This window comes from Oncorhynchus gorbuscha, linkage group LG25, assembly GCF_021184085.1.
Source record: "Oncorhynchus gorbuscha isolate QuinsamMale2020 ecotype Even-year linkage group LG25, OgorEven_v1.0, whole genome shotgun sequence".
Taxonomy (NCBI): domain Eukaryota; kingdom Metazoa; phylum Chordata; class Actinopteri; order Salmoniformes; family Salmonidae; genus Oncorhynchus; species Oncorhynchus gorbuscha.
Window position 1 is genome coordinate 3,119,926 of NC_060197.1, and position 248,529 is coordinate 3,368,454.

At 42.3% G+C, this 248,529-nt stretch overlaps 14 protein-coding genes, 1 long non-coding RNA gene and 1 gene segment (V, D, J or C); 13 read left to right on the plus strand and 3 right to left on the minus strand.

Moving 5' to 3' along the window:
- Positions 1 to 12,962: 12,962 nt before the first annotated feature.
- LOC124013602 lies at positions 12,963 to 13,824 on the plus strand. The segment is given in 2 exon segments: positions 12,963 to 13,073; positions 13,225 to 13,824. Coding segments are annotated over 2 exon segments (369 nt in total).
- Positions 13,825 to 18,359: 4,535 nt separating this feature from the next.
- LOC124014584 (zinc finger protein 239-like) lies at positions 18,360 to 31,308 on the plus strand. Of its 2 annotated transcripts, none has more exons than XM_046329745.1 (8): positions 18,360 to 18,472; positions 23,071 to 23,273; positions 24,767 to 24,868; positions 24,983 to 25,078; positions 25,368 to 25,478; positions 25,629 to 25,749; positions 25,941 to 26,198; positions 28,910 to 31,308. In XM_046329745.1, exons 1-8 carry the CDS (start codon positions 18,454 to 18,456, stop codon positions 29,797 to 29,799), a joined length of 1,800 nt encoding a protein of 599 aa, XP_046185701.1. In that variant the 5' UTR covers positions 18,360 to 18,453; the 3' UTR covers positions 29,800 to 31,308. The 2 variants fall into 2 exon arrangements, with proteins under 2 accessions (XP_046185701.1, XP_046185703.1); XM_046329747.1 differs by lacking the exon at positions 18,360 to 18,472 and adding an exon at positions 21,934 to 22,076.
- A 4,175-nt stretch (positions 31,309 to 35,483) lies between these two features.
- LOC124014002 lies at positions 35,484 to 36,890 on the plus strand. Its single transcript, XR_006834946.1, has 3 exons — positions 35,484 to 35,614; positions 35,739 to 35,991; positions 36,715 to 36,890. It is a non-coding gene; the product is annotated as an uncharacterized LOC124014002 (long non-coding RNA).
- Positions 36,891 to 43,302: 6,412 nt separating this feature from the next.
- Positions 43,303 to 52,694, plus strand: LOC124014534 (globoside alpha-1,3-N-acetylgalactosaminyltransferase 1-like). Its single transcript, XM_046329640.1, has 7 exons — positions 43,303 to 43,488; positions 47,962 to 47,997; positions 48,337 to 48,378; positions 48,518 to 48,595; positions 48,730 to 48,762; positions 48,926 to 49,060; positions 51,720 to 52,694. Exons 1-7 carry the CDS (start codon positions 43,424 to 43,426, stop codon positions 52,420 to 52,422), a joined length of 1,092 nt encoding a protein of 363 aa, XP_046185596.1. The 5' UTR covers positions 43,303 to 43,423; the 3' UTR covers positions 52,423 to 52,694.
- Positions 52,695 to 63,399: 10,705 nt separating this feature from the next.
- Positions 63,400 to 72,642, plus strand: LOC124013905 (zinc finger protein ZFMSA12A-like). Of its 3 annotated transcripts, none has more exons than XM_046328458.1 (9): positions 63,400 to 63,443; positions 64,314 to 64,516; positions 64,924 to 64,983; positions 65,177 to 65,272; positions 69,279 to 69,389; positions 69,500 to 69,623; positions 69,926 to 70,175; positions 70,318 to 70,367; positions 70,492 to 72,642. In XM_046328458.1, the coding sequence occupies exons 2-9, from the start codon at positions 64,367 to 64,369 to the stop codon at positions 71,871 to 71,873; spliced, it is 2,223 nt and encodes a 740-aa protein (XP_046184414.1). In that variant the 5' UTR covers positions 63,400 to 63,443; positions 64,314 to 64,366; the 3' UTR covers positions 71,874 to 72,642. The 3 variants fall into 3 exon arrangements, with proteins under 3 accessions (XP_046184414.1, XP_046184412.1, XP_046184413.1); XM_046328456.1 differs by lacking the exon at positions 63,400 to 63,443 and adding an exon at positions 63,530 to 63,682; XM_046328457.1 differs by lacking the exon at positions 63,400 to 63,443 and adding an exon at positions 63,761 to 64,103.
- Positions 72,643 to 76,282: 3,640 nt separating this feature from the next.
- On the plus strand, positions 76,283 to 84,129 carry LOC124013907 (zinc finger protein ZFMSA12A-like). 4 transcript variants are annotated; one of them, XM_046328459.1, is made up of 9 exons: positions 76,283 to 76,410; positions 77,246 to 77,448; positions 77,554 to 77,643; positions 77,862 to 77,957; positions 78,367 to 78,477; positions 78,589 to 78,712; positions 80,134 to 80,344; positions 81,993 to 82,042; positions 82,155 to 84,129. In XM_046328459.1, exons 1-9 carry the CDS (start codon positions 76,353 to 76,355, stop codon positions 83,267 to 83,269), a joined length of 2,058 nt encoding a protein of 685 aa, XP_046184415.1. In that variant the 5' UTR covers positions 76,283 to 76,352; the 3' UTR covers positions 83,270 to 84,129. The 4 variants fall into 4 exon arrangements, with proteins under 4 accessions (XP_046184415.1, XP_046184418.1, XP_046184416.1 ...); XM_046328462.1 differs by having other exon boundaries at positions 76,288 to 76,410; positions 77,320 to 77,448; XM_046328460.1 differs by lacking the exon at positions 76,283 to 76,410 and adding an exon at positions 76,438 to 76,934.
- A 3,978-nt stretch (positions 84,130 to 88,107) lies between these two features.
- Positions 88,108 to 97,906, minus strand: LOC124014122 (oocyte zinc finger protein XlCOF6-like). Of its 7 annotated transcripts, none has more exons than XM_046328849.1 (9): positions 97,739 to 97,906; positions 96,592 to 96,720; positions 94,340 to 94,432; positions 94,137 to 94,232; positions 93,784 to 93,894; positions 93,465 to 93,585; positions 92,780 to 93,353; positions 90,530 to 90,594; positions 88,108 to 90,434 (listed from the first exon to the last, which is right to left on the minus strand). In XM_046328849.1, exons 1-9 carry the CDS (start codon positions 97,745 to 97,747, stop codon positions 89,095 to 89,097), a joined length of 2,538 nt encoding a protein of 845 aa, XP_046184805.1. In that variant the 5' UTR covers positions 97,748 to 97,906; the 3' UTR covers positions 88,108 to 89,094. The 7 variants fall into 7 exon arrangements, with proteins under 7 accessions (XP_046184805.1, XP_046184803.1, XP_046184804.1 ...); XM_046328847.1 differs by having other exon boundaries at positions 96,592 to 96,794; XM_046328848.1 differs by having other exon boundaries at positions 96,592 to 96,794; positions 97,519 to 97,906.
- Positions 97,907 to 99,863: 1,957 nt separating this feature from the next.
- LOC124014548 (high-affinity choline transporter 1-like) lies at positions 99,864 to 107,775 on the minus strand. Of its 2 annotated transcripts, none has more exons than XM_046329675.1 (9): positions 107,628 to 107,775; positions 103,149 to 103,332; positions 102,905 to 103,018; positions 102,587 to 102,742; positions 102,001 to 102,149; positions 101,481 to 101,624; positions 101,053 to 101,206; positions 100,707 to 100,924; positions 99,864 to 100,583 (listed from the first exon to the last, which is right to left on the minus strand). In XM_046329675.1, the coding sequence occupies exons 2-9, from the start codon at positions 103,330 to 103,332 to the stop codon at positions 100,017 to 100,019; spliced, it is 1,686 nt and encodes a 561-aa protein (XP_046185631.1). In that variant the 5' UTR covers positions 107,628 to 107,775; the 3' UTR covers positions 99,864 to 100,016. The 2 variants fall into 2 exon arrangements, with proteins under 2 accessions (XP_046185631.1, XP_046185632.1); XM_046329676.1 differs by having other exon boundaries at positions 103,149 to 103,354; positions 107,628 to 107,644.
- Positions 107,776 to 115,311: 7,536 nt separating this feature from the next.
- On the minus strand, positions 115,312 to 129,073 carry LOC124014027 (integrator complex subunit 13-like). 3 transcript variants are annotated; one of them, XM_046328677.1, is made up of 17 exons: positions 128,849 to 129,073; positions 128,073 to 128,321; positions 127,829 to 127,903; positions 127,343 to 127,545; positions 123,226 to 123,306; positions 122,899 to 122,989; positions 122,496 to 122,624; positions 120,995 to 121,079; positions 120,761 to 120,853; positions 120,440 to 120,529; positions 120,134 to 120,312; positions 118,231 to 118,398; positions 117,919 to 118,073; positions 117,438 to 117,668; positions 116,440 to 116,573; positions 116,043 to 116,178; positions 115,312 to 115,600 (listed from the first exon to the last, which is right to left on the minus strand). In XM_046328677.1, exons 1-17 carry the CDS (start codon positions 128,849 to 128,851, stop codon positions 115,564 to 115,566), a joined length of 2,139 nt encoding a protein of 712 aa, XP_046184633.1. In that variant the 5' UTR covers positions 128,852 to 129,073; the 3' UTR covers positions 115,312 to 115,563. The 3 variants fall into 3 exon arrangements, with proteins under 3 accessions (XP_046184633.1, XP_046184635.1, XP_046184636.1); XM_046328679.1 differs by having other exon boundaries at positions 128,721 to 129,073; XM_046328680.1 differs by lacking the exon at positions 128,849 to 129,073 and adding an exon at positions 128,591 to 128,724.
- A 2,211-nt stretch (positions 129,074 to 131,284) lies between these two features.
- On the plus strand, positions 131,285 to 154,554 carry LOC124013969 (anoctamin-6-like). Of its 2 annotated transcripts, none has more exons than XM_046328574.1 (20): positions 131,285 to 131,555; positions 140,265 to 140,335; positions 140,919 to 141,047; positions 142,560 to 142,625; positions 143,694 to 143,981; positions 144,317 to 144,430; positions 144,563 to 144,678; positions 144,836 to 144,970; positions 145,288 to 145,393; positions 145,679 to 145,739; positions 145,953 to 146,098; positions 146,271 to 146,348; positions 146,494 to 146,719; positions 147,057 to 147,226; positions 147,551 to 147,648; positions 148,389 to 148,519; positions 152,586 to 152,791; positions 153,032 to 153,237; positions 153,323 to 153,428; positions 153,575 to 154,554. In XM_046328574.1, the coding sequence occupies exons 1-20, from the start codon at positions 131,462 to 131,464 to the stop codon at positions 153,788 to 153,790; spliced, it is 2,763 nt and encodes a 920-aa protein (XP_046184530.1). In that variant the 5' UTR covers positions 131,285 to 131,461; the 3' UTR covers positions 153,791 to 154,554. The 2 variants fall into 2 exon arrangements, with proteins under 2 accessions (XP_046184530.1, XP_046184532.1); XM_046328576.1 differs by lacking the exon at positions 131,285 to 131,555 and adding an exon at positions 138,045 to 138,355.
- An 11,159-nt stretch (positions 154,555 to 165,713) lies between these two features.
- LOC124014079 (periodic tryptophan protein 1 homolog) lies at positions 165,714 to 173,380 on the plus strand. The gene is made up of 15 exons (XM_046328780.1): positions 165,714 to 165,932; positions 166,263 to 166,321; positions 168,777 to 168,952; positions 169,085 to 169,170; positions 169,594 to 169,690; positions 170,334 to 170,441; positions 170,613 to 170,743; positions 170,851 to 170,918; positions 171,071 to 171,167; positions 171,319 to 171,380; positions 171,512 to 171,623; positions 171,735 to 171,825; positions 171,971 to 172,092; positions 172,226 to 172,331; positions 172,834 to 173,380. The coding sequence occupies exons 1-15, from the start codon at positions 165,867 to 165,869 to the stop codon at positions 172,932 to 172,934; spliced, it is 1,482 nt and encodes a 493-aa protein (XP_046184736.1). The 5' UTR covers positions 165,714 to 165,866; the 3' UTR covers positions 172,935 to 173,380.
- Positions 173,381 to 176,305: 2,925 nt separating this feature from the next.
- LOC124014115 (39S ribosomal protein L42, mitochondrial-like) lies at positions 176,306 to 180,154 on the plus strand. 2 transcript variants are annotated; one of them, XM_046328835.1, is made up of 5 exons: positions 176,306 to 176,457; positions 176,696 to 176,753; positions 176,866 to 176,950; positions 177,239 to 177,402; positions 179,660 to 180,154. In XM_046328835.1, exons 1-5 carry the CDS (start codon positions 176,370 to 176,372, stop codon positions 179,703 to 179,705), a joined length of 441 nt encoding a protein of 146 aa, XP_046184791.1. In that variant the 5' UTR covers positions 176,306 to 176,369; the 3' UTR covers positions 179,706 to 180,154. The 2 variants fall into 2 exon arrangements, with proteins under 2 accessions (XP_046184791.1, XP_046184790.1); XM_046328834.1 differs by having other exon boundaries at positions 179,939 to 180,154.
- Positions 180,155 to 180,239: 85 nt separating this feature from the next.
- LOC124014117 (ubiquitin-conjugating enzyme E2 N-like) lies at positions 180,240 to 183,835 on the plus strand. Its single transcript, XM_046328836.1, has 4 exons — positions 180,240 to 180,389; positions 181,742 to 181,988; positions 182,081 to 182,221; positions 182,533 to 183,835. The coding sequence occupies exons 1-4, from the start codon at positions 180,360 to 180,362 to the stop codon at positions 182,577 to 182,579; spliced, it is 465 nt and encodes a 154-aa protein (XP_046184792.1). The 5' UTR covers positions 180,240 to 180,359; the 3' UTR covers positions 182,580 to 183,835.
- Positions 183,836 to 198,322: 14,487 nt separating this feature from the next.
- On the plus strand, positions 198,323 to 209,356 carry LOC124014403 (diphosphoinositol polyphosphate phosphohydrolase 3-beta-like). 2 transcript variants are annotated; one of them, XM_046329324.1, is made up of 5 exons: positions 198,323 to 198,772; positions 203,695 to 203,805; positions 205,067 to 205,111; positions 205,383 to 205,467; positions 206,714 to 209,356. In XM_046329324.1, exons 1-5 carry the CDS (start codon positions 198,677 to 198,679, stop codon positions 207,172 to 207,174), a joined length of 798 nt encoding a protein of 265 aa, XP_046185280.1. In that variant the 5' UTR covers positions 198,323 to 198,676; the 3' UTR covers positions 207,175 to 209,356. The 2 variants fall into 2 exon arrangements, with proteins under 2 accessions (XP_046185280.1, XP_046185279.1); XM_046329323.1 differs by having other exon boundaries at positions 198,330 to 198,772; positions 205,380 to 205,467.
- An 8,025-nt stretch (positions 209,357 to 217,381) lies between these two features.
- pkp2 (plakophilin 2) lies at positions 217,382 to 229,193 on the plus strand. The gene is made up of 13 exons (XM_046328755.1): positions 217,382 to 218,057; positions 218,454 to 218,524; positions 220,026 to 220,672; positions 221,332 to 221,470; positions 221,724 to 221,931; positions 222,196 to 222,373; positions 226,567 to 226,684; positions 227,007 to 227,168; positions 227,484 to 227,660; positions 227,867 to 228,020; positions 228,187 to 228,379; positions 228,682 to 228,769; positions 228,874 to 229,193. Exons 1-13 carry the CDS (start codon positions 217,868 to 217,870, stop codon positions 228,928 to 228,930), a joined length of 2,382 nt encoding a protein of 793 aa, XP_046184711.1. The 5' UTR covers positions 217,382 to 217,867; the 3' UTR covers positions 228,931 to 229,193.
- A 766-nt stretch (positions 229,194 to 229,959) lies between these two features.
- Positions 229,960 to 235,471, plus strand: LOC124014068 (E3 ubiquitin/ISG15 ligase TRIM25-like). Its single transcript, XM_046328757.1, has 7 exons — positions 229,960 to 231,120; positions 231,705 to 231,800; positions 232,280 to 232,513; positions 232,846 to 233,005; positions 233,112 to 233,156; positions 233,291 to 233,353; positions 233,553 to 235,471. Exons 1-7 carry the CDS (start codon positions 230,806 to 230,808, stop codon positions 234,068 to 234,070), a joined length of 1,431 nt encoding a protein of 476 aa, XP_046184713.1. The 5' UTR covers positions 229,960 to 230,805; the 3' UTR covers positions 234,071 to 235,471.
- Positions 235,472 to 248,529: the final 13,058 nt, after the last annotated feature.

Sequence of the window (248,529 nt, forward strand, 5' to 3'; positions counted from 1 at the left end):
CATTACAGGTGTAGCCTGAGAGAGGGACGTCCGTAGGGAGCTGGCCTGTCGGGATACTACACTTGGCCTGGATGGACTGATAGACCTGTCGATCCGGTTGGACCATCTGCTAGCTGCTCGTGGACGTTCTGAAAGGGTCTTGTCAGTTCTACCTCCTGATCCTCCTGCCCCTATTCCGATGGAGTTAGGAGGTACCGCATCAAGGGAGATCGGAGGAGGAAGCTCCTCCTGTACCAGTTGTGGCCGGAGAGGGCACACGTCTGGTCGGTGCTGGAGGAATTCATCTGGGAATCATGAGGGCAGGCAGAATACTCATCGGTCACCCCAGGTGAGTAAGCACCACACTCTCCCAGAGTTTCCTGTTGGTCACATGTTTCTATTAATTTGTTTCCTAAATTATTCTCCTTCTCTCCAGCATAAGGCACTGGTAGATTCAGGCGCAGCTGGAAACTTTATAGATCGCGGACTCGCTCAGAGGTTGAGGATTCCGTTAGTTAAAGTAAACCCCCCCTTTTCCCGTGCACTCTTTAGATAGTCGACCATTAGGGTCAGGGCTGGTGAAGAAAGCCACAATTTCGTTGGAGATGATTACGCAGGGGAATCACAAGGAGCGAATTAGTTTGTTCCTTATCGATTCACCTGCGTTTCCAGTTGTTCTGGGGATTCCCTGGTTGGCTATTCATAATCCTACAATTTCGTGGAAACAGGGAACTCTACAGGGGTGGTCTGATGAGTGTTCAGGCAGGTGTGTAGGGGTTTCCATCGGTGCTACAACGGTGGAGAGCCAAGACCAGGTTTCCACCGTGCGCATTCCAGCTGAGTATGATGATTTGGCTATTGTTTTCAGTAAAAAAGAAAGCGACCCAATTACCACCCCATAGGCAGGGGGATTGCGTGATAAATCTCCAGGTTAACGCTGCACTTCCCAGGAGTCATGTGTATCCTTTGTCTCAGGAGGAGAAGGTGGCTATGGAAAATTATATCACCGAGGCTCTGGGACAGGGGTACATTCGGCCCTCCATGTCACCTGTCTCTTCGAGTTTCTTTTTTGTGAAGAAAAAAGATGGTGGTTTGCGTCCGTGTATTGATTATAGAGGTCTAAATTCCATCACAGTGGGTTTTAGTTACCCACTACCTCTCATTGCTACGGTAGTGGAATCATTTCACGGAGCGCAGTTCTTCACTAAACTGGATCTCAGGAGTGCTTATAATTTGGTGCGTATTCGGAAGGGAGATGAGTGGAAAACTGCATTTAGTACTACGTCGGGCCATTATGAGTATCGCGTCATGCCATACGGTTTAAAGAATGCTCCAGCTATATTTCAATCCTTCGTGGATGAAATACTCAGAGACCTGCACGGACAGGGTGTAGTGGTTTATATTGACAATATTTTGATCTACTCCGCTACACGCACTGCGCATGTATCTCTTGTGCGTAAAGTTCTTAGACGACTGCTGGAGCATGACCTGTATGTGAAGGCGGAGAAATGTGAGTTTTTCAAACAATCAGTTTCCTTCCTGGGTTATCGTATTTCTAGCTCTGGTTTGGTAATGGAGGGTGATCACGTTAAGGCCGTGCGTAATTGGCCGACTCCGACCACGGTAAAGGAGGTGCAGCGGTTCTTGGGATTTGCCAATTACTACCGGAGGTTTATCCGGGGTTTTGGTCAGATAGCTGCCCTATTACCTCACTGCTGAAGGGGGACCGGTGCGTTTACAGTGGTCAGCAGAGGCGAACGGAGCTTTTCATAAGTTGAAGGCGATGTTTACTAAGGCGCCGGTGATGGCACATCCGGACCCTTCTTTGGCGTTTATAGTAGAGGTGGACGCATCCGAGGCTGGGGTTGGAGCTGTGCTCTCACAGCGTTCGGGTGTGCCACAAGCTCCGCCCCTGTGCCTTTTTTCTAAGAAACTCGGGCCAGTGGAGCGGAATTATGATGTGGGGGATAGGGAGTTGTTGGCTATGGTTAAGGCCCTGAAGGTGTGGAGACACTGGCTTGAGGGGGCTAAGCACCCTTTCCTTATCTGGACTGACCATCGTAACCTGGAGTATATCCGATCAGCTAGGAGAATGAATCCTCGTCAGGCAAGGTGGGCCATGTTTTTCACCAGATTTAATTTCACTGTCTCATATAGACCAGGTTCCCTCAACACTAAGGCTGACGCGCTGTCAAGACTCTATGACACTGAGGACAGGTCCATCGATCCTACTCCCATCATTCCGGCAGCTAAGCTGGTGGCACCGGTAGTATGGGATGTGGACGCGGACATCGAGCGGGCACTAAGGGGGGAACCTACGCCTCCACAGTGTCCGGAGGGTCGTAGGTACGTGCCGCTGGCTGTTCGTGATCAATTGATTCGATGGGCTCATTGTCTACCCTCGTCGGGTCACCCAGGTGTTTATAGGACCGTGAGAGGTCTTGAGAGGAAGTACTGGTGGCCCACTTTGAGGAGGGATGTGCGATTCTATGTTTCCTCCTGTTCGGTGTGCGCCCAGAGTAAGGCTCCTAGACACCTGCCAAGAGGTAAATTACAACCTCTTCCCATTCCACAACGGCCGTGGACCCATCTTTCGGTGGATTTTCTTACTGACCTTCCCCCCTCTCAGGGTAACACTACTATCCTGGTCGTTGTGGATCGGTTCTCTAAGTCCTGCCGTCTTATCCCATTGCCCGGTCTCCCTACGGCCCTACAGACTGCGGAAGCTCTTTTCACCCATGTCTTCCGGCACTACGGGGTGCCCGAGGATATAGTTTCTGATCGGGGCCCCCAATTTATCTCCCGTGTTTGGAGAGCATTTATGGAACGTCTGGGGGTCTCGGTCAGCCTTACCTCAGGGTATCACCCGGAGAGTAATGGTCAGGTGGAGAGAGTTAACCAGGAGGTGGGTAGGTTTCTGCGGTCGTATTGCCAGGACCGGCCAGGTGAGTGGGCAAGATATATTCCCTGGGCAGAAATAGCCCAGAATTCACTAAGCCACTCTTCTACCAACATGTCACCATTTGAGTGCGTGTTGGGGTACCAGCCGGTCTTGGCACCGTGGCATCAGAGCCAGACTGAGGCTCCTGCGGTGGAGGAGTGGGTACAGCGCTCTAAGGAGACCTGGAGGGCAGTCCAGCTAGTATAAGGCAGAAGAAGAGCGCTGACCGTCACCGCAGTGAGGCCCCCGTGTTTGCACCTGGGGACAGGGTCTGGCTCTCGACCCGTAACCTGCCTCTCCACTTGCCCTGCCGGAAGCTGGGTCCGCAGTGTATAGGGCCATTTAAAGTCCTGAGGAGAATAAATGAGGTTTGTTATCGATTATCACTTCCTTCGTATTATCGTATTAACCCCTCATTTCATGTGTCTCTTCTCAGGCCGGTGGTAGCTGGTCCCATGCAGGAGAATGAGGTACCGGAGGTTCCTCCACCCCCTCTGGACATCGAGGGGTCCCCGGCGTACAAGATACGAGCTATTCTGGACTCGAGACGCCGGGTGAGAGGCTTGCAGTACCTCGTCGACTTGGAGGGGTACGGTCCGGAGGAGAGGTGCTGGGTTCCGGCGAGGGATATTCTAGACCCATCCATGTTGAGTGAATTTCATCGCCTCCGCCCGGATCGCCCAGCGCCTCGGCCTCCGGGTCGTCCCCGAGGCCGACGTCGGCGCGCTGCGGGAGCTGCGCGTCAGGAGGGGGGTACTGTCACGAATATTACCGAAGGTGACTCCCCTTCTTGTTCGGGTGGCGCTCGGCGGTCGTCGTCGCCGGTCTACTAGCTATCGCCGATCCGTTGTTCTGTGTTCGTTTAGTTTTGTCTAATTGGTAGCACCTGTTTCTAGTTTGGTTGTTAGGATAGGGTATATATAGTCTGTTTAGCCCGCTTCTGTTTCGTGCGGGCTTGTTCGTCTGTTTGTTGGTTGAGTGTATTTTGTTGTATTTTGGGTTACACGCTGTCCGGTTATATTTCTGTTCATTTGTGTTTTCACTTTGCACATGTTGTGTTTCGGGACATTAAAGCGTGTTGTTTTTCCCACATCTTTGCTCTCTGCGCCTGACTCCACACCTCTTCACTCATAATTGTGACAATGACCTGAAAGTATAAAAGTTATTTGTATATTTAAAAATACCAGTAGTCCATAAGAAGTACAAAAAGGGCAATATTACGTAAACATTTCTTAATTTTAGCCCTGTATAACATGTTCCCATATAAACCTCACAACTAAATATGGATTTGATCATCTAGCATTATATTAACTATTTTCATGAGCAGGTTACTGACGGTTACATCTGTGAACGAGATACAGTACATTAGACAGTTCTTTCAATCCCAACACCACAGACATAGGCAGGAGACACACAGTGTTATTGGCTCTATAATATATTTTCTCAGTATTAAAAAGGGGTTTACAGAATAAAAGCAGCACAGAACAAAACACAAGGACAGGACTGGCCACCACATAGGCCTACATAGAGTCCATAGTGTCACGATCGTCGTATGGAGTCGACCAAAGCGCAGCGTGGTGTGAATGCATACTTTAATGATTGACGAAAAAACACAAAGTACACTAAACAAAACAACTAACAAGACGACCATGACTGCTATAGAAACACTGTGCTATCCTATAACATAGACAATAACCCGCGAACCACAATACAAAACAGGCTACCTAAATATGGTTCCCAATCAGAGACAACGACAAACACCTGCCACTGATTGAGAACCATATCAAGCCAAAATACATAGAAACAGACTAACTAGACATGCAACATAGAATGCCCGCTCATATCACACCCTGACCAAACAAAACATAACAAACAACTAAAATAATGGTCAGAGCGTGACATATAGTTGTTTGTCATGGATCGGTCGTAAACTCTGCGTAGGCATCATGGGTTTCCGATGTGGTAGTTATAGCCTCAGCTGTCTTATTGTAGCAGGCCACGTCTGGAGAGCAGATAAAGCTGAATCAATAATGTCATCATACTGGAAACCAGTGGTACGCACTCACACGTCGTTCGGCTCTTCATCCCAACAAGTAGGGTCATTCCATTTGGCTCTTCCTGAGCAGTGACACACTCATCCAGTCTCTTCTCCCCAGACACAGCAGTGGTAGTTGTGTGACTGAGCACAGCCTTGGGCACCTGTCCTCTCCCGCTGCTGGCTTGAATCTCCTGAACATTGTCTGACAGCTGCCTTTGTGCAGGGCAGCTCATTAACCCCAATACTCCTCAGGTGTGGGGGTTGTGGTTCAGGTCCCTAACTAACACACTCATTCCCTCCTTTCTGTGTAGGAAGTTGTCTTTGTTTGTGGCACATAGCCCTAAGGCTTCACGATTGTTTTGGATTGTTTTTGATCGTCAAGGACATCAACCACCCGAACCACTGCCTGTTCACCCCGCTATCATCCAGAAGGCGAGGTCAGTACAGGTGCATCAAAGCTGGGACCGAGAGACTGAAAAACAGCTTCTATCTCAAGGCCATCAGACTGTTAAACAGCCACCACTAACATTGAGTGGCTGCTGCCAACACACTGTCATTGACACTGATCCAACTCCAGCCACTTTAATAATGGGAATTGATGGGAAATTATGTAAATATATCACTAGCCACTTTAAACAATGCTACCTTATATAATGTTACTTACCCTACATTATTCATCTCATATGCATACGTATATACTGTACTCTACATCACCGACTGCATCCTTATGTAATACATGTATCACTAGCCACTTTAACTATGCCACTTTGTTTACTTTGTCTACATACTCATCTCATATGTATATACTGTACTCGATACCATCTACTGTATGCTGCTCTGTACCATCACTCATTCATATATCCTTATGTACATATTCTTTATCCCCTTACACTGTGTATAAGACAGTAGTTTTGGAATTGTTAGTTAGATTACTTGTTGGTTATCACTGCATTGTCGGAACTAGAAGCACAAGCATTTCGCTACACTCGCATTAACATCTGCTAACCATGTGTATGTGACAAATAAAATTTGATTTGATTTGATTTGAATAAATAAAGGACTTCTAAATAAATACATTTTGTATAAATACATTCTAAATAAATACATTTAAGTCAATACATTCTAAATAAGTAAATCATTTGATTGTTTGAGAAGACTTGGTGAAATGAAATGTAGACTACACATTGTTGAAAACCATTACTGAAACGTAAGAAAATCATATTCAGATTTAAACATTGTAAATATCTGTTATGGAAAGTAACTGTTTAGCAGTGTAAGTTCTGAGAGCAGATCTTAGAGGTTCATTATCAAATACCACTAATTACATTTACATTTAAGTCATTTAGCAGACGCTCTTATCCAGAGCGACTTACAAATTGGTGCATTCACCTTATGACATCCAGTGGGACAGTCACTTAACAATAGTGCATCTAAAACTTAGGGGTGGGGTGAGAGGGATTACTTAACCTATCCTAGGTATTCCTTAAAGAGTGGGGTTTCAGGTGTCTCCGGAAGGTGGTGATTGACTCCGCTGTCCTGGCGTTGAGGGAGTTTGTTCCACCATTGGGGGCCAGGGCAGCGAACAGTTTTGACTGGGCTGAGCGGGAGCTGTACTTCCTCAGTGGTAGGGAGGCGAGGGCCAGAGGTGGATGAACGCAGTGCCCTTGTTTGGGTGTAGGGCCTGATCAGAGCCTGGAGGTACTGAGGTGCCGTTCCCCTCACAGCTCCGTAGGCAAGCACCATGGTCTTGTAGCGGATGCGAGCTTCAACTGGAAGCCAGTGGAGAGAACGGAGGAGCGGGGTGACGTGAGAGAACTTGGGAAGGTTGAACACCAGACGGGCTGCGGCGTTCTGGATGAGTTGAAGGGGTTTAATGGCACAGGCAGGGAGCCCAGCCAACAGCGAGTTGCAGTAATCCAGACGGGAGATGACAAGTGCCTGGATTAGGACCTGCGCCGCTTCCTGTGTGAGGCAGGGTCGTACTCTGCGGATGTTGTAGAGCATGAACCTACAGGAACGGGCCACCGCCTTGATGTTAGTTGAGAACGACAGGGTGTTGTCCAGGATCACGCCAAGGTTCTTGGCGCTCTGGGAGGAGGACACAATGGAGTTGTCGACCGTGATGGCGAGATCATGGAACGGGCAGTCCTTCCCCGGGAGGAAGAGCAGCTCCGTCTTGCCGAGGTTCAGCTTGAGGTGGTGATCCGTCATCCACACTGATATGTCTGCCAGACATGCAGAGATGCGATTCGCCACCTGGTCATCAGAAGGGGGAAAGGAGAAGATTAATTGTGTGTCGTCTGCATAGCAATGATAAGAGAGACCATGTGAGGTTATGACAGAGCCAAGTGACTTGGTGTATAGCGAGAATAGGAGAGGGCCAAGAACAGAGCCCTGGGGGAGAGATAGAACTAATTATCACTGGTATTGCTGTTACAGTATAACTGTCACGCCTTGGTCTTAATATTTTGTGTTTTCTTTATTATTTGGTCAGGCCAGGGTGTGACATGGGTTTATGTTGTTGTATTTCGTATTGGGGTTTTTGTATTATTGGGATTGTGGTTGATTAGGGGTGTTGTATAGGTTTGGCTGCCTGAGGCGGTTCTCAATCAGAGTCAGGTGATTCTCGTTGTCTCTGATTGGGAACATTATTTAGGTAGCCTGGGTTTTGCCTTGTATTTCGTGGGTGATTGTTCCTGTCTCTGTGTTTTCACCAGATAGGCTGTAATTAGGTTTCACGTTCAGTTTGTTGTTTTTGTATTTGTTTAGTTATTTCATGTCATTTCATTCATTAAAGAACATGAGTAACTACGCTGCATTTCGGTCCGACTCTTTCCACAAACGAAGAACGCCGTTACAATAACAGGATCATTCAGTTGTAGAAATGACTGCAGAGTATTTGTTTGGTCAGATGCCCTTTTAATTCTGTTTGAAAACACGATTAGCTATAAACTACAATGCTAAATAATGAAAGAAGCTGATTGATATCAATTAGTATGAAACGTGCTGCCGATTCATGAGACAGTGATCACTGGAATCATGATTAAATAAACTCTTGTGGTTATTTAAAAACAAATCCAAACAGGATTTAATTGAACTCAAGAGGCATGAACATATGTACTATTTAATCTCAACGCTACTTATTTTACCACACAGCACAACATGTGTTGTATTATTGATTATACTATAACATTCAACTGCAAAACACTAATGTTTCCAGAACTAGCACCATGTGGGGACTCTAGACACTACAGTGACTTCTCCGGAAGGCAGCTGAATCACTTGTGTCATCGTGGGCGATACTGTAGGTGTACACCTCTCCCTCTTCCCAGCGTGCCTTGCTCAGGGTCAGGGTGCTGCTGCGTCTGTAGCGGTCACTCTTCTCTTCTGTGGTGGTCAGGACCCCCTCCTTCACCTCCGCCCAGTTCACCATCGTCCCCTGGAGGGAGTAGCCACTCAGCAGGAAGGCCAGTGTGGCCGAGCCCCAAGGGAGCTGCTCGGAGGGGGAAGCAGAGACACTGTGCCTGACAGAAGGAGAGGAACTACTACTCTATAACATTAGGAGAGGGTCACTTAGTACTACCACTACTCTATAACATTAGGAGAGGGTCACTTACTACTACCACTACGCTATAACATTAGGAGAGGGTCACTTAGTACTACCACTACTCTATAACATTAGGAGAGGGTCACTTAGTACTACCACTACTCTATAACATTAGGAGAGGGTCACTTAGTACTTCTATTACTCTATAATACTGGTGTGTCAGGCCCCGGTTACGAAACCAGGTCTGCGGCGTGAGAAACAGTCACTTAGCAAACTGAGCCACTAATAGTCGGCAGAAACCAGAAGATGAGGCAGACACAGCAGTACTTGAGAGGGTGTTTTAATAAAGTAAAAAGGAAATATCAGGCAAAAATATAAATACAATAGGGACTGATATACTAGTACTTCAGTACAATGCAATAGGGACCGATAGTACCGAAGTACTCGTATATATTTTTTCCTTTACCTCCCTTATCGCACCTCATTTGCTCACATTGTATATAGACTTATTTTTCTACTGTATTGACTGTATGTTTGTTTTTACTCCATGTTTAACTCTGTTGTGTCAAACTGCTTTGCTTTATCTTGGCCAGGTCGCAATTGTAAATGAGAACTTGGTCTCAACTTGCATACCTGGTTAAAGGTCAAATAAAAAAATACAATAGGGACCGATAGTGCTGAAGTACTAGTATAATACAATAGAGTCTGATAGAAATGAAGTAACTAGTATAATACATTAGCGATAGTTCTGTTTTGAATGTAAGAATATTTTGAAGTTAAGTACACAGAGCAGAGACAGAGGGATGGTCAGGACCCGGTTACAAACCCGGGTCTCCGGAGTGAGAAACAGTCACTAAACCAACTGAGCCACGAATAGTCAGCAGAACCCAGAAGATGAGGCAGACACAGCAGTACTTGAGACGGTGTATTTAATGAAGTAAAAAATGAAGTTCTTCAGGAAAACATGTAACTCCACAACCTCAAAAGGAATTCCACAAGAACAAAGGCAATCCTCCAAGACAAAAAGGCAAATCCACAAGGTGGAACGCACAGCACAAAAAGCCTCAAAAAGATACTCAAAAACAAACAAACAAGAACAAAAAACAGAATTCCACAAGAGAGTCCACCGGGATCAACAAGAGTTCTCAGAGTACTAGGGCTGGGTGCTAACATACAAACACAGAGCAAAGAACTGAGGAAAACAAAGGGTTTAAATACAATCAGGGGAAACGAGGCATAGGTGCAAATAATAATGGGGATCAAGGGAAAACAAAAGGTCAAAAGGCACAATGGGGGCATCTAGTGACCAAAAACCAGAACAACCCTGGCCAAATCCTGACAGATGATAGAGTCAATAGAGTACTGATGATCAATTGAAATAGTGTTTTCTGTCATAGGGAGTTAATGAGCAATTGGTCAGAGACATGGGAGGAATATATCTTCTGAAATAGGATACTTGTTATTTGGCCATTGGCCCAGTTATATTGTAAGGAATTCTAATTGGTCAACTACAGGCTCGGGCTGGGTAATAAACTACATCCTGGCCCTTTGTTCTATGGAGAGAATCACTGAGGACAGGGAAGAAATTACATCTATGATTTATCCTCTTTGAATAAACCCATTTTCCTCCCAGATTTGCTTTGGGTTCGGTGTTATTGAAGAATAACATCAACTGCTAACGTGAGTAAATTCATTGAACACAGATTATATATTTCTGTTATGAGATTTTTGAAAGATGACAATAATTTGATACCATAACCCATATCTGTATCATAGTTAACAGTTATGAATATGGGTCCGTACTAGGAAGGCTATTTACATAAAAACACTTTGCATTGGCAGAACATTCTTCAGTGCTCTGGGAGTGTGTCAGGCCCCGGTTACGAAACTGGGTCTGCGGCGTGAGAAACACTCACTTAGCCACTAATAGGTCGGCAGAACCCAGAAGATGAGGCAGACACAGCAGTACTTCAGACGGTGTTTGATAAAGTAAAAAGGAAATTTCAGGCAAAAATATAAATCCACAACATCAAAAGTAATTCCAAGAGAACAAAAGTAATCCTCCAAGTCAAAAGGGTAAATCCACAAAGTGGTAGGTACAGCAGAAAAAGGGCCTCAAAAGATAATCAAAAATAAATAAACAAGACCATAAACAGCATACCACAAGCGAGTCCAACTGGCGCAACAACTGTTCACAGCATCACTGGGGCAGGGTGCTAACATTCAAACACAGAGCAAAGAACTGAGGGAAAACTAAGGGTTTAAATACAATCAAGGGAAACGAGGCACAGGTGCAAATAATAACTGGGAACAAGGGAAAACAAAAGGGTCAAAATGCACAATGGGGGCATCTAGTGGCCAAAACCGGAACAACCCTGATCAAATCCTGACAGAGTGTTTATAGCCTTTTGAGTTAACACTTCATGACAGAGCTGTACTTTATAACAACAGAACTTCAACAATGACTTTCATCATGAGCTTTGTGTGGATATTGATGTTCTTTATTCAAGGGAAGGTTTTACAATTTATAGGTGTAAAAATCACTTTCTTATTGAAATGTTTCATTTTAATGTTGCCTCAAATTGAGAACATTTGACATTAGAGATTTACACGGCCAAATGATATCACATAAATAATGAGTTCTTAAATGTCTCTTTTTCAGAATCCAGATGTCAGTACACTGTGACTCAGACTCCTACAGAGGAAACTGTTCTCCCAGGACAGACAGTCTCTCTGAACTGTAAAACCAGCAGTAATGTGTACACCGGTTGCTATTTGAGGTCAACTGTGACATGTGACAATATGGTTAGAAAGCGATCATTGAGATCACATGACCATGATCATCATCATTATGGTTGTCTTAAAGTATGTATTATGGCCTGAAAGTGTATGTACAAGTTATTCAATGATTTGAAACACAATACCTGTCCTTATATAAATCAAGATCTACAGAAGTAAAACAAAAGGTGTTATGACCTCAACATTACTTCAATCACTTCAGCCCCCCAAAACAAGGCCTCATATGGACCTCAACCAAATGTCTGATTTAAATGGATGTGATATTCTAACATTATAACTATTTTGATACATGATGCTGGACTCAGTCATGACACAACATTAGATACTACATACACTATCAAGCAGGGTTGGGGTCAATTCCAGTTAATTTCAGGAAGTACAGCAAAACTCAAATTCCGGGTCTCTTCAAAGCTTTTCAATGAGGAACATTTTGAATTGGAGTTTGGGTTTGAGTTGACTGGAATTTAAATGAATTGACCCCAACCCTGCTATCTATAATACACTATATACATACACTATCTACACCAGGTATTCCCAAACTGGGGTACACGCGCATTTCCGTCGGGGGTACACCAAATAAAAAAGTGATTCACATTTTTTAAAACAATAATAACTGTTAATTTAAAAAAGTACATTTCTTTTCCTTCACCTTTTCAAACTGTTTTTTTCCCCTCGCCTGAGTAGCCTCGTTTCACTGCCAAAAATAAAATGAAACCATCTAGTGTTCAGCGAAATAACAACACAATGTCAAATACAGGTAGCCTAGTCAAATAATTAACATCCAATCACATTAGCCGTTACTCTCTCGCGGGAATTCTACTAATGGTCTGTATGTAGTCAAATGTAGCTGCTGCTCATGTTGGTATCTGTACTGATGGCTAAAAATCCATGACAGCGGAGTGGTAACACCAGTGCAAGCAGTAGCTCCCGATGCTTCTTGGGTAAACTGCAACATCCAGCAAGAGGCTCTTGCTGCCAAGAGAATGCCTGACAGCTTGAAAGATGTTTTGGACACTACAGTGAAAATGGTTAACTTTGTTAAAAGCAAGGCCTCTGAACTCTAATGTATTTAATCAATATATCTGTCACGACTTCCGCCGAAGTTGGCTCCACTGCCTGTTCGGGCGGTGCTCGGCGGTCGTCGTCAGCATCCTACTAGCCACTACCGATCCCTTTTTCGTTTGTCTGTTAGTTGTCTTATTAGTTTCACCTGTGTGTATTTTGGTTTAATTAGCTTCCCTATATGTAGTAGTTTGACCCGCCCTTGTTTTGTGCGGGATTGTCTTTGTTACGTGTGTACATATTCGGTCGTGGTGTATTTTATTTTCTATACTGGACACCCTGTGGTTTTGGGTTGTCTGGTATAGTGTTCTGCACCCTGTATGGTATTGGGCTTATCAGTTTGGCGTGCAATAGTAAAGCACTTTACTCCGTTACTCTCTCTCTGCGTCTGATTCCTGCACACACCTAGTCCCGCGTGACAATATCAGTCCCCACTCAGCACTTATATATGAACCAATGTCTGTGATTACATAGCTATCAGGTTTCTACATCACATCGCACAACATGTATTAATAAAGTCTGACTGTCCAGGAAGATGATTTACATACAAGACGCTTTGCATTGACAGCACATGCTTCAGTGCTCTGGAAGTGTTTATAACCCTGTGAGTTTATCACTTCATGACAGAGCAGTCCTTCATGACAACAGAACTTCAACAATTACTTTTACCATGAGCTTTTTGTGGATATTGATGTTCTTCATTCAGGGTAAGATTTTACAACTTAAAGCTCTTAAAAAATGACTTTCTTATCGAAGTATGTAGTCTTAATATTGTCTCTACCTTGATAGAATTAGATAAATGTAAATGTACACAAAAACATGTTTGAAATTAAATTGTCCTAAATGTCTCTGTTTCAGAATCCAGAGGACAGTACACTGTGACTCAGACTCCAACAGTGAAAGCTGTTCTCCCAGAAAATACAGTTATTATAAACTGTAAAACCAGTGTGACTGTATCTAATGATTGTTTTGGTGATTACACCTGTATGGCCTGGTACAAACAGAAACCTGGAGGAGCTCCTAAACTCCTGATGCACTCTTCAAACCAACATCTGTCTGGGATTCCATCTAAGTTCAGTGGCAGTGGATCTCGTAGTGACTTCACTCTGACCATCAGTGGAATCCAGGCTGAAGATGCAGGAGATTACTACTGTCAGAGTTACCACAATGGTCCAGTGTTCACACAGTGATGCAGAGCTGTACTAAAACCTCCCTCAGTCAGACTGCACAGTGACTGTACTGATACAGCTGGGACCTACTGCAGGTGCTGAGGGGGAAGAGACCGTGACATGGAACACTGATCAGTAGTGAAGTCAACTTTGAATAAGTTTAGAAAGCATCATTCAGAACATGTTCTCCATCGTCATTGTTACAAACCCCCTTTTCTGGTTATCCCCTTTTCCCACCAACACTAATACATCACAGTAGTACATACTCACATGATAACAGACAATATTTATCCACACAGTCTAGGGGGGAGGACATGACCCGTAACATACGGTGGGGCAAAAAAAGTATTTAGTCAGCCACCAATTGTGCAAGTTCTCCCATTTAAAAAGATGAGAGAGGCCTGTAATTTTCATCATAGGTCTACTTCAACTATGACAGACAAAATGAGAAAAAAAATCCAGAAAATCACATTGTAGGATTTTTTATTTATTTATTTGTAAATTATGTTGGAAAATAAGTATTTGGTCAATAACAAAAGTTTATCTCAATACTTTGTTATATACCCTTTGTTGGCAATGACAAGAGGTCAAACGTTTTCTGTAAGTTTTCACAAGGTTTTCACACACTGTTGCAGGTATTTTGGCCCATTCCTCCATGCAGATCTCCTCTAGAGATCCAGTGATGTTTTGGGGCTGTTGCTGGGCAACACTGACTATCAACTCCTCCCTCCAAAGATTTTCTATGGGTTTGAGATCTGGAGACTGGCTAGGCCACTCCAGGACCTTGAAATACTTCTTACGAAGCCACTCCTTCGTTGCCCGGGCGGTGTGTTTGGGATCATTGTCATGCTGAAAGACCCAGCCACGTTTCATCTTCAATGCCCTTACTGATGGAAGGAGGTTTTCACTCAAAATCTCACGATACATGGCCCCATTCATTCTTTACTTTACACGGATCAGTCGTCCTGGTCCCTTTTCAGAAAAATAGACCCAAAGCATGATGTTTCCACCCCCATGCTTCACAGTAGGTATTGTGTTCTTTGGATGCAACTCAGCCTTCTTTGTCCTCCATACACGACGAGTTTACTTTTTACCAAAAAGTTATATTTTGGTTTCATCTGACCATATGACCATCTTCTTCTGGATCATCCAAATTCTCTCCAGCAAACTTCAGACGGGCCTGCACATGTACTGGCTTAAGCAGGGGGACACGTCTGGCACTGCAGGATTTGAGTCCCTGGCGGCGTAGTGTGTTACTGATGGTAGGCTTTGTTACTTTGGTCCCAGCTCTCTGCAGGTCATTCACTAGGTCCCCCTGTGTGGTTCTGGGATTTTTGCTCACCATTCTTGTGATCATTTTGACCCCACGGGGTGAGATCTTGCGTGGAACACCAGATCGAGGGAGATTATCAGTGGTCTTGTATGTCTTCCATTTCCTAATAATTGCTCCCACAGTTGATATCTTCAAACCAAGCTGCTTACCTATTGCAGATTCAGTCTTCCCAGCCTGGTGCAGGTCTACAATTTTGTTTCTGGTGTCCTTTGACAGCTCTTTGGTCTTGGCCATAGTGGAGTTTGGAGTGTGACTGTTTGAGGTTGTGGACAGGTGTCTTTTATACTGATAACAAGTACAAACAGGTGCCATTAATACAGGTAACGAGTGGAGGACAGAGGAGCCTCATAAAGAAGAAATTACAGGTCTGTGAGAGCCAGATATCTTACTTGTTTGTAGGTGACCAAATACTTATTTTCCACCATAATTTGCAAATAATTTAATTAAAAATCCTACAATGTGATTTTCAGGATTTTTTTTCTTCTAATTTTTGTCTGTCATAGTCAAAGTTTACCTATGTTGAAAATTACAGGCCTCTATCATCTTTTTAAGTAGGAGAATTTGCACAATTGGTGGCTGACTAAATAATTTTTTGCCCCACTGTATATTTTTTTTATTTATTTTACCTTTATTTAACCAGGCAAGTCAGTTAAGAACAAATTCTTATTTTCAATGATGGCCTAAGAACAGTGGGTTAACTGCCTGTTCAGTTAACCCACTGTTAAATATATATACAGTGCCTTGCGAAAGTATTCGGCCCCCTTGAACTTTGCGACCTTTTGCCACATTTCAGGCTTCAAACATAAAGATATAAAACTGTATTTTTTTGTGAAGAATCAACAACAAGTGGGACACAATCATGAAGAGGAACGACATTTATTGGAGAGCCAGATATCTTACTTGTTTGTAGGTGACCAAATACTTATTTTCCACCATAATTTGCAAATGATGACCAAAAAATGTCAAACCCTTAACTCCTATCAAATACTGTAGATATAACTTTTCCCCAAAAGTATTTTATTATTTGCATATACTCAGTTAGGGGGAAAAGTACCTAATTGTCATACTTGAGTAAAAGTAAAGATACCAATAGAAGCATGTGTTTAGTGAGTCCGCCAGATCAGAGGCAGTAGGGATGACCAGGGATGTTTTCTTGATAAGTATGTCAATTAGACCATTGTCCTGTCCTGCTAATCATTCAAAATTCAAATGTATGGTGTAAAAAGTACATAATTTTCTTTAGGAATGTAGTGAAGTAAAAGTAAAAGTAGTCAAAAATATGAATAGTGCAGTACAGATACCCCAAAAAAACTGCATAAGTAGTACTTGAAAGTATTTGAACTTAAGTTCTTTAAGTTCTCACCACTGCATATATTTCTTTTGCTCAAACACTCCACACAATAGCCAAACCAATCTCGTTCCTCAAAACTGACCAAGCGTCGTTACTGTATCTGACCACTAGAGGGGAGCAGAAAATAGCTGGTGCATCTCATGTTATAACTCAGTGATATTAGCTTTGGTATGTGACAGACAGCAGCTTTTTAGATGAGTGATTCGAGTGGTCTTCAAGCTAAGACAAACATGGAGAGAAGATAGACTATTGGAAAAATACACCCTGCACCCTGACAAGTACTAGAACTAGAGTTTTTTAGAGACAATTCCATATTGTACCTCATATATAGTCTTATATATCTCTCTCTAACTTTAAGCATCAGCTGTCAGAGCAGTTTACAGATCACTGTACCTGTACAGCCAATCTTAAATAGCACACCCAACTACCTCATCCCGATCTGCACATCTATCACTTCAGTATTAATGCTAAATTGTAATTATTTTGCCTCCATGGCTTATTTATTGCCTTACCTCCCTACTCTTCTGCATTTGCACACACTGTACATAGATTTTTCTATTGTGTTATTGACTGTACAATTGTTTATGTGTAACTCTGTGTTGTTGTTTTTGTCGCACTGCTTTGCTTTATCTTGGCCAGGTCGCAGTTGTAAATGAGAACTTGTTCTCAACTGGCCTACCTGGTTAAATAAAGGTGAAATAAATCAAATAAAAAATATAGACAAGTGCAGTTTTAATTTACATTACAGCAGTATATGGAACCGTATTGCATTGTGTGGTCATGTTAAACAATTTAGCCAAAGTGCATGTAACTGTTTATTTTTACCTTTATTTGACAGGGAGTCATGCTTGGGTTGGCAGGGTAGCCTAGTGGTTAGAGTGTTGGACTAGTAACCAGATGGTTACAAGTTCAAATTGCCAAGCTGACAAGGTACAAATCTGTCGTTCTGCCCCTGAACAGGCAGTTAACCCACTGTTCCTAGGCCATCATTGAAAATAAGAGTTTGTTCTTAACTGACTTGCCTAGTTAAATAAAGGTTCAAAAAAAGACCAAGGTCTATTTTACAGATTAGCCCTGTATACACATCAATACACATCCATTTCTATATTTATTTATTTTTGCTCTTCTGCTTCCCCTTTGGTGCCTGTCTTTACCCTTGTGGCAGGATTAGACTTTCCTTCCTACCACCATAATGGGTATCCCATCCAAGGTAATGCATAACCTCCCACATGATCGGTGTCCTTTATCATAACATACCATCCTGCCTGCCTACATGGCCAGCCAGTGAACAGCTTCAAACTCGTACAATACATAGTCAGACCTAAGATACTGTATCTCTGGTCAGACTTAGATCTAACCACAAGCTCCGTCAGGGGGCGCTAACGTTTTGTTTTTGTCAAGGGACACAACGGAACGGAACGTATTGAGTATACTGAGTATTCCGCTACATATTGACCAAAAGTTGTATCTTTCGTTGAAACTACGAATTTGGTCCTCAAACCTTTTTCACGTTCAATTTAAAACATTTCAATTGAAGGGAAAGTGAAAGTGGCCTTGGTTTTCTTGAGCAGTCATGTTTGCTTCGGGAAGTTGGTATGATCCATCCATAGCTGTACTTGATCAAGCCACAATGAGACAGATATTTCGCCAGATGTATATAAGTGAAGCATCCGCTTGGCGTTTCCACTCACTACCAAATATGGTAGAACAAGCCCAGTGGCCGGTAGTGGGAGAACATGGAACGAGATCGATTTTGGCCGAAATTCTGCACATTTTCTCATCGGTGAAACATTTGATCTCAATACACTTTTCTGTTCCCAAAACTATAATCTTTTACGAATAGAGTGGACTACGTTTTGTAGACGTTACACTTTGCCAAAATAAAAAAACACGTTGTTTAGAAGAAGTGACAAGGCGAATTGAGTTTTACACACACGCACCTCGCCTAACGGAAATATGCAAATTACCAGAACGCGACAATTGGATCTGGCTAGCTCGTGCTTGGCTCTGCCCTCCTCCTTGCTTGTTCTGCCCACTAATGTCATTTTCCCCATTGGAAACGACAGGATGTGGTCTGTTCTAGTTATAAACAACACGGGAGACTTTTATTTTGAAGACTCATGAATAGTCGTCACACAATAAAATGTTGAACTAACGTCACCAGCCTCCAAGTTAGCTAGCTACCCACCCAACGTTAACATACGGTTGTAGCAGCAGCTTGGTTTGCTGGTGAAATGGATTCAAAAACTCAAGGTTTGTCATCTTTTCCTGAAAGGCTTCACCCAAAATGTATTTCTGTTCAAGCTTAGATCAGTAATATGCGGGCCAGTATGTGAAATAATATTTGGTTAAATTCACATAGCTAACGTTAGGCATGCACTAGCTAACGTTGGGCATGCACTAGCTAACGTTAGGCATGCACTAGCTAACGTTAGGCATGCACTAGCTAACGTTAGGCATGCACTAGCTAACGTTAGGCATGCACTAGCTAACGTTAGGCATGCACTAGCTAACGTTAGGCATGCACTAGCTAACGTTAGGCATGCACTAGCTAACGTTAGGCATGCACTAGCTAACGTTAGGCATGCACTAGCTAACGTTAGGCATGCACTAACTGGGTAAAAGCCATAGTGGAGTCAACACCTGAAAGTGTTGCGACATAAAAGGTCTGCGATTGCTACAGGGCATTTCCATCGAAATGGACCCATGCGCACCAACATGTTACGTTAATAGGAGCATATCAATTTCAGTGTCAAATGAAAGCTAAGAGTATATTTGGGGGAAATGAAGGCATGATAGATACATTTTTCAACCATTTTCTATCTTAAATATGGGTCCTAAGTAAATACTTTGATTTCTGTATATACTGAAGGGGTCTTAGAAAACATCTAGCCTACCAGGAAACTATTAGAAATACATCAAAACACAATAATGTTGACGTAAAGACCCCTACCAACTAATGGCAAAATTTTAGTTTTTAATTAATTATTTACCTTCTGTAAGTTTAAGAAATATTGCCTTGTAATTCCGTTACCAAAATTAATAAAAGTTCACTGAAGTAACAAGAAAATGGTAGACTTGCCAATTTAGTTATAGTGATTTTACAGATTTGTGTTAGTTAATTATTAAGTTATTTAAAACTTGTAATTCTATTACCAAATTGGTATGAAATTACACCAAAATCAGTAACAGAATTACTGCGGATTGATGGCAGCATCCGCGTGAAACTGAAAGCGCGAACCACTGCTTTTAATCAGGGCAAGGTGACTGGTAACATGACCGAATACAAACAGTGCAGCTATTCCCTCCGCAAGGCTATCAAACAAGCTAAGCGTCAGTACAGAGACAAAGTAGAATCTCAATTCAACGGCTCAGACACGAGGTATGTGGCAGGGTCTACAGTCAATCACGGACTACAAGAAGAAAACCAGCCCAGTCACGGACCAGGATGTCTTGCTCCCAGGCAGACTAAATAACCTTTTTTGCCCGCTTTGAGGACAATACAGTGCCACTGACACGGCCTGCAACGAAAACATGCGGACTCTCCTTCACTGCAGCTGAGATGAGTAAGACATTTAAACGTGTTAACCCTCGCAAGGCTGCAGGCCCAGACGGCATCCCCAGCCGCGCCCTTAGAGCATGCGCAGACCAGCTGGCCGGTGTGTTTACGGAATATTCAATCAATCCCTATACCAGTCTGCTGTTCCCACATGCTTCAAGAGGGCCACCATTGTTCCTGTTCCCAAGAAAGCTAAGGTAACTGAGCTTAACGACTACCGCCCCGTAGCACTCACTTCCGTCATCATGAAGTGCATTGAGAGACTAGTCAAGGACCATATCACCTCCACCCTACCTGACACCCTAAACCCACTCCAATTTGCTTACCGCCCAAATAGGTCCACAGACGATGCAATCTCAACCACACTGCACACTGCCCTAACCCATCTGGACAAGAGGAATACCTATGTGAGAATGCTGTTCATCGACTACAGCTCGGCATTCAACACCATAGTACCCTCCAAGCTCATCATTAAGAGTGAGACCCTGGGTCTCGACCCCGCCCTGTGCAACTGGGTACTGGACTTCCTGACGGGCCATCCCCAGGTGGTGAGGGTAGGCAACAACATCTCCACCCCGCTGATCCTCAACACTGGGGCCCCACAAGGGTGCGTTCTGAGCCCTCTCCTGTACTCCCTGTTCACCCACGACTGCGTGGCCACGCACGCCTCCAACTCAATCATCAAGTTTGCGGACGACACAACAGTGGTAGGCTTGATTACCAACAACGACGAGACGGCCTACAGGGAGGAGGTGAGGGCTCTCGGAGTGTGGTGTCAGGAAAATAACCTCACTCAACGTCAACAAAACTAAGGAGATGATTGTGGACTTCAGGAAACAGCAGAGGGAACACCCCCCTATCCACATCGATGGAACAGTAGTGGAGAGGGTAGTAAGTTTTAAGATCCTCGGGATACACATCACAGACAAACTGAATTGGTCCACCCACACAGACAGCATCGTGAAGAAGGCACAGCAGCGCCTCTTCAACCTCAGGAGGCTGAAGAAATTTGGCTTGTCACCAAAAGCACTCACAAACTTCTACAGATGCACAATCGAGAGCATCCTGGCGGGCTGTATCACCGCCTGGTACGGCAACTGCTCCGCCCACAACCGTAAGGCTCTCCAGAGGGTAGTGAGGTCTGCACAACGCATCACCGGGGGCAAACTACCTGCCCTCCAGGACACCTACACCACCCGATGTTACAGGAAGGCCATAAAGATCATCAAGGACAACAACCACCCGAGACACTGCCTGTTCACCCCGCTATCATCCAGAAGGCGAGGTCAGTACAGGTGCATCAAAGCTGGGACCGAGAGACTGAAAAACAGCTTCTATCTCAAGGCCATCAGACTGTTAAACAGCCAACACTAACATTGAGTGGCTGCTGCCAACACACTGACACTGACTCAACTCCAGCCACTTTAATAATGGGAATTGATGGGAAATTATGTCAAATATATCACTAGCCACTTTAAACAATGCTACCTAATATATAATGTTTACATACCCTACATTATTCATCTCATATGCATACGTATATACTGTACTCTATATCATCTACTGCATCCTTATGTAATACATGTATCACTAGCCACTTTAACTATGCCACTTTGTTTACATACTCATCTCATATGTATATACTGTATTCGATACCATCTACTGTAGAGCCTGTGCTGCTCTGTACCATCACTCATTCATATATCTTTATGTACATATTCTTTATCCCCACAAGCATTTCGCTACACTGTTAACATCTGTATAAGACAAATAAAATTTGTTTTAAATAAAGGAATTACATTTTGTATAAATACGAAATTACTTGTTGGTTATTAAAACTTACTGCATTATTCAGATTTAAACGTAAATATCTGTTAACTAGAAGTTCACAATCTTAGCATTTCAAATACCACTAATTATCACTGGTATTGCTGTTACATTAACATCTGCTAACCATGTGTATGTGACAAATACAATTTGATTTGATTTTGCAACTGAATTGGCTACAATGGGAAATTGTAATAGTCACAAAGCACAGTTGGTCACCTGCTACTGACCTCCAAAGGCGTAATGTTATGTTCAGATAACAGTTTTTTATTTTATTTTTTGTCTTAGAACAGTCATGACTCTGGACAACACCTCTCCTTTCCTGACTCTCCAGTTAATGTGACCTCTCCCAGCTCTTACTGACACCTACCCTTGAGCCCCATCTTTCCAGTTACTGTAACAAGCATCCTATCCCACTGAGCACCGACCAACACTGGACGTCCATGGACGTTGAAAAGTAGTTGATATTTGGTCAGTCCACCCTGACCTTGATGTTAATGTACACTGACGGACTGGATTGGAACAAATGGATAGTACAGTGCACAGTACAATGCTGAGTACTGTACAGTGAGTAGAGCACAGTACAATAGTGTATTGTACAGTGAGATGACTTCAGTACAATATAGTAAAGAAAAGTAGAGTACATTGTACTGTACTGAAATATACTATACTAGGGCCTCCCGGGTGGCGCAGTGGTTAAGGGCGCTGTACTGCAGCGCCAGCTGTGCCATCAGAGTCCCTGGGTTTGCGCCCAGGCTCTGTCGTACAATTGGCCTAGCGTCGCCCGGGTTAGGGAGGGCTTGGTCGGTAGGGGTGTCCTTGTCTCATCGGGCACCAGCGACTCCTGTGGCGGGCTGGGCGCAGTGTGCGCTAGCCAAGGTGGCCGGGTGCACGGTGTTTCCTCCGGCGCATTGGTGCGGCTGGCTTCCGGGTTGGATGCGCACAGTGCGGCTTGGTTGGGTTGTGTATCGGAGGACGCATGACTTTCAACCTTCGGCTCTCCCGAGCCCGTACGGGAGTTGTAGCGATGAGACAAGATAGTAGCTACTACAACAATTGGATACCACGAAAAAGGGGTAAAAATAAATATACTATACTTCACTGTACTATTCTACTGTGCTGTATTGTACTGCGCTCTGATGTCCAAACTTGTAAAGGTTTACAGCGGAATCGCCTCTTCATCCATTTTCAGTCATTTTAAATGAGTTTAGCTACCGATTGTTACACCAGATAATGTCATTTAACCAAAGATGTTTTGGTATCCATTACTGGGAGTTACAGGATAGGTACTGTTGTGGGGTAGCACAGAGAATTTTCGACCAACCTTAGCTTGGCTATATGGTTTTCATCCTGGATTTGTGGAAACCAGGAGTCTCATAAAATGTCTCGTCTAGTTGCAAGGGTCTTTATTAATTTGATGGCTTAAGTTATGTTAACAAATTCCTCCCTTTTGTTTTCATGACAGGTCTCAATCTCCCTCTATCCTCCTTGTGTCTCCTGGTTCCACCAATACGCTTGATGTCAGCATCTATGTGGCAAGTAGCTGAGCAGCGTAATGTGATGCAGTATGGGAAGCTGGAGGAATTTGTGACTTTGGTGACAGAGATGGTCCCAGAGCTGCTGAGCTCCAGGCAGAGGACCCAACTCATCCTGGGACTGAGAGCAAGGGTGAGGGAGGTGGAAATGTTGAGGGTTGGGAGGGGAGGATGTAAAAGTGACACGTGGGATGAGATTCAGACCTTAATTCCTCATGAGCGCCTGGATCTTGAAGGCCAGGAATGTGGACAAAAGATTGTTCTTGTCACATTTTCATGATCAACTTCTGTTGTCATTGTCTTAAGACTTCTTAGTTTGTGTCCCCTCCGTCTTTAAATTGTCAGCTATCTGCTCCCCTCACTACTCCCCCTATGAACATTTCTCCCCACCCCCTTAATGGTCACTTAACTTACCTGCTGTTCCCCCTATGGATATTACACCCCCCCCAAATTACCTTTACTCTGCCCCCACCCCAATTATACTGAACAAAAATATATGCGCAACATGCAACGATTTCATATATTTCAGTCAATTGAAATGAATTCATGACTCTATAATCTATGGATTTCACATGAATGGGCAGGGCCACAAGCATGGGTGAGCCTGGGAGGGCAAAGGCCCACCCACTTGGGAGCCAGGCCTAGCCAATCAGAATTAGTTTTTCCCCACAAAAAGTATTTATTGCAGACAGAAATACTCCTCAGTTTCATCAGCTGTCCGGGTAGCTGGTTTCAGACGATCCCGCAGGTGAAGAAGCCAGATGTGGAGGTCCTGTACTGGCGTGGTTACACATGATCTATGGTTGTGAGGCCAAATTCTCTAAATCAATGTTGGATGTGGCTTATGGTATAGAAATTAACATTACATTCTCTGGAAACAGCTTTGTTGGCCATTTCTGCAGTCAGCATGCCAATTGCGTGTTCCCTCAAGTTGAGACATCTGTGGCATTTTGTTGTGTAACAAAACTGCCCATTTTAGAGTGGCCTTTTATTGTCCCCATCACAAGATTAAACGGCATGTAATGATCATGCTGTTTAATCAGCTTCTTGATATGCCACACCAGTCAGGTGGATGAATTATCATGGTAAAGGAGAAATGCTCAATAATGGGATGTAAAACAAATTTGTGCACAAAATATGAGAGAAATACGTGTTTTTTTTTTGTACGTATGGAACATTTCTGGGTTCTTTTACCTCCGCTCATGAAACATGGGACCAACAATACATTTTGTGTTTATGTTTTTGTTCAGTATACATTCATCACTGTTAGTTGTTAATATATATAATTTTACTTTTTTATTATAATTGTTATAGTTTTTATTTTGCTTGGTCCCCATACCCCCTCAATGGTAATTTAGTCTACTCTGCCTCCACCCCAATGGACATTTTATTTATTCATCACTGCTACAGTTGTTATTATGTATATAGTTCTATTTCTATTGTTTTTTTGTTTTTTTTATGATCATTTTCATTCATTTATTTCACTTAGTCCTGCATGTTGGAGCTCGGAGCCTAAGATTTTCTCTGAACCCTGCAATCACACCTGCAATCCTGTACATTAAACACTCTGACTCTGAATGTGTAATGTTTCCATTCCTGCATATTAAAGTGTGCCTGCTATTTCAGCTGGTTCTTGAGTTGTGCTGTGGTAAAGAGGACATGGTGGACCATCAAGCCATCCAACGCCACTTGGATAGAATCCAGTCATGCACAGTAAAGCACAAAGCGGTAAGTTGTGTGCAATACACCAGAGTATGTGGATTATGTTAAATCTCTATCACATTTTATTTTTTGTAATTATAGTTCTTAACTTACTTTTTTGGGGTGTAATTACATGTTCAGAGAGAAAACAAGAAAGTGGAGGCATCAAAGTCTAACTTTGGGGAGCTGGTTCAAACCCTGCTGGAAGACCCAGCGAAGAGGGAACACTTTTTTCAGGTGAGATAATATCGAACATCTAACTTTTCACAATTGGGTAGTTCTGTGTCATAATCAAGCAAAAGTGTTGGAAATGCCTGAAGAGCAAGCAGGCAGGCATGCATCTGAAATGAAATGTAATGCTCCCAAGCGTGTGTTGTGTGTCAAGTTGGGTACTACGACAAATATCAAGAATATTAGCGCAAATGGACAAAACAAATATTTTATTTAACTAATGCATTTTGACGGTAACATGTTGTAGGCAAGACCATTCACCTAACTGTAATAGCTCTCTACATTTTCATTAAAGGAGGTGTTCCCAGTGCAGTACGGTACTAAGTATGACACAGCACTGCAGATTCTGGTGTGGGAGTTCTTCTCCAGATTGGAGGAGCTGCTGCCGGTGCCCAGCTTTACACAGGTACTGACATGACTGCATCTTCATCCTATCAATTCAAATGTTTAAAAAAATGTTGCGTTTACAGTTGTGAATGAATGAATGAAACCCCCTTAATAAATGGACTGAACATCAAGTTTCCAGTGGGTAGAAGTTTTCCTCTCTCACCCTCAGACAGCATCTTGTCTCAGCGTTGCATTCTCTGACCTGGAGGAGTGTGTTCAGTCTGTCTCTGACCCTGAGCACTTGAAGACACTGCTACAGCATCAAAGACACCTGGGACACCTAAACAGAGGTAGGTAGCCTTCAGGTTATCTATTTCCACTGGGGTAAATTATTTGACCTTCATTAGATTTGATTGCATTTTCCACCAATGAAATGTGCTTTGTTTTGTTAAAGATGTCTTCACCTTCAATGTTGCACAAACTGTATTCACCTCCAAGGTATTAGTAAATAAAATTGGTTTGGATTCTCCCTCTTTTCCAGATAATCTGTTCTACGACTCTGACACCATCCTGTCCGCTCTGTCCCTCACTTCCTTGGTAAACTCGAAACAAACTTCAGTGGAGGCTCGAGGTCATGACACTAGGAAGAAAGAACAGGAGGGTAGAGAAGAGTGGCGACCTGAAATCAGTTACAATGGAACTGATCAGGACGTTGAACGACTTGAAGAGGCTGGTGAATCCAGTTCTGGACAGCAGAAACCAGGATCATCACTACACGCTCGTCCAGTGGCCATAGACGGTAAGGACATTTGGAGCAGAGCACATTACATACCTCTGTGCACTGTTCATGGCGATTGCCAAACTGTGTTATTGATAACTGGTTGTTGTTACTAGTTGGAACAATATTAAGTTAAGCGACAGTGCTTTTTCCATTAGACTAGTCAGGCTACTTTTATCTGCTGTTTCCGTTGTGGCTATAGCTACTCCACCAACAGAGCTTTATTTGAGTCGGATCCTGCCGGAACAGGAACATGTTGTCCCAGATCCGGTACCTCTCGTGGCATGAAACATCATTTTCACTGTTTGCTCTTATTAAAATTTCTACATTCCAATCAGAGTTAGGTCTGTCTGTTTGGGGGGGATATATTGGTACCCTAAACCCAAGGGTTTAATGGTTGAATTAAGTAAGACATTAATTCATATGACATGGATTCATTTTTAGCTCTAATTCTAGGTAACCAATGGGCAATTTAAGATTGTAGATTTTAACAAGTTACACAATTCAGTATTTCATAATATATTCCCTTCAGACCTGTGTTCAAATACTACTTGAAATCTTTGAAATATGTTTAGCGTTTGCTTTAGCCTACCTGGAGTGCCAGATGGGCGGGGTTTGCCGTTTTGTGACTACTCTATTGGTTCCATTGTGAAATTATTTAAAATAGTAGGCTATTTGAAGTTGAAACCAGGTCTGCTTCTGTAACTGGTGGGGTAGTTGTTACTGTTGCTACCACAATTCATAGAAGCCGACATGTTTAAACATTTTACTACCACATTGTTGGGAAGTTGATGTGATGTAACAATGAGTTGACCTCTTAGAAAAACCCATCTGCTTGAGCTGCTCTTTGTTGTTCTTTGGGGGTGTATTTATTATGGATGAGTTGACTGTGGTCTGGCCACTGCATGCTGAAAATACCTATTATAATTGTCAGTCACTAACTCAAATGGAGAACCATCTGGGAAGATGCTGTGTAATCAGTCACCACAATAGGTTTTGAGTACATTTACAATAATCGTTTGCTAGCGAAGCCAGGGTTATGGCAGTTTGACAATCTACTGTAACAGTAGTCCAGAGCCGGTTTGCCCTATATGCAGACCACGCACTACGCGTAGGGCCCCTGACTTTAAAAAATGTTTTTAAAAAGAAGGAAAACACTCAAATGGATGACCAATATTCAGTACATCTTATATTGCTTGTTCAGCTGAAGCACTATACTGTACATACGGTACATGTAGCAGACATGAGTCGGGCTCATGGTCTCGTGATGAGGTAGCCCTGCCTCACCCTCGGCCTTCGAGTATCCTCTTGGTCTCACTGTCAAGGTGTTTTTCTCCTGTGGGAGACCCGGGTTCAGATCCCGCCCGTGACAGTAGCCGTACTCCTTTTACCTCGCTGTGAAATCAACATGCCCTTCCTGGTGTTCTCCTGCCCCCACCAACGAGTTCAAACAGGAGAAGAGCATTATGTTTGCTCACCTTGTGGCAGGGGTTTAGAACATCACAGATCTTAAAATCACATTTACACATTCATATTGTGTGCTTTGCACAATCCTACTCGGAGTGTGTCTTCAAGGAAAGGCGTAGTAAACATGCACATTAACAAAAAGAAAGCTAAACAGCACAGGACTTCTGAAAACAATAGTGATTTCTTTGGGATTTTGATTGCCAGAAATATACTAAAGCATTCTGAATACATTGGTGAATGGTTCAATGTGTGAATTAGGGTTTGTTCTTCTAGGAGTTATCATGGTAGTGGTTAGAGGAGGGGTGTCTGTCAAACTGATTTTTCCTTTGGAATGTCTTCAATAAAGTCTCAAAATTCATTAAACAAAGGTTACTCTTTTTTTTTTTCAATTACATTTTTGATTCAATTTTTTTTTACAAGGATTACCTTTTTTTGGAGTTCATTGCCTTGTCAACTACTATATACATAACAACAATCTGGGGAAAAAATGCTTAAAATAGCAGCACTGATTTTATATACTGAATGAAAATATAAAGGCAACATGCAATCATTTCATTGATTGTACTGAGTTACAGGAAATCAGTCAATTGAAATAAATTCATTGAGTTCTAAATCTATGGATTTCACATGCCTGAATACAGATATGCATCTGTTGGTCACAGATATAAAAATTGCCATTGATAAAATTCAATTGTGTTCATTGTCCATAGCATATGCCTGCCCACACCATAGCCCCACCGCGGGACCTCTGTTCACAACGTTGACATCAACAAACCGCTCGCCCACACGATGTCATACATGTGGTCTGCGGTTGTGAGGCTGGTTGGACGTATTGCCAAATTCTCTAAAATGACATTGGAGGCGGCTAATGGTAGCGAAGTGAACATTAAATTCTCTGGCCACAGCTCTGGTAGCCAATCCTGCAGTCAGCATGCGAATTGCACGCTCCCTCAACTTGAGACATCTGAGGCATTGTGTTGTGTGACACAACTGCACATTTTAGAGTGACCTTTTATTGTCAACAGCACAAGGTGCACCTGTGTAATGATCTTGCTATTTAATCAGCTTCTTGATATGCCACCCCTGTCATGTGGATGGATTATCTTGGAGGGGATGTAAACAAATTTGTGCACAACATTTGAGAGAAATAAACATTTTGTGTGTATGGAGAATCTTGGTACCATCTCATGAAAGATGGTACCAACACTTTACATATTGCGTTTATATTTTTGTTCAGTGTACTTCCATGTGCTTTTTACTTGCAGAACCGGATAGTGACATGCCCTCCCAGGTCTTCTCCTGCCCCCAGTGTCCATTCTCCCACAGGAGAGAGGTGAACCTTCAGCAGCACATCAGGAAGGAACATCTAACAGAGGACAGCAGGAACCTGGACTCTGGAGGAGCTGAAAACTCACTGCCGTCCAGTCAAACAATACAGAGACCCTCAATCAAGACAACCAAGAAGTACATCTGCTTTAAATGTGGAAAGGGTTTCAGAAGCCCATCGGACCTGAAACGACATAAGGGTGTTCACACAGACATGCAGCCGTTCCATTGCAACCAGTGTGATAAAAGATTCAAAGCGAAGGGTAGTCTAAAACAGCACCAACGAGTTCACTCAGGAGAAAGGCCTTATGATTGCTCACATTGTGGCAGGGGGTTTAGGACATCGGATATCTTAAAATCTCATATACGCATTCATACTGGGGAGCGACCTTATGGGTGTACAATATGTGGGAAGAGATTTATTCAACGGCAAGTACTAACAAGACACATCAGGATGCACAGTGGAGAGAAACCATACTTGTGTAGCATTTGTGGAAAGACCTTTGCTTGCTCAGGGGAACTGATGGTACACTCAAGGATCCACACAGGAGAACGACCGTATCATTGTGAACAATGTGGGAATACTTTTAGTCTAGCAAGTAAACTGAAAGTGCATCAGCGAAGTCATACAGGCGAACGCCCATACACCTGTACACAGTGCCCCAAAGGCTTCTCCACCTCCACCAGACTAGTGAAACACATGCGAATTCATACTGGGGAGAGACCTTACCCATGTGTAAAGTGTGGCAAAAGATTCTCTGAAAGGGGAAACATGAGAATACATCAACGAATGCATGAAAAAGAGCGAAAAGGTCGACAAATGTATTGATAAACCAAAGCTGTTGAAATGTTCTTTGGAGATTCTGCTCTATATAGTTCTCTGCTACATTTTCAGGTGATTGTGACATGTTTGTAGATCTTCTAATTTGTCACACCGCCTGGTATTGTAACTTCAGAGATGATTGGCAAAATTTCTGTTCTAAATATTGTAACCGTTCTGTAAAATGTTAGTTACGTCTGGTTATATGCGAACAGATTAGATTTTACCCTGAAATAATTTCCTGAGTTCAATGCTACCCAGTTGGAAAACTAACAATGGGCAAAAACACTATTATAAACCACATTTCTAATATAGCAGGGCATCTTAAACAATACCCTCAAATAAAAAGTGACATTGTACTTTTGCCTCCATATTTATAGTTTACACACCTGGCACCACCTCTGTGTTGTTTCCTATAGACCCTAAATATATTTAGATTAATTGAACAATTGCTTAATTGTATTTAGCATTTTTCCACTTGTTAACTTCACTATATACAGTGCCTTGGAAAGTATTCAGACCCCTTGACCTTTCCCACATTTTGTTAGGTTACAGCCTTATTCTAAAATGGATTAAACAGTTTTTCCTTATCTGTTTACGCTTTGTCATTATGGGGTATTATGTGTAGATTGCTGAGTAAAAAAAAAAAAAAAGTATCCATTTTAGAATAAGACTGTAATGTAACAATGTGGGAAAAGTAGAGTGGTCTGAATGCACTGTAGGTGATTTGGTGGTAAACACCAGATTCTATAAAAACACCATTATTGTACTAACAAAGCTGGCTAGTGGTGTGTAGGGTCCAGTGATTTGTGGACATCTATCAGCTTTGCCTTTCTCCCAGTGGCATTTAATGCCTCCATGGAATTTATGGTGAGTTTCAAAAGTATTGGGACAATTACACATGTTGTGTTGTTTTAGCTCTGTACTCCAGCACTTTCAATTTGAAGTGATACAATGACTATGAGGTTAAAGTGCAGACTGTCAGCTTTAATTTGAGGGTATTTACATCCATATCAGGTGAACTTTTTAGACATTGCAGCACGTTTTGTACATAGTACCCCCATTTAGGGGACCAAAAGTATTGGGACAAATTCACTTACACTGAGTGTATAAAACATGAAGGACCCGTTCCTAATATTGAGTTGCTCTGAACTCTGGAGGAGCTGAAAACTCACTGCCATCCAATGAAACAGTAAAGAACTCCTCAGCCAAGACAACGAAGAAGTACATCTGTGTTCCACCAAAGGGAACATGAAAGACCATAAACGTGTTCACACAGAGGAAAAGCTGTTTCATTGCGACCAGTGTGAGAAGAAATGTAAAAATCAAATGGTACTCTAATAGTGCACCAAAGTGTCCACACAGGAGAAAGACCATATATTCTTTGCTCATGTTTTGGCAGGGGGTTTATGACATCTGGGACCTTTAACTTCCCTTATACTTACTCATACTGGGGAGAGACCATTCACCTGTTCTATATGTAGGAGGAGATTTATCCAACAGCAATTACTAACACACCACCTCAGGATGCATACAGGAAATAAATCATACTTACTGTATGTAGTGTTTGTGGAAATACATTTTATTCCTCAGGGGCCTTGTTGGTACACTCATGAACACACATGGGTAAATGCCCCCACAGATGTCAACTTTGTGGGAAGATGTTTAGAATGTATTGGATACTCATGTTGCAGCGAAGGACTCACAGACGAGCTCCCATTCCCCTGCTCTCATTGTGAAAAACGCTTTATCTCAAAAGTGCCCTTAGATGATATGCTTATTCATACTGGAGAGAAACCTCGTCCATAAATAAAACTCATAGGCCATAGTTCAGGTAGTTGTCTTGTTCGAACACAACATTTCTTCATAGATGTTCATTTTCAAACTGTTTGACTCTCTCAAAGCCTTTAAGTTCTTGGTTGTCTTTCATTTAAATATAGACTCAACCACAATCTTGTATTTTTTTTGTAAATTGATGTGTCCATTGTTGAAAACCCTGGCCTGGAGAAATGGTCCATACAATCCAGGATCCTTGAGACATGCCAAATCTGACGTTACCCCATTGCAGTTTACATTTAAAATGGTTATGATAAGGGTTATGTAGGGGTTACGGTTTAGGGTAGGGATATCCAAGTATCCCAGATAGCACTTACCCTGGAAAAATGTGTATGTGAAGGCAGATATGTGTGGAGTCTTTATTTTAACCTTCATTGTTAGACATTTGAACATTCTAGATAGCTTAGTGCCACTGGATAGTTGTAACAATATGTTTGTGTACACTTCCAGGGATACTCACATGCTCTTCCTAAAGGTGTGCATACACATGTGAAATAGGGGCATCCCTCTCTTTCTATTCTGGTTTAGAGACAGTTTGCGCTGTTCTGTGAAGGGAGTAGTACACAGCTTTGTATGAGATCTTCAGTTTCTTGGCAATTTCTCGCATGGAATAGCCTTCATTTCTCAGAACAAGAATAGACTGATGAGTTTCAGAAGAAAGTTCTTTGTTTCTGGCCATTTTCAGCCTGTAATTGAATCCACAAATGCTGATACGCCAGATACTCAACTAGTCTAAAGGAGACCAGTTTTATTGCTTCTTTAATCACAACAACAGTTTTCAGCTGTGCTAACATAATTGCAAAAGGGTTTTCTAATGATCAATTCGCTTTTTAAAATTATAAACTTGGATAAGTCAACACAACGTGCCATTGGAACACAGGAGTGATAGTTGCTGATAATGGTCCTATGTAGATATTTCGTTTAAAAAATCTGCCATTTCCAGCTACAGTAGTCATTTACAACATTAACAATGTCAACACTGTATTTCTGATCAATTTGGTGTTATTTTAATGGACAAGAAATGTGCTTTTCTTTCAGAAACTAAGATATTTCTAAGTGGCCCCAACCTTTTGAATGTTAGTATGTATATATATATATAGTACCAGTTAAAAGTTTGGGCACACCTGCTCATTCCAGGGTTTTTCTTTTTTTTCCTAAATGTTCTACATTGTAGAATAATAGTGAAGACATCAAAACAATGAAGTAACAGATATGGAATCATGTAGTAACCAAAAAAGTGTTAAACAACTGAAAATATGTTATATTTTAGATTCTTTGCACACTCTTGGCATTCTGTCAACCAGCTTCATGAGGTAGTCACTTGGAATGCATTTCAATTAACAGGTGTGCCTTGTTAAAAGTTAATTTGAGCAATTTATTTCTTAATGCATTTGAGCCAATCAGTTGTTGTGACAAGGTAAGTGCTGGTATACAGAATATAGACCTTTTTGGTGAAAGACCAAGTCCATATTATGGCAAGAACAGCTCAAATAAGCAAAGAGAAATGACAGTCCATCATTACTTTAAGACATGAAGGTCAGTCAATCTGTAAAATTTCAAGAACTTTGAAAATTTCTTCAAGTGCAGTCGCAAAAACCATCAAGCGCTATGATGAAACTGGCTCTCATGAGGTCCACCACAGGAAAGGAAGACCCAGAGTTACCCCTGCTGCAGAGGATAGGTTCATTAGAGTTCACTGCACCTCAGATTGCAGCCCAAGTAATTGCTTCATAGAGTTTGAGCAACAGACGCATCAACTCATTAAGTCAACTGTTTATCGCAATCGGCTTTATTCAGAACATATGACACTGACAATGATTAATTTAGTCATACAATGAGAACGTTTTGTTTGCAACAGGCTAGCCTTACTGTTAATCTTTTAAAGATGTGCAATTACTGCCTCTTGTTTTGTTGGTTTCCATAGATCTCAGCAGACAGAGTTGAGAGTCCTGATGACAACCTGGATCAGACTCGCTTGTTTTCAGACCACAGACAGGTAAACCAATATTAGTGGTTTGTAGTTGGCTACAGGTATTGTGTAGTTGGCTACAGGTATTGTGTAGTTGGCTACAGGTATTGTGTAGTTGGCTACAGGTATTGTGTAGTTGGCTACAGGTTTTGTGTAGTTGGCTACAGGTTTTGTGTAGTTGGCTACAGGTATCGTGTAGTTGGCTACAGGTATCGTGTAGTTGGCTACAGGTATCGTGTAGTTGGCTACAGACACGATCCTTATGTTTCCATACTGGCTCCTTTTTTATTTTACTGTAGGTCCACTGTTCCCTTTATCTTCTTTCCGTCTCCTGGTTCCACCTCTATGCCTGATGTCAGCTTTCATGTGGCAAGTGGCTCAAGAGCGTAATGTGATGCAGTATGGGAAGCTGGAGGAGTTTGTGACTTTGGTGACAGAGATGATTCCAGAGCTGCTGCGCTCCAGGCAGAGGACCCAACTCATCCTGGGACTGAGAGCAAGGGTGAGAAGTGGGAAGGTGGAGAAGGAGTGGAGGGATGGGTGTTCAGAAATTATCTTAGTCCAATGACTATTATTCTCATAAAATCTACTTTCAGATGGTGTTAGAGTTGTTTCGTAATGAAAACCCACCGGACCCCCAGACCATCCAACTTCATTTGGACAGAATCAAAATGTCTTCAGTACATGCTGTGCATGAGGATGTATGTAACTTTCAGTGTCTAAAGTAGTCTGGATGCTGTATCGTTCATTTTACATGCCCAGTCACAGAGTAGAAATGAGTTGGAGTCTTCAGAGTCTAACTTCGTGGAGCTGGTCAAAACCCTGCTCGAAGACCCTTCTGAGAAGAAGCACTTCTTCCAGGTTGGAAATATCCTAATGAATCATAGTTGTCGCTTTCAGAGTCAATAGGACAGCATGTTCCAGCAATGTAAAACTCAGTAGTGAAATGTTGCTTGTTTTACTGTAACTGATGAAAGGCCATACAAAATGAATAATCCAGCAAGGTGTTGGTTTCAACTAAGCGTGTTTTTATTTTTCAGTCTCAGGTGGGGTTCCCAATACGTTACGCCCTCGGTATGACACAGCACTGCAGATACTGGTGTTGGGAGTTTCTCTCCCGACTGGAGGAGCTACTGCCTGTACCAGATCTCACAGAGGTACAGGCTCAATATCTTAATAGCATGAAATCTTTAGATGGTCAGGCTTGTCATGTTATTTCTTCAGTATCACATGCTTAGGGGTGTCATTGTTTTAGTAATGGCACTGTATAAGATCCAGTCTTTGGGAACAGAGTTTCTTGTTCATGCCTGTCCTTTTTATCAACTAAAGTTCAATCCTATATGATTAATGTAGAGACAGGAGAGGAGTGCTTCTTTGATTGAAGACCATGGTGCTTGCCTACGAAGTGGCAAAGGGAGCTGCACCTCCTTACCTTCAGGCTGTGCTCAAACCCTACACCCCAACCCAAGCACTCTGTTCTGCCACCTCTGGTCTCTTAGCCCCTCGCACCCCTACGGGTGGGCAGCTCCCCCGCTCAGCCCAGTCAAAGCTCTTCTCTGTCCTGGCATCCCAACTAAACCTTCTCCACTAACTGTATGTCACTCTGGATAAGAGCGTCTGCTAAATGACTCAAATATACAATCCATGAGGTGCTCTATGATTATGGGGTGAAATATTATAGAACAAAATTAAGTTGATGCTGGATAGTAATGCTGTAAAAGCCTTTGTGAAAACAAACTTCCAGAAGTAAGCAAGGCACACATGTAGTGGAAACATGTATAAGCCTTTGTTTTACAGCTTACGCATGGCAAGAATGAAAAAAACACCCACTTAATATGATGACTGTTCTGTGAGAGAGTGCTGCAGAAACCTTTTTAGTGTTCCTTTTATCCTGTCAGACAGCATCTCGTCTCAGCCTTGCCCCCTCTGACCTGGAGGAGTTCTGGCATTCTGTCTCTGACCCCGAGCACCCGAAGACACTGCTGCAGCATCATAGACATCTGGGTCACTTGAGCAAAAGTGAGTCTTAATAACAGGATATCAACCGTGTGCTCTTCTGTAAATAAGTGGAGTTGCATTTTTCCGTTTCCTTTCCTGAGATGAATATTCTCTCTCCCTTCCTCCCGATGAATTCTCCAACCAGGTCGCAGACAACATCTTGTCCACATTGTCAATTCCTCAAATTCATGGCCTGAAGTCCAGCCTTGATGGACATGAAGGCATGAAAGGGAGCACAGAGGGGTGGAAGATCAACAGTGAGGAAGGAGGAGAGTTGCATTTTGAAAAGAACTTGTAGGATGATGGAAGTAAAAGAAATGAAGACCCTGAGAGAGGATTGAAGGATGAGGATGATGCAAACTGGACTTCCCATCTGAGTGAACCAGAGGTCTCGGATGGTAAGGAAATTCAGAGATTCAGAATGATAGTCCATTTCCACCATGTATTTTTAAGTGGTTTTATGAAAGCCTGACTTGTTACCTAAAGATATTATTTGCGGTTTTAACGCTCCTTGACATTCAGGTGAAAAATCAGGAATTGCTTCACACCGCTCTCCGATTTTACACTTGTGATAATGAATTAGAGTATCAGTTCCTACTTATAAAACCATCAAATATAGAGTGGCTGTGTCTATTGTTTTGGAGAAGGACATTTTTGTGCTTTTGAGAGCACCACACTGAAGGCTGTGTCCAACAATGGCTGCCACCGATAGGGGATACCATTCATTTCAATGGGATGTTGGTTGGCGAGCGACATTAACTGTAAGATGCTGAAACTTGCTAAATAATAAGCTAATGTATTTTTTTTAAATGTCTGGCTGAATGAACAATATACCTGTCCCTAAATCGGGCACATTCAGCATGACGGCAGCGTGCTAGCTCATTTACAACTGGCAGAAATGTCCAAGTGATTCGCATTTGCTGCATCACAATACATGCTGTTCTGGTCCAAGATCTTGGACCCGCCACTCGGGCAGGTCCAAGATTCATTTGGGTCAGGCTTTGTTTGCCCTTCGCATATGTTTTGTAACGCGGATCATGGTACCAAGAACTCCAGGAACTGGGTCATAGAAGGATATGTATAAGCGTCTGAATTATTGTATGTCTACTTTCTGCCTACAGAACTGGCTAGTGGCATGCCCTCCGAGGTCTTCTCCTGCCCCCAGTGCCCATTCTCCCACAGGGAAATGGTGAACCTTCAGCAGCACATCCGGAAGGAACATCTAACAGAGGACAGCAGGAGCCTGGACTCTGGAGGAGCTGAGAACTCACTGCCATCCAGTCAAACAGCCAAGAGCTCCTCTGCCAAGAGCTCCTCTGCCAAGAGCTCCTCTGCCTAGAGCTCCTCTGCCTAGAGCTCCTCTGCCTAGAGCTCCTCTGCCTAGAGCTCCTCTGCCTAGAGCTCCTCTGCCTAGAACTCCTCAGCCAAGAGCTCCTCAGCCAAGAGAATTAATAAGAACACCTGCAAACAGTGTGAGAATGGTTTCAGATGCACATCTGACCTGAAACGACACCAATGTGTTCACACCAGTGTGCACCCGTTCTGTTGCAACCAGTGTGAGAAGAGATTCAAATCGGAGAGATATCTACAACTGCACAACAAAAGTCACGACGTAGAACCGATGCACAGAAGAGTTAGTGCAGCTGTCCTCAAAATACACATACGTACCCGCACCGGAGAGCGGCCTTACTCCTGCTCAGTCTGTGGGAAGAAGTTCAATCAAAAGCACACATTAGTTAGACACCTCCGGATGCACAAAGGAAAGAGACCATACCTGTGTAGTGTATGCGGGAAGGCTTTCTTTGTTTCCGGGGAACTCTTAGTGCACATGCGTTTTCACACAGGGGAACGACCTTACCGCTGTAAACCGTGTGGAAAGGCTTTCAGCCTGCGTCATGCGCTCTCACGTCGCGTAAGCGATGGCACTCAAACGAGCGCCCGTTCACCTGCTCCCTGTGTTCAAAGGGCTTTGCAGAAACTGGTGGCCTTAAAAGACACATGTTTATTCATACCGAGGAGAAGCACCATTGCTGCCACGTGTGGGAAAGGATTTAGTCAGTTGAGCAACATGAGAATAGATTTGAAAACTCATAAAAAAATGTAGTTGGATCTTTGTAAGACTAATGGAATTTGTATGCTATTGTAGTGTTTCTCCTTGAGCTCAAAGCCAAAGTAAGAAAAATATGAGATTGCATTATAGGTAGTGTACATCGCCCTGAGAAGGTTTTCACATTGACTAAGTAGCCATTCTGTTATTTTCCCCTTGGAAAGGTGATCGGTTGTTAAGGAACTTTGGGCACAAGACTTCACAATGACACTGAGGTTTTACTTAGTGCACTGCCAACTGTACTGTACTCTGTGAGCACAGTAGGGTTAACATGATGTAAGCATGTTGTGTAGGCTGGTCTGTAAATGAAGAAGAAAAACAATATTTTGACTGCAACTATCAAGTTGTGCTTTTAATAATCGTTCATGTGTTTTGGGGCAAGCTCCTGATGTATGTTGGAACAGAGTCCTCCCTTTTCTCCTGCATAGTCACCTGTTCAAGTGTCCTTGTCTGAGGAATGTTTATTTTCATTTTCAGTCCCTCAGTCAGGCACCTGATTCCCTTCTGGTTCTTGCTGGGCTTGAAGTGCAATTGGGTACACTTTGTTTCCATTGTAGTCAGACCTGGGTTCAAATACTATTTCAAATACCTCAACTTTCCCCTACATTGTCCAAGTAAGTATTCAGATATATTTTATTTCAGAAGACAAGTAGTTGAATATTTTAATGTATTTGAAAATACTAAAATACACTGAATCAAATACACTCCCATGCATTTTACCCAGGTATTTGAAAATAGTATTTAAAATAAGTGTTTAAAAATACTCTTACTGTTTGTTTTTTTACAAATAGCCATTCAAATAGAAGTTTTGTTTTTGAAAATGCTCAAATACACTGAAAAATGTAATTGAAATACCAGATATTGAAATGCATATTTGAGCCCAGGTCTGATTGTAATAAAAATCACTCATTAATTGTCTGTGGTGACTCTAATTAGTAAATGAACTAATACTACAGCATGTGTATGTATATTATGTACATGATGCTACATTTATTATCCGTCATACACTTAATAAAAACTTTAAGTGTGGGAAAGGATTTACTCGGATGAGCAACATGAGAATATGTTTGAAAACTCGTAAGACAAACCCATTTGTCAGACTGAAGCGATTTTCTTTTACACTCGTGTTAGGTGTTTGTATTTCCCCTTGAGCTCATTGTATTACAGGTCATGTGCAATTAACAAAAATATAAATGCAACAAGTGTTGGTTTCATGAGCAGAAATAAAAGATCCCAGAAATCTTCCATATCCACAAAAGCTTATTTCTCTGAAATTTCTCACAAATGTGGTTACATCTCTGTTAGTGAGCATTTCTCCTTCTCCTTAAAAAGATCATCCATCCACATTTAATTATTTTTTTCCCATTTATTTATACAGGTTTTTCTCAGTGAGATAACATCTCTTTTCTAAGAGAGACCTGGTCCAATAGCAGCAGGGGGAACAACGTTTCAGACAAAACAACTTACTTAAACTAACACATCATTAAACAAAACTATAAACACACATACAATACAACAAAAACATTTTACATTAAAAACTATTCTTGACTAAACAGCTGGCCTAAAAACAATGGCACTCTTCTATGATATAATCATCGATCAAGTGTTTAAACTCCACCAATGAAACTAGATCATCAAATTTTTAAATGTTCAGGAGAGAATTTCAGGACCACGGTGCTAAGTAACTCAAACTATTTCTACCATGACCTGTTCTAATTTTTGGTACTGTTAGAAGCAAATGAGAATGGGACTGTAATTTATATTTATTTACCGTCCAGACTAGAAAATAACAGATTAAATGGCATTTTACCCAATATGGCCTTATAAGTCAGTGTATACCAATGTTTAAGCCTACGCAGGGTCAATGATGACCAGCCAACAGCGCTGTAGAGATCACAATGATGTGTTAGATGTTTTTGATTTATAATGAACCTGAGGGCTGCATGATACACTAAATCAAGTGATAGGTGTGACATATCAAAAAGCTGATTAAACAGCGTGATCATTATACAGGTGCACCTTGTGCTGGGGACACAAAATGGCCACTCTAAAATGTTTTGTCACACAACACAAGGATCTGTACACAAATGTCCCTGTTTTTCCATGGCCTGCATGCTCACCAGAAATGTCATCCATTGAGCATGTTTGGAATACTCTGGATTAAATACGATACCGTGTTCCAATATACAGAAACATCACACCGCCATTGAAGAGGAGTGGGACAACATTCCACAGGTCACAATCAACTCCTTGCACAACTTTGTGCAAAGGAGATGTGTCACAGTGCATGAGGCAAATGGTGGTCACACCAGATACTGACTGGTTTTCTGATCTACGCCCCTATGCTTTTTAAGGTATCTGTGACCAACAGATGCATATCTGTATTCCCAGTCATGAAATCCCTAGATTAGGGCCTAATTTATTCACTTCAATTAACTGATTTCCTTAACTCAGCAAAAATCTTTGAAATTGTTGCATGTTGCGTTCATATTTTTGTTCAGAATACTTAACAATGAAAAGCTGAGATGTCTTGAGTCAATAAGTATTCAACCCCTTTTGTTATGGCCTAAATAAATTCAGGAGTAAAAATTTGCTTAACAAGTTGCATGGACTGACTCTGTGTGCAATAAAAGTATATAATGTTATTTTTAAAAGATTAGCTCATTTCTATACCCCACACATAAAATGATCTGTAAGGTCCCTCCGTCGAGCAGTGAATTTCAACAACAGATTCAACCACAAAGACCAGCGAGGTTTACTGGTGCCTCCGAAAGAAGGGCACCTATATTATTAGATGGTTAAAAATGAAATAAAATGTAGACAGTGAATAGCTCTTTGAGCATGGTGAAGTTATTAATTACACTTTGGATGGTGTATCAATCACTAAAAAGATACAGGCGTCCCACTCAGTTGCCGGAGAGGAAGAAAACCTAAGGATTTCGCCCAACGAGTCCAGTGGTGACTTCAAAACAGAGTTTAATGGCTGTGATAAGAGAAAACAACATTGTAGTTACTCCACAAAACTCATCTACTGGACAGAGTCAAAAGAAGGAAGCCTATGCAGAATACAAATATTCCAAAACATGTATACTGTTTGCAACAAGGCACTGAAGTAATACTGCAAAAATATAAAGTGTGATGTTTAGGACAAGTCCAATACAACACATTACTCAGTACCCATCTCCTTATTTTCAAGCATACTAGTGGCTATATCATGTTATGTGTATGCTTGTAATTGTTAAGGACTGGGGAGTTTCAGGATAAAAAATAAACAGAATGTAGCAAAGCACAGTCAAAATCCTAGGGGGAAGCCTGTTTCAGTCTGCTTTCCACCACACTGGGAAATTAATTCACCTTTCAACAGGACAATAGCCTAAAACACAAGGCCAAATCTACACCGAGGTGATTCTACAAAGTATTGAGCCAGGGGTGTGAATACTTACAGTGCCTTGCGAAAGTATTCGGCCCCCTTGAACTTTGCGACCTTTTGCCACATTTCAGGCTTCAAACATAAAGATATAAAACTGTATTTTCTTGTGAAGAATCAACAACAAGTGGGACACAATCATGAAGTGGAACGACATTTATTGGATATTTCAAACTTTTTTAACAAATCAAAAACTGAAAAATTGGGCGTGCAAAATTATTCAGCCCCCTTAAGTTAATACTTTGTAGCGCCACCTTTTGCTGCGATTACAGCTTTAAGTTGCTTGGGGTATGTCTCTATCACTTTTGCACATCGAGAGAATTTGAAATTTGAATTTTTCATTCGATTCCTCCTTGCAAAACAGCTCGAGCTCAGTGAGGTTGGATGGAGAACATTTGTGAACAGCAGTATATTCAGTTCTTTCCACAGATTCTCGATTGGATTCAGGCCTGGACTTTGACTTGGCCATTTTAACACCTGGATATGTTTATTTTTGAACCATTCCATTGTAGATTTTGCTTTATGTTTTGGATCATTGTCTTGTTGGAAGACAAATCTCCGTCCCAGTCTCAGGTCTTTTGCAGACTCCATCAGGATTTCTTCCAGAATGGTCCTGTATTTGGCTCCATCCATCCATCTTCCCATCAATTTTAACCATCTTCCCTGTCCCTGCTGAAGAAAAGCAGGCCCAAACCATGATGCTGCCACCACCATGTTTGACAGTGGGGATGGTGTGTTCAGGGTGATGTGCTGTGTTGCTTTTACGCCAAACATAACGTTTTGCATTGTTGCCAAAAAGTTCAATTTTGGTTTCATCTGACCAGAGCACCTTCTTCCACATGTTTGGTGTGTCTCCCAGGTGGCTTGTGGCAAACTTTAAACGACACTTTTTATGGATATCTTTAAGAAATGGCTTTCTTCTTGCCACTCTTCCATAAAGGCCAGATTCGTGCAATATACGACTGATTGTTGTCCTATGGACAGAGTCTCCCACCTCAGCTGTAGATCTCTGCAGTTCATCCAGAGTGATCATGGGCCTCTTGGCTGCATCTCTGATCAGTCTTCTCCTTGTATGAGCTGAAAGTTTAGAGGGACGGCCAGGTCTTGGTAGATTTGCAGTGGTCTGATACTCCTTCCATTTCAATATTATCGCTTGCACAGTGCTCCTTGGGATGTTTAAAGCTTGGGAAATATTTTTGCATCCAAATCCGGCTTTAAACTTCTTCACAACAGTATCTCGGACCTGCCTGGTGTGTTCCTTGTTCTTCATGATGCTCTCTGCGCTTTTAACGGATCTCTGAGACTATCACAGTGCAGGTGCATTTATACGGAGACTTGATTACACACAGGTGGATTGTATTTATCATCATTAGTCATTAGGTCAACATTGGATCATTCAGAGATCCTCACTGAACTTCTGGAGAGAGTTTGCTGCACTGAAAGTAAAGGGGCTGAATCATTTTGCACGCCCAATTTTTCAGTTTTTGATTTGTTAAAAAAGTTTGAAATATCCAATAAATGTCGTTCCACTTCATGATTGTGTCCCACTTGTTGTTGATTCTTCACAAAAAAATACAGTTTTATATCTTTATGTTTGAAGCCTGAAATGTGGCAAAAGGTCGCAAAGTTCAAGGGGGCCGAATACTTTCGCAAGGCACTGTATGTAAATGAGATATTTCTGTATTTCATTGTCAATACATTTGCAAAAATGTCTAAAACTAATTTGAATTCAGGCTGTAACACAACAAAATGTGGAATCAGTCAAGGGGTATTAATAGTTTCTGAAGGAACTGTTTGTTGAAATATGGGTAGTATTACCCTCCAGTTCATTCCTTTTAGTCAAAGTTGTTTAACGACTTCACCCAGCTACGTCATCGGCCTCGACCCTTGCTTGAGGAACAATATAGAAGCAATATAGAACAAAATACGTTTTGTTAAGTAAAACAGGTGACAGATCAGCTGAAAAGGAGACTGGAGTAGCACTTTAACAAACAGAAAAGTGCAAGATCTTGTGTTATCCCTGCCATTCAACGCCCTCCAACATAAAAAAAAGGTGCTTAACCTGTTCCATGGCGTGTTTGTTGTTCTATAGATATATGCTGCTTTTCTTACCTTACACATGAGCATCGGTTACACCCATATATATATTTACATGGTCCACTGGCACTGGGTAGGTCTACATCCTTGCTGGTGAAACAGTAAAAGGCATATATTCTACTGGCTTTGGGATACAGTCCTGCATTACTTCAAACACTCAAAGTTTGATTTAATAGAATTGCAAACTTTGGGAGGAACAATGCGTTTTTTCACAAAAATCCGTCCTTCCATCACTCTGCCACTTTTTGGAATCGTACTTTTGGGGTATGTTGCGTTTTCTGTGTTTTATTAAGTCAAATTAGTGATATAGAATAACTTCATCATAGAATACCATCAGAATACAAGTGTTCTCGTTCTGAATACATCAGAACAACATCAGAATACACTTGTAATGAAACAGGCTGTATGAGTGTTGTCATGTTGATGGTTTCCACGATGATGATATTACAATACATTATGTCAATCTATGAATTTTGCGAGTACCTCGTAATGCTTACACTGCCAGAAAGATTTACATCTCATCTTTCTAGTAAAAATGTTTTTATAATTTGCTGAGGTGAAGTCAATTTTGAGGACACGAGCTCAAGTACACAGTATGAAAAAGATATGAAGATATGAAAAATCATATGATTTATTTTCTATTCAACAAAAGTGTGGGCATTGGGCTTGAAATGATTGAAATGCTTTCTAAATATAGTAACAATCAGATATAAATGACTTACTGTAATATTAAACCTTTCTTATACCTGTAAAATATATATAATCATACTTAGTGTTTTATTTTCGTCTGGCATTAAGGCGGCGCTAGTGTCAAATGGCGTTTAAACTAGCGCTCTGCTATTTTCCATCGCTGGCGCCTAGGTTAGTAGTTTACCAGTTTTAGATCAACTGGTTTGCTTGGAAATATTTGAGGTGTGGGCTTAACAAGGTTCGCCAACGTGCGAGTTTCAAGCAGCGATATTGGTGATATTTAAGACTCATAGAGATGGTTTTAGTGGTAACGTAATTGGTTATGGCATTGATTTAGCAAGCGGAGGGGCAAAGTAGGTTAATGAGTAGCCTATAACCAATGTTTTAGTAAAATAACACGAGCAGTCAACAGACTTTCACATTTTTTTAAATTAGTTTTGTCCATGTGACCACTGTGAAGATGTTGGACTCATTAGGTCTATGTGCAATGCACATTTAATATAAGGTGTCAGTAACTGTATGAAGTCAGTTTAGGGACGTCAAGTTATTACTATAGACTGGCCATATCAACGGCGATGGTGGGCACATTTTATTATAACGTTTGGGTCGAACATGCAGTGCATTTTCGAAATGCAAATTGCTCCTATCTATATCAGTGCGAATTCCATAGCCAATGGAGCATGCATTTTCGTATTGTAGCAATGCAGTTTGAAAAATGTGGACTGCAAACATGTTCAACATATTTAGCAAATATGGAGCAGGCTATTTAACAATCTAGGTTATAACGGACTAACATTCGAGTCACTTCCTAATGTTTAACATCCTTAATGTTGGAAACGAACATCATTATTGTGTCATCCAGAGTCACATGTATTTATTTTCCAAGCCATAGCACACACTATTTTAGATAGCCGACAGCAGGTTTTTAAAGGACCAAAGCGTTCGATCTGTTCCGTGTTTACCATATGGAAAACTGATCAAAATGCAAGGTATCATCACAGCCCCAGCTAACTTCCTGCTTTCCAACACATTTTACCATGGGGCAGAGAGAAAAATGTCCAGTTTTATAATGCTATTCTACACATCTTGTCATGAGCCTTGGAGATAATTTTGTCACAACCTGTTTATTCATCAAAACCCAGACACACCCCCGAACCTTTAGTGTTACCGCCACTGCAAAGATTTCCCATTGGGTTATGTTTGTTCAAATAGAGCCCTTAGTAACAATACAAAACTGGCACAATTTCATATAACAAAAATACAACATCATTTCATAGAATTTAAACAAGATAACCTTCACTAGGTCACGGAGGGGGTAGCCTGCATCATTATTCGGGGGTGGAACCTAAACAAGTTTTATTGCTCTAGAACAGGAATTACAGTGCTCTCAGAAAGTATTCACACCCCTTGACCGTTTCCACACTTTGTTGTGTTACAGCCTGAGTTGAAAATGGATAACATTTAGATTTTCTATCACTGGCCGACATACAATACCCCTAATGTCAAAATGGAATTATGTGTTTTTTGTGTGTGTTAATTACACTCAACTAAAATATAAACTCAACATGTAAACTGTTGGGCCCATGTTTCATGAGCTGAAATAAAAGTTCCCAGAAATGTTCCATATGCACAAAATGTTTTATTTCTCTCAAATTTTGTGCACAAATTTGCTTACATCCCTGTTAGTGAGTACACACGAAAGTGTGTTCCAGTTCCCGACGATATCCAGCAACTTCACACGGCCATTGAAAGGGAGTGGGACATCATTCCACAGGTCACAATCAACAGCCTGATCAACTCTATGCGAAGGAGATTTCACGCTGCATCAGGCAAATGATGGTCACACCAGATACTGACTGGATTTCGAATCCAAGCCCCTACATTATTTTAAGGTATCTGTGACCAACAGGTGCATATCTGTATTCCCAGTCATGTGAAATCCCTAGATTAGTGCCTAAGTTATTTATTTAAATTGATTTAAATTAAATTGATTTCCTTACAAGAACTGTAACTCAGTAAAATCTTAGAAATGGTTTCTTCCTGCATTTTACTTTTTGTTCAGTATAATTAACAATGAAAAGCTGAAATGTCTTGAGTCAATAAGTATTCAACACTGTTTTTTTTTTTTAAACATTCAACTAGGCAAGTCAGTTAAGAACAAATTATTATTTACAATGACGGCCTAGTAACAGTGCCTTGTTCAGGGGCAGAACGACAGATTGTCAGCTTGGGGATTTGACCTAGCAACCTTTCAGTTACTGGCCCAACACTCTAACCACTAGGCTACCTGCTGCCCCAAAATTATTATGGAAGCCTAAATAAGTTCAGTAGTAAAAATGTGGGGCAAGTCCAATATAACACATTACTCAGTACCCCTCTCCTTATTTTCAAGCATACTGGTGGCTGCATCATGTTATGTGTATGCTTGTAATCGTTAAGGACTGACGAGTTTTTCAGGATAAAGAAACAGAATGGAGCTAAGCACAGTCAAAATCCTAGAGAAAAACCTGTTTGTCTGCTTTCCACCAGACACTAGGAGATGAATATACCTTTCAGCAGGACAATAGCCTAAAACACAAGGCCAAAGAAACACTGGAGTTTCTTACCAAGAAACCATGAATGTTCCTTAGTGGCTGAGTTACAGTTTTGACTGAAATCTATTTGAAAATCTATGACAAGATCCGAAAATGGTTGTCCAGCAATGATCAGAAACGAACTTGACAGAGCTTGAAGAATTTTGAAAAAAATATATCTTAAGAGACTTACCCAGAAAGACTCAAAGCTGTAATCGCTGCCAAAGGTGCTTCTACAAAGTTTTGACTCAGGGGTCTGAATACTTGTGTAAATTGATATTTATGTATTTCATTTTCAATAAATGTACAAAAAAAAATAAAAAACATATTTTCACTTCGTCATTATGGTGTTGTGTGTAGATGTGAGATTTTTTATTTATTTAAAACAATTTGAATTCAGGCTGTAACACAACAAAATGTGGAATCAGTCAAGGGGTATTAATAGTTTCTGAAGGAACTGTTTGTTGAAATATGGATAGTATTACCCTCCAGTTCATTCCTTTTAGTCAAAGTTGTTTAACGACTTCCCCCCAGCTACGTCATCGGCCTCGACCCTTGCTTGAGGAACAATATAGAAGAAATATAGAACAAAACACGTTTTGTTAAGTAAATCAGGTGACAGATCAGGTGAAAAGTTGACTGGAGTAGCACCTTAACAAAAAATGTGGAACAGCTTATGGTATCCCTGCCATTCAACGCCCTCCAACATAAAAAAGGTGCTTAACCTGTTCCATGGCGTGTTTGTTGTTCTATAGATATATGCTGCTTTTCTTACCTTACACATGAGCATCGGTCACACCCATATATATTTACATGGTCCACTGGCACTGGGTAGGCCTACATCCTTGCTGGTGAAACAGTAAAAGGAACAGATTCTACTGGCTTTGGGATACAGTCCTGAATTACTTCAAACACTCAAATTACAAACTTTGGGAGAAACAATGCGTTTTTGCACAAATATCCGTCCTTCCATGGCTCTGCCAGTTCTTTGAATCATACTTTTTTATTAAGTCAAATTAGTGATATCTGATCTTTGGGGAAACTTCATCATAGTCTTACAAATCATCAGAATACAAGTGTTCTCATTCTGAATACATCAGAACAACATCAGAATACACTGTATGAGTGTTGTCATACTGATGGTTTCCACGATTAAGATATCATTCATTTTGTAAATCCATGAATTTTGTGATGTCCACTTTTGATAATCATGATATTTAATTATAATATACTTCTGTTATTAGCTCTGCTCACATTGTTGAATTACGTCCACTTGTTGTGTATGTACTCTGATTACGCACCATTGTTCTTCTCTATGTGTGTCAACACTTGTGTTTGCACAGAGCTGATAATGGCATTTAACCAAAATGCTTCTCTGCTTTTCACGTCTTTTTACATATATGTTTTTGGGCATTGTCGATATCATAGCTGATGTACATGGAGTTAATCAATCCTCTTTCTATCTCCCTTTCAGAGTCCTGGTTTTAACATATTGTTACTCATCATTTGGGTAAGATCGGAACTTGTTTAGTGTTCATTTGTTTGTATCTTTGTCAATGATATAATCCAATCTGGATAGAAATCCCATCCCGTATATAATCCCATCAGAAAGACACTATGCCGTCATCTATCTTATAGGTGATTGCTGAAATGTGGCCTTCTAAAAAAAAAAAGCCCAGGGGGCTCATGACAATGAGAGTCGGGACCATAGATTAAGATCTAATTTGAGATCACATTTTCTGATTACATTACCATTGTAAATATGGAAATAATTACATTTTGTACTTCTTTTCTGTTTGATTTGACATACTAGTTAAGTGACCTAAAATGTTCATGTTTTCTTCAACAGTGAGGTGAAAAATAAGGATGTCAGAATTCTAGAAGTTTTGGGGTAAGACCATTTGTGTTACTGACATAATAAACAAACATATTTTTGTATACTTCTTTTTGTGAACCCCTAACCCTCCACAACCTCTCCTGATGCTATCATTCAGTATTAACACACTATTAACATTGAACCCCCTCTGAAGGTTGTGTCAGCAGGACCCTGTCAATTTCAGGCCGGAAAACTGTAGTTGTAGGACCCGGGACATGCTCTCCCCACAGGGGTGAGACTCTTCTTTGGTCTACTCTAATATAATAATCTCACCCGATACCACCTCTTTGCAAAACTCACCAACTGCAGCCATTTTGAAAGCAGTACGCTATTTTACAATGTCATTTTTTTGCATGGCCCTTTCAGACTCCTGTATAAGCAGCCGAGTGTGTTAAAGGGGTAAGTTATTATGAATCTATTATTGTTAGTAGTAGACATAGTATCAGTAGGAGAAGGTGCATTTGGAAGTACAGGAAATATAGTCACTATGAAAGAGTTGCTTATGATGCATTGAATATCTCTGGGCGTTCACAAGCTTTTAACATATCTTTTGTTTTTTCAGGCGCACCAATGTGGTAACTGTTACCCCTTGGTTGGCACCAATTGTCTGGGAAGGCACCTTTAATCCCTTGATTGTTGACAGCATTTACAAGCCTATGCACCTCAGCATTGCCACAACTGTCTTTGCGGTTGGCAAGTAAGTAGTCTCACACACGTTAGCCGTCCCTACCAGGATGTCTGGTAGCACTGAGCCTCAAATGTAGAATAACTTTCGTAGTCAGTCATCAAACATTTCTGTAAAAACAAACAATGATAAAGCCTTGCATTCCTATTTTTTTTCTCGTTGTGTTCCCATTTTGAACCATTTCATGTGTCTGAAGGTAGAACTCCGCATATCCAGCAGGCCCAGAGAGAAAATCAAGTGCACGTATAGGTCTACCGCTGGCCAATCAGATACCTCATATCACCGTGTCTTTATAGTTTCCTCGAGCCTTAGGGTGTATAAAGAAGCCTCAGGCACACAGCAAAGTTGATACTGTGAAATTTCGAAACCTGTAAAGTCATGACTAGAGAGACTCAAGGGCACATCGACATATTTTCCACACAGTCTGCTCAGGGATTTGAACATGCAACCTTTCAACTACTTAACCACTAGGCTACCATGAGTAACAACATGAATTGGTGCATGAGGTAGAAATAATGCAGTGCAACTTGAGTTTCGCCATCAGCTGGAAGAATGTCCCCTTTTTGTCAGCAGAGCGAGGGAGAGCGGAGGGATGATGAGTCGGATGAGAGACAGCTTCACTGCTGCTCTCTCCCCTCCTCCCCTCAGAATGGCCCCATCAGATGCAGACTATCAATCCAGTAAAATAAACTAAAAAACAAATGATTATGCTCACTCAGCTGTGCCTCAAGTAATATAACAAATTATATATTACCAGTATGATCATGTTCCTACAGTTTTGAAATATAATTTCAAAATGGTCTGAGAAGAACAGCATTGGAATGGCAATTCAAGCATAGCCCATATGCAGTGATGATAATCTATTGGGCCTATAGCCTATTGCACAAACCACATTGCTACAGAACTGTTTTTCTATGTTAATGTTGTTTAGGCATAGTCACGGGCAGAAGGGGTGCTGAGGGTGCTGCAACACCCCCTGATAAATTGAAAAACATCTTCCTGCGGCCATATTATTTAAGTCATCTTAGTGGTAGAGCTTGGCCTGATGCTGTCAAAACGGGTACTACGTAATCATATTGGATGATAAATAACCTAGCTATGGCAGCTATTAGTCTACTATAGCGCCTGTTGGCTTGGTTGGTTGCTGTCTCTCGTCTCTCCCTCCCTCCTCCCTGTTCCCTGTGTCACTCACTCACACTCACAGTAGCCTACACATAGAGCATGGCCCCTGCTAGACCATTGCTTCTCTTTACCTTTCTCTACCTCCTGGGTACATAAAAATACATGTCACCTGGACCGGTAAAAATAGTTTAAACTTAGTTTGCACTTGCTCTGGTTACCTGAGAAGAAATGTTTAAAAAATGTACAACCCACACATTTTGTTCTTAAATGTTCCTCGCTGTTAAGTTCCACACTTTGACTGCCAACCTTTGAGTGCCTTAGTCTCCACTACACCCTTTTCCCAAACTAGTGAGTCTCAGTCTCAGCAGGCCTACCTCAAAGTTGGAAAATATCTTGATTTAGATTATACAGTCGTGGCCAAAAGAATGACACAAATTCTTATTTCCACAAAGTTTGCTGCTTCAGGTTCTTTAGATATTTTTGGCAGATGTTACTATGGAATACTGAAGTATAATTACAAGCATTTCATAAGTGTTAAAGGCTTTTATTGACAATTACATGAAGTTGATGCAAAGAGTCAATATTTGCAGTGTTGACCCTTCTTTTTCAAGACCTCTGCAATCCGCCCTGGCATGCTGTCAATTCACTTCTGGGCCACATCCTGACTGATGGCAGCCCATTCTTGCATAATTAAGGCTTTTAAGTTTGTCAGAATTTGTGTGGTTTTGTTTGTCCATCCACCTCTTGAGGATTGACCACAAATTCTCAATAGGATTAAGGTCTGGGGAGTTTCCTGGCCATGGACCCAAAATATTGATGTTTTGTTCCCCAAGCCACTTAGTTATCACTTTTGCTTTATGGCAAGGTGCTCCATCATGCTGGAAAAGGCATTGTCCGTCACCAAACTGTTCCTGGATGGTTGGGAGAAGTTCTCGGAGGATGTGCTGGTACCATTCTTTATTCATGGCTGTGTTCTTAGGCAAAACTGTGAGTGAGCCCACTCCCTTGGCTGAGAAGCAACCCCACACATGAATGGTCTCAGGATTCTTTACTGTTGGCATGACACAGGACTGATGGGAGCGCTCACCTTGTCTTCTCCAGACAAGCTTTTTTTTCCGGATGGCCCAAACAATCGGAAAGGGGATTCATCAGGGAAAATTACTTTACCCCAGTCCCCAGTCAAACTCAATCAGCATGACAGAGTGATCTCCAGCCTTGTCCTCGTCAACACTCACACCTGTTTTAACGGGAGAATCATTGACATGATGTCAGCTCGTCCTTTTGTGGCAGGGCAGAAATGCAGTGGAAATGTTTTTGGGGGATTCAGTTCATTTGCATGGCAAAGAGGGACTCTTCATAACATTCTGGAGTATATGCACATTGCCATCATACAAACTGAGGCAGCAGACTATGTGAAAATGAATATTTGTGTCATTCTCATAACTTTTGGCCACGACTGTACATTATGTCATAATTACAGAAAATTGAGTTATCCTCTTGCCATATGAGACGGGCAACTGAAACCTACTTGGTTCTCCTTGTATTTTAGGTATGTGCGCTTCCTGAGTGACTTCCTAGAGACTGCCGAGAAGCATTTCATGGTGGATTTCAAAGTGCACTACTACATCTTCACTGACCGGAGGGAAGATGTGCCAGCGGTGGTCCTCGCGCCCAGTAGAAATGTAACCATCATCCCAGTCCCTGGCTCCAACCGCTGGCAGGAGATCTCCTCCAGGAGGATGGAGATGATCCAGACCGCCATCGAGAACCAGATAGGCAAGGAGGTGGACTACATCTTTTGCTTGGATGTGGACACGAAGTTCCACGGACGGTGGGGGGCAGAAACATTGAGCAGGCTGGTGGCCACTATTCACCCAGGTTACTATGAGCACACCCACGAGCACTACCCTTACGAACGCCGTCCTGCCTCGCGGGCCTACATCCCCGCGGGGGAAGGAGACTACTACTATGGAGGCGCCACCATCGCTGGCTATGTGAAGGACGTGCACAAGCTGACAAAGTACTGCCGCGAGCAGCTGGAGGCCGATGCCGCCAACTCCATCGAGGCGGCATGGCAGGAGGAAAGCCACCTGAACCGATATCTTCTTTACAACAAGCCCACTAAGATTCTGTCTCCGGAATACCTGTGGCAGGACTTCAAGGCCAAGAACAACGAGGTGCAAATAATCCGCTTCTCTCAGGTCAACAAGAACTATGCAGAGGTTCGGCCCAACGTGAAGAAAAGAAAGTAATGCTGTGGCCACTGTCGCATTACGATTCAGGATCTAGGCCAGGGAGGAGGATGCTGCTATTTGTATACATTCAAGGTGGCTGGACCAGTAAACAAGCTTATGTTGTTCCGTTTTCTCTCAATTAGTTTATATCCTTTACCGCTAAAGATGTATTATAGACATGAAGGGCTGTTTCCATGTAGAAATGTTTGTCATAGGAGCAGAAGTGTGGATAGAGGGTGAGTTTGTGCAATGAATGTGCAATTAATACTGATAATACATGATATTTGTGATATTTGTGTTATTTGTGTCATTCTTCGTTTTATATGGCCTAGCCAGTCTCCATACCTGAACCCAATAGAAAATCTTTGGAGGGAGCTGAAAGTCCGTATTGCCCAGCAACAGCCCCGAAACCTGAAGGATCTGGAGAAGGTCTGTGTGGAGGAGTGGGCCATAATTCCTGCTGCAGTGTTTGCAAACCTGGTCAAGAACTACAGGAAACGTATGATCTCTGTAAATGCAAACAAAGGTTTCTGTACCAAATATAAAATGCTAATGAATTACTTAAAAATCCTACAATGTGATTTTCTGGATTTTTGTTTTAGATTCAGTCTCTCACAGTTGACGTGTACCTATGATAAAAATGACAGACCTCTACATGCTTTGTAAGTAGAAAACCTGCAAAATCGGCAGTGTATCAAATACTTGTTCTTGAAAAGGGGGAATATGTGATTGGTGCATACATTTTTTGACTTTTTAATTTATGATATATAGCCATTGCTTCTTGCAGAATAAAACTTACAGTATAAATGCCTCATGACCTTAATTCAGGGGTCTCCAACCCTGTTCCTGGAGAGCTATCGTCCTGTAGGTTTTCACTCCAACCCTAATCTAGCACACCTGATTCTAATAATTAGCTGGTTGATAAGCTGAATCAGGTTAGTTACAACTGGGGTTGGAGCGAAAACCTACAGGAGGGTAGCTCTCCGGAAATAGGGTTGGAGAGCCCTGCCTTAATTCAACGTCTGTACCGCATCAGAATCCAAAATATAAGCTTGTTGTTCTCCATCTTTTGTAAACAATGGAATCGTAAAAACAACAGCACTGTATTGTCTCAAAACATAGTTTTAACTATCATTTTGATGTCATCTATGGTCAATGTATGAGTTTGAGAGCATGTATTGATTTATATTATCCTTTCCCCTCTGTATTACTTGTGACCCGCACAAACACTTGCTGTGGCATCTCCCTTGGGTCCATTCACCATTTGTTTCTTCTCACAGCCGTAACAATGGAGATTGGCAGGAGCTTATGGTCGTTGACACATTTATCTGGACCAGTATAACTGATCTTTTCACAGTGTCTCCACCACTGTGAAAAGTAACTAATGGTGACTCAATGTTCATTTCAACCAGCTTATGGTGAGTTGCCATAAGCTTCTGCCAGTCTTCATTGTCTCACATTGAGACAGAACAGGTTGTCCGTCTGGGAGTGGTCATATATATGTATGTTCTCTTTTTCTGGGTTATTGGCTGCTCTTAAGACAGGGGTTTATGAAAACCTTCACCCTCTTCCAGTTGCATAGAATTGTTGTTAAAAATCTGAATTTACTTACAGTGAATGAAAAGGATAATTCATTCATTTAAATTAGTGTGACTGCAGTGCTCTATATTGGCACAAAGTGATTGGAAATGAAGGACATGGAGACATTTACGTCAGACTTGTTTTAATATGAATATCAAAGGCATCATTATGACCAACACAGGTGCACGCAGGTGCATACAGTTGTGGATAACTTACATACGCACAAATATCATACCCCCCCCCCAAAAGACACTTGTCCCTTGTTATTGTAATGTTGAGAGGTTAGTATATCTTGGGGTATGATATTTGTGCATCTGTAACTTTCTCACTTATCATTATTCACGATTCACTCAGGATCATCCGTAAACATGGTGCCAACCCATTAATGTAGAAGTGTTTAGAAACATATTCTATTCTTATTCTTATTTACAATAAAGTGATTCCGAAATGACACAATACATTATTTACCATTCATTTCTATTGGGCACAAAACTATCTCAAACACAACCAAAACAAAGAGCAAATGTGTCCAACAGAGTCACAAGCTTGATGTAGTCATTGTGTGCTATGAATATGGGAACAAATACTTAACAGTTTCATAATTTAACATACATTTAAGTGAATTTGTCCCAATACTTTTGTCCCAATACTCCCCTAAAATGGGGGGGACTATGTAGAAAAAGTGCTGTAATTTGTAAACGATTCACCCGATATGAATGGAAATACCAAATTAAAGCTGACAGTCTGCACAGTATTTTTTAAAATTCTAATCCAACCTTTTGGAGTATAGAGCCAAAAGAAGAAAAAATATTCACTGTCCCAATAATTACGGAAGGGCACTGTGCATAAGGTATACATAACATATTTCATGGCCCCATGTCCATCAGGTCAGTGTTTATAGACCTGGTGTGGTATGGTGACATCTAGTGGTGTAGCGTGGCCACCGTTGAATACAGCAACTAATCATTCTCAAATTCAATAGAGGTTCATTCATTGTGTATATATAATAAATCTGGAGTCAATCTGATTTATGGTTCATGAGAAGAAGATTTTTTAAAGTATTTTTAGCATTAGCATATGTGCTAACATGCATCTATAAGTACAGTGTGGCTATATTTGTAATGAGCAATAACACATTTTTTATTGATACCATAAAAATCGGATGTAATGAGTCTAAATACAAAATCTGGACTGAATCTGTAAGGCCGTACAATCTTATCTGTCCAATTTGTACTATCTGGCTGCTCGGCCAAACTTATCTGATCTGGCCTCCTGGCTAAACTTATCCTATCTGGGCAGGCGGCCAAACTTATACTATCTGGCGAGGTGGCCGAACTTGTCCTATCTTTCCGGCCAGACGGACTAATCCTATCTGTCCTTCCGGCGAACTTGGCCTATCTGGCCGACATGTCCTCTCTGGCCACCCAGGCTGAATTTGTCCTATCTGACTGGCCATCCAAACTTATCCTATCTGGCCAAACTTGTCTTAACTGACCAATTTGTCCTGTCTGTCCGGCCGTCCGAACTTGTCCTATCTGACTGACTTGTCCTATCGAACTTATGCTATCTGGCCGACTTGACCCATCTGGCCCGGCCGAACTTATTCTATCTGGGCAGCCGAACAAATGTATCCCATCGTTCCGTCCGTGTCGGACTTGTCCTATCTGGCTGATGGGCCAACTAATTCAAACATTTTGCTTAAAGTACACTACTGGTCAAAAGTTTTAGAACACCTACTCATTCAAGAGATTTTCATTATTTTGACTATTTTCGACATTATAGAGTAATAGTGAAGACATCAAAACTATGAAATAACACATATGGAATCATGTAGCTAGCAAAAAGTGTTAAACAAATATTTGAGATTCTTCAAATAGTCACCCTTTGCCTTGATGACAGCTTTGTACACTTGGCATTCTCTCAACCACCGGTTGTGTATATATATTTTTATTTATTCAAATGTTGAAGTCCCCACTACAACAACAAAATACAAAATGTAATTTTGTCCTTGAAACATTTAATTTAAATATTGTAGAATTCCATTCATTCCTATGGAGGAATGCAGAAGCTTCAAAGCCTCATTGGTCAATACATAGCGGAAGCAATCCAGGGTTAATATTCACTGAGTGTACAAAACATTATGAACCCCTGCTCTTTCAATGACATAGACTGACCTTGTGAATCCAGGTGAAAGCTATGATCCGTTATTGATGTTAAAGATGCACTATGCAGAAATCGCTTCACCATTTCCAAGTTGCAAAAATGATAAAAGTTTGCCTAATTTCAGTTTATGTGTCACGTTCTGACCTTAGTTCTTTCGTTATGTCTTTGTTTTAGTATGGTCAGGGCGTGAGTTGGGTGAGTTGTCTATGTTAGTTTTTCTATGATTTACTATTTCGGTGTTTGGCCTGGTATGGTTCTCAATCAGAGGCAGCTGTCAATCGTTGTCCCTGATTGAGAACCATATTTAGGTAGCCTGTTTTCTATTGTGTTTCGTGGGTGATTGTTTTCTGCTGCGTGTCTGCACCAGCCAAAACTGGTTTTCAGTCATTTTTCTTTGGTATTTTTTGTTATTGCCGTGTTCATTTTAATAAATATGGACACATACCACGCTGCACCTTGGTCCTCGCCTTCTCCGTCATACGGCAACCGTTACATTATGTGACAAAACAAGCAAGTATAGTGTAGAGAATAATTGTACCATGTAAATCCCTGTGAAATGTATTTTCCATAATCAAAATACAATATTTTTGATTATAAAAAATATATATATATATATATATATTTTTTTTTTTAAATGATTGGCGTAAACTAATGGACAACAACATTTAGGCTTCTACTTCTAGCTTTTACATACTGCATAGATTTTATGGACACAATGTATTTTACAATAGTTTGTTTTTAATCCCATGCTTCAGCTACCATCAACCCCTCCCATCTATCTCTGAAGCTCTTTTTAAAAATATTTTGCCATATATTTTTAACTGTGCTGTTTCACAAAACTTCTGAACCTATATACATTTTACGGACACAGAATATTTTACACTAGTTAGTTGTTGTTTTTAATCCCACCCTTCAGCTCCACTCAACCCCTCCCATTTATCTCTTAACACCATATTTTTTATATCTATTTGCCATCTATTTTTAAACTGTGCTGTGATGTTTCACAAAAAATCTGAAACTTTCTATTCTCATAGTTTTTACAGATTGTAAATTAAAAAGACAACATTTTTCAAAAAATATTATTGATCGATTGACCATTACTTTTCAAATCACTCAGTAGTGCTATCTGCAGAGTTAGCTCCAGGTAAATGTTGCATTTATTCAACCATTCCTAGACCTGCGACCAAAAACTTCTACATCCTGTGCCGACAGAGATGGCCGCTTCGCTTTCTCAGGAAACTGCAGTATTTTTTAAATGTATTATTTCTTACATTGTTACCCCAGTAAATCTTAAGTTTTATCACATACCGCTGGGAGGAACTATTGGATATAAGGGCAACGTCAACTTACCAACATTACGACCAGGAATACAACTTTCCCGAAGCGGATCCTCTGTTTGGACCACCACCCAGGACAATGGATCGGATCCCAGCCAGCGACCCAAAACAACGGCGTCGCAGAAGGGACAGAAGAAGCAGTCTTCTGGTCAGGCTCCATAGACGTGCACATCGCGCACCGCTCCCAAGTTTACTACTCACCAATGTCCAGTCTCTTGACAACAAGGTAGACGAAATCCGAGCAAGGGTTTGCCTCCAGAGAGACATCAGAGATTGTAACGTTCTTTGTTTCATGGAAACGTGGCTCACTCGAGACACGCTATTGGAGTCAGTACAGCAACCTGGTTTCTTCACACATCGCGCTGACAGAAACAAACATCTCCCTGGTAAGAAGGGCGGGGGTGTATGCCTTATGATTAACGAGACGTGGTGTGATCATAACAACATACAGGAACTCAAGTCCTTTTGCTCACCTGACCTAGAATTCCTTACAATCAAATATCGACCTCATTATCTACCAAGAGAATTCTCTTAGATTATAATATACAGCCGTATATATCCCCCCCAAGCAGACACATCGATGGCCCTGAATGAACTTCATTGGACTATGTAAACTGGAAACCACATATCCTGAGGCTGCATTCATTGTAGCTGGGGATTTTAACAAGGCTAATCTGAAAACAAGTCTCCCTAAACTTTATCAGCATATCGGATGCGCTACCAGGGCAGAAAAAATCCTGGACCATTGTTACTCTAACTTCCGCGACGCATACAAAGCCCTGCCCTGCCCTCCTTTCGGAAAATCTGACCATGACTCCATTTTGTTGCTCCCAGCCTATGGACAGAAACTAAAACAGGAAACGCCCATGTGCAGGTCTGTTCAACGCTGGCCCGACCAATCTGATTCCACGCTTCAAGATCAAATCAAATGTATTTATATAGCCCTTCGTACATCAGCTGACATCTCAAAGTGCTGTACAGAAACCCAGCCTAAAACTCCAAACAGCAAGCAATGCAGGTGTAGAAGCACAGTGGCTAGGAAAAACCCCCTAGAAAGGCCAAAACCTAGAGAGGAACCAGGCTATGAGGGGTGGCCAGTCCTCTTCTGGCTGTGCCGGGTGGAGATTATAACAGAACATGGCCAAGATGTTCAAATGTTCATAAATGACCAGCATGGTCAAATAATAATAATCACAGTAGTTGTCGAGTGTGCAGCAAGTCAGCACCTCAGGAGTAAATGCCAGTTGGCTTTTCATAGCCGATCATTAAGAGTATCTCTACCACTCCTGCTGTCTCTAGAGAGTTGAAAACAGCAGGTCTGGGACAGGTAGCACGTCCGGTGAACAGATCAGGATTCCATAGCAGCAGGCAGAACAGTTGAAACTGGAGCAGCAGCACGGCCAGGTGGACTGGGGACAGCAAGTCCACCTGGCCAGGTAGTCCTGAGGCATGGTCCTAAGATTGCTTCGATCACGTGGACTGGGATATGTTCAGCATAGCGTTGAACAACAACATTGATGAATACACTGATTCGGTGAGCGAGTTTATTAGCAAGTGCATCGGTGATGTTGTACCCACAGCAACTTAAATCCTTCCCCAACCTGAAACTGTGGATTGATGGCAGCATTCGTGTAAAACTGAACCACTGCTTTTAATCAGGGAAAGACGACCGGTAAACATGACCGAATACAAACAGTGTAGCAATCAAACAAGCTAAGCGTCAATACAGAGACAAAGTAGAGTCGCAATTCAATCGTTCAGACATGAGCGGTATGTGGCAGCGTCTACAGTCATTCACAGACTACAAAAAGAAAACCAGCCCCGTTGCGGACCACGATGTTCTGCTCCCAGACAAACTAAACAACGTCTTTGCTCGCTTTGAGGTCAATACAGTGCCAATGACAAGGCCCGCTACCAAAACCTGTGGGCTCCCCTTCACCGCAGCCAACGTGAGTAAAGCATTTAAGCGTGTTAACCCTCGCAGGGCTGCCGGCCCAGACGGCATCCCTAGCCGCGTCCTCAGAGCATGCGCAGACAAGCTGGCTGGTGTGTTTACGGACATATTCAATCAATCCTTATCCCAGTTTGCTATTCCCACATGCTTCAAGAGGGCCACCATTGTTCCAGTTCCCAAGAAAGCTAAGGTAACTGAGCTAAATGACTATCGCCCTGTAGCACTCACCTCCGTCATCATGAAGTGCTTTGAGAAACTAGTCAAGGATCATATCACCACCACCCTACCTGACACCCTAGACCCACTCCAATTTGCTTACCACCCCCAATACAGTGGGGCAGAAAAAGTATTTAGTCAGCCACCAATTGTGCAAGTTCTCCCACTTAGGATGAGAGGCCTGTATTTTTCATCATAGGTACACTTCAACTATGATAGACAAAATGAGAAAAAAAATCCAGAAAATCACATTGTAGGACTTTTAATGAATTCATTTGCAAATTATGGTGGAAAATAAGTAAATACTTTTTTGCCCCACTGTAGGTCCACAGACGATTCAATCGTAATCACACTGCACACTGCCCTAACTCACCTGGACAAGAGGAATACCTATGTAAGAATGCTGTTCATCGACTACAGCTCAGAATTTAACACCATAGTACCCTCCAAACTCGTCATTAAGCTCGAGACCCTGGGTCTCGACCCCCGCCCTGTGCGGCTGGGTCCTGGACATCCTGATTTTGGATTTACAAACTACAGGCCACTAAATACCCTGGTTTAAATGAAGATATGGATTTCTCACCCTTCCTGTAGGTTCATGATAGGTCCATTTGTTGACATCTAGTGGACATTTTGCTCAGCCATGTTTAGACTGTTGTTGTTCATGTTTTGATGTGTACTATGGAATATATTGCTTTTTTATTCTTGACACTTCTCCCAGTCATATTTAAGGTTAGAACTACCTTTCTAAGTGTTCTGATACTTCTAGTTTGGAGTTTAATGTTTATGATAACATAGCTACAGTATTTCACTTTTTAATGTGTATAGTATTGCTTACTAGGTGTGTCCAATCAATTTTGTAACCACTCCCTCTTCTAATTAGGGCTAATTGGAAAAGCTGTTCAAAAGAGGACATTGTATTATTTCTTTGTACTACCTGACGAAGGCCATGCAGCTGAAACGCGTCGGATCTTTAAAACTTTGTTTCTATTGAACATGCCATACCAAAAAAGGCATTTTAATTAATTATATGAAGAGTGCCTTGGTCCTTATTTCTTTTTGATGACTTAATATAGTACACTTATCATAATTTGGTTGTAATCCAGAGAGGTTAGAAAAAGTATCTAGATCCTCTATGAGGCTGTCAAGGGATCCAAATTGTGGATTTAAAAGAAAGCACCTTGTTTTGTAACACCTTGATACTTTGTAACACCTTGATATTATTGTTGGATCTGATTTTAACAGTTAACATTTCGATGGCAATAATAAATAGATATGCCGATAGTGGACAACCTTGTTTTACTCCTCTTGACAGTTAAAATCTTTCTGAGAAGTAGCCATCAACTATTTTACACCTAGGATTACTATGCTTAACTTCAACCCATTTTACAAGAGATTCTACAAAAAGTGAAATATTCCAGGAATGTATATATAAACTCCAGTCGTACATTATCAAAAGCCTTTTCAAAGTCCGCTATGAATACCAGGCCTGGTTTCCCAGATTTTTCATAGTGTTCTATTGTTTCCAGTCTTATATTATCTCCAATGTGTCGTCCATGTAAAAAACGTGTCTTCTTAGGATGAATAATATTCGACAATAGCTTCGGAATTCTATGTGCTATGCATTTTGCTAGAATTTTTGCATCACAAGACTGAAGTGGAAGAGGCCTCCAATAATTTAAATGGTCTGGATCTTTATACAGTATTTACCACTTGGATCCTTTATCAGTAATAATGAAATCAGACCTTCTTGTTGAGTATCTGATAATCTACCATTTATATAGGAGTGGTTAAAACATGCTAATAATGGCCCTCTGAGTATATCAAAAAATGTTTGGTATACCTCCACTGGTATGCCATCCAGCTTTGGAGTTTTCCCTGAATTAAAGTCATAAATTGCATAAAGAAGTTCCTCCTCTGTAATTTGACCTTCCAATGAGTCTCTCAGTACAGCTGTTAATTTTACATTATTAATAGATAAAACAACCATACAATTAGTTTAGTGCAGATGGAGGAGACTGAAACAAAAACATATGCTTAAAGTACTTTGCTTCCTCTCTCAAAATATTGTTTGGTGAATCATGGGTGACTCCATCATTTGTAACAAGTTTCAGTAAATTCTTTCTGGTAGCATTTCTATGTTGAAGATGAAACAATAATTTGGTGCATTTTTCCCTCCAGTTCGCTTTATTTTTATAATATATTACACTTGGTCTTTCTTGAATAAGTTCCTCCATTTCCTTTTGTTTTTCCTCTAACTTACTGAGCCTCCGGTACAGTTTTTATTGCTATCTATCTGTACTGTTAGTCATTCCTTTTCCTTTGTTAATATGGACTCTTTTGACCTAAATTGCTTTTGTTTTAGAGATGAGTACTGAAATGCATGGCCTCTAAAGGCACATTTAAAAGTGTCCTATACAATAAGGGGATCTGCTGAACCTATATCATGAAGGAAAAAGTCAGTTAAAAATGATTCTGTCCTTGTTAAAAACAAGTTATCATCCAATAGGCTTTGATTAAATTTCCAATATTCTTGCCCACATGGAAATGATGTAAGTGTAATATACAGTGCATTCGGGAAATATTCATACCCCTTCCCTTTTCCACATTTTGTTATATTACAGCCTTATTCTAAAATGTATTCAATTACTTTTTTCCCTCATGAATCTACACACAATACCCCTTAATGACAAAGAGAAAACAACCAAAAAGTTCTACAGCTGCACCATCGAGACCATCCTGACCGGTTGCATCACCGCCTGGTATGGCAACTGCTCGGCATCTGACCGTAAGGCGCTACAGAGGGTAGTGCGTACGGCCCAGTACATCACTGGGGCCAAGCTTCCTGACATCCAGGACCTACTGTATATACTAGGCGGTGTCAGAGGAAGGCCCATAGAATTGTCAAAGAATCCAGTCACCCAAGTCAAAGACTGTTCTCTCTGCTACCGCACGGCAAGCGGTACCGGAGCGCCAAGTCCAGGACCAAAAGGCTCCTTAACAGCTTCTACTCTCAAGCCATAAGATTTCTGAACAATTAATCAAATTGCCACCCGGGCTATTTACATTGCCCAGCCCCTACTATGTTTTTACACCGCTGCTCCTCACTGTTCACTATCTATGCACATGTGACAAATAACAATTGATTAGATTTATTTTGTGCCACCAGGGCCACAATAATATCTCTCCTCTCTGATTATCAGAGTGCGACCCCCTCCCCATAGGTTACTGCAGCTAGTGTTTGCTAGTGTCACTCACTTGACTCCACACTTTTCCAAATACAAAAACACACACCCCACCTTCCATCACAATACATCCGTACATACCCACATACGGCTTCTTAGACTTTCAATGAGAATGACAAATCTATAACTCACATTTCTATGTAAATTTGGTTGCATAAAAATATGACATATTGCTGCATTAAATCCACTTCAATCAGTTTAGATGAATGGAAGGATCCAGGTTAAATAAGGATTTTTAGGTGTTGAGATAATTGAGACATGGATTGTGTATGTGTGCCGTTCAGTGGGTGAATGGGCAAGACACAATATTTGCGTGCCTTTGAACGGGGTATAGTAGTAGGTGGCAGGCGCACCGGTTTGTGTTATGAACTGCAACTCTGCTGGGGTTTTCACGCTCAACAGTTTCCCGTGTGTATAAAGAATGGTATACCACCCAAAGGACATCCAGCCGACTTGACACAACTGTGGGAAGAATTGCAGAGTCCATGCCCAGACTAATTGAGGCTGTTCTGAGGACAGGGGGTGCAACTCAATATTAGGAAGGTACTCTTAACGTTTTGTAGACTGTGTACAGTATATCATTGCTGTGAACCCGTAATTAGGACTTTTATTTTGAAGACAATTTTGGACGCTGGAGTAATAGGCCTCCTGGTGGCAAAGGTTTCACATCCTCTTTGTTCGTTGGCAATAACGTTGGCTAGCTAGGTTTACTTTCTACAGTCTCATGCGGCGCTCACTAGCAAAGGTAGCTAAGATACTGATTGGCACATGGGCCATAATGGGTATGTATTCGTAGTAACTTATTATATAAAACAATATTGTGTTTTTTTTCTTGTTAATCTGGCTAGGTTGTGTTTTCTAGCTAGGTGGCCAACTAGCCATGATCAGGCAGGGTTGTCCTCATTCGTGTACACTTTACTAACGTTTTGCAATGCAAAACGACAACGAGCTTTTCTTATTGGATAAGTTCAGGCTGTCCCTGTCCGTTTTTTTCTCCTTCGGTGTCTAATGAACACGACCCTGATCTCGAGGAAGTAGCTGGGAAGCTAGCTAGGCCTACTTTGCCGTTTTTAGCGAACCCCTTGATCTATCTAGCAGTGCCGCTACGGCGATCTGTTATATTATAGACTAACGTTCAGTTTTGGATGATGTTATTGTGCCCATTTGCGCACGTTCTGCGCAAGCTAGCCTTATAGCTAATACGTAAGTGCAAGCTAAACTATTAACGTTAAGTTAGCTATCTGCTGGCAATGTTATATCAACCGTAACATTTATCACTCAATGAATAACTACCTGTAGTTAAGATATGCAAAACTAGCTAATTTAGTTAGTTCTGCTATGCTCATGTTTTTACAAAATGGAATTGATTTAGCTAGCCATCTAACACACTTCACTGTACTTTTCACATTATAGATTCCCCCATCCCGCTCTCCTCCCTGCGCCTTTTGGTTCCACCTCTACGGCTGATGTCTGCATTTATGTGGCAGGTAGCACAACAGAGGGCCATCAAGCACTATGGAAAATTAGAGGAGTTTGTGACCGTGGTAACACAAACTGTCCCAGAACTTATGACTGACAGACAGAGGACCCTCCTTATTTTGGGTCTGAGAGCAAGGGTAAGAAATGCCACATATTATGTCATACAGAATCCCTTCAATATGCTGGGACAGTCCCACCTGAAATCCTGTCACATACTGTTTCTGAATGGGCTTTAAAAAATAATGAAAACATGGGCATTTAAGATATTACATTCTAGTTATATTCGTGGATTAATTTACTTCTAACTGATGCCTTTTATGGAGGTTTTCAATTGTTTTTGTAATAAAAAAAACCATATGGCATCAGGTAGAATATCACATAGCTCAAATTACTGTGTTTTAATGAATTTGTTAATATAATCTTGAAGCCCATTAAAAAACAGTATGCAACTTTATCCAGGAAGCAGGGGGACTTTCTTATTGTATAGGTAAAATGTAGAAAATAGTTTTATGCAAAGTATCAAACTTGATCACTTTTCTTGCAGGTAAACCCTGTCAGCCTCCAGACCCTCCTTTATAGAATAAAGTCTTCCCAACATGCACAGGTTGGTGAATCAAAGTATGAATACAATGCCAAGATTGGAGATTTTGTTCTGCTGGACACTTTGAGATAATTAACACCCTCATAATTCACAAACATTTAAAAACAAGAGATTTAAGATTGTTGGTATGGATGGTTGTGCACCATTTGTCTGAAATTCTAAAAAATGATTTATTTTTGAAAACTTTGTTTTACAGTCCAATGATGCAGGCATGGAATCACCTGAAGCTAACTTCGCCAAGCTCACCCAAAGCTTGCTTATAGACCCGGTTGAGCGTGAACACTTCGTCCAAGTAAGTAGCTGTTAATGCCAAGCTTGTCTTGAACCTACAAGGCCTTCCCACACTACATCAGATTCAGTCTTTTACGATTATAACATGTCACACTGCAACGTGACCAAATTACAATCTTGACCTCAACCTGGCTGGGTTGTAAGGTTTACCTCAGTTCTGGCGTCATATGCTGCGATTGGCTTGCGAGGCTACGTCAGTCGACTTAGGCTACGTCAACTGGGCGTATCAAGCATTGGCGTCAAAAGAAAAACAACAAGCTGTTGCTATGTTGATTGACAGACACTGCTCCTCCTACCTCTGTGACTGAGCAGTCCTTGTAATAAAAAGCTAAACTCTCGGTTTGAAGGGGGGGTGGGGGGGGGGTGACAAGGATTACTAATACCTAGGATAGGATAAGTAATCCTTCTCACCCCCCTTTAAGATTTAGATGCACTATTGTAAAGTGACTGTTCTACTGGATGTCATAAGGTGAATGCACCAATTTGTAAGTCGCTCTGGATAAGAGCGTCTGCTAAATGACTTAAATGTAATGTTTGAAGAGGCTCATCACAACATGGAAACGCTAATGCCGAATATAAGCCCTGTAGCATAATCATTGGCATTACTCAATAAAAGCATTGCAATTTTGACATTCAAGCTGTGATGGTTATTTATAACTACAGAGCCAATTACTTGCACCAAGCTTTCATTCTACAAAGTGTGATTAAAAAAATTTAAAATAAATGTTATGAATGGCATCATTGCTGGTTGTTTTCTTATTGATACTGCCATAACTTTTTCGGAACTTAGGAAAAGTAGTGGTATTTAAAGGAAAATTCCACACAAACTATCTTTTGGTATTTGTTTTATTAGTCCATTGTAGGGCTGGGCGACTATATCAAAATAATTTGAAATTATGTTTTGTACGATATTTCAAGTAACTATCGCAAGAATCAAGTGTTTTTAATTTTTATGAGTGTTTATGTCCACTTGTTCTCATGTCTTTTTGGTCTTGGCTCCTTCTGTGATGTGTGCGCCTTCCCATTTTACACCAGAGATCTGTATGTAATGATGATATGCATGTCTTTGCACTAACAATTGGGGTTGTTGTCCCGAAGGCAAGCTTAGGTCCAAAATAAGCCCATTTGAAACGCATTGGGCTTATTTTGGATAGATTTTAGCGTGCATGAAACTGCTCGCTTCACCTCTTCCTCCGGTTTACACACACCAAGCCACTCTCCCTGTCACTCACAACAAAGATGAGATCACGTCTTCCTCCTTGACAAGCGGTTTCAACTTGCTATTTGCAGTTGAGAGAGGAAACTAATAAATTAAAGTAGTAGAAAAAGTAAAAGTTACAGGTCCATTGTGATATTCTGAGAGCATCATGTGCATCTAAGTGCTTCATTCAACACTGTTGACTATGATGTCCTTCTGGAGAGGTGGGTTGGCCTCGCCGGTGGTTTAGTACCGGTTTATCCAGTCTGAGTTTTGTCACCCTTGGTGAACGCATCACCTGTCGTTTGACAAAGTTTGATTTTGGGTCCGGTTCAGTTTATAAATGTTACAGCATTGTCAGAAAGCACAGCATTGATTTTCACGGCTACGCAGACGATACAACTTTTTACATTAGTGTCACCAGAGGATTTTAGCTCCACTGATAAATTATTAGACTGTATTAGTGATTTAAATACTTGGATGGCTCACAACTTCCTCCAACTAAATCAAGTCAAGACTGAGGAACATCTTGTTGGAGCCAAAGCACAGAGAGAATCTGTCCACACCTATTAATTCACAGACAATAGAGATAAAACACCAGGTAAAAAAACTAGGTGGTGTTTTAGATTCTGAACTCCATTTTGAAATACACATTAGGAATGTGACATCTTTTTACCACCTGAGAAACATTGCCAAGGTGTGGCCATTTCTCTTTTAGGCTGATACAGAGAGACTCATACATGCTTTTATTACAAGCAGGCTTGACGGCTGTAATGCTCTTCTGTCTGGTCTACCCAAGAAAGCCATTGGTCAACTGCAAAACATACAGAATACTGTAGCACGGGTACTGACCAAGACCAGACGGACAGCACACATTACACCAATTTTAATGTCTCAGTACTGGCTGTCTGTGTTTTTTATTTATTTATTTATTTTATTAATTTTAAATCGATCCAAGATTGTGCACCCCAATACATTTCAGGCATGCTTTTAAGTTATGTGTCCAGTACAGTAGATCCCACAGGTCTTCTGGCGCACTGGCCAATTAACTATCCCAAAGCCTAGGACCAGGAGTCATGGAGAGGCAGCCTTTAGTTACAATGCCCCCAGCCTCTGGAATAGCATGCCAGAGAACCAGAGGACCAAAACTGTGATTGAATAAAATATATATCTTAAAACACACCTTTTTAGCTTTGCTTTTCCTTAGGGTACTTTTTAGTTGTTCAGATTGTTATTCATCCTCTTGTTGTGTAGTAAATATAGCATTTAAACACAATTTTTTTCCTGTGAAGAACATTGTTGCATTCCATGGCTGAAATGTGCTGTGTAAATAAAGCTTGATTTAACCTGTTCATTTTCTGTATCCAAATGCCTGCTACGTTAAGTTAGTCATTATTAGTGAATGTGCATTATGCAAGGTTCTGCTAATGTGTCCCTTTCCAACAATGCAGAGAAAATAGAAATAATATAAATTAGAAATAAATACAATGAGTAACAATAACTTGGCTATATACACAGGGTATTGTCGGGAAGAGTGGGTTGTGCCCGACTACGCAAGCTGCAATCTGGTTACAGACTTGGTGCGTCAGTACCGCTTGCCGTGCGGAAGCAGAGACAACAGTCTATGACTTGGGTGGTTGGTGTCTTTGACCATTTTTATGGCCTTCCTCTGACACTGCCTGGTATAGAGGTCCTGCATGGCAGGGAGCTCTGCCGTATGCACACTCTGTAGCGCCCTGTAGGCTGTCTCATCATCGTCAGTGATCAGGCCTACCACTGCTATGTTATCGGCAAACTTAATGATGCTGTTGGAGTTGTGAGTGGCCACACAGTCGTGGGTGAACAGGGAGTACAGGTGGGGACTAAGCACGCACCCCTGAGGGGCCCCCGTGTCGAGGGTCAGCATGGCGGATGTGTTGTTGCCTACCCTCACCACCTGGGGGGTGGCCCGTCAGGAGGTCCAGGATCCAGTTGCAGAGGGAGGTGTTTAATCCCAGGGTCCTTAGCTTAGTGGTGAGCTTGGAGGGCACATGTCAGCAATCGAGTTTTCAAGATATAGAACTTTCTAAATAAACAAATACCAAAACGCAGCATCGTATGATTGTGCAAAAAGCAGCTGTATTTTAAAAGTTTTACATCTTAACTCGATTGCTGACATATAAAACATTTTGGGGCTACATCAACAATGGACTAATGAAACAAATACCAAAAGAGTGGAGTTTTCCTTTAATAGGCAGACCCTGTCACATTGAACAAGCCAAGATGTCCGACAATCGTTTACGACCTAAGAATTTACACACAACGTGGACATTTTGTCTGGATGACAAAATCGTGTCATGAGGAGGCTAAAATCATGCAGTCTCTGCGGGCCTTTACTTGAACATTTTCTCTGGCCTGACTCAAGTTAGTTATGATGTTTGAGGAAAATATAGTTGAGTTGAGATTCAGATTGTTAGTCAACAAGATAGTATTTGAATAGTGAATAGGCCTACGCTACTATAAATCATAAATAATAACTAATTTGTCTGTGCTGTGTTTACACAGACAGCTCAATTCAGATTTTTTTTTCAGTAATTGGTATTTTGACCAATCAGATCTGGTATGATTGGTAAAAAGTGCCACAACATGTAGCCTTATATACAACACTGATTCCTATTCTTTGGGTACTGGATTATGCTAGCCTGGGTGCCAAGACTGCAGAAACAGGCTTGGCACCCAGGCTAGGATCGTGCAGGTTCTCTCAAACAATACTTCATTGATCTAATTATTTTCATTTTTGCATTATCTCACTGACTCTCCATCTTTTCAGGTGGTGTTTCCTGAAGAATTCAGACCTGATTTTGACCAAGTGCTTCAGGAACTGGTCTGTGACTTTCTCACTCGGCTGGAAGAGCTGCTTACACTACCAGACTTTAAGCAGGTGCAGAATCACTTTCGTAAGAGAGTCTTGAGACAACAGCATTCAAATGAACAACTATAGTTGGCCTGGAATCTATTTTGTCATTGTATTTGTGTCCTTCTTTTCCCTAGACTGCATTGTTGCTGAGTGCTGGCTCCTCTGGCCTGGATGAATGCCTGCAGTCTTTCTCTCACTCAGAAGATCTCCAGTTTCTGCTCCAGAATTACAAACAATGCAGAACATTGTACACAAACAGTAAGTTGATAGAAAATTAGCAATTTTTTATGCATCATTTTAGCACATGGTCAGATAAGGTTTATTGATGTAACAACTGCATCTGAGGAGAATAATATGATTTATGTGCAGGAAGTTCCTCTCACCATGTTCCTTACCTTCCTTGTTCATTTGAAAGGGATTTAAAGTAGGAAGGATTAGTCAAATAAAGTGACATATTAAAATGTAATTTATGGATTTGAGAAGTTTTGCCTCTAGGTGTTTGGAACAGTCACCTAGATAAAAAAAGTGTGTTTTTAATGTATTTGTTTTTGTCTGTGCAGTTTCCTCCTCTGACATTCCTCAGGAATCAGATATTGAATCCGATGCCTTCCCTGACCAGTTAAACCGTACCAATCTGGACACTGTTGTGGGGATGAGGACTGGGATACAAAGCAGAGACTGCCAAAGGATGGAGTTGGCATCACATTTAGTGGAAATGGGGAGCACAAGAGATATTATAGGCTGCGATGAAACCTGTGATGAAGGGAATGAAGATGACATTGATGTAGAGGACGACCCAAAACAGAAAAGGTATGAGAAATAAATGTATTTTTGTTATTTCAATTGGTACAGTTGGGTAATATCAATTTGCATTTGGACAGTCTATCAAACAAACTTACCACTTAACCCAGTAATAGTCAACAATTTGCATTTCTGTTTGTGCTTTTCACAGGGCTGGTTCTGGTCTTTCTCCTACCAGTGTCATGCAAGGTGGTGATACAGGTGAGACCTCACAAACTTTTAGTTGAGTACATTTACCCTTTGGAAAGCCTCAGTTGACCATTGTGGGGCAATGGTAGGGGAAAATTCCTCCATGAGTTCAATATTTGTATTCATTTTTTCGCAGACACTGTTGCAGGGGTATCGTTTCAGGTGTTGACTCCTCTTTCTTCAGCTTCAAATGAGTGTGCCCCATCTACTTCCAGTTCATCACACATGAACATTTTCCACCAGTGTCCCCAGTGTGGGAAGTGCTTTAATTATCAGTCTCAACTTGTCCAACACCAGCAAATTCACTGTGGGGATAATCCATACAAGTGCTCCAACTGCGGGAATAGATTCAAATTCTTTACAAGTCTGTCAAACCACAAGAGGATGCAATGTGTGGGCACTGCCTTTAGCTGTTCCAAGTGCTGGAGAGAGTTTGGTTCTCTGCGTGAGAAATTGAGACACCAGTGTCCACACAACGAAGTCATGTACATCTGTCCACAGAGCGGGAAGAGTTTTAAGACGCCACAGCAACAACCATTCCAGTGCCGTCATTGCGCAATGGCCTTTTCCGAAATGGATCAACTGCATGCTCACGAAAAAATTCACGGAATCCCACAAACTCTTGACTGTCACACATGTGGAATTACCTTCAGCAACTTACCCAGTCTAGTGCACCACGTGGAAGCCCACAAGAGGTCGGATCTGAGGCCATCGTCGCACCTTCCAAAGAAGAAGAAAGGATTGCAGCTTCCGAAAACTCACCACTGTCACCAATGTGGAAAGTCCTTTGTAACAAACCGTCGCCTCAAGGATCACGTTCGCACTCATTTGAATTATCGTCCCTTCCCCTGCTCCTACTGTGGGAAATGTTTCACTCAGAAAGGTAATCTCAATGTGCACATAAGGATCCACACAGGGGAGAGACCCTACATGTGCTCTGTGTGTGGGAAGACCTTTCAGTCAGCAGGGAATCTGCAGGTACACCAGCGCTTTCACACTGGGGAGAAACCCTACCAATGCAAAGAGTGTGACAAACGTTTTACTAAGTCGAGCCATTTAGTGGTCCACATGCGAGGGCATACTGGAGAGCGTCCCTTCACTTGTAATGAATGTGGAAGGAGTTTTATCCGGAAAACTTGCTTAAAGAAACATTTGCTAGTTCATTCAGGGCAGAAGCCTTATTCACGTCCTCGTTGCCCGAATAATTCCAAGCGCAGTTCACAACCAAGCTATCATATGAAGGACAATCCTACTAATGCGACTGCCATGACTGGACATGCACCTGCCATGACTGGACATGCGACTGCCATGACTGGACATGCGACTGCCATGACTGGACATGTGGCCGCCATGACTGGACATGCGGCCGCCATGGCTGGTCATGTGGCCGCCGTGGCTGGACATGTGGCCGTACCAGCAATCTATCATGACAGCCTTAACATAAAAATGTTGGCACATGTTGGCATGTCCCGAGGCTATGCCATGGAGAGACTAGGAGGCGGTCCTTCAAATTGTTGAACGCTGCCCTGCGCACAGAAAAATGTCCCAATACTTCCCCTCCGGCCCTACCTCTCACTTTTGAGTAACCCTCTTAGTGGGTAGTTGGGAGTGCAATTCGCTAGCGAAGCAACAGGTTATGGGATAAAATCAATACTAGTCCAGAGAGATTAATGGGTGTTCTAATTATTGTTAACATGGAAACAACTGCATTTTCCATTGTAGGTTTCAAACAAACCCTCTGCAATGGCTTCATGCACGGAATTTAATTGGAACAACTAAGAATTTATCATTAACACAGAAACAAAGGAATTGTCCGGTGTAGGTTTTCCAAAAACGTGCAGCGTCATTCACGGGTGGGGGAGGGGCCTTGGAAGGTGAAGGGGATGTGGACTCTAGTCTCTCTATACGTCATGTCTCAGAACCTCATCAAGTAGCTGATTTGGTTGCCAATCTACTGGACCAGTTAAGAAGCTACTTTATAGTTTCATATGATGTTCTGTTTTTCTCATTACAAATATTATTCCTTTACAGATGTATTATAGACATGTAGAGCTGTTTGCATGTGGACATGTTTATGTAATAGGAGCAGTAGTCATGGATAGGTTGAGCTGGTGAAATGCATGTGCAATTGTAATATAAGTATTTACTCTAACAGTAATAATGATAATGTGTTATTTGATAAGCGTATTTCTAGACTTTCAAGGAATCTAGAAAAGTGTATTTCCTTGTGTTATATTTGGAGGGTTGTGATATTCTTTGTTATACCTATTATTAAAGGTTTTAATACATAAGCTTCTATTTATTAATTTTTTAGGGGCACTCAGCACTGTGCTCTTTCTGTGTTACATGTGACCAACCTGCACAATCACATGCTATCACAACACCATCAGGTTGTATATTCTGTTTTCTGGGTTATTGGCTGCTCACAACTAGGGTTGCAAAGGGTCAGAAATGTTCCTGAAATTTTTAATGGGAAGTTAAGCCTGGAATTTGGGGAATTTTGCTTAAATTTGTCAATGTTGGCTCATAAAAGTTAACTTTTTTTGTGGGATACACATAAGGCAATTCTAGGTCTTGTGGCATATTTTGGTTCCCCAATTCAATAGAATTGCAACCCTCTGCATGCACAGTCCAATCTTCAATCACATGTACAGCTGATTCTCAAGGTCTTGCACACTAATGAGATGCTATTGAACCCACACTACAACACTGTCTGAGCCAAGGACTACATGCTTTCTGGTAAGTTTTCATTACAATACTGAGTGGGGTGAATATATTTTACATGACATACAATCTTTTTTGTTAACAGTAGCCTACAGCAAAGTGTTTATATAATTTCTAACTTGTTAACAATTTAAGCTAGTTAGTTTTTGCTACCATGTGGGTGTTTGCTTATTTGAGCCTGCTAACTGAGGAGTGTTAATTAACCTGTTTCCATACATGTTTCATTTTAAAACATGTATCTTACAAAGGAGTTGTTTAATCTAACTGCTTATCTATATCTGTACATGGAATTGTATTTGAAGCTTTTTTTACTCTTTTTTCTGATGTGTGGAGACATTTCACTGCAGCTAATGTAGAAGGAAAAGCTGTGTACATTTGCAAATACTATGCCGAATAATCTGTCCCAAGTGCATAAAGTTCCCTCAACACTACAAGCAACCTCTGACAAAAGTCCCTCTACTTCTATTTGAGGTGAAAATGATGAATCAGACACCTTATCAATAGCAACAGCTCATGGGCCTCCTGGAATCAAGTTTGTTTTTGACTCAATGGAGGAGCATAGTCCGAGAAATGCTGATGAATGTCTTGGTCGAGCTGTGTATGCAACTGGTTCACCTCTGATGCTCACAGGCAATGTGTATTGGAAGAGATTTCTGAATATTCTTTGTCCAGTAAACACCCGTCCAACCAGACATACTTTGTCTACTCATTTGCTGGATGCAGAGTTCAAATTAAGGTCAAGCAAATCATAGAGAAAGCAGACTGTATTGCAATCATCTCAGATTGGTGATCGAATGTTTGTGAGCAAGGAATAATTAACTACATAATCTCCACCCCTCAACCAGTATTCTACAAGAGCACAGACACTAGGGACAACACACACCGGTCTCTACATTGCAGATGAGCTGAAGGCAGTCATCACTGACCTTGAACCACAACGTATTTGCACTGGTGACAGACAATGCTGCGAACATGAAGGCTGTTTGGTCTAAAGTGGAGGAATCCTACCCACGCATCACACCCATTGGCTGTGCTGCTCATGCATTGAATTTGCTCCTCAAGGACATCAACACACTGAAAACAATGGATACACTCTACAAGAGAGCCAAGGAAATGGTTAGGTATGTGAAGGGTCATCAAGTTATAACAGCAATCTACCTCACCAAGCAAAATGAGAAGAATAAGAGCAGCACATTGAAGCTTCCCAGCAACACCCGTTGGGGTGGTGTTGTCATTATGTTTGACAGTCTCCTGGAGGGGAAGGAGTCTCCAAGAAATAGCCATATCACATTCTGCCGATATGGACAGCCCCATCAAGAGGATCCTCCTGGATGATGTAGTTTGGGAGAGTGTGGTAAGCAGCCTGAAATGCCTGAAACCTATAGCAGTAGCCATGGCACGGATTAAGGGAGACAATGCCATCCTGTCTGATGTTCAGACTCTGCTTGCAGATGCAAGAGAAGACATCCGTACTGCCCAGCCTACTTCACTGTTGCTCCAAGCAGAGGAAACTGCAGGTCTGAAATGCATCTAAAAGACTTCTGCCTGAAGCCCATACACGCCACAGCTTACATGTTGAACCCGAAGTATGCTGGCAAGAGCATCCTGTCTGGTGCAGAGATCAACAAGGCCTATGGTGTCATCACTACCATGTCTCGCCACCTTGGCCTGGATGAGGGCAAGTTTCTTGGCAGTCTGGCAAATTACACTTCCAAGCAAGGGCTTTGGGATGGAGATGCAATATGGCAGTCGTGCCAACATATCTCATCAGCCACCTGGTGGAAAGGACTTTGTGTTTCTGAGGCTCTTTCCCCTGTTGCCTCCATCATCCTCCAAATCCCACCAACATCAGCCGGCCTCAGCACAAGTGGTCCTTGTTTGGGAACACACACCAAATCACGCAACAGGCTGACCAATACAAGGGTTGAAAAATTTATGGCCATCTGTGCAAATTTGTTTTGGCTTTTTGAGCCTAATAAACGAGCCATCTAGGTTGGAAAGTGACAGTGAAGATGAGGCGTGAGTCTGATTGAGGAGGAAGCCTGAGAGGAAGACAACCAAATATTTAGTTTCTAGACTATAATTTTACAGATGTATGTTGAAAACATTTTTGGGAGATGCGATGGATCATTGGGGATCATTCAATATTCCCTTTCTTTTGATGTTCGGTGAAATCATCCCATGTGAAGAGTCAACTAATTTAATTAAAGTTCAATTGGTAACTAAATTGTTTTGTTTTTTTCTATTGGAAGGATTTAATCATTTGCAATTGTCTACTTATGATAAGGTAAAAGGTTTATGTTTCTGTCTCCATATATGGTAAATATATCCATTGCAAAAAACATCTACATTTTAGTGGTATTAATATTACTTTGCATATATTTCCGTTAACTCCCACATATTCCGTTAATTCCCACGGAAAGTTTCCACCTCTGAATATTCCCCAAAATGTGCAACCCTACTCACAACACACTGTTTCTGAAAACACTCACCCTCTTCCATACAGTTTCATAGAATTGTGGGTGCAATCAGCATTTACTCCCTGAATAGTGTACAGTGAATTATATGAACAGGGTTTAGTGTGTGTGACTGCCTGCCGTACTCTATTTTGGCACAAAGTGACTCAATGGAGAGGCATCATGAACAACACAGGTAAACACATTTGTGGATACCTTATCAACTATCAGAAATGACCAAATTCCCTATGGTCCCTCGGTCTGACACGTCACAGAGAATTATGACTCCACTCCCATGAAGCTCCAGTAGGTCAAGTGGCTCGCATAATAAAAATGTAAGTATATAACAGATGTAAGCCCTACCCTTACATAGTTTTCCTTGATGGGGACACATCTTAGGCTGCCATTGATTATGACTATTCAATTCACAATCACAGCATGAGGAAGTGATTAGTAGGCATACTATTTTAGACAGATATGGTCTATAGTGGTATGATGATGTAGATGTCTCATGTTAGTCTACAATGCCCTTGTTACAGATGTCTTAGACCTGTTATTATACTAATGATGAAGTTAATGGTTACATGTAAATATAGTTAGTAATAACTAAAATGCAGATTGTATTGGCAATAATCAAGTTCATAAATACATATATTGAATAACTTGATAGTTAAATATTACACATTTAGCATAATTGATGACTTTTATTTTGAAGAAATGTTGGACACTGACGTTAAAATAGTACTTGGTGGCAAAGGTTTCACATCCTCTTCTATGGTGGTAACATTAGCTAGCTAGATTTACTTTCTACTGGCTCATGCGGCGCTCACTAGCTAAGGTAGCTAAGATATTGATTGGCACATGGGCCATAATGGGTATGTATACGGTATTGGTGGTAACTTGCAAGATTAGAAAACAATATTGTGTGTTTGCTAGCTAGCTTTCTAACCTAGGTGGGCGTAAAAACCAGGTCGCTAGCTAGCTATGACCAGGGTCGTAGAAGAACAAACCGTAGCTAAACGTTTTGCAACGGAACATCTAAACGAGCGTTTCTAATTGGACAAATTCGGGTCGTCGCTCCACGTTTCGGTCAGTTTTCTAGCACTTGGTGTCTAGCGAAAACGACTCGGACATCAAGGAAGTAGCTGGATATCTAGCTAGCTATTGTGCCGTTTCTAGCAAAACCTCTATATCTAACGTTGGCTAGCTGTGCCTTTCGATATTTTTTATTAAGCAGTAAGACCGAAAGGTTGTGGTATATGGCCAATATACCACGGCTAAGGGCTGTTTCACACGACGCAACGCGGAGTGCCTGGATACAGCCCTTAGCCATTGTATATTGGCAATATACCACAAAACCCCCGAGGTGCCTTATTGCAATTATAAATTGGTTTCCAAGGTAATTAGAGCAGTAAAAATACATAGTTTATAATAATGTGGTATACGGTCTGATATACCACGGCTGTCAGCCAATCAGCATTCAGGGTTCCATCCACCAAGTTTATAATATGTTATTGACTAGCTAGCCAGCTATTATTATGTTATTGAGTGTCCACATGCGCATTTGGCGCAAGCTATTGTCTGCTGGGATTGTTATGAAATTTGTTATGACAATGTTATTATGACATAACGGTAGCTAAGATGTGCATAGCTAAACGTAATTGATTTAACTAGCGATCTAACAGTAACACACTGCTTTTCACATTATAGATTCCCCCATCCCTCTCTCCTCCCTGCGCCTTTTGGTCCCACCTCTACGACTGATGTCTGCATTTATGTGGCAGGTATCACAACAGAGGGCCATTAAGCACTATGGAAAATTAGAGGAGTTTGTGACCGTGGTAACACAAACTGTCCCAGAACTTATGACTGACAGACAGAGGACCCTCCTTATTTTGGGGCTGAGAGCAAGGGTAAGACAATTCTTTCTAATCTTTCATACAGGATCACTTCATTTGGTGAAGTGCAGATAATAGTTTTATGCAAAGTATCAGACTCCAACACCACTTTTCTTGCAGGTAACTTTGGGGCGATTTTCTGCTGAACACCCTGTCAGCCTCCAAACCCTCCTTTATTCTATAAAGTCTTCTCAACTTGCACAGGTTCAGGTTGGTAAATCAAATGTCATAGTGCAATGTCAGGATTTGAACTTTTTTTCCCCTGCTGGACACTTAAATGAGAATTAACACCCTGATAATTCAGCCACATTTAAATCAAGAGCTTACGTGTGTTGGTATGGACAGTTGTGTTCCATTTGTCACCCCCTTTAACAACAAGCCTAAAAATGACCGTCCGGTTTCAGTGTGTTTTTCACATTGTTTTACAGTCCTATGATGCAGGCATGGAATCACCTGAAGCTAACTTCGCCAAGCTCACCCAAAGCTTGATTACAGACCCAGTTGAGCGTGAACACTTCGTTCAAGTAAGTAGCTGTTCATGTCAAGCTAATAATAATTTATTTTGCTTATATAGCACTTCTCATTACAAAATGTAATCTCAAAACGCTTCAAAAGCAAAACAAACCGGCACAGCAAATAATCAAAATGGAAAGTGAATGGTGTCTAGTCAGCTTCAGATAGTTGAGGCAGTTTGGAAAGGCAGTCTTTGCCATATGGCTTGACTGGATCGATGGTACAGTCGGGGAGAAGCTAGTAATAATGTCCTTGAAAATTTGCATTTTGTTGTATGATAAGTCATAACTAGTAGACTCTGGCAAGAGAGAAGAAAAAGACTTGGCACCCAAAGTAGGATCATGCAGGGTCTCCCAACCAATCATTAAGTAGGCTACCGTTTCCCTTTTGCATTATCTCACTGACTCTCCATCTTTTCAGGTGGTGTTCCTTGAGGAATTCAGACCTGATTTTGACAAAGCACTTCAGGAACTGGTCTGTGACTTTCTCACTAGGTTGGAAGAGCTGCTTACACTACCAGACTTTAAGCAGGTGCAGAATCACTTTCGTAAAATTTGTCTTGAGACAACAGCATTCAAATGAATAACTGTAGTAGGCCTGGAATCTATTTTGTCATTTTATTTGTGTCCTTCTTTTCCCTAGACTGCATTGTTGCTGAGTGCTGGCTCCTCTGGCCTGGATGAATGCCTGCAGTCTTTCTCTCACTCAGAAGATCTCCAGTTTCTGCTCCAGAATTACAAACAATGCAGAACATTGTACACAAACAGTAAGTTCATCTGAGGATCAATCCATCAAATGTATTTATAAAGCCCTTCTTACATCAGCTGATGTCACAAAGTGCTGTACACAAACCCAGCCTAAAACTCCAAACAGCAAGCAATGCAGGTGTAGAAGCACGATGGCTACAAAAAACTCCCTAGAAAGGCCAGAACCTAGGAGGAAACCTAGAGAGGAACCAGGCTATGAGGGGTGGCCAGTCCTCTTCTGGCTATGCTGGTTGGAGATTATAGCAGAACATGGCCAAGTTGTTCAAATGTTCATAGATGACCAGCAGGGTCAAATAATAATAATCACAGTGGTTGTAGAGGGTGCAACAGGTCAGCACCTCAGGAGTAAATGTCAGTTGGCTTTTCATAGCCGATCATTCAAAGTATCTCTGCCGCTCCTGCTGTGTCTAGAGAGTTGAAAGCAGCAGGTCTGGGACAGGTAGCACGTCCTGTGAACAGGTCAGGGTTCCATAGCCGCAGGCAGAACAGTTGAAACTGGAGCAGCAGCACGACCAGATGGACTGGGGACAGCAAGGAGTAATCAGGCCAGGTTGTCCTAGGACTCAGGTCCTCAGAGAGAGAGAGAGAAAGAAAGAAGGAAAGAGAGAGAATTAGAGAGCATACTTAAATTCACACAGGACACCGGATAGGACCGTAGAAATACTCCAGATATAACAGACTGACCCTAGCCCCCTGACACAAACTATTGCAGCATAAATACTGGAGGCCGAGACCGGAGGGGTCGGGAGACACTGACAATACCCCCAGACAGAGCCAAACAGGCAGGATATAACCCCACCCACTTTGCCACTTTGCCCCCACACCACTAAAGGCATACCTTCAACCACCAACTTACCATCCTGAGACAAGGCCGGGTATTGCCCACAAAGATCTCCCCCACAGCACAAACCCAAGGGGGGGGGGGTGCCAACCCGTACAGGAAGATCATGTCAGTGACTCAACCCACTCAAGTGATGCACCCCTCCTAGGGACGGCATGGAAGAGCACCAGTAAGCCAGTGACACAGCCCCTGTAATAGGGTTAGAGGCAGAGAATCCCAGTGGAGAGAGGGGAACCGGCCAGGCAGAGACAGCAAGGGCGGCTTGTTGCTCCAGTGCCTTTCCGCTCACCTTCACACTCCTGGGCCAGACTACACTCAATCATAGGACCTACTGAAGAGATGAGTCTTCAATAAAGACTTAAAGGTCGAGACTGAGTCGGCATCTCTCACATGGATTCCATAAAAAAATTCTGATTCATATGCAGGAACTTCCTCTCACCATGTTCCTTACCTTTCTTGTTCATTTTGAATGGATTAGCCAAATAATAAACAATTTGACAGATTAAAATGTAAATTAGGGATATTCAGAACAGCCTGGCAGATATAATTTATTTTTAACGTATTTGTTTTTCTGTGCAGTTTCCTCCTCTGACATTCCTCAGGAATCAGATATTGAATCCGATGCCTTCCCTGACCAGTTAAACCGTACCAATCTGGACACTGGTGTGGCTATGAGGACAGCACATTTAGTGGCAATGGGGAGCACAAGAGATATTATAGGCTGCGATGAAACCTGTGATGAAGCGAATGAAGATGACATTGATGTAGAGGACGAGTCAGCACAGAAAAGGTACAGTGCCTTCAGAAAGTATTCACACCCCTTGACTTTTTCCAAATGTTGTTGTGTTACAGCCTGAATTTAAAATAGATTAAATTCAGATGTTTTGTCACTGGCCTACACATAATACCCCACAATATCAATGTTAAATTATGTTTTTAGACAATTTTACAAATGAAAAGCTGAAATGTCTTGAGTCAATAAGTATTTAACCCCTTTTGTTATGGCAAGCCTAAATAAGTTCAGGAGTAAAAATTTGCTTAACAAGTCACATAAGAAGTTGCATGGACTCACACTGTGTGTAATAAGTGTTGAACAGTATTTTTCAATGACTACCTCATCTCTGTACCCCACACTTACAATTATTTGTTAGGTCCCTCAGTTAATTTCAAACACAGATTCAACCACCAAGACCAGGAAGGTTTTCTAATGCTTCGCAAAGAAAGGCAACTATTGGTAGATGGGTACAAATAAAATAAAAAGCAGACATTGAATATCACTTTGAGCATGGTGAAGGTACTAATTATACTCTGGGTCGTGTATCAATACAACCAGTCAGTACAAAGATACTGGCGTCTCCTCAGTTGCTGGAGAGAAAGAAAACCGCCAATGGTGAATATATGGTGAATATAAAACAGTTGCGGAGTTTAATGGCTGTGATATGAGAACTGGGGATGGACAACAACATTCTAGTTACTCTACAATACTAACCTTGACAGAGTGAAAAGAAGGAAGCCTGTACAGAATAACAAATATTCCAAAACATTTATTATGCTTGGCCTCCCGAATGGCGCAGCTGCCTAAGGCAATGCATCGCAGTGCTAGAGGCGTCACAATCGGCCGTGATCGGGGGTACCCATAGGGCGGCGCACAATTGGCCCAGCGTCATCCGGGTTAGGGAAGAGTTTGGCCAGGCGTGCTTTACAAGTAGGCCGTCATTGTAAATGAGTATTTGTTTTTTACTGACTTGCCTAGTTAAATAAAGGTTAAATAAACAATTAAAATACAAGGCACTAAAATAATACTTACTCAGTACCACTCTCCATATTTTCAAGCATACTGTTAGCTGCATCATGTTATAGGTATGCTTGTAATCATTGGGGACTGGGGAGTTTTCAAGATAAAAAGTAAACGGAATGGAGCTAAGCACAGGCAACATTATAGAGGAAAACCAGGTTCAGTCTGCTTTCCACCAGACACTTGGAGATGCAGGACAATAACCTAAAGCACAAGACAAAATCCACACTGAAGTTGCTTACCAAGAAGACTGTGAATGTTCTGGAGTGGCCGAGTTACAGTTTTGACTTACAGCTGTAATTGCTGCTAAAGGTGCTTCTACAAGGTATTGACTCAGGGGTGTGAATACGTATGTAAATTAATTATTTCTGTATATAATTTAATACATTTGCAAACATTTCGAAAAACATGTTTTCACTTTGTCATTATGGGGTATTGTGTGTAGATGGGTGAGAATATTTTTTATTTAATCCATTTTAAATTCAGGCTGTTACAACAAAATGTGGAATAAGTCAAGTGGTGTGAATATTTTTAGACCCTGTATGTGAGAATTAATTTATACATTTTTGTTGTTTTAAACAGTGCATCAAACTTGACTTAGTAATGGTCATCAATTTGCATTTCTGTTTTGTGCCTTTCACAGGGCTGGTTCTGGTCTTTCTCCAACCAGTGTCATGCAAGGTGGTGATACAGGTGAGACCTCACAAACTTTTAGCCAAGTACATTTACCCTTTGGAAAGCTGCAGCTGACCATTGTGGTGCAATGGAAGGGGAAACGTCAATGTTTTTATTCATTTTTCCACAGACCCAGTTGCAGGGGTGTCGTTTCAGGTGTTGACTCCCCTTTCTTCAGCTTCAAATGAGTGTGCCCCATCTACTTCCAGTTCATCACACATGAACATTTTCCACCAGTGTCCCCAGTGTGGGAAGTGCTTTAATTATCAGTCTCAACTTGTCCAACACCAGCAAATTCACTGTGGGGATAATCCATACAAGTGTTCCAACTGCGGGAATAGATTCAAATTCTTTACAAGTCTGTCAAACCACAAGAGGATGCAATGTGTGGGCACTGCCTTTAGCTGTTCCAAGTGCTGGAGAGAGTTTGGTTCTCTGCGTGAGAAATTGAGACACCAGTGTCCACACAACGAATCCATGTCCATCTGTCCACAGAGCGGGAAGAGTTTTAAGACATCACCACAATATCCATTCCAGTGTCGTCACTGTGCAAGGAGCTTTCCCGAATCGAATCAACTGGACACCCACGAAAAAAGTCACAGTGTCGTCCAAACGCTTGACTGTCACAAATGTGGAATTACCTTCAGCAACTTGCCCAGTCTAGTGCACCACGTGGAAGCCCACAAGAGGTCGGATCTGAGGCCATCGTCACACCTTCCAAAGAAGAAAGGATTGCAGCTTCCGAGAACACACCATTGCCACCAATGTGGAAAGTCCTTTGTAACAAACCGTCGCCTCAAGGATCACATGCGCACTCATATGAATTATCGTCCCTTTTCCTGCTCCTACTGTGGGAAATGTTTCACTCAGAAAGGTAATCTCACTGTGCACATAAGGCTCCACACAGGGGAGAGACCCTACATGTGCTCTGTGTGTGGGAAGGCGTTTCCATCAGGAGGTGATCTGCAGGTACACCAGCGCTTTCACACTGGGGAGAGACCTTACCATTGCAAAGAGTGTGACAAACGTTTTTTTAAGTCGAGCCATTTAGTGGTCCACATGCGTGGGCATAGGGGAGAGCGTCCCTACACTTGTAATGAATGTGGGAGGGGTTTTATCCGGAGAACTTGCTTAAAAAAACATTTGCTAGTTCATTCAGGGGAGAGGCCATATTCATGTCTTCGTTGCCCGAATACTTACAAACGCAGTTCACACCTGAACTATCACATGAAGAAAAATCATTGAATGATGTAGTGTATTTACAATCTGTTTTTTCTTGGTAGAGCTTTTGTAATAGTGGCATTAGTGGAGATGCAGGAAATACACCCAGTACCAAACTAATTTATCATATCCTCAACACTTTAAAGCCTTGTTTCCCAGTTCAAGGGGAAGTTCAGTAATTTACAGCTTGACGATTCCTCATCCTTTAAATAGTCTATGGGCCAGGAGACACTGTAATCTGTGCTTCAGTTTTCTTTAAACAGACACTACAAACTAACAAGCTAACGTGAGCCTCCACTAGCTGATAATCAATGGAAGTGATATGGGGCATACATGAAATGTTGTTTTTTTAAATAGTTTTTTAAATTGCTAAATTACCTTTTGCTAATGTAAAACCAAATATTGGATTTATCTCAGTTGATTTGGCTTTTACATTTAGAACAATTGCATAATTGACCCCATCACTCCCTTTGATTTATAGTTATAGGTGTTTAAAATTAGCTTAAGTTTGTAGTGGCTGCTTAAAAAAACTGAACAATAGATTACAGGTTTTCCTGGCCCATTGACTACTTTCAAGGTGATGAACCATCTAACAATAAGTTGTTAAATAGTGAACTTGCCCTTTTTTTAAATCACTGCATAATAGTTGAGGATGCAAATATGTACATAAGCCACTGGTTGAGGCTGTTCCATCTGTTTGTTTACGTAATGTTATATGGAGTTTTGGTGAAACTGTTTAAATGTTCAGCACCTGGATTTATTTCCATGGTGATATAGTGATTTATTGTTCTGTTGAATGCAGTATAATCGGCAGAATCTACTCTTTTGTAATTGAGTTATGCATTATTAATATATCAATAAACATATCCATCTAAAAATGCCAACCGTTTAGCCTTTGTGTAAATGTTGTGCCATTCCAAAACAGTAAAGTAGATGAATGATTGAGTCAAGCATTTTCATAATCATTACATGCTGGTGTGCTCACACCTGGCACTGGCTTACAGGGTTATCGTACAGGTGACTGTTCAGAACTGGGACACGACTGCCCTAAATGTCCTGGGTGGACCAGAGGGCCCCCGACGAGGCCTCGTGCAATCAAACAAGCCAAAGCTCAGAAGGACGGGTAACTGCAAACATACAGGAAACACTTGAGTAAATTAGGGATACAAAGTCAATTGAAAGCTGCTGCTTCCACACAGGTGTGGTTCCCGAATTAATTAAGCAATTCACATCCCATCATGCTTAGCGGGAAGTAAAAATTCCCAGTTGCCCATTATTTTGGCTACAATGGCTAGAAGAGATCTGTGACTTTGAAACAAGGATTTCAAAGAAGCATAGGGGGTTTAAAGGGTGTGTCTCACCAGATCTCAACACAATTGAACACTGAGACAGGGTTTATCACACCAGCAACAAAAACCCAAATTGTGGAATTTCTTGAGCAAGAATGGTGTCACATTCTTCCAATAGAGTTCCAGACACTTGTAGAATCTATGGCAAGGGTCATTGAAGCTGTGCTGGCAGGCCCAAAGCCCTATTAAGACTCTATGTTCGTTTTAGGAAGTTCCCTCTATCTTCCTTTGCTTCTATCAGTAACATGTTCTCACTTTGCAGTGGGTAAAACATGAGCTGAAACAGATATCTTTATCACCCCATCCAGAAACATGATTCCATCAGCACAGTTCACATAGTCTGTGTAGACAAGACACAGGCAGCCCAATTCTGATATTTTTTCCCACTAATTGGTCTTTTGACCAATCACCAATCTTTTTTCAGAGCTGATCTGATTGGTCAAAAGACTCATTAGTGAAAAAAATATTAATTTGTCTGCCTGTGTAAATGCAGACATACAGGTTTCACAGGGTTCTTCCAAGTTGTTTACTACAGCGGAAGTGTTTTTTTTTTACAGTTTGCCCACCTTTGAGGAAAAAGTCATTGAAATTATAGGGTGTGTTACTTTTTTCACCATGACCGGCGATCAAGGTTTACCCATCTATTTGTTTTACCACTACATTACATGCAGATGAGCTTCAAGTTGGGACTGAGTCCTCCAGCTGGGGGGGTAGTGTCTCATCCAGTACCTGACACTATGGACCTCAGGACCAGTTTCCTAGAAGGGTGATATCTTCTGTGTGGATAAAATAAATACAATTCTTCTTCACGATGTTAAAGTAATGCTGGTGATTGTATTGAATACCCAGAAAGGTATGAGATACATCGCTACTCTGCTACAGAATGTTTGTCATTTGTTATTCCTGACGTTCTTCGCTGTGTGTCAATCTTGCAAATGGTTTGATTGAAGTGATTTCAGTATGTGAAACAATATTTTTTTACCAGACAAGTCAGTTAAGAACAAATTTTTATTTTCAATGACGGCCTAGGAACAGTGGGTTAACTGCCTGTTCGGGGGCAGAACAACAGATTTGTACCGTGTCAGCTCGGGGATTTAAACTTGCAACCTTTCGGTTACTAGTACAACGCTCTAACCACTAGGCTACCCTGCCACCCCACAAAGTGGTGGGGGCATTTTCTAACCTTCAGAAAGCTTATCTGGTCATGTGATAAAAATAAAAACTTGCAGACTTGAATACCTTTGCAGTTGCACTGTAAGAGTTGGTTGTGTATTAAATCAAATCTACTGTTTTCACTAACAATTATAGTTCTGAATCAACAGAACACAGTTTTTCAAATGTTATCTATTCTATCGGATATGTTACATTTACATTACATTTAAGTCATTTAGCAGACGCTCTTATCCAGAGCGACTTACAAATTGGTACATTCACCTTATGACATCCAGTGGAACAGCCACTTTACAATAGTGCATCTAAATATTTTAAGGGGGGGGGGGTGAGAAGGATTACTTTTTGATGTTGAAATGCAATGAATAGAACAGACTAATCATTGACTTGAATGGGGACTCCCGTTCTATTCATTATATTTCTATGAAATCCATATAGATTTTTTTTAAACTGGGCCCAGGGCTGACATACTGGTAATGACCCACAAACAAAATAACTAAAATCCAATCAGATATCATCAGAGCCTACAAAAACAATATTTTCTAGATATCTCAATCAAACATAATAAAGTGGGCTTGGGAGGACATTCCCAAGCAATCAGACATTTTCAATCCACAGTCAATGGGGAATGTGGCCGTTTGGCAGGCATTTTAATAATAAGGCATAGAAATTTTACGTGTCCCCAACCGATTGTGTTTTTTGTTAGTTTTTTAACTTATTGTGTACATAATGTTGCCACTACCGTCTCTTATGACTGAAAATAACTTCTGGACATCAGGACTGCAATTACTCACCACGGACTGGCAGGGCCATGTGCACAACACGTGCCTAAATGACTACCAACCCGTAGCACTCACGTCTGTAGCCATGAAGTGCTTTCAAAGGCTGGTAATTGCTCACATCAACACCATTATCCCAGAAACTCTAGACCCAATTTATACTGCCCCAACAGATTCACAGGTGCCACTAGGTAGTGGAGTAGGAAGCCACTAGGTAGTGGAGTAGGAAGCTATGGAGCCACTAGTTAATGGTGTAGGGAGCTATGGAGCCACAAAGTAGTGCAACTGCCCAGTGACACAAGCCTACCAGACGAGCTAAAGCTACTTCTATGCATACTGCCCCAAGAGGCTTCTTAACAGATTCTACCCCCAAGCCATAGGACTCCTGAACACCTAATTAAATGGCTACCCAGACTATTTGCATTGCCCCCCCCCCTTCCCTATCTTTTACACCGCAGATACTCTTATCATCTATGCATAGTCACTTTAACTCTACCCACAGGGGCGGCAGGGTAGCCTAGTGGTTAGAGCGTTGGCCTAGTAACCGAAAGTTCAAGTTCAAATCCCTGAGCTGACAAGGTACAAATCTGTCGTTCTGCCCCTGAACAGGCATTTAACCCACTGTTCCTTGGCCGTCATTGAAAATAAGAATTTGTTCTTAACTGACTTGCCTAGTTAAATAAAATGTTTTTTTAAATGTATATATTACCTCAATTAACTGGTGCCCCCACACATTGACTCTGTACCGGTACCCCCCTGTATATATCCTGTATATATTCTCACTATTGTTATTTTACTACTGCTCTTTAATTACTGGTTCATTTTATTTTTTATTCTTATCCCAAAAAATGTTGTACTGCATTGTTGTTTAGGGGCTCATAAGTAAGTGTTTCACTGTAAGGTCTACACGTTGTATTGGATTTGAAATTAATATTTGGCTGCATTTACACAAGTAGCCAATTCTGATATTTTTTCCACTAACTGGTCTTTTGATCAATCACATCAGATCTTTTTCAGAGCTGATCTGATTGGTCAAAATACCAGTTAGAGGAAAACGTATAAGAATTGGGCTGTCTGTGTCATTGCAGCCTTTGCAGAAGGAACTCCATATATGGGCATAGGCCAGTTACCATGACACAGTTACCTCACACACTAGGGGCACGTTCAGTAGGTCACAAGTTCGTTTTGAAACGTTCAGATATAAATATGTAATGTAAAACAAACATGCTGCTCTGACAAGGAATCATGTCGGCTCTATTTCTATACGTAAAGTTTTCAAATTCAAAAGGCACTCGCACATCTGAGCTAAAATTTTTGCATGTGCATGGTAACAGTTGAATACAATGAGAAAAAAGAAGAAACCCGAAACCCGCACGCTGCAAAGTTTGGCAACTGAAAGTGGCCCTGCAGGCACATGACCATAAGCCATAATTACACCTCACACACCTGCATACAAGTTTACGTTTAACAATAGAAAACACGTAATTGCTCAAATACCTACTACCTCCATGTGGAAATGTAGATGACATTTGTAGCAGTTTAAGTGTTGAAATTATAATCTATAAACGGTAATAAATACAAGTTTAATAAAAAACAATATTTACATTTAGTACACACCTGTTTCTGTGTATTATTTTTAATTAAGCCAAATGCTTATTACATATAGAATAGGTAAGGTAGAATATAATAAATTAAGCCTACTGTAACAGCTTTCATTTGCATAGAAGAAAAACAATACAGTTGTATTCCAAAGTTCAAATATTGTCTTCCCAGTTTTTGTATTGGTTTTTATGCTGACATTTGTTACATTCAAAATAAACTGACTCAAACCACAAACTTCCAGGGAGAAGCAGGCCCAAACGTCCAGGGAGAAGCAGGCCCAAACGTCCAGGGAGAAGCAGGCCCAAACGTCCAGGGAGAAGCAGGCCCAAACTTCCAGGGAGAAGCAGGCCCAAACTTCCAGGGAGAAGCAGGCCCAAACGTCCAGGGAGAAGCAGGCCCAAACTTCCAGGGAGAAGCAGGCCCAAACGTCCAGGGAGAAGCAGGCCCAAACGTCCAGGGAGAAGCAGGCCCAAACTTCCAGGGAGAAGCAGGCCCAAACGTCCAGGGAGAAGCAGGCCCAAACGTCCAGAGAGAAGCAGGCCCAAACGTCCAGAGAGAAGCAGGCCCAAACGTCCAGGGAGAAGCAGGCCCAAACGTCCAGGGAGAAGCAGGCCCAAACGTCCAGGGAGAAGCAGGCCCAAACGTCCAGAGAGAAGCAGGCCCAAACGTCCAGAGAGAAGCAGGCCCAAGCTAGAAAGTATCAAAAAATGGCTCATTTATATGACACATACTATAACCTGAAAGAGGTTATTTTATATTTTGAAATCTTTATTTTCCATCCATGTTGGCAGTAATGTACACAAACTACAGTTTCACAAAAAGGCATGGTGAGCATGGTTTTCAGTTATACATTGATGTTATTCAGCATAACACACTGACAGACAGTGGAACAGCAATCTATGGTAACGCTTTTCAGAAAGAAACCAAAACAGGAAAACACACCGGACACTCAAGTGTGTGTTTGTAGGTGTCTCTTCAAGTGTGTGAGACGGGTGTAACTTTTTACACAGTGATGGCATGGGTATGGCCTCTCTCCTGTATGGGTGAATTGATGTTTAGTTAAGACAGAGCTCTGCGCAAAACTCTTTCCACACTCAGGGCAGGTGTAGGGGCGCTCTCCTGTGTGACTTCGTATGTGAACCGTCAAATGACTTGACACTGTGAAGGCCTTTCCACAAACTGTACACCTGTAAGGTTTCTCTTTGGTGTGAGAGCGCTCATGCTTCTGCAGGTCACCGACTGAGCAAAACCCTTTCTTGCACCGAGAGCAGATGTGAGGTCTCTCCCCCGTGTGAATCCTTGTGTGCACAGTAAGATTAGCCAACTGAGAGAAACACTTCCCACAGTAAGAGCAGCTGTATGGACGCTCGCCCGTGTGAGTCCGCATGTGTGAAGTCAGCTGACTTTTGGAGATATACTGCTTATTACAACGAGGACATGTGTGGGGTTTCTCCCCCGTGTGTGTCCGTTGGTGGAGTACAAGTGTGGCTAAGGCACCAAAGCACTTTCCACACGCATCACACTGATGGGGTTTGTCCACTGCATGAGTTTTTTGGTGGATCTTCAGCTCAACTGACCCAAAGAATTTGTCTTCACAGTGTCGACAGTTGAAGAGAGGTTCACGAGAGTGAGTTTGCTGGTGACTCTTTAGTTCGGAGCGGGAACTGCAACTCCGTCCGCAATCCGTACAGTTGAGCTGCGCCCTATGTGTCCTCTTATGTTGGAGCCGTTCACTCAAAGATCCAAATGTTTTCCCACACTTGGAACAAGCATACCCCCCCTCCACTGAATGGGTCCTGTTGTGCCTGGTTAGGCTTGACAGGAACTTGAAACTTTTTTCACAGAGAGAGCAGTTGAACGACGGCGTCACACTATGTGTTTGCTGGTGCTTTCGCAAATCAGAAGTCGTCTGGCAACTCTTTCCACACAACAGACATTTGAGGGACTTGTGAGTAGATAAGTGTTTGAACCGCTCGCGGAGAGATCTGAAACTCTCTCCGCACTTGGGGCAATCGAAGGTCGCGTCTAGACAGTGTTTTTGGTGGTGTTTTGAAAGCCCAGTTGAATTACTGAAAGTCTTTCCGCACTGGGTGCATTTGTAGGGTCGATCTCCAGTGTGAATTCGCTGATGCTGAACCAGTTGAGATGGATAGATAAAACACCTTCCACACTGGGAGCACTTGTTGGCAATACGCCGTGCAGTGGACAATGCTTTTGATAGGGTCTCAGAGGATGGCGATACGTCACTAGGTGGTGGTTGAGCGCAGCTAGACAGCCGAGAAGCAGGTTCTGTGGAGAATAAAGCAATAAAATAAATGCCATTGTCTTTGCACAACTATGGAATCCTTGGGGCCCCGTTTACAAGTAAGTTTCAAAAGTCTTACCGTTGTTTTCCTCTTCTGTGTCATCATGGTCTGTAGAAAATGGTCTTGATTCTTCAGCACCAGTCCTGTTAGGGGAGGATCCACAGCGCATGTTCAGTTAAATACTAATGCACCACAGTATTAGATAACAGTAGTTTAATATAATGGATTCAAATGTAAAGATGCATGGTGTATGTCAAACAAACCTAACCTAACATTTTCCATAAAGATAGAACTGCCAAAGGGGGTGGAGTTGCAATCTACTGCAGAGATAGCCTGCAGAGTTCTGGCATACTATCCAGGTCTGTGTCCAAACAATTTGAGCTTCTTCTTTTAAAAATCCACCTTTTCAGAAACACGTCTCTCACCGTTGCCGCTTGTTATAGACCCCCTTCAGCCCCCAGCTGTGCCCCCAACACCATATGTGAATTGATTGCCCCCCATCTATCTTCAGAATTCGTACTGTTAGGTGACCTAAACTAGGACTTGCTTAACACCCCAGCCGTCCTACAATCTAAGATAGATGCCCTCAATCTCACACAAATTATCAAGGAACCTAACAGGTACAACCCAAAATCCGTAACCATAGGGCAACCTCTTAGAGATCATCCTGACCAACTTGCCCTCTAAATACACCTCTGCTGTCTTCAATGAGGATCCCAGCGATCACTGCTTCATTGCCTGCGTGCGTAATGGGTCCGCGGTCAAACGACCACCCCTCATCACTGTCAAACGCTCCCTAAAACACCAGCAAGCAGGCCTTTCTAACCGACCTGGCCCGGGTATCCTGGAAGGATATTGACCTCATCCCGTCAGTAGAGGATGCCTGGTTGCTCGTCAAAAGTGATTCCCACTCCAGCTTAAATAACCATGCCCAATTAAGAAAATGTATAACTAAGAACAGATATAGCCCTTGGTTCACCCCAGACTTGACCAGCACAAAAACATTCTCCATCACGCAAATCCAAACAGCTGATGTTCTGAAAGAGCTGCAAAATCTGGATCCCTTCAAATCAGCTGGGCTAGACAATCTGGAACCTTTCTTTCTAAAATCAACCACAAAAATGGTTGCAACCCCTGTTACTAGCCTATTCAATCTCTCGTATCATCTGAGATCCCCAAAGATTGGAAAGCTGCCGCGGTCATCCCCTCTTCAAAGGTAGAGACAGACCCAAACTGTTATAGACCTATATCCAGCCTGCCCTGCCTTTCTAAAATCTTCGAAAGCCAAGTTAATAAACAGATCACCGACCATTTCGAATCCCACCGTACCTTCTCCATTATGCAATCTAGTTTCCGATCTGGTCATGGGTGCACCTCAGCCACGCTCAAGGTTCTAAACGATATCATAACCGCCATCGATAAAAGACAGTACAGTGCAGCCATCTTCATCGACCTGGCCAAGACTTTCGACTCTGTCAATCACCGCATTCTTGGATGAAGTCTATCACAGTGCCATCCGTTTTATCACCAAACCCTCATTTCTTACCCACCACTGCAACCTCTATGCTCTCGTTGGCTGGCCTTCACTACATATCCGTCGCCAAACCCACTGGCTCCAGGTCATCTATAAGTCTTTGCTAGGTAAAACCTTGCCTTATCTCATCTCACTGGTCACCATAGCAACATCCACCCGTAGCACGAGCTCCAGCAGGTATATTGCACTGGTCATCCACAACGCCAACACTTCCTTTGGCAGCCTTTCCTTCCAGTTCTCTGCTGCCAATGATTGGAACGAATGGCAAATATCTCTGAAGCTGGAGTCTTATATCTCCCTCTCGAACTTTAAGCATCAGCTGTCAGAGCAGCTTACCGATCACAGTACCTGTACACAGCCAATCCGTAAATAGCACACCCGACTACCTCATCCCCATATTATTACTTACCCTCTTGCTCCTCGGTATCTCTACTTGCACATCATCATCTGCACATATATCACTCCAGTATTAATGCTAAATTCTATTTATTTTTGCCTCTATGGCCTATTTATTGCCTACCTCCCTACTCTTCTACATTTGCACACACTGTACATAGATCTTTCTATTTTTATTTTATCTTGTGTTATTGACTGTATGTTTGTTCATGTGTAACTCTGTGTTGTTGTTTTTGTCACACTGCTATGCTTTATCTTGGCATGGTCGCAGTTGTAAATGAGAACTTATTCTCAACTGGCCTACCTGGTTAAATAAAGAAATACATATAAATAAATAAATAAATAAATAAATAAAAAACCTAATTCACAAGCACAATTCCAACACACTTTGCTCTTACGTTTCCTGTGAGGATTCAAGCAGAGGTGTATCAGAGTTCACACTGGACTCAGCCATCCTCCCTTCTGGGCTCTTTCTAGATCTCTTGGAGGAATTGACTCTGTGGTCCCCTTTGATCTTGAGTGTAAGTTGGGCGGGAAATATGGAGGGTTTTTGAGCCACACTGGAGGTGACCATTGGAGAGTTGGCTGCGAGGTCTGGTGCTCCAGCAGCGCACAGGTCCCCAACAGCCCCTTCACATCTCCTCTGGTCCTTTGCTTCGGAAATAACCCTTCCCACAGCACTTGTGTTTTCAGTCTCCTCTTCCACACCTCTGTCTGTGCATTCATCATCATCGCTACCCATGGTAGACACTCGATCTTCTTTAATGTTCTGGTTTCCATCTAAACGTGCTCTTGATTCTGCCTGTTGATAATCTCTGCTGTCTGACAAAGTTTCCATCTCTCTGCTTACATGGGTAGAGCCTTCCAAGTTAAGCAAGACATCTAATTTGCTGTCAAAGGTATATGCCACTCCCACTGTGGTAGGGAGGGACAGTGAAGCGAGGATGCAGTCTTCTGCCGGGGAGGGAAATGCTGATAGACACAAGAGTAGAGGACAGTAAAGTAAAAAGTCAGTATGTCAGAAAAGTTAACGTGTGGCCTGTCACAATATGTTTCTTGTGATAAAGGAGCTTAGATTATCACGTTTGTCTAACTTTCCACAGCATGTGTGGTGCTGAAGCAGGTATTGCAGGTCCTCTGTGTGAGAAAGAGACTGCAGACACTCATCCAAGGCAGAGGGTACAGCGCTGAGCCAGGATGCAGTCTATGAAGACAGCACCCCCGAAAATGAGAGTGTAACAAAAGCATAGAAATCCTTTTACATCTCAAACATCACTCTAAATGTGTTATAAGGAACATTTTAAAGATGATGATATAACAACAAACATAGAGCCAAAATGGAGCTCATAAAGACTGCATTGAATATCAGGGATATTTACATCTCCCTTGGTTTTCTCTCTACCTGCTTAAGGTCTGGCACTGGTAGCAGATCTTCTAGTCTGGAGAGGAACTGAGAAACAAGTGCTTGCAAAGCTCTGTCAAAATCACAGCCATACACCACAGGGAAATCTGCCTGAGAGGGAGACAGAGAGAGCAAGTGAAAGGAGTCACACAATTTGTATGACAGACAAGTACGTTCGCAAACCATGGATAGATAATATTGATGTTGCTGCCCTTGGCACAGTTGCTATAGCAGAAGGGCAGACTGACCATTCGTCAGAAATTAACTATAAAAAAATAATAATTTAACTGGTTAATAATGTCTGCTATTCAGTGACAAAATGTTGTTATTCACAATTAATATTTAAGCCATACCTTGAAGAATTGGATCCTCTCGACTGGGTCTTCAAGAAGGTTTTTGGTGAGCTTGAGGAAGTTCTCTTCCAACTCATGCATCTGTGCATCATTATTCTGTAACATAAACCCAACACAATGATACAAAAAGCAGGTCAACCAGAAAATGTGATATATTTGACCCTATATACAGAAAAGTGCAAGAACATACCATACCAACTCACCTGTGAAAGACCACAGGATGAGAATCTGTCAAGATGGATCTTAATTTTGTTGAGGTCTTCTGGATGCTCACCTTGAAACAGCTGAAGAGTTACCTGAAAAATATTAACTGTATCCTTGGCCGTGTCTACACTTGAAGTAGGAAGTTTACATACACTAAGGTTGGTGTCATTAAAAATAGTTTTTCAACCACTCCACAAATTTCTTGTTAACAAACTATACATTTTGGCAAGTCAGTTAAGACATCATCTAATTTTTCCAAAAATTGTTTACAGATTATTTCACTTATGTATGCACACATGACTGTAAGTCGCTTTGGATAAAAGCGTCTGCTAAATGGCATATATTATTATTATTATTATTATATTTATAACTCACTATATCACAATTCCAGTGGGTCAGAAGTTTACATACACTAAGTTGACTGTGCCTTTAAACAGCTTGGAAAATTTCAGAAAATTATGTCATGGCTTTAGAAGCTTCCGATAGGATAATTTACATAATTTGATTCAATTGGACGTGCACCTGTGGATGTACTTCAAGGCCTACCTTCAAACTCAGTGCCTCATTGCTTGACATCATGGGAAAATCAAAAGAAACCAAGAACTCAGAAAAATAATTGTAGACCTCCACAAGTCTGGTTCATCCTTGGGAGCAATTTCCAAATGCCTGAAGGTACCACATTTATCTATAAGTATAAACTCCATGGGACCACGCAGCAGTCATACAGCTCAGGAAGGAGATGCGTTCTGTCTCCTAGAGATTAACATACTTTGGTGTGAAAAGTGCAAATCAATCCCAGAACGGCAGCAAAGGACCTTGTGAAGGTGCTGGAGGAAACAGGTGCTATATCAGTAAAACAAGTCCTATATCAACATAACCTGAAAGGCCGCTCAGCAAGGAAAAAGCTATTGCTCCAAAACCGCCATAAAAAAAACAGACTACGGTTAACAACTCCACATATGGAGAAAGATTGTACTTTTTGGAGAAATGTCCTCTGGTCTGATGAAACAAAAATAGAAGTGTTTGGAGGAAAAATTGGGAGGCTTGCAAGCCGAAGAACACCATCTCAATAGTGAAGCACGGGGGTGGCAGCATTGTGTTGTGGGGGTGCTTTGCTGCAGGAGGGACTGGTGCACTTCACAAAATAGATGGCATCATGAGGATGGAAAGTTATGTGGATATATTGAAGCAACATCAGTCAGGAAGTTAAAGCTTGGTCGCATTATTTTGAAAAATAATGGCATTTTTTTGGCTAGAGTTATTTGCAATCCCTTTAACTTTGCTTGCTGGCTAGCTACAGAGGTTAGCTGGCTAGTAAGCTACAGTAGTTAACTACTGCCATCAAGTTGTTGTCGTGTTATCATATTTAGCTTATTCCACCGTTTGCAGAATGCATACTGGCATTTGAATATAGCGCAGGAAAAGGGAATTGGGACACATTTAAATGTAGGTGTAGACGCATGATGTGTTCGGATTTCCATGATCAGAATACAAAAACAGCATTAACTGTCAAGTCTACACGGCCTAGCCCTTGATCATGACTCTGTTCCATTCTTTTTTATTGATTTAACCTTTATTAATTGAACTTTTAGTACATTACACATAAGAGTCATTGGCTGAAGGTGTTCTGTACAGAGTTTTGTTAAGAGCCCCTATGCTCAATCTGAACATTAACACGCATCGCTTGCGGTACGGTTTTGGAAACATAAGGACCTTCTTTCATATTAGTGAGAAATAATAATTTAAAAAGGTTTCATTGATACACACCTTTATAGGATAATTATGGTTCCCACACGGCCATATCTCGTTACAGCGCATGTTTACGGAAGACAGAGGGACCAATTGCGCTAATTATCTATCTAGCATACCTGTGTGTAACCGAAGAAGGCCGGCAGAATCGTGTTGAACCTGAAATATACTGTTTGCTGCAACTGTGATAAAGCCGGTTAAAACAGTGTACAGTAAGTTAACATTTTTGCATTTCTGAAATTATTTTTGATGTGATATGAAAGTAAAGGGTTTTTTGTTTCTAGAACCATATCACGTAACAATTGAAATCGATTCACGTTTAGATGGTAGTATTTGGCTGTCATAGCCAATCTACCTCTGAAAAAAAGCATAAGGTCCTTGGACCTTCAGGAGTAACTGTAGGCTCCTTAAGAGTACATCTGGGCTAGACACAGCCCTTCATACACCTGACACATCGTTAAACACATTACTACACCCAGGGTACGTTTCAGAATTTACTTACCCTTGCCCTTAATGCCAGAAGAAGCAATGTCCTCTGTCTGTCAGTTATAAGTTCTGGGACAGTTTGTGTAACCACTGTCACAAACTCCTCTAACTTTCCATAGTGCTTGATGGCCCTCTGATGCGCTACCTGCCACATAAATGCAGACAATAGCCGTAGAGGTGGGACCAAAAGGCGCAGGGAGGAGAAAGGGAGGGGGTAATCTATTGTGTAGAGAAGGATGTACAGTAATATCAAAGACAGTACAGTATAAAGATAACTGCTTCTCCAATAGAAATCCCTGATCTTGCTTGTAGGACATGTCATGGCAACGTTGGCTAGCTAAGCTCATGCGCAGAAAGAAACAAGTCATCGTCTAACAGTGATCTCGCGTCGAACTGCGAATGTCTATCAACGAATGTCTATTGGGGCGGCAGCGTAGCCTAGTGGTTAAAGCGTTGGACTAGTAACCGGAAGGTTGCGAGTTCAAACCCCCGAGCTAACAAGGTACAAATCTGTCGTTCTGCCCCTGAACAGGCAGTTAACCCACTGTTCCCAGGCTGTCATTGAAAATAAGAATATGTTCTTAACTGACTTGCCTGGTTAAATAAAGGTAAAATTAAAAAATTAAAAAAAAACAAAGGTTGCTAATTCGAATCTCATCAAGGACAACTTTAGCATTTTATCAACTACTTACTACTTTTTAGCTACTTTGCAATGACTTAGTATGTTAGCTAACCTTTCCCCAAACCCTTTAACCTAACTCCTAAACTTAACCCTAACGTTAGCCACCAAGCTAGAATTCTTAACATATCATACATTTGCAAATTCGTAACATATTGTACGTTTGAAAATGTGTTACATATAATACGTAATATAATACGTAATATTGTACTTCGTAACATATCATACAAAATGGCTAATGGACGTCCACAAATGATTACATACCATACGAAACTTAACATATAATAAACGGCAGGTGTTGATTTACATACAGAATAATACGACATGCTCTGAGACCAGGTTGCAAAACTAGCTCGCTGGGGCCATAGAGACATATAGATCCCTCATATAAAAATAAACTGTGTGCTAAAATAGCTACAATGTCCACGGCAAGTTTGAAGCCATATATAACTAGGCTACCTACAGGAGGCTGTTAGCTACATACCCATAGCATCCATCTTTTGCTGTGTTATAAGTCTGCTAAATGACTGTATCAATGCTGAAAACTGTTTACAGCATTCTGCTGTAAAACTGCAGTATTATTATTAGATGTTGTTCTAAAATGCATGAACAAAACAGAAAGAAAAAACGTGTCCTCGAGTATTTAGCTACTTCCGGGTGGGAACGTCCACAAAATTGTCAAAATAAAAGTCCTTTTCGCTGCACGTGTTCTGATCATGAAGTAACTTACTTTACATCATTCATGAAGCTGTTTCTTTTTTCTTTTTGATGAGGTGGAAGTAACTAACAAAAACATAAACATGTTTATTGAATTGAATACCATTTAAATAAATATTGGTTTGATTAATTGACAACTAATATGATCAGTTCATTAATACCAAATTAATTCAACTGTAAATGAGATACAGGCAGAAGAAAGGCCTTAGATTTTCTTTGACAGTATTCAGTCCTTTCTCCTCAGTCTGATCCTTAGCAGCCACATCTGTTAAAGATCACCTTCTGACAGACCTAATTAACACATCCCATCTATGGGGCAGTAGCCAGTAAGGAAAAGGGGGCCTACCAAACGTGACACAAGAAGGATTGTGGCTGAGGAGAGAAGTAAGGGAAAGAGCAAAGAAGAGGTATGTGTGTGTGGGCACATCAAACAGGCCACAGAGGAAAAGCCCTATCCCAAACACACTCTATAATCATTGATCTGTCTAGACAGAAATAGGATAGCTAACTGGGCTAACACCACTGTGTATATGATATTATAGACACTCAGGATCCAGAATGTGCACACAAATAATTTCCATTGAAAATGCTACTTTGTCCAGAACCGAGTTAATGTGTGTCTGGGAGACAAACTCTTTAAGTGACAGTTCACCGTTTTACCTTGTTTTTCCACCTAACTAGGGTGGTGTCATTCATGCTTGATCACTCGTTATTTAGTTTGTATTTTTATTTATTTCTAAACAAACAGACTTTGAAGGATATTCATACAAATGTACCATAAACATGAAGATGACAAACAAGTAACAAGAAAAGGAAACAGTATTTTCCACAAGCTACTCAGGCACAGAAGCTAGGATATGCATATAATGGGTATATTTGGATAGAAAACACTCTACAGTTTCTAAAACTGTTAAAATACTGTCGGTGAGTATAACAGAACTGATATGGCAGGCGAAACCCCAAGGACAAACCATCCAGGGAATAAAAAAAATTGAGGTCATTGGATTTTTCCAGTTGTTTTCTATGGGATACCCTTATTATTAAGAACCTAGCTGCAGTTCTTATGGCTTCCACTAGATGTCAACAGTCTTTAGAAATTGTTCAATGTTTTTCTTTTGAAAAGTTAAGAAATAGTCACTCCAGGTGGACTCTACTGTTTTGGTGCGTCACTCCAGGTGGACTCTACTGTTTTGGTGCGTGTGAACTGGAGCACGCTTCACGTTGTTTTTAATCAGGTATTAGAAACAGTTTATTCTGTCTTAAATTTGATTGATTATTTACATTTTAGGGTACCTGAGGTTGGATTAGGAACATTGTTTGAAATGTTTGGACCAAGTTTACAGATAACTTATTAGATACTTTGTAGTCATGTTGGGCGAGTTGAAACCAGTGTATTTCTGAATCAAACGCGGCAAATACATTGACATTTTTGGGACATAAAGAAGGACCTTATCGAACAAAAGGACTATTTGTGATGTTTCTGGGACATTTTGGAGTGCCAACAGAATAATATTTTCAAAGGTAAGGCATTAATTATATCGCTATTTCTGACTTTTGTGGCGCACCTGCCTGGTTGAAATATGATTTTCATGTGTTTGGTGCAGGTCTACAATTTTGTTTCTGGTGTCCTTTGACAGCTCTTTGGTCTTGGCCATAGTGGAGTTTGGAGTGTGACTGTTTGAGGTTGTGGACAGGTGTCTTATACTGATAACAAGTTCAAACAGGTGCCATTAATACAGGTAACGAGTGGAGGTCAGAGGAGGCTCTTAAAGAAGAAGTTACAGGTATGTGAGAGCCAGAAATCTTGCTTGTTTGTAGGTGACCAAATACTTATTTTCCACCCTAATTTGCAAATAAATTCATAAAAAATCCTACAATGTGATTTTCTGGATTTTCTTTCTAATTTTGTCTGTCATAGTTGAAGTGTACCTATGCTGAAAATTACAGGCCTCTCTCATGTTTTTAAGTGGGAGAACTTGCACAATTGGTGGCTGACTAAATACTTTTTTGCTCCACTGTAACTATCTACATGATGAAACCCCAAGTCATTGTAAAGACCTCATATCTTCTGTGTTCGCATGAGGAGATGGGTCCATCTGCCTTGTGTTCAGTCCAATCTTCTCAGTCAGATCCTTAGCTACCATATCCTTCATCAAAATCCTCCTTTTTTGACCAAGTCCATATACATCCCAGTTGTCAGGCAGTAGCCCTTTAAGGAAAAGGCAGGCTGCGAAACGTGACACAACCAGGATGGTGGCCAGAGAGACCAACATGATGCCGGTGCGGAATGGGAAGACATGCAGCAGACACCCGTCCTCGTGTAGGCTGTCCCAGGGAAGGGGCATGAGTCCAGGCACACCAAGCAGGGGCTCTCCCACTAGTAGCCGCAGCAGTAGCCCTACCACAAGGCCTGCCAAGGCACCATACCCATTGACCTTCCCAGGTAGAAAGAGGATGCAGATCAACTGTGCACACACTACCGTGTACATCACATCTCCACTGAGAATCCAGAAGACATACACAGAGGAGGTCGTCATGGCCAAGCCTGCCCCCATGAAACCAAACAGTAGGATGGACACCTTTACAACCCGTAGAATTTGTTTCTCAGAGGCCTAAAATGAAGAAGAAAAATCAATTGCAGTGCCCTCAGTAAATTTGTGGGAAACATTTACAAATAGATAGTTACATAGAATAAACTAAGATGTTTGTAAGTAGATTCTCCAACTTTCTCTCACCCTTTTGCTGAAAATGTTTTTGTAGATGTTTCTGGCAAAAAGGGACGCAGAAGACAGCAGGGCCGAGTCAATAGATGACATCACGGCAGCAGCAATGGCGCCGATTCCGGCAAGAGAGACGAAAGGTGGACACAGGTAGCGCAGGGAGATGGGCAGAATCATACCCGCCTTGCCCTGCTCGTAGGGAGTAGGTAGACCAAAACTGGTCTGGTTCCAATCTAAGTGAGGGAGAGAAAAAAAACAAGCTTATGAGATTTACAGAACTCCCAGTGATTGACATTATTGGGACAGTGTCGGCTCCTCCCATGAAGCCTACTCCTCCATTTTGATGAACACACTGCTGTACCTGTGGATGCTGCCACAGCACCAATGAGAAGAGGTGGTATGGCGAGGATGAAGCAGAAGACAGAGGCAGCATAGCAAGTGAACTGAGCCTGAGCCACAGTGGCTGTGGCCAGGACTCTCTGGTAGAAGGCCTGGTAACAGATTCCACCTAGAGTCTGAGAGAGTGAGACATTGAAATGGACCATAAAAATGTTAAAATCCAAAAAGTGACAGGATCTAAATGAGAAAACAACCAGCACAGAAAATAGAAAGGTCACACAATACAATGAAAATTATAGGGTCTTCGTTTGGGAGACATTTAGATATAGATCTATACAACAGATGGTCTGTGATGTGGAATCAACTAGATATTAGACCATGTTTGAGGTCTGAACATCTCTGACAAACTGTGAAATTGGAGTGAAATGTGACTTTTTAAGTTGACATTACCACCAGTAGCAGGTCATCCAGCCAGCGCCCTGCATCTGCCACCTTCAGCCTGCCGGTCCATGGCTCCTGATACAGTTTTGTCACCGCTGTGACTGTAATGTCTGTTGAGGCGGGGCTCATCAGTATGAAGGGCACACAGAACCACTGGAAGGGAAAAAACAAAAACACAAAATCCCTGAAAGGAAAAAAAACTAAACCACAAATCCATTGAAAGGGAAGAAAAAAAGAAGTTGAAGCAATTCCCATACAGAAACTCTGACACGTAAATAAAGTGAATCTCGGCGTGTATATATATAGTAGACCACACACGTGCCTCACTCACTATAACACATTGACCCTAGAACCAATAGTTATTCCGCTGTCCCCATAGCAGGAACCTTTGAAGAACACTTTTTGGTTCCAGGTAGAACCCTTCTGGGTTAAATGTTGAACCCTTTCCATAAAGGGTTCCCCTATGAGGACAGACAAAGAACCCTTTTGAAACATATTTTTCTAAGAGTGCAGGACAAAGTTTTATCACCAGGCTGAGGAACATGAAGATGAGCTGGATGACATCAGTGTAGGCCACCGAGTACAGCCCTCCCAGTAATGTGTAGAGAACTGCCACGGCAGCAGACAGGGCCACAGCCAAGGGTGATGGGATATCCATGATCACACTCACCGTTCCCCCTAGAGCAAAGCATTGTACAGATTGTTCACACATTCTAGCTAGCGCAGTAGCATGCAAGCTTCTGTGTGTAGCCTATAGCCATCAACATCCCTGAGATCTAGTGTCATGATGTTGCTAGAAGGCCTCAACCATTCACGCAATGTATAACTTACAGACATGCCATGCAGGTTCATGCACTCATTCATGCATCAGGGAGTTGGCCAACATCAGCAACTAATAATGTAAGAATTTAGACTCATTCTCATGCTTCCAGATAATATGGTGGTGGAAAACAATTGCTTATTCTTCAATAAATTACATCAAAGAATCCCTCAGAGAAATCTAAGCTATAGAGACAGTTTTTCCACGTGACATAACCAGGTAAATGTGGCTCTAGTCCTGGCATGCGCTAAAAGGTGCTGTGATGGCTATTTTGCTGAAAGAACAACTGACTTACCTAATGCAGCGAGCACACAGGCTATCCAGAAGATGTCAGCAAGGAGTGATGGGACAAAGAGAATAGCAGTTAACGTGTTTCCATACTTCTCCTGGAACGGATCCATTATGGTGACGTAATTCTTCTCTCGGACCGGTTTCACAAAGAACAATGCACCTGCAGTCACAAATCCATTTACTGTGAATTATTTACCTTACACCACATGGTTGCCATATGTTTGATGCCATTCTATTCGCTCCGTTCCAGTCATTATTATGAGCCATCCTCCACTCAGCAGCCTCCACAGCCCAAGTGTTATGATAACATAACCATACATACCTACAACCAGGCTAAGGACGAAGCCTATTGGTGCGATGGCCCAAGCCAGGCCTCTTTTAGGGTCGTAGACCACCTCAGCATTGCCTAAGATGAAACCTCCTCCCACCCATGTAGCTGTAGAGAGTGGGTGGTCACACAGAACAACCACTAAACATTGAAAAACACTAGAGTACTTTGAAAGAGACTCAATGACTTTCAAATCTGGGTGATCTTATGTTACAAGTTAGTTAGGTTGACAACACACCTGTGGTAGTGAAGATGCTGACCCAGATGTTGAGGTTCCGCCCTCCAACCATGGCAACCTCACTAAGGTTTCCAGTGCACTTCCTCTCCTCGCGTTTGGACTTCCTGGACGCCCAGACGCCTGTCGCGAGGACGATGAGGTAGAACACCCCGATTGACAGCAGGCCGGGCCAGTTAAGCGCCATCTTCAGGGAGGAGAGGGAATTTCTATAAGATACATGAATATAGACCATCGAGACTTAGGCCAATGTCACACAGAGATGGACGAAAACGTAAACTCAGCAAAAAAAGAAACATCTTCTCACTGTCAACTGCATTTATTTTGAGCAAACTTAACATGTGTAAGTATTTGTGTGAACATAAGATTCAACAGCTGAGACATAAACCGAACAAGTTCCACAGACATGTGACTAACAGAAATGGAATAATGTGTCCCTGAACAAAGGGGGGGTCAAAATCAGAAGTAACAGTCAGTATCTGGTGTGGCCACCTGCTGCATTAAGTACTGCAGTGCATCTCCTCCTCATGGATTGCACCAGATTTGCCAGTTCTTGCTGTGAGATGTTACCCCACTCTTCCACCAAGGCACCTACAAGTTCCCAGACATTTCTGGGGGGGGAATGGTCCTAGTCTTCACCCTCCAATCCAACAGGTCCTAGACATGCTCAATGGGATTGAGATCCGGGCTCTTCGCTGGCCATGGCAGAACACTGAAATTCCTGTCTTGCAGGAAATCACGCACAGAACGAGCAGTATGGCTGGAAGCATTGTCATGCTGGAGGATCATGTCAGGATGAGCCTGCAGGAAGGGTACCACATGAGGAAGGAGGATGCCTTCCCTGTAAATGCACAGCATTGAGATTGCCTGCAATGACAACAAGCTCAGTCCAGACCATGACGGACCCTCCTCCTCCAAATCGATCCTGCTCCAGAGTACAGGCCTTGGTGTAACGCTCATTCCTTTGACGATAAACATGTATCTGACCATCACCCCTGGTGAGACAAAACCGCTACTCGTCAGTGAAGAGCACTTTTTGCCAGTCCTGTCTGGTCCAGCGATGGTGGGTTTGTGCCAATAGGCGACGTTGTTGCCGGTGTCTGATGAGGACCTGCCTTACAACAGGCCTACAAGCCCTCAGTCCAGCCTCTCTCAATCTATTGCGGACAGTCTGAGCACTGATGGAGGGATTATGCGTTCCTGGTGTAAGTCAGGAAGTTGTTGTTGCCATCCTGTACCTGTCCCGCAGGTGTGATGTTCGGATGTACCGATCCTGTGCAGGTGTTGTTACACGTGGTCTGCCACTGCGAGGGCGATCAGCTCTCCCTGTAGCGCTGTCTTAGACTTCTCACAGTACGGAAATTGCAATTTATTGCTCTGGCCACATCTGCAATCCTCATTCCTCCTTGCAGCATGCTTAAGGCACGTTCACGCAGATGAGCAGGGACCCTGGGCATCTTTCTTACGGTGTTTTTCAGAGTCAGTAGAAAGGCCTCTTTAGTGTCCTAAGTTTTCATAACTGTGACCTTAATTGCCTACCGTCTGTAAGATGTTAGTGTCTTAATGACCCTTCCACAGGTGGATGTTCATTAGTTGTTTATGATTCGTTGAACAAGCATGGGAAACAGAGTTTATACCCTTTACAATGAAGATCTGTGAATTTATTTGGATTTTTACAAATTATCTTTGAAAGACAGGGTCCTGAAAAAGGGACGTTTCTTTTTTTGCTGAGTTTATATAGTTTTGTCCACTTTGTCCATCAAAAGTTAAACTAATTCATACTTTTTACGTATATCTAATGATAATTTGCATAATGTTTAGCAAAACTATGGTTGCCTCTTGATACAAACTGTTAAATCGCTCAGAGGCTGTCTACTATAAATGGCCAATATCCACCAGCAAGCAATGCTTCACCTAGCCACGCTAGCTTCGCCCTGAGTAGCTTGCCATGTGGGTGCTAGCAAGCCAACAACATGATGGGTACTGCTAGGTATCGACAGCCAATCCAGTAGGGGCTAGAAGCTATTCTAAGCTTCAATTGGTTGTGCAATATTGGCAATAATTTACATATATCAAGCTTTCCCCAATTTAAGTCATTCACTGTTCAGGATCTGTTCAGCGAGCTTCTCTTGCCTTGCTAACTTACTTCCTTACGCTGAAAATGAATGGGCTCCGTAACTTTGTCGGAGGCATCTCTTGCTAGTGGACATGCCCGGTAAGTGACGGATCACTTCAGTTTATTATTTCCAAAGAAATGTAGCTTGTGGTATCAAACATCATTCAAACAGGTAGGGAACTTATCAATAGCCAATCCAGCCCGTTGTTCAAGCTCGCGAGACCTTCCCTCCCCCGATTGGTTAATCACACAGTGGTTTTGTTCTGTGATTTTCATAAAGTTCAGCCTAACTTTTGCCTCTTTCTGTTCACCAGAAGTAGTTTGCATCACTCATTTAACCCAGGTGCTTTGCTGAAAAAATGTACGGCCATTGTGGTATGAGTCAGATTGACCCGTATAGTTTAAACACACTCAAGACAGTCAAAGAATCAAGTAAAAACATCCAAAACTTGATTTGGTCTTGTCAGACCTTTCAGAAAGAAGAAATGCAAGAACATTTGATTTAAAGAACTCTATATTTAAGAACTATTTGTTAAACATATTTTCTTTCTCACAAACAAGCATTTTCTGTTGGAGCTCATTTTTCAGTGTCTGTGTCAGAGATCTGCTGCCCTCACACTGAGAATCTTGGGCAAGCTCCTTTTCACCCAAACATAATTATAAAAGTGCAACCAGAACCAGTCAAAACAAAATACATCAGAAATGTGTTTATTTTGGACCTGTGAAATTATCTATACACATATGAAAGCCTCTGGGTCAAAATGACCCACAACATCATGTTTGTTACACTAAATCTACAGACATTCTACAACACATCAGTGTGTCCACATTTTGAGTTAGGTTCATGACGCTAAACGAGGACAAGGTATTTAATTTCATGGAGATAAAGAGAGGTTAACTAGTATTTTAGGGGTCAAGTTGATCAGCAACATAATAGGAGGGTTAACAGAAGGTGTTTCCCTCCTTTGAAAAATAATGACTCCTGCAATTTGTCACATATAGTGGACAACCTCTGACAATGTCTCCCTGTGTCTTTTCCTCCCATTGGAAATGACTTATTTCTGGTTGTTTAATTTCTCAAAGTAATGTCCATTATAAACGTGCTGTTAGGGTGAACTCCAATCTCATTTGCATAACACCAGCATTTAGAACAACAGAGAAAGGAGTCCACTCCACAGGAGTCTTCTCCACATGGAATATATGGGAGAAATGAACGTGAAACCCAAATAAGGGTAAAGCTAGGAGGGATTTGTGTTCAGAGATGTTGCCATAGATTTTCATCTTCACCTTAGCCCAATAACTCACCAAGGCAACCAGTAAAGAGAGAGCAGATATGCATTCAGTCAGTCAGTCGGTTTCATTAACATGCTGACTCACACACACACACACACACACGCACGCATCCCATACCAAAAAAATCTCTTTACAAAGGCATTACACTGGAACCACATACTAGAGGTGGATGGAAATATGTGAATGGTCTTGCACATAAGAAAATGGTAATGTATTTACTGTATAATTACAAAATAGTTATGCTGGAGGTCAAATCAAAGTTTATTTGTCACGGGCGCCGAATACAACCTTACAGTGAAATGCTTACTTACAGGCTTTAACCAATAGTGCAAAAAAAGGTATTAGGTGAGCAATAGGTAAGTAAAGAAATAAAACAACAGTAAAAAGACAGGCTATATACAGTAACGAGGCTATAAAAGTAGTGCGGCTATATACAGACACCGGTTAGTCAGGCTGATTGAGTCAGAACTAGGAAACTCGGAAATGTCAAACTTGGAAACTAGTTGTAGAAAGATGATACTTTCCAAGTGTGAAATTTGGGTATCAGAATCAACCAATAGGAAGCTCTACGCAAACAACTTACGTTAATTTTAACTCCGAGGTTCCCGGGATTCTGACTTGTCTTAAATGTAGCATTACACTTTAATTACTACACACACAAAAAAAGTTATATCATTCTGCATTCAAATTCATTGTTTCATATATGGAAACTGAGACAATAATATTGTTATGTAAATAAACTGATCTTGTACAGTTCTGTAATATGTCTTCGCAATATTTTCGTAAGACCAGACAGTACAGTACACCCTTCAAATGTTATTATATTTCTAAATGTCAGTCAATTATGCAAGTACAGTATAACATTTTAATATAAATGTTGTCATATTTTAATGTTCCAATATTCAATAGATACTGTATCATATATTTAATTGATTTTATATACTTTGTAGTATTTCTCTTCAAGTTCAGTAGACACTTCTTTGATTGGTATTTCAATGCTGAAACATGTGTACTCCCAAGTACGATCAATATGGCACAACAAATACAAGATGCTAAGAACTGTTTAAACTTACCTCGATGTGCAATTTCCTTGATCCTCTCAGAGGAAAAACCTAAATGTACTTTGAGAACATCTTCTAACTCCTCCCTCTAGTCCTAAGAGTTTATTAGTGTAGTGAATATAACAAGTTAATAATTGATCAATACAGTACACTCATGTGGACTAAACTAAAAAAACAATTGTAGTAAAAATATGTTGACCACACTGTGAAAAATATATTTGTGGAATTTATGATTTACTGATATTTTAGCTTTGCACTACTACACTGCGCTGTATTCTGTCATCGTCAGTTACATCCCTTATAAGGAATCATTATGGTCTGGGATTCCAGTGCGCCAATTTCCTCATGTTAATCATTGAACTGCCTGGCCCATATCCATATCCTGCTGAGACATGGTGGCCCCCAATACAAGTTTGTTCAGGTGTGACCCCACAGCATAAACCCAAACCCAGCGGGACCAAGTGGTCACTTTGTCAAGGGTTAGCTTGCAACTCAAGCCAAACATTCTTTCACTGCAGGGAAACTGGGTCAATTAAAATCTAAGCTAAGTAATGCTCTGTTACTCAACTCCATATGTAAAGAAAAAGGCAAAAGGGAAATGTTGAGACTTTGAGCAACAACTGACCACTGTTGTCCTGTTGCGTGACCACATTCTTTCACAGTGGAGAGCTGAATAAAGGACAGGGCAACTAAAGCCTAGCGGCATTGAGAAACCCAGTGATAGTTTATTTTTTCAAAAGTCTCTCATTGATGTCACCCCCTGGGTTTGTCAACATCCCCCTCTCTATCCATCACAACTGTAAGAGGGGGATGAAATAGGACATGGCTGAATAATAGGGGCGGATGGGGCTGCTTTTTGAGGTGGCTGTATCTTGTGCATGGGTTGCTACAGGGTTTTGTCTACATAATGTCACGCCTTGGTCTTAGTATTTTGTGTTTTCTTTATTATTTGTTCAGGCCAGGGTGTGACATGGGTTTATTGTATTGTCTATTGGGGTTTTTGTAGGCATTGGGATTGTGGTTAATTAGGGGTGTGTCTAGTATAGGCTTGGCGAGTCAGGTGATTCTTGTTGTCTCTGATGGGGAACCGTATTTAGGTAGCCTGGGTTTCACTGTGTATTTCGTGGTTGATTGTTCCTGTCTCTGTGTAGTTTCACCAGATAGGCTCGGTCACTTTGGTTTTTCTTTTTTACTTGTTTTGGAAGAAGAGAACGAGCGCCATTCTCCTTGCGGAGATGGTGCTAAATACATCAACACGGACGGTCCCTGGGATTGGGCTGGCCAACACGATTCGGTTTGCTTGGAAGGAAAAGGAGTTGGAGCCTTTAGGACGGGAAACTTTTGGAAGGATAATATTGATGGGGATTCTAAAGCTGACGGTGAAGGACGTGTTTTGTTTCCAAGGCAACTCATTGGAGGGAGCATACGACGTGGCACTATATACAGAGGAAAAACACGATGATATCCTGAGAAGGGCAAGAGCAGTGGGAGGTGAGAGGCCGATGTGCCACTATGAAATAACAAGCCTGGCGAAGAATAACTTTAGGGTTGTAACTGTCAACATTTACAACCCTTACGTTAAGGACGAAGAGGTGAGGGCTTTTCTGGGGAGATACATGGATAACGTCTCCTCAGCAAGGCACCTCAAAGACTCCCTTGGGTTTTGGAATGGGAGGAGAGGCTTCCAGGCCCTCCTCAGAGAGGACCCAAAGGGACATGGTGGCTACCTCCATCCTCCTGCTATGTTCTCCCTAGGGGCTGACAGGGGGACGTTGTTTTATGCACGTCAGCCCCCATTTTGCAGGCACTGTATGGCCTACGGTCACATATTCGCCTCGTGCAGTACAATAAAATGCAGATTTTGTGGATCTGAGGAACACGAGGCGAGGGATTGTGACAAGCCTAAGACGTGCCATGGGTGTGGCTCGTCAGCACACCTGTGGCGGGGGTGCCCGGCCCGTCAGAGGTCATATGCGTCTGCGGCTGGGGGGGGGAGCAGGGGCGGGGGATGGGGGAAGAAGAGGAGGGGAAGGAAGCACGCCTCATGACCAGAGTACAGGTCCAGAGGGGAAGGCCACAAGGAAGGAGGAGGAGCAAGAAGCGGCGGATGGAAGAGAGAAGGAAACGGAAGGCACGGGAGTAGGAGAACCAGGAAAAGCATCGGAAGAAGGCAACCGAGTGGAGGAGCATGAGAGAGAAGAAAGCGAGGGAGGAGTGGTGGAGAAGGAGACGGTGGAAGAGCAAGTGGACTGGGGGGAAAGTGCCCTGGTGGAAGAGATGAGGGGTATGGTGGAGGAGCTGGCGGGGGGGGGGGGTGGTATCTCTCCACTGCCGCCATCACTAAAGAAGAGGAGGGTGCGATTGGCCGACAGTGAGAGGGAGGGGATGGCCAAGAGAGTGATGGGGGTGGGAGAAACCTCTGGGTTGCTGCTGGTTTCCCTAGGCCCTCAACTTCTGTTGGGTGGGGACACACCTAACAAGACTCAGGACTGGGTACAGGAGGAGGTGGGGAGTTTTTTGTTTGGGGACTCAAGCCTCCCCAATTTTTTTCCAAACCAGCTGCAACACTGGGGAGGGGGAGGATTGTGGGGGTAGACCCAGGGTGCAGGGCACCCCGGAGCCAAACACTATTCCTGCATCCTGGGATGGTGAGATGGAGGAAGAGGGGGGATGTCGGGTGTACGGATGGTGTTCTCACCGGTAGATATGGAGCAGGGGAGCATCGGGTGAGTCTCCTGTTTTAGTTTTTTTTCTGTCTGGGTTTAGAATTTGAGTGTATTACATGTTTTTATTTTTTCATGGGGTCTAATTTTACTTTTGTTAGTTTAAATGTAAGGGGTTTAAGGGATTTTGTTAAGAGGAGGGCGGTTTTTAGTTATTTGGAGGGTGTGGGGTTTGATTTTTGTTTTTTACAGGAGGTTCACCTGAGGGATGGAGGGGATGTTAGTAGGTTTAAGAGGGAGTGGGACAAGGGGGAGTCGGTTTGGGGTATTGGGGGGGTGCACTCATCAGGGGTAGGGATTTTGTGTGGGCACAGGGAGTTAAAAGTGGAGGATTCTTTTGTGGTAATGCAGGGGAGGGTTATAGGGGTGGATGTCACGATAAGGGATTGTAAATTTAGATTAGTGGTGGTGTATGGGCCACAGGTGGTGGCAGACAGTTGTCTGGGCGGCTGTTGCCTGTTTTCTTTTCGGATCACAATGGGGTGCTCCTGCAGGTGTGGTCGCCAGTCTGCCTCTTTGGTAGGGGGTACTGGAAGTTAGATCGGGATGTGCTGGAGGAGCAGGCTTTTGTTGACGGGATTTATGGTTTCTTTTGGAGGCTTGAAGGCCTCCAGTCCATGTGCGAGGGGGTGTTAGAGTGATGGGAATTAGTTAAGGTGAGGATTAGGGCTTTTATAATAGGGTATGGCAAGAGTAAAAAAAGGGAGGAGAGGAGGGAGGTGGATCGTATCCAAAGGTTAATTGAACTCGAATACGAGGCAGGCAACCTCGGCGGGTCGTTTGACTGGGAGAGATCCGCAACCCTAAAGGTGCAGCTCAGGGAGTTGCAGGAGCGGAAGGCTCAATCTTTCCTGGAGCGTGCGCATAGTGGCTTTCTAGAACATAATGAGACTTGTTCTGCTATGTTCTTTAAGTTGGTTCGGGCCAGACAGAGTAGGAAGGTAATGCATGGTGTTAGGGAAGAAAATGGTAGTATAGTTAGAGAACCAGAGGATATGGTCAGGGTGACAACTGATCATTTCCAAGGTTTATTTAAGGAAAGGGAAATAGATGTAGAGCAGGGAAATGTGTTTATAGAACACTTGTCCAGGCGGTTGCCGGAGGACATTAGAGAAGTGATGGAGGCCCAGATCTCACTAAAAGAGGTTGAGAGCGCTCTTAGGAGGATGGGAAAAGGGAAGGTGCCTGGGATGGATGGGCTGCCGGCTGAGTTTTATCTCAAGTTTTGGGGTATACTTGGACCAGTGGTCCTCGAAGTCTTGAAGGCCATCCTTGAGACAGGGGTCCCGGGGGGATCAATGGCTGTTGGTGTGCTGTCACTTTTATATAAGAAGGGGGAAGTAACAGACCTTGGCAACTGGCAGCCGTTGACCATGCTGTGTGTAGATTACAAGCTACTAGCAAAGGTTTTAGCAGACCGGTTGCGCACAGCCCTTCCCTACGTCGTCCATGAGGATCAGACGTGCGGGGTAGAGGGCCGCTCTATTGGATGGAACCTACAGTTAATCAGGGACTCCATCGCTTGGGTTGAAGATAGAGGACTGCCTTTAATGGTAGCAGCGATAGATCAGGCGAAAGCCTTTGATCGCGTGAATAGATCCTTTTTATTCAGAGTGTTAGGTCGATTAGGATTTGGGGAGAAGTTTATAGGATGGATTCGTACATTATATGTCGGAGCAGGGTGCCGAGTTAGTGTAAATAGTCACTTGGGTGACGTTTTTGACCTCTCGTCTGGGGTCAGGCAGGGGTGCCCAGTCTCGGCTCTCCTTTTCGTTCTGTACATGGAGCCTCTGGGGGCTGCCATTAGGGCAGACACAGGGGTGGAAGGCTTGCTGATCCCTGGAAGTGGTGGGCTGCGTGTTAAGATGACGCAGTACGCCGACGACACTTCCTTGCTGTTGTGCAAGGACTCGTGCCTGACAAGGTCCCTTGCCATCTTTGGGGATTTCACCCGAGCGTCGGGAGCAGTTCTGAACCATGCAAAGTCTTCCGTCAAGTTCTTCGGAAGATGGCGCGGTAGAACGGATGTGCCTGGGGGTTATCTCTCTGTGAGGGGGCCCTGAGGATTCTCGGGGTCCATTTTGAGACCTCCGGCTCAGCGACGCTAAACTGGAACATGCGTATCGCAGTGGTACAGAGGAAGCTAGCAATGTGGAAGGCTAGGTATGTCTTTTATGGGCAAAGTCCTGGTCCTAAAGGTGGATGTGTTGCCGTCTCTTTTGTATTTGGCATACATCTACCCATTGCCGGCTTGTCTGAGGAGGCCTCTAGTGAGGCTTGTGTTTCAGTTTATGTGGAGTGGCAGGTGCGAGTGGGTCGCCAGGGCACGCATGATCTGTCCCATCGGGGAGGGAGGTAGGGGGGTACCACATTTCCCCCTCAAGCTGGACACAATTTCTGTTTCTTTCTTGTTGACGGAGCATGCTCAGCCAGTGATACACCCGTCCGGTTACCTCCTGCGGGTGTTCTTCTCGAATCAGGCGAGAAGCATAATGGTGTGGTCTAACACAGGTCCTCGGGCGGATCTAGCTGCTCTATGCAGACTGACAGCTCTGGCTGCTCCATGATCTGCCAGTCAACCAGATTCTTCCAGATCTGCCAGTCAACCAGAATCTTCCAGATCTGCCAGTCAACCAGAATCTTCCAGATCTGCTAGTCAACCAGAATCTTCCAGATCCGCCAGCCAGCCAGGATCTACCGGAGCCGGCTACCTACCTGAGCTTCATCTCCGTACTGGGCTTCCTCTCAGTACTGGGCTTCCCCTCAGTTCCGGGCTGCCCCTCAGTTCCGGGCTGCCCCTCAGTCCCGGGCTGCCCCTCAGTTCCGGGCTGCCCCTCAGTCCCGAGCTGCCCCTCAGTCCCGAGCTGCCCCTCAGTCCCGAGCTGCCCCTCAGTTCAGTGGGGTTCTGGATGAGGACTATTAGGCCATGGTCGGCGGCGAGGGTGGATTATCCCAGGACGCGAAGGGGAGGAACTAGGACATTAATGGAGTGGGGTCCACGTCCCGAGCCGGACCCTCCCTATGATTTTGAGGTGCGTCCGGGAGTCTGCACCTTAGGGGGGGGTTCTGTCACGCCTTGGTCTTAGTATTTTGTGTTTTCTTTATTATTCGTTCAGGCCAGGGTGTGACATGGGTTTATTGTATTGTCGTATTGGGTTTTTGTAGGCATTGGGATTGTGGTTGATTAGGGGTGTGTCTAGTATAGGCTTGGCTGCCTGAGGCGGTTCTCAATCAGTCAGGTGATTCTTGTTGTCTCTGATGGGGAACCATATTTAGGTAGCCTGGGTTTCACTGTGTATTTCGTGGGTGATTGTTCCTGTCTCTGTGTAGTTTCACCAGATAGGCTGTAATTAGGTTTCACGTTCCGTTTGTTGTTTTGTATTTGTATAGTTATTTCATGTCGCTTTTTTCATTAAAGTCATGAGTAACCACCACGCTGCATTTCGGTCCGACTTTCTTTCGACAAACGAAGAACGACGTGACACATAAATGAGCTGACAGGTGCATTTCATATGTAGACTACATAACTTGAGTTACAGTTATAATGTAAGGCTATTTTATATATGATAGTAAAGTGGAACCCTGAACATATAAAACTATAGAAAGCAATGTGTTCAGCCAGCTTTGAATGTGTCAGAATCCTTTGGAGGGTCCCTGCCTGGTAGCATTTCTGGTTTTATCGTAACCAGGCAGTCTAGTAATTGGACACATAATGACATGGTATGACACCAATGTGGAGGACAACTTGAAGGATCATGTTCAACTGCGCCACAGGGTGGAGCCTCTCCTGGACAAGCTGTCCCGCTTCTTCAATGCTGTCCCTGGCACCTGGATCCACTATTGTGTCTTGATACAACTTCACCCCATGACAGGTGGGGGGGCGATGGTGTAGAGGGACGGTGCCCTGTGGGTCAGGTCTGGCGCATGTGGGAGGAAATGAGTTCAGTGGCCAGACAGAGTAGCCCTGCGTTCAGCCAGGCAATGCTCCCAGAGTTCCCCATCAGCAAGGTAGGCCCTGTGAGCTTCATACGTGACTGTTTTTCCAGCCCAACTACTGCCACAACTATAGCCTCTCGTCCCACTCTTTCCACCAGTACTCCATATCCCACTTCTATCAACACCGTCCCAGCCTCGGATCCCACTGGTGTATCAGTGCGACAGACAGACCCCTATCATTGGATGGCCAGTGTGTTGACAGCTCTGCTAGTGGTCTGCTGCCTCTTTCTGGCAGTTACACTTACATTTACATTTTTCTATTTCTGGGAAGCTGTGTGAGGGTCCCAGGTCACACCATGGATCTGAGGACAATAAGGCCAAGGATGCCCCCCCTGTTCCAACCAGAAGTACCCCCACCTCCCCCGAAGTTGTGGCTTAATGCCTCACCAGCCAGTGGAGAGCATCTCTCTCCCACATCTCTCCAGGGAAGACTACCTTATCAAAGAGCAGTGTATTTCACCCACATCCATAATACCAGTTCCCACCCCAATACCCACATAAGACCATGGGAACACAAATCCCAAGAAGAAAAGCATACAAACAAATGAATCCATTCTTGGAAGTGAGGTTGCGACATGTTCATACACACACTACTCATGCCACTACGAGGGTTGTTGAGACAAATGTGTTACACAACCGTTTTGGAAGGCAAAGTATTAATGGATCTTAGGAGGGCAATTATGAATGTGCCTTTTATACTGGAACTGTATTGCTGTGATAATCTACACACATTTGTACTTCTATGTACCAAAACGTACAACAAAGCATCAATTGTTGTTTTTCATTTCATTGAGGAATCTTAAAGTAGAATTAAGATGCAATATCCATCATAACTGGATTTTACTATACTTCAGACAAAAACCTTCCAAACTGACAAAACTGCATTTTGTTATATATGAGACTTGATGCCAACCATTCGCGGTCACCGTACCATTAACCAAACCATGAGAAATCTAGAACGGCACAGAAAAAAATACTGCCTGTTGACAACTTTATTGCTTCACACAATATGTGAGCCTATCCATACAAACGTGGGTAGAAAACAAACAAAAATCACTCTAAAAATTACAAAGTCTGACTGCTACTCATTAATCTATGCCTGGTATGGACAGAGTAGGGGAGGACAGTCCATACACCTCAGATTGACATGATCTCTGGTCCAAGCTCATATTCCTGCTGTGGTAAGGTGTTCGGTGGAGTGGGTGCATTCTGTACAGAGACAGGTCACATCATCTGGTGGCTTTCCCATTCTCGTGGAGGTCCATTCTGTTAACAGTAGAAGAAAAGTCAACTAATTATTTATCATAAGACCGTCTACTCCATAACAGGTACTGGACAATCAGATTTCAGTCAAGAAAACAAACTACAACATCTCTATCAAACATTATAAACAGAGTGGTTCGAGCCCTGAATGCTGATTGGCTGACAGAAGTGGTACATCAGACTGTATACCACAGGTACAAAACATGTATTTTTACAGCTGTAATTACTTTGGTAACCAGTTTATAGTAGCAATAAGGCACCTCTGGGGTTAGTGGTATATGGCCAATATACCACAGCTACGGGGCTGTATCCAGGCACTTCGCGTTGCATTGTGCATAAGAACAGCCCTTAGCCATAGTATATTGGCCATATAACACACCTCCTTTCGGCCTTATTGCTTAATTAGAACTAGGAGAATGGTTATATACAGTACATTATCACACACCCATTCTCATCTTTAAGGTGCTGGTATAACTCTGCCTTGTTGTTCACAGAGCTGATCCTTCCGGCAAACTCCTGGTGTTTCCTGGAGTTGGCCACAGTGATTCTGTTAGTCCACATGGTGAGCAGGGACACCGGACCTACATTGTAACCACAGGGCGAAAACACACACAGAGACAGAAAGATCAGTGAAAAGGAACAATCCTGGTAATGGCACACCTTAATGTATGGTCTCTGAATAAAAAAGGTAATTAATGCAGTGATGAAACAAAAAACAAATAATAGAATACTACTCATTGCAATGATAACCATGAACATGGCATTCAACAAATATGCCAGTTCACACCATGGATCTGAGGTCAATAAGGTCAAGGCCAACCAGAAGGGGGGAGGGCATGCACCTTTGGCTTTTTCAGGTGGTTGGATCTCTTCCAGACGGGGCTTCTTGTTGAGAGGCTCTGGCGAGTCAGGAGAATCCTTTATGACCTCCGACTCCCCCTGCTCCTCCTTTCCACGCTCTACCACCCCCTTCAGCCTGGTGGATTAATCAAATTTTATTTGACACATGCGCCAAATACAGCAGATGTAGAACTTAGTGAAACGCTTACTTACAAGCCCTTAAACCAACAATGTTTTAAGAAGTAAAAAAGTGTTAAGTAAAAAATAGATAAGTAGAAAATAGAAAAGAAAAGTAACGAATAATTAAACAGCAGCAGTAAAATACAGAGGTACAGAGTCAATGTGCGGGGCACCGATTAGTCAAGGTAATTGAGGTAATATGTACATGCAGGTAGAGTTCAAGTGACTATGCATTGATTATAAACGGAGAGTAGCAGCAGCGTAAAAGAGGGTTCTGGGTCGCCCTTTGATTAGCTGTTCAGGAGTCTTATGGCTTGGGGGTAGAATGTAACACAGTATGACAGTGACGAGAAGAATACCAGGGTAAAATACTAAACCGGTATATACTGTACCAGTCAAAGGTTTGGACAACAAACAAGTGCTCAGCATATGTGGGAACTCCTTCAAGACTGTTGGAAAATCGCTCCTGGTGAAGCTGGTTGAGAGAATGCCAAGAGTGTGCAAAGCTGTCATCAAGGCAAAGGGTGAATTGGGGTGATTTGTTTAACACCTTTGGTTACTACATAATTCCATATGTGTTATTTCAGTGTTGATCTCTTCACTACTTTTCTACAATGTAGGAAATAGGAAAAAAATAAAGAAAAACCCTTGAATGAGTAGGTGTGTCCAAACCTTTGACTGGTACTGTATATATAATTTAAAAAATATATTTTTCAGACAGGATTTTTTCAGAATCACAGAGTTGATTGGATGCAGGTCGGTTGTTTAAAACAGTAGGTCAGGCTTAGGTCAAACAAAATGTGTGTTGTGTCACTCTGACCTCTCTGACTCCTGCCAACTCTTGTCCTCTGAATCCTTGTTGATGCTCTTCTCTGCCTTGTCCTCCTTGTCCTCCCTCTTCCTCCCCCGTTTCTTCCTCTCCTCCTCCTCGGGGGGTTTGCTGCGGCAGGCGATGATGCAGTCCAGAACCCTCTGGTGTCGCTCACTGCCAGCTACGTGAGTCTTCACCAGAGTCTCCAGCTCGTTCCACATGATGCGGTATTGCTCATCCCTAAAGCCCGGAGGAGACATTAACCAGTCAGGACAGGAGACCAGGCACACACACTGAACTTATATATGGTTCCCACCTCCAAACACTCAGGGAGCGACACAGTTACACTTTCAGACTCTCTCCCCAATTCACTCTCTTCCGCACACATCCTTAACCTACAAACACAGACACCCTGTTTCCAACCCCTAAACACTCAGGGAGTGACAATAAGTCACAACATCAGTCTCTCTCTCACACAGAGGCAGACTACCTTTTAGGGCCCTTTCCCCTGGAGCCCACAGTGGAGATGGGAAGAGGGTCGTTCTTCCTCTCCATATCCACCAGGTTGTAAACGGTCTTCTGGCAGGTCAGCAAGTCCTCCTCACTCAGACTCTCCTTCACTATGAGGTTAGCCAGCGGAACCACCTGGATCACACACACAATTAACACATACACAGTCTCACACATACAATGAACACACAAGTCACACAAAATTACACAGACCGTAAAAAAAAAAAATCAAACAAGTGATATGAGGTGAGCAATTGTGCAGTGTGTGAAAGAAGGCTGTTGTCCTGCTCACCGCCTGCATGTTGAAGATGGTGGTCTGGGAGATGATCATTGGCCAATAGCGAGTATAACGCTCCAGCTGGGCTTTGGCCCTCTCCGCCGGGGGCTTCCCACTAGCCTCAGTGTCTGGGGACTCTGGGACAGGAGTCAGACGGTTCTCCCTCATGAACTCGCCAAAGTCCTGCGGCAGACACCCCAAAGATACTGGTATAAAACTTTTGGTCCCACTTTAGAATAAGTGTATTTTATAACTACCAGTGTTAACATGGTAGTTACATAGACACAGCAGGTACACATTGTTACATAACACAGTTACACCAATTCATTGTTTGTGTTTTCACGTTGACATTTTATATGCATTAGATTTGTAAACAAACTCCAATTAGTTGCGACTAAACCTCTGCCCCTTACAGTGATGTGGTAGTCAGTTACAATGGTGTAGAGGAGGAAGGGGTGGCAGGGGCTTACAGTAATGTGGTAGTCAGTCACTATGGGGTAGAGGAGGAAGGGGTGGGAGGGGCTTACAGTAATGTGGTAGTCAGTCACTATGGTGTAGAGGAAGGGGTGGGAGGGGCTTACAGTAATGTGGTAGTCAGTCACTATGGTGTAGAGGAAGGGGTGGGAGGGGCTTACAGTAATGTGGTAGTCAGTCACTATGGTGTAGAGGAGGAAGGGGTGGGAGGGGCTTACAGTAATGTGGTAGTCAGTCACTATGGTGTAGAGGAGAAAGGGGTGGGAGGGGCTTACAGTAATGTGGTAGTCAGTCACTATGGGGTAGAGGAGGAAGGAGCTTACAGTAATGTGGTCGTCAGTCACTATGGGGTAGAGGAGGAAGGGGCTTACAGTAATGTGGTAGTCAGTCACTAAGGGGTAGAGGAGGAAGGGGATTACAGTAATGTGGTAGTCAGTCACTATGGGGTAGAGGAGGAAGGAGCTTACAGTAATGTGGTAGTCAGTCACTATGGGGTAGAGGAGGAAGGAGCTTACAGTAATGTGGTAGTCAGTCACTATGGGGTAGAGGAGGAAGGGGTGGGAGGGGCTTACAGTGATGCGGTAGTCAGTCACTATGGGGTAGAGGAGGAAGGAGCTTACAGTAATGTGGTAGTCAGTCACTATGGGGTAGAGGAGGAAGGGGTGGGAGGGGCTTACAGTGATGCGGTAGTCAGTCACTATGGGGTAGAGGAGGAAGGGGCTTACAGTAATGTGGTAGTCAGTCACTATGGGGTAGAGGAGGAAGGGGTGGGAAGTAATGTGGTTCAGTCAGTAATGTGGTAGTCAGTCACTATGGGGTAGAGGAGGAAGGGGCTTACAGTAATGTGGTAGTCAGTCACTATGGGGTAGAGGAGGAAGGCTTACAGTAATGCTTACAGTAATGTGGTAGTCAGTCACTATGGGGTAGAGGAGGAAGGGGCTTACAGTAATGTGGTACTATGTCAGTCACTATGGGGTAGAGGGTAGAGGAGGAAGGAGCTTACAGTAATGTGGTAGTCAGTCACTATGGGGTAGAGGAGGAAGGGGCTTACAGTAATGTGGTAGTCAGTCACTATGGGGTAGAGGAGGAAGGGGCTTACAGTAATGTGGTAGTCAGTCACTATGGGGTAGAGGAGGAAGGGGCTTACAGTAATGTGGTAGTCAGTCACTATGGGGTAGAGGAGGAAGGGGCTTACAGTAATGTGGTAGTCAGTCACTATGGGGTAGAGGAGGAAGAGGCTTACAGTAATGTGGTAGTCAGTCACTATGGGGTAGAGGAGGAAGGGGCTTACAGTAATGTGGTAGTCAGTCACTATGGGGTAGAGGAGGAAGGAGCTTACAGTAATGTGGTAGTCAGTCACTATGGGGTAGAGGAGGAAGGAGCTTACAGTAATGTGGTAGTCAGTCACTATGGGGTAGAGGAGGAAGAGGTGGGAGGGGCTTACAGTAATGCGGTAGTCAGTCACCCGGCCCCCGCAGCCCTCGCTAATGGAGGGAGGGTCCTCCAGGGTGGAGCGGGTGCTATTGAGCACGTGCAGGAAGATCTCCCCGCCGTGGCTGCTCAGCATGTGGCTGATGACCTTTGACCCGGACTTCCTGGGCTGCTCCAGCAGCACTGAGCGACCTGCAATGCAATCAATCACCATCTGTATTTCAACTACATTTGTTTGTATTTTCTGTATGCAAGTAGCATTAACATTTAGGGTAGGGGGTAGAGGCAAGGGGTCAGGGGCAAAAATATCCAGGCTCACCGTTCAGCAAGAAGTTGGTCAAACACGATGAGGGTCGGCTGTTGACGTCCGTAGGCGAGATCCGATAGGCTCCAGTGCAGTAGTGCAGTTCTGAGCCACCAGTTCACACACAGACACACGCAAGAAAGATGGGAAATATCCAGATAAGCCAAAGGAGAATATTACAACAGAAAATGCTCTTGGGATTTTGATGTGTCGATATCAAGGACCTCTTCTTTTATCTTTATAATTTCAAACGCCACTCAAGCCCCACCTCTACCGAGACTTTTCATTGAGTTAGCCCGACAACAAATAAAGTTTCCCAGGGTTCATGGTGCCTACCTACACTGTTGGTGCGAGGAGTGCACCACTTAAGAGTAACCGTCTCCTTAAGTCCACTGTCTCGACTCGTACTACCAGCCATGTGCAGGTCGCCTGAACAACAGAAAAAGAGGAGATGAAAGGGAGAAACTGAATGTTTACTGCAGTGGTTTTATGGTCAAGCCACTAAAAGCCACAATAATTTAGTGGCCAAAACAATACAGATTATTTTATTATTATTTCTTAAAACCTCACCACTTTTGAAGAACTCAAGATGGGCGTCCCTGTGATGCAGGAGCTCTACGTCGTAATTGGCCGACGTGTTGGCATGCTGCTCCTCCTTCACACCCCAAAAAAAAAGAGACATCAGCGAGGTATCCTTTTCATTGACATTGTAGTCATTTGGCAGACGCTCTTATCCAGAGCGACTTGCAGTAGTGAGTGCCTATCCACTGCTGTCAAGACAAACAAACACTGCTGCTTTCATGTTAACAACAAGGGTTCAAGAAGTACCAGCAAATGCATAAACCACTGATTTTTGCATCGTCTCTCTCTTTTGTTCTCTCTTCCGTTCTTCCTATAAGGTGATTCCAGTGATGTGAAGATTGCAACAACCACAGCTGTCAGTCTAAAGTTTAAGGGTCTGACGTGTATTTCAGTGAAAAGGGCTGTACATGTTTTCTAACCCAGATGAATAACAATGGGACTACATGGAGGACAAAAACATTTGGGGCTAAAGTTAGGAGATGGGCGTCTACCTGCCTATCATGGCTAAGGACTAAATGACTTACTATTCAAATGAGAGAAAGAGAGAGAGGAAAGAGAGACGGAAAGGAAAGGAGGGACAGAGGGTGGTCTGATACCAATACGTACTACTCAACACAGCACAAAGGACCACAACAAGACACTACAAGGAGGGACTGCAACCAATCAACTCTGAGGTAGAGAAGGCACCAACAAGGAGTCATACAGGACATGAGGCCGGGGGGGCAAACTACAGGGCACGTAATGCGTACATTCTCATCCACCAAACATGCTAACACTCTCAACACTGATTGGCTGCTGGAATGTCAAGTGGACAATCGGCGGCCAATCCAAAGTGAGAGCTGTTGAGCGTCCGATGGATGGACAAAACCAATCCACAGAGCCTTGCGTTCTGCGGTCCCTCTTGGTGTGTGTTTAAGAGTACTGACCTGCTCGCAAACATTTAATGTGGGCTAGCAAAACAGAAAATACAGCATGAAAACAGCAGCGGTTCCAAGAGTCATTTCAACATGATGATGAACAAAAAGAACAGTGTGTAAAATCATAGTGCACAATGGCTGACGGGGAAGAAGAACAAAGTTTGGGACATTTTGGGGCCGAGGATGTGGTGGGGGTGTGGCAAGGTTAGGGTATCAGAAGGTTGAGGCGAGTGAAGCGATAGGTGCATTGGGTGGAAGGGCCAATAGAAAATGTGTAATGTGTTGGTTTGTGGATGCAGAGAAAATAAGTGGGCGGGTCAGGATAGGTCATTTGGCAGACGGGACGTCGTCCCTTATCAAACGTTCATCCAGCCTTCAAAAATAGCCCACCTTATACCTTAAATAACTAATCTAACATCAGTCATGACATGAAGGAGGGGGAAAATAGTTAAGACTGCTGGGACACAGCCCTGAAGGAAGTAACGGGTGGGAGTCAGTGAAAAGGGTGAAAGGTTATAGATGGGGCTGGTGAAGGCCTGAACCTTGGGAGAGCTAGAGGAGAGAAGACGTACCTTCATTGGGATGTTGGTGATGGTGGTGGAGGCAAGGTCAAAGTGCTGCTGCACTAGAATGTTGAGTTTGGTGGCCAGGTGCCTCCCTGCCCGCACACTGTGAACCTCGCTGGTCAACAGAGAGGAGACCTGTCGGTACAGAGGAGGACTATGTAGGACTTTAACACTAACAAAGTAGCATGCCATTTTTTATTGTATGGCATCTCTATAGAACTTTGTAACTACAGCATGTGGAAATGAGCACACGTTTACAGGATACTAACAGTATACTTTATCTCCATCAGATTAAGTATGCGTTAATATGACAGTGTGTTTGGAGCGATGTTATACATATCTAGATTAACCTTTAGACTAAGTGAAAACAGAGTCAATTTAATTCAACCCTGAGCAAGTTTAAACCTACCTCTTTCTTTGGCCGGTCTGAGACCAGGGTGTCCTCTCCTTGAGGGAAGATGTGGACGAGCACCAGCTCACACTGCTGGATAGACATCAGTCTGAATCACAGAGACACATTGGAATGCATTGGAAAGATTCAGGACACCTCTTTAGGATCCTCTCAAAACCCTTCTAAGATAACCAATGAAATTAACCCAGTCTAACAAAGCTCCTCCTCTAAATCCATTTGAATTCTCCCATCAAAAATCTCCCCAAAAATCTGACTTCTAAAGTTCATATTTATCCCCTCTAAAGAGTGTATAAACAGTGTTATTCTCATCTCAATATCTCATACCTGTCTGAGCCTGCTGCCATCTTGTTTTGCTCTAGAATGGTCTCTTGCACACAATCCTCCAGCATTCGCACATGGGTGTCACTGTAACAGACAGAAACACACAATACCCCCATTATAATTTCCATGGATGCCTTCAAAGATGGGCATTACTTCAGTATCTACAGGTTCTCAATTAATAACTAGGTTTAACAGAATCAATAGATCATCTCTTTTGGTACGGTCCTTTTGGTGGCTCACTTTTGGAGTCCAGGAGTGGTTGTTAAGTCATAATGTCTGTGTTCAGAGGAACCTACAAACAGCACTGTTAGTGGATCTGAAAAACCACCATCAATCAATGGGAAATATGAGTATTTATTTTAAGGGAAATCTTGGCACAAACAGAGAGGTTCAAGACCTTTGTAAGTCTTCACAGTAAAATAGAAGAATGTATTGCAATAAGGAAATATTAAAACTGTAGTGTACTGGGAAAGATGGGTTAGTCTGTGGACATCGGAGGGTTGGAATTAAGATTGCGGTGGTTAATTCGTCGGGGCATGGACTCTACAAGCTATCGCAAGCATTCCACAGGGATGGTGGCCCATGACTCCAATGCTTCCCACAGTTGTGTCAAGTTGGCTGGATGTGCTTTGAGTGGTGGACCATTCTTGATATACACAGGAAACTGTTGAGTGTGGAAAACCCAGCAGCATTGCAGTTCTTGACACTCAAACCAGTTCACCTGGCACCAATTACCATATCCCGTTCAAAGGAACAAATATTGTGTCTTGCCCATTTACCCTCTGAATGACACACACACAATCCATGTCTCAATTGTCTCAAGGATTAAAAATCCTTCTTCACCCTGCCTCCTCCCTTTCATCTATACCAGGGCTCCACAACCCTGTTCCTGTAGAGCTGCCCTCCTGTGTGTTTTTCTTCCAACCCCAGTTGTAACTGACCCGATTCATCTTATCAACGAGCTAATTATGAGAATCAGGTATGCTAGATTAGGGTTGGAGAGAATTTACAGGACAGTAGCTCTCCAGGAACAGTGTTGGAGAGCCCTGATCTACAGTAATTGAAGTAGATTTAAACAAGTGACATCAATAAGGCATCATAGCTTTCACCTGGATTCACCTGATCAGTCTATGTCAGGGTTCCCCAACTGTCAATTTGGCCCCAAAAATGATATTAACAAAAAAATATATTTTTTATTGTTGGACATAAGACTGTAAAAAGACCAGCAAATCAGCTCCAAGTGATTTTAATTTCAGAAATCTGTTCCAAAGTACATTTACATTACATTTAAGTCATTTAGCAGACGCTCTTATCCAGAGCGACTTACAAATTGGTGCATTCACCTTATGACATCCAGTGGAACAACCACTTTACAATAGTGCATCTAAATATTTTAAGGGGGGGGGGGGTGAGAAGGATTACTTTATCCTATCCTAGGTATTCCTTAAAGAGGTGGGGTTTCAGGTGTCTCCGGAAGGTGGTGATTGACTCCGCTGTCCTGGCGTCGTGAGGGAGTTTGTTCCACCATTGGGGAGCCAGAGTATTATCACGCATATTAGAAATGTGTAATTGTATACAAATGTCAGCAAGGTTTGAAGTGATTAGGTTTTAGTCTTCCATTTTGGCTTCTTGTGGTCAATGAGCAGTCTAGTTTATTTATTTTTAACCTTTATTTAACTAGGCAAGTCAGTTAAGAACAAATTCTTATTTTCAATGACGGCCTAGGAACAGTGGGTTAACAGCCTGTTCAGGGGCAATACATTATTTATAATTATGTTCCGTCCCCCTGAACATTCACTAATGATTTTTATATATATATATATATATATAAAAAATTTAAAAAAATTCGGCCTGCAGCTGAATCCAGTTGATGATCCCTGGTCTATGTAAAGTACACTATATAGAATTATATATTATATATTATTTATATATATTAATATAAATTATATTATATAGAATTGTAATGTTTTCCACAGGTCCTACAACTAGGGGAGAGGGGGGTAGTGGAATAAAATAAAATAAAATATATATATATACATACATTACCAGTCTAATGTTTGGACACACCTACTCATTCAAGGGTTTTTCTTTATTTTTAATATTTTATACATTGTAGTGAAGACATCAAAAGTATGAAATAACACATATGGAATTATGTAGTGAGCAAAAAAGTGTTACATCAAAATGTATTTTATATTTTTCAAAGTAGCCACCCTTTGGCTTGATGACAACTTTGCACACTCTTAGCATTCTCTCAACCAGCTTCAAGAGGTACTCACCTGGAATGCATTTCAACTAACAGGTGTGCCATCTTAAGTTAATTTGCGGATTTTTTTTCCTTCTTAATATGTTTGGTAGGGGTGGTATACAGAAGATAGCCCTATTTGGTAAAGCCCATATTATGGGAAGAACAGCTCAAATAAACAAAGAGAAATGACAGTCCATCATTACTTTAAGACATAAACCAGCAGCATACCACCCTGCATCCTACTGCTGGCTTGCTTCTAAAGCTAAGCAGGGTTGGTCCTGGATGGGAGACCAGATGTTGCTGGAAGTGGTGTTGGAGTGCCAGTAGGAGGCCCCCTTTCCTCTGGTCTAAAAAAATATCCCAATGCCCCAGGGCAGTGATTGGGGACAATGCCCTGTGTAGGGCGCCATCTTTCGGATGCGATGTTAAACAGGTGTCCTGACTCTCTGTGGTCACTAAAGATCTCATGGCACTTATTGTAAGAGTAAGGGTGCTAACCCCAGTGTCCTGGCTAAATTTCCAATCTGGCCTTCATACCATCACAGTCACCGAATCATCCCCAGTTTACATTTAGCTCATTCATCCCTCTCCCCTGTAACTATTGACCAGGTTGTTGCTGTAAATGAGAATGTGTTCTCAGTCAACTTACCTGGTTAACTAAAAAAGGTCAGTCAATCTGGAAAATTTGGACGTTTTTTCTTTGAAACTTATAAAGTTTCTTCAAATACAGTCACAAAAACTATCATGGAACTGGCTCTCATGAGGACTGCCACAGGAAAGGAAGACCCAGAGTTGCCTCCATTGCAGAGGAGAAGTTCATTTGAGTTAACAGCCTCAGAAATTGCAGCCCAAATAAATGCTTCACAAAGTTCAAGTAACAGACACATCTCAACAGCAACGGTTCAGAGGATACTGTGTGAATCAGGCCTTCATGGTCAAATTGCTGCAGAGAAACCACTACTAAAGGACACCAATAAGAAGCAGAGACTTGCTTGGGCCAAGAAACATGAGCAATGGACATAGACCGGTGGAAATGTGTCCTTAGATCAGGAGTCCAAATTGGAGAATTTTGGTTCCAACCGCCATGTCTTTGTGAGACGCGGTGTGGGTGAATTTATCATCTCTGCATGTGTATTTCCCACCGTAAAACATAGAGGTGTTATGGTGCTTTGCTGGTGACACGGTCTGTGATTTATTTAGAATTCAAGGAACACTTAACCAGCATGGCTACCACAGCATTCTGCAGCGATACGCCATCCCATCTGGTTTGCGCTTAGTGGGACTATCATTTGTTTTTCAACAGGACAATGACCCAACACACCTCCAGGCTGTGTAAGGGATAATTGACCAAGAAGAAGAGTGATGGAGTGCTGCATCAGATGACCTGACACTCCACAATCACCCATCCTCAACACAATTGAGATGAATTGGACCACAGAGTGAAAGAAAAGCAGCGAACAAGTGCTCAGCAAATGTGGGGATTCCAAGACTGTTGGAAAAGCATTCCAGGTAAATGTTGGTTAAGAGAATGCCAAGAGTGTGCAAAGCTGTCATCAGGGCAAAGGGTGGCTACTTTGAAGAATCTCAAATGTATTTTGATTTGTTGAACACTTTTTTTGGTTACTACATGATTCCATGTGTTCTTTTTTAGTTTGGATGTCTTCACTATTATTCTACAATGTAGAAAATAGTAAAAATAAAGAAAAACCTGTGAATGAGTAAGTGTGTGGATTTGGGGATTTGAAATGATACAAGTAATGTTATTTGATAGTTCCAAATATTTCTGTTAATTTCATAGCTGATCTATCCCCTAAAAAAAAATTATTATTATAAATAAACAAACAATTATTTACTAATTATGTTAATGTTTACCTCTTGGCGTTTGTGAGGCAGATAATGCGTCCCCTGTTGGCCACCCTGTCAGCAGTGTCCATGAGGGTGGTGCGTGCCTCGTGCTGGTACTCAGTGATCTTACACAGTGACTCCACCGCTGCCACCAGGCCGTGCAGGACACTGCAACACTCAGGGTCCTCCTGCGGGTTAGGTGGACCCACAGCTGCCAGAGCAGACATGAGCTATCACATGAATACAAAGGGAAGCAGGTCAAGTCAACAATACATTACAACAAAACCTCTATCTGGACAGGATTGGTTAACCTCAAATTGAGACAATGAGATTGGTAGTAGTGTAGTGAGTATTGCCATAAAATAAATAAAGGTGAAATAAAAAATAACAAAAATAACAAAAAGCTGCAGACTTTCAACAATAGATTGCTTAGAACCATAGAATTAGTGCTGTACAAAATTGCTGCCCTGTTGATAAATAAGCATCCATCTCTCAAAGATGGAAATAAAGTACCTCATGAGTGCTTTGGTCCTCTTGCCTCCAGCTGTTCAGAATGTGGAACTCTGAATCACTCACAATGTAGTTGATCTGAAACATAACCACTGAAGCAATATAATGTGCTGTGCCCAACTCGGAATATGAATGAACACAGACGAGTTGGCCGACGCAGACAGACTATATATATACTCTGTTCTGACCTGGGCTAAAACAGACTAGACCACCAGGCAACGCCAGGCTATGGGATGGAGGGACTTACCAGTTTCTTGAGGGGGTAAACGTCGTAGAGGATGCGGCAGTACTCCATGGAGCACTCCACAGCACAGGTCCACAGGGACTTGGACACTGGGGCCAGCGGGATCATGCCCTGGCCACGGCTCTTGGTCAGCACGTCACACTCCACCTGCTGCCGACAGGACTCTGCCATGTAAGGGCAGTGGTCGACCACGAAGGCCGTCTTGTGGGAGACTGAGAACATCTTCATCTCTGGTTCAGCCCTGTGTGAGTTCTGCAGAGGTGATAGGAGATATTTAGTCTGATGCTAAGAAACCATCTCTTCTCAATTTAGATGAAAAGAGCAAGGCACCAGTAACGTTAGCTAGCTGTAGCCTACGTACTGACACCAATTTACATTGCTAATATATACAGTTGCTAACTAGGCTGAACGAGAAACATGCCCTATGACAATGTCCTTTAGCTATAGATTTAGCTAGCTAACGTAAATTTGCTAAAATAAGTTACCCTGGATAACGGTCGTTAGCTAGCTTGCTTACTTACTTAACTTGGCTTGCTAGATTTAATTAGACGCGTTAGCTAGCTAGCTAGTTTCCAGACCGATTTTTTTTTTAAACTTAATTGCTACGTTAGCTAGCTAGCTAAGTAGTGGGTGAGCCGTCTGCAGAAGTACCTGGGACTGATGAGACTGAGGCGCGTCAACGTTAAACCAAGCGAATTTCAGTTTATTTTGCTAGCCAGATTAGCTATCAAACATAGTTATCTTACAAATTAGTCTAAAATAAAGTCATGTTTTCACACCATATAGCACCCGTATTGTATGGTTCCTTTCCACCAGCGAAAATACGGATTGTAGTTGTACAACTAAGTTAATAGCTATCTATGTGGGTAATAAAAAAAACGACATAATGCTGGAACAAAAATAAATAAATCAGAGGCGGCTGTAGATGTTATTGATGGAACTATGTCCGTCGTGTATGGATGGTCCGTGTCTTTCTTCAACATCTTTTCATGGTTCCTGTCTTCTTTGCTTAGATAAATTGAACAGGGTTCCCCAAGTGGAGGCCCGCGGACCAAATTTGGTTTTATTTGGCCCCCCAAGTTTTCTGAATATTCATTGTTGGACATAAAAGGCTGTAAAACACCAGGAAAATAGCTCCAATTGATTTTATTCTGTAAATATGTCCCCAAGTATTCCCACTCATATGTTTTTAATTTAACTAGGCTAGTCAGTTAAGAATAAATACTTATTCTTTCTTATTCTTCTTTACAATGACTTTCGGTTACTGGCCCAAGCTCTAAACACTAGGCTACCTGCCACCACGTATGTGATTGTATGCCAGAAAATATAAATGTATTGGATTTATATAGCACTTTTCTACCAACTGAGCAACCATTTTTGTGTCAGAACATTCACCACACATCAGCTATCAGGTGGAGAGGTGAGGAGTGATGTATGCCAATTAGGAATGAGGGGGATGATTATGCGGCCATGATGGAATGTGGCCAGGTTGGGAATTTAGCCATGACAACGGGGTGAAAAAGCCTACTCTTACAATAAACTTCATGGGATTTTGAATGACCACAGAGTCAGGACACCAGTTTTAACGTCCCATCTGAAAGACAGCCCCCAATGTTCCCAAATGTAATCAAGGTTTGAAATGATGCTGTTTTAGTCAAATATTATATCTGTTTAGGCTTCTTGCGGTCAATTTGAAGTGTACAAATATGTTTTTATTATGTTCCGCCCCCCAGACCATCCACTCAAGAAAAAATTGGCCCATGGCTGAATCTAGCTGATGATCCCTGATGTTGAAAATGTGCACAATCCATGTGCAGCATATGACATGTTCAATTTATACGATTAAAATGTTCAATTTTAATCGTATAAATAATGTATTTAGACAAATAATGTATTTGCTTTAATTTCAATTTGTCATCATGGCTATACTCTGTATTATGATAAGAAAGGTTGGAACAGTATTTGTCAGGGCACAATTATGATGGGGAACAGTATCCATTTGATAGGGAACAGTATAAGGAACAGTTGACCCAAACCTATCTGATGGGGTATCAGTACCTGATAGGAAGCAAAGATGGGGAACAAAAGTATCTGCGAACACTGTGATATGGAACTTATCTAATGGGAAACAGTATGGTGGGGAACAGTAGGTACATCAAATATGGAACAGGGAACAGTAGGTCTATCTAATACGGAACAGTATGTGACAGGGAATTTGGTTGGGACAGAACAGATAACAAGATGTGCTCGATATTCATTGTCAACACTCAAGATATAAAATTCAAAAGGCACTCGCACATCTGAGCGATCTATAATAATAATAATATATGCCATTTAGCAGACGCTTTTATCCAAAGCGACTTACAGTCATGTGTGCATACATTCAACGTATGGGTGGTCCCGGGAATCGAACCCACTACCCTGGCGTTACAAGCGCCATGCTCTACCAACTGAGCTACAGAAGGATCTTTGTTGCAGGTGCATGGTAACAGTTGAATAAGATGAGAAAAAAGAAGAAACCTGCACACTACTCTTTCCAGTATCACTGCTCTTTATTAAGCTTTATGTATCGGCCTCAAGGCGTTCGTCAGAGCTTTATTTTGTTTTTTGAAAAAGCTCTGACGAAGGCCTTGATGCCAATACATAAAGCTTAATAAAGAGCAGTGACACTACCAAGAGCCGTGTGCGGGTTTCTCAAGACATGAAATTGCACAATATATGAATGGATGTCAAATGATTGTTCAATTAAATATGAGGTATTTTGGCCTTCCTACTGATATGTTCATTTTGTTCATTTCATCACTGCTTTTTCAGGACCCCTAAGCTCTTTGATGCCCCCCAGGGGCCACCTGGTTGAGAATCACAGACCTATAACCAGCAAATGCAATAATACCATTTTCCAATGAGAATCATTCATTGCATATGGAAACTGGAAAACAATTGCATATTACAATATGGGCCTAAAGAATGCTGTTGCATATATATATATATATATATATATAGTCAATTATTAGACCGTACTTATGTGGGCGTAACAAAACTGCCGGTCCTGCCAAGTCGCTCAAAAACTGATCTCGGAAATGGCAGACCTACATTGGTTTGATAACAACATTGTGGGAGGAAACCCGCCAGTCGGAGACTACTAAAACAACACCTCCTAAAGTACCCATACTACTCATAGGACTACCCCACCCATTCTCTCAAGTTTGAACTTGATCTAAAAAGCATGCAATGTTTTTTCATTTGAAACCATGTTGAGAAATAAAGTGGGAACTTTTGAAATACATGCAGCTCATTGGTAGTGATCTTACATGATGCGTTAATTCCGCCGTAACATTTTGCTCTCCAGGTTTGACCGTTGATGACTTGTTGTGATATGTGACATATTTGAGATGAATAAGAGTGGGGACAACATTCTTGAAATGGATTCTTTGTCCGAGACAAAAATGGATGGCGACACGGAGATAGAGATGGGAATGGAAGTTGGTGAGTTAACGTGGATTTCATTATCTTTTGCAACACGAGAGGATTTATTGCAAGAGAAAAGGGCGGAATAATGTAGTCTTCCTCTGTAACCTTTCGTTTCCACCTATCTGAACCAAAATGGTATTTTATTTGCTCAAATGTTATTCTGTTGTGTCCCTTATATATTTTCTCCTTTGTTATTTCAAACTTTAAAAAGTACGCAATAACAGTATTGACTTTTGGCACCACCATTGCCCTCTTTAATGAGATGGTTCTGCTTAGCTGAGGAACACTCAACTCAGTTATCTTTTGTATGTGCCTCTATCTATCTGCCTCAATATACCCTACATTATACGTTATCATAAACTTCATTATCATCAGTGTTTATAAAACTGTAAATTAGTTTGGACTGAAACTGTCTCAGCAACTGTCAGTCCAAGGTCACTCATGCACAGGCAAACCTTCGATGCTCTCAGTGTTTACCATGAAGGATGCTCCATACCACTTCTTACAATGCAGCGAATTTTGGGTGTTGTGACCGGGACTCAAGCCTAAATATCTGTGATTGTTAGGCTAACACGGTAGCCATTACACCAATAAGTCAGACTCAATTGATGAGGTCACTAGTTGTTGAACTAAGGTCGCTGGAATACATAAATATTCCTTTATCACACTGGTGGACATAAGCTAACAACCACACTGATTCACAGATGCAAGATTTCAGTCATAGCCTATTACCCTAACTCTGTTAGTACAGGTTCCTCAGTTATGAGGCTTGCATCTAATTCTTGTATAAAATGAATGAGTAAAGATGAAACTATTTGTGAAATTACATAATGTAATGTTAACCTTTAAAATGAGAACATTGTCTCCCCTGTAAAGTTTAACTAAGTCAGTAGCCACGCCCCAGTGTTAATAGACATTGGTTGGAAATGATGAACCAACCCCTTTTCTACATTTCTATAAAAGCCCCCATGACCCAAAGTCACCTAAGTTCCAAATAATGGGAGGACTTGTCAAGAACACTGACCAACGAGGACGAATCTCCAGAGTGAGATGAATCTCTCAGACCATGTGAACCTCTCACACGACAACCCGGAAGATTCTACAAAGGACAAGGGCTACATCGACTGGGCAAACCAGAGCCTCACATCACCAGCTCAACTATCAAAGTCAGCTTCACATAAATACAATGCATTGCTTTTCCAAATGAGCGATCGTTAGTGGCATATGTATTTATGTGAGAATAGCTTCCCAGGTCCGATAGAGACCCATGTTCTTAGTCTTCCTCTGAATTTACTGTGTTATAACCACACTGTTTTGTGTTATTTAGTCAACTAGGGATGGTATTTTACTGTATGATGTGATCATGAATTGTATATTCTGTAATTGTGTAATTAGTTAGTAGAAAATAAATGATTGAGCCAATTGGTGTATGGATGATTTATAGGAAAGGCTGGGTTCGTGCAGATAGCCAAGAATTTTATGTTGTTTGGAATGAGAACTGATGAGGTAGTAATTCATTTATAGAAGTGTCACGTTCTGACCTTTATTTCCTTTGTTTTGTCTTTATTTAGTATGGTCAGGGCGTGAGTTGGGGTGGGCAGTATATGTTTGTGTTTCTATGTTTTTCTATTTCTGTATTTAGCCTGAAATGGTTCTCAATCAGAGGCAGCTGTTTATCGTTGTCCCTGATTGAGAACCATTTTTAAGTAGCCTGGGTTTCACTGTTGGTTTGTGGGTGTTTGTTTCCTGTGTCTGTGCCACATGGGACTGTTTCGGTTTGGTTTATTGTTTATTGTTTTGTATTTCATAGTGTTCAGGCTTTTCTTATTAAAATCCCAATGAACACTTACCACGCCGCATCTTGGTCCGATCCTTACTCCTCTTCAGGCGAAGAGGAGGAAATCTGGCATTACAAGAAGACTGTACTCGATAAGATATGAAAATATCTTTAGAGTCGATTCGGGAAAAATACTCTATAAAAATGTTCCTGTGGTGCCCGACTTCCTAGTTAATGTCAGGACCCGGTTACGAACCCAGGTCTCCGGAGTGAGAAACAGTCACTTAACCAACTGAGCCACGAATAGTTGGCAGAACCCAGAAGATGAGGCAGACACAGCAGTACTTGAGACGGTGTATTTAATGAAGTAAAAAATGAAGTTCTTCAGGAAAACATGTAACTCCACAACCTCAAAAGGAATTCCATAAGAACAAAGGTAATCCGCCAAGATAAAAAGGTAAATCCACAAGGTGGAAGGTATAGCACAAAAAGCCTCAAAAAATACTCAAAAACAAACAAACAAGAACAAAAAAAAAACAGAATTCCACAAGAGAGTCCACCGGGATCAACAAGAGTTCACAGAGTACTAGGGCTGGGTGCTAACATACAAACACAGAGCAAAGGACTGAGGAAAACAAAGGGTTTAAATACAATCAGGGGAAACGAGGCACAGGTGCAAATAATAATGGGGATCAAGGGAAGACAAAAGGTCAAAAGGCACAATGGGGGCATCTAGTGACCAAAAACCGGAACAACCCTGGCCAAATCCTGACAGTTAATTAAAGTTTACATTATTAGTTTAATAATTACATATAGAGAATTAATTTGATAAAATAAGTCTTCACATTTAATGACAAGCAAGAGACACAACACATTTTCCCTGACACCCAAAAGTACTCATTACATTTTGAATGCTTAGCAGGAAAGGAAAAGGGTCCAATTCACGCACTTATCAAGAGAACATCCCTGGTCATCCCGACTGCCTCTGATCTGGCGGACTCACTAAACACACATGCTTTGTTAGTAAATCATGTCTGAGTGTTGGAGTGTGCCCCTGGCTTTACAAAAAAAATGGGGCCATCTGATTTGCTTAATTAAAGGAATTTTAAATTATTTGTACTTTTACTTTTGATACTTAAGTACAGTTGAAGTCGGAAGTCTACATACACCTTAGCCAAATACATTTAAACTCAGTTTTTCACAATTCTTGATATTTAATCCAAGTAAAAATTTGCTGTCGTAGGTCAGTTAGGATCACCACTTTATTTTAAGAATGTGAAATGTCGAGGCCTCCCGGGTGGCGCAGTGATTAAGGGTGCTGTACTGCAGCGACAGCTGTGCCATCAGAGACTCTGGGTTCGCGCGCAGGCTCTGTCGTAACCGGCCACGACCGGGATGTCCATGGGGCGACGCACAGTTGGTCTAACATCGTCCGGGTTAGAGAGGGCTTGGTCGGTAGGGATGTCCTTGTCTCATCGCGCACCAGCGACTCCTGTGGCAGGCTGGGCGCAGTGTGCGCTAACCAAGGTTGCCAGGTGCACAGTGTTTCCTCCCGTACGGGAGTTGTAGTGATGAGACAAGATAGTAGCTACTCTACAACAATTGGACACCATGAAATTGGGGAGAAAAAGGGGTAAAAATTCCACATGAAAAACAAAAACAAAAAAAAGAATGTGAAATGTCAGAATAGTAGTAGAGAGAGATTTATTTCAGATTTTATTTCTTTCATCACATTCCCAGTGGGTCAGAAGTTTACATACACTCAATCAGTATTTGGTAGCATTGCCTTTAAATTGTTTAACTTGGGAAAAAATGTTTTGGGTAGACTTCCACAAGCTTCCCACAATAACTTGGGTGAATTTTGGCCCATTCCTCCTGACAGAGCTGGTGAAGCTGAGTCAGGTTTGTAGGCCTCCTTGCTCGCACATGCATTTTCTGTTCTGCCCACACATTTTCTATAGGATTGAGGTCAGTGCTTTGTGATGGCCACTCCAATATCTTGCCTTTGTTGTTTTTAAGCCATTTTGTCACAACTTTGGAAGTATGCTTGGGGTCATTGTCCATTTGGAAGACCCATTTGCGATCAAGCTTTAACTTCCTGACTGACGTCTTGAGATTCAACATATCCACATAATTTTCCATTCTCAAGATGCCATCTATTTTGTGAAGTGGCCCAGTCCCTCCTGCAGCAAAGCACCCCCACACCATGATGCTGCCCCCCCCCCCCCCCGTGCTTCACGGTTGGGATTGTGTTCTTCGGCTTGCAAGCCTACCCCTTTTCCCCCCAAACTTAACGATGGTCATTATGGCCAAACAGTTCTATTTTTGTTTCATCAGACCAGGGGACATTTCTCCAAAAACTGCGATCTTTGTCCCCATGTGCAGTTGTTAATTGTATTCTGGCTTTTTTATGGCGGTTTTGGAGCAGTGGCTTCTTCCTTGCTGAACGGCCTTTCAGGTTACGTCGATATAGGACTCGTTTTACTGTGAATATAGATACTTTTGTACCCGTTTCCTCCAGCATCTTTACGAGGTCCTTTGCTGTTGTTCTGGGATTGATTTGCACTTTTCACACCAAAGTACGTCCATCTCTAGTAGACAGAACGCGTCTCCTTCCTGAGCGGTATAATGGCTGCGTGGTCCCATGGTGTTGATACTTGTTTGCACAGATGAACGTGGTACCTTCAGGCATTTGGAAATTGCTCCCAAGGATGAACCAGACTTGTGGAGGTTTGAAAAAACAATTCTGAGGTCTTCGTTGATTTCTTTTGATTTCCCCATGATGTCAAGCAAAGAGGCACTGAGTTTGAAGGTAGGCCTTGAAATACATCCACAGGTACACTTCCAATTGACTAAAATTATGTCAATGAGCCTATCAGAAGCTTCTAAAGCCATGACATAATTTTCTGGAATTTTCCAAGCTGTTTAAAAGGCACAGTCAACATAGTGTATGTAAACTTCTGACCCTGAATTCTAAGTGAAATAATCTGTCTGTAAACAATTCATGGGAAAATGACTTGCGTCACAAAGTAGATGCCCTAACCAACTTGCCAAAACTATAGTTTGTTAACAAGAAATTTGTGGAGTGGTTGAAAAATGAATTTTAATGACTCCAACCTAAGTGCATGTAAACTTCCACCAACAACCAACAAGTATGTTAGCACAGCTGAAAACTGTTGTGTTGATTAAAGAAGCAATTACAACTGGCCTTCTTCAGACAAATTGAGTATCTGGAGCAACGGCATTTGTGGGTTTGATTACAGGCTCAAAATGGCCAGTAACAAAGACTTTCTTCTGAAACTCGTCAGTCTATCCTTGTTCTGAGAAATGAAGGCTATTCCATGCGAGAAATTGGCAATAAACTGAAGATCTCGTGCAACGCTGTGTACTACTCCCTTCACAGAACAGTGCAAACTGTCTCTAACCAGAATAGAAAGAGGAGTGGGAGGCCCCGGTGCACAATTGAGCAAGAGGACAAGTACATTAGAGTGTCTAGTTTGAGAAACAGACACCTCACAAGTCCTCAACTGGCAGCTTCATTAAATAGTACCCGCAAAACACCAGTCTCAACGTCAACAGTGAAGAGGCAACTCCTAGATGTTGGCCGTCTAGGCAGAGTTGCAAAGAAAAAGCCATCTGATGTCCCAGATACTCAACTTGTCTAAAGAATGCCAGTTTTATTGCTTATGTAATTAGCCCAACAGTTTTCAGCTGTGCTGACACAACTGCAAAAAGGTTTTCTAATGATGAATTAGCCTTTTAAAATGATAAACTTGGATTAGCTAACACAACGTGCCATTGGAACACAGGAGTAATGGTTGCTGATAATGTGCCTCTGTACGCCTACATAGATATTACAATTACCATTACAAATCTGCTGTTTCCAGCTACAATAGTCATTTACAACATTAAAAATGTCTACACTGTATTTCTCATCAATTTGATGTCATTTTAATGGACAATTTATTTTGCTTTTCTTTCAAAAACAAGAACATTTCTAAGTGACCCCAAACTTTTGAATGGTAGTGTAGTGTGTGCAAACTGTTATGTGCCACGTCTTAATGCCAAAATAACATGCAAAACAGGCCATGAATGATAGGTCGCCACTGAATTTATCTAATGGGGGACCGTATGGTGGGGACCCATAGGTCTATCTAATATGGAACGGTATAGGGAACAGTATGGTGGGGGAACCGTAGGTCTATCTAATATGGAACAGTATAGGGAACAATATCTGACAGGGAATTTGGTTGGGAACAGAACAGATAACAAGGGGTCACATTTTACGAGTATAATTTGTGCTCTATATTTATTGTCAACACTCAAGATATGAAATTCCACAATATGGATGTCAAACAATCTTTCAATTCTATGTGAGATATGTTGACCATACTGTTATGTTCAATTTGTTTGCTTTGTCCCTACCTTTTCAGGACTCCAAAGCTCTTTGAGGACACCCACGGGCCCACTGGTTAATAATAACCAGCAAATGCAATAATAACATTTCCCAATGACAATCATCCAATCACTGCATATGGAAATCGGAAATTGGAAAACGACAACTACACTACAGGCCTAACGAATGCTATTCAGACAGTTTATGTGGGCGTAACAAAACTGCCAAATCGCTCAAAAACTAGGCTGGTGGGAGGAACCGGTCTGTCGAGAGAGACTACTCAAAAGCCCTCCTCCTAAAGTACCCATAGTCCGTATAGGACTACCCCACACATTCTTTCAAATTAGAATTTGTTCTGAAAAGCATGCACCGTTTTTTTCTTTTGAAACAATGTTGACAAATAAAGTTAATCAACTTTTGGAACACATGCAGCTCATTGGCAGTAATCTACATGATGCCTTATTCCCGCGGTAAAATTTTCCAGACAAACCTCCACTTTGAACCATTAATGACTTGTGATATGTGACAGATTTATTAAAATTAGTGAGGACGGGTACAACGACATTTTTAAAATGGATTATGTGTCCGAAATAGAATTAGAGGGCGACACGGAGATCGAGATGGGTATGATAGAGGACGTCGGTAAGTTCACGTGGATTTCATTATCTTTCGCAACACAAGATATTTTATCGCAAGAGAAAAGGGCGGAAGAATGTAGGCTTCCTCTGTAGCCTTTCGTTTCCACCCATCATGAACCATATGCTACGCTACGCTATTCAAAATATAGTTTTTTGTGCACTTTTTTTTCTTCTTAAATGTAATTATGTTGTGCATCTTATATATTTTCTCCTTTATTATTTCAAACGTTCAAGAATTATGCAATAACTACTGACTTTTGGCACCACCATTGCCTTCTGTGATGAGAGGGTTCTGCTCTACCTTACACTGTACATTATCATAAACTTCATTATCATCTACCACGGTGTCTATAATACTGTAGTGAATTAGAGGGTATCCTAACTGCGAATCAAACCCAGTCACTGACTGGTCAATCCTTCCTTCGGAAAGTAAGCTCCAATGTTTCCAAATCTCTATGCACAGGCACACATTCCATGGCCTCAGTGTTTACCATGAAGGATGCCCCATCCTACTTCTGACACCAGTGCAGCGAATTTTGGGATATCTGTGGTTGTCAGGCTAAGGCCTTAGCCAATACACCAAGAGGTCCGACTTACTTGACTACGTCGCTAGTTGTTGTACTGAGGTCGCTGGAATACATAAGTATTCCTTGATCACACTGGAGGACATAGCAATAGATAGGCATAGGCCTAACAACTGCACCGATTACATTCACAGATGCCAGATTTCAGTCATAGCCTATGGCTGACTGCACAGCTTGCCCCTACCCCAGTCTACATTCACAAGAAACTAACATATTTTTGGCCCAATGTAGACTCCCACTCTCCTACAATGTATCAATTCTCTGGGATCAGGCAGGTTTTCATTACTAGGTAATTACTTGATAATAGTTGTAGTTTCAGGTTATACATGCACTGAGGGAAGGGCCTGAAAAAAAATCCACATCCATTTATGTTTTCTTTTTATACTTTCTCCATTTAGCAAAGTACTTTGAATGTGCTTCCAACAAGTGCTGGTGCTTCATCAGTCTGTCTTTCTGCCATGAGCTAGTAAACATGGCCTTTGACCTGGTCTAGCACCAGTACAAGCAGGCTCAGCGTAGCATGTCTGTTCCTAGGGAAGCACTCTACAGGGGGAAAAGGGTTGCCTGTATAAATCACATAGCTATGTGGATGGTTTTGCTTGAAGGTAAAGATTGTATTGTGTCTCATATGTACACAGTCAAACTTGGAGAAATACATGACACATGGCATGCAGTATGCAAGTATTTAAGTATTTCTGGTAACGTCAAAGGATCTGCATTCCAAACAAGTATTGCATACAAGCAAGTCAAGTGAAGTACAAGCATGCTTCAATTCAATAACATTGGAAGATTTGTAAATAATGTTTTCAGCGCAGTTTTATTAGCACAGTTGCTATTAACTTGTCGAATGGAGGTATTTGCCTAAGAGACTTAAACAAACTATTCCATCATGGAGTATCTGAGTTTGAACATTTACAGTCTTTTCCAGGGCGTTACCAAGGGTAATGTTTTCCAAACACCATCTGATTCCAGTTACATTAGGTTTCCATAGTACTTCCTACCATGGGACGTTTAGAAGTTTTCCCGATGGAATGTCATCTGTTGTGTAAAGTATGAATGTAGTACCAGACACAATAAAATGTAACATTTAACTGAATGAACACAATTTAATGTGGGTTGTTGAATGAGCTTTACTTTGGTATTATAAAGATGTGAGTACTTTGCACTGGAGCATATGCTCAGTAAATCTGATAATGCATAATAATGTGCCGGGCCTTGTGTCAGAGTCTTACAAAAGATGGTGGTTAAGAAGAGTCACATCTCCATCAAGATCTTGTCATGCATGTCTCTCATGTCTTTAATACATGTTTTTTTTTGGGGGGGGGGCAGTCTATTCTCAGGAGTTTTTGCCAACCTTTGAGACTATACCTGAGGGGGCATCAGTGCCCAAAGTGGAGAAGGTGAGTCTCAACCCTTTAAATTGTATAACATTTCTGCATTATGAAAATGATTAGTGCTCATAGCTTTGATAGTAGTTGTAGTATTAGTTTGAGCTGCCAATGAACAACTTTACAATTAATACCATATTTGTATAACAAGGATTGTTCTTGTATGTATTTCACCAAGAGGGATGTGGATTTATTCACTTTTGTATTTTCATATGCAGAAAATGCATGGATCAATGTGCCAAATATCTGTAATTACAAGAGAGGTCTATGTTTGATGCCAATTCAAATGTGGACTGTTATCATTCATGGAACAAAAAGGGTGTGTCACTTTTTGCCGTTGTAGACTCTTCCCTTCCTCTCCCATCTACGTCTGGTGTCAGTTGAGAAAGACGTTGTCTAATAGGGTCTCATACAAGCACAGTGAGGCTGTCTTTCAGTCCCTCTCTTGTTAAAGGACATGTATGATATCATGGAAGAAGAAGAGTTTGAGGCTGTGGAGCTACCAGATATCACTGTGGAGCTACCAGATATCACTGTGGAGCTACCAGATATCACTGTGGAGCTACCAGATATCGCCTGTTGTTTTTTCCCACAGGCTGAGTTCAACGGCAAATCTGACTCTCTGTTCTTCAATGATGGGGTTAGACGGATCGACTTTGTCTTAGTCTATGAAGATGAGGACATGAAGGAGATCGACAAGAATAGAACGTTCCAGAAACGTAAAGTAAGTGCATTCCTGGTGGCAGTTTGTGAGTCTAAGTGTCCTTATTCACATTCAACATGGGCAGCAGGTTTCTGTCTGACAGAAGTTAAAAACAGAATTCCTACTGTGCTGTGAAAAAGCATGTTTGAAATGATATGCAGTTTCACAATGTAAGCATAGTTTTGAGGAATATGTGAATCTAAATGTGATTTCTTATAGCTTAAGAGGAGTACTATTTTATCTATGAAACAAGTTACTAAAGCCACATTCCATCAAAGATGTTAACTTGTAGGAATCAGTGTTATGTTCCGTCATAGAAACTTGTGTTGTATTGTGCCAGGACCTAAGGCATTCACACAACGCTTTCTCATTGTACACCCGGAATATGGACTTTTAATATTTGTACAGGGAGTTTTTCTTTGCTGCAGTCATGGTGTGTCAGATCTAAGGTATCCCTATGATTAATATGAGGCCATTTACAAATGTACAATCATTTTTATCATCATATGCCAAATAAACATACCAAAATAAAACATGAGGAAACTCTAGACAGGATGTTGCACATGCAGGTATGTCGTGGACTGCAGTACACACTTTTGTGAAAGTAAAATCTCTTTTTCACAATATCCATCACAACAAGGTGACAGAAATGTAACATACACTTGCAAATGTCAAAATATCATTTTCCAAATGTCAGATTTTGTTGCATCATAATGGCTGAAATAATAAGTAAATACACCTTTGATAGAGGTAACATTTGTGATTCACCAACAATCCCCCATATGTTGAATGAATGGTTTACAATGAATGGTTTGGGAGCAGGGAGTATTGAAAGCAGCAGGAGTGGACACGCCTCCTATGCAGCTGTGGTCGCTTATGTTGCCAAGCTCTTGATGTCATGTCCCAGTGGGGCTATTATGACATGCCCAGACTAGACACTCCATTATATGGACACTCCATTATACTGAAGTTCTGCTGTGGTGGTTTTAATGCACTTTCACAGATGGAGAGGGAAAAGGAGGCAAAATTCCACTTCCCTAGAAACGGACCCTTTAGTCATTCTCAACCCAGTTATATATACTGTATTTACAATTCTTTACAAGTATTGTGGATGCACTAAACAGAAGCATACAGACGTATGTAGAAGCAATGTATTTTGATTGACCAATGAGCTTTTATTTATTTTACGTGGTTTTATCAGAAGTCTTGTATCGTACACACAATTCCCATATAGATGTAGTCAGTTTCATACATTGTTGAAATCAGTCAGTGCATTGCTATCCATTGAGGGGAAATAAGTCAATGTAATGTCAATATAATGAAACTTTTAATTCATTATTTATTATACACAACCACAGTTAATATGGGATAATAATAATAATGTATTAGATATTACATTTAACATTTGTAAAGCACTTTTCATTACAAGAGTAATAAGAGAAAGAGATTGGATCTCATCCATTAGGGAAACAGAAGGGGCAGTGTTACAAACAAGGGATCCATTGATTTAACATCCTGTATTCTCTTCCCTAGCAACGGAGAGAGTACTTTGAGGCCAGCTTGATGAAGATGGGGATGGAACTAGAGGCTGCCAGATCTGTGAGTGGCCACATAATGCATTCTACAAGGACTGGCTTTACGTATTTACTCTGCTGTTAGCTTGCAGAGTGGGGTTGAGTGTGTCGATCTTCAGGGACGATTGGATGGACACAATATTTAGTATCTTACATTCGTTTGGTCAGAAATGGTAGAGAAATACCTCATGTTTGTTTTTGTTACATAGTTTTATTATCATGCTGCTTATTTAAGTGACCTTGTGGATCTTGTTTTTGGCTGCATTTTAGATGGCAGACACAGTTGTTTTACAAAGTTTTCCTTTTAAACAGCCAACTATTTCCTCAGAAAGGGTTGAGATTGAATTGTAGTGGGAAACTATGGCACCAATCCCATTATTTGAGTAGTTTCCCAATTATTGGCAAACTTTTGTGATATTTCATGGAATAGGATCAGTGAGTTAACATTGATAAACACAGAGCCAACTTCTGATTTTGTAGATAATTGTAACGGCGTTCGTCTGTTGAAGGAGAGTCGGACCAAAATGCAGCGTGGTGGTTACTCATGTTCTTTAATGAAGAATCGTGATACATGAAATAACTTATAAATATACAAAAACAACAAACGGAACGTGAAAACCTATACAGCCTGTCTGGTGAACAACTACACAGAGACAGGAACAATCACCCACAAAATACACAGTGAAACCCCGGCTACCTAAATATGGTTCCCAATCAGAGACAACGAGAATCACCTGACTCTGATTGAGAACCACCTCAGGCAGCCAAACCTATACAACACTCCTAATCAGCCACAATCCCAATAATACAAAAACCCCAATACGAAATACAACAACATAAACCCATGTCACACCCTGGCCTGACCAAATATATAACGAAAACACAAAATACTATGACCAAGGCGTGACAATAATAACGTATTGCATTAGATTTATGTGATGTTTTAGTACTTGTTTTATGTGGAGGATTTCATTTGTGATCATGGCAATGTCTTCTTAATTGCCCCTTAGGGGATTACTGAAATTGTAATACATTTAGTTGAAATGAAAAGGGCTGCCTTATCTTGTTGTTTTATCTTCGTCATTCCGACAAGGTGGTAGATGAGAAGCTGTTGTTCGTCAAGGTGCACATGCCCTGGGACGTGCTGTGTACCTACGCCGAGGTCCTCCACATCAAGCTGCCCATTCAGCCCAATGATCTGTCCACCACGTCCTCACCCTTCAACTTCCTCAGCTGCATCACCAGACACTTCTACCCCAGCGAGGACCTCATAGCCAAGGAGACGGAGTACTTCACTGCCCCGTTCGAGAAGGACAGGCTGGAGTACTTCTACGTGAAGGACCGGGACCTCTTCTTCACGCCGTCCATGAGGAGTAGAATGGCAAGTGCACTGCTTTCTTTACCTCATCATGGGACATAAACCCCAAAGTCAACTAATAAGAAGTTAAAGATGCAGCAGCGCACTAGATTTTGATAGAGATTAAAAATAAATCACTAAAAAGCAGTCACCTCATTGACTTTCTTTCGGTAGTTTAAGCATCTCAGGTTTCTGATGCTGCTAAATTGTGTTGGAAGATATTTTGTCTGTAGACCACTGAGATTGGTTATTCAGCCCTTGTGCTGTGAAAATATCAATGTACCTATACTTAAAACACAGTGTTAACACTCTTTTCTTAACACTTCAATGATAACAGAATGGTTGGTCTTCCTCCTCAGGCCTACTACATCCTCAGCCGAGCCCCCTATGAGGTGCGAGGGAACATCAAGAAGTTTGGTGTCACCAAGCTGCTCGATGGGGGGGTGTACAAGGCTGCTTATCCCCTGCATGATGTGAGTGGGGATAAAGAGTGGGTTGGCACTAGTAACTGACAACATAGTACATTAAACACCAATGGATCTGTGAAAAGACTGAGCAGTGTTTTTATGGACTTTTTTGTTTTGTTTTCTGTGAACTTACTTTAGTGCAGATTCAACGTCAGGTCGAAGGAAGATGAGTGCCCCAATGAGAGATACCTCCTGTATAACGAGTGGGCTCACCCTAAAAGTTTCTATAAGATGCAGCCACTTGATCTCATAAGGTAATTCATGCTTTAATCTACTTTCGCAAAAATGCACATTGCTGCTTTAGCATAATAAGGTGTTGAGAATTATTATTCCAAACAGAATGTGCTTAATCATTGTAATTACGGAAAATAAGGGATGGAAATAATAACATTTTCTTTCGTTTTCTCACAGAAAGTATTATGGGGAGAAGATTGGAATTTACTTTGCTTGGCTGGGCTTCTATACAGCCATGCTGGCCCTCGCTGCCATTGTTGGACTTGGCTGTTTCATTTATGGGTACACGACTCAAGAAACAAGCACCTGGAGGTAAGTTTAAAGCTCAAAGAAAGTACTTCAAAAACCCACAACACCATAGAAATATATGACAAGTTGCTAAATCTAGTGTATATTAAATGAAGATCAGTAAGTGCAGGACAGGACACACAAGGTTAAGTAGATATAAATATATATATATAAGTAGATATAGGTTAAGTAGATATAAATATAAGTTGATTTATGTTACTTCCATGCTGTTCCCTGACACTCTAACTGTGTGAAAACCCAATGATTAACAACTGTGTTGCATTTTGCTGTTGAGTTTTTGGTGAAGTTTGACCCATCTGTTCTGTTCATTTATTGGACAGCAAAGAGGTGTGCGACCCTTTGATTGGAGGAAATATTGTGATGTGTCCGCAGTGTGATAAGGAGTGCACATACTGGAGGCTCAACAGCACCTGTGAATCTTCTAAAGTAAGTAATGCATACATTAGGGTCACTAATTCCGGTCCATGGCTGTACAGGTTTTTTCTCATTCACTCACATGGTCAATTCAGAGTGATTATGATTATGAAAGTGACGTATATGGATAGTGAGTCCCTTAAACGGTTTTCTCAGACTCCTTGGCCCATGAGACATGCTTCAAGTCATATTAAAACTTTTTGAACCCGGGTTGTTTTCATATACATTTACAGTCTTGGATGGACTGAAAAAATGATGTGAAAAGCTAAGTATTTCATGTGATCTTGTTTTCCTTAGAAACTGTGCATATTTGATAACTATGGGACGCTGGTGTTTGCTGTCTTTATGGCCATTTGGGGTGAGTCATTTAATTAATTCAACTTACCAAATGTTCAAATGTAGAGGTTTCAGAAACTGTATTATTTTAGTGTGTAGTTTTGTTGAAATAAGTTTATTAGCAATTAGATGTTGCATGATAATGATATTGGAGTTTAGCAGAGTTTTCCTGCTACAGTCTAGGACCAGGTAAGTAAAATAAAGCTTTACACTCTTGTTCCCATCCTGGTTCTAGTGACCGTGTTTCTGGAGTTCTGGAAGCGCTACCAGGCAGAGCTGGAGTATGAGTGGGACACCGTGGAGTTCCTGGAGCAGGAGGAGCAACCTCGTCCCGAGTATGAGGCCAAGTGTAACCACGAGAGAATCAACCCTGTCACACGGGTAAGGAAGAGATGTGTTCGCCACACTGTCCCTATGGCGATTCCATAGCGTCAGACTCAGGAGGCCAGATGAACACTCCACAACCGATGATAGTAATGTTATATACTTGTTTTAAAAGGACAGTAATACCAGTATCATTACTTCATTGTAAAACATGTTATTCTTCATTTAGGCAAAAGAGAAAGTACCTTATACAGTCTGTGGACGGTGCATAAGAGTGTCTTTAGGAATCGGGACCGTCTTATTCTGGGTAAACACTTTGGGATTTCTCTACTGTAATCTTCTTCTGAATAGGCCAATTCATATGCACTCCAACAGCAAAACATGTTTTATATAACCCTAACCTTTGATTCAGGTCTGACCCCTCCACTTCTTGTGTTTGTGCTTGTGTTCAGATTGTGTTGATCCTAGCGTCAGTGGTGGCCATCATCGTATACCGACTGGCAGTGTTCTTCTCATTTTCGACGAGACTCCAGTCTGACCTAAAGGAGCTCGAACCGTTTAAGGAGTATGTGACTGCCCAAATGGCCACCTCCGTCACTGCTTCTGTCATCAGCTTCGTAGTAATCATGGTACTCAACATCCTGTATGAGAGGGTTGCCATCTGGATCACTGACTTCGGTGAGACGCCCCAATGTCAAACAACAGGAAATATGTGGTTTGCTATACGGAACTTTGGTGTTTCTCAAACTGCTTTCAGACAAGAGCTAATATTCACTCGAACATGCCTTAGCAAGGTTGATGCAGTGCCCCAAACATTCTGCAAGTATACCATGGTATGAGTAAATCCAAATATATGTATGCCAACATATTTATACTCTAGAAAATTCACACCACAATAGCCCTTGGCTGATGTCCTTATTCAGATTAATTTGCAGAATCTGGACACAGCAAAAGCTTGATTTAAGCCTGATGTTTTTTTGATGAGACTGAGAAGATGCCTTACTTCATTTTAAAGAGCTACCAAGGACCAAGACGGATTATGAGAACAGTCTGACTCTGAAGATGTTCCTGTTCCAGTTTGTCAACTACTACTCCTCCTGCTTCTACATTGCCTTTGCCAAAGGGAAAGTGGTTGGTTACCCTGGACAACCTGTTTACCTGCTGGGCAAGTACAGGAATGAGGAGGTACGTATGCCTATCAGTTGATTGAAAGATCAGTTGATTGAAGGCTCAGTTGATTGGTGCTTGGCACAGAATATGTGATAACACAGTATGACAGTGTTTTGCTTTTCCGCTTCGCTTGTGTTCTAACTACGTTTCCAAATGATTAGCTGTTGCATTCTGTGGCATTTTTGTTTGACTCAAAGAGACCTTCATATTTCAAATGAAAGAGCTGGATGAGGAAATCTTCCACAAAATACAAGTTGTTTGAATGGAGGTGCTTTATCATGTAATACTACAAGATGGCCGACATTGGTTCATGCATTGTTTGTGTCTCATCCTACCCAGTGTGATCCAGGAGGATGTCTGATTGAGTTGACAACCCAGCTCACTGTCATCATGGGCGGTAAAGCCATCTGGAATAACATTCAGGAGGTGTTGCTGCCGTAAGTTTTTGGTTCAATGGACGAACATAAAATAGCCAACCACATCAGCTCTCTAGGAGCCCAGCAACCGTAAATTGTCCTGCTTTCAGACAGTTACATTGGATCAGGGTTGGTTCAATGGTTTATTCCATCCCAACTCAAAATGGAATTCCCCCTTATCTTCAAGGGTATCTGTATCCAGACATCATTATTATCTGATTCAGAGAGCAAACATAAAGGTGTCTTTTTGTTGGCACTAACGGAGACTAACTCCACCATGGCTTATTGGCCAAAGCCTGTGGGGAAATTAATGTTTTTTTGTTGGGTTTCTGGATAAATGCCAAAAACACAAGCTTAGGAGATTTGATAAGTTTTGTTCTATGAGATCATTTTCATCAGCTAACGTCACTTTTTGTGATTTTTAAAAAGCATTTATGTAATCAAAACAAAAACATAAAGCACATAAAGGATTCACAATTCATTAAGGTCATGTTAACTGACTGATATTATCTCATTGGACAAAACATATAATATCTTCTAATCCTATTTCAACCTCAGACCTTATTTTCAGCATTTATCCCAAAACCCCATTCTTTCCCTATTCATTTCCCCATAGGAAATGCTAACTAATTTCAGTTTTTTAGGATTTCCCCCATAGAAAATGCTAACTTATTTCCGTTTTTTAGGACTACAAGCTGGCGAGGTCTATTACCTTGTTATAAGCATCATGATTCTGCGATTGACATGTTTCTCATCATCAGGTGGATGAAGAATTTGATATTCCGCTACTGCACACGTGTGGGGTCTGAAAAGGTGATTCCTCGCTGGGAGCAGGACTATCAGCTGCAGCCCATTGGGAAGCTGGGCCTCTTCTATGAATACCTGGAGATGGGTAAGATATGAAGAATGAGGCAAACTCTCTCCCACCCAAATCAACCCCTAGCCCCTATCCCTGGGCACCTCTGTAGTTCTGAGAGGATTGGATAGGTGTGGACACAATATGGTGGCAGCTATATGCTCAGAAGTTTTATAAGCTGATCCTGCCATTTCTTTGGGCTCTGTCCAGAAACCACCCCAAGCCCCTATCCCCAAGGGACTTACTTAATCTAGAAGGGTTGGATGGACGTAAGATATATGGTGCAAATCCCCCCTAGCTACTATCATAGTATCAGGTCCCCCCTAGCTAGCCTATCAGCTAATATCATAGTATCAGGTACCCCCCTAGCTGGCCTATCAGTACTAACTGTCATAGTGTCAGGTTCCCCCCTAGCTAGCCTATCTGCTACTATCATAGTATCAGATTCCCCCCTAGCTAGGCTATCAACTATTATCATTGTATCAGGTTCCCCCCTAGCTAGGCTATCGGCTTCTAACTATCCTAGTATCATGATCCCCCCCTAGCTAGCCTATGAGCTACTAACTATCATAGTATCAGGTTCGCCCTAGCCAGCCTGAAAATAAAAGAGAGCCGCACACTCTAGGAGGTCAGATGCAAAAATGTAATACCAACGTTTCGACAGCCAAGCTGTCTTCATCAGGGTATAATCACAAACACTGCGGGATGACTCGTTTATATAGTGTCAAAAGACACAGGTGTCTGTAATCATGGCCAGGAGTGGCCTAATATCATTGGTTAATAATCAAATATTAAAATATCATACAAAGAACAGCATACAAACAAATGGATAGCATACGATCATAGATTAATTTGACAATACAAGTTTACAAACAATTACAATGGCAAAGTCACAATAATCACAAGAATGGCTTCAGATCAACGTCTACGTTGAGACCGAAGGGCGCAAGGGTCTTTAAATTAAAGATCCAAGCAGCCTCTCGTTTTAACAATACATTATCAAGGTCACCCCCTCTCCTAGGGAGGGTGACATGTTCGATGCCAATATAACGCAGAGACGAAATCGAGTGGCCTGCCTCCAAGAAGTGGGCCGCAACTGGATAAGTAAAGTTTTTACACCTAATGGTGCTACGATGCTCTGAGATATGTACTTTTAATTCACGCTTTGTTTTACATACATCATTTTTACCACAAGGACAAGTTATAAGATAAATAACTGCCTTAGTGGAGCACGTAATAACACCTTTTATTGGGATCGATTTCCCTGTTTGTGGGTGTTTGAAGGATCTACATTTATAAGTGCCATTGCATTGAGCACAGCCATTACATTTGTCATTTCCATCCAGTAGGGGCGCAAATAGACTTTGTTCAGGAATATCTTGGGGTGGTAAATAAGAGTTTACCAATTGGTCTCTGAGATTCATGCCCCGCGAGAATACGACCAAGGGAAGGTCCGAAAACACATTACCGAGACTATCATCGGATTTTAGGATGTGCCAATGTTTGTGAACAATTCCCTTAATTTGTTCAGAGCACTTTGAATAGCGGGTAGTTAGAATGCAAGAATGCGTCTTTTTGCTAGACTGACCTTGAAAAAGGTCATGCCTCGTTTTGTTTTGAATTTTCTCAATGGCAATATTAATCTGATTATTCGTGTAGCCCCTCTCCTTGAACTTTCTTTGCGTCTCGAAATCGGACTGTTTTTTTGCAAATTCTTTTGATTCGACAGAATTGGCTGTAGGGCAAACTATTTTTCAAGGGAAGTGGGTGACAACTATCAGCCCTCAACAAACTGTTACGATCAGTAGGTTTCCTGTAAAGATCAGTGTATAGAACATTATCTTCACACAAGATCAGAAGATCAAGAAAACTGATTTGACGTGTATCAGATTGCATAGTAAATCTCAGATGCTCAGAACAGGAGTTAAGAAAAGCATGGAACGCCTGGAGCTGTTTTGCATCACCCCTCCATAGAACAAAAATATCATCAATATACCGTTTGCAAATAATGATGTGAGGCAAGAAAACATTTTTGAGAGGATTGAAAATAGACTGTTTCTCCATGTAACCCACATACAAATGAGCATAGTTAGGAGCCATGGGGGATCCCATAGCAGTACCTTTCGTCTGAATAAAGAAATCATTTAGAAACATGACATAGTTATGCGTGAGTACTATTTCAGCCAATGTTATAATGCAGCACTGGAAGGTAGTTCATTAGGGTCACGTTGCAGAAGAAAATGTTCCATAGCTTCAATACCGCCCTCAACATCAAAAGTAACTAACAAGGTATTCTCAGGGAGAGGATCAAGAGATTCAATCATAGAGATCATACTGCTGGTGTCCTTTACAAAGGAGGGGAGCTGTTCTGTGAGTGGTCTAATAAAAAAGTCAACAAAAGTAGATAGAGGGGCCGTTACTGCATCAATGCCCGCTACAATAGGGGCTGTTACTGCATCAATGCCCGCTACAATAGGGGCCGTTACTGCATCAATGCCCGCTACAATAGGGGCTGTTACTGCATCAATGCCCGCTACAATAGGGGCCGTTACTGTATCAATGCCCACTACAATAGGGGCCGTTACTGCATCAATGCCCGCTACAATAGGGGCCGTTACTGCATCAATGCCCGCTACAATAGGGGCTGTTACTGCATCAATGCCCGCTACAATAGGAGCCGTTACTGCATCAATGCCCGCTACAATAGGGGCTGTTACTGCATCAATGCCCACTACAATAGGGGCCGTTACTGCATCAATGCCCGCTACAATAGGGGCCGTTACTGCATCGATGCCCGCTACAATAGGGGCCGTTACTGCATCAATGCCCGCTACAATAGGAGCCGTTACTGCATCCATGCCAGCTACAATAGGGGCTGTTACTGCATCAATGCCCGCTACAATAGGGGCCGTTACTGCATCAATGCCAGCTACAGTAGGGGCCGTTACTGCATCAATGCCAGCTACAATAGGGCGCCCTGGAGGTTGTGTAACATTCTTGTGTCATTTCGGCAAAGTATAGAAAGTGGCAATTTTAGGGTGTTGAATAGCCAAAAAAGCATGTTCTTTTTTGGTTATCTGACCAGAACTTAAATACCCATCTAGGACAGACAAGATAGTATTCTGAAATTGGGAAGTGGGGTCACTTCTGAGTTTCTTGTAAAAGGTGTTGTCAAGCAGCTGTCTATGACACTCATTTACATAAGCTGTCCTATCCATGAGTACAACCGACCCACCTTTATCAGCGGGACGAATAAGGACTGACGTATCAGATTGTAAATCAAGCAAAGCTTGTTTTTCATTCTTGGGTAAATTATGGAAAGATTTGGATCCCTGTTTATTCTTAAGGAGAAGTCCAACATCATTTTCCACAAGTCTGCAATATGTCTCGATAGAGTGATTGCGATTGGCTGGAGGTATAAAATAACTCTTGCTTCTAAAAGAAGTCGGAGTATGTGCAGGAGAGCAACCTACTGGTTCAATAGAAGTGTCAGAATTAGGGGAGCTGAAGTATTCCCTTAAACGTATGTTTATAAAAAACTTAAACATGTCTACCTTAACATCAAAATCGTTGCACTGAGTTGTAGGCACAACATATAACCCTTTATTAAGCAAAGAGACATGGGCAGGGCTCAATATCTTGCTTGATAAATGAAAGACACTCAGTCCCGTGGGTTCTGGGACCGTGTGAACGGTCCGTTTCTTCTTACCCCGTCGGGTGCGACATCTCGTCGATGCGCGTGCCTGCGGCCTCCCCGCCCTTCCGTCCGTCCAGTCTCTCGTTGAATAAAAAACTACCACTGGCAGCCGATGAGGCGCTGGTTGTAGAGCGTTGATCAGACAAGGGTGGATAGAAGTAAGCGGCATCTCTCCTGCGTCTGTCATGGAGAGGGGGAGCAGGACCTCTTTTGTCAGGGTTTCTCCAGAAGTAGACTTTACCATCGGCCTAGCTAGCCTATCAGTTACTATCATAGTATCAGGTTCCCCCCTAGCTAGCCTATCAACTACTATCATAGTTTCAGGTTCACAGATCTATTGATGGAAAGGCTTTTTTTCTGCAGTGATCAAATTTGGCTTTGTGTCTGCGTGGCTTTTTTCTACAGTAATCCAGTTTGGTTTTGTGACTCTGTTCGTGGCCTCCTTCCCCCTGGCTCCTGTCCTGGCTCTGGTCAATAACCTCTTCGAGATCCGGGTGGACGCCTGGAAGATCATCACCCAGTTCCGCCGCATGGTTCCAGAGAAGGCCCAAGACATCGGGGCGTGGCAACCCATTCTCCAAGGTGTCGCCATCTTGGCTGTGGCATCAAATGTGAGTGATGGCTCCTCCATTGGATAATGAAGTATTATGAAACATACATATATTTTTCAAGATGACGTATTTATCTTGGTTTATTCTCCATTGCATAATCCCATCACTGGATGTCAGTCATATGATTTGATTGTTACCATGCTGATGTAGTGACATTCTTAGAAAGATTATAATTCATCTAATATGATGAGCACCAGTTTAAAGTGCACTGTCTCCTCCACTTCCTTGTCTCTCTGCCAGGCCATGATCATTGCCTTCACATCAGACATGATCCCACGATTGGTTTACTACTGGTCTTTCTCTGTGTATCCCTATGGAGACCATTCCAGTCACACCATGCAGGGCTACATCAACAACACACTCTCTGTGTTCGACATCCAGGACTTCTCCAACCAGAGCCGGCCCTTGCAAACACCTTACTGGTTCAATAACAGCACCACCTGCAGGTAATGTGAATGTATATCAGATGGGTTTCAATGAAATCGTGTTAGACATTGAAATATTTCATGCAGTCTCTCTGTCATACTTTAGATATCGAGATTTCAGATACCCACCAGGACACCACAGACAATATGAATACAGTATCTACTACTGGCATGTGATAGCTGCCAAGATGGCTTTCATAATAGTTGTAGAGGTGAGTAGAAATTTCTCTGAAACATTGCTTTGACCTGATTTTTCTTTCTACTGTATAGTCTAATGCCAGATGGACATTTTCTAGCCATTCAAGAAATCCTAATAATGTTTTCCCTCCTTCCGACCCTTATACCCTTGTCCCCTCAGCACATTGTATACCTGACCAAGTTCGTTCTGTCCTACGTGATCCCGGACGTGCCTTACACAGTGAGGGAACAGATCAAACGAGAGAAGTACTTGAGCCAGGTCATCCTTCACGAGACCAACCTCAAACTGGTGACCAAACGCTTAAAGCCTGTCGCTGATAAGATACTTAAACACAATGAGGACCAGGAGGAGGAGATTATGGACCTTTACTTTTAATCTCCGAAACTTTGTCAGAGAAGAGAGAGTCCTGCCTTTGTCAGGACCTACAATATTTACAAGTATTGTGAGCAGCTAAAGATGTATTCAATACATGTTTTAATAACTTTAATTACTATGAATTAATATTATTAGTAGCTTAATAGCTTGGTGGGGACTACGACCAACCAAACCAGCCATGAAGCTCAGCTCTGTTGCTCAGATCTTTGGATCAATTGCATATTTAGCACTTTTATGTCACTGATTGTTACATGTACACTGTTACATTTAATGTGTCTTGTATTGATAAAATTAGCATTCAATGCCATATGTTCGACTGTACGGTAAATATGGAAGATTATGAATGACAACAATACTTTTCTTCTTTAAACAAAACATACAGATTTTTTGTGCTGGATTTAGTCAGGAATAATTCCAAAAGCTCAAATTGCGTTGACCAGGCAAGCCATCAAGTAAGGAAGCTCGTTCCCGCCACCCAATAAAAAATATCTGACTACAAGTTATGAGATAGTAAGATATAACTATGAGATAGAAAGTTATAATTATGAGATAGAATGTCTGGATCGTGGACATTGAATAGTCCTGCAGGTCGACCCCTTTCAAAGGGGAAATCTGGGATTCACACAATAACAAAGCTTCTCCCACCACAGCTGAGGAATGGGGCAGGAGAAATGTAACCAATCTCAAATACATAGACACAAGGACTCACATATGGATGCAGGACTGACCATCCATGAGATGCAAATTATATTTTTTACCATGTGTTGAAGCTATACTGTGTTTTTTTACAATTACATTATTTACACACAAGAGAGTAAAACAAGCTTATATTTTGGGTTCTGATTGAGTAAGACCGTTACTCATTTCTAAGTTACATTATTGAAGAATCAGTGGCTTTACACTGAGTGTACAAAACATATTTCCATGACATAGACTGACCAGGTGAATCCAGGTGAAAGCTATGATTCCTTATTGATCTTACTTGTAAAACCCACTTCAATCAGTGTAGATGAAGGGGAAGAGACAGGTTAAAGAAGGGTTTTTATGGAGTCATGGATTGTGTATGTGTGCCATTCAGAGGGTTGAAAGGGCAAGACAAAAGATTAAAGTGCCTTTGAATGGAGTATGGTAGTAGGTGCCAGGCGCATTGGTTTGAGTGTCAAGAGCTTCAACGCTACTGGGTTTTTCACGCTCAATAGTTTCCCGTGTGTATCAAGAATGGTCCATCACCCAAAGGACATCCAGCCAACTTGACACAACTGTGGAAAGCATCGAAGTCAACATGGGCCAGCATCCCTGTGGAACGCTTTCGACACCTTGTAGAGTCCATGACCCAACAAATTGAGGCTGTTCTGGGGGCAAAAGGGAGTGCAACTCAATGTTAGGAAGGTGTTCCTAATGTTTGTACATATTAATTAACTCTGATGTCAACCAGATGTCATCAAACAGGCACCAACTCACATCAACAAAACTCTTCAATACGTTAATATTGAACAATATCACCACAATCTCTCTATCTTATCAATGTGTGATTGACTATAAGATATGCATAAGGTTATCCTTAGTTGAGGAGGGCCTGATGCACAGTGCACATTGGATTTATGTGATACAGATCGCCTGAACGTATCTCATAATGACTTACTATCATATAATTATGTCTTTCTATCTCATAACTCGTAGTCAGATTTTATTTTTGGGTGGCGGGAACGAGCTTCCATACATACTCATGGTCACCTCAAGTATTTACAGTACCATTTTTGACCTATGTACTGGATTTTAAGCATTTTGATAGAAGTCTATCGCTTGAATCAATATATGTTGCTGTATTATATTGTGATTTTTTAAAACCAAATGTATATATTAAATAAGAATCTGCCCCTGTGTACAATATTTGTCTTTCAAGTATTTTGTCAAGTGTATTGTAATTTGTATGTTATCCCAAATAAAATCAAAATTCTTTGTTTTTGATATAGAACCGTGATTATGGTTGTCGACATTTCAAAGTTCAGGTCAGATACAGTTCATCTTCCAAATAAACTGCACATGTTCTCATACTTGAAATGCTGTGTTGTGTCTGCCATTGCCCCGACAGTCTTGTGACTGGTTTGTGACTTATGTTTGTTTGCTTTTGGACTCAAATGTTATCTAGTAACAAAGATTGTCTATCATATTGACAAGATAGTTAAGTGACCGCTTTAACAATGAAAATACGTGTCCTCAAATATGGAAGGCGGATGGGAGGAGGCGAGATCAGGTGGGACCATTCTATCCAATGAGAGGGCAGATATGCTGTGAACAACAGGCAATAGAAATAGATAGAGGACTCATCTTTGCGTCTGCCATTATAGCGTCTGTGACTGCATTTTAAAGTAGTTTGTTTTCTTCTTTGGCTGATTTCTCCTAACTCATAGGAATCCCCAACCAGTTGACTACTTTAAAATGGTGACCTCGATGGCAATGTCCATGCTAAAACGGGTTATATCCATGATGAGTCCTCTATCTATCGCTATGACAACAGGACTCCCGAGTGGCGCAGCGGTCTAAGGCGCTGCATCTCAGTGCCTGATGCGTCACTACAGACTCAGGTTTGATTTCAGGCTGTGGTACAACCGGCAGTGATTGGAAGTCCCATAGAGCAGCACAAAATTGGCCCAGTGTTGTCTGGGTTAGGGTTTGGCCGGGGTGGGCCTCATTGTAAATAAGAATTTGTTGTTAACTGACTTGCCTAGTTAAATAAAGGTTCAATCAAAAATTTTAAATAACCTCTGGTATAAACATTATTTTTGCCAAAGTTGACGAAAATGCCACGTCTGTCCACTTATATTGTTGCATTCATAACAACCTAACCATTACAACACTTTTATTCCATCAAATAAGCCTCACGTGGCAAATTAACAATTACATTTTTTGTTGAGCAAATTCGATACTCTCATTGACCTCTATGCAAGAATTCCTCACGTCGTTAGATTGTCACGTCGTTAGATTGTTTTCGTGGACAGATTTTGGGTGGAGTAAAACTTCTCGCTTCACGTCTTCCTCTCTGGGAGTAATCAACACAGTCTTTTGTTCAGGCAAATGATTGAACACCCTGGTGTGAAGGAGTGAGTAGACGTGAGATGGTAGCAGATGTCAGTCTACAGTGAATGCCATGCAGGAGAAGGATCCCGACAGTGAAGAAGGTGGACTTTGTTGCATTTATAGCACAAGTGATACATTGCACTAGTCAAACTCATAAAACATGTAAGAAGTTAGACATCATTGTGAAGACGGCAAATAGATTTCTGAATCTCCAGGACTTTACAGCAGAAATGTTACAGTAAATACTGAATGAAGAGGTTCCCCCCTCCCAGGTTCCCGAGCCTGTGTAAAATCAAATCAAAATCAAATCAAATCAAATTTTATTTGTCACATACACATGGTTAGCAGATGTTAATGCGAGTGTAGCGAAATGCTTGTGCTTCTAGTTCCGACAATGCAGTGATAACCAACAAGTAATCTAACTAACAATTCCAAAACTACTGTCTTATACACAGTGTAAGGGGATAAGGAACATGTACATAAGGATATATGAATGAGTGATGGTACAGAGCAGCATACAGTAGATGGTATCGAGTACAGTATATACATATGAGATGAGTATGTAGACAAAGTAAACAAAGTGGCATAGTTAAAGTGGCTAGTGATACATGTGTTACATAAGGATGCAGTCGATGTTGTAGAGTACAGTATATACATATGTATATGAGATGATAATGTAGGGTAAGTAACATTATATAAGGTAGCATTGTTTAAAGTGGCTAGTGATATATTTACATCATTTCCCATCAATTCCCATTATTAAAATGGCTGGAGTTGGGTCAGTGTCAATGACAGTGTGTTGGCAGCAGCCACTCAATGTTAGTGGTGGCTATTTAACAGTCTGATGGCCTTGAGATAGAAGCTGTTTTTCAGTCTCTCGGTCCCAGCTTTGATGCACCTGTACTGACCTCGCCTTCTGGATGATAGCGGGGTGAACAGGCAGTGGTTCGGGTGGTTGATGTCCTTGATGATCTTTATGGCCTTCCTGTAACAACGGGTGGTGTAGGTGTCCTGGAGGGCAGGTAGTTTTGCCCCGGTGATGCGTTGTGCAGTCCTCACTACCCTCTGGAGAGCCTTACGGTTGAGGCGGAGCAGTTGCCGTACCAGGCGGTGATACAGCCCGCCAGGATGCTCTCGATTGTGCATCTGTAGAAGTTTGTGAGTGCTTTTGGTGACAAGCCGAATTTCTTCAGCCTCCTGAGGTTGAATAGGCGCTGCTGCGCCTTCTTCACGGCGCTGTCAGTGTGAGTGGACCAATTCAGTTTGTCTGTGATGTGTATGCCGAGGAACTTAAAACTAGCTACCCTCTCCACTACTGTTCCATCGATGTGGATAGGGGGTGTTCCCTCTGCTGTTTCCTGAAGTCCACAATCATCTCCTTAGTTTTGTTGACGTTGAGTGTGAGGTTATTTTCCTGACACCACACTCCAGGGCCCTCACCTCCTCCCTGTAGGCCGTCTCGTCGTTGTTGGTAATCAAGCCTACCACTGTTGTGTCATCCGCAAACTTGATGATTGAGTTGGAGCGTGCGTGGCCACGCAGTCGTGGGTGAACAGGGAGTACAGGAGAGGGCTCAGAACGCACCCTTGTGGGGCCCCGTGTTGAGGATCAGCGGGGAGGAGATGTTGTTGCCTACCCTCACCACCTGGGGGCGGCCCGTCAGGAAGTCAGTACCCAGTTGCACAGGGCGGGGTCGAGACCAGGGTCTCGAGCTTGATGACGAGCTTGGAGGGTACTATGGTGTTGAATGCCGAGCTGTAGTCGATGAACAGCATTCTCACATAGGTATTCCTCTTGTCCAGGTGGGTTAGGGCAGTGTGCAGTGTGGTTGAGATTGCATCGTCTGTGGACCTATTTGGGCGGTAAGCAAATTGGAGTGGGTCTAGGGTGTCAGGTAGGGTGGAGGTGATATGGTCCTTGACTAGTCTCTCAAAGCACTTCATGATGACGGAAGTGAGTGCTACGGGGCGGTAGTCGTTTAGCTCAGTTACCTTAGCTTTCTTGGGAACAGGAACAATGGTGGCCCTCTTGAAGCATGTGGGAACAGCAGACTGGTATAGGGATTGATTGAATATGTCCGTAAACACACCGGCCAGCTGGTCTGCGCATGCTCGGAGGGCGCGGCTGGGGATGCCGTCTGGGCCTGCAGCCTTGCGAGGGTTAACACGTTTAAATGTCTTAATCACCTCGGCTGCAGTGAAGGAGAGACTGCATGTTTCCGTTGCAGGCCGTGTCAGTGGCACTGTATTGTCCTCAAAGCGGGCAAAAAAGTTATTTAGTCTGCCTGGGAGCAAGACATCCTGGTCCGTGACTGGGCTGGATTTCATCTTGTAGTCCGTGATTGACTGTAGACCCTGCCACATGCCTCTTGTGTCTGAGCCATTGAATTGAGATTCCACTTTGTCTCTGTACTGACGCTTAGCTTGTTTGATAGCCTTACGGAGGGAATAGCTGCACTGTTTGTATTCAGTCATGTTGCCAGACACCTTGCCCTGATTAAAAGCAGTGGTTCGCGCTTTCAGTTTCACGCGAATGCTGCCATCAATCCACGGTTTCTGGTTAGGGAATGTTTTTATCGTTGCTATGGGAACGACATCTTCGACGCACGTTCTAATGAACTCGCACACCGAATCAGCGTATTCGTCAATATTCCCATCTGACGCAATACGAAACATGTCCCAGTCCACGTGATGGAAGCAGTCTTGGAGTGTAGAGTCAGCTTGGTCTGACCAGCGTTGGACAGACCTCAGCGTGGGAGCCTCTTGTTTTAATTTCTGCCTGTAGGCAGGGATCAGCAAAATGGAGTCGTGGTCAGCTTTTCCGAAAGGGGGCGGGGCAGGGCCTTATATGCGTCGCGGAAGTTAGAGTAACAGTGATCCAAGGTTTTACCACCCCTGGTTGCGCAATCGATATGCTGATAAAATTTAGGGAGTCTTGTTTTCAGATTGGCTTTGTTAAAATCCCCAGCTACAATGAATGCAGCCTCCGGATAAATGTTTTCCAGTTTGCAAAGAGTTAAATAAAGTTCGTTCAGAGCCATCGATGTGTCTGCTTGGGGGGGATATATACGGCTGTGATTATAATCGAAGAGAATTCTCTTGGAAGATAATGCGGTCGACATTTGATTGTGAGGAATTCTAAATCAGGTGAACAGAAGGATTTGAGTTCCTGTATGTTTCCTTCATCACACCATGTCCCGTTAGTCATGAGGCATACGCCCCCTCCACTCTTCTTACCAGAGAGATGTTTGTTTCTGTCGGCGCGATGCGTGGAGAAACCCGTTGGCTGTACCGCCCTGGATAGCGTTTTCCTAGTAAGCCATGTCTCCGTAAAGCAGAGAACGTTGCAGTCTCTGATATCCCTCTGGAATGCCACCCTTGCTCGGATTTCATCAACCTTGTTGTCGAGAGACTGGACATTGGCAAGAAGAATACTGGGAAGTGGTGCGCGATGTACCCTTTTTCGGAGTCTGACCAGAACACCGCCGCGTTTCCCTCTTTTTCGGAGTCGTTTCCTTGGGTCGCTGCATGCGATCCATTCCGTTGTCCTGTTTGTAAGGCAGAACACAGGATCCGCGTCGCGGAAAACATATTCTTGGTCGTACTGATGGTGAGTTGACGCTGATCTTATATTCAGTAGTTCTTCTCGACTGTATGTAATGAAACCTAAGATGACCTGGGGTACTAATGTAAGAAATAACACGTAAAAAAACAAAAAACTGCATAGTTTCCTAGGAACGCGAAGCGAGGCGGCCATCTCAGTCGGCGCCGGAGATGGGGATCTGAATAGACATTTAAATCTGACTGAAAGAGTACAGTTTTGGGGTTTTGTTCAAGGTTCTTTATTAAGAGCATATTGAATACACTATCTTGAAATCACTGGCCACTTTAATAAATGGAACACTAATCAAATCTAAATTGATTTGTCACATGCACGGAATACAATAGGCCATACCTTACAGTGAAATGCTTACTTACAGTACAAGCCCTTTACCAACAATGCAGTTTTAAGAAAAATACCTGTCAAGTAAAAAAATGAGATAAGCAAAAAAACGCACCCCTGAGGGGCCCCTGTGCTTGACATCAGCGTGGCAGATGTGTTGTTACCTACCCTTACCACCTGCGGGCGTCCCGGCAGGATGTCCAGGATCCAGTTGCAGAGGGAGGTGTTTAATCCCAGGGTCCTTAGCTTAGTGATGAGCTTGGAGGGCACTATGGTGTTGAACGCTGAGCTGTAGTCAATGAATAGCATTCTCACATAGGTGTTCCTTTTGTCCAGGTGTGACAGGGCAGTGTGGAGTGCAATAGAGATTGCATCATATGTGGATCTGTTGGGGAGGTATGCAAATTGGAGTGGGTTTAGGGTTTCTGAGATAATTGTGTTGATGTGACCCATGAGCAGCCTTTCAAAGTACTTCATGGCTACAGACGTGAGTGCTAGGGGTCGGTAGTCATTTAGGCAGGTTACCTTAGTGTTCTTGGGCACAGGGACTATGGTGGTTTGCTTGAAACATGTTGGTATTAGAGACTCGGACTGGGAGAGGTTGAAAATATCAGTGAAGACACTTGCCAGTTGGTCAGCGCATGCTTGGAGTACACATCCTGGTAATCCGTCTGGCCCTGCGGCCTGCGGCCTTACTCACATTGGCTATGGAGAGCGTGGTCACACAGTCGTCTGGAACAGCTGATGCACTCATGCATGTTTCAGTGTTAATAGCCTCAAAGACTGCATAGAAGTAATTTAGCTTGTCTGGTATGCAGCTCGCGTCTGTGCTTCCCTTTGTAGTCTGTAATAGTTTGCAAGCCCTGCCTGATCCGATGAGCATCGGAGCCGGTGTAGTACGATTCAATCTTAGTCCTGTATTGACGCTTTTCCTGTTTGGTGGTTCATCTGAGGGCATAGCAGGATTTCCATTAAACTTCTGGGTTAGAGTCTCGCTCCTTGAAAGCAGCAGCTCTACCATTTAGCTCAATGTGGATGTTGCCTGTAATCCATTGCTTCTGGTAGGGGTATATACGTACAGTAACTGTGTGCACGACGTCATCGATGCACTTATTGAAGAAGCCAGTGACTGATGTGGTGTAATCCTCAATGCCATTGGAAGAATCCCGGAACATATTCCAGTCTGTGCTAGCAAAACAGTCCTGTAGCTTAAAATTAGCTTCATCTGACCACTTTTTTATTGACCGAGTCACTGGTGATTCCTGCTTTAGTGTTTGCTTGTACGCAGGAATAAAGAGGATAGAATTATGGTCAGATTTGCCAAATGGAGGGCGAGGGAGAGCTTTGTACAGATCTCTGTGTGTGGAGTAAAGGTGGTCTAGAGTTTTTTTCCCCTTTGTTTGCTAATTTAACATGCTGGTAGAAATGAGGTATAACGGATTTAAGTTTCCCTGCATTAAAGTCCCCGGCCACTAGGAGTGACACCTTTGGATGTGCGTTTTCCTGTTTGCTTATGGCCCTATACAGCTCATTGAATGTGATCTTAGTGCCAGCATCGGTTTGTGGTGGTAAATAGACAGCTACAAAGAACATAGATAAAACTCTCTTGGTAGATAGTGTGGTCTACAGCTTATCATGAGATACTCAGGCGAGCAAAACTTTGAGACTTCCTTAGATATCGTGCACCAGCTGTTGTTTACAAATATACATAGACCGCCACCCCTTGTCTTACCAGAGGCTGCTGTTCTATCCTGCCAATAGTGTACAACCCGCCAGCTGTATGTTATTCATGTCGTCGTTCAGCCATGACTCGGTGAAACTTAAGATATTACAGTTTTTAATGTCCCGTTGGTAGGATATATGTGTCAGGACCCGGTTACGAACCCAGGTCTCCGGAGTGAGAAACAGTCACTTAACCAACTGAGCCACGAATAGTCGGCAGAACCCAGAAGATGAGGCAGACACAGCAGTACTTGAGACGGTGTATTTAATGAAGTAAAAAGTGAAGTCCTTCAGGAAAACATGTAAATCCACAACCTCAAAAGGAATTCCACAAGAACAAAGGTAATCCTCCAAGACAAAAAGGTAAATCCACAAGGTGGTAGGTATAGCATAAAAAGCCTCAAAAGATACTCAAAAATAAATAAACAAGAACAAAAAACAGAATTCCACAAGAGAGTCCACCAGGATCAACAAGAGTTCACAGAATACTAGGGCTGGGTGCTAACATACAAACACAGAGCAAAGAACTGAGGAAAACTAAGGGTTTAAATACAATCAGGGGAAACGAGGCACAGGTGCAAATAATAATGGGGATAAAGGGAAAACAAAAGGTCAAAAAGCACAATGGGGGCATCTAGTGACCAAAAACCAGAACAACCCTGGCCAAATCCTGACAATACGTGCTTGTAGTTTGTTTATTTTATTATCCAATGACTGTACGTTGGCTAATAGTACCGATGGTAAAGGCAGATTAGCCACTTGTCACCAGGTCCTTACAAGGCACCCCGACCTCCTTCTGCGATATCTCCGAATGACGGGATGAGGGCCTTGTCGGGTGTCTGGAGTAAATCCCTCTCGTCGACTCATTAAAGAATAATTATTCATCCAGTACTAGGTGAGGAATTGCTGTTCTGATGTCCGGAAGCTCTTTTCGGTCATAAGAGATGGTATCAGTAACATTATGTACACAATAAGTTACAAACAATGCGAAAAAACAAAACAAATAGCACAGTTGGTTAGAAGACCATAAAAGTAATCCCTTCCGGCGCCATGCCTGTCATCCCTTCCGGCGCCATGCCTGTGGTTAGAGTGTTAGGCCAGTGACTGAAAGGTTGCTAGTTTGACTTCCGAAGCTGACAAGGTTAGTCTGTCGATGTGCCCTTGAGGATAGTACACAACCCAAATTGCACTAGTCACTTTAATAATGTTTACATATCTTGCATTACTCATCTCATATGTATACAGTTGTGGCCAAAAGTTTTGAGAATAAATAAAAAATATGAATTTCCACAAAGTTTGCTGCTTCAGTGTCTTTAGATATTTTTGTCAGATGTTACTACGGAATACTGAAGTATAATTACAAGCATTTCATAACTGTCAAAGGCTTTTATTGACAATTACATGAAGTTGATGCAAAGAGTCAATATTTGCAGTGTTGACCCTTCTGTTTTAAGACCTCTATAATCTGCCCTGGTATGCTGTCAATTAACTTCTGGGCAACATCCTGACTGATGGCAGCCCATTCTTGCGTAATCAATGCTTGGAGTTTGTCAGAATTTGTGGGGTTTTGTTTGTCCCCCCGCCTCTTGAGGATTGACTACAAGTTCTCAATGGGATTAAGGTCTGGGGAGTTTCCTGGCCATGGACCCAAAATATCAATGTTTTGTTCCGCGAGACACTTAGTTATTACTTTTGCCTTATGGCATGGTGCTCCATCATGCTGGAAAAGGCATTGTTCGTCACCAAACTGTTCCTGAATGGTTGGGAGAAGTTGCTCTTGGAGGATGTGTTGGTACCATTCTTTATTCATGGCTGTGTTCTTAGGCAAAATTGTGAGTGAGCCCACTCCCTTTGCTGAGAAGCAACCCCACACATGAATGGTCTCAGGATGCTTTACTGTTGGCATGACACAGGACTGATGGTAGCGCTCACCTTGTCTTCTCCGGGCAAGCTTTTTGAACCAAACAACAGGAAAGGGGATTCATCAGAGAGAATGACTTTACCCTAGCCCTCAGCAGTCCAATCCCTGTACTTTTTGCAGAATATCAATCTGTCCCTGATGTTTTTCCTGGAGAGAAGTGGCTTCTTTGCTGCCCTTCTTGACACCAGGCCATCCTCCAAAAGTATTTGCCTCACTGTGCGTGCAGATGCACTCACACCTGCCTGCTGCCATTCCTGAGCAAGCTCTGTACTGGTGGTGCCCCGATCCCACAGCTGAATCAACTTTAGGAGATGGTCCTGGCGCTTGCTGGACTTTCTTGGGCGCCCTGAAGCTTTCTTCACAACAATTGAACCGCTCTCCTTGAAGTTCTCGATGATCCGATAAATGGTTGATTTAGGTGCAATCTTACCGGCAGCAATATCCTTGCCTGTGAAGCCCTTTTTGTGTAAAGCAATGATGACGGTATGTGTTTCCTTGCAGGTAACCATGGTTGACAGAGGAAGAACAATGATTCCAAGCACCACCCTGCTTTTGTTATTCAAACTCAATCAGCATGACAGAGTGATCTCCAGCCGTGTCCTCATAAACACTTACACTTGTGTTAATGAGAGAATCACTGACATGATGTCAGCTGGTCCTTTTGTGGCAGGGCTGAAATGCAGTGGAAATGTTTTTGTGGGATTCAGTTAATTTGCATGGCAAAGAGGTTATTTGCAATTAATTGCAATTCATCTGATCACTCTTCATAACATTCTGGAGTATATGCAAATTGCCGTTATACAAACTGAGGCAGCAGACTTTGTGAAAATGTATATTTGTGTCATTCTCAAAACTTTTGGCCACGACTGTATACTATATTCTGAACTATTCTACTGTATCTAAGTCTATGTCGCTCTGACATTACTCGCCCATATATTTATATATTCTTAATTCCATTCCTTTACTAGATGTGTGTGTATTGGGTATATGTTGTGAAATTGTTAGATATTACTTGTTAGATATTATTGCACTGTCGATGCTCGAAACACAAGCATTTCGCTACACTCGCAATAACATTTTCTAAACAATTGTGTGTGACTAATGAAATTTGATTTGACTTTGATATACTGGCATAGACTGTTCGTGACCGGTCTCACAGTCCAGTACAGTAAGTGGCGGTGTGTGCACCTGTTTTTTGGTTGCGATCCGCCAATAAAAACTCAAAGAAGAAGAACAAGGGACACCCCCGCGTTACGTCATCAGTCTGCGACACTGCCTGTCTCGAGAGTCGTGGACCCAACTCACATGTCAATGCGTGCAATTTGGATGTAACTTTTGGATCTTTATAAAGTGTTTTTGAACACTTTAGAGTTGTACATTACATTGAATGTTGTTATTAGAACGTTGTCTATAATGAGTTCTCAAATCACTTGTGTTGGATGGGTAAAGCGTGGCGTTTCGAAGGAAACACCAGATAAGGTAAAGTAGCTAGCAAAATTGCCAACAAGACAGAAATTCTTCTGTGGTGTTTTCATTAGTCGGATTCCGTTGCAAAAGGGAAACATTAACCTAACTGAAGCAAATGAAACGGGTAGGGACCTACCAGAATTTGTTCGGAAGTAAATGGTTTCAGTTGCTAAACGTTTTGCAACGGAATCCGATTAATGAATACACCCTAGCTTGCAAGCTAGTTAATACGTTCTTTTGTACATACAGCAGTTATAGTTTATAAACACCATAATGCAAATAAAATGAATGGCACCAGCTAGGTGATGTCTGTTTTTAACCTGTTGCCACATTTTGTTACAGGTGGAGTTGAGCAAAGAAGAATTGCAACACATAATAGCAGAGGCAAAAGAACAATTGGGGTTGGTGGAGTTTTTGGATGACTTACTTGACATAACTTTGTTTGTTTGGAGGGCTTCAGAAAAGAACACTGACCTGAGTGGGACAATGAGACTGAAACTGCTATTCAAACTCCGTCAATATAGGAAATTAATTTAAATGTGTAGCTAAATGTTTGAAATACTCATTATTTCTGGACCAGCGAAGTGACTCAGAAATAATTTCCTCAGTAGTGGGGGTTTCATCAAATCAACCAAGTTAAAATGAAATTGACCCAAACCTTATAAATGGTGGTTTCTTTGAACTCTTGTTCAGTATTAGCAATTAATGTATTTATGTCAATGTAAATTCAGCAAAAAAAGAAACGTCCTCTCGCTGTCCAACTGCGTTTATTTTCAGTAAGCTTTAATGTGTAAATATTTGTATGATCATAACAAGATTCAACAGCTGAGACAAACTGAACAAGTTCCACAGACATGTGCCTAATGAAATGGAATATTGTGTCCCTGAACAAAGGGGGGGTCAAAATCAAAAGTAACCGTCAGTATCTGGTGTGGCCACCAGCTGCATTAAGTACAGAAGTGCATCTCATCCTCATGGACTGCACCAGATTTGCCAGCTGTGAGATGTTACCCCACTCTTCCACCAAGGCACCTGCAATTTCCCAGAAATTTCTGGTGGGAATGGCCCTAGCCCTCACCCTCCGATTCAACAGGTCCCAGATGTGCTCAATGGGATTGAGATCCGGGCTCTTCGCTGGCCATGGCAGAACACTGACATTCCTGTCTTGCAGGAAATCACGCATAGAATGAGCAGTATGGCTGGTGACATTGTCATGCTGGAGGGTCTTGTCATTTTGAGCCTGCAGGAAGGGTACCACATGAGGGAGGAGGATGTCTTCCCTGTAACGCACAGTGTTGAGATTGCCTGCAATGACGACAAGCTCAGTCCGATGATGCTGTGACACACCGCCCCAGACCATGACGGATCAGATCTCCATTTCGATCCAGCTCCAGAGTACAGGTTTCGGTGTAACGCTCATTCCTTTGACGATAAACGCAAGTCCGACCATCACACCTGGTGAGACAAAACCGCGACTCGTCAGTGAAGAGCACTTTTTGCCAGTCCTGTCTGGTCCATCGATGGTGGGTTTGTGCCAATAGGTGACGTTGTTGCCGGTGAGGACCTGCCTTACAACAGGCCTACAAGCCCTCAGTCCAACCTCTCTCAGCCTATTGCGGACAGTCTGCGCATTGATGGAGGGATTGCGTTTCTGGTGTAACTCAGGCAGTTGTTGTTGCCATCCTGTACCTGTCCCACAGGTGTGACGTTCGGATGTACCGATCCTGTGCAGGTGTTACATGTTGTCTGCCACTGCGAGGACTATCAGCTGTCCGTCCTGTCTCTGTAGCGCTGTCTTAGGAGTCTCGCAGTACGAACATTGCAAATTATTGCCCTGGCCACATCTGCAGTCCTCATGCCTTCTTGCAGCATGCCTAACAGGCTGACTATACTGCTCACATTGAAAAATACATTTAGAGATCTATATTCTTCAATTATTGCACCCACACTGCTCGCGTGCGCCAATGAGCGTCTGCGTTGCCATGGGATAAAATAGAAGTCAGTTCTATTTGTGATGCAGATTGCGCTGCAAGTACTGCCTCTCTCATCTCCTCATTGGTTTATAGAAGCAGATACCCACATGGATGACTGACTGAAATACGAACGAGGTCAGTGGCGGTAATGCACATAATTTATGAAAGTTGCCAATCGCAATATGAATCCAAGAGAAGAAAAATCCTTGGAGAGATGACTAGAAATGATTCGGTTGACCGTATTATGTGTGGATTAATTGTCAGAGTAGAGGACCTTGTGCATTTCAGGTAAAATAACAACTCAATGTTTATATCCCAGAACAAATTAACGAGTAACAGCAAGCTAGCTAAATGGGACAAATTAGCTAGCAAGTGCAAGCTAGCTAACTAATTTGCCAAATGTTTAATGCTTTTTGACCTGTCCCCAAATTAATGTAATTGGTTCAGAGTTTGTTTTGATATTTTAACCTGCGTATTGTGATCGTGTTTGGTGTGGGGGGACAATAAATTAATGCACGATGGCGCACATGCACAGCCGGTTTGGGTTGCGTGTTAGGCACGTTCACGCAGATGAGCAGGGACCCTGGGCATCTTTCTTTTGGTGTTTTTCAGTCAGTAGAAGGGCCTCTTTAGTGTCCTAAGTTTTCATAACTATGACCTTAATTGCCTACCCGTCTGTAAGCTGTTAGTGACTTAACGACCGTTCCACAGGTGCATGTTCATTAATTGTTTATGGTTCATTGAACAAGCATGGGAAACGGTGTTTAAACCCTTTACAATGAAGATCTGTGAAGTTATTTGGATTTTTATGAATTATCTTTGAAAGACAGGGTCCTGAAAAAGGGACTTTTTCTTTTTTTGATGAGTTTATTTGTTTGCGCAGTGAACGTGTAGGTGAAGAGGAGGAGGAGGAGGATGAAGGCATGGCCAGCGGGCAGGAACAGAGTGACGAGGCAGAAGCTGTTCAGGAGCCAGAGCAAGATGAAAATGAAGCAGGAAGGGAGGAAGCAGATGAACTAGCAGCGTATGGTTTGGATAGATATGATGAGGAAGACTCGGGTAAATATAGTTTCTGCATTTGCTCTCAGATTATGTTGGATCTTAAATTCATGAGTTATCTCTGTCTGTTAATATGCCAAGATTATTATAAATAATTATCTCTTACTGTTCATCTCTTTTTTTCTGGCACAGTGACTGCCAACCTTGGTGACAGCCTTGCCGGCCTCACAGTGTTCAGCACCAATGAGGAGGATCCTTACATTACCATCAAAGACACAGTGAGTCCAGAGCTGTTTGCCAGTTCAGAGTGATGAAACATCTCACCAGTCCGGTTTGGTACCAACTAGTGGTGCATGCCAAGCATATCACATTAAATATTAAAAAATATATAAAAATATCACGTAAAATATATTTTATTGTCACACACCGTATAGGTGCAGTGAAATGTGTTGTTTTACAGGGTCAGCCATAGTAATACGGCGCCCCTGAAGCAAATTGGGGTCAAGTGCCTTGCTTAAGGGCCATCGATTTCTCACCATGTCTGCTCGGGTATTCGATCCAGCGACCTTTCGGTTACTGGCCCAACCCTCTAACTGCTAGGCTACCTGCCATAATTTTCAGTTTATCGTCCCAGCTCTTAATTTCTGGCCATTCTGTGTCATTCAGACTTAGTTGTTGGCATCTTTTCTTTGTGTCTCCAGGACCAGTATGAGCGAGAGGACTTTCAAATCAAGCCCAATGATAACCTCATCATTTCAGGCAGAGCAGAGAAGGACTGCTGCAACCTGGAGATTCACGGTGAGTTGCAGAGACTGTTGTTCTAACTGGCAATTTGACTCTCAGCTTAGACTTACAAAAACTCTTGCTTCACAACATCAAATAGTAACAGTGTAGACATAGTGAGTGTACAGAACATGCTCTTTCCATGACAGACTGACAAACAAGTGGTCATAGCTTTCATCTGACGTCAAATCCACTTTAATCAGAGTAAATGGAGGAGACTGGTTGAAGAAGGATTTTTAAACCTTGGGACATGGGTTGTGTATGTGTGCCATTCAGAGGGTGAATGGGATGGGCAAGACAAAATATTGAAATGCCTTTTGTACGGGGTATGGTAGTAGGTGCCAGGCACAATGGTTTGTGTCAAAAACTAGAACGCTGCTGTGTTTTTCATGAACAGTTTCCTGCGTGTATGAGGAATGGTCCATCACCCAAAGGACATCCGGCCAATTTCCCACATGAGCCAGCATCCCTGTGGAACGCTTTTGAAACCTTTTGAGTCCATGCCCTGACAAATTGAGTCTGTACTGAGGGAAGGGGGGGGTTGCAACTCAATATTATGAAGATTTTCCTGACGTTTGGTATACTCCGTGTACATGCCAGTGTAAAAACAAAGGTTGTTTTAATTAATGTATTTGTATGTATATTTGCCTCTGCACAGTATACAACTCCGAGGAGGAATCCCTCTATATTCACCATGACATTCTTCTACCAGCCTATCCACTGTGTGTGGAGTGGCTTAACTTTGACCCTAGTCCAGAAGGCACTGGTGAGTGAATTAACTTTTTTATAGTGTTGAATGGATTCTCAGATTTGACTGAGTTAAGCTCAAACAGCATTTTCACAACCCAACTCTGCGGAATGGACATTCAATTCAGTGCTTTCTCGGTGTATAACATGTTTTTTTAAAACTTTACATTAACTCCATCTGTTTGTACAGGCAATTATGCGGCTGTAGGCAACATGACACCGCAGATTGACGTGTGGGACCTGGATGTGGTGGACTGCCTAGAGCCTGCCTTCACTCTGGGGAGCAAGAAGGCCTCCAAGAAGAAAAAGAAAAGCAAAAAGGTCATTTTCCCACAAGGACTTGGATGTGGTAGTTTCTACTGTTATGTTTATGGTGTTGGTGTCTCCTCACTATGGCCCGTATCCTAACATGCAATTTGAATTATAAGGCTGCAGCAGAGCCAGTGGAAGGTCATACAGATGCTGTACTGGACTTATCCTGGAACAAACTGGTCCGGTGAGTCATATTGGAGTTGTACCCATTACCCCTGACCACTCACCCCTAGCCCCAGACCTTTCCACTTATGTCACTGTAATCACAAAGTCACTAGCGTTGTCACAAACCTACCCTCCACCTTTACTCTGTGTGTTGCTTCTTTTTTTCCACAGCAACGTCTTGGCCAGTGGGTCAGCCGATGAAACCGTAATCCTGTGGGATCTGGCACAGGGAAAGCCGGCCACAACACTGCGCAGACACACTGACAAGGTACGTGTGTCCAGTCATCACAGCCTGTTTAACTTCCCAAAATGGACCTACTGTAAATAAACAAAAATATGATGTAAAGTTGATTTTGGATGTAGTCTCGCCTGCTTACTTGTAATGTTGATCTCAAACATTAAAGTCAAGTCTCTTTTAGGTCCAGACATTGATGTTCCACCCCTTTGAAGCTCAGACCCTGATATCAGGATCATACGATAAGTATGTCCAATCTGAATCTGTTACATCCTCTGAAATTGTCAAATTAATTGTCATCTCCTGTATATTGGAGGTCAGGATTGTGAATGTACAAAACTAACAAGTCTTAACCTGTGTCTTCTTCCTCTGGCCAGGTCGGCAATCCTGTATGACTGCCGCAGCCCGGACAGCAGCCATCGCACTTGGAGGTTTAGCGGGCAGGTGGAAAGGGTCGCCTGGAACCACTTCTCGCCCTGCAACTTCCTGGTAAGCTGCCCTCTCGCCACCTCTCACATAGCCAATATGCTAACTTTCACATGGAAAATGCCTGGTGCATTTTCCTGTTTCCACTCTCACTGATATTTGGCTGTGTTTTAGGCGAGCACAGAGGACGGCTTTGTTTACTGTTTGGACGCGCGCTCGGACAAGCCAGTGTTTACGCTAAGGGCACATGACGGAGAGGTGTCAGGTGGGTGTGGTCTCAGGCCAATTTCTGCCTCTAGCCCCTACCCCTTCATATTCAGACTTTAAAATACTGGATGAGTACTGGTACACAAACATGGCATTCAAGGTCAGGGAAACAGAATTTAAGTCAGTTGTCTCTGGCCCTGTAGGCTTGGACCTTAGCAGCCAGATCCGGGGATGCTTGGTCACCTCGTCAGCAGACAAACACGTCAAGATTTGGGACATCTTGGGGAACAAGCCCAATTTAGTTCACACCCGGGACATGAAAATGGTAACGATGGTTTCTGTCGCTGTAATCATTGCCATGTCATTGCAATAAGATCCATCACGTTTCTAACAGCGACTGTTTGGATGTGTGTTGTATATGTGGCTGTTGCGGTTAAATGCTCCCTTTCTGTTGATAGGGGGTGCTGTTCTGTGCAGCGTGCTGTCCTGACATGCCCTTTGTATATGCCTTTGGAGGACAGAGGGATGGCCTGCGGGTTTGGGACATAGGTGATGTGGCAGCAGGTACAGTTTCAATGTCATTACCTTCTGCTCTAGGCCTGACAAGGAGCCGAATCTATCGTGTATTCTTTTTGTTCCAGAAAAATATATATATTTTGAATGTGGCAACTGGCTTTTACTTTTTTAATCAATCGACCAAATGTATTTATAAAGCCCTTTTTACATTAGCAGATGTCACAAAGTGCTGTACAGAAACCCAGCCTAAAACCCTGTACAGCAAGCAATGCAGATGTAGAAGCACAGTGGCTACGAAAAACTACCTGTTCTATACAGAGGGATAGTATCTCTCTCCCTCTGTATTGAACATCTATTTCTTATGGGCTTTGACTGTTATAGCTATCATCTCTCCTGCTTGGTATTCGAGTCATGGGTTTGTGTGTCTGCTTGGTCACTGAGGTGTTAGATCAGTAGCTGATGGTTATCAACATGGTGTGTTTTGTGTGTACGTGACCGAGTATGTTCACCGACTTTCTTTGCCTGCCATCCATGTATGTGCTGTCTCCAGTCGCTGAGGTGTTTGGCAATCGGGAGCGGTTGGTGGCAACCACAGCGCCTGAGGCATCCAGCAGTACTTCTTCCACAGCAGATATGGAGCTTTCCTGGTGAGCCACTCTGGACCAACTTCCAATCAACATAGAGAGGCACCTTGGACTTACACAGAGAGATCCACATAGCCAAAGACTTTGTCAACCTGGGACCAAGAAGGCACTTCAAGGACATTGCCAGAGCTGTGGATGGACTTTCTCTCTTCAAACTTTTCTTCTAAAACAGATCTCCCAATAGTTCAGTGCCACATAAATATTTGTTTTGGGAGCTAAAATGTCTTTGCAACAAGGAAGGTCAATATTTATCTGAATGTTTGTCAAAATAATTCAATAGGTATTTGTTTTTGACTAACAATCAATCAAATAACTATTGAAATGTGATTTTGAAGGCACAGGTATCTGGTTTAGTGTCATCAATGATTATTTGTGCAGGACTTTGCTAATCTTGGCCTGAAATTTGCTAATCTTGTGCCCCCCCCCCCAGAATAAATGATGTATTGTCAGTGACATTCCTGCATTGGTTAAATTAGAAATGTGTGAAATCTGAAATACCTACTCAAACATTTACTGAAAGGCCCATCCAGGTAAAATGGTAAAGAAATACGGTTTTGATCAACTTGTGATAAATATACAGTACCGGTCAAAAGTTTGGACACACCTACTCATTCCAGTGTTCTCTTTGTTTTTACTATTTCTACATTGTAGAATAATAAGTAGCCACACTTTGCCTTGACAGCTTTGTACACTCTTGGTATTCTCATCCAGCTTCATGAGGTAGTCACCTGGAATGCATTTCAATTAACAAGTGTGCCTTAAGTTACTTGGTGGAATTTCTTTCCTTAATGTTTTTGAGCCAATCAGTTGTGTTGTGACAAGGTAGGGGTGGGATACAGAAGATAGGGCTATTTGGTAAAAGACCAAGTCCATTTTATGGCAAGAACAGCTCAAATAAGCAATGAAAAATGATAGTCCAACATTCCTTTAAGACATGAAGGTCAGTAATGTGAAGATTTTCAAGAACTTTAAAAGATTCTTCAAGCGTTATGATGAAACTGGCTCTCATGAGGACCGCCACAGGAAAGTAAGACCCTGAGTTACCTCCGCTGCAGAGGATAAATTCATTAGAGTTAACTGCGCCTCTGAAATTTCAGCCCAAATAAATGCTTCACAGAGTTCAAGTAACAGAAACATCTCAACATCAACTGTTCAGAGGGAATTGTGTGAATCAGGCCTTCATGGTTGAATTGCTGCAAAGAAACCACTAGACACGAATAAGAAGAGTCTTGCTTGGGCCAAGAAACACGAGCAATGGACATTAGACCGGTAGGAAAGATGAGATTTGAGATTTTTGGTTCGAACCGCCTTGTTTTTGTGAGACGCAGAGTAGGTGAAAGGATGATCGCTGCATGTGTAGTCCCTTCCGTGAAGCATGGAGGAGGTGGTGTGGGGTGCTTTGCTGGTGACATTGTGATTTATTCAGAATTTAAGGCACACTTAACCAGCATTGCTACCAAAACATTCTGCAATGATACACCATCCCATCTGGTTTGCGCTTGGTGGGACTATCATTTGTTATTCAACAGAACAATGGCTCAACACACCTCCAGGCTGTGTAAGGGCTATTTGACCAAGAAGGAGAGTGATGAAGTGCTGCATCAGATGACCTGGCCTCCACAATCACCTGACCTCGATCCAGTTGAGATGGTTTGGGATGAGTTGGACTGCAGAGTGAAGGAAAAGCAGCCAACAAGTGCTCAGCATATGTGGGAACACCTTCAAGATTGTTGAAAAGTATTCCAGGTGAAGCTGGTTGAGAGAATGCCAAGAGTGTGCAAAGCTGTCAAAGCAACGGGTGGCTACTTTGAAGAATCTGAAATATAAAACATATATTGATTTAACACTTTTTTTGGTTACTACATGATTCCAAATGTTTTATTTCATAATTTTGATGTCTTCACTATTATTCTACAATGTAGAAAATATTAAAAATAAAGAAAAATGACAACAATCTTTTTTTATCATATGCAATGTGTTTGAGGAAGCTTTTATCTGGGAATTGAGCATTACCAGTTCTATAACCAGGGGCAACAGAGACGGATCCTCCTCTCTGGGTAGTCTGGCCAGTAGACGGAGTGGTCTACTCCAAAAATAAACACACTCCCAGAAGTATCCCTCCAGCGATACTGGACTCGAGTCACTGGCACTGCCCTCAGTAGATGTCTCTGTTGAATGATGCGGCACTGGGGCCAGCTGGAGTGGGACGACCGCACCATCCTTTGTGAGGCTGCGTTGACCTCTTCCACAGAGAAGGTGCTAATGGGACACACCTTTTGGCCCAAGCCATTGTGGAGGATCTCCCCTATGGCATGGGAAATCCTCTCCTCTGGGATACCGCCTGGGACACCTAGCAGGTACCTGTCGAGATGACAGCGGTAGTCCACCCGCAGCTCTTTGAAGTAGCACAGCTGACCATTTCCCACGCACATCTCACAGCAAACCCGGCCCAGGGACATGCAGGACATGCAGGGCACCATCTTCTCACCCTTGCACTCCCTGCAGGGCTTTTTGGTGCCCCTGCCTCGCCCATGGCACACAGGGCAGCGCACCTTAGTAGAGGCACAGCAGGCCCTGCACATAACCCACTTATGCTCCTGACAGTAAGAGCACCCGGTCACTTGGTCTGTGTGAATCAGCCTGTAATTTAACACCTGGTTGTGGAACATCTTGGCCGGGGTCACAGACACCTTCCAGGGTTGTGGCTCCTGTACTTCCCCTGCTGGTTTTGGAGACACTGGTGCTCTGGAAGTTTTGCATTGCGGTTCAAATCTTAAGCACACAGACCTGTGCTCTGTAAATGTTTCCAGTCTGTAACAGTATGCAACCTCATGGGTTATGCCAGTGATGACCATTCCTCTGGCTGCAGTGGGTGAAAGGAGCGGTTTATTTCTCACCCAGTCAACAAGAACATCACGGATCGTCTGTTCTGGCAGAGGAGACAGGATGAATGGGTTAAAAACCTCTGGCTGAAGTTTCACTGATACCTTTGCCTTCCCCTCCTCCGTTGGTGGTGGAACTGTGGAGTACTGAGAGGGTTCCAGTATGAGGTCACATCGGTAACCCTTTCGATGTTCAGTTGCCATTATATGGAGGTTAAGAGCAATGCTGTAACTTGAGTTTCATGTTAATGAATTAGCAAAATGTTCAAATCCCATTATTTCTCAGTTTACTCTATTCCAATTCTAAAATGATATTTATGATGTCATAATGTATTTATACAAATGTGAAAAATACTTTTTCCCCAAATACATTTGACAGTTAAACTGTCCCAGTTCTTTTGTTTTTGTATTTTTACTTTGACTTTACTAAAGAAAAAGGATTTGTTCATAAAGGTTTGTACAGCGGAACAAACGTGTATGGTTCACGTATGAACACGGAATTATTTCCTTGTAGTACATACACGGAAATATTTCCATGTAACACAAATACAACATTTTTGATGAGCATGGCTACTACAGGTCATTTAAATAGGTTGAGTTCTTTATTTACACGGTTTTCAACTGTTAATCTACTGAAACACTGCACAGGTGAGTACTGTCTATTGTAAAACTTGCAAGATTAAGGAACACGTTTTGTGAACCCAATCTCAAGTGCTGAAAGGATTTTGTCAGCTAACTATCTAGTTAATGTTAGCGCACATATATTAGCAAGCATTTCTGGGGCAGAGAACCCAGCTGGCTAGCAATCTTGTGACTGTAGCTTGGCAGTTATTAATCACATCATACAGTACCTTTTGATTTATAAAAACCAATATATCCACAACAGGCGTTGTGCCTGTCCATCACAAGTCAACTATCCGTGGACCTTCCATTGATGATGATTGGTAAGTAACGTTAGATGGCTTGCTACATAGCCTTTTATTTAATAGTAAATCATCATTTTGTAACTGTGTGTATTGCGATGACTTTGTTAATTTCTTGTCACCTTCATTGCAGTAAGGTGGAAATTGGTGTGACATCTGATGGGAAGACCATAGTGTGCTACCATCCCTCTGAGGATGTTCCTTATGAATTTACCCAGGTAAGAAATTAGAACTTGGATTTGCCGATACTGACGTTAACAGAGATGATGAGGAAAAGGAAACCTTTAAATACTGTAAATACTGCATTTGCAAACACAATACGCCCTGCAGATTGATCTGTGAAATCATGATGTCTGTGGGAGGCTGAGTTTTACCTGCCAGCAATATGCCCCTTTTCTCAACATGCTGACTATTAAATGGCAAAATAAGCCATGCGATTTAGGTTGAAAAACAGCATAAATGGTCTTTGATAGTTATGGCTTTCGTATGTATTTGTGACACTGTAGCCCATTCTACGGCCAGACCCCCTGACCAATCCGGCAGAGACACATGACCAGGTGCTGAAGGCCCACCTCGGAAGGGAGGTGCTGCAGAACAAACAGGGCCCCACCATCGAGGAGCTCAGCAAAATGTTTCACACCACCAAGCACCGCTGGTACCCTGTGGGACAGTAAGTACACCTTCTATGATTGAATCACTTTAGTGATAGTCAGTACTATCTAAATTATGAAGAGATACTCAGAAGGAGAAAATTATGTTGATGATTGCTCAAAGCAGGGCAATAGATAGATGCCACACCCATTCCATGTTAAATATTGGTACTGAACTCACATGGCACATCCTTAGTATTAAAGGCCCAGTGCAGTCAAAAATTTAATTTATTGAGTTTTATATATATATTTACATACTGATGTTGGAAGAATGCTGTGAAAATGATAATGCTCCTTTAGTGCAAGAGAGCTGTTTAAAAAGGCCGTCTGAAATTTCAGCCTGTTTTGGCCTGCTTGGTGACATCACCAGGTAGTAAATTAGTTAATAGAACAATATGAAAGAGTTCTAAACGTCTCTGCCAATAACGAGGCTTTGGATTTCCCCTCCCCACTCCGACAGTTCTAGCAAAATTCTTGCTTGAGAAATTGCTCTTGCTAAGAAACTATTTTTGTTTGTTTTTGACCATTTTGATTGAAAATAATCCCAGTAGGGTACATAATTGTTACCCAGAAATGATTTGATATTGAGATAACGTTTGCATTGGGCCTTTTTAAGTATCCAAAATGTACCTTAAGTTGCTAATTTGTAAATTCATGTAATGCTAATGTATTGAGTGAGAAACTGGCATGAAGATGGGTAAAATCCTCACTCAGTCCTTTTTAAAATCACCTATAGAGTGCATTTGCAAAGTATTCAGACCCCTTCCCTTTTTCCACATTTTGTTACATTACAGCCTTATTCTAAAATTGAGAAATAAATACATTTTTATCCATATTCACACAATACCCCATAATGACAAAGTGAAAACAGGTTTTTAGAAATGTTTGCACATTTTTATTAAAATTAAAAAACATAAACCTTATGTAAATAAGAACCTATGGCACTCGAAATTGAGCTCCGGTGCATTCTGTTTCCCTTGATCATCCTTGAGATGTTTCTACTGCTTGATTGGAGTCCACCTGGGGTAAATTCAATTGATTGGACATGATTTGGAAAGGAACACACCTGTCTATATAAGGTCCCACAGTTGACAGTGCATGTCAGCAAAATCCAAGCCATGAGATCGAAGGATTTGTCCGTAGAGCTTCGAGACAGGATTGTGTCAAGGCACAGATCTGGGGAAGGATACTTAAACATTTCTGCAGCATTGAACGTCCCCAAGAACACAGTGGCCTCCATAATTCTTAAATTGAATAAGTTTGGAACCACCAAGACCCTTCCTAGAGCTGGCTGCTCGGCCAAACTGAGCAATCGGGGGAGGCGGCCTTAGTCAGGGAGGTGACCAAGAACCCAATGGTCACTCTGCCAGAGCTCTAGAGTTCCTATGTGGAGAAAGGAGAACCTTCCAGAAGGACAACTATCTTTGCAGCACTCCACCAATCAGGGCTTTATGGTAGTGGCCAGACGGAAGACACTCAGTAAAAGGCACATGACAGTCCGCTTGGAATGTGCCAAAAGGCACTTAAAGGACTCTCAGGCCATGATAAACAAGATTATCTGGTCTGATGAAACCAAGATTGAACTATTTGGCCTAAATGGCAAGCATCACGTCTGGAGGAAACCTGGCACCGTGCCTACGGTGAAGCATGGTGGTGGCAGGTTCATACTGTGTTGATGTTTTTCAGTGGCAGGGACTGGGAGACTAGTCAGGTTTGAGGGAAAGATGAACGGAGCAAAGTACAGAGAGATCCTTGATGAAAACCTGCTCCAGAGCACTCGGGACCTCAGACTGGGGGCGAAGGTTCACCTTCCAACAGGACAACGACTCTCAGCACACAGCCAAGACCATGCAGGAGTGGCATCGGGACAAGTCTCTGAATGTTCTTGAGTGGCCCAGACAGACCCCGGACTTGAACCCGACCAAACATCTCTGGAGAGACCTGAACATCGCTGTGCAGCGACGCTCCCTATCCAACCTGATAGAGCTTGAGAGGATCTGCAGAGAAGAATGGGAGAAACTCCCCAAATATGTGTGCCAAGCTTGTAGCGTCATACCTAAGTAGACTCGAGGATATAATCGCTGCCAAAGGTGCTTCAACCAAGTATTGAGTAAAGGGTCTGAATACTATGGGGTATTGTGTGTAGATTGAGAGATTACAATTTAATTCATTTCAGAATAAGGCTGTAACAAAATGTGGAAAAAGTCAAAGGGTCTGAATACTTTCCGAATCCACTGTATATTGAACGTTTTAACTTTTTTTCTTTTTTTTTCTTAGGTACCATACACGACGCAGAAAACGAGATCCCCCAAAAGACAGATAGTTGTTAAGGAGTTTCTTACCTTCAAAATCATTTATACCTTAAAGAATTATTAGCTTGGCTCAACCCCCAAATCCCAAACTGTTTTTGTGTGCAATTATTTGTGCTATAAAATAAACACATCTGTAGTTACGCACTTATGTTTTGAAGCAGATTGCCAAAACTGTCAGTGAAACATATATTTTCCCTATTTGCTGAATACCTTTTATTTCATGAAATTTTGGGACATTGTTAAGGTATCTGCATGATATTGTGGAGGAAGAAGGAGAACACTGCAACAGCGGCGTAGCGGGAGAAAGAAAAAGCTGCAACTGGGACTCAAACTTTGGCTCCTACTGTGCATAACAATATTACATTGATTGTGACTGACCATTATTACGATCATTTCAATTCAGTCCATGTATTTTAAATTTTTGGGATTCAAAGAAATTACAATAAAGAGTACGTTCATATTTCTAGTCTTTTCTCTTAAGATTTTGAAAGCACCCATTCCTGGAACATGAAGTTCGTTTAATTGAAATATGTTCACGCTGGTCGTTGACCAAAATACATTTCCCAGCATTCACAATCCCGTCAGAGGCCAACATCATTCACCGGAAAGCGTGTTTTTTCGGCGACGGAGTGAACATACAAAAATACTGTATACAGTAAAACAAGATGGCAGGACTACCCCGCAGGATTATAAAGGTAATTCCAAAAACGACATGCGATAAATGGTTCACAAGCCGTAGTTCGGTCCCCTTTGAGTTGCGAAGAAAAATACGACTAGGCACGTGCATTGCCATGTATTTGCTAGCTAACGTTACTTCCGTTAGCTAGGTACCGTATGTCTCAGGCTCAGCCCCAAGTCAGATGAATGTTTGGTCAAATGTATTAACCTTCCTGCTGAGTATGGCCCAAGTCTACTTAATTGCCTATGTGTTGAAAGTAATACTTTTCTTAATGTACATCTATTGAATTAACCTTGCTATGGTCTCAAGTTAGCGATCTGAGCAATGTCCCTCGACTGGCACTTCTAGCTAACGTTAGCAACGTACATACACATACATACACAGCTATCAAATTTAGCTAGTTAGATAATGATGGAACTTGCTATAGTACTAGACTCCAGAGTATGTATTATAAACTCACATTTACTTGCTTGGTTTACTGTGTATGAAAGTGCTTTGGGTAGCAAAGCTAACTTGGCTGTGGTATAGAAGCCGGTGTCAGTGCAGGTATTTCTCTCAAACTGTGTCTAGGCCCAATGAGCAGGATCAGGATATCTTGTTGGTCTTGCAGGAGTTCTGTATCAGAAATGAAGAGACATGGGACAATAGTTTGTCATACATATACTAGGTGGCTGCAAAAACAAATGTTTGACAGAAACATTCAATTTATCAGCCTAGTCAACTGGCCTAACTTACTGACTTGCCTAGTTGTTGAATAAAACAACTGAGAAGACAAACATTTACAGTGGTGTTATGGTGTACATGGGCCTATCAGTGAGTTATATTGGAAAGTTATAGATAATACATTTATTTCCATCAGAATGACAGTCATACCATGAAGATGTTACATGTTGGTTCTCGCCTCAGACATAATTCACAAAAAAAGACTTTGCAGCTAGTCCACCTCCACAGGCATGTAATTATTATAATATATTTTGTTTGTTTAACCTTTTATTTAACTGTGATAGAATGTATCCTATGAGCTCTTAGCTGAGGATCTAAAACACTGCGTGAGTGTTTTGTACTCTTGAAAGAGACAAGGCAGAGTGATTGTTCATTGGCCCTAAAAAGTTCAGAAACAGAATGTCAAACCTGATCTTGAATGTATGGATGGCTGTCCTTGCACCAAAACATAGTTGTCCAAAACCTTGGTCACTATTGACCCTGACCTGACATCTGGTTGTTGGTGCTTATCTGTCTCGCTACATCTGTAGCGCATTCTGCTTGAGACAATTTAAACTGGGTTCACTTTGAACATGACACGTTTCTGTTTGCATGTGTTTGTCTATCTACCTGCATGCCTCGATCTGTATCTCTGTCTGTGTTCAGGAGACTCAGCGTTTGCTGGCCGAACCCGTTCCTGGAATAAAGGCAGAGCCTGATGAGGCGAATGCACGCTACTTCCATGTGGTGATTTCAGGGCCCCAGGACTCCCCTTTCGAAGGAGGCACCTTTAAACTTGAACTGTTTCTGCCAGAAGAATATCCCATGGCAGCTCCCAAAGTGCGATTCATGACCAAAATCTACCACCCCAATGTGGACAAGCTGGGTAGGATATGCCTAGACATCTTGAAAGGTGAGTTATCCAGATTCAGTTATCATTAGTCACAGTCATGTCCTGACTCAAAGTATGACTCCTTCCTCCACCATTTTCTTTGTCTCTCACAGATAAGTGGTCCCCAGCTTTGCAGATCCGCACAGTACTGCTATCAATCCAAGCATTATTAAGCGCTCCTAACCCTGATGACCCACTTGCAAACGATGTTGCAGAGCAGTGGAAATCAAACGAAGCCCAAGCCATTGAGACAGGTGAGTCAGCGCACGCACGTGTCATGTTCGTGTTTAAAGTGAACCCAGTTTAAATTCTCACCCCTTGGCACGTAAATTATTTTGCATCCTCTGATCAAGAGTACCTATCGCTGAATGTGAACAAAGCCTGGTTTTAAACAGAGGCCGTGTGTGTGAGAAGGAACCAATTACTTACTGCTCTTGTAGTGCTCTTCACTTTAGCCTCCTAAAGTGTCACTGCAGGTCAAATCAATTCAGAGATAGCATTCTTCTTGAAGGAATGTCTTGCTAATACCTGTAGTTAATGAACCCCCTCTCTATGCACCTTGCAGCTCGGACATGGACCAGGCTTTATGCGGGAAACAGCATTGAGGTATAGAAGAAAACAGACGGGCACTGGATGTTAACACAACCAAGATGGTCTCCTTTATTTGCATTTAAAGGACAGTCTTAGACAACAACAAAAAACAAGATAAAAGCAAGCAAAAAAACTGTAAAGAATATATTTAAAAGAAAACAAAACTACTGCAGCCCTCTGGTAATTTTATGGCACATAGCAATGTGTTTTGTCTTTGTTCCGGCTCACTGCTCGAATGCATGGATAGAGGCTGATGCTCAACCACAGTTTTCTGTTTGTCCGGGGGGGGGACACGATAAGTCTCGGTCATACAGTCATACAATGGGTCAGTTTAGTCAAAGGTCAATAAACGGAGGGAGTTAGTGACACAGCCACCAAATACCCACCCATTTGAAAATGTCCTCTTGAGGGTTATGCCGCCTAGCCCCTTGTTGAATTTAGAGTAACCTTTGTTTCCCTCAGACAGTTGAAGTTGTGGGTTTGGAAGTCCTGTGTTTGCAAGCCCTTGGCAGAAGCTCAGACTTGGGAGGTGAGCGTGTCGGTAATGACTTCCTTCTGGGGAGAAAGGTGATCTTTTCATTTTCTTTTAATGCTTTTTTAATTGAATTTTTTCTCTTATGATACTTCATTAAAAGCATGTACTTAACCAAGCTCAGAACATGACTGTTCTAACAAATTAGATCCGTATTGATACTGAGAAGTATCACTTTCGGGGTGTTGATGGGGGGGGTGTACTCCCAATTCTGACATGAAACAACGAGGCATGAAATACTATCATTGTCACTTCATTGCTGAGATCCACACAGACTTGTTGCTTCTGTACTTATTTTCTGTAAATGTTATGTTGTAGTAAAAATATTTTTGTTATGCCATTTTGTTTGATCTCTTTCTTGCTAGCACAGTACCTACATATTCTGGTAGGTGGTGTTTCATTGCTTTTCCCATACTCTGTCCTCACCCTTGTCTTTTCCACAATTCTCTACTGCAAGTGTATCCAGCATTTAGTTCAACCAACATCCTGAAAGAGGGGAGAAAATCAGATTATGTTCTAATTTATTTATCTTTTTCTAAGGGATTTAGAATGAAAAATCAATGATGATTCGTCATCTAAGCGTCTGGCCTTTAGATTGAGAATGGCTTCCATGTCTCTGGTTAATCCACTCTTCATGTGAAAAAGGCAAAGAGAATCGTGTATTACCGGTGTCTGAAATGATATGGGAAAATAAACAAATGCATTTGCATTTGTGGCTCCTGTAAATAAAATAAGTTGAGTAAGACTCCTGTGAATGTGTCTGTGTGCTGTTGTGTATCTGACTAAGGGGACGTGACTCACTTGTTTTGTTTATTGACACGCTTGCTCTGTCTGCGTAGATGGGTTCCTGTATGTCAGGGCCATGCTTGTCTTTAGGGGCCAGTATCTCACAATGGTTTTGTTGTCCTGTCTATATGGCAACAGTGAGCCACTCAGTGGGGGTCATTCTATGTAAATCTTGGCTTTTTGACCAGCAATTTAAAAAAACATTTTTTAACCAGAACTTAGATAATAGTTAACACCCCTTAACATTGTAAATCACCATAAATGACAGCTTAATGCATTTTAATTTGTTACTACATTCCCCAAAATATCCCTTCTTCCCTTTTTGTCACTGGTGTTACATATATTTTTATTTTTTTATTTCACCTTTATTTAACCAGGTAGGCAAGTTAAGAACAAGTTCTCATTTACAATTGCGACCTGGCCAAGATAAAGCAAAGCAGTTCGACACATACAATGACACATACGACACAGAGTTACACATGGAGTAAAACAAACATACAGTCAATAATACAGTATAAACAAGTCTATATACGATGTGAGCAAATGAGGTGAGATAAGGGAGGTAAAGGCAAAAAAGGCCATGGTGGCAAAGTAAATACAATATAGCAAGTAAAACACTGGAATGCTAGATTTGCAATGGAAGAATGTGCAAAGTAGAAATAAAAATAATGGTGTGCAAAGGAGCAAAATTAATGAATTAATTAAATACAGTAGGGAAAGAGGTAGTTGTCTGGGATAAATTATAGGTGGGCTATGTACATGTGCAGTAATCTGTGAGCTGCTCTGACAGTTGGTGCTTAAAGCTAGTGAGGGAGATGTGTTTCCAGTTTCAGAGATTTTTGTAGTTCATTCCAGTCATTGGCAGCAGAGAACTGGAAGGAGAGGCGGCCAAAGAAAGAATTGGTTTTGGGGGTGACTAGAGAGATATACCTGCTGGAGCATGTGCTACAGGTGGGAGATGCTATGGTGACCAGCGAGCTGAGATAAGGGGGGACTTTACCTAGCAGGGTCTTGTAGATGACATGTAGCCAGTGGGTTTGGCGAAGAGTATGAAGCGAGGGCCAGCCAACGAGAGCGTACAGGTTGCAATGGTGGGTAGTATATGGGGCTTTGGTGACAAAACGGTTTGCACTGTGATAGACTGCATCCAATTTGTTGAGTAGGGTATTGGAGGCTATTTTGTAAATTACATCGCCAAAGTCGAGGATTGGTAGGATGGTCAGTTTTACAAAGGTATGTTTGGCAGCATGAGTGAAGGATGCTTTGGATGCCAATTCTAGATTTAACTTTGGATTGGAGATGTTTGAAATGGGTCTGGAAGGAGAGTTTACAGTCTAATCAGACACCTAAGTATTTGTAGTTGTTCACGTATTCTAAGTCAGAGCCGTCCAGAGTAGTGATGTTGGACAGGCGGGTAGGTGCAGGTAGCGATCGGTTGAAGAGCATGCATTTAGTTTTACTTGTATTTAAGAGCAATTGGAGGCTACGGAAGGAGAGTTGTATGGCATTGAAGCTTGCCTGGAGGGTTGTTAACACAGTGTCCAAAGAAGGGCCAGAAGTATACAGAATGGTGTCGTCTGCGTAGAGGTGGATCGGAGACTCACCAGCAGCAAGAGCGACCTCATTGATGTATACAGAGAAGAGAGTCGGTCCAAGAATTGAACCCTGTGGCACCCCCATAAAGACTGCCAGAGATCCGGACAGCAGACTCTCCGATTTGACACACTGAACTCTATCAGAGAAGTAGTTGGTGAACCAGGCGAGGCAATCATTTGAGAAACCAAGGCTGTCGAGTCTGCCGATGAGGATGTGGTGATTGACAGAGTCGAAAGCCTTGGCCAGGTCAATGAATACGGCTGCACAGTAATGTTTCTCATCGATGGCGGTAACTTTAAACAATATACTTTTTTTACAACACCAGTGACAAATTTGCAGGCAAGATGGCATAGCAGTCAGTCACAGTAGCTCAAACCACACTTAAATTGTAAATAAATCACGTAACCGTGTCTATTGACACACCTGTAAATCAATTTAAGTAATAATAAAAAAATCCCCATCAAAATCTGTCAATTTAAGACATATCTGTTTTATTGCATGGGCTGCGTCTCAATATACGGCATCCACCTATGTCGGCATTCCACATCTGCGGTGGAAGGTGGCCGAGCTACAGCTGTGTTTGTAAATTATTGTAATCAACATTCCTTTCCTTTTACTATAAACTGTGTAACACTCCGGTACTTATTTTGTAATAGTTCTGAAGTAGCACTCATTAGCCAAAAGCGGTCCCCGATGTGTCATTGCTCTCTCGCTCTGCTGTGTGCATCTTCCTAGATGTCACTCAAATGGTTTGGGGCTGAAGCTCATTGTCTGAAACTCGAATTGCATGAGGGGAAATGTTGTTGCACAGCTTCCAGAAAAAGTCGCTTTCAAACTAGAGATTTTGTGGCTAATCAAGGTGAGAATTCTGCTCCTAGATTATGCATGTATGAACTACACATTGACCAAAGCGGGAGGCAAAAAATAATAATTTTACTAGTTGCCAAAGTTCCGGAGCATGTCTTTAAGGTTAGCATGAAATTACCAAATTAAACTTCAAATTGCTAACATGAAGAGTGCAGACCCACCATGTTCTTTTCAAAACAGCCCTGCCTCCAATGAACCTTTGACCCCGGAAGAATTTGGCAAAGATGTTGAATTTCTTTCAAAGTGGTCATCTATAATGGGGTAACACAAGTGACATGAAATTGAGGGACAGCTATTCCCTATAAATTATACTATTTAGTTGATATTTTAGTTGAAATATTCCACTAAATACTTTTATATTACAACATTTTAAAGTGTGAGAGAAATATATCTTTTTACTCAAAATATGTAACTAAACCACGACTCATTCATGACCCTAGGGAGTAGTACAAGCCAATTTCATGGTATTAAGCATGTTGTAGTAAATACAGAGCATTCGGAAAGTCCACAGACCTCTTGACTTTTTCCACATTATGTTACGTTACAGCCTTATTGTAAAATGTATTAAATAGTTTGTTTCCCCTCATTAATAAAAATGTAATCAATCCATTTTAGAATAAGGCTGTAACGTAACAAAATGTGGAAAAAGTCAAGGGGTCTGAACACTTTCCAAACGCACTGTATATACTGTCTATTAACACAGCACTTCAATTAAAACAAACATTTTGTGTCATTATCTGACACTTAAGTGTTTTCCCTGGTGGTTAAAGCAGGGAAAGGAAAGCCACAATTTTCATAGAATGACCCATGTGCTAATCCTCGGAATGTAAATGCAGGAAATGATTCCTTGTATTATGGTCCTGTCTTTGTTTATATGGCAACAGTGAGTCACTCAGTGTAGGAACTAATCCTCATAATATAAATGCAGTATATTATTCCTTGAATTATCTTTTAGACACTAAACATTAGCTAATCTCAAAGCAATAAAGATTTGTCAGTGAAATTAGTCCATCACTTAATTTTTTATTTGTACATTTTAGTCCGTTAGCAGACACTCTTAACCACACTGACTTACAGTTAGTGCACTCATCTTAAGATGGCTAGGTGGGACAACCACATCCCATTCAAAGTAAGTACATTTTTCCTCAGAGTAAGTCGTGGGGGTTGGGCTATTCCATTATCCATTGTTACAGGGCGTTGTTACAGGGCGTTGTTACTATCTGTTGCTACAGGGTGACTTACTGCTGACAGCTCAGAAACGTCCAAATATAAACAGAACCTTTGTGACAGGCATTGATTTATTGACCTGACAGGTGAACATTACTCATCACCAGGTGCTTACGGCACAGGGTAGGACACTGTCTGGCCACTCACAGTAGACAGTATGTTTTGGATTTCGCATCATCAATGTGTCACGGATATTTAACACTTTCTGCTTGTTCACTAGTAGGAATACATTATTTGTGGTGTGATTCTCTAGTCTTAGTGGTTGCATGGTAATGACTGTTTTTGATCTGACATCGTTATGAATGTTTGTTGTAATGGGATTCCTCTCCTTCTGCAGTCAGTATGAGAGTCACTTGTGACTAAGAATATCTGCATTGCCTGGAGATCCACTCTCCACAAGACAGGGAGGGGCGGGTGGGGGGGATCTCTTCCTGTGAATACTTCATCTGCAGTGGGAAAACAGACTGTGCTGTGCCAGGCTTCTCCTTCGCTGACCTTTACATATAACCAGCCACCAAGGTGGAGACTGCAGGGAAAGGGTGGTAGTGCATGGCCTCCAAGAGTGCTGTATGGAATAATGGTGTAAGATGTCTTATTTTGGTGTTGGTGTGACAAGATACGAGGATGACATGGGTGTGATGCAGTATGAACAGCGATTCACTGCATTATATTATCAGAATGTACAGCAGATACAAAGGTACAGAAGAGGTACATACACATTTGTGTTAGATGCCAATTGTTAATATCCTCTATTCATGTAGATATTGTACATTTTGAAATTAGGTTGTGAAATACTGAATGTGTTATCAGGAAGAAAACAAGCCACAGCTCAGTGGTAAAACCATGTCAAATACCTGTATGTCTAGATTCAAATCTGTCTAGAGTTTTTAATGTACATGTACAGGTGTGACAAGTATAGGCTCTGAGCTCCAAAATGCAGGACTAGTGAAATACAATAATGAAAATGGTCATTAAAACAATAGAAATAGCACTATATACAGTTGAAGTCGGAAGTTTACATAACCTTATGTTGGAGTCGTTAAAACTAGTTTTTCAACCACTACGCAAATTTCTTGTTAACAAACTATAGTTTTGGCAAGTCGGTTCGGACATCTACTTTGTGCATGACACAAGTCATTTTTCCAACAATTGTTTACAGACAGATTATTTCACTTATACTTCACTGTATCACAATTCCAGTGGGTCAGAAGTTTACATACACTAAGTTGATTGTGCCTTTAAACCACTTGGCTTTAGAAGCTTCTGAAAGGCTAATTGATATCATTTGAGTCAATTGGAGGTGTACCTGTGGATGTATTTCCAGGCCTACCTTCAAACTCAGTGCCTCTTTACTTGACATCATTGGAAAATCAAAAGAAATCAGCCAAGACCTCAGAAAAAATTGTAGACCTCCACAAGTCTGGTTCATCCTTGGGAGCAATTTCCAAATGCCTGAAGGTACCCCGTTCATCTGTACAAACAATAGAACGCAAGTATAAACAGCATGAGACCACGCAGCCGTCATACCGCTCAGGAAGGAGATGTGTTCTGTCTCCTAGAGATGAACGTACTTTTGTGGAAGAAGTACAAATCAATACCAGAACAACAGCAAAGGACCTTGTGACGATGCTGGAGTAAACAGGTACAAAAGTATCTATATCCACAGTATAATTTCTCCTATATCGACATAACCTGAAAGGCCGCTCAGCAAGGAAGAAGCCACTGCTCCAAAACCGCCATAAAAAAGCCAGACTACGGTTTGCAACTGCACATGGGGACAAAGATCATACTTTTTGGAGAAATGTCCTCTGGTCTGATGAAACAAAAATAGAACTGTTTGGCCGTAATGACCATCGTTATGTTTGGAAGAAAAATGGGTAGGCTTGCAAGCCGAGGAATACCATCCCAACCATTAAGCACAGGGGTGGCAGCATCATGTTGTGGGGGTGCTTTGTTGCAGGAGGGACTGGTGCACTTCACAAAATAGATGGCATCATGAGAATGGAAAATGATGTGGATATATTGAAGCAACATCGCAAGACATCAGTCGGAAGTTACAGCTTGGTTGCAAATAGGTCTTCCAAATGGACAATGAACCCAAGCATACTTCCAAAGTTGTGGCAAAATGGCTTAAGGACAACAAAGTCAAGGTATTGGAGTGGCCATCACAAAGCCCTGGCCTCAATCCCATAGAAAATGTGTTGGCAGAACTGAAAAAGCGTGTGTGAGCAAGGAGGCCTACAAACCTGACTCAGTTACACCAGCTCTGTCAGGAGGAATGGGCCAAAATGTACCCAACGTATTGTGGGAAGCTTGTGGAAGACTACCCAAAACGTTTGACCCAAGTTAAACTATTTAATGGCAATGCTACCAAATACTAATTTAGTGTATGTAAACCTCTGACCTACTGGGAATGTGATGAAATAAAATAAAAGCTGAATTAAATCATTCTCTCTACTATTATTGTCACGCCCTGACCGTAGAGATCCTTTTATTCTCTATGTTTGTTTGGTCAGGGTGTGACTCGGGTGGGAAACTCTGTTCTTTGTTTCTTTGTTTTGGCCGGGTATGGTTCTCAATCAGGGACAGCTGTCTATCGTTGTCTCTGATTGGGAATTATACTTAGGCAGACTTTTTTCAGCCTTTTTTCCTGTTGTATTTGTGGGTAGTTGTCTTTGTTAGTGGCCTGAATATCCCTAGTAAGCTTCACATTTGTTTTTGTTTTGTTGGCAACATTTATAATGAAGAAAAATGTACGCTCACAACGCTGCACCTTGGTCCGGTCATTTCCACGACGATGGCAATCGTGACAATTATTCTGGTATTTCACATTCTTAAAATAAATTGGGGATCCTAACTGACCTAAGACAGGGAATTTTTACTAGGGTTAAATGTCAGGAATTGTGAAAAACCGAGTTTAAATGTATTTGGCCGAGGTGTATGTAAACTTCCGACTTCAACTGTACATCATAACAACTGTGGCAGGGATGAGTTACCTTTCCTGTTACATTCAAATAGAATTGATTACTTTATTTCATCTAGACTGACTGATTGCATGGGTTGGGCATTTAGGGTCAAAGTGTTGTGACATCAATTGGAATATGATATTACTCAGTAGGTGAGCTTTTTGAATGATTAGATAATAGCTATATGACACTACTTGAATATGTTGTATATCAGTGCTTGAGGAACACCCAAACCCAGTCCACAAGTGTCAGAGGACAGAGATTAGGTTGCTAATATGGGTGACATCGCCCAACAATGTCAACAGAGGAGGAACAATCTGCTTTAAAAGTGGAGAGAAATGAGTATGACTCTTAGCTAATTGCTAGCAACACACAACCAATGCTAGGATATGTTGGGAGCAAGACAGATTTACAAACTGAGGTGAATTCCTGTTTTCCGACTGCCCATTTTAACACAGTTAGTGCTATCCGGTATCCTTGGGCCGTCCCCGTCCTAAACTATAACCTTAATCATAACCCTTGCCGAACCATTTGAAATATCAATTTCAATAGGGTAGGGATGTCCCAAGGACTCCAGATAGCAAGGACCCCTTTTACACTTCCAAATCCAGAATTGAGTCCGCATCTCATTTCCCAGCAGGCTGATGTTGATTTATGAATGGGGCATTACATAAGTAGCAAGGTACTCTGAACACTAGAGGGAGGGCTACAATTCCTGTCAATTTATTTTTTGTCATGGAGCCTCTTATATTGTCATCTCTTCATCTTGCGAGTTCAGGCAGGCCTGCAGACAGTCCCCTTGAGAGCACTTCGTACCGAGGTCAAATTGAGTCACAATGGTGGAAAATATTACTCTTAGATGGATGATGGACTGTCCTTCAGGCGTATCATGTCTGTTCACTCAGGCTTTTAGCCACAGTGTACTGCTCTATAATATTTACTTTTATATTTATTTAACTAGGCAAGTCAGTTAAGAACAAATTCTTATTTTCAGTGACGGCCTAGGAACAGTGGGTTAACTGCCTGTTCAGGGGCAGAACGACATATTTGTACCTTGTCAGCTCGGGGGTTTGAACTTGCAACCTTCCGGTTACTAGTCCAACGCTCTAACCACTGCTCAAGATTCCACTGTCCATCTAAACCCCCTCTGCAGTTACATTTGATGTGTCATTCTGCTTAGTGTTATTCATGGTAAAATTTGTCAAAGATTGAAACTAATTTCTGTTTAGTTCAATTTTTTTAAAGGTTAAAGCCATTGTGTCAGCACGGGAGAGAAGTGCTGACACTGACCAGATCTAGGCTTCCACTACAGAGGCTCATGAGACAGGGTACATTCAAAACAAAATAGCTTTATTGCCTACGAAGTTTACAACCTAAATAATCAATAATGAATAAAACGTAAATGTTCAGCAACACAAACGTGCAAACAGAGCTACGTGCTCTCAGTCCTCTCCGGTAAATCAGTTTTTCTCTCGACTTGTCTTCTAGTACCCTCAACAGCTCACATTTTCTGTGAGCACACAGAAATCTGATCAACTTGTCAACTAATCATCAAGCCCTCAATGAGTTGAAAGGTGAGTTTGTCTGTTGCTACAACAGAAATCTGTGCTGTTGGTGATACTGGAGGACTGGAGTTGGTACTCATCGCTCAAAATGAAGGAGGCAGCCACTGATAATGGGTTGTGTCCCAATAACATCTCCTTTCTCCCAAAGTGTGGACTTATTCACTTCCTTTCATGGATTTCAAAGGAAATTACTGTTGAATGTAAACTCCTCTAGCCCATGCCTACACCAATCCAATGCTTTTAAACTTGTGGAGAACAGTGAATGAGTGCACACTTGAGGAGGAAGGAGAGATTATGGGGACGCAACCCATGGTGTGGTGGCTGATTGAGCTGTGAGCCACACCCTTAAAACACCCTAGAGTCGAGGTCTGAGCCCCCGCAGAAATATAATTAACATAATAAAAAATTCCCATAAATCTGTTAGTTGAAGAGAGATGTTTTTTTTTGCATTGGATGCGTCTCTATCCGCCAATTTCGCACTTCTGCATCTGTGGTGAAAGGTGACAGAGCTAGAGTGGTGTTTGTCAGACCATGAGACATCCCGAAAATTGGTCTTCTCACAAAATCTTCTGTAGAGTCCAAACGATTTGGCGTACAAACTATTATGATCTCACGAACACGTGCTGTACATTTCTGTTGTTTTGCTGTAGGACACCCACATGCCTCACAAGACTCGTCTGAAGGACCCCGGTACCGGTTGAAAATATTGAAGTATATATGGAGAATGTTTCGTGCCAAAAATAAGGGGTATCTTTCAGATATAGGACAGACACTTCAGAACAAACTTCCTTTGATTTTTTTGGGGGGGGCTATCTGTTGTTCCATGTAGTGAATCTGTTATTCAATGCATTTGTATGGGCTAATAGCTGTAAGGCCTAAACATTTTTTTCATCAAATATTGTTTTATACTTCAAGGAGCAATAAAGGAGCCTTCTTTTAAAAAATCCATATAGCTTAGTAGACTCCCCCAGCATGAGCGTTCCAGGATGACTACATGTCTAAAGTTACCCGTTACGTTTCTACTCCTCAAGGCACCACACCGTGAAGGTTGCTTTTTCAGTTCATTCTACTTCAGAAGCCCTAAGTATAATAAAACACATATTAACCCAATGCCCATTCAAAGAAGGAAGTGAACTGCCTTTGTCTTCCTTGCAAAATACCTGGAGGAGGTCAGACTGTTCTCCACAATATCCCCTGTCCATGCTGTGTATTTTGATTCAGAGAACTTTCCCACAATCTAGCAATTACACTGTCGCTCCCTGGCCTTGTTTATGCCTCAGCACACTGTTCTGCCCATGATTACAGCATGTCCATGTTTGTTCCAGCTCAAGGAGACAGTGCTATCACTGTAAGTGCAACACAACAGAGGACTAGGTTGTTTTCCTCAGGGGGAGGTGAAACAGATCTATCTATAGGTAACTGCAGTTGGTAATATAATACCATTACACACACACACACACACGCACACACACACGCACACGCACACGCACACGCACGCACACGCACACGCACGCACGCACGCACGCACGCACGCACGCACGCACGCACGCACGCACGCACACACACACACACACACACACACACACACACACACACACACACACACACACACACACACACACACACACACACAGAGGCAGTGAGGCACACAAACACACACATATGCACACCCATACCCACACAGAGAGACACACACACAACCCTATAATAGCGTAGCTTATAATGTCAGGTGGTCTGTGTCTAAGTGATGTTTTCCCTATCCTAATGAAAGGCCAGGAGAGAGACCTGGCTGTGATAAACACCCATTGTTCGTATTATGTCTTTAAGAGCAGGTTATTGTGATGATATAATAATTGTGAAAGCTGTGTTTACTTATGGCCTCATTCCCTGTCACAATAGTTGCTCTGTTTCCTTTACCTTGTGACATTCCCTATGCTATCATTTTGTTTGTTTGTTTGACCCTTCAATTTATAGGGTTAGGGTCAGAGGGCAATGTACTATTGACTTGAGGGTCAGGGAAGAAATAAAATAGATATCAAATTAAGCCAATGGCCATTTGTTTGGTTGGGTATAGAACATCTACCAGGATTCCTGATTATCAGTTATGACAATTGTTGTGAGTACATGTGTATAAATGTTTCATGTAATGCTTATAAAGGCTTTTTAACAGCCTTATAATGTAACCTAGAATGACGTTGCATGATTTTGTCCTTTGTGGTTCTATTTTTGGGTCACTGATCATTCATTGGTAAATACTGATATGGAGGCAGAGGATTCTGTTTCACACAGATAGAGGGGAGTTCTATATTCAATAGTGACAACAGCACCATTAGAGCCATCATGGCAGTCGAAGCAGACGGTCAGAGTTCACTTCATCATCTGTTATTTGTCTCTCAATGAGGACTCTGTCAGAGTATGACATCAAGAAAAAATGGCATTAGGTGGATGGATACCTATTATTGCTCAGAAATAGCCTCGCTACTGCTATTTTATTACTGCTCTTTAATTATTTGTTACTTATATTTCTTATTTGTTTTTAAACTGCATTGTTGGTTAAGGGCTTGTAAGTAAGCATTTCACTGTAAGGTCTACGACCTGTTGTATTTGGCGATTGTAACAAATAAAATAAGATTTGATTTGATTTCTCTAGAGAGAAAAAAACACATTGGTCTCAACATTAAAACTTGTAAAAGTATTTTAAAGAACAGATATAACAATTATATTTGGATTACTAGTAATATACTTTGTAGTAATTGTGGTAGTATTTCACATTACACACACTTCAAATATCTAGATGTACGCATGATATGTAGTTTCAATTTCAAGTTTGACGTTTTTATTAGTTATATGTAGAGGATACACATGGTATACACTGTCCAATAAAATGCTTACTTGCAGTTTCCTTCTTGACAATCAACAACAATAATAAATAATAGAAGATAAGAATAGTAAGTCGCTCTGGATAAGAGCGTCTGCCAAATGACTTAAATGTAAATGTAAATGTAAATAGGAACATAAAGTAAATGACTCAGATGAATAGAATAGACATTTTAGCATAAATATAATACAGGAAGTCACAATTTATAGTCCAACATTTACACATTTATCAGAGAAGGGAGCATTGGGGGACAAGTGTTTAAATTTAGCAGTATTAGCAATAGTAAATAAGAGTCTGGTTGCAGCAGTTGTGTGTGTGTGTGTGTGTGTGTGTGTGTGTGTGTGTGTGTGTGTGTGTGTGTGTGTGTGTGTGTGTGTGTGTGTGTGTGTGTGTGTGTGTGTGTGTGTGTGTGTGTGTGTGTGTGTGTGTGTGTGTGTGTGTGTGCGCGCATGCCTGCGTGTGTGAGAGAGAGTGTGGATGTGTGATATAGGATCAATTATGCTTAAAGGACCATTAGCTTTTGCTGAACCCGTCCAGGCAGTAATAGTGACCTATACATTACACCCATGCTGCTCAACAAGCCATATGTAAATATCCTAATGTGACATTTTAGGGAAAGGTTTATGGGTCGTGGTGGGGGCTGTGCTATTGCTGCTCAAGAGCCTGCTGCTCTTAGAATTAACTGGCAATGGGCCATGCCCTCATGATTCTGGGAGATTCAAAGACCAAAGCATCTCCCCTTTAATACTGTCTTAAAGAGACTTACAGCAAGTGACTTGATCATCTCAAACTCTAATTGGCACAAAGGGCAATCCGAGCCGGCTGTGCTGAGAGAGTGGATCATTAGCAAACGAGGAAAGTGACAGAATAGATGAAGAACAGTCGGATTAGCCTAGCTGTGTGTGTTCTGTGTGTGTTTTGAGATTGCCTTGGCGATGGCAGAGAACAAATGTGTTAGACTGCGGCTCTATCATTAGAATGATTACAGGAATGGGCAGAGGTTCAAATCTGGTGACTTCATACACATCTGTCTGTCATCTTTAAAGCATGTGAAATCAAATCCCCCTTCTCTCTCACTTGGACTGCAGCTAATATTATGGGCCGTGGATATCCTTTCTACTTTGGGCAAGATGATGCTGTAGATGACTGCTTTTGGGTTAGATGATGATATTGACTTTTTGTATAGAAGTTTTTGCAGGTCTATTCTTTGCGAGTGTTAACTTTTGAGACCATGTCTATTCTAAGATAATGACCGAGATATACAGTACTTTGTGTAAGAGAAGGAGGTAGAAATAAGTTGTTATTTTGGTAAAAGGGATTTTAGACCAATTCAAGTTATGGAAAGATGGTAGAGATCCATTGAGACAGGGAAGATAGCATTGAGGCAAATGTTATTTTGGTATTCCACAACACAGTCTGACATCTTTGCAATTCTGCTCATATGAGATTTTTGCACATCAAAGGCTACCCCATTGCCTTTCGTCACTCCTTCACAACCCTCGTCGCTCAGTGCAGGCGGAATCATTGCTCTATCTGACGTAAGACCCTGATAAGATTTTGTTTAGTCATTTCACACTGTAACGATCAATTATGTTAAGAAAAAGCAGGCTATCTCACCCCATGACCTAATCAATTTTTCTCTCTTTAAGTTCAGTCTATCCTCTTAAAAACAACCACATCATGATACACTGGTTGTCAGTTCCAAAACTCTGATACTCTGTGAGTGACCATCTCTTTGATGAAGAGTGTGAGGTAGGATGCTTGTCCTGCTGGCAGCCAGTTAGAAAAGTCAATCGAGTTAACAGCTCTATTGATTCAGTCGTTGAATTCCAATTTGGACAAGAACACAGGTTGACAGACGACAACACTGGCCTTACTGGTAGAGCAAAACCTTTAGAGGTGAAGGGTTAACACTTACAATTCCATGCTTTTCTCGCTTATGGTGCAGAGAGTTACAGCACCAAAGCACAGATGCAATGAATGAACTCAGAGGTGTGTATATATATACCATATATGTGGATGTTTGTGTGAATCTCACTTTGTCGTGACAAAGGTCTCTTACCGAAACATTGATAATAGATTCTGCAGAGGAAAAAACAGGAGACTTTGTATTTTAATACCAACTAAAGGATCCCTGTACCAGTAATGACAAATATAATATTCAGGTTCCGGTAGAGATGTTGTTGAATGTATAGTCTGTACAATTTCTCTACTGCTATGCAATACTAGTTTCAGTAAGTAACAAAACAAAGTTGCATTTACAGTTGCTAAAACATTGGCTCAATGTTTACATGGAATTGAATGAAATATGCAATATTAGGACGTGAGAACGAAACACAAAAGCAGCAAGCCACGTTTTAATGTACGTTCCCCATTAAGAAATATATTTAAGAATTTTCTACTACTGTTTTCTACTTTGACAACACCCTCAGCAAATACTTGTCCTGTAAACAACAGCTGTAGACTAACAGTGAAATGCAGTGACTAAGATAGAGGAACTCCTATACAAAATGTCTTTGGTATGTATATACACTTAAAAAAGAAGGGTTATATCGCTTGCTTCATCTATGGAACTCCCAAAAGGTTCTATATAGAACCTTTTTCTATGAGGGGAAGGTAGGTGTGACCTGTCTTATATAGCATAAAAACTATACATTAACACACAAAACTAGACATCTTCAAGTAGGCCCACCTTCCTTTTTAGGCTATAAACAGAACAAACCTAGACTAGGCCTATATCCCCAACATGCTTTCAGTCAATAGCATGAATAGTCATCACAGAGTAGCTAGGCAGTCTATAAAATTGACAGTGCTTTATTTGTGAAATTATTTTTTACATTTTTCTGATGTGAATACAGAAAAAGTGGAAGGTCAGAAACCGTCTTTTCCACCACCCCCAATCCCAAGACAGACGTTTATAGTGGAGGCTATTATAAGGAGTCTTTTAAAGACCTTGGCTACTGACATTTCAGGTCAATATGTCACATTACATCTTATATTGAGAAAATACTCTAATGAAGTTATAGGCTTAATTAAGGGTTCAAAATGGTTACCGTACTATTTTTCTAGATTACCTATCCATATGGGTGGGCCTATGGAACAAACAGGATAGGCTACTTTTCAAGAAAGCATTTTACATTTACATTTAAGTCATTTAGCAGACGCTCTTATCCAGAGCGACTTACAAATTGGATAAAGCATAAAGTCAGACGGAGTGAGCACTGCATAGATGTTCAATCACAGCTAGATTTTTCAAACATTTTTATCCTATCCTCATCAGACGTATGGTGATGTGCGTAACAGCGCTCCGCTAGGTTGCCTTCTATCTATTGACAGTCAGCGACTGCGCAAAGCCTACCTTGTAGTCTACTACCTAAGGTGGGAGGACTTCGGAGGAGGGTACAGTATCGACTTACTCTACTTAAATAAGAGATTGCACATAGAAGTGGAGGTTATGGGGGACTGAACTGCATCCATTAACCCAACATCACGGAGGGAATTCCCTGACAAAACCGCACTAAACGCAATTGGAGTGAATGGGAAAATACACCGTAGATTGCCGGTATATCGCGTTATTGGACCTCAGTGATACACATATGCCAGTTTTCTCTTCGCCATCCAGAACCTTGATTTGGTGACTCATTCTTCGTTCGTTCATTTTCTGGATTTCGTTGCCTGCCCGGTGAGGAGTAACCTACATAATGAAGTTCAAGCCGAACCAGACCAGAACGTATGATGGCGAGGGCTTCAAGAAACGAGCCGCATGCTTGTGCTTCAAGAACGACCGTGAAGAAGAGGTATAAACGTCAACGTTAGATGGTTATATTTCTCATTGACATTTCAGGGGACCGATGCTGTCCTGTCTTTAAACCAAACCACGGTTCTCGGCTATATCCTACACTTGTTAATATGTTATCTATAATTGCCTATTGTAAATAGACTTAAATAGGTTTTCATTGTGGTTTTACCACTTCATTCATCAGAAAATGTCGATGTGCGGGGGGCTATCTTGCGGTGTCTGAAAGAAATGCTTCAGCGGGTTTTTAAAACCTAATGATTAGAGATGTAGGCTTGATTTTAAACAACAACAAAAAAACAGGAGTGTTTATAGTCTATTTATACGCTTTTTTAGCCTACATTCCATGGCTTTTGGAATACATCCTCAGTGGTGTTGTGTGACTGCCCGCGGCTATCCAGTTTGGGCTAGTTTGAGAGCAAAGCGAGGGGGGCGAGGCGCTCTGTTGCATGTTTCATTCGACGGGCGGGACATCAGTCCAGCCATTGCTACATTCTATGACGATACCACTGTACTAATGCATACGGGTTTAAATACTAGTAACAATATCACCGTTATCATTTTACACTTTATAATCTTTGCTGCCTCAAAAATGAAATGAAAATGCGTTATTGATGAAGTGGCCATTTTGTAAGACATGGTTTCAGTATCCTAGGCTAAAATCAAAGGTAGCCTAGTGAAAAGTAGTCTCAATCAAAGCTTTGTTTTATATTTCTGGTTTGAGAGAACATCTTTAACAAATTGCTGTAGTCCTAGACAATATGCCTCGTAATAGTTTCTGTTTTTTAACGGGCTTCACCGTGATAGCCTACGCACCACCATGATGCAAGCGTTCAGTCTTTTAGCAAAATGGACAATCTACCCAAGTCAATTTCCCCGAAATTATAACAACATATAGCACTCGTTCCACACATTTTTTAAAACATTTTATTAAATGTGAAGCAATTATTTCCATGAAATAGGCTATATTGTTGTGCATGTGTCATTTCAGTCAATAAAGCATGCGCCAATTGTTTCTGCCTAGGCCTATTTAATTGTTTAAAGCCACAATTTATACAGATATGACTTAGACCTACTACCGTAACAAGTTAAATAGGCCCACTTTATCATAACTAAAATCTATGGACTTTTTCCGTTATATGTTACTATTTAATTTCACGGTAAAGTCTACACCAGTTGTATTCTGCGCATGTGACAAATACAATTGGATTGATCTGATTTGTTGTCATAGGAGACTTAGTAAGCAAATGATGTCATTGTTCAGTGCATGAACTAAAGTCGAGAAGACTTAAGGTTGGTCATTAATGTAAAAGTGGCGATGCTTTTCATCCCTTACTTGTGGCTCAGTCTTGTTTATGAACAGCTCCTACATTTGGATTTGTACTGTCTGATACAAATCCAACTCTGTATCAGACAGTTCAAGACACTGCAGCCTCTGACTTCCCTGCACCACTGTTATGCAATAAATAAGCTGCAGACTTTATCTGTCTGTCATGAAGAACTCTATCAGAGCACTCAAGTATTTGAGAGAGAGAGAGCGAGAGAGAGAGGGAGAGAGATGGCCTGAAGGAGAAACTGTTCTCCCTTAAACTGCGGGAGCCTTGTTCTCTCCCTCATGTATAGCTGGTTCTTTCAGGAACAAGGAATAGAGATATATCAGTTTGCTGTGTGTCGGTGTGTCCGTGCCATAGGCACATTGCATTGTGGTAGAGCAGCTGGAAGGCTTTCTCACTGAGTTATATTAATGAGACAGCCCAATCTCAGTCTCAATGCTGCATCCCAATCTCCCCTTTGATTTTTACTTGTGAAGTATCTATTAACATTAGTAATCACCTACACACACAATCTTGTTGCTGACATTTCATATGTAATACTATAAAACAAGTCAACCTTTGTGTAATATGTTAGCTTGTTTTAATATTTAAGATACCTGTGGTGGAACAAATGGAGACCATCTTCAATCACCCACCTGTGTCTCTGGTCAAGGGTATTGTTAGGTCAAGAAATGCTTTGCCCCTGTCTGTTCAACTGTTATACTGAGCTGTAGTAATGTATAGAGCCCATCCCCAGGAACATCTTTACAGAGTTTGCTCTGGGACTGTCCAGCTACTCTGTTGTAATTGCATGAACTCGTTAAGCCTGAATAGGAGAAAAGCCTCTGTGGCTCCTGCGTGGCCAATACTGTCTTTGCCAATGACACCTCTTTGTGCCAATCCCATTCTGTTGAATCCCTGAAGGATTGTGGCCTATCTATATCTGAAGACCTGGTCTCAACTTGCTTTGGTCAGATCTCAGCAATCAAATCTCAGTCCCCTTTGTGGAGATGGAACAAAAATGTAGCTTCTCCTGGTTAATAGGAACTCTGTGTGATGTCAGAGACTTTGTTTAAGGAATGGAAAAGGAGAAAGAGGAACCCCCTGGGTCAGGTGTTCAGTGACAAGGTTTAAAGTCCATCAAGGGAAAACAGGAACATGACATCCCTCAGGGCCAGTGGGTGGGTCATTTGCCTCCAACAACAGTAGAGACTAGGAGAGCGTTCATGCCAGTGGGTAGGAGCGGTCTGTTAATAGGTGTCTCACTGAGACTGTATTACAGTACATTGTCTTTTCAGTCCACTGTGTCGCTACAAGACTAAGGGTTTGTTGACACTTGGCAAAGTTGAAGTACGGTTTATTGTTGGTCTGGATGGACTAAAGGGTAGCCTATTACTAGGCAAATGATGTTGCCCTACTTGTATATTGCTGGATAGGAGTTAAAGCTGTATTGAATGTGTGTGGTCTGGAATTGGCATATAGTTGGGCTTTGTTTTCTTATATCGACTAGGCTGAAAGTAGGTGTATTTGGTGTAAAACAAGGGGCAGCAAACTTCCTTATGTTGACTTCATACGTCTATTATGACTAACCACTCTCCTAATGCATTAAAATACTCCTGTCTAAAACTTCAAACCTCCGTAGGCTGGCATGTGGGAGACTGGTTTATTCGACAGCCACAGTGTTGCTCCTCCGAGAAAGTAGGTGTTTATTTCCTCCCTGAGATTCCTGGCCCGTTTAGCAGGCTTACAAAACACACTGGAATCTCGCTGGGAGACGCTGCTCTATTCCCTTTGCCCCCCCCATCTGCACCTGACCTTTGACCTATCCAATATGTTGGTGTGGCGTTTTGCTCCTCGCTGTGCCGAGTGTTCCTCAGTGCCATGATTTTTCTGTGGGACATACCTTGTTAGCCTAAGCTGTTGACATAAATGACATGAACAATGTTTTGTATATTGCATGAATTTGTATGAGGTGCTGACAAGCTTTATGTCTTTCCTGGAATTAGTTAAATTCGTAACTGTTCATATCCAACCACATTTTGAGCAAGAAATAGAAAAGATAGGACTTAAAAGTGAAGCAAAAATAACACTGGCAGCATGTAGTCTAGCTAGATTTGTATTGTAAACTCCACGGTAGACACTGTCAAACACAGTGACATCCCTGAGCTGCTTAAAGCCTTGCCCCCAAAAACATATTTGCAAAAGGCCCACAGCGGTACCCCACCCCCATATATAAACACAGACAGTATCCCCCCACACACACACACACACACACTTGTGTATACACACGTACACTCACATTCTGAAGCACTAGCAGTCTGTTATAAATAGGTTAGTAGGTTCATTCTATCTCCATGGTTTAAGGCTTTATAATGTAGGGTACTAAGCAGACAGTTGGATCCCCTCATCTGTATGTGGCGCCCGTAAATATAGCTAACTGTCCCACTCCCTGTCCACCCTCCATCCCCTCTTAGCCCGGGACGAGCCAGATGAGATGTCGGCTCAGTTAAGGTCCGGAACATGACGTGGTGACCCAGAGTAGAAGGGTGACATGTGCCGTATCCACTGTGTGGCCTCTCTTGACCACTTGACTTGTCACTACCTGGCTCCAAGCTCGGACCACAACAAGTCTGCTTCAGAAATCCCACAATCCCATTAGAGCAGCACAGAGGAGTGTCAAAGCCAAGCTTGCTAGCTGATATTACATGGCTGTCAGGCTGACACACTGGTCCCGTATAGAGGGGTCTGGATGGGGAAAAGATGGAAGGTAAAAGCCACACAAGCTGCTTCTGACGCTGCATCACTGTCATATGTCGTATTCGACTGACTTGAGTTGGATGTTTCCTCAGCATGGTGAGCGACATCTGAGCAACTATGAGCCCCATAAGTCATGAGTGTGTGTGTGTGTATTGCATCATGACAATGCAGATACATGCTCATTCAATCTGTACGGATCGTTGTACATGGCAGACTGTGGTGTAATTTAAGCTCAGGCACCTGCTTTGATGTGCCCAAAAAGGACCTGATCTGGGTCAATCGATCAGCCAAGGTGGAGCAGAGGGCCCTGTGGTGGAGCAGAGGGCCCTGTGGTGGAGCAGAGGGCCCTGTGGTGGAGCAGAGGGCCCTGTGGTGGAGCAGAGGGCCCTGTGGTGGAGCAGAGGGCCCTGTGGTGGAGCAGAGGGCCCTGTGGTGGAGCAGAGGGCCCTGTGGTGGAGCAGAGGGCCCTGTGGTGGAGCAGAGGGCCCTGTGGTGGAGCAGAGGGCCCTGTGGTGGAGCAGAGGGCCCTGTGGTGGAGCAGAGGGCCCTGTGGTGGAGCAGAGGGCCCTGTGGTGGAGCAGAGGGCCCTGTGGTGGAGCAGAGGGCCCTGTGGTGGAGCAGAGGGCCCTGTGGTGGAGCAGAGGGCCCTGTGGTGGAGCAGAGGGCCCTGTGGTGGAGCAGAGGGCCCTGTGGTGGAGCAGAGGGCCCTGTGGTGGAGCAGAGGGCCCTGTGGTGGAGCAGAGGGCCCTGTGGTGGAGCAGAGGGCCCTGTGGTGGAGCAGAGGGCCCTGTGGTGGAGCAGAGGGCCCTGTGGTGGAGCTGGACTCACAGAGCTATTGTGTTTTCTCTTCCAGGTGTTGCTGGTGAGCAGCAGTCGGCATCCGGACCAGTGGATTGTCCCAGGTGGAGGGATGGAGCCTGAGGAGGAGCCCTGTGGTGCAGCGGTCAGAGAGGTGTTTGAAGAGGTGAGTTCACCTGTCATCATCATATAAAGGAAATATCCAATCATTCTGAATGTTATATTGTTTTTGTGCATCTCTGAGTGATGTTGTATCAATTCCCGGGGTCATTTCATGTTTTCATATGATGCAAAACCTTTGCAGATACACATCAAAATTAAAGAATGACCTGGGAGTCGATAGAGCATCGCTCAGAGATGCACAAAAACAATATCACATTCAGAATGATTGGATCTTTACTTGAATCTAATCATCACCATAATCATCAGTGATGATGAATTTGAAATTAATCACAAAGTGGGTGTGTAACTAATAGCTATATGCACGCACAAAACACACATTGATCTGATGGTCATTCATTGATTTGTCTGTAAAGAACATGCCTTTTAGTGATGGGTGAGACTATTGTAATGTGTTAGTTGTAAACTCTGGCTTCAAGTCATGTAGTGATCATGTCATCTATATGAGTATCAATCTCTGGCCCCTGATTGGTCATTTAAAGGCAACGTGCAGGAATGTCTGTAGGCCCGAAATATTCTCATATACACTATGAGATAGATAGAGACACCCTCTATAATTCACCACTGCCTTCCTTGTGGCATGAGACTGATCTTGTCGATCTCCTGGGATGTCTCAATGGCACTTCACATCATGTTTTCTCCGAAGTGGCTTCACCGCTAAAGGGTTCAGCTCTGAGAGACTTGATGTATGCAAGGATTGTGGGTGAGGGGAACTCTCTTATGACATGACAGAATTGGGAGGTACATTTTGGTGGGTCCAAGGTGGGTTTGTATAGAAAGGGGTCAGAAGGATTTGGTTTGGGTATGACTGAGGAGCTTGTGGTATTCCAAAGGTCCAGCTGGTGGGAACGTACTTGGCTCCCTGCTGGATTCCAGCACATTCACAGGTCCTAAAGCCTGTCCAGTGGACATGGGCAGATACTTTGTGAAGCTTGATAAAGGGGAATGGGGGTGTTGGTCATGTGTCTTTTTGGAAACAGTAACCTCTCAGATTTTGACCTCTAAATATACAGCAGGACTGGGTGGGTTTGTGTTGTGATATTCAATCACATCTCTCTCTCTCTCACACACACACTCTCCTAACTCGTCGAAGGTTTTCATACTAAAACCCCCACACAGTATTGTCAAGAATTGGGACTTCTCTACTTTCCTTTTTAATCTAACACAAGTGTTTTGGTTTGTCAAATTGCCATAGGCCCAATACGGTCATCTCACATCCCCCTAATGCCTCTTCTCTCTCCCACCAGGCAGGAGTGAAAGGCAAGTTGGGACGTCTCCTAGGTGTGTTTGAGGTAAGATGTGACTCTGGGCTGACAGTAATTATAAGACAGTTACATTTTTACTCCCTGAAAAACTGTCATTGCTCTCTTGTGTAAATTGTCACATGAATGAAATTCAAGAATAGAAAATGAGTGGATTTGGTTGATGCCTAGTCAAGGGTTGAAAAACTACCCTAAAGCATGTGCACCCTCTGAAAGCAGCTGTTTTGTCTTGAGGTGCCACAGGTAGAGGCTCTTCCAACCTGAATTTTCAAATGGAGTTTTCCTTTTAACTTTACAGCAGAATCAAGACCGAAAGCATCGAACTTACGTTTACGTATTGACCGTGACGGAGACATTGGAAGCATGGGAGGACTCGGTCAACATAGGTGAGTTTATGGTCACATGACATCAGGACTTCAATGTCTAGTATAATTATCTGTTTTCCAGGAAGGATGTTGCCAGTATCAACAGACTAAATAATGAAATCCCACTCACTGACTAAAAGGCCTGGGATTGCAGAAAACAAGCAACAAACAAGTTCAATATTTTTCCAATAATATCCGGCTTCACCTAATCTAAAGTTTGGAGTCATAACACATCAATTCCAAAGTGGCTGATTAAGACTCAACTTATGCTGCTAACAGCTAAATCACACCAGCCTGCTGGCTTTGGAGAGGTGGACTAAAATAGCTGGTCAAAGGTAGAGTAAAATATGAACTTGCAGGTCATCTATCCCAGGCCTTCCCAAACAGGCCGTGACTCACCACTGACTGCACTGAACAATGTGACCTGACCTCTGAAATCCATTAATCATCCTTTAGACTTCATCAGTCTTTTTCCTGAGTGGCTGGAGCTTTCAGTCCTTATAGATCTTACAATAGGCAGTATATCAGTCTCAAGTCTTTAAGTCGTTTTTGTTTACTGACTTAACCGCGCCAATATTTGTTACTTTGCACTAATAGTCCTCATTCCCGTTAACACACAGGATTACCAAACATGGTCTACAACTTGTTCCTCAAAAAGAATGTTGTGAAAGCATGCCACCGTGATTGACCTTTCCTTTAAATGAGCTCATGTCTATGGCCTCATCTTCACGCAATAACACTGTAGCTGTTGTTAGAGATAATCAATGTATTCTGATAACATGTATTCAAAATGGCTATTAGCACCGTTCACAAGACTTTTGGTAGGCTGAAATTAATAGGGTCATTTTGAATGTTTAGATGACATACGTTGGGCGTGTTTGCAGATTGGTAAGGGGATACGTGAATATTTTATTGACAGTGCCACATGGGGTTGATCCAGATCCCATATCTTTGTGAGAAGATCCCCACCCCTCAAAGGGCAAATGTCACACTAAGTTAATGTGGAAAAGCCCAGTAGTTCTGACTGGTTATTGGGACTGTATTAAAAACATGCTCTGGAACTTTGGCGACTAGCAAGTATTAAGCGCTTTGGGCCAGTAATCAAAAGGTCTCTGTTTCAAATAATTTTTATGAAACCCTTAACAATATTCAATTTCAAAATGACAATGCCGCCTTCAGGTGGTTGGTGTACAACATCCACTACTTGCCCCCCCCTGGTGGTCAATAGAAGGAGTAATTCACACTTGGTCTCTCTCTCCCCCTGCAGGTCGTAAACGTGAGTGGTTCACAGTGGATGAAGCCATTAAAGTCCTGCAGCACCACAAGCCGGACCACGCTGAGTACTTGAAGCGGCTTCATCTCAGCTGCTCTCCAACTAATGGGAACTCCCTGCTCCCCAGCCAGCCCCCTAATGACAACTTCCCCCGTTACGGCCCCCCCCACCACAGGATCTGTTCTGGGCCCCTCGCGCAGATAGGACTGGCCCCTTCCCACACCTATGAACTATCTTCTACCTGTACAGATACACTGAAAACGGACATTTTGCATGAATATACGAATCCTCAGAGTCACGGCTCACGCCACATGTATGTAAATGACTGTATACTTGGACAAACACCAAAGCCATACTTGGAACTGTGTTTGGATGATTCAGTTAAGGAATGCCTTTCAGTAACGTCTTTAAGAATGTTCTATTGGGGTCAATTGTATTATTATTTTCTTCCATAATTAAGAAAATCACACAACATGGCTGCCACAGAAAATGGGTCATTGGCTGACAATAGGATGGAAAATGGCAGTGTCATTGGACCTCAGGAGCTGGAGCAGTGTTGACAACAAAGAGATGCTACCTCAGTTGGACGAGCACTGGAAGGTCTTAGCACGGTGTCAGATTCCCTTTGGCTGGCGTTTAACCTGTACAAACAAACTACAGCTCAAAAATATGACTGTTTACCTACTTCAAGTAGTACCATACTGTGTGGGCAGAAGACAAGGGCTCACTATTGTCCCTCCCTGTTCACCTCAGTAATTGGTGCCCTACTTCAAGTTTAGTTGTAAAAACAACACATTTTGTATTTCTTATAGGGAGCATTTCACATTTAATTGCCTTTAATTGTGTTGCCTTGATTGTCATCAGTTTTTTTTTCTCCATCTAGCATGATCATGAATAACAATAATTTGATATACTAATTTAATAATTAACACCCGCCCCATATATGACCTGGCCATAAGAGTCTCTTTACTAGTTGAAGGCAGGCCCTCTTTAATATAATATCTACATTTCATTCAATTGCCATAAATGATGTCTCCTCAGTGCTGAGATAATATACCTTAATCCACAGTTGAGCATCTTGTCTGACCGCTGAATGAGCATTGAACCCCCCCCACACAGGGGACCTGTAAATACTCTGCTGCAGAGAAGTGTAGAGTTGTGTCTGGTTAACAGAAATGCAACCATATGAACTTTTCTCCTCCATATTTGCGATTGTTTTTCTAATGATGTAAAAAAAAAATGCCGTACCATGTAGTGAAGGTGTGACGGTAAAAAATGTCCTCCTTTTAGTTCCACCTGAGAACAGAGATGAGATGACATGGAACAACGAATAGGGAATGGAAATGAGTGCTCTCTGTTAGATTCATGGTGGGACGACACATGGAAATGTTCTTACGATGGACATGGATGTGAGATATTATAGTTGAGAACACACTTGTAAATTGTAGTGCTTTACTGGAGATTACACAAACATAAGTAGTTTCACTTTTTAATGTTATCACTCAACCACTATCTCACCCAGACTCCCAGCATTCATTTTATCACAAGAATACCCCTCTGAGGCAGACATTGTCAAATACATACCAGTATGTCAACTTTCAAATACTTGAGGTATTGTAGGGTGGGTGGAGTTTGTACTTTTGGGATTATTCCACTGGTTCCATTTTACTAGGCAAGCTAAATCAAGAGCACTGTATTTTACATGTGCACTTGACCAGGGTCTGCCATTGTGGATAATGCTTGTTTTAATTTGTGCTCATGCTTTATCAAAGCAGTTTTTTGGGAGGGGGTGTTTAGGGGCCAGTAAATAACCGAAGAAAGGGTTAAACAGATGAAGGTGGGATCTATTGTGAGTTTGATATTGACCCTTCTTAAAATCTGTTGCATGAAAAGATTTCACCGGCCTGTCTGATTGGACAGTCATCTGGCTGGTCCAGTCTTTCTATAAAACCTGTCATTGGATAATGTCTGCCACTTGGTCAGACTACATGTGTTGTTTGTTGCATACATTGTGTCTATGTGACAAATACATATCGATCCTGTGCCAAATGACAAATGTTTGATATAATTGGCCAGGCAGAATGATAAAGTCAAAATCGACTTACTCTATCCATGTCTAATACATGATAATATTTGGTGTATTTGGTAATGTTCGAAGGATAAAAAAAAATACATGGTTATTCATGAAACTATCACCTTTAACCAGTTGTATTTCTTTATGGATATAACAATTTATGGAGAATTGATTGATGCATACTGGTACACTACATTCAGGAAGGAAAGTAAGGACATTAATGCTATTTGTTCTGAATTGCGAGGACCTTTTAAAAAATGTATTGCGGGAAATAAGTGGCAAATGTACAGCAGCTGTAGTTTTATTTTGAATGAATTACCCCCATGGTCCCTTATTACTGACACTAAACAGTCCCTGTATAATGAATGGGTGGGGGACTGCTGTGAATGTGTGTTGATCAACTTAGTTCCAGGCACTCTCTCACTAAGGTGTCTTGAAGAACTCACTAGTTTATCAATGCAAAACAGAATTTCCTTTATGATCATATGAACAGTGAAATTGGATAAAGTGGATTGAAGACTATTCTGTTTGGAATAATAATGAATTAAAAGGGAATTACTTGACTCCAGCCTGTCTGTAATGTCTGTACTGAATCTACTCATTTTGCTCAGTGTTTCTCCAGTCTTTTGGTACATTGTTGGTGCATGTTTGTGTGAGGGTGGTGTTAGTGGGTGGGTCAGGTGTTACTTTGTGTTTGTTTTCCAATAAAAAGACGGCATAGAACAGGATGTCCACAAGGATGCTGCATGGAAACGGACACAAGATGAAGATTTACATTTACATTTAAGTCATTTAGACATACTGGCCCTTCAATCCAGAGCGTTGTTGACAAATTGGTGCATCCACAATATGACATCCAGTGGAACAACCACTTTACAATAGTGCATCTAAATATTTTAAGGGGGGAGGGGGGTGAGAAGGATTACTTTATCCTATCCTAGGTATTCTTCAAAAGTGGGGTTTCAGGTGTCTCCGGAAGGTGGTGATTGACTCCGCTGTCCTGGCGTCGTGAGGGAGTTTGTTCCACCATTGGGGAGCCAGAGCAGCAAAAATTTTGACTGAGCTGAAAGTCTGTACTTCCTCAGTGGTAGGGAGGCGAGGCCAGAGGTGGATGAACGCAGTGCCCTTATTTGGGTGTAGGGCCTGATCAGAGCCTGGAGGTACTGAGGTGCCGTTCCCCTCACAGCTCCGTGGCAAGCACCATGGTCTTGTAGCGGATGCGACTTCAACTGGAAGCCAGTGGAGAGACATCAGGAGCGGGTGACGTCTCTTGGGAAGGTTGAACACTAGACGGGCTGCGGCGTTCTGGATGAGTTGTAGGGGTTTAATGGCACAGGCAGGGAGCCCAGCCAACAGCGATTGCAGTAATCCAGACGGGAGATGACAAGTGCCTGGATTAGGACCTTTGAGGCAGGGTCGTACTCTGCGGATGTTGTAGAGCATGAACCTACAGGAACGGGCCACCGCCTTGATGTTAGTTGAGAACGACAGTTTGTTGTCCAGGATCACGCAAGGTTCTTAGCACTCTGGGAGGAGGACACAATGGAGTTGTCAACCGTGATGGCGAATCATGGAACGGGCAGTCCTTCCCGGGAGGAAGAGCAGCTCAAGAACTTCAGCTTGAGGTGGTGATCCGTCATCCACACTGATATGTCTGCCAGACATGCAGAGATGCGCCCACCTGGTCATCAGAAGGGGGAAAGGAGAAGATTAATTGTTGGTTGCATAGCAATGATAGGAGAGACCATGTGAGGTTATGACAGAGCCAAGTGACTTGGTGTATAGCTCAGAATAGGAGAGGGCCTAGAACAGAGCCCTGGGGGACACCAGTGGTGAGAGCGCGTGGTGAGGAGACAGATTCTCGCCACGCCACCTGGTAGGAGCGACCTGTCAGGTAGGACGCAATCCAAGCGTGGGCCGCGCCGGAGATGCCCAACTCGGAGAGGGTGGAGAGGAGGATCTGATGGTTCACAGTATCGAAGGCAGCCGATAGGTCTAGAAGGATGAGAGCAGAGGAGAGAGTTAGCTTTAGCGGTGCGGAGCGCCTCCGTGATACAGAGAAGAGCAGTCTCAGTTGAATGACTAGTCTTGAAACCTGACTGATTTGGATCAAGAAGGTCGTTCTGAGAGAGATAGTGGGAGAGCTGACCAAGGACGGCACGTTCAAGAGTTTTGGAGAGAAAGAAAGAAGGGATACTGGTCTGTAGTTGTTGACATCGGAGGGATCGAGTGTAGGTTTTTTCAGAAGGGGTGCAACTCTCGCTCTCTTGAAGACGGAAGGGACGTAGCCAGCGGTCAGGGATAAGTTGATGAGCGAGGTGAGGTAAGGGAGAAGGTCTCCGGAAATGGTCTGGAGAAGAGAGGAGGGGATAGGGTCGAGCGGGCAGGTTGTTGGGCGGCCGGCCAAGTCACAAGACGCGAGATTTCATCTGGAGAGAGAGGGGAGAAAGAGGTCAGAGCACAGGGTAGGGCAGTGTGAGCAGAACCAGCGGTGTTGTTTGACTTAGCAAACGAGGATCGGATGTCGTCGATCTTCTTTTCAAAATGGTTGACGAAGTCATCTGCAGAAGGGAGGAGGGGGGAGGGGGGGAGGATTCAGGAGGGAGGAGAATGTGGCAAAGAGCTTCCTAGGGTTAGAGGCAGATGCTTGGAATTTAGAGTGGTAGAAAGTGGCTTTAGCAGCAGAGACAGAGGAGGAAAATGTAGAGAGGAGGGAGTGAAAGGATGCCAGGTCCGCAGGGAGGCGAGTTTTCCTCCATTTCCGCTAATCCTTCCGGAGCCCTGTTCTGTGAGCTCGCATTGAGTCAAGCCACGGAGCGGGAGGGGAGGACCGAGCCGGCCTGGAAGATAGGGGACATAGAGAGTCAAAGGATGCAGAAAGGGAGGAGAGGAGGGTTGAGGAGGCAGAATCAGGAGATAGGTTGGAGAAGGTTTGAGCAGAGGGAAGAGATGATAGGATGGAAGAGGAGAGAGTAGCGGGGGAGAGAGAGCGAAGGTTGGGACGGCGCGATACCATCCGAGTAGGGGCAGTGTGGGAAGTGTTGGATGAGAGCGAGAGGGAAAAGGATACAAGGTAGTGGTCGGAGACTTGGAGGGGAGTTGCAATGAGGTTAGTGGAAGAACAGCATCTAGTAAAGATGAGGTCGAGCGTATTGCCTGCCTTGTGAGTAGGGAGGGAAGGTGAGAGGGTGAGGTCAAAAGAGGAGAGGAGTGGAAAGAAGGAGGCAGAGAGGAATGAGTCAAAGGTAGACGTGGGGAGGTTAAAGTCACCCAGAACTGTGAGAGGTGAGCCGTCCTCAGGAAAGGAGCTTATCAAGGCATCAAGCTCATTGATGAACTCTCCGAGGGGACCTGGAGGGCGATAAATGATAAGGATGTTAAGCTTGAAAGGGCTGGTAACTGTGACAGCATGAAATTCAAAGGAGGCGATAGACAGATGGGTAAGGAGAAAGAGAGAATGACCACATGGGAGAGATAAGGATCCCTATGCCACCACCCCGCTGACCAGAAGCTCTCGGGGTGTGCGAGAACACGTGGGCGGACGAAGAGAGAGTTTAGGAGTAGCAGTGTTATCTGTGGTGATCCATGTTTCTGTCAGTGCCAAGAAGTCGAGGGACTGGAGGGAGGCATAGGCTGAGATGAACTCTGCCTTGTTGGCTGCAGATCGGCAGTTCCAGAGGCTACCGGAGACCTGGAACTCCATGTGGGTCGTGCGCGCTGGGACCACCAGATTAGGGTGGCAGCGGCCACGCGGTGTGGAGCGTTTGTATGGTCTGTGCAGAGAGGAGAGAACAGGGATAGACAGACACATAGTTGACAGGCTACAGAAGAGGCTACGCTAATGCAAGGAGATTGGAATGACAAGTGGACTACACGTCTCGAATGTTCAGAAAGTTAAGCTTACGTAACAAGAATCTTATTGACTAAAATTATTAAAAGATGCTCCAGGGCACTTAGGAGGGGTGCATGAGACATACTGGCCCTTCAATATTTTTAAGGTTGTTAAAAAAATGATAGGCTGCAGCCCAATGAACTGAAAATTAAGTTGGAAAAAATAAAATAGTATTTATAAAGCCCTTTTTACATCAGACTTCACAAAGTGCTTTATAGTAAGGTGTCTGCTCATGTAACTACCATGTACGCTGAGGAAAAATATAAACAAAACATGTACAGTCGTGGCCAAAAGTTGAGAATGACAAAAATATTAATTTTCACAAAGTCTGCTGCCTCAGTTTGTATGATGGCAATTTGCATATACTGTTAATTGCAAACTCCCTCTTTGTCATGCAAATAAACTGAATCCCCCAAAAACATTTCCGCTGCATTTCAGCCCTGCCACAAAAGACCAGCTGACATCATGCTAGTGATTCTCTCTAACACAAGTGTGAGGTTTGACGAGGACAAGGCTAGAGGTCCCTCTGTCATGCTGATTGAGTTTGAATAACAGACGGGAAGCTCTAAAAGCAGGGTGGTGCTTGGAATTATTGTTCTTCCTCTATCAACCATGGTTACCTGCAAGGAAACATATACCGCCGTCATTGCTTTGCACAAAAAAGGCTTCACAGGCAAGGATATTGCTGCCAGCAAGATTGCACCTAAATCAACCATTTATCGGATCATCAAGAACTTCAAGGAGAGCGGTTCAACTGTTGTGAAGAAGGCTTCAGGGCGCCCAAGAAAGTCCAGCAAGCGCCAGGACCGTCTCCTAAAGTTGGTTCAGCTGTGGGATCGGGGCACCACCAGTACAGAGCTTGCTCAGGAATGGCAGCAGGCAGGTGTGAGTGCATTTGCACGCACAGTGAGGCAAAGACTTTTGGAGGATGGCCTGGTGTCAAGAAGGGCAGCAAAGAAGACACTTCTCTCCAGGAAAAACATCAGGGACAGACATATTCTGCAAAAGGTACAGGGATTGGACTGCTGAGGACCGGGGTAAAGTCATTTTCTCTGATGAATCCCCTTTCCGATTGTTTGGGGCATCCGGAAAAAAGCTTGTCCGGAGAAGACAAGGTGAGCGCTACCATCAGTCCTGTGTCATGCCAATAGTAAAGCATCCTGAGACCATTCATGTGTGGGGTTGCTTCTCAGCCAAGGGAGTGGGCTCACTCACAATTTTGCCTAAGAACACAGCCATGAATAAAGAATGGTACCAACACATCCTCCGAGAGCAACTTCTCCCAACCATCCAGGAACAGTTTGGTGACGAACAATGCCTTTTCCAGCATGATTGGAGCACCTTGCCAAGAAGGGTAAACATTGCAAATATTGACTCTTTGCATCAACTTCATGTAATTGTCAATAAAAGCCTTTGACACTTATGAAATGCTTGTAATTATACTTCAGTATTCCATAGTAACATCTGACAAAAATATCTAAAGACACTGAGGCAGCAAACTTTGTGAAAATCAATATTTGTGTCATTTTCAAAACTTTTGACCACGACTGTAGTGTTGGTCCCATGTTTCATGAAACGAAAAAATATCCAAGAAATGTTTCATAAGCACAAAAAGCTAACATCACATGTTAGTGACCATTTCTCCTTTGCCAAGATAATCCATCCACCTGACAGGTGTGGCATATCAAGATGCTGATTAAACAGAATGATCATCAACTTGTGCTGGGGACAATAAAAGGCCAGTCTAAAATGTGCCGTTTTGTCACACAACACAATGCCACAGATGTCTCAAGTTTTGAAGGAGCGTGTAATTGGCATGCTGACTGCAGGAAAGTCCACCAGAGCTGTTGCCAGATAATTTAATCTGCCCCTTGGGGGTCTCCTGAGTGACGCAGCGGTCTAAGGTGTCACTACAGACCCGGGTTCGATACCAGGCTGTGTCACAGCTGGCCGTGACTGGGAGACCCATGAGGCGGCACACAATTGGCTCAGCATCGTCCGGGTTAGGAGAGGGTTTGGCAGGCCGAGATGTCCTTGTCCCATTGCGCTCTAGCGACTCCTGTGGCAGGCCGGACGCATGCACGCTGACACGGTCGCCAGGTGTACGGTGTTTTCTCTGACACATTGGTGCTTCCGGGTTAATCGGGCATTGTGTCAAAAAGCAGTGCGGCTTGGCTGAGTCATGTTTCAGAGGATGCACAGCTCTCAACCTTCGCCTGTTGGGGAGAAAAGAAGTATAAAATAAATAAATATTTTTTTTTTATGTCTCGCGGGCCAGATTTAAGTACTTTACCCCTCCTTGGATTAGGGTATGGGCAGGGATAAGCTGTACTTAATTCCTGGAAGGTGAAAATGGCCCAGTTCTTCCATGGCCTGCATACTCAGCAGACATGTCACCCATTGAGCACGTTTGGGATGCTCTGGATCAACATGTATGACACCATATTCCAGTTTCTGCCAATACCCAGCAACTTTGCACAGCCATTGAAGAGGAGTGAGACAACGTTCCACAGGCCACAATCAACAGCCTGATCAATTCTATGTAAAGGAGTTCACACTGCATGAGGCAAATGGTGGTCACACCAGATACTGACTGGTTTTCTAATCCACAGCCCTACTTTTTTTAAGGTATCTGTGACCAACAGATGCATATCTGTTTTCCCAGTCATGTGAAATTCATAGATGTAGGGCATAATGAATTTATTTCAATTGACTGATATCCTGATATGAACTGTAACTCAGTAAAATCTTTGAAATTGTTACATGTTGCATTTATATTTTTGTTCAGTATGGATAACCTGAAGGCTACCTACCTCTGTTAAGGTGTCTTTGATGCTGTAGCAGTGTCATCAGGTGCTCAGGGTCAGAGACAGACTTAACACACTCCTCCAGGTCAGAGGAGTCAAGGCGGAGGGTGAGAGAGGCAAACTTCAAGTTAAAATGGAAAAGGAGAGTGCAGTCCACTCCCAAATCAACCCATATCTCATACCAACTGGAAACATGTCAATGTTCAGTCCATTTATTAAAGGGGGGTTATTCATTCATAACTGTAAACGCAACATTTTTTACATTTGAATTGATAGGATGAAGATGCAGTCATACCTGTGTAAAGCTGGGCACCGGCAGCAGCTCCACCAGTCTGGAGAAGAACTCCCACACCAGAATCTGCAGTGCTGTGTCATACTTACTACCGTACTGCACTGGGAACACCTCCTTTAATTAAAATGTAGAGAGCCATTACACAGTGAGGTGAATGGTCTTGCCTGTAACCCGTGTTATCATCAATAATATTAGTTTAATAAAACACTTGTTTTATCCATTTGCACTAATATTCTTGATATTTGTGGGGCGGCCGCGTAGCCTAGTGGTTAGAGACTAGTAACCGGAAGGTTGCGAGTTCAAACCCCCGAGCTGACAAGGTACAAATCTGTCGTTCTGCCCCTGAACAGGCAGTTGACCCACTGTTCCCAGGCCGTCATTGAAAATAAGAATATGTTCTTAACTGACTTGCCTGGTTAAATAAAGGTAAGATAAAAAAAACAATTAAAATTTGTCACAGTACCCAACTTGACACACAACACACACATCACATGCTTGGGAACATTACATTAAATTATTACACAGAACTACCCAACTGTCGTATAGAAATCATAAAGTGTGAGATTCAAATGGTATTAGTAATTGACAGGTGTGATACAGGTGTTGTATATCAGAAATGATTGGATAGTACATGGAAACAATGGCAACAAAAAAAAACATTTCCAGAAATTCTGCACAATTGGTTCCCAACCACGGGTACTAGGAGCCCTGGGGGTACTTGGCCTATCCACAATGGGTATTTGAGAATACATCTGAGACCATAGGCCTGCTGGTAAAATGCACGAGGGGGTACTTCAGGGTATTATGGGCACAACAAAATCCAGTTGGTGGTACAGTAACCGAAAAAGTTTGGGAACCAGCTATCTACAACAAGGATGGGCAATGTTGGTGGGGGCCCCCCAAAAAATGAATAAATACATTTGGCACCGCAGTGGTTTGCCAACCCACAAGTGCAGTCAGTTCCAGCCCAAGCATTTTGGGGGTCTTAAGTAAAGTTGCCCCCCCAAGCAAAACATTTTAGCAGGCCCCCCCCCCCCCCTTGACAACAAAGAGAAAATTAAAGTTGGAGTTAATTTCCTGCAATTCTACACATTTTGCCCTGGGCCAGAGAGAAGATTTTGCAATTGTATAACTAATTTAATGCATAATGTATAACTTTAGCAACTTTTCAACTACTTTGCATGTTAGCTAACCCCTAGCCTTGCTAGTGCGAGCCACCTAGTTAATAACATCAGCCAGGAATGCGTAACATACCGTAAGTTTAGCAAATTAGTTTCATACGAATTGTCATTTGTAACATATACGAAATGGATGATGGACATCTACAAGTTAATACATACCATACTAAACTCATAATAAATGGAATGTCTCGAATTTACATACATAATAATACAAAATGCTCTGAGACCAGGTTGGGCAGAGAGAAACATTTACAGTTTTACAGACAATGTCCTGCAATGTTTTTACATTTCGCCATAAGGTGGAGACATGTTTGAAGTTTTTATATGATATCTGATGATCAATTAGGGCGTGTCATAATTCGACAATGATTAGATAGCTGTGCGCTAGACTAGCTAACCAATCTAAAAAAGTTTTGCTGACATTAACTAACTGAGTGACACAACCAAATTTCGAAATAGCAACTTGTGTATTGTACTAGTCCAACTATCAACAGTAAATTGAGACCCTGGCAGTTCCTTAAAAAAAGTGGTTTGGGGGAGACATATCCGCGGGGCTATAATGTGGAGGGCGCCAGTTGCCCATCCCGGATCTACAAGGGTTGCTATTTGCCAGAGAATTGGCCTTGTAGCCTATCAACGATAATATTTTGGGCATTCTTCGCAGCGTGTCCTCGCCTTCCTTATTTGTAAAATGATATTACAGGTGTCGACTATACAGACCACACCCAAGTGGCAATGAACTCAACTGTCTCGCTTGCACCGGAACGGACTCACTCGAATACTTCACAGTTCGGAAACACTGAGTCACTGTGTATGAACGGATCGGGAAAGGACGATAGTGACACTTTTTATGAATCTGCGGACTATTTTATGGAATTACACTTTTGGAGAGCTACGGAATCATGGAAGCGGCGCCATTTATGAAGTCAGTTTTACCTGCACTAGACTCATTCACAGTCGACGCAGATGACACGAGTTTGGCATTACCACCGGAGGATAATACAAAGACTCATTCAACCGACCGGAGTTTTCGTGTTCAGCAACAAGTGCAGCTCACACTTGCTCGTAAGGGCAAAAAGACAACGTCTAATGGTAAAATAGTAGTTTACAATGTGTTTTTCATTGAGTCTGCACGAATAAACAAGGTCTGTAAAGATTAGCCTATTGAAATCGACAAGGGAATTTGAAGGTGCGGGGAGGGGGGGCTGTTTAGACTTAGTCTACCAGGAAATACAGGACGGGTCGAAACCAGATTAAACCGAATGGACATGCAGGCCTCGTCATTTGTGTCAAGTTCTTAGTGACATTATATTCAAGCATCATGACAAATACAAACGTCTTCTTACATGATTGCAATCTCCTCTAGCCTACTGTATTTGTGGTCCTCTCCATTTACCTTTCCAATAGGAGAGGGCGTGTGTCCAGATGGTAATTAGGGAATTGGTGCGATGGCATGGGCCTTCAGAACACATGTGGTGTGTCTTTCAGGTAGTCTTCATCTATCCAGAAAGCCATCAATTATCACCGGTTCCAGAGATGGAACCTGGTCTAACATGAAGGTAAGGCCTTTCCTATAATACACAACCCACTATCCACAGTCACAGGTGCTTTAGCCTCCCTAAAGTTAATCAGAGAGCCTGAATGTTAGAAATAACAGCTACGTGTTTCAACTCCGGAGCAAGGGACTTCTCCCTGCATGGCAATCAAGTGCAATGTGTCTGGAGGATATGTGAAGTGTTAAAAAAAGAGTTTTTACTTGAATTCCATATTTAGTGCGTCACTGAGGTGCTAAGCTTCACAAGAAACAACAGGGAAATTAGATTTCTATTTGCCCCTAAAATAATTGGTTTTGAATGTACTGCCCATATGGTTTGAATAAAAACAAATTGGATAGTCTCAGGGATGTGCAGCTATTGTAATCCCCAAGCCCATAGGGCAGAGCGTGTTAGATACCCATCTCAAAAATGTGACAAATAAAGCCTTTCCTCCTGGCACACTTGACATATTTATCGCCCCTTTGTCGGTTCAACCAAACGGTGAAATTCTATCATCTCTCATAGACAATTTGAATTGAACTGCAGTTTTATTGAATAATATCTTCAAGATTCATAAAGGAAACCTTACAGGCTGAGTACACCGCTCATGTTGCAAAATAAATTCAGAAATCTATATTATTAAATTATTACACCCACACTGCTCACGTGCGCCAACGAGCGTCTGCATTGCCAAGGGCGCAAATAGAAGTCAGTTCTATTTCTGACGCAGATCGCGCTGCAAGTCCTGCCTCTCCCATCTCCTCATTGGTTTATAGAAGCAGGTACCCACGTGCCAGCTCCTCATTGGTTATACCCACGTGGGTGACTGAAAGATGGATGAGGTCAGTGGTGGAAATGCACGTAATTTATGAAAGTTGCCAATCACAATAGAAGTTCAAGAGAAGAAAAGGCCTAGGAGGAGGAGGGATGACTAGAAACGATTCAGTTGACTGTTTTATGTGTGAATTACTTGTCGGAGTAGAGGACCTTGTGCATTTCAGGTAAAACAACAACTCAATGTTTTATATCCCAGGACAAATGAGCTAGCAACAGCAAGCTAGCTAAATAGGACAAATTAGCTAGCAAGTGCAAGCTAGCTAAATTGCCATACATGTTTAATGCTTTTTGACCTGTCCCCAAATTAATGTAATTGGTTCAGAGTATGTTTTGATATTTTAACCTGCGTGTCGTGATCAAGTTTGGTGTGGGGGTACAAAATAAATGTATGCACAATGGCGCACGTGCGCAGCCGGTTTGGGTTCTGTGTAAGGTATGGCTTTAAAACACACAATACAAGATGATGCAACAATACAAACAGAACTGTGGTTATTCAGACATCAGAGCATTTTGTTGGATATTTTTCCCTCAACCTTTTGTGTTGCTTTGAGTCATCAAGACTGTGTCCAATTATATGCAACAGATTTACACAGATGTTTTAGCATTATTACCAGAAATGTCTTTATGGTTGATTCAGTTGTGAGCCTTCTGAAACGGGGGAACTTCTGCTTTTCATCTTTCCATGTAGACACACTCATCTTTTGGCCAGGTCGGAGGCAGGGACTTCAGCAGCCTGTCATCTTTGAAGGAGACTAGAAGAAGTCCGTCTAAGAGGGTGGATTTGACCCCAGTCACCAGCCCCGAGTTACCTCGCTCCCGTCTGGCCTACGGGTCACTCCGTTTTGGAACCTACACCCTCCCCGGCCCTAGCCAGCCGCCCATGATGGGGACTTCAGAGGAGCGGTCGTATGGGACAGACTTGATGCGGCGTTATGCCCATTCAGAAATGGCCCGTAGCACAAGGACACAAGCCATTGCTAACGGCGGCAACTACCACTGGGGCCAGTCCCTCAGACAGACTCGAGGGCCTCAGCCCCTCTCTGCAGACCACTCATTCCTGTGCAGCAGCCCTGCGATTCGCACCGACAACAGCTCCTACCTGATGGAGGTTCAAAAGGGGGCGAGGAGACAAACAGGATACGGGTCATTTAATGCTACCCAGAGAACAGAGGGCCTGGCCTGGCTGGGCCAGGTGGGGAAGGAGAGTCAGGGGCATGTGGGAGCAAAATGGCCTCCTTCGTACCCAGCCTCACTGGTCAGCATGGAGGTGGACATGGGCCAGATTAGGGCGGAGCCAGAGATCCAGCAGACAGACGTGAAGGAAGTCACTGTGGTGTAAGACGGCTTATGCGTTCCATACAAACCTGAAGATGATTAGATCTGGCAATTAATTTAGTTCTCAAATGATGTATGTCACATGCTTTGTAAACAACAGGTGTAGACTAACAGTGAAATGCTTACTTACGGGCCCTTCCCAACAATGCAGAGAGAGAAAATAGAGAAATAATAGAAAAGTAATAATAAATGCACAATGAGTAAGGATAACTTGCTCGAGGTACCAGTACCGAATTGATTTGCAAGGGTACAAGTTAATTGAGGTAGATATGTACATACTGCATAACTAGGAATAAAGTGACTAGGATAGATAAACAGGATAGATTATCAACAGCAGCAAAAAGGGTCAATGCAGTCTAGGTAGCTATTTGGTTAACTGTAACTAGCTATTTAGCAGTTTTATGACTTAGGGGTAGAAGCTGTTCAGGATCCTGTTGGTTCCAGATTTCAGTGGCTTATCTCGGCTGGCACTAAAGCTATTGTAAAAGAGTCTTCTAGAGAATTATTGGAGGTTCAGTTGCTTATCTGTCGTTTCAGGTCAATGATTTACCCAGATTTTGTAATAGTTGTATATAATGGAAAGTGTTGTGAGGATGAGAAATGTGTGTGTGTTTGTCAATGACAGGAGGTTCCTCTTCAATGCTCTCTCCCATACACAGGAAGCCAGAGAGCAAGGTGCCTGAGCTGACATTGGAGAGGGCAGTGAACCTGCTGGGCCAAGAGAATGAGGAGATGCAGATCACTGCTGCCAGCTTTATTCAAAACCAATGTTTCAACAGCGCTGACGCTAAGAAGATGGTGAGCTGGGGCCCATCTCTACTACTGTTGACTTGCCTGCTCAATTAAGGTTAAAGGCTTTCCAGGCTGTAGGCCTACAATACAGATGATGTTGATAATACAGTATGTGCCATTTTCAAATAATTGGGTTGGTAGGAGTATTTTCCCTTCAATTTCTATTGAGATTATGTGGACGATTCGCATGAAAATTCAAGTTGAGCTCACTCTTCATAGGAACAAGGGTAGATGAAGATCTCTGCCTGTCTCTCCCCAGGTGTTCTACCTTCACGGTATACCCAAGCTGATCAAACTGCTGCAGAGCGACAGCGAGGAGCTGGAGCGCATAGCGGCGGGGGCGCTCCGAAACGTTGTCTTTGAGAGCAGTGAGAACAAGATGGAGGTGAAGGACAACAAGGGCGTGGCCCCTGCACTGTGTCTGCTCAGGAGAAGTCGCGACATAGAGACCCGGCGGCAGCTCACTGGTTAGTTTGAACACCTGCTCATGTAGATCTGAAAGAAATGGTCGTAGCACTTTATTAATGACCAGGGCGCGTATTCACAAAGTGCCTCAGAGCAGGAGAGTGGATCTAGGATCAGTTTATCCTTTTAAACCATAATGAATGAGGGGGGCTGATCCTAGATCAGCACTCATATTCTGAGATGCTTTGTGAATATGTGATTTACATGAATTTACATGGTAAAATGGTAATGACACAGCAGTAACCTAAGAATGAAACGTTCCACAGGGCTGTTGTGGAACCTATCCTCTCATGACCTGCTGAAGGAGCATCTCTCCAAAGAGGCCCTGGAGATCCTGACCACTTCTGTGCTGGTGCCCTGCTCAGGCCTGTCTGAGGGGGAGAACCCCAAAGACTCCATGCTGGCTGACCCAGACACCTTTTACAACGCCACTGGCTGCCTCCGGTAGGTCGTCTGGACAAAGGCGTTTATTGGCCATTTGTGTGTTTGGCACTGACCTATGTAGTATCTGTGGTCAAGTATTTCTAGGGGTCCATCTTAGGGCAGCCTGGGATAGACACTAGGCAGTGGGATGCAGAAAGGGGTTTTGTATTTATGTTTGGAATGATCATGAAATAATTTATTGATTGATGGTCATCTGTAGCTTAGTTGGTAGAGTGTGGCGTTTTTCAAAGCCAGCACAGTGGGTTCGATTCCCAGGTCCATCTGTACGTAATGTATGCATGCATGCATGACTGCAAGTCGCATTGGTTAAAAGCTTCTGCTAAATGGTGTACAGTGCCTTCAGAAGGTATTCACACTCCTTGACTTTTTCCACATTTTGTTGTGTTACAAAGTGGGATTAAAATGGACGTCTTTTAAAAAAAAAATGTAATTTAACAATCTACACAAAATATTCTGTCAAAGTGGAAGATAAAAATATATATAATATTACACTATAAAACACTAATACATTTGAAGTCGGAAGTTTACATTCACTTAAGTTGGAGTCATTAAAACTCGTTTTTCAAACACTCCACAAATTTCTTGTTAACAAACTATAGTTTTGGCAAGTCGGTTGGAACATCTACTTTGCATGACACAAGTTATTTTTCCAACAATTGTTTAGACAGATGATTTCACTTATAATTCATTATCACAATTCCAGTGGGTCAGAAGTTTGCATACACTAAGTTGACTGGGCCTTTAAACAGCTTGAAAAATTTCTGAAAATTATGTAATGGCTTTAGAAGCTTCTGATAGGCTAATTGACATAATTTGAGTCAATTGGAGGTGTACCTGTGGATGTATTTCAAGGCCTACCTTCAAACTCATTGCCTCTTTGCTTGCCATCATGGGAAAATCAAAAGAAATCAGCCAGGACCTCAGAAAAAACATTGTAGACACCCACAAGTCAGGTTCATCCTTGGGAGCAATTTCCAAATGCCTGAAGGTACCACGTTCATCTGTACAAACAATAGTATGCAAGTATCAACACCATGTGACCACAGAGCTGTCATACCGCTCAGGAAGGAGACACATTCTTTAGTGTGGAAAAGTGCAAATCAATCCCAGAACAACAGCAAATGACCTTGTGAAGATGCTGAGGAAACGGGTATAACAGTATCTATATCCACAGTAAAACAAGTCTTATATCGACATAACCTGAAAGGCCGCTCAGCAAGGAAGAAGCCAATGCTCCAAAACCGCCATTAAAAAAGCCAGACTACGGTTTGCAACTGCACATGGGGACAAAGATAATACTTTTTGGAGAAATGTCCTCTGTTCTGATTAAACAAAAATGGAGCCGTTTGGCCATAATGACCATCGTTATGTTTGGAGGAAAAAGGGGGGGGGCTTGCAAGCCGAAGAGCACCGTCCCAACCGTGAAGCACGGGCATGGCAGCATCGTGTTGTGGGGGTGCTTTGCTGCAGGAGGGACTGGTGCACTTCACAAAATAGATGGCACGATGAGGATGGAAAATTGTGGATATATTGAAGCAACATTTCAAGACATCAGTCAGGAAGTTAAAGCTTGGTTGCAAATGGTTCTTCCAATTGGAACCCAAGCATACTTCCTAAATTGTGGCAAAATGGCTTAAGGACAACAATGTCAATGTATTGGAGTGGCCATCACACAGCCCTGACCTGCCAAAATTTGTTGGCAGAACTGAAAAGGCGTGTGCAAGCAAGGAGGCCACAAACCTGATTCAGTTACACAAGCTCTGTCAGGAGGAATGGGCCAAAATTCACCCAACTTACTGTGGGAAGCTTGCGGAAGGCTACCCGAAACGTTTGACCCAAGTTAAAAATTAAGGCAATGCTACCAAATGCTAATTGAATGTATATAAACTTCTGACCCTTTGGGAATGTGATGAAAGAAATATAAGCTGAATTAAATCTTTCTCTCTACTATTATTCTGACGTTTCACATTCTTACACAGGACATTTTTACTTGGATTAAATGTCAGGAATTGTTGAACTGAGTATAAATGTATTTGGCTGAGGTGTATGTGAACTTCCGACTTCAACTGTATATCTTGACTAGATAAGTATTCAACACCCTGAGTCAATACATGTTAGAATCACCTTTGACTGGGAGTCTTTCTCTGGAAGTCTCTTAAGAGCTTTGCACACCTGGATTGTACAATATTTGCCCACTTATTAATGAGAGAATTCTTCAAGCTCTGTCAAGTTGGTTGTTGATCAGAACTAGACAGGCATTTTCTAGTCTCGCCGTAGATTTAAGTCAACTGTAACTAGGCCATTCAAGAGGATGTATTGTCTTTTTAGCAACTCCAGTGTATACTTGGCCTTGTGTTTTAGGTAATTTCCCTGCTGAAGGGGGAATTTGTCTCTGGGTCTGTTGGAAAGCTGACTGAACCAAGTTTTCCCTCTAGGATTTTGCCTATGCTTAGCTCTTCTGTTTATTTTTATCCTAAAAAACTCTCTAGTCCTTGCAAATGACAATCATACCCATAAGATGATGCAGCCACCACTATGCTTGAAAATATGAAGAGGTACTCTGTTTGATTTGCTTTGTATTCTGGACAAAAAGTAAATTTCTTTGCCATGTTTTTTTGCAGTTTTACTGAGCGGTTTCCTTCCTCTCTGGGAACTGAGTTAGGAACGGTGTCTGTATCTTTGTAGTGACTGGGTGTATTGACACACCATCCAAAGTGTAATTAATTAATTTCAACATGCTCAAAGTGATATTCAATGTCTATTTTTTTTACCCATCTGCCTCTTCGTGAGGCATTGGCAACAAAAAACAACCTTCCTGGTCTTTGAACAAAAACAGTCTTTAAAATTATCTGTTCAACTGCGGGACCATACAATTATCTGTATGTGTGGGGTACAGAGAAGGTGTCATTCAAAAATCATGTTAATATTATTGCACACAGTGAGTCGATGCTACTTTATTATGTGACTTAAGCACATATTTGTACTCTAAAAGGGTTGAATACTTATTGACTCGAGACATTTCAGCTTTTCATTTTGAATTCCTTTGTTAACATTGTTAAAAACATAATTCCACTTTAACATTACTGGGTATTGTGTGTCGATCAGTGACACAATCTCAATTGAATTCATTAAATTTTTTGTCTGTAACGCAACAAAATGTGGAAAGAGTGAAAGGGTGTGAATACTTTCTGAAGGCACCAATTATACGGTGACCCAGGCGGTTCATGTCCAATCCATCTCTCACCACAGTGTTACATCTTACAAGGCTTTGTCAAGATGATTATATTTCTCTCTGACAGCCTCCTCGCCATGAGTGAGAACTGTGAGGTTCCTCAAAGGCCATCGTCATCCTGTTACTCCTTTCTACCTGGCAAAACAGGCATGATGACTTCTGCCTTGGCAGCATCACCTCTGGAGCAGCAATGCGCTGGAAACAATATCCTGCATACCTTGTGTTCCTGTTGATCTGACAGCCATTGGTTTGGCACAGATATACCACCTGACAAACACATGGTGTAACAAGTAGTGTTTTGCTTTTGCCTAGCAACCGATACAACTGAAAACAGGCAGGGACTAAATTATTAATGGAGCTCTCTTCCTCTTCGTGGCTCTAGTAGAATTGAAACCTCTGAATCCATATTGGCTGGTGCTATCAAGCCCTGGCAACCATTGACTTGTGTAACTCTGCGGAATTCCTCAGTCTTTGGCCTGATTTTAAAACGAAAACACACAACACTCCAACTCACAGCCATAACCTTGGGCCATCACTGATGTTACTCTATTTGACTTGACGTTAACAAAAAGGCTGCAGAATTTTTAGGAATAAATAATTACCATTTGGTCACATGTATTGAGGCAACTCATGTGTTTTTCCTTGACCTCATCTAAAAGGAAGTGGAACAGTTGACTCATTGACCAGGGGTTGAAATTAAAGTGAAAGGTTAACTCATGTTGCTCATTTGCTTATGTTTCCTTTGTGCCTGAAACGCGTTGCTATCTCTCAACACATAGACATTTTGTTACAGTGACCTGTTGTAATGGCTTTCTCTGCAGATAACAGAAAAGCTTTTTAAAGTACACCAAGTATCTCTCTGCTACAAACATTTAGCCAGTTTGGACAATGTCTAGAATGTAAAGAATGCTTTTGTTGTTGCCTAGTGGCGATAATGACAACCTGTCATTGTTGTTGTCAGAAACATAAGCTCGACTGGTCCAGAAGGGAGAAAAGCCATGCGGCAGTGTGAGAACCTTATTGACTCCCTGGTGTACTACATCCGCGGGACCATAGCTGACTACAAGCCTGATGACAAGGTACTGCATGTGAAGGACTAACATTTCCTAAGCTTTTGTGCAAAATGTTCACTTGTTTCTTTTCGTTACGAGCGTTACTAAACATTTGTAGGTGGAATAAATATTGACACAGGGAAATTAAACAAGACTGTTTTTGCCTATATTTTATCAATTTGTCTCTAGAACAACTTCATCTCGCATTTAGTGTTGAAATACTGAGAACATCATGAACCAGCTGTTCTCATTTAAAAAAAAAATGTATATTGTTTTTACAATAGACATTGCAGAATGTTTGATCTTAAAATCATAGTCCCCTGAACAGAACCACTTCTCTCCTTCACAGTCCACAGAGAACTGTGTGTGCATCCTACATAACCTCTCCTACCAGATGGAGATGGAGCTTCCACAGAAGTTGGCCAGCGAGCTCCATGAGTCTCGACTCAACCTGGCTCCAAAGACCAAGACCCCCGGCTGTTTCGGCTCCCGCAGTGCCAAAATCATCCAGGTAGGTTCCCATCACCTCTGTTGTGGCTGTTATCATGTTTGTTGCCCTTATGTACTTGACATGCCCTGTTTAACTGGTTAAAAATAAGTTATTACCACTAATGTAAATTGGCAATGCCTATGTTATGGATAAGCCGCCTTGTTAATTAAGTGGTGAAGCATACGTTTTGAACACTCTTTAAGCCCGGTTTTCTTTGACAAATGTATTTATTAAAAGCCTTATACACGTTAATTGAAAATGAATATGAAACCTGGTATCTGGGAGTTAACAGGAGGCCCTTTAATTCAAAGTGTTTTGGTTGTTTTGGTCCTATAGCGTCTTGAAGCAAAGCGCCCTCTGCTGGAGGAGAAGGGTAGTCCCTGTGGGATAGAGTGGCTGTGGAGCGCCATCACAGTGCGCATGTACCTGTCAATTATGGCCCGCAGCATCTGTCCCTACACCCAGGAGGCTGCCATCGGAGCCCTGCAGAACATCACAGCTGGGAACGGCCTGGTAAGGCTTTATCACAGATATATGGGCTATGTACTCTACTGGGAGTGTGGAATTGATTTGCCCATGGGTTTGATTGGAATAATTACAATACAACAATCTATGTTGTCATGACTTGACTGTATATTACATTGATGTGAATACTATATTATGCATTACTATATTCACTGTCAGTTGGTGATGTTGGGCTCATGGCTCTGTTTGGGTAGGTATCCCAGGCCATCGCCCACACCATAGTACAGCGGGAGAATGGTCTACTCCAGGCCATGAAGATGCTCCAGGAAGGAGGGATGGTTGTTAAGAAGACTGCTGTGTCCCTGCTATGTAACATCTCACGCTATAGAGAGCTTCACGCTGACATTGGTGAGCTGTGAATAGACTCATCAACCTGCAATGTTTTAGTCCTACTTAAGTCTCACAAAGTATTTGTCTTTGGACTTGTAAGTGTATGTAAAAGCACAGCAGCATAAAAACCTACCACTGTAGAAAATCAAACAATCTCTCACGAAGCGTTCCACTCTCTCTGTAGTCAAACAGGTGTTGCCACAGCTGGTGGTCATGTTACCCAACTCGGACACGAGCACCGACCTGCCTATAGAGGTGACTGTGTCCCTGTGCCACATCCTCATCAACCTGAGCCAGGCTGAGACGCAGCATGTCAGGGCCATCGTCAACCACGGGGCGCTGCCCAAGATCATCAACATCAGCGCAAAGGACAACGGGTCAGTGGGTAGCTTCTGAAGACCACGGCTGCGTTCCAGGCTGACTACATTGCCTGGATTTAACATGTCCACTAACCACATCATGATATACTGCACGTAGTAATCTGATGCCCGACTGCACAGTCTATGTGGAACTGTTGGTTGATGCTATGAAAAGACTGCAGATGGCCTTAAAACGCACTGTGTTATTCCTGAACATTGTGTGTTGGATTGGAGGGAATTTATTTGAATCTGTTAAACCTCTTCCCTTGCTTTATACTGTTCCTTTTATGTCCGATGACAGTAACCTTGTGTCCCTTTAGGTTTGGTCCCACCAGGGCTGGCCAGGCAGCCTGCATCCTACTACACAGCATGTGGAGCCACTCAGAGCTCCACAGGGCCTATAGGAAGGTGAGGCCCCTACACAGTATAACCTCTAAAGGATAACAAACATTTTGTGTGGTGACAATGGTTTTTAATTAATCTGTGTTGCTTTTCCTCACATCATTTGCTAGGCTGGATATAGAAAAGCGGACTTCGTCAACAGCAGGACATCAAAGGCTGTACATTAAATATGGGACTAAGTGGACGATCACAAAGCTTTGTGCTGATTGAGGCAATAGTGTAGTTTCTCTTCTGTGTGGACTTGGATGACTCAATTCACTGCTTTATAAAATACTTGTTTTGTGTGTCGACTTCTCCACTATGTGAAGTGTTACATTTACGTGTGTGTGTGTGTTCCAGTAACAACAATTGCTGCAAGCTCTTGGCAGCAGACCAAGTTCTCTACAATGGGGGGGAAAAAATGATTAAAAACAAAACTGATGGAGGATCAGCAATGACTTGAATTCCATTTGAAGGAAGGATTTTGAGGAAGAAAATGAATCAGCATAGAAGTGGGAGACAAGATGAGGTTAACATTATGATGTATGTTAGTCTAATGAATGATATAACTGAAGTTGTAAAATATAGTTTTGATGTTAACATAGTTGGGGATGTAAACAATATTAAATTACGACATGTAAGGTCTATAAAAAAAGGTCCACAATCATGGACTTTTTTTTTTAATTTGGGGGGGGGGGGACGAACGTCGCAGAAAGACAAGGTTTCTTATTCTACACCTCACAGGGCAAGTTTGTTCTACAGAGAAATTTGCTTTCTGAATGTAACAATGTTGAGTCCTGCTGAAAGCTCTCCTGGTTTGATATCTCTGTAATGAAAATAATCACTATAAACTAGAGGGTTGCAGAGTGCAGAAAAAATGCCTAAAAGCCACGAAATATTTTATCAATCTGAAGTTGATAGCTGTGCTTCAGTTTTCGAGTAAATATTTGTATATACATATTTGTTAGCCTACACATTGCACTCGAGATTACTTGGGAACTGCATGGTTAGGTATGTGTTAAATCGTTTTGTTACTACAATGTTTTACTACTTTGCTTAAAAGAAAATACAATTGTGGTTTAATCATTAAGGTTGAATGATTATTTTGTGGCGGTAGTCTTGACGGCAAAGACGCAACACTTTATACACCCAGCCACCTCCTAACTGCATCTCTTTGGTTAGCTGGAACGTTGATCGGCTGCGCTTGTATGTCATCCCCGGCAAACGTCAGATCCATTTAGGCCTATAGATGACTTCTCATTTCTATTTTTGGCTCTTAGCCTGACTACTTATCATGTTTTCCAGGATGTAAGGGACAAATCAGGGCTTCGCGCTATACATGCATGACAACGGCAAGGACGCTAACGAACTATTGTAGACAGACGGGTTGCCTGCCACAATGTTACCAATGGGCAGATTCGATTATGCTGAACCGCGGGGCATCGGGCATAACCCCGTCACGTCATTGGGCGAAAGCGGGGAGGGAGGTGCTCTCTACTCGAATTGAATAGTAATCTGCACCAGTCGGTCATTTTGGCAACAAGGCATCGTCCACAAACATGAAAATATTATCCATAAAATGTTAGAATTTTCTAACGTGTTCATTGGGATGGCATGCACATAACACGTTTTTATCAAAAGCAATATTTTTTTCCATGAGTAAACACAGAATCCTAGTTATTAGCTACTATAAGTGCTGAATTAGGTCTACGTTAATTTTGTTTTGAGACGATTTCGCCCTGGCCTTTGAACGGGGCACCTGGTTCACGCCCGGGAGGCAGCCCGGTTCCAAATCGAATGCAATGAACTTTCAGCCGAAGCGAAACACGCCTACACAGGCGCCCGGACGGGATGAATCGAACCCCTCAATGTTCCGGTATAGCGGACACGTCTGGGATTTCCGAGATTACCCACGACCCAACCCAAACAGGAAGTGTAAACACTTCTCACGTAACAGCAGCGCATGTGATAGCCCTTCTCTTCGACTCCTCAGCATTCACCACTTGGGACTCTGATACTGTTTTGCTCAGTTGGTTGGTGTGTGCACCAGAATACTCGAGGCCATGGACTCGATCAGTTGTTCGATCTGCCTGGATCTACTGAAGGATCCAGTGACTATTCCCTGTGGACACAGCTACTGTAAAGGCTGTATCAAGGGATATTGGAGTCTTGATGACCAAAAGGGAATTCACAGCTGCCCCCAGTGCCGACAGACCTTCACCCCAAGACCTGCTCTGAACAGAAACATTCTGCTGGCTGAGTTGGTAGAGAAATTGAAGACAGATTTCAAAACGGTTCCCTCTGCTTCTTGTTTCTCTGGACCTGAAGATGTGAAATGTGATCGTGATGACTCAGCCGCAGAGAGGACGGAGAAACAGGTAGGCCTAAGGATCTAGAACATTATACTGCCATCTATAATTTATTATATTTAGAGATCAGCTTCATTATTGCTGACTGTTTTGCCAGGAACTGGAAGAGCAGGAAATTCCAGCCAACTCCAAAGTTGAGCTGTTCCAGTGACACACGCTCTGGGTTCAGTATCATATAATCCACAATTAGGTTCTTATTTGTAAATTCTCTATTCTGCTTTCAAATTGACTGATGATAGTCAAAAACCAACTCTGTTAGACAAAATAGGCTGTCACAACAAAATCACTTTAAAACAAACAAAGGATGGAGTAGATTACAGTAAACAGCAGGATGGGCCAGATAACATCCAGACCGAATCTTCAAAAGTCAAAGGTCACTCATTTACATACACTGCAGAGGCATGAACTCTGAACTATCGTAACCTTTTTGTCTTGAAGGCACTCATTTATCATTTAATTTAGTCTAAGTGATTTGTTTATCATAATCATGTTTTTGCCATATGACATTATTTCCCCACTCAAAAACATAACTTGGTCGATTATGAAAACTGTTGTCCATTTTGGTAATCATTTGAAAATGTTATTCTCTTCAGGGGCAGCTGAGGGAGAAACGGCAGCAAGTCGGGCTGAGAATCTGTGTGAGAGAGAAGGAGATGCAGGACATAAGACAGGCGGTGATGTCCCTTTCAGTGAGTATTTATTAACCATTTAGAGTATGTACATTTTATTTTCCAGAAAGTTATGTACTATTTCTAAACTAAAACCAGGGAGGAGCCTAATACCACTGGGACACACTATAGGGACTGATTGTCTGGGGTCGAGGCATAGAGAATGATAGAGGCCTCTAGTGGCCAAAAGGCCATATTAGCATGGGCAGTGCTGTAGAGGGCTTCTACCATTTTAATTTAGTCAACTGGGTGGGACTTCCAACTTCATTGGCTGATCCCTCCTGGTGACCTTGTTGGAGTCATGTCCAACCGGATCATCAGGAGGGATCAGCCAATTGTGAGGAAAATGTACTAGTCAAAATGGAGACCACCTCAATTGCGCTGGCCATGCTATCATTGATGCTATAATGACACAATGCAAAGAGGAGTTATCTATGGATCTAGGTGAGTGCAGAGTGAATGTGCTGGTTAAAATGGCCCCCTTTCTTCTCTCATAACAGCTTTCAGCACAGGCAGCAGTGGAGCACTGTGAGCTGGTCTTTGCTGAGCTGATCCGCTCCATTGAGAGAAGGCGCTGTGAGGTGAAGGAGCTGATCAGTGCCCACCAGAGGGCGTCAGTAAGCCAGGCTGAAGGACTCCTGGTGCGAATGGAGCAGGAGATAGCTGAGCTGAAGAGGAGAGACAAGGAGCTGGAGCAGCTCGCACAAACAGAGGATAACATTCATTTCCTCAAGGTGACATCACTCTTTCTATCCACAGTGGCAGGGTGGTGTTCAGAGCTAGGCACGAAACTACCTGAGCTTGTTCAATAGGAATGTTTATTTTTGTTTCATAATATGTTCCCCGTTTGTGCCCATTGAACATGACCTAGGATTCCTTACTTCTACACAACATATAACCTCTGAGCTCCAGAATTCTGCAATTTTCTTATTGTCTATTCTCTCTCTCTCTCTCTCTCTCTGTCTCTCTGTCTCTCTGTCTCTCTGTCTCTCTGTCTCTCTGTCTCTCTGTCTCTCTGTCTCTCTGTCTCTCTGTCTCTCTCTCTCTGTCTCTCTCTGTGCTGTAGACTTTCCAGTCTCTTTGTGTGGCTCCTGGATCTGAGCTCTTACCCTATATCACTGCCAACCAGCACTTCTCCTTTGAAGAAGTGAAGAGCTCCATCTCTGGAATGATGGAGCGACTGGAGGATGTATTGAAGGAGGAAATGGTCCAGATACCTGGAAAAGGTAAGTGTTACAGATATAGTGAAGATAACCAAATATTTTAACTTTCTGTTAAATGCTTCTTGATTATAAATTAATACATCCATTTGTCTGCCTATATACAATATAGTAACGGCTGTCTCCGAAGTCTATGTCCTCAGCCCAAGACCAGAATGTGAGTAATACACACACACACACACACACACACAATGAGTTAATATTTAATCTTGGTTTAATTTTGTATATATTTGTATTTAATGCTTCTTCATTAAACATTAATTACTCAATGCATCTCCCTACTCTATATAGTAATGGCTGCTGCTGAAGTACATTTCCATCATGAGCCCAAGACCAGAGTGGAGTTCTTGGAGAGTAAGTAATACCGTCACACACACACACACACACACACACACACACACACACACACACACACACACACACACACACACACACACACACACACACACACACACACACACACACACACACACACACACACACACACACACACACACAAAGACCTTCTCACAACTGCATATTTCACCTTCATTTAATTTTTTCACTTTCTTAGACTACTGCCATCTCACGTTGGATCCCAACTCAGCGTATCAACACCTGCGTCTGTCTGAGTGCAATAGAGAAGTGTCATGGAGTGACAAGGCTCTGTCTTATTCTGACCACCCAGACAGATTCACAGACCACTACCAGGTGTTGTGTAAAGAGGATCTGTCTGGAACCCGCTACTGTGAGGTGGATAGGAGGGGGGAGTGTGAGGTAGCCATCACATACAGAAGCATCAGCAGGAAGGGCGGATTGGAATGTTGCTTTGGTTCCAATGATCAGTCCTGGAGTTTGGTGTGTCGCAACTCGAGTTGTTCCTATTGGCACAATAAGAATAGGACTGATATCCCTGTCCCCTGCTCCACCAGAGTAGGAGTGTATCTGGACAGCAGGGCAGGGACTCTGGCCTTCTACAGCGTCTCAGATACAATGACCCTCCTCCACAGAGTCCAGACCACATTCACTGAGGACCTCTGTGCTGGGTTTTGGGTTGGTCCTGGTTGTGGATCATCTGTGGCTCTGTGTTGACTGAACGTCATAGAATCAAGTGTATTTCAAGTCAAATTGTATTCGTCAAATGCGCCGAATACAACAGGTGTAGGCTTTACCGTGCTTACTTACGAGCCCTTTCCCAACAAAACGGAGTTAAACAGTAGGGGGAAAAATTAAGGAAACAGTAACACAATAAAATGACGAGGCTATATACAAGTTGTACCTGTACTGACTCAATGTGCAGGGGTACGAGGTAATATGTACATGTAGGTAAGGGTAAAAGTGACTAGGCAATCAGGATGGATAATAAACAGAGTAGCAGCAGTGTATGCGAAGAGTGTGAACGTGTGTCTGTGTCAGTGTAGTATGTGTGAGTGTATAGAGCCAGTGCTCTATGCACAAGGGGGTCAATGAAAATAGTCCGGGTAGACATTTGATTAATTGTTCAGTGGTCCTATGGCTTCGGGGTAGAAGCTGTTCAGGTGCCCTTTGGTCTCAGACTTGGCACCCCTGTACCTCTTGTTGTGTGGTAGCAGAGAGAACAGTCTATGACATGGGTGGCTGGAGTCTTTGAAAAATGTTTAGGGCCTTCCTCTGACACCGCCTGGTATAGAGGTCCTGGATGGCAGGGAGCTTGGCCCCAGTGACAAATAGGAAGGAAATATAAGACCGATCACTTGGGAAAGTTGGAGAAAGTTGATTTGCTTAAAATCGTGACCTGGATGAAGGGAGTTGACACTTAATTTAGGAGTCCTGCTGCGAAGCCGCTCTTTATCTACAATGTTTGATTCCAGCTCTACTAATGGGGGAGGCGTGGGGCCATTGTTTTAAAGATTACAATAATAAATTAAATAAATCATTTCTGTTTGTAGTATCATTTCTAACTTGATAAAATAAAGAACAAAACGAAGTTCCTGAGAGGGGGGGGTTAGAGTTAGTATTGGGGAGTTGTTGTTTTGTTACGTGAGAATAAACAGGAGATGGAATTTGGGTGATTGATGTGGTGGAACAGCTCTAGATCCACTTACACTGTTGTGGTGCTTCCCCTTGACCTTGTTCCATCCTCTGTGTTTTTGTCTGGGTTTGGTTCAGTCAATGAATCAAATGTATTTATAAAGCCCTTTTTACATCAGCAGATGTCACAAAGTGCTGTACAGAAACCCAGCCTAAAACCCCTAACAACAAGCAATGCAGATGTAGAAGCACCTTGATCTTGTCAATTGACTCTCTTTTTAAATGACATGGAATGCTTTTTGATAAAGGACAGGATTTAGTTAGACTTTTTACTGAGAATAATACATTTTAATTTCTTACACCTCTGACCTGGAGGAAAATAAAATGCATCCCAACTTGCAACCTGCCTATTTAAAACAAAACATATATTTTATTTTATCCAATTGAGTAATGTTGACATTTGTGACCATTTAACCATGTACAATGTATTTAAACAGGCAACCAATAGATGCCAAAGCTGACAGTACAGTGGATCTTCTGTAAAATAGATCTAATGAAACTGTAGGAGGACAGATGAAGATTAGAGTGGGGCTCTGTTTCTGCTGCTTGCCCAAGGTGGTTTCAGTCTCATGTCCATAGTCCCTGGACAGTCATGTGCCTGTGCGCAGTAGCTACCTCTTGATTTTCATGCATCTAAGCAGTGATAACCCTGTTGTGGTGTGGAGTGTAGCTGCAATGCGGTACTGCTGGAGGGGGGAGGTGCAGGGGGGGCTGAGGGCCAAGGAACATCATTCCTCCTACAGAGGGCTGACACTCAACACACACAGAAACCATATGTTTACTGTACTCTGGGTAATGGTCATCCCACTCGGCACACACTGGTTAAATAAACATTGTTTACACTTCATTTCAGTTAAATAAACATTGCATTTATATCTGTGCCCAGTGGGATGTTACTGACACCGACTTTGAATTGTCCCCTACTGAATAATATCGTTTCTCTATCCACAAAATTACCAGTTACAAAAAAAATTAGCATGTGTAATATCTACATACCCCTGCTGATTGAACAGGCCCTCCCCCTGCTCCAGTCCGCTGGGAACGTAGGATGGCAGGTCTTATGGCCTGGACACCGGCTGGATGTGATGGTACACACAGTTTGACTTTGAGAACCATACTATGACACACTTATCTCTCAAGTTCAATGTGTCACACATTCTAAATTCAATTAAGGAATCAGGAAGAAAAAATGAATTACATTCAATGACGGAGTAGAGTTCTGACTTGAACTATGGAGGTATGTACCGGTGTGTGGCCTTGCAGAGTTGCTCTGGGGCTAGACCCGGAAGTCTAGCAGAGCACAGGGGGAGCAGGAAGGATGGGTTATGGATGAAGGGTTCTGGGTCCATGGACTGTGGCACACCCTAAACACATGCTTCTTCCTGTAGGAAAATCAAACCACTAGCATTAAATAAATAGTATCACTTTATGTGATGCTTCAATCAATTCTTGTTCTAATAGTACCTCAACAGAGCATGACTTGAATGTTTCATTTGAATAAACAAATGACCTTTCAATTAGAAGAAAGGGTGTGTTGTCAGGGCAGTTGATCTCTGTAGAAGGGATGCTTGCCTCTTCACAGGACTAAGTGTCCTCTCTGCAGCTCTCTACTTTCTCATGATGTTCAGCCCAGGCCTGGTGTGGCTTTACCCTAGTACAGCGTGCAGGTGTGTACCATGCTATGGCCTAGCCACCCACCAGAGTATGCAGATCATCATATGTTATGTATACAGCACATTCAATGCTAACATACAAGTACTAACATATAGAGAGACTTGTAGGAAATGTATTGTTTTGATTAATTATGTGATAAAGTGCAAATAATGTAGTCCTGGATCAATTATATACTATCAGTCTCTCAATCATCCTTCACCCCTCAGTGTTGTCACTTGGCCATTGTCTTTGCATAGGACTGTGGCGCACTCTGGTCCCAACATGATGCGCTCCAACCCAACCCAACCCCCCTGGGCTCGGTGTCTTCCTTCCAGAGGCTTCAGACCAAACCTTACAGTACAGTTCAAAACTGAGTCAACTTCACAAACCCTCTGTCAAAGCATAAGCCACCTCCTAGAATGATTGATTAAGTTGTTAAACTGAAAATTAAATGAGGCTTTTTTTGTAAACAAAAGATGACCCACTATGGCAACCTATACCAATGTTCACCAAAGGATTCATGTCTGTGTTTTCATCACAGGCCTACTGTAACAGAGCTAGCTGGCTGGAGGAGTGTTCTGGGAGGGAAGAGGAACTCTGCGATGGGACGTCCTGCTATGTTCTGCTGGAGACGGAACCCCCCCGATGTCCTGCTCTCTCTGGGAGGAGTTCCCCAGCCTCATTAACAGACCCTGCAGCTGGACATCTGTGATCCCCACACTGCCTGAGGCACTATCATCATTACCATCCTCATCACCATCATCTTCTCCATCATTACCATCATCTCCATCATTATCATCATCTCCATCACCATCTTAATCATCATCATCACAGTAAGCCAGCACCACAGTCACTTGACACTTTCCTACTCCCAAACGGATTGTGTTCAAGGGTCATATCTGGAGTATTCATGCCTGTGTTGCCTGGCTGTGGACGGCCTCATCCTTTCCTGTGTCCTGCAGGGAATGCTCTCCTCCACCACGTCCTTAGTCAGGGAGTGCTCTCCTCCACCACGTCCTTAGTCAGGGAGTGCTCTCCTCCACCACGTCCTTAGTCAGGGAGTGCTCTCCTCCACCACGTCCTTAGTCAGGGAGTGCTCTCCTCCACCACGTCCTTAGTGCTCTCCTCCACCACGTCCTTAGTCAGGGAGTGCTCTCCTCCACCACGTCCTTAGTCAGGGAGTGCTCTCCTCCACCACGTCCTTAGTCAGGGAGTGCTCTCCTCCACCACGTCCTTAGTCAGGGAGTGCTCTCCTCCACCACGTCCTTAGTCAGGGAGTGCCAGATATCAGGCTCGACTGGCCTCAGTCGACACAGAACGCCTGGCACGAGCAGCCATTTTGTCCCTACCTGCAAAGGCATTTGAAGTTCATTGGAAAATACTTAATGGGTAAAGAATAATATGGTGGAAACTCATTATTAAGCTGGCTTTCACCTGGTGAAGAGGAGAGTTTGGATTGTTTTGTTTCATTTTTGTAGACCCTCCCTCTTTTTCCACAATTGAACATCCCCAAATCGGCATGGGTTGTCCATCTAACAGAGTCCAGATTGGACACACCCCGAACTAAGATTACGCCTCGATCACACCGACAGTGACATGCATTTTAGTACACCAGAAGTACATTCATTTCCAATGGAACGCTGCGTTTGCCTTGCAGCATTGCGTTGCAGTGCGTTCTGTATTTGTGCATAGTTGGATTTATCGAACATATGCGTCAAACTGTATGTGTAGAAGGCTTGGCATAAATGGCAGCAGAATGTGAATGTTGAACTTTTGTTGCACACATATCCAGATGATGCTGCGTGCCATTTTGCGCAAAACACTGTTGGTGTGATCGAGCTGTTATTGGTGATCAGCTGTCTCCAGAAGGTATGCAGACACCACCCCAGTTTACGGCTAGTTTTCACGTCTTTCACACACACTCGGTTTAGGTATTGAAAGCAGAAGAACAATGTATAGAAACTAAACCATTCGTTTGTTATAATATGACAGTGCTTGACTTGTTGCCTGAATGTTTTAGTCTACTTCTCTATACCTATATTCAAATGTAAAAATACATACTGCTATCCGCTCCCTGATGCGGTTTTCTGGAGTAGATGTCTGCAGCAGGTCTCCTCGCATGGGCCTGTCTTTGGGGATGGACCAGGTGGAAAACTTGAAACTTTGTACAGGCATACAAATACATCTTTATATGTTATGGGGCTAGTCTTTCCTACCTGGGGACCAATGCTGAAGTCCCATGAGTATCCCAGGGCACCTTCCACATTGCCTGTGTGGAAGAGATTATATTCCATCTATATACTGAAATAGGTCTGGTACAGTTAAAAAACAAACTCTTGATAAGACGAACACTTCTCTCAAATACTGTATGTCAACTTGATTTAATGTGTGTCAGTAAGGCCTAGTTCAGAAAGGAAACACCATGTGTCTGTTTAACCATTTAATTCTATATTTGTAAAAAGTACAATGCATTGGGCTCTGCTCCTTCGGAGTAGCTCACTGCCAGAGTGCAGCAAAGCACCCCCACAACATAATGCTGCCACACCATGCTTCACGGTTGGGATGGTGTTCTTCAGCTTGCAAGCATCCCCCTTTTTTCTCCAAACATAACAATGGTCATTATGGCCAAACAGTTCTATTTGTTTCATCAGACCAGAGGACATTTTTCCAAAATGTACGATCTTTGTCCCCATGTGCAGTTGCAAATGAGGCAATGAGTTTGAAGGTAGGCCTTGAAATACATCCACAGATACACCTCCAATTGACTCAAATGACATTGTTTTCTGGAATTTTCCAAGCTGTTTAAAGGCACAGTCAACTTAGTTTATGTAAACTTCTGACCCTCTGGAATTGTGATACAGTGAATTATAAGTGAAATAATCTGTAAACAATTGTTGGAAAAATTACTTGCGTCATGTTCAAAGTAGATGTCCTAACCGACTTGACAACAAGAAATTTGTGGAGTGGTTGAAAAACGAGTTTTCATGACTCCAACCTAAGTCTATGTACACTTCCGACTTCAACTGTAATAGGCGGTGTCAGAGGAAAGCCCATTAAATTGTCAGAGACTCCAGTCACCCAAGTCATAGACTGTTTTCTCAGCTACCGCATGGCAAGCGGCACCGGAGAGCCAAGTCTAGGACCAAAAGTCTCCTTCAACACCGAAGTCTAGGACCAAAAGGCTCCTTCGACAGCTTCTACCCGTAAGCCATAAGACTGCTGAGCAATTAATCAAATGGCCACCATTTGTTTTCTACACTGCTGCTACTCACTGTTTATTATCTATGCATAGTCACTTCACCCCTATGTACCAATTACCTCAACTAATCTGTACCCCCTCACACTGACTCAGTACTGGTACCCCCTGTATATAGCCTGGTTATTGTTATATTATTGTGTTACTTCTTATTCTTTTTTAGTTTTTACTTTAGTTTATTTGGTAAATATTTTCCTAACTCTTCTTGAACTGCACTGTTGATTAGGGGCTTGTAAGTAAGCATTTCACTGTAAGGTCTACACTTGTTATATTTGGCGCATGGGACAAAGTTTGATTTGATTCCACCACACTCGGGTTTCCTTTCTGAACGGGCTTCGCTTTATTTATTTGTTAAAATGTCACTTCAAAAGACCAAGCTGGAGCATCAACAGAAACAATCATACAGCTAATACAGTATTCCTTTAAAAAGATTATGAAACTTCCTTTTAGTTTGGAAATTTGGACAGAGAAAGGTAACATGCCGAACTGACACAATGATATTTTTCTAGTCAGGCATTCCTAAATATCAGGCATTCCTAAATATCAGGCATTCCAAAATATCAGGCATTCCTAAATATTTCCTGCAGAGGGCAATGTTGCAACAATAATTAACACTGCCACTTAACATCAGCATCTGTGCCTTGAACCGTTTTACAAAACAAAACAACTCATTTTGGTAAACTTTAGGGAGGGCTATATACTTTATCACCACCTATCATTCTTCCAATCAAATAAGGTGTTATCTTGTTTTCTCATTCCTCAGAAAGTGATACATTATTTGGGCTACAGACATATTTTCATTGAGGTTAATGTCTAACCCCTGTAATCATTCCACAGAGCTCTAAATGGATTGATCTGTATTGACTGATGTAAATCTAATACAATTAGCCGACAACTTTACCTCACCAACTGCATGAGCACACTCAGGACCTTTAAGTTTATTCAGTCACATCCCCATTGGGGTGGCAGGTAGCCTAGTGGTTAAAGTGTTGGACTAGTAACCGAAAGGTTGCAAGATCGAATCCCCGAGCTGACAAGGTCAAAATATGTTATTCTGCCCCTGAACAAGGCAGTAAACCCACTGTTCCTAGGCCGTCACTGAAAATAAGAATATGTTCTTAAAGGACTTGCCTAGTAAGGTAAAAATAAATCAAATGAAATGCTCTTGTAGGCTCTTTAGTATGTTAAGCCTTTTTTGTGTTACTGATACCACAATGAATGTGTTCATTTGATGCTCCAATTTGGATGTTCTAATAACTTTTGGAACGTGAAGAGCAGTCTTCGTTTACAGTGTTTGGCTAGTTAATGTTGTGCAGTAGTTTACTGTGTCTATATCCATTACATAACTGAAAGCATTCCATGAACGTGTGCTTGACTTGACTATGGGAGAAGTGATGTAAACACAACCATTATGTTGAGGCATTACTTCACATCTCTAAGGGTAACCACCGGTCATATCTGACACTCCCTCAAGATGTCTACATTAAATAAGCGCCAGATATTTTCAATCAAGTATCTAGTTTGCTTGGTTGGAGCACTGTCTTTGTAGCAGTGGTGTAAAATACTTAAGTAAACATTTTTTAAAGTAAGTCGTTTTTGTGGGTATCTGTACTTTACTATTTATGTTTTGTACAACTTTTACTTTTACTGCACTACATTCCAAAATAAAATAATGTAGTTTTTTACTCCATACATTTCCCCTGACACCCAAAAGTACTTGATACATTTTGAATGCTTAGCAGAACAGAAACATTCTCCAATTCACGCACTTCTCAAGAGAACATCCCTGGTCATCCTTACTGCCTCTGATCTGGCGGACTCACTAAACACACATGCTTTGTTTGTAAATTATATCTGAGTGTTGGAGTGTGCCCCTAGCTATCTGTAAATACATTTTTTTTAAACAAGAAAATTGTGCTGTCAAGTTTGCTTAATATAAGGACTTAGAAATTATTTCTACTTTTACATTTGATACTTAAGTATATTATCGCAATTACACTTTTGATACTTTAAGTATATTTCAAACCAAATACTTTTAGACTTACTCAAGTAGTATTTTACTGGGTCATTTTAGAAGAACATATCAAGACCATTTCAAGGACAGCCTTTTTTCCATCTACGTAACATTGCAAAAATCAGAAACTTTCTGTCCAAAAATGATGCAGAAAAATTTATCCATGCTTTTGTCACTTCTAGGTTAGACTACTGCAATGCTCTACTTTCCGGCTACCCGGATAAAGAACTAAATAAACTTCAGTTAGTGCTAAATACGGCTGCTAGAATCCTGACTAGAACCAAAAAGATTGATCATATTACTCCAGTGCTAGCCTCTCTACACTGGCTTCCTGTCAAAGCAAGGGACGATTTCAAGGTTTTACTGCTAACCTACAAAGCATTACATGGGCTTGCTCCTACCTATCTCTCTGATTTGGTCCTGCCGTACATACCTACACGTACGCTACGGTCACAAGACGCAGGCCTCCTAATTGTCCCTCGAATTTCTAAGCAAACAGCTGGAGGCAGGGCTTTCTCCTATAGAGCTCCATTTTTATGGAACGGTCTGCCTACCCATGTGAGAGACGCAAACTCGGTCTCAACCTTTACGTCTTTACTGAAGACTCATCTCTTCAGTGGGTCATATGATTGAGTGTAGTCTGGCCCAGGAGTGGGAAGGTGAACGGAAAGGCTCTGGAGCAACGAACCGCCCTTGCTGTCTCTGCCTGGCCGGTTCCCCTCTTTCCACTGGGATTCTCTGCCTCTAACCCTATTACAGGGGCTGAGTCACTGGCTTACTGGGGCTCTCTCATGCCGTCCCTGGAAGGGGTGCGTCACTGAGTGGGTTGATTCACTGATGTGGTCATCCTGTCTGGGTTGGCGCCCATCCTTGGGTTGTGCCATGGCGGAGATCTTTGTGGGCTATACTCAGCCTTGTCTCAGGATGGTAAGTTGGTGGTTGAAGATATCCCTCTAGTGGTGTGGAGGCTGTGCTTTGGCAAAGTGGGTGGGGTTATATCCTTCCTGTTTGGCCCTGTCCGGGGGTGTCCTCGGATGGGGCCACAGTGTCTCCTGACCCCTCCTGTCTCAGCCTCCAGTATTTATTCTGCAGTAGTTTATGTGTCGGGGGGCTAGGGTCAGTTTGTTATATCTGGTGTACTTCTCCTGTCCTATTCGGTGTCCTGTGTGAATCTAAGTGTGCGTTCTCTAATTCTCATGCCATGCCCCAGGACTACCTGACATGATGACTCCTTGCTGTCCCCAGTCCACGTGGCTGTGCTGCTGCTCCAGTTTCAACTGTTCTGCCTTATTATTATTCGACCATGCTGGTCATTTATGAACATTTGAACATCTTGGCCATGTTCTGTTATAATCTCCACCCGGCACAGCCAGAAGAGGACTGGCCCCACATAGCCTGGTTCCCCTCTAGGTTTCTTCCTAGGTTTTTGCCTTTCTAGGGAGTTTTTCCTAGCCACCGTGCTTCTACACCTGCATTGCTTGCTGTTTGGGGTTTTAGGCTGGGTTTCTGTACAGCACTTTGAGATATCAGCTGATGTACGAAGGGCTATATAAATACATTTGATTGGATTTGATTTGATTTTCTATTAAGGTATGTTTACTTTTACTGAAGTATGACAGTTTAACAGTACTTTTCCCACCCCTGCTTTGTCGTTGTTATTCAACTCACAGACATAATAGAAATTGTATTTTTGGGATCTTTTGAAAGGCAACCAGCGATTAAAGCCAAGGCACGCAGAGTCAATTTGCAGTGTCTTGTCTCTTTTCCTAATCCCCCACACTGCATCTCATTGTTAGTGGCGTTCTGCAATAGAGGGATTATCATCCACTGAAGTATGTTCACGCAGAGAAGGACTCTGGAAGATAATGAAGTCATTGAGACCTGTACTATGCAGCACTCATCCCCAGCATTCTGGAGAGTGGTTCCATATATCATCTTCATGTGGTGGAGCCCATATTACACGCCAAAATGATCTCTGATCTCTTGAGAATGTATGGAATGTAGTAACACCCTCTATGATGTAACGGACACTGTGAGGCCGTGCCATGGCAACCGCTAAACCTATATAATAATAATAATAATAATAATAATAATAATAATAATAATAATAATATAATAATAATAATAATAATAATAAATAATAATAATAATAATAATAATAATAATAATAATAATATAATAATAATAATAATAATAATAATAAATAATATAATAATATAATAATAATAATAATAATAATATATATATAATAATATAATAATAATAATAATAATATATAATAATATAATAATAATAATAATAATATAATAATAATAATAATAATAATAATAATAATATATGCCATTTAGCGGACGCTTTTATCCAAAGCGACTTACAGTCATGTGTGCATACATTCTACGTATGGGTGGTCCCGGGAATCGAACCCACTACCCTGGCGTTACAAGCGCCATGCTCTACCAACTGAGCTACAGAAGGACCACAAACCTGCAAACGTTTTTGTTCTTTGTCAAGAACCTTTTTGAGAGGGGGTTTGAAAGTGGTTTTAAACAACATATCATCTTGTTGAGGTCACCGTTTCTTCCCGACGGGCTTGACCACAGATTGAAACTTTTTGGGAGAAAATTGCAGCGGGGGTTTGAGAGAGAGAGAGAGAGGAGTTCTTATCGATTATACTATGAATCAGTGTGTCCTCCCCACATCCCTCCTTTTCAGTCCAGCTCTTTCCCGAGCACAGTGATTTACACACACACACACACACACACACACACACACACACACACACACACACACACACACACACACACACACACACACACACACACACACACACACACACACACACACACACACACACACACACACACACACACACACACACACACACACACACATCACATCACATCACATCACAAAAACACACACACACACACATCACATCACAAAAACACACACACATAGAGAACGATCTTGAAACTATCATACAAAGCAAGCTATCCTATACAGATTGTTGATAAAATAATGTTTGACTTACACACGCTATCTTGTTTGTGTGAATAGAGTAGGTCAGTGACTCTTCCGTCTCTGATCTGTCTCTCCTCCAAAATGGGAGTCACAAAGGCAGGACATTTCAGTCACAAATCAAGTTAAAGGACAAGCTTAAAAGTAATTGTGTACCAGTGTACCATACAAAATTCTCAGGGAGTCTCACAAGCCACAACTTTAATATCTTATTTTGTATTTGTTTATCACTTGTGGTGTACCATGTATATAAATAGCAAAAATATTTTAACATATGCATGGATTTCTGGCACTATGGTTTTTCTTTAGAGTTACTCTATGTCTGTGTCTGGCTTTACTGAACTGTTATATACCACATCTGTCCTTGTGTCAACCAACAGTAGATACTAAATCTACTAAATAAATCTAATGAAATACTAAATCCACCCACAGTATTAATGTGCAACAATACTGTAATAGGAAACAGATGGTATTGCATATTGCCATTGGGATCTTCTATAATGGCAAACAGGATAAAACATCATCCAATGTCGTAATCCAAATCCGAGCCTAGTTTCCAAATGAAAGAGCTGATCATGGACTTTGTACCATAATGACATCATAGCCAATGCACTTACCCCTGCAGATCGACTCCGTAATGGTACCTTGTGTACATAGACAAGTTATCTACTCATTGTGTATTTATTATTACTTTTACTATTACGTTTTATTGCATTTCTATTACCTAGCTGTTTTCTTTCTCTCTGCATTGTTGGGAAGAAACTTCAAGTAAGCATTTCACTGTTAGTCTGCAACTGTTTTTTACAAAGTATGTGACAAATACAATTTTATTTGATTGGAAGACTGGCGTCATTTAAAATGACCAGGTAATTGATAAGAGGTATTTAAGTCTCGAGTAGTCCGTTATTTTGTAACATTGACTAAATCCTGAAAGCTGCAGACAAACATCTGTCAAAGATCCCAGAGCCTTCATCTGGTTCGGCATGAAGGTCAGAACGTGGAGCATTTTAATTCCTGTAGGTTCAGAGGGTGAGGTCAAAACAAATCCCTCCTAAACTATTGGAACTAAACACAGGTCATTGCGAATACTTGAACAACCTTAATAAACATCTTGCTTGATACAATATGTAACGACTGAGAAAAACAGGTTGGTACAATCTAAGGCCAAGTGGCAAACAATAATGCAAGCACTAGGGATGGGGGTGTGGGCAGATGAGATGTAGTCAATGTTTGTGTGTGTCTATAAGTTGTTGTTCGTTTAAAAAAGTAAAACATTTAAAAAAAGTAAATATTACAGTTTTTTTTAATGGATTATATATGTATTGTCCTGTATAATATATTGATTTCCTCCAAGTGCTCTTAATCACCACAGCATACTCCCACACCCTCTCTTTCTCTGCTTACACATGTATAGGGAGTGGGCTGGATGAGCGGAAATGAGGCTAGCGAGAGAAGTGATTAGGGATTCTGCCTGATCAGCACCACACTCAGGGCTCATGATTAATGCTCATACTGCTCTAGAATGAGAATAGCTTTCTACGTCCCTCAATCTAGTTACCAGTCTCAGAGTTTACAGTGGAAATACACTCTCCTTCAAATCGAACACTGTCATGTTGTGTTGATCATCTTTTTATCATGCTTTAGGATCAGTGATATAGCCAGGATGAAATATATTTCCCAGTAATAAAACAACCACTCTAAAGGGTCAGTTAAGGGCACATTGCTATAGCTACAACTGTGGTTGCTGGTCTAATGGATTCCTAAGGTGCAAGTCAAAAGGTCCCTCTTTGCGGATGCAATCCAGCGGGTTCCTAGTGTTCCTTACGAACACTCTTAAGAAACTACCATGATGCTTCAGAGGAAATCACTTCAGTGTCATTGCTTGTAATTTCATGTCCTGTCAGGTATATAGTAATTCATATGACAGTGTCACAACAATGTTTAGTGGCTACTTACAGTAGTAGGGTTAGCCTCGCGCAGTCATCCTGACCTCGCAAACTTACACAAAGTGAAAGGAAAGTTCAGTGCAGTGGTCAGGCTGGTGGATCAGGCTAACTTAGCCTCTTAACAGAACCCTAAACACAATACTACAGTACACAGCATAAAGTCATGTTCTGGTATCACCCTGGCCCTACCTTAAGAGTCAATGTACTGTATACTTTAATGAGTAGAAGAGCCCTCCTGCTCTGACCAAGACTCTAATAACCACTCTGGGGTGGAGGACAAGATAGATGGATATTTTCCTCCTCCCCTGATACACCACATTTCACTGGTCATGTTACAGATGGCTCCTAATGAAACTGAAATGAATACTGAAAATATACCAAAATTATACACCCATGTAAACACTGAAGTCTATATAAAGAACATCATTTTGGAATAATATAATTTCAGAATTTTCAGAGATGAAATATTCAAAACTGTTTAAAGTTTTTGTGCTTACGTGTCCATCTCCCTTTATATGAACAGTGTGACGGAACAAGAACCTAACCTTTCTCTCTCTTAGAAAGGCTCTGAAAAACGACTCATGTTTCTGTCAGGCAATTGAAAAGGTCAAACTCACCAGCATGTGTGACATATTTCCAGGCACTTTGTAATGTAACGTCAATGTGCGCCTTGCTTTCTGGACCTCTCTCTCTCTCTCTCTCTCTCTGTGTTTCCATGCTGCAGGAGTTTCTTTGTCTAGGACTTGTTTGTCGTTGCCATGGGGCAGCTTGACATCCATAAGACCCGGCAACAATAGAGGGTTAAAAATCCTTCTTTAACCTTCTTTAACCTGTCTCCTCCCCTTCATCTACACTGATTGAAGTGGATTTAACAAGCAACATCAATAAGGGATCATAGATTTCCTCGATTCACCTGGTCAGTCTATGTCATGGAAAGAGCAAGTGTTCCTAATGTTTTATACACTCATTGTATGCATGTGACTGTAGGTGTGTGAGTACCAATTAAAACAATGATTAGAACAAAACAGGAGACATTTTGACCCCAACAAACTGTCCAGCAATGAAGAGATCTAAAGGCTATCATAATGTGAAGTAAGTAGCCTTATACGAGCCAGATCAGCTCATATGGCAGGAGCCTATCTCCTGTTTCTATAACGTAAGGCATCTTTATGTAGAAGCACAGCCCCTGGACAGGACACTAAGTCTATCGCAGGGCCTTACCATGAATCTATCTCATTAATGCCAAGCAGAGACACATCAGGTCCCATTTTTACAGTCTTTGGTATGACTCAGCCAGGCATCAAACTCACAACCTTCCAATCTGAGGGAGGATGCTCTAACCACAAGGCCACTGAGTCATAATTGCGAGACCACTCCAAATTCCAAAAGTACTGACCTCAATGTCCCTAGTTTACAGTGTGATTGCTTCAGTCCCGCTAAGAAAACACAGTCTGCCCTCACCATAAGTCTCCTCAGGCACAGCTCTTTTAGAAGTGAGTCTGCTGATGGGAGTATGAAGGCCAGTGATTCACAGCTCTCAACTGAAAGACTATGTCTAAACAATCTATAGAAGCAAAGAAAATATAATTCATAC

What these genes read in the sequence shown, in the direction of transcription:
- LOC124014584 (XM_046329745.1), top strand. An exon ending in AGAGGGAACACTTTTTTCAG is followed by an intron (nt 25,079 to 25,367) that starts GTGAGATAATAT and finishes TTTTCATTAAAG; the next exon opens with GAGGTGTTCCCAGTGCAGTA. An exon ending in CGGTGCCCAGCTTTACACAG is followed by an intron (nt 25,479 to 25,628) that starts GTACTGACATGA and finishes TCTCACCCTCAG; the next exon opens with ACAGCATCTTGTCTCAGCGT.
- LOC124014534 (XM_046329640.1), top strand. Translation starts at nt 43,424, where the DNA reads ATGCGTTTTTTCACAAAAATCCGTCCTTCCATCACTCTGCCACTTTTT. An exon ending in TATTGTTACTCATCATTTGG is followed by an intron (nt 47,998 to 48,336) that starts GTAAGATCGGAA and finishes TTTCTTCAACAG; the next exon opens with TGAGGTGAAAAATAAGGATG. An exon ending in CAGCCGAGTGTGTTAAAGGG is followed by an intron (nt 48,763 to 48,925) that starts GTAAGTTATTAT and finishes TTGTTTTTTCAG; the next exon opens with GCGCACCAATGTGGTAACTG.
- LOC124013905 (XM_046328456.1), top strand. Translation starts at nt 63,625, where the DNA reads ATGCGGCGCTCACTAGCAAAGGTAGCTAAGATACTGATTGGCACATGG. An exon ending in TTTTGGGTCTGAGAGCAAGG is followed by an intron (nt 64,517 to 64,923) that starts GTAAGAAATGCC and finishes CTTTTCTTGCAG; the next exon opens with GTAAACCCTGTCAGCCTCCA. An exon ending in CATGCAAGGTGGTGATACAG is followed by an intron (nt 70,368 to 70,491) that starts GTGAGACCTCAC and finishes ATTTTTTCGCAG; the next exon opens with ACACTGTTGCAGGGGTATCG.
- LOC124013907 (XM_046328459.1), top strand. Translation starts at nt 76,353, where the DNA reads ATGCGGCGCTCACTAGCTAAGGTAGCTAAGATATTGATTGGCACATGG. An exon ending in TGGCACATGGGCCATAATGG is followed by an intron (nt 76,411 to 77,245) that starts GTATGTATACGG and finishes TTCACATTATAG; the next exon opens with ATTCCCCCATCCCTCTCTCC. An exon ending in TTTTGGGGCTGAGAGCAAGG is followed by an intron (nt 77,449 to 77,553) that starts GTAAGACAATTC and finishes CTTTTCTTGCAG; the next exon opens with GTAACTTTGGGGCGATTTTC.
- LOC124014122 (XM_046328846.1), bottom strand. Translation starts at nt 96,897, where the DNA reads ATGACATGTCCTACAAGCAAGATCAGGGATTTCTATTGGAGAAGCAGT. An exon ending in CAGTGCCAGACCTTAAGCAG is followed by an intron (nt 93,586 to 93,783) that starts GTAGAGAGAAAA and finishes CTGTCTTCATAG; the next exon opens with ACTGCATCCTGGCTCAGCGC. An exon ending in CTGTGGAAAGTTAGACAAAC is followed by an intron (nt 93,354 to 93,464) that starts GTGATAATCTAA and finishes TGTGTCTATCAG; the next exon opens with CATTTCCCTCCCCGGCAGAA.
- LOC124014548 (XM_046329675.1), bottom strand. Translation starts at nt 103,332, where the DNA reads ATGGCGCTTAACTGGCCCGGCCTGCTGTCAATCGGGGTGTTCTACCTC. An exon ending in CAGCATCTTCACTACCACAG is followed by an intron (nt 103,019 to 103,148) that starts GTGTGTTGTCAA and finishes CACTCTCTACAG; the next exon opens with CTACATGGGTGGGAGGAGGT. An exon ending in CTGTGTGCTCGCTGCATTAG is followed by an intron (nt 102,150 to 102,586) that starts GTAAGTCAGTTG and finishes GCTTTGCTCTAG; the next exon opens with GGGGAACGGTGAGTGTGATC.
- LOC124014027 (XM_046328677.1), bottom strand. An exon ending in TCCTCGCACCAACAGTGTAG is followed by an intron (nt 120,530 to 120,760) that starts GTAGGCACCATG and finishes CTGGTGGCTCAG; the next exon opens with AACTGCACTACTGCACTGGA. An exon ending in AGGGGAAAGGGCCCTAAAAG is followed by an intron (nt 117,669 to 117,918) that starts GTAGTCTGCCTC and finishes TCCGGGCTTTAG; the next exon opens with GGATGAGCAATACCGCATCA.
- LOC124013969 (XM_046328574.1), top strand. Translation starts at nt 131,462, where the DNA reads ATGAATAAGAGTGGGGACAACATTCTTGAAATGGATTCTTTGTCCGAG. An exon ending in GAACGTTCCAGAAACGTAAA is followed by an intron (nt 141,048 to 142,559) that starts GTAAGTGCATTC and finishes TCTCTTCCCTAG; the next exon opens with CAACGGAGAGAGTACTTTGA. An exon ending in CTATGAATACCTGGAGATGG is followed by an intron (nt 148,520 to 152,585) that starts GTAAGATATGAA and finishes TTTTTTCTACAG; the next exon opens with TAATCCAGTTTGGTTTTGTG.
- LOC124014079 (XM_046328780.1), top strand. Translation starts at nt 165,867, where the DNA reads ATGAGTTCTCAAATCACTTGTGTTGGATGGGTAAAGCGTGGCGTTTCG. An exon ending in CGAAGGAAACACCAGATAAG is followed by an intron (nt 165,933 to 166,262) that starts GTAAAGTAGCTA and finishes ATTTTGTTACAG; the next exon opens with GTGGAGTTGAGCAAAGAAGA. An exon ending in ACATTACCATCAAAGACACA is followed by an intron (nt 169,171 to 169,593) that starts GTGAGTCCAGAG and finishes TTGTGTCTCCAG; the next exon opens with GACCAGTATGAGCGAGAGGA.
- LOC124014115 (XM_046328834.1), top strand. Translation starts at nt 176,370, where the DNA reads ATGAGCATGGCTACTACAGGTCATTTAAATAGGTTGAGTTCTTTATTT. An exon ending in TCTACTGAAACACTGCACAG is followed by an intron (nt 176,458 to 176,695) that starts GTGAGTACTGTC and finishes TATCCACAACAG; the next exon opens with GCGTTGTGCCTGTCCATCAC. An exon ending in CGCTGGTACCCTGTGGGACA is followed by an intron (nt 177,403 to 179,938) that starts GTAAGTACACCT and finishes GACATTGTTAAG; the next exon opens with GTATCTGCATGATATTGTGG.
- LOC124014117 (XM_046328836.1), top strand. Translation starts at nt 180,360, where the DNA reads ATGGCAGGACTACCCCGCAGGATTATAAAG. An exon ending in TACCCCGCAGGATTATAAAG is followed by an intron (nt 180,390 to 181,741) that starts GTAATTCCAAAA and finishes GTCTGTGTTCAG; the next exon opens with GAGACTCAGCGTTTGCTGGC. An exon ending in AGCCCAAGCCATTGAGACAG is followed by an intron (nt 182,222 to 182,532) that starts GTGAGTCAGCGC and finishes TGCACCTTGCAG; the next exon opens with CTCGGACATGGACCAGGCTT.
- LOC124014403 (XM_046329323.1), top strand. Translation starts at nt 198,677, where the DNA reads ATGAAGTTCAAGCCGAACCAGACCAGAACGTATGATGGCGAGGGCTTC. An exon ending in AGAACGACCGTGAAGAAGAG is followed by an intron (nt 198,773 to 203,694) that starts GTATAAACGTCA and finishes TTTCTCTTCCAG; the next exon opens with GTGTTGCTGGTGAGCAGCAG. An exon ending in TCAGAGAGGTGTTTGAAGAG is followed by an intron (nt 203,806 to 205,066) that starts GTGAGTTCACCT and finishes CTCTCCCACCAG; the next exon opens with GCAGGAGTGAAAGGCAAGTT.
- pkp2 (XM_046328755.1), top strand. Translation starts at nt 217,868, where the DNA reads ATGGAAGCGGCGCCATTTATGAAGTCAGTTTTACCTGCACTAGACTCA. An exon ending in TCACAGCTGGGAACGGCCTG is followed by an intron (nt 227,661 to 227,866) that starts GTAAGGCTTTAT and finishes CTGTTTGGGTAG; the next exon opens with GTATCCCAGGCCATCGCCCA. An exon ending in TCCACAGGGCCTATAGGAAG is followed by an intron (nt 228,770 to 228,873) that starts GTGAGGCCCCTA and finishes ATCATTTGCTAG; the next exon opens with GCTGGATATAGAAAAGCGGA.
- LOC124014068 (XM_046328757.1), top strand. Translation starts at nt 230,806, where the DNA reads ATGGACTCGATCAGTTGTTCGATCTGCCTGGATCTACTGAAGGATCCA. An exon ending in GGTCCAGATACCTGGAAAAG is followed by an intron (nt 233,006 to 233,111) that starts GTAAGTGTTACA and finishes TATACAATATAG; the next exon opens with TAACGGCTGTCTCCGAAGTC. An exon ending in CCTCAGCCCAAGACCAGAAT is followed by an intron (nt 233,157 to 233,290) that starts GTGAGTAATACA and finishes TACTCTATATAG; the next exon opens with TAATGGCTGCTGCTGAAGTA.